Source organism: Lampetra planeri, chromosome 2 (genome assembly GCF_965212315.1).
Source record: "Lampetra planeri chromosome 2, kcLamPlan1.2.h2, whole genome shotgun sequence".
Taxonomy (NCBI): Eukaryota; Metazoa; Chordata; class Hyperoartia; order Petromyzontiformes; family Petromyzontidae; genus Lampetra; species Lampetra planeri.
In genome coordinates this window covers 30,759,542-31,031,241 of record NC_136108.1, presented here as the reverse complement: position 1 = coordinate 31,031,241, position 271,700 = coordinate 30,759,542, and the positions used below count along the sequence as shown (strand labels likewise).

Genomic DNA, 271,700 nt, shown 5'->3' with positions numbered 1-271,700 from the left:
GTGGGGGTTTATAGTGCGGTGTGCTTCAACACCGACTTGACCACCAAACTTGTTTTATAACATGGATACACTCATCAGATCAACTGTTTTTATTTTGGAAGTGCGGACTCACGGTAACCTATGTGAGCATACACAGGCATCTGTAAAATAATGTGCATTTGCAAAGTGGATCAATGTTATCGCATCTCAAGTCACCGTACAAATGGTTGCTTGGGAGTTGGCAGATAATACGTATTTTCATCAAGATTAGCACGGTTGGCTATGTACGGTGCAAAAGAAGTTCTACATTATATCGAAGGTGGTTTTAAAAGTTTTTTTAACAGTGAATGCAAGAATGTATGTTTCGGCTTCAAAATGCTGTCGTTTAATTTTCTTTTACCAGTAAAGCCTGGCCAAGTTTCCACTTTTAGGAGGGTCCAGCTATTTTAATTTCAAGGAGTGTTTGGCTTCAGGGTCCAGTCGTGTCATGGTCAGCGCACTGGACTTGCAATCCAGGGCCACCGGTTCAATTCCATTTCCTGGCACAGCAGTTTAAAACCATGGGGAAAGTTGATTAAATCCGCCCCACTGCATTCGGTCCACCCAGGAAAATAAATAAGTTCACCACAGTCGATCGGCAAGCTGGGTGTGGTGGTGTTAAGTGTGTTTAGTCCCAACTCTTCCGAGACATCTGTCCAGTGTGTAAGAGTATGCCAAGATACCCCTACTAGAGTAGAGGTTGTTTTCTGAAGCTGATTATAGTGAACGCCCCTTCTGCCAACGATGGCGTGAGCAGGCAGTTGCAGGGCCTGCACCTTTACATTTTCGCTACAAGTTCGAGGGAGCAGGAGAGACCCCATCTGGCACGAGGTTGAGGTTTATGCAAGATTCCACTCGGAGTTTACAAACCCACTTGGGGGTGTCGTCTCGTGTCGTGGTGGCGTCAGCCCCGCGGGTTTGGAACTTGCACAGATCAAGGGTGGCACAGTCGGGTTTTTTTACAATCGGGTTTAATTGTATTTTTATATTAAACCCGATCATCTGAGATTGGGAGAAATCCGGTTTAATTGGTTCTAATTGCAGAACCGCACTTCGCCAACTTCTCAACGATGGGCTTCATCCATTCCAAACTAAGGAACTCAACGGTGCCCACGATTGTGGAGAAGCTCGTGTTCATCAAGACCAACCTGCCCGCATTCTACGGCTACCCCGTGCCTGATGGCCCCGAGTACGATAGCAGCACCGATAAGGAAGCAGCCTACGCCTATCAGAGTTTCGTATTCATTAAACCAGGTTTTAATTCCCTGAAATCGGGTTTAATTGTATTAATCGGGTTTTTCCTCCCATGACACGGATAACCTCCGTGATCCATCGACCCTTGCTTTCAAAGCGCTGCATCACAGGGGTGCAGTCACATCGCTGTCGACCCCTTATCGGTAACTACCTTATTACAGACCAATTCAGACCTTATTGGGCGCCCCGTGCCCTTATCGATCTCAACGTTCATCCTACAAAGTCCCATCACAAGAGACCCAAATAAATAGACAAAACATTTGTGCCCGTATTGAAACGGCTGTACGCCGTATGGACCTTAAAACTCAATTTCCCTGTAAAATAGGGGTAAAAACCTTATGGGTTGACAGGTATGCAATCACCACCGCGCGTGTATTTTGCTAGCGGATTAAAGTTGCAGGTTAATGTACATTTCAGTTTCAACTTTGCAATGTTTTAAACAAAAATATGTTAGCTCTGCCGCTTTACTGTAGGCGCATTTGAAGAATAACTTAAAACTTGTAACGAGCGAGGAGGAACCACGGCCCTGCGGGACAGGCCGCAACCACGTGGTGAGCGGGTGGGAAAATGTTTCCCTCCAAAGCTTTGCGGTAAGTTCACATATCAATGTGTTTGTGTTTAATTCGTGAGTTTATATTCAGGGAGAAAAATTCAGGCGTGCGTAGGGGGCACATTGTTTCCCCATGCAGATTGGAAGGGAGTTGGGGTGCAATCTCGCACATCTCTCCCGTGATCCACCAATCCTTGCTTTCATACGGTGGTCAAAATCCCAGGCGCGTGCCAATTAAAACCAATTAGGATCGTTGACTTCCGTATTAAAGTTATATCGCTGTTACGCACCGGAAGCATTACGATGGCACGTGTCGCCGTTTTACACGACTGATTTATTAGCAACAAGAACCACTCGCGGAATTGCGCGTCGTATAATTTTAAGAGCGATTCGCAAGCGATGTGGATGTCTTGCTATTCGTTTTGCCACATTTCACGGTGTATTATATTTTACTAGGTTAGCGATATCATTGTGCACGGCGTGGTCTTTGCAAGGTGGTAATGAACGATGCCCCCCCGAAAACAGGTTTCAAATGAACGTTGCTTATTCCAGATCGACATTTTTTTTATATATAGGGCGTTTTAACATGAGCCTATTTTTAATGTAAAAAGTACGGATAATACGATGCTAACATAACAAACGTATGTTAATAGCTTCAAAAAGGCAAGTCTCGACTTGTTCGCCATCATTGTCAACACACGCCTGGAATCTCCGAAGCCTGGAGGCACATCGTGTTATTGTTGCAAATTCTCAGAAGTCTTAACATTAATTTTAAAGCACCCTGTATATCTTCTTGGTTCTTTCGGTAAAGTCACGTAGAAGGGAAGTAATAAAATAATAAAAATAAAACATAATAAAATAATTCTCACGACGTTTCGGCCACAACGCAAGCTGTCGCCTCGACAGACCTGGTTTTCACTTGAGGACGGCTGCTTGCGTTGTGGCCGAAACGTCGTGAGAATTATTTTATTATGTTTATTATTTTATTACTTCCCTTCTACGTGACTTTACCGAAAGAACCAAGAAGATGAATCCCTGCAGTCACGAAAGCTTTAAATCCCCCTGTATATATTAAAAAAAAACAACTTGTAAATCCACCGCAGCACGCACGGTCTTCCAACATTTAGCGGTGCTATTTATCGATTCGTTTTACGGACTTGCCACTTTCGTCTTGTGTGATAGCGAACGTCGACCAAGAGGGGGGTCCAAAACGCGGCCTCGTACAGACACCGAACCTGTAACCCCACGGAAAACGCGACGGTCCAAATCAAACTATGTATACCAAAACAATTCCGACGAGATGCTAAGCTCTTTTTTTTTTAAAAATTACCGTTGAAAAAAAAACACATGTAAGAGGCGGCCAGAGGTGCAATCCCCACCAATCTGGGGGAAGCCCATCGGAGACCTGAACCCTCTCGTTACTCTCGCATCGTGGAGCCCCCCCCCCAGGGCTCGGCTCGCGTGGCGGCGGAGACGAACTCCTCCCGGCGGCGAGGGCACGAAGGCCGGGCACGCCGGGGCCAGGCGAGGCCGTGAGAAGCGAGCCCGATGAGGTTTGGGGTGGGGGGGTAAACTCGCACCCGATTGCGGAGGCCTTACTCCCCGAATGGTGGGAGCCGAGGTTTGTCAAGTTTTAAAACCAACGTCCGTGGAACGCCTCTCTCGTTTTGCTGGACCTCGGCCAAAACTCAGCAAAAATTGCGAAGAGGCCAAATGAAATAATTAGGGTTAGAACGAGCAAAAAGCTCGGAGGCCAACGGGGAGCGGCGCTGTTTCGGCCTGACACGGCGCCTTATATAGGCGGGAGGGGAGGGGGCGTACCCTGGAACGTGAATACACCACGCACGCTACGCCCCGGAACGTGAATATACTACGATACATCATAAAGAGGATATGCGCCCCGGAACGTGAATATACTACGCCACATCATAAAGACGATATGCGCCCCGGAATGTGAATGTACTACGCCACGTAATAAAGGGAGATGCGCGCCCCGGAACGTGAATGTACTACGCCACGTTGCGGCTGGAAGCGCCCCAAAACGTGGATGCACCGCGCCCTATAATAAAGGGGAATCTAGATTTGAAGTTTTGTGACTGCAGGGATCCATACTCTTTGGTTCTTTCGGTAAAGTCACGTAGGTATAATTAAATTATACTGTTTTATTTTATACCGACGTGACTTTACCGAAAGAACCAGAGTAATAAATGAGAAATGCGCCCCGGAACGTGAATGTACTACGCCTTAGAAAAAAATACGATGTACGCCCCGGAACGTGAATGTACTACGCCACGTATGAGCTGTAAGCGCCCCGGAACGTGGATGTACTACGCCACGTATGATCTGTGAGCGCCCCAGAACGTGAATGTACTACGCCCCGTATTGGCTGGAAGTGCCCCGAAACGTGAATGTACTACGCCACGTATGAGCTGTAAGCGCCACGGAACGTGAATGTACTACGCCACGTATGAGCTGTAAGCGCCCGGAACGTAAATTTACTACGCCCCGTATTGGCTGGAAGTGCCCCGAAACGTGAATGTACTACGCCACGTATGAGCTGTAAGCGCCCCAGAACGTGAATGTACTACGCCACGTATGAGCTGTTAGCGCCCCGGAACGTGAATGTACTACGCCACGTATGAGCTGGATGCGCCCCGAAACGTGAATGTACTACGCCACGTATGAGCTGGATGCGCCCCGAAACGTGAATGTACTACGCCACGTATGAGCTGTTAGCGCCCCGGAACGTGAATGTACTACGCCACGTATGAGCTGGATGCGCCCCGAAACGTGAATGTACTACGCCACGTATGAGCTGGATGCGCCCCGAAACGTGAATGTACTACGCCCTGTCGGCGAGACGCGCGCCTTGGAACGTGGAAAAAAGTACCCATGCCTCATTAATCACTTTTTGGCACGTGGCTTCTTGTTAATTTTATTTTACAGTGCAGCACATTTTCCGAAGCTTTTGATACAGTCGACCACAACACCCTGCTTAGTAAACTAAGTTGCCTTCGTTTCTCCAAACACGCAGTGGAATGGTTTAAAAAATTACCTCTCTTCTCGCACCCAAACTGTATTCATAGATGGTTGGAGGTCAAACAGTGTTAAGATAACAAAAGGGGTTCCACAGGGTTCCATCCTCGGCCCCTTCTTGTTCTCTCTTTATGTCAATGACTTGGGAACTGACCTGGATCATTCCATGGTAAATCTATTTGCAGATGACACAATACTGATTACTGCTGGCCGCTCTCCGGATGACGTGATCGCTAAGTTCCAGGGTGATTTCAACAAACTACAACATCAGCTAGTTGCTCTTAAACTAGTCCTGAATACCTCCAAAACCAAGGTGCAATGCTTCTCACCAGGACTAAAGCAGGAGGTATTTTTTCCCCAATTACATTCCTTAAATAATGATCAAATAGAGCAAGTCAATATATATAAGTATATGGGGTCATCTTCGATTAAAAACTTAATTTTCAAGATCGCATTGATTATATTGGTAAAAAGACAAAATAAAAAAAATTGTTTTCTGTATCGACACAAGCATTGTTCCGTTTGGAATTGATACAAGCTAACATACTTCCTCTACTTGATTACTGTGACATCATATATAAATCAGCCCCGAGTACTGTACTGAAGAAGCTTAACTTAATGTATCACTCGGCCTTAAGATTTGCATTGAACTGCCCATATAGGACCTACCTCTGCGATCTCTACATTGGGTCATCGACAACAGGCCGATGCGCGCGTCTCCTTCATACATCGAAAATATGGTGCCATTGTGGCCAGGAAACGCGAACTATATACCATATAGTAAACCCAGAAGGACAGAAACAGATGCACGGAGACACATAGAGACCCATCGAGAGACCCGTAGAGATCGATAAAAGACGAGCCACACGAATGCGATTGTGGCCATGCCACCCAAACTATGAACCGTGTAGATAGCGAAACTACGACGCAGGCTCACTGCTGAAATCCTCTCGTCGTGACCAGCAGCAGACATTGGCATGGAGCTCCTATACTTATTGCTTCCATCACAAGCATGGATAACAACAGTGAACACCCTGGCATTGCATTGAACTTTCTTCCAGGTCCGCACGTGGTTCCTTATAACAAGGTGTAATACAGGGCACCTACACTTATTTAGGGTATTGGGATGACAGAGAGGTTGGGTCCCACTGCGCTAGAGTTTAGAGCGAATGCAAAGTATCTTGTGTTTGCACCTCCGATTAGCACGGTTGGCTACGTACGGTGCGAAAGAAGTTCAAAAATACAACTTAAGAGACAAGGATGAGTCTCATTTGCAAGAGTGACCCGGGCCACCAACATTACAAAAGAAAAAAAACCTGAAAAACAAGTACAAAAAAACAATGCAAACAAAAATCTGTAAATAACTGGTCGAAAACAAACGCGTTCCAGCAGAAATTGTAAAGACTGTATTGTACAAACACATCAAACTTATGGCGGGACCCCGGGGTCCCGAATAAACGTAAGTCAAAATCGTAATCAATTACATTTTTATTTAAAGCTTTCGTGACTGCAGGGATTCATATTCTTGGTTCTTTCGGTAAAGTCACGTAGAAGGGAAATAATAAAATAATATAAGTAAAAGTATAAGCATTATTTTATTATTTATATTACTAGAAAATATACACATATATTTATATATTAATATTATTATTTTATTTCCCTTCTACGTGACTTTACCGAAAGAACCAATAATACGTAATCAATTAATTTATGGCGAATCCGTCCCACCGCGCACATCAACGCGCGGATCATTCTTCTACTGTCATGTCGTGTCCAAGAGCAGCAGCTGCGAGGACGAATACGCGGAAGAGCTGAGCAAGCGAATGCACTCCATGCTCGGGTATGGGCAGGATCACAAGTCTTTTCCAAAGCTGCTCAAACTGCCCACACGACTTAAATCCTTTATTTGTCATCACGGGATGCATAATACAGTGAAACTGCTCTCGTATCTTCATTATTATTTGTGACCAACAAATGTCAGCAGCCAGAATCAATCGATGGCAATCCTATTACCTGCAGATATTTAACAGCGTTGCACCGTTAATTCATCCTGTTTGATAATACTTCTCTTGTCCTATGCATCTGTGCAGATTGGTTTTTTTTTGCGGTTAAGCCATAGTCCCCACATTAAAAGAGCAAAGTTTTTGGTTATATATTAAAACAAATGTTTACGCGAGAGCTGGGGGCTTATGGGTCCCCGGGGTACCCTCATAAGGTTCATATATGTTTTAATTCAATTGAAAACAATTCCAGTTACATATATTACGTTAAGAGTATGTGCTTAAAAAACGACATCTTCCAGATTTTTTTCGATTTAAAGCTTTCGTGACTGCAGGGATTCATCTTCTTGGTTCTTTCGGTAAAGTCAAGTAGACCAGACCTGGTTTTCACCTGAGGACGGCTGCTTGCGTTGTGGCCGAAACGTGAGAATTATTTTATTATGTTTTATTTTTATTACTTTATTACTTCCCTTCTTCGTGACTTTACCGAAAGAACCAAGAAGATCTTCCAGATTATTAGACGCACTTTTCACCCCCTGTGTTTTGAATAAAAAGTTTCGGGGTGTATCTTACCTTACGGGATAAACACACGCGTCGGTGACGCTGCTGCTGCTGCTGCGTTGGCTGTGATGCACATGCACAATTGACGATACAACTCAGAAAATTCGCGTCAATACGACTGTGTGTGGCCTGAAAGAAAACTCACACGCACTCACATATGCCAACTTTACACACACACACAACTCAACATATTGGTCATTAACACTGTGGCCTTAAAAGATAAAAAACATATTTAATAGACGACGTTTCGGTCAATGGCCCTTCTTCATAGCACATGCCTAATGTGTTAAAGTTTCTGTGGAATTTGTTAAAGTTGTTCTGTTTGTCACTTTCAAAACGCGTTGGTAAAGTGCAATATGTGTAAAGACACGAAATGAAGATTATCTTTGGCTTGTGTAAATATGTAGGGATCTCCATGACCGCTTTAATTAAACACAAACGATTGCCTAATCTCTTGAGCAAATGCAAAGGGAGGAGTGGATCATTAAAATTAATAAATAACAGCGTGTGGCACGCAACAAGACGCGATATAAATTAACATAATTTCGCACGTTCCGCGCACATCGATTGGCTTAGGCGGGGCCCACGTGCTCATGAATTATTAATCGCGTCTCATGCATAATTCATGAGCCCCAGCGTGGAGCTCCACCGTGGAGCTCATGAATAATAAATTAAAAGCGGGGGCTTTGCCATCCGGGCCAGCCATGCCTCGCTGTGGCGCTTGACCATTATTAACACAAGCGGCGAAGAGCGAGAAGGAACGAGACGGAGAGGGCCCGACCCGCGGAAACAGCGAAGCTAGAACCAGTACGGAATAAGCTGAAGACGACGTTGATTTTGGGTTTTTTTTATTTTATATATTTTTTATTTCCTCCTTGTTGTTGGGCAGAGTGCGCTGGCTGCCTGCGCGACCATGTTCCGGCCTATGGAAATCGGTGAGGACGTTTAAAGGGACGGCTCGGGCAAGTGGTAGATTCGCTCGTAGAAGTAGACCCCCCCCACCCCATGCCCCCACGTTTTGACGTCTCCCAATTCACCTTTGTCGTTGGGCTTTGGTTGATCTACTGCTGGATAGAAATCAACCAAAGTCATAATTTAATTAAAGCCAAACTCCAGTAGTGCGTGCCATCTACACGTATTTGTATGTCAACCAAAACCAACCCGCTCTTGTTAGATATACCGTTAAGGCCATTGGCTTTAAATGAAGGTGTTTATTGATTGGCACGACCCATTCATTCATCATCATTATTATCAGCAGCGGCCATTGCCACACCACTACTGGATGAAAGCATCCCCCCCCCCCCCTTTACGCCATCTCTCACGTAACCTGCGACGTTTTAAACAACTTGCCGAGGCAATAGCACGGGATACAACACGAGCATATTTGGGGCTCAACATCTCCCACAGTAGACGCGCTCTCGGAGTCCCGACTGTGGGAGTGTTGTTGGCTCTTGATATGTTTCACCTTCCAATGCTCTGGTTTGTTGCGCTTAATTTTCGGATCGTTGTGTTCCTGGGTGTTTTGTATTCGCTGTGGTCGTCGCATACGAAATTGCTGCTTTTTGTTGAGCTACTGTTAGATGAAGGCCTCCCCATGCAGTGTGGGTTTTTTGGGGGCCGAGGGTTATTTGACCATACTTAACCATGCTGGTCCATGGGGGTTTGTGATAGCGAGGACTAACACTACCCGATAAGAAAAATAACCACGCAACTGGCTAACATTAAGCATGCCCCTTCCTAAAAGGGAGTGTTTTAGTCTCAAATTTGAGGCTGTTCTGGGATAAACAAGGGACTATCGAAAACCCGTGAGGTTTGCCAAATATCTTGAGCAGGAACCGCTTGGAAACGAGTCTTGAGACTCACAAATTATTCGTTTCGTAGGATAAATACTCACCTTGAACATTTAGAATAACCGCGCTGTTTATGCCACCGTGGCAGTGTTTATTAAGCACCCAGTGGTTAGAGTACAGGTGCTTTCATTGTTAAATATTCCCACGATGTTCAGAAGCCATAGGTTTACTGGCGGATAACAGACATTAAACCGGTGCCCTATGTTACAAGTGTGTATGTCACAGCCCTTTGTAAGTTTATCCTCACGGCATGGAGGCTTGTCGGCACTGTACATAAAAAAGCACACTTGTGTACGTTACAGTACGCAATGCGATATCGTCCAGTGTAATGGAATTACCGTACTCGATTTAAATTGTTAAATTGCCCCCTAGATGTGTTGCGTAGAAGTCATCGGGGATGCATGATGTGTCCACCACAGGTGGTCTGGATGGAATGAATGAAAATACCACAAACATTGTTCCATCCAGTTGCACCAATACTAACGCCATTTTAAAAGTTCCTAAGTGTAGGTGGGCTTCAGTGGTTTTTGTTTTTTCGTGGTTGCCTTTTTGGTTAATTTCTTTTTCAGGTTTCTCAGTTTAAGGCAATGCAGTCATTCTCAAAACCCACCAGTGGATGAGAGCTCCCCCCTCCTCCTCCACGAAACGTGGGTTATGGCGTTTTGTTTACGATACGTCACGCTGGCCAATCCAGGTTGATGGTGCAAGGAATGAGGATTCGGAAGGGCAAGGGGCCGGTGTTGATTATGTAATCGGCCACTGGTGTTAGCCGTGAGTCTGTGACAGGCGAATACGTGCCGCGTAGGACAACGTATTGTTGAGGCGAGGAATTGTGAATAAGAAATTGGCATTCAATTTTCAAACATGGTTGATGGTGTGTTGTTTTGTTTTATTGGCGAAAATTGCAGATCTCGGGAAATCTGAATGGAGGCTGTTTATTTTGCTCTGTCCGGTATTGGAACCAAGTTACTCTTTAAACAATCAGCTGCCAATGTAGCAGCAACGGGGGGAGTTCGAGGGCGAGGGGGATGCAAGTTAACTGGCGCTGTAAAAGTTACAGAGTGTTGCGGTCTCCATTCACTGAACTGGAAACTCAAGTTTGTCACTGGGTCATTTGTAATTACGGAATGTAAACATAAACCACTACACTCCCCACAATATTCTCTTGTAATTTACAGTTCGGCGTATGATACGTTTCATTGCCAGCCACTGGTATTGAAACACCGTAAATTATCACAATTTTTAGACGTATGGACAATCTTGCCTGTGTGTGTCAGTGTGTACTAATACACGAGGCGTCTACAGCACCAGGCCGCACTGACCAGGGTGATTACCACTGCCCAGATCTCATCAGCGGGGCCAATTGTCTCAAACGAACCCGTGTACGAAATAGGCGACGTTTCGGGCAATGCCCCTTGGTCTCTTGTTAGGCAGGCGGGCAGGTTAGAGGCGCCTACCAGCCTCAAGAGGCTACTACTCGCCCGAGCCCCCCCCCCACGCTGTGGCTATGGCGGCTCATTGTGACTTTAAAGGGGACGCGGTTGGGGCGTGCTGTGTCGCACTTGGCCACACGGATAGCTTCACCGTCTCGTCGAGTACAACTGGCGAGGGGATAGCGGGTGAATGATGTCCCCCGGGGCGGCTCTTTCGGAGTTTTGGTCGGCCGAGTTTGAGTTGGCGTGGCAATTTAAGAAGATTGCCTCCCGAGAGCGCGCGCCGCGAGGCCCTAGCTGTTTTGCGAGAGCCTACGGTCTTGCCTAGCGCGGCTGCCGGGGAAGGGGGAAGGTGCCCCCGCCTGGGGAAGCAGGATGAGATGGGTGGGTGGGGTGTGTGGGTTCGGGGTCATTTAGTAATGTTTGAATCGCACATTTAATGTACGTTTCGTAGTGGTTTTTCCGCTAAAATACAATCAGCGAGTGATGGAAATTCCACATGGTCTAGAGGCAGGCGTGATATCGTGCATCTAATGTTCACTGTAGACTTCTCGTATAATAGTGCACAGAATTTCATCCTGCAGGGGGCGATAAACGCGCAAAGGATGCAGTCCTCATGTTTGTTACCGATAAGCAACAACGAGGCCATTGGGATTTCTACTCTACAGGGGGCTTTAGTGCAGCAGATACTCAAACAAGTACACTTACATTCCCCGTAATGTATTCCCTGGCCACAAACCGTGGCAGCCCCAGTTACAGTCCAGGCCACGGCTCAACGTGGTGAAGTATGGTCAGAATCGGATAACGTATTTGTTATTACTGGAGGAATCCGATGGGATACAAAGCAATGTTTTCACAGATGTCCAGTTGACAGTTTTGACACGGCGTGGGGAGATGGTGGCCTTCCTCCAGCACTGGATTGACAAAGATATGTGCCTTGTATGCCAATGTTTTGTTTTCCATATACATTTTAAAAGTCATACTGCAGTTTGATACATTTATCTTCTTGGCTGGGGGGGGGGCAAATACACCAGAGTTAGACCTTACAGCATACAGTCCAGACGTTAAAATACCATTAGCCTTTACACGCGCAGTACGTGTGCAACATTTATGAAGTGACTTTAATCCCGTCAACCATTAGCGTGAACACAAAGTGTTCTAAGTGATTTACAACACACTACATTAGTTACTTGAGAGTAATTGTTGTACGGAATGCGGTACTCAGGTGTGCATATACGTTACTGTATAGATATTACAGATATATTTTGACGATTGCAGATTCTATTTTAATTGATGTAAAGACAAATTGGTCATTATTTCAAAAACACAATGCCCCGTATACGCCCGGGTAAGTACCACGCACATCGTACAATTCCTCTTTAAATCCAGGTACTGTCAAATTGATCCCATAAGTGTCCTCTCAGCTGAAGCCTCGATAATAGCATAGCACTAAACCTTACAACTAAACCAAACGGGACACTTCACGTGGAATTATTGCGCATACAGCACATATGATCTCTCTTAATTACACAGCAGACACACAAAAAACACCCACCAGCAAGCCCTAAGGATATAAAAGGAGTCTCTTTTCCCCCACCTCCTTATTGGGCTGCTTAACATCAAATACAAAAGACCCCCGTTAAAGCCTTAACAGACTGTAGGGGCAAGTGCTGTCAGCGGGCACCTATGAAGGCCGGCACGGGATGGGGTGGGTGGCCAGCAACCACGCCCGGCCGCCTTTGTCTCCCCAGTGGTGATGTTTTACACACCGCCACCAGGCACTCATTTGAGGCTGAGTTGACCTAGGGGAGGCCCAGCACCGCTTCAGATAATCGTCACCCGGTGGTGTTGGCCGGGTGACGCTAACCGCTACACCACCGCTCCCCCATCACAACCACAACAACAACCACCACCACCAACCACAACACACTCTCTTGAGAAATCCTCCTGAACTGGTTTAGCCAGCTCGTGTTGCAAGTCGTCCCCCGCACGTGGCAGCATTGAGGGGATTCCACAGTTGTCCTTGAATCCTTGGTGCAGGCGCATGAGCACGGACGCACGTGTCAAAGGCATTCCTGAATTTAAACAAAAATATATATTTACATATTTTAACACGTAGGAGGCTTTCGCGACCAATATCCATAATAGAGGGTTTTTTGGGCTAGGTTGCGTACATTTTTTAATGTGTCGTTAAAATCGCCACCACCCGACAGCCAACGAGTAAGGGTTGTCACGTAAACAGAAAATGCCAATTCGTCACTAGCACAGCACACCGAGTTGTCTGTCGGGTGGTGGCGGGTTTCACGATACATTAAATTTATGCGATCTAACCCAAAACGCCTCTTATATTTACACATATATATGGGGCGGCATGGTGACGAGATGCTATTTACCTCGCCTGGTATATGGGCGGTTGTGGGTTCGGTCCAGACCCTGACGCCTGTATATTTGGAGTCTGCGTGTGTGTCTCTCCCCGTGGTCACGTGGATTTTTCTCAGGTTTTTTTTCCTCCACATTAATGAACATGCGTTTATAAGAGTATTTGGCTGCAATACATTTGCACTTCATAGCCCACTTAATTGGGCTGTCATTTGTGGCCAAGTCGCTTTGGAAACAGAGCTACAGTATGTGGCTCAGTGGGTCTTACCTGGTAGAAAATAAAAATAGTCGTTAATTGTGAAAACATGAATAGGTGCCACAGTTGCATTCCCTCCAGTTGATTATTTTTTTTTATAAAAACTTACATGCACATATGCACACTTTACACGCAATAAATCAATATTCATCATTAACACTGTGGCTTCAATATGAAATATATATAATAGGCGAGGTTTCAGACAATGGCCTTTCTTCAAAGCACATGCACACCGAGTAGTTGAAGAAAATGCAGCAGTTAATAGATGGGTAATTCCAAGGTCACTTGCAAATGCGACTATCCTGGTCTCTCCGAGTTCTCACCTGGTTACACAAAACACTTGAAACGAAACACACTCGAACTAATAGCAACCATTTAAATTGTTGACTTTAGGAAAGTGTCACTGCTATAGAGTATAATATGGTTTCGTATTTTACCAGGTTTAGGTCCACTGAGCTATGTAGGTATTTTTCAGAAGGCACCTGGTGATCACAAATGATAGCTCAACGAAGTGGGGTATGATCATGTGTTACATTGTTCGCAGCCAAACACTCCCAACACGCGTCGATTCTAAATGTGGAGGGAAAAACTGGAGGACCCGGAGAAAAATCCACACGACCACGGGGGGAGAGAGAGAGAGACACACATGCAAACTCCAAATATACATGAGGCGTCAGGGTTGAGATCAAACCCACGACCTCCTGCATACCAGGTGAGTGATTTAACAACTCGCCACTGCAGTGCCCCAATGCAATTTGGATTGAGAGAGGCTGGCAGGATCGGAGTCTCAAGACATCTTTTCAGGATCCTCTTGCACTGGGATGTTTGGCCAATATTACCTAGCGAGTTGTTTAGCCAATGCTTAATGTGGGAGAAAATTCACCCATAAAAGGGCACGCCAATCAGCAGTGCCATCTCCTTGCAACCTCACAGGCCCATGCCGACAATCACTGGCAAATCCCAGTGGGCAGTTTATTTGGGTCATTTTTTAGATGGATTGAAAGGACAATAGCTTTTAGAGTAATTATTGCGTGATATAAAAGCAAATTATATTTTAACAGGACAATCACTAACCAGGTTAAAGTCTGCTTCGCTTCCAAGACGTGTTGATATAGTGCGCGTTTAGAGTGATTTGGTCGGAGGCATTTCAATTGAGTAAAATGTGTACGTGTTATGTTCCCTAATTACATCAGGCACGCGATGCATTTTTGCGAAACCTGAATTGACCCGCGCGCTTGCTGCGGCGCTATTATTTTATTGATTCTTGCGTTGATGTAGGCTTAAAATAAAAGGTCAATAATTGACATCGGCCTTCCTCTAGATCGCCCACTCCCCACGCCCATGTGAATGCCCCCTGCTCGTGCATGTGCCACACTCACTCTCACATCAGTAAAACAAGGTGAGGGTTTGCACATTATCTACATATAGTAAGGGAAACCTTGGTGAATATTGTAGGGGGGGGGGGGAAACACGTTTAGATTCATTTTGGAGCAAACATAGTCACAGCAAAAAAACTGAACATTTCATAAATAATACAACTCATCAGGATATAATGAGGTTTTTGGGCAATGGTAATTCTTAATGAATTAATTTTTTGAGTTTTTGGAAACCCACCTCTGGTCGAGTTTCGCACCAGACATGGGGATCTCATTTCGCTGGCCGTGGCTGCAAATTGTATCGGCTCCGGTCCTCGGGAGTGAAATCCAGTCCGTATTCTTATTTTTTTTCGGTAAAGTCACGTAGGTTAGCGAAAAAACCAAAGAGTATGAATCCTTGCAGTCACGAAAGCTTCAAATCTAGAATCCAGTCCGTATGTTCCCCAGAGTCGGTCTGCTCCATTGACATGTAAATTGCTGAACATTTGTTAAATGTCCCTAATCCAACTGCAGCCTGCAGATAAAACGCAGGGGACGTCAAACAAGCACTGCCAGCTGCTAATTTGCACCTATGTGAAAAAAAAAACCTTGACAACTGTTCGAAAGAGACATGGCCATTGTGATCCAGTTCCGTGGCCAAACTGGGAGATGTGCGTGACACGATAACGCTTATTAAATTGCACCTCTCTCGGCCCAATGCCTGTGAGAGACAAGGCTGTCGCTACGTGAATTTCACCGGAATGCGATACTGTACTGTATGGTTGATGCTTGTATGATGATGATGATGGGTTACATCCACTGACCAATTCTGTTGATGTGAAACTCTGGAGTGGAGTAATCTCTGGTCTCCATTGAAAAATACACATCTCAGTAGGTTTTCACGGAGTTTAAATAATGGTGACTTACCTAGATATCTACTCGCCCAGTCACATGTCGACTTATTTGCCTAATAACGTGTCTACACATAGAGCTACTTATTATGTCCTCGCCCACTTCTTTGCCTACATATCCACCTTTTAACCTACTTACCCATGCACCTACTTGCTTAAAACTTACCGACTCATCCACTTGCCAATCTTCCTACCGAATGATCAACTTGCATACCTATCTAACGAATCTTTACCCACCTAGATCCCCACCATTCTGCCTACCCATCCATATACCTACCTGCCCATATACCTTGATACCTAACATAGCTATTAACAATCTCACCCAAATATCTGCCTACCCACGTGCCCTACCCACTTACGTATCTACCCATACATATCGCTTCAGAAAAAGATCTCGCTACCCAAAGCTCTGACCCACCGACCGACCCATTTGCCTACGACTTAACTGCCTACCCGTCCGCCAACCTATCCAATATAGCTGCCTACACATATAATACATAGATACCTATCGACCTGTTAACCCACCCACAATGAATATATCTGGGTGTTCATTGAATTTTTGTTACATTTCACGATTGTGTTGTTTTTTTCTTTTATCAATTGTAATCGTCATCATTTTGATTTCAGCCAGTGTTCTATTTTTGGTTGCTGCATACACACACACATCCGATTGTCCGTGTCTTTGTTTTATGTTTGTATTGTGTCTCCTGCGTTATACGCGTGTTTTTGTTTTATGTTTGTTTTGTGTCTGCTGCATCCATACGCGTGTTTTTGTTTTATGTTTGTTTTGTGTCTGCTGCATCCATACGCGTGTTTTTGTTTTATGTTTGTTTTGTGTCTGCTGCATCCATACGCGTGTTTTTATTTTATGTTTGTTTTGTGTCTGCTGCGTCATGCGCGTGTTTTTGTTTTATGTTCGCATTGTGTCTCCTGCGTCATATGCGTGTTTTTGTTTTACGCGCCTGTTTGTGTATTCTCTGTGGCCGTGCTTGTGTTAGTTTTACACAAGTGTGTGTGTTGTTTTACGCGCGTCTTTTCGTTTTGTATGTGTTTTGTTGGATTTCCGCGCGTGTTGATCGCACTCGCGTGTGTTCCCTGGCGTGACTGTGCGCGCGTTTTCGTTTTTACATGCGCTTGCTCCCGGCGTGATACGCGTGCGTTAGTTTTACGCGCGTGCGTGTGTTCTCTGCGTGGTTGTGCTCGTGCCAGCGGTGTGCCCTGCCAGCGATGTGGACGACGCTGAGCAGTCTTCCCACCGCCGTAGCAGCTGTATGTGTGCGCAGACCAAAGACGCACCGCTTTTTGTGACATCACATCCTTTTTCTTTTACGTTTCCTTTCACAGCGCATTGCACATCACCACGTTTAGTTCATAAACATCCTTGATTTTTATTCCATTACAGCATACACATATATACACACTCTCTCTTTAATTGCTAGAAAAAAATTCTAAGATGTAACCCAAAGCAAATAACAACTGTCGCGTACCAAGCAGGGATTAATGTTTGCCGGGACTGTCTGAGTCGGTGACGCGTAAAAAAAAAAATCCCACGCCCGGCACACCACGTCGAGTTCACCTCTCGCTTTTGCTGTGCCTGCGTCTCGTCACGTGCGAGCCGAAATATATCTGAAAGCTTAAGCCCTGCTTGGTATCGTCAGACATCGTAAGACTTTCGCCGCGGTTTGATTCTTAAAGCCGCGCGTCGCTGCGTTGTTGTGTTTGCTCGTGTTTGCGTGTGTTTGCGCGTGTTTGCGTGTTCGATCCATGTGTGCGACGCGTGGACGTGCCAGCGGTGTGCTCACCGGTCGAGGAGTTCCAGCCGCCGCTGCGGCCTAGCCTGGGCTCCCTGGGACGAACGATTCGCCTGCAGGCCAACTTCTTCCAGGTGGGTGGAGCCTTGCCCCCCGTGCCATCGAAAGGTTACCTGTACCGTCATAGCCCTTTTTCGCTGGCAGATACGAGCCGAGCCAGTGCCGGGCCCTCGCTGTGCATGTGTGTTTTCACCGGCTCTTATTCCGTGCCAAGCCGAAAACCAAACCACGACACGCTGGCCTCACAAGACCTGTGAATCCAGCTCCAGGGCCAGGGGTAAGGCTAATGACGACAGTGTGCTATGAGGACCACGGGGTCGCCTTGTAATCTCCGCGAGTCTTGACTCGTTCAATGTGTGTGACGTCAGTGGTAAGTCCCAGTTGTTCAGTGGAAAAGAGGTATCACAGCGGGTCTTCCCAAAGACCCGAGGAACGTCTCCCTGGTTTACCAGCCTACCCTTTTGTTCAAGAAAATTAAAGTTGTTACACGCCGCGGGAACCTGATGATTGTTAAGCATGTGGCACATGTCTCTCGTGGCACAGAGCGTTGATAAGAATTAATCTTAAAAAATCTCATGTGATTTGCGTCCCGAGAGTTTTTTTATTAGTTAAAAAAAAAATGGCGTGCATCTGTGCTTGCGGTGTCTCGCACGACGGAATGGTGTGCGTGTGTGCATTACGTGTGTGTACGACGCGACATACAGTGCACGCTGATAACCTGTTTGTGCATGGCGGTCAAGCATCTTAGCCACTACGCAGGACAGATGGTTCCTGCGCTGTAGAATGGATTTTTTATCGAACGACGGGATGGATGGATAGATGGACGGGTGCTCCGATCGTCACACGCTGATTGGCCGGTCTGCGGCTGTTTCTGCTCTAAGGTGGATATCCCCAAGGGCTTCCTGCAGCACTACGAGGTGGAGGTGAAACCGGATAAGTGTCCACGCCGTGTGAACAGGTACGCCCATGCTCGCGCACGCACGCACGGGCACACATTGCCACTGCTGCCTCGAGCATTGACGTAACGGAGCAGGCAACTACATACCTTACCTGTCAACCCCTTATCAGTGCTGCCTACCTTATTGCAGACCAATTCAGACCTTATTGGTCACCCCGTGCCCCTTATAAATCTCAACGTTCATCCTACAAAGTCCCCATCACAAGGGAGAAACACAAACAAAGACGAACAAAAATGTGTCCGTATTGAAACGGCCGTACGCCGTATGGACCCGAAAACTCAATTTCCCTGTGCAAGAATCCTGGGTAAACCGTACGGGTTGACAGGTATGCAACTCAATATGCTAAATAGAATTACAATTCGCAGGATTTCACAGCCAATGTTGCGCGATGCATGATCGAGTTGTATTGTATCACGTGGCTGTCGAGCGGCCCGACAGAGCCAACGATTGAAATTGTCGCGCGTGGAAAGCGGTTTTTTTTTTACGGGCCAATTATAAACGTTGTTTCTGCTCCGTGATAAGTTGGAAGAAAACATTTCACAACCGAACTTTGCAATTAGTTACTCATTGGATGTATCAGATACAATTAGATAGTAACTAAATCCTATTTAATTGGTAACAAGATATTTCATTGTTATCTTATTATGCTGCATAGGGTTATTTTCGGCTGGCGGGCAGTTGGGGTGGGGGGGGAGGTTAGGGGTAGGGTCCCCTAGGCTCAACTATCACAGCTCACTGAAATAGTTGAGACCCTTAGATATTCTGGAGCATTTAACTCGCGTGCTCCACAGGTTTTCCGCGTTCTATGCGGGTTTCGCTTCGTGCGATTATCGCATATATGCGGCGAAACCTATTTGGGCACAAAATTTGCTCTATGCGGTTTAAATTCTCTCCTTATGCAGCTGTGTGGTGGGACGTGGGGCATGGTGGCGAGATGTTAACTCCCTCGGCTGGTATGTAAGAGGGCGTGGGTTCGATCTTGACCTTGACGCCTGCTGTATATTTGGAGTTTGCATGCTATCTCCATGGTCGCGTGGATTTTTCTCTGGGTCCCCCGGTTTTTCCCTCCATTTAGAAACGTGCATTTGGCTGCTATAAATTTCCACATGATGACGAGCCACTTTGTTGAGTTGCCATTTGTGAGCCAGGTCGCTTCTTAAAAAGTGCTCTATAGCTCAGTGGGCCTGACCTGGTAAAATACAAATCGTTTAGTAGTTTAATTTCGTACTGTGTGCACTACTCCTTAGGTAGCCACCTCGTGCGGTGGTGCATCTTGGGCTGGGTGACTGCGCGCGGTCCACGCTTCGCGATTCCGCCTCGTGCGCCCCTCCCCCCCCCCCATTATTTTGTTAATGCACACTGCTACGACCGCACCAAAGCGAGGGAAAACCTGTAACGTGCAAATCCCTGAGCTGTGTGTCCCCCACTCGCACGTCGCCCCTGCAGGGAGGTGGTGCTTCACATGGTGCAGCACTACAAGCAGATTTTCGGCGAACGCAAGCCAGTGTACGACGGGCGCCAGAACCTGTACACGGCGACTCCTCTGCCCATCGGCTGGGACCGGGTAAGTGGTCCGGCGTGGAATGTGCCGCGCAGATTACCAGCACCGCCATAATTACGGCTGCGGCTGCCACCATCCGAAATCACCGCCACCGCCACCGGCGACACCACCGTCGCCAGCATCACCATGATGAGCATAAAGATCGTTAAATTAGCCGTCGCCGCTACTATCATCACTAAGGCCACCATAGAAATCGCCATCGGCAATACAACCGTCACCGGAATGACAATTTTCATCATAAACACCACTGAAATGACCACCACCAGCACGACAACCATCACTCTGCCTATGACCACATCACCATGAATGTATACACCTGATAATGAGATTATTACTCCTTCCATGAACGTATAGTCGTGCGTTTCAGAATTCTGTAAGAATTCTGGATCATGGGCAATACTTATATGCTCCCACTTATCTGCTCCCTGCTTTCACCAACGCTCACTGACCAGTGTAGTGACATATGGTCAGAAATTCGGCATGATCCACATTAAACGCCTGTGTGTGTGTCCCAGTTTGAGGAGCAGTCGTGATCCGAATTCGATTCCCGCTCACGGCCACCAACACCAAGTGACGATTATCTGAACCGGTCATGGGCCTCCCCTAGGTCGACTCAGCCTCAATTGAGAACCTAGTGGGATGTGAAATAAATCGCCACTGGGGAGACAAAGGTGGCTGGGCATGGTGCTGGCCACCTACTCCCTTGTGTGCCATTGCAGCCTTCATATGTGCTCACTCGCAGAACTTGTCCCTACAGTGGGTTGAAGGCTATGTGGGGGATCTTTGTCTTTGTACGTCCCAGTTTAGGGAGCGGTAGTGTAACAGTTGGCGCACTGCGCCACTAACCCGGCAATCCAAGTTCAATTCCACTCACGGCCATCATTCGTGGTGAATATTTGAACCTGCCTTGGGCCCTCCTCCCCCTAGGTTAACTCAGCCTTAAATGAGCACCTGGTGTGCGGTATAAACAGCAGCACCGGGGAGACGAAAGCAGCCGGTCGTGGTGCTGGCTCCAAACCGCCACATCGCTCGCCACAGCGGCCTTAACATGCGCTCGCAAACCAAACTTGCCCCAACGGACTGTTAATAGGCGGCACGTGGCACCCGTGTTCTCTGCGCTGTTTTCCACCCACCGCCCCCCCCCCCACCGCTGTAGGTGGAGCTGGAGGTGACCCTGCCGGGCGAGGGGCGCGACCGCAAGTTCTCGGTGTCGCTGCGCTGGGTGGCCTCGGTGAGCCTGCAGATGCTGAGCGAGGCGCTGGCCGGGGAGTCGTCGAGCGTCCCCTACGACGCCGTGCTCGCCCTCGACGTCGTCATGCGCCACCTGCCCTCGATGAGGTGCGGGGGTGCGGGGGGGAGGCAGGGGGGCGGCTTTTACCGGCTCCCCTCGTCGTCGCGTTTGCCAGCTCCCGCGGCCACCCACAACTCCCTCGCTGGCACGTCCGCCCATCCGATTCCCCCACTGGTTCATCTGCTGGCTCGTCCGCTGGCTCGCCCATGGGCTTGTCTGCCGGCTCTCCCAACTGGTTTACCGGCTGACTCGCCTGCCCAGCTGCTCCTCCGGGGGTTTGCCAACTGTCTCACCCGCTGGCTCGCCCGCTCCCCCATTGGCTAGCCCACTGGCTCGCCCACCAAATAAATAACCTAAACAACGTTGGCGTGGTGAGTCTGCGAGTTGCACCTGTCCTGGGGGCCCTCCACCCCCACGTCCCCCCCCCCTAGGTTTGACTCGGCCTTGGCGACTCGTTGCAGGTACACGCCGGTGGGACGCTCCTTCTTCTCGGCCCCCGAGGGATACTGCCACCCGCTGGGCTTCGGCCGCGAGGTCTGGTTCGGGTTCCACCAGTCGGTGCGGCCCGCCATGTGGAACATGATGCTCAATATCGACGGTGAGCGATGGGATGGCTCGGGTGGAAGGGTGGGTGGCTTTAGGGGAGGGCCTGTAGTGGGTTGAGACGTGCCGGGCCAGTGGCGATGTTGGGATATGTTCACCGTGGTGGGGACGGTTTGACCCATATTTGGGTTAGGCCCGCAAGGCACCCAATAGGTCAGGCCCACAATATTCACAGGATCTAATCCGTCTTTATTCTCCAACGAGGTCCTTGAGATCTTCGGATCGCCTTCTTATTCGAAGTACTCTTGAGGCCAACCACACCGTTCCATTGTGTCATCGTTTTGCAAGCTACGTCGAGTGCCTCTAGGTGAAGGCGCTCTGCATGAATGAGATCCGATCGCATCTTCCGTTAACAGGCGGACGGTGTGAATGAATGAATGTCGGTGACTGCAGTGTCGGCGACGGCGTTTTACAAGGCCCAGCCCGTGGTGGAGTTCCTCTGCGAGATCCTGGGCGTGCACTCCCTCGACGATCAGCGCAAGCCGCTCACTGACTCGCAGCGCGTCGCCTTCACCAAGGAGATCACAGGCACGGCCGCGCGCACAGATCAACCCCCCCACCCCCCGCCAGCAAGGCCCATAGTTGGAATGCCGCTGTCGTGCATGTCTGTGACGGAGCGCTCAAGTTCCTACCCCCACCGCCGACAGCCTTTTTGCAGCGTGATAGCGTTCGGTGTGAAGCAGTCGTCGCGTTGATTGATGATTGGTTGATTGATCCAGCACATCACCGTTTAACTCCAGTCGCTTGCTCACCAGCGGTCAGTCGGCCTCCTCGCCCCCCCCCCCCCCCACCGACAAGGCACAACTTTGCCCAGCTTGGAAAACTGTTGTCGTATCTGTGGTGAAGCACCCAGTTTGTACCGAACAACTATGCCGCCACCTCTTCGCAACAAATTACAAGACCAAGATACCCATATAGGCTTAACATACCGTTGAGGCAAGTGCTGTTAGCGAGCACCTACGAAGAGAGGGGGGATGCAGCTGGCATCGCACCCTGCCACCAGTGCTGTCTTCCCAGTAGGCCCCGGCAAGGTAAGGTAATTTACCCTTTTTACCGGGTAAAAGGGTAAAGATAAAGGGTAAAGGTGTCGACATGCCAAGGGGTAAGGGTAAAGGGTAGGGTAAAGGTAGGCTCGTTGCATGTTACCTTTTACCTTACCTGCTAAAGGGTAAAAGGTAGGGTAGAGTGATTGTATTGTGGTAAGGTAAAAGATAGGGTAAATGTAGGCTCGTTGTTTTTACACTTTTACCTTACCTTGCCGAGGCCTACTTCTCAGTGCTGATTTTGACACACCGCATTGTTTAAGGTTGAGTCGACCTAGTGGAGGCTCAAGGCCGGTGCAGATATTCGTCGGTGATGTGAGCGGTTGCCGGGTCCGTAGCACAATCCGCTAACCATTGCTCCGCCGCTCTCCACTGCCGCTTTGTCTCTGCTCCCGCATCTCTCGCACACACACACCTCGATCCTCGCTGTCCGCACGCGCAGGGCTAAAGGTGGAGATCACGCACTGCGGTCAGATGAAGCGCAAGTACCGCGTCTGCAGCGTCTCGCGCAAGTCCGCCAGCCACCAGACGTACGTCAGCACGCACGCACAGGCACAAGGAACAGGATCGGGGTTCCGAGCACAGTGTGCTCACCACAGCGCCACCGCTCCCCACAAGGCAAAGATCCCCCGTATAGCCTTAACAGCCTGATGGGGCAAGCACTATTAGCGAACGCCTATGAAGGCTGGAACGGCACACGTATGCGGTGGGTGGTCAGCACCACAGCCCGGCCGCCTTTGTCTCCCCCTTGGCGAGGTTTATACACCGCACTCGGTACACACACAGGTAGACACATTGGTATGCACATTTGTCGTACACTCTTGCATGGTACGGTTGCCGTGCCCGTGATGATTCTACAATACTTCGCGCAATTACAAGGTCTGTGATAACAGCAACGATCTTTGCACTTGTACGGCGCCCTTAAATTCCTCGGCAACTCAAAAAGAGGCTTGCACCTCATCTCAATTCGAATGGTAGTCATTACTCCCCTTTGGCGGCTGTCCCTGTGTGGCTGAAGGTGACCCGGCACCGACCAGTAGGGGGCAATGATCGCTGCCGTGTGTAATTCAAATCGAGTTCGGCACGTTCTGTTTACGTGACAACCCTTACTAGTTGGCTGTGTCGGGTGGTGGCGGGTTTTAACGACACATTCATATATATTTACGCGATCTAACCCAAAGAAACCTCTTATGGATGATATTGGTCGCGAAAGTCTACGTGTTAAACTGACAAATTGAGTAGTTTGCGAAGTGATTTTTTTTTTGGTCTAATTTGGCAAATTTGAACCTTGACGCCGGCTCGCAAATGATGGCCTGCTCATTTTGAATGATGTCACGGGATTTTTAACTTACATTCTCAAACTGCCATTCCATCATCAGTATTGTTATCATTACTATTATTCTACTCTTGCGCACGATGGCAGCACTGTGGTTCAGGAGCTCGATGCCAATGTCGAGGTCTGCTGCTGTTGCTGCTGGCCAAGACGAGAGGGCTTCAGCAGAGAGAGTTTGATAATTGTTTTTTTACCCTTTTATCTGGCAAAAAAACTGACACCTTTTTTACAAGGAGTCATGTTTGCATTGACCACAATACCTGCGGTCGGAATGCAAGCAAAAAACACAACTCTGATAATGTATGCACTGCCTTTGAAATTGATTGGTCCACACCCGAGACAGCTTTTCTTAGAGCCTAGTCTCACATGGTGTTGGACCAGATGACGCCTTAAGGCGCACAACTCAAAGACAATGCACCATCAGAGTATGAGAGCTCGGGCGAAGCATTTTTAAAAAAAGGTGTCAGTTTTGTTACCAGATAAAAGGGCAAAAAACTATTATCATATTTTGCTACTGGCAAAGGAGGTTCCAATGGTGAGAGAGAGTTTGTGTCATTTTGCTGTTCCTATTACGTTGAAGGAGCGCAGACGACAGTGGTTTACTCTTTGGTCCGTACTCCGGGTTGCGTGGTTCTCTTGTGGTGCATTGCATGTGTAAAGGACCTCCAGCCGGGCGAGTCCTTGAACTTCATCTTCATTACGTCTTCCACACATCAGGGAATCGCTCTGTTCAGGCGTCACCCCAAATCCCCCCACCCTTTCTACCCCTCCTTTATTTCTACCCCATCCTTCCCGGAACTTTCCACGACTCTCCACCAATCCCATTCATTTCCAATAACGGTCTCCTAACCGACCCCTCATTTACAATTAGTTTTCCGTGACGGCCAATCCCATCTTTTTTTTTAAATGTTCTCCTTCGAATCCGATTGGGTGTGCCCCCCCCCCCCCCGCGATTGCTCCTCACCAATGAGAGTGGAGGGCGCTATTCGAACTCGCGAGCCGTCAGACTCGGCGAGTGCACGTTCGTTTGTACGTTTCCCAGTCTGCCTGCCCTGGCGGTCCCCAGACCTACCTTTCCCTGGCTACGGTCTCTAGCTATTTCCAGGCGTTCCCAGGCCAGCCGAGCGACACTGCGTATTGATTGATTTCCCAATAGGGCTTTGCCTCTCGTCAACCCTTCCGCACGCAACTTGCCGAACGCTCTTTCCGTCGCTCTCCACCGCACAGGTTCCCGCTACAGCTGGAGAGCGGGCAGACGGTGGAGTGCTCGGTCGCTCACTACTTCCGGGAGAAGCACAAGCTGCAGCTGCGCTACCCGCACCTGCCGTGCCTGCAGGTCGGCCAGAAGGAGAAGCACACCTACCTGCCCTTGGAGGTGAGGTCACACGCTCCCCCCCCCCCCCCCCGCCCTTCTAGAACCAACCTTTCACTTGCTTTCTGAACCCTTTCCCGTTCCGATGACGTACGTGTCCATCGTCAGTTTTTCTTCCGGTTCGGAGGTGCGTGGAAAGGACAAAACAAGCTAAGCACGAAAAGCAGTCCTAAAGAAATGAGCTTTCAATCTAGATTTAAAAGTGCATAGCTCCAGTGGCTTCCTAACATCGGAAGAGCATTCCAGACGGACCGCAGGAGCGCTTCTGAAAGCGCGCGATGCAGCGCCAGTTTTTGTTCGATACGAGGATAACCAGCGTTACGCATGACGGTTTACGCTCCTTGACGAGATCGGCGAGGTATTGTGGCGAGCGCTTTGTGTGCGTAATGAGTACGACCTGATGTATTCCTTCCGCAATCGGAAGCCTGATCTAACCCTGTCCCCATCCCGCCCAGGTGTGCAACATCGTGCCGGGCCAGCGGTGCATCCGACGCTTGACGGACAGCCAGACGTCGACCATGATCAAGGCGACGGCGCGTTCGGCCCCCGACCGTCAGGAGGAAATCAGCAAACTGGTGGGGACGCAAGCCTAACAAAGACAAAGATCCCCCGTATAGCCTTTTGACAGGCTGTCGGGCCAAGTGCTGTGCATAAGCAGTGCCTATGAAGGCCTGGAATGGCACACGATGGGGTTGTGTGGCCGGCACCACGCCCGACCGCCTTTGTCTCCCCAATGCCGATGTTTACACACGGCACCAGGTACTCATTCAAGGCTGAGTCGTCCTTGGGGCGGCCCAAGACGGGTTCAAATATTCGCCGAGCGGTAATCGAACTCGAGTTGCCGGGATCGTCGTGCAGTGCGCTAATCGGTACAGTCTGTTCTGCTATAATGCCATGTGGTTTTCGTAACTCGAATTGGATATAACGCAATTAATGTATTAGGGGAACACATTTTTTATCACGTGGATGCGAATTGGATGTAACGCGATCGAGTGAACGAACTACGTCGCGCGAGTACGAATAAGCGGCCGTACGGCTGCCTCGGCGTAGCATCACACAAGGCCGGATGCTGCTGGATGCTTCCGGTTGCTACCCACGTGCCTCAATCTTTGTTTAGCCTGCGCACGCATCTCACGAATTATCGCGGACTGTGCTTTACCCTACATTATATATTATTTATGATAACGCAGTGTTCTTCAGGAACGCAACTACCGCTTTATGGAAGAAGAGACTGTACACCACTGCGCCGTCGCACACTCGCACTACACATGTGCACACACATACTGCACCAAGGCAAAGATTATCTGTGTAGAAATGGATGAATTTCAGTCCGTTTGGTCTGGGTCCGTGACCCAAGAACATTTTTCTGCACCCAGAACACCACATCCAGTATACCTCCAGCTATGGCCGTGGCTTACGAGGCACGTGCCACCTCTGGTAGAGACACAGCGACTCGGGAAATATTCGGTGATGAAGCCCTGCAAATAGGTTCCATAGAATAACACGCTGCACGTAGACTTGCACAAGGCTCGCGCTCAGTTCGGAAAAGTTCCCCATCCGTGGCTTAAGGAATGACCAGGTCCCACCACAGCAATGTGGAATTTCCACCACTGGTTCGTGATCAGCAGCGGAAGAGGAGCACGTAGACAGATCAATCGTGATGTTTTACTCCCTATGTGGACTGAAACTGCGGTCGCTGCACCGTGCGCTTTCGGGTGCGCTTCTTTGCTGCCGTCTGGAAAGCTCTTCCGATATTAGGAAGTCGCTGGACCTATGCACTTTAAAATCTAGATTGAAAACTAATTTCTTCAGAACTGCTTTTTGTGTTTCGTTGTTTGTCCTTCCCCCGAACCTCCGATTAGCACATTTGGCTACATACGGATGCGACAGAAGTTCTGCATGCATACGGAACGATGACTGTAAATCGAACCATGTCCGTGTGTTATTTTCAGATGAAAAATGCAAACTTCAAGGGCGATCCGTTCATGCGCGAGTTTGAGATCCGGGTTCGCGACGACATGACGGAGGTCACAGGCCGGGTGCTGCCCGCTCCAATGCTGCAGTACGGTGGCCAGGTGCGTCCCTTCCCTATTCCTGAGCAGATTAAATGGCTCGCTCTACATCCCGACACATCGCTCACTGTATACACCAGTCGACAGATTAACATGTGGGGTGAGCGTTTTACCAGAATTGCCACTCTACATGCTCACGCATTACACCTTGTTTTTACGCGTCTTCAGATTTGCATTGTGGGTTAGCGGTTATCCAGACTTGACAGTCGTGTGTATACAGCTCGCTCTACAAGCTAACACTTACGAAAAAGCGATTTAGGAAAACCGCTCTCTATAGATGAAAATGTTGATGAGAGTTTAACCAGGTTCAACAGTCATGTACAGGCAGTCCTTGACTTACGAACACGCAATTGAGGAAAACCGCTCTTACCAATCAGCTTCCATGATTTTTTTTTTTACATTAAGTTAAAACACGAACTCGCACTTGCAAACCGAACCACTGAACTATTTTGTTCAGCGGAGCTATGAGATGTAATGAGTCGGCCTGATGCTGGGAGTGGGTGTCCGTGTGTGTGCGTGCGCATGTGAGTGCCCGTGTTTGTGTGTGAAAGTGAGTGCGTGCATGCACACGTGTGTGTGCCTGTGCACACACATGCCCCCCCTGTGTGTGTGTGTGTGTGAGGAGTGGGTAGTGCAATGGTTAGCGCACTGTGCTACCAACCCGGCGACCCGAGTTCGATTCCCGCTCACGACCAACAACAGTGACGATTAACTGAACGGGTCCTGGGCCTCCCCTAGGTCGACTCGGCCTCAAATGAGTACCTGGTGCGGTGTGTAAACATCGCGACTGGAGAGACGAAGGCGGCCGAGCGTGGTGTTGGCCATCCACCCCCTCGTGTGCCGCGCCGGGTTTCATAGGTGCTCGCTAACAGCACTTGCCCCAACCGTCCGGTGAAAGCTTTACGGGGGAGTTTTGTTTATGCACGGCAGTGGGTGGTTATCGCACAGTGCTACGAACCCGGCGACCCGAGTCCGATTCAATGTGAATGTAGCTTGACTATCAGGTTGTGTTGCTATCGGGGACTTGGCCGATGGAAGATCGTCCGAATTGATGTGCGGGGCTTACCCTGTGTCCGTCAACACTTGCGCCAACAGTCTGTTAATGCTATACGGGGAATCGTTGTCGTTGGTGTGTGTGTCTGTGTGCGTGTGTGCGTGTGTGCGCGTGCGTGCCCCGTGTCTGTATGCAATTGTGGTGACTCATTGCGCCCCTTCCGACAAGCAAGTCAGCATCAGGACTCGAGGTAACGAAAAATATTTGTTTCTTTATTTTATGCTTTATTTACTATACCGTATTCATGACAGTATTACATGGCAATGTACATTTTTTTTTCTTATTCATGAGTTTAACAATGCTTTCCTTTTTTGTTGAACCATAACACATTTCATAACACTGACCGTGTGGGCATTTAAATACGTTACAATATTGTGTTCCGACTTACGAGAACCGTTCGACTTTACGAACGTGTCTCAGGAACGAATTGTGTTCGTAAGTCGAGGACTGCCTGTATTGCAGCTAACACATTGCACTTTGCATCTACCTGTGGGTTAGCGTTTTACCAGGCTCAACAGTGATGTCTACAGCGCACTCTTCAAGCTAACACATCACATTTTGTTGACACCTTTCTAGAGTTGAACATCTGGATTAGAGAGTTTAACCAGACTCAACGGCCATGTAATACAGCTCACTCTGCAAGCTAACACATTGTGCTCTGTATACACCTGTCACAGATGAATATGACCCACATTGCTCTGTCACATCGTGTCCATGAGATGGAGTATCCATTCAGATCTCCCAGAGTGCAGTCCCCCAACCCCCCTTTGCTGGGAGAACGGCCAACGCAAGCGGATATCCCAGAGCTCCCTCTGAGAAACCTTCACGTGGCTTCTGGTCCATGCAGTAGAGGGTAGCACATTCCCACCAGACCTGCATGTGAACTTAATGTTCGTCGCAAGGCACTCAAAACCGAAATGTCATTCTCAGAGCTGGAATTTAGCCAAATTAAGTGCCGAAACCAAAGTTTAAAAAATGTGATGGGTTTTTGCATGTGTGGCCCTGGGGCTGACACTATCAACTCCCTCCGCTTGAGAAACCCCGGTTGTTTATAACCACAGACAGTTGCCTGGATTCGAACCTCGAATTTGCAGCCGTGGTGGCTCCAGCGCTCTGACCTCCTTGAGCCCACACCCGGCTTCCTCCGCGCTAACGCGTCCCCCCAACCGCCCTTGCCGCCGGCGCCACGGTCTCGTGTCGCCTGTGCAGACAAAGACCATGGTGACACCCAACCAGGGCGTGTGGGACATGCGCGGAAAGCAGTTCTTCACGGGGATCGAGATCAAGGTGTGGGCCGTCGCTTGCTTCGCCTCGCAGAGGGACTGCCGCGAGGAGGCGCTCAAGTGAGTCTCGCGGTCGAACGGTGAACCGGTCTGAGAGAGGCCCCTGTCAGTAATGATAACGATGGTGAATAAATACAAATTTAACTTGTAACGCTGCGTCGTCGTCGTCGTCGTCGTCGTCGTCGCCGCCGCCGCCGCACGGGATTCGTGTCGAAAGAGAGGACGACTTGGAGGGCGCGTGGAGGAACCGCGGGCGAGCTGGAAGGCAGCCGTGCGGTGAGCCGGCGCTGGAGATTGCCAAAGCTCTGCGTTCCTCTGTATACATTTCAAGGTGTTATCGGCCAGCTATTCAGCAGTGTTTTTTTTGGTGGGAGGAAACTGGGGCACCCGGTGAAAATCCTCCACGCGTGCGTGGGGGAAGCACACTCTATCCCACACAGATTGGGACAGGCGGAGTCCACATTTGTCTGTACCGCCTGCTGGCAAGCCCAGGGTTATGACTCCTTGACTCCCACAGGAAAGGAGTTTTTTTTTTTGTTGCAACATGTTGTGTGATCCACCAACCCCCGCTCTGCTTTGTCTCCTCTCGATAATATTTACAAAACCTTCTCGATGACAATCTGTTAAATATTACAGCGCGACATGGAGCGGTGGAATCCGCCCGAGTGCGGGTGCCGGGGGTGTGAGGGTTGTGTGGTGGGGATGGGTGTGATCCAGCAGTGGCTGGCCAGCACAAAGGCGGTACAGCAAAAGTGTTCACTCCACCCGTTCCGTCTGTTTGGGATGGAGTGGTTACCCCCTGACACATGTGGCATATCGCCGGGTACTCTGGTTTCCTCCCACATGTGAACGCGTATCATTAATTGGCCGATAACACCTTTTATATATAGAGGACCGCAGAGCTTTGGCAGTTGTTGGCGTCAGTTCATTGCGTGGCTGCCTTCGTGCTCGTCTGTGGGTTCACTCCTCGCGCCCTCGGAGTCGTTCTCTCTCTACCAGAGGTCGCAAATGGGTTTTGATTCCTTACCCGTACCCATACCCGGCCGCACCATGGACGCAAATGGGTACCCGTACCCGGCCGGGTACGGGTACCCGTTCCCTACCCGTACCCTACCCGAAATGAGTGACAAACAGTTACTCACCAGTGACTCACGGCCTACCCGTACCTGTACCCGGCCGCACCAGGGTCGCAAACGGCTACCCGTACCTGGCCGGGTAGCCGGGTATCGGGTAGGGTACGGGTATCGGGTACCCGGTTGCGACCTCTGCTCTCTACGAGAGCGAGGGGTGATCCTGTGTGGCGGCAGCGGCGGTGCAGCATTACAAGTTGACATTATTCTTGTTGCGATGGCGGTGGTGTAACGCTGGGAAAAACCGACCATCGCAGGAACTTCACGGAGCAGCTGCGCAAGATCTCGAAGGACGCGGGAATGCCCATCCAGGGGCAGCCGTGCTTCTGCAAGTACGCGCGTGACGCCGAGAGCGTGGAGCCCATGTTCCGGCACCTAAAGAACACGTACGCCGGCCTCCAGCTCATCCTCGTCATCCTGCCGGGCAAGACGCCCGTCTACGGTGAGTGCCGGCCACGGCTGGTCCTCGCCCGAACCCGGTGCCAGGAGTGGAAGATGTTTTTGTTTGCCGAGCGTCGGCTTTGCGGTGCAGGGTAAAGTGGTGAGCTATGTGTCTGGAAGGCCAACAAACTAAACACATTAAAAGCAGTTCTAAAAGAAATGAGCATGCAATCTGCATTTAAAAGTGCATAGCCCTGGTGGCTTCCTAATATCGGAAAGAGGAGTGTTCCAGACAGCCGCAGATGCGCGTCTGAAAGCACGCGATGCGGTGACCATCTTTGTTCCGCGCGACTGATTTATGCTTCTCGACGAGATCGGCAAGGTGTTGTGGTTCATTTGTCGCAAGCACTTCGTGTGCAATGAGCGCGGCTTGATATGCTGCGTTGGGTCGGCAACTCGAAGCCCCAAGGCCTGCCGGTTTCGAATCACGAACCTCCGCAACGAGCGGTGAACGCGCTGCCGCCTGTGCCGCGTCGCTGCCGCGTTGACACGGCAGGGGGCGCAGGCACTGCATCGGCCGGTCATCTCAGTCGGTCGACCCATGGCACCTGGGTCTGTCCCGTGACCCCCTGCCAGCGAACCTTCGACACTTCACACGGCCTGAAAGTGCACATAGCCTGGCACAAGCCGCCGCGGTGACATCGCCGCCGCTTTAGTGGCGAACGGCGGTTGTTGTTGTGCGGACTTGGGTGTGCGCGCGCGTGTGTTTAATACGTGTGTGTGTGTGCGCGCGTGTGGCGGCAGCGGAAGTGAAGCGTGTGGGCGACACGCTGCTGGGCATGGCGACGCAGTGCGTGCAGATGAAGAACGTGATCCGCACGTCGCCGCAGACGCTCTCCAACCTCTGCCTCAAGATCAACGTGAAGCTCGGCGGGGTCAACAACATCCTCGTGCCGCACCAGAGGCCTGTCCCACCCACCCACTCGCCCAACTACCCACTCGCATCGCCACCTATCCCACCCACCCATGTGCTCACTCGCCCACTCGCCAACCTGCTCGCCGACTCATCTACCCACCTGTATGCCAAACCACTAGTATACCAACCCATATACTCGTCCGACTACCCGTATGCCCACCTACCCACTGTCCCGTATATTCACCTAAACGCCAATATGCCCACCAACCCTTATACTCGCCCTGCCGCCAAAATTTGGTCACCCACCCATATTCTCACCTATACATATAATCGCTTGTATACTCTTCTGCCTATATACGCAACCATCCACTCAACTACCCATTTAATCAACCACTCAACCATATATCCACCCGCCAATACACTCGCCCACCCATAATCACCCACACATAAGTACCCATCCAACCGTATATCATTCGACCCACCCATATGGTCACCCACTCGCCCATATGCTCACCCACTAATTTACTCACGCACCTACGCCCCCACCCAAATACTCGCCCACCCATCCATATACCCACCCACATATCACCCACTAATTTACTCACCCAACCACCAATACACTCGACCACCCATCCAAATGCTCGCCTACTCATTTACTCACCCACCCATACACACAATCACCCACCAGTATACAGGCATACATCTTATAGCGCTACCTATTATTATTATAATAACGCCGTTTTGTATAGTGCTCCGTTTTTGAGAGGACCGCATCTGGAGTGCTATGATGGGGGGTATGCCTGTACCCACTGCGCCCGTGTGTCGGTCGACCTCCGCCCGCCGTCGCTGTTCCGTCACGTGCCTCGTATTGACGTCGTCCCTCGTTGTCTTCTTCCGTGCTCCCCCCCCCCCCCGCTCCTTCACGCCCCCCGCTCGTGTTCCCCGCAGGCCGGCCGTCTTCCAGCAGCCAGTGATCTTTCTGGGCGCCGACGTCACCCACCCGCCGGCCGGCGACGGGAAGAAGCCGTCCATCGCTGCCGTGAGCACTGGCCCACGCACTCTCCCGAGGCGAACACCGACAATGATTCATAAATGTCGCCCGGTGGGCTCTCGCGACATGTATACACACGTGATGATCCGTAATTGATGGTTGGCTCGGGTTGCGCGAGTAAAACTCTTGCGTGTGTCGGAAACCCCTCCTCCACCCATCCCACCAAAACCCCCAGACGTACGTGAACCAGCGATAATAGTAACAATAATAATAACACAAACATGTTGTGCAGCGCCTTTAATCGTAAGATTGCTAAGTGCTGTCCATGTGAGCATTTCAACATTCCGTACAAAGTAAGAACTATCAAGATATGAGATGATGAGCTCTAAAAGAGGCCTCTGGTGCCAAACGGGGTGAACACATTCCACCGAGTCGTTGGATCTGTAGACGCCCGGTCTCAGCCTTGACTACAAAACACCGACCGTGCCCGAGTCACGGATACGGCTGACGGGGTGAGGGCACTTGCCCCCAAGAGTCTGTTGAGGCTACACGGTGGAACGCGGGGATCTTCGTCTGTGCAGGTGGTGGGCAGCATGGACGCGCACCCGAGCCGCTACTGCGCCACGGTGCGGGTGCAGCAGCACCGGCAGGAGGTGATCCAGGACCTGTCGCTGGTGGCGCGCGAGCTGCTCATCCAGTTCTACAAGTCGACGCACTTCAAGCCCACCAAGATCATCTACTACCGCGACGGCGTGTCCGAGGGACAGTTCCAGCAGGCATGCTCCCGCAAGCTCGCTCGCTCGCACAGTCGTTACACACGCGCCGTTGGGCAGGATTCTACGCACACACGCTCGCTGGCTCGTGTGCTCATTCCAGCAGGCATACGATTGCTTACTCGCTTGCTCGTACACTCAATCGAACTAGCAGGCACCCGTGCACTCATTCGATCGAGGCCTGCGCCCGCTCTCTAAATCGCCTCTCGTCCTCTTCCTCCCCCTGCTGCCCCCTCCCCAACCCCCCAGGTCCTGCACCACGAGCTGCTGGCGATCCGCGAGGCGTGCATCCGCCTAGAGGAGGACTACCAGCCCGGCATCACCTTCATCGCCGTGCAGAAGCGCCACCACACGCGCCTCTTCTGCTCCGACAAGACCGAGCGGGTGCGACCACACTGACCCGCCCGCCCGCCGCTACCCCCCCTTCGCTACTGCCCCCTTGCCTCCCCCGAACTCTGCCCTTTCCGTCTGCGGTGCCGCGTGAGTGATTTCGCGAGCGTATGATTCAGTTTGGATCGCTGCGTCGTCACTCACTCACTCCTTCCCTTTCCCAGAGCTGGGGGGGGGGGGGGGTCTCAAGTGTGAGGGGGGGACAAGTAATCAGCCATCCCCCCCCCCCCTCGCCCCCCAAACGCATCTCTTGCTTCCCGCTCTCGCAGAGCAACAAACATTAAAACCGCGCGACGCTTTCTTTTTGCAGATCGGGAAGAGCGGGAACATCCCTGCGGGTACCACCGTGGACACGAAGATCACCCACCCCACGCAGTTCGACTTCTACCTGTGCAGCCACGCGGGCATCCAGGTGAGATCGCCGGCGCCAGCGCGACGGGTCCACCGTGATCTTGCACCGTGACGGGTCGAACGCCAACTGTGCCGCTGGGGTTGGCGCCCTGCGCTGCAGACCCGTCGATCAGAGTTCAATTCCCGCTCGCGGCCACCAACACCGGGGACGATACGTACCGGTCCTAGGCCTCCCCTCGGTCGACTCCGCCTCGAATGAGTAACTGGTGCGGTGTGTGAACATCGCCACTGGGGAGGTGAAGGTAGCCGGCCGTGTTGTTGGTCATCCAACCCCCTCATGGTGCCGTACCGGCCTTCGTAGGTGCTGGCTTTTAAAGCACTTGCCCCGACAGTCAGTTAGAGGCTATATGGGTGATCTGTGTCTTTGTGTGTATCACCCCCCCCTCACCCCACCCTCCGCTTAGGGCACGAGCCGCCCCTCCCACTACCACGTGCTGTGGGACGACAACCGCTTCTCTGCGGACGAGCTGCAGGTGCTCACCTACCAGCTGTGCCACACGTACGTGCGCTGCACGCGCTCCGTCTCCATCCCCGCGCCAGCCTACTACGCCCACCTGGTCGCGTACCGGGCACGCTACCACCTGGTGGAGAAGGAGCACGACAGGTACCTGCACACCTGCACACCTGCACGCGCGTTTAGCTCGCTCACGCGCTGTCTCGCTCGTTCACTCGCTCGCTCGCTCACTCATTGGCACGATCGCTCAATAGCGTGCTTGCTGACTCGGTGGCAGCTCGCTCGTATGTACATTCACACGCTCGCTGACACGCTATTTGTGCATACTTACGCCTCTTCGCTCCCTGTGGAGCATAAGGCTGCGACAAGCCCATGCCATGCTGGACGTGTCCATCATCTTTAGCTGTTTGTGCATGTGTACGCGCCAATTTGTTTACACACTCGCGTGTCCGTTTACACGTGTGTGCGCGTGTGTGTGTGGGCGCAGTGGAATGGTAGAGCAGCGGTTTGTTGGCTGTACAACGAACCTGGAGAGTAAAATTTGATACCCACTCGCAGGCAACACCGGTGACGATTATATGAACTGGTCATGGGCCTCCCTTAGGTTGTCTCAGCCTCAAATGAGTACCTGGTGCGATGTGTAAACATCACCACTCGGGAGACAAAGGCGGCTGGGAAGTGGTGCTGGCCTCCCACCCCCTCGTGTGCCGTGCTGTCCTTCACAGGTGCTTGCAAGCGGTACTTTCCACAAATGTGTGTTAAGGCTGTATGGGGGGTCTTTGTCTTTGCAGTGGAGAGGGCAGCCACATCTCAGGACAGAGCAATGGACGCGACTCGCTGGCGCTCGCGAAGGCCGTGCAGGTTCACCAGGATGCGCTGCGCACCATGTACTTCGCCTGATGTGGAGCTCCTCCAATCGGGACGCAGGAGGGATGGATGTGGGGGGGGGGCGGGGAGGGAGGAGCCAGGCGCTGGCGCCGGAGGGGAAGGGTGGGGGGCGGATCGCAGTCTCAAGACGTCACGACCTCTTCAACGAGGAGGATGAGATGCGAAGACGTCGCTCCTTTGCCTGCCATAGTAGGAGGGGGGGTGGTGGTTGAGGTGTGTGGGTACGTGCGTGCGTCGTGTGCGTCCGTACGTGCGTGACCGCGTGCGTGTGTACCTAGAGCAGCGTGGTGGCTACGCCATGCTGATGAATCCCGACAGCTCAGAGACGTAGCTTCTTTTTTGACTGAGCCAAACACTTTTAGTGCGTGCGTGCGTGCGTGCGAGTGCGTGCGAGCGTGCGAGTGAGTGTGTACACACCAGACTACATCTGTAGCCCCATGTATTAGCACGGACATTGCGCCGCAGCCCAGCGGCATTGTACATGTTGTCCGCCGCCAGTAGGGGGCGGGGAGGTGTGGTGGTGGTGGTGGTAGGGGGAGAAGGAGATTAGTGAAAGAATTTTGCCGCTGGCGGCTGGGCCATGCTGGGGTCCGGTTTGGCGCTGTTTCCGATTTTACAACACTGCCGTGAAAATCCGGCCGCATCTGCACCGCTTGATAATGCACGGTTTTGTGACGAAGAGGCACTGCTGGCCAGGTGGGGGGGGTTGGGTGTTCGAGTTGGGGGGGGGGGTGGTCGAGTGGACGGATCGTTCGTGGGTGGCACAGCAAGGAACGGAGAAAGACGGAACGGTGGCCGAGGCGGCGATGGGCGGTGGCTGCGACTTAAAGAACGGCGACGCTCGTGGACGCTGCCCCGTCGTGCGGACGAGAGGTGTTCGTCGTGGCGGCTAGGCCACGATTTTTCCGCTGAGCACCGCAGCTTTGGGAGTGGAGCGTACGCATGCGGACGTACGTACGGAACGGACGGGATGGACGGACGGGTGAAGACTCTTTTGAGAACCGACCGTTGCTATCTGTGCGACGACGCTCCCACTCCGGACTGCGGACGACAGGGCCCCGCTCTTGGATTCTGATCGCTCATGCGGTGGGAGAGTTGCCCACAGTTCGACCGATGGATTACTATTTTAACCGCCCATTTCCGCCGTCGTTTTTAAAAAAATGTATTAGTTATTTGTTGTAATTCTGGTTCGTATGAAGGCGATGGATGCCGTGCACGGAAGCTGCAGTGGTCATTTTGTCGGGTTACATTTTGCAGTCTCGGGGAATTCAGCATGGAGCTACTGCGACACTCGCGAATGAAACTGTTCTGCAATCGGACTGAGGTTTTGTGTTCTTGACGCAGTCCTCGGCAGCCGTCGACGGGAACGTGTGCAGCAACACCCGTGCACAACCCCTGCCTGGTGGCCGAGTCGCGAACGTCGCAACTGCCGTGTGTGTTCTTTTTGAAGAGTTTGATGGCAAGAGCCGGCGATGTTGTCACCGAGTCCGTGGGCCAGAGCATTCGATTGGTGCCACGGAAAGTGGCGAAACTGTTGATCGATTTCTTACAATTCGCTTTTATTGACCAAATAATTTTAATTTCAACTGCGAGAGTTATTTTTGGTTTTGGCGAGGCGCGTGCAGTGTTCCTGCTCGCCGCGCTGCTGCACTACGAACCCGGCAACCTGCGTTCGATTCCCAGCCACATGGCCACCATCACGGGCGAGTGATATTCGAACCGGTCCGTGGCCCCTTTCCGCATTTGCCAATCCCTGACCAGTGGTGGTGAACTTTGGTCGAACACCCCCCCCCCCATCCTCTTCCAGGTGACCGAACACGGCGTGGGGGAGGCAGCCGTTCATCCAGCAGCAGATTGAGCTTTCCAATTTTAACGATGACAGTTTCGCAACTGTGTTTTGGGTGGTTACCGAACAAGGGAGACATCTGACGTGAGCCCGTACACGCCGGGGAGGGGACTTTATTTCGAGACTAAAGCCGGGATGTGAAATGGGGGGGCGGGTGGGGGAAGTGGGCGGGGCGGGGGGGTATAATGGGAGCGGGGGAGTGGTGGGAGCCCATCTTTCAGTATAAAACCCCAAGTGTAAATAATTTTGTAAAAATAACAACGCCAGCAGCTCGCTCGCTCATTTTACGAGATCGGAAGGAATGCTTCCGAGTCGAATTTTTCCAACTCTTCAAACGGGGGCGGGGGGGGGGCGCCCGCCAGATTGTTTCTGGTTTCCCATGGCTTCACCTTTGTAAACGTTTGTGGAGAGGTGCATGGCGGTGGGGGCTGGCGGGGGCTGGCGGGGGGTGCGTTTCTGGTCGGTTGGGCAAATGTGTTCTCTAGCGCCACGAGTGAGCGGGCGGGCAGGCTTGTGTGTGTGCGTGCGTGTGTACGCGCGACACACTTGTGCACCATCAGCAAGGTCTGGGGGGTGGGCAGGTCAGGCCCGGAACAACAAAATGTATCTTACTGGAACGGTCAAACTTCAAACTTCCTCAATGAGACATTTGTACGAAATGTAAAAAAAAATCTGTCGTGTTACGGAAGTGAGAAAAGAAAATGCCATTTTTAATGTTTAAGCTGCACACATACACACAACGCATCTTAGCGCGAGTTAAGCCGGGAAGCTCTTAACTGGGCAAAGGAATGCATCGGTGTCGGGAGGAAGTTCTTGGTAGTCCCGTAGATCGTCGTCGCGTACGTCTCTAGCTATTTGCAACGCGCCGTGCGAGTCGTCTTTGCGTCGTGTCGATCGGGAAGGGAAGGGCCCCCCAACCCTCCGTGGATCAACGTCTTTGCGACGCGGACGTGCGCGTCGCTCCTCTGTGAATATTCTTTGTTGAGTCTTTACGATCTTTACTTAAACAATAAGCGAGGTAAACAAAAAACTTTTTGATAGATGATGTTTTTTTTGCGTGCGTGCGCGTTCGCGTGAAATGTTGAGGTGCGGCGGGGGGGAGATTCTGCACCCCCCCCCCCCACCACTCTTATTGTTATCAACGCTGTTCTCCTGCTTTTTTTTATGCGTTTATTTTTTTAATCGTAAGGTTTTAAAAACAACAAAAAATGTGGCGACGCGGATCGCCGAATTTTTATCGTCAATTTGTGATTTAAGAATTTTAAGTATTTCTCTTTCGCGCTCGCTCTGTGCAGCTGCCCACACAGATACACACACACACAGATACACACACACACAGACACACACACACACAGACACACACACACACAGATATACACACACACACACACAGATACACACACACACACACAGATACACATGCACACACACACAGATACACATGCACACACAACAAAGACAAAGACCCCACCCGTATAGCCCAAACAGACTATCGGGGCAAGTGCTATTCGCGAGCACCTAATGAAGGTCGGCATGGTGCACAAAGCGGTGGGTGACCAGCACCGCGCCCGGCCACCTTTGTCTCCCCAGTGGCGATGTTGACGCATCGTACCAGCCGCTCGTTTTAAGGCCGAGTCGACACGGACACTCTCGTGCGCGAGAAATTGAATTGCAAAAGCCCCAAGCAAAAAATTTACAATTTAGAACGACGCTTTATCTGGAGATTACAACCTGCTTGAACAAAATCTCGGCTCTGGATCTTAACCATCGTACGCTGTGGCCAGTGCACCGCGTATCTCAATTTAAACACAGACTTAGAGCAACAGCCCCTGCACTGACGACGACGACAACAACGTTGCATGTACAAGACGCGCCGTAACTGGTGCAAAAAGGGGCTTGCGTGCGCCGCGCGTGACCCCGACCAGCCGTGTGCAGTATCTTTGTTGGCTCCTAACCTTTGGAACTCCTTGCAACGCGCGCCCCCCTCTCCAGCTAGGGTCCGTCGATTCTGGTTGTCCGTGTTTTGTTTTGTTCAATGGCCATATCTTTTGGATAAGGCCTCTTCTTTGTTGTTGTTTTCAACTGACGGTTTGCCGGCTCCGTGGATGCGCGAGTTCGTTGCGTTTGCCGTTATCTCCCCTGTATCTTATCGTTTTTTTATTTTTTTAGGGCCCCTGCTTTTACGCTGCAGCGGTTTGATCGATAAGCGCTTGGAGAGAGAAGGGCGAGATCTTTTTGTCCCGCAGAGCGCCATATAAATGCAATGTTGTTGTTTTCGTGGTTATTGCCACTTGTTGCCAGGCAATCGATGGTTTGCCCAGCACGCCGCCGCCCCACCTCCACTACCCCTCGTGTTTCACAAATTCGGGGGGCGCTGAGAGGGGGCGGCGGGGGTACTCGATTGGAGGCATTCCCACGGTAACTTTTGCGGTGAAACGTAGCGGCAGCTCCAGTGGATGCGTCGTATTAATAACAGTTGTACACTGCCGTTTGCGTTGCGCCCAGTTTTACTCTTAGCCCTGGGGGGACCCCCACCCGCCCACACTACCACCACCAATGGCAACTTGCATGACACAGTTTGAACACGTGCCTACTTGCAGGCCCGTGAGCTTAATCCGGCAGTTAGGGGGTCGAACGTTGCTATTTTGTTATTCCACTGAAGTCCATGTGTCGACGAATGAGTCCATCTACGGAACAACGGGCGGCGACGGACGGGAGTCCGTTAGCTCTTAGGCTTGTTGGGTTTTTGTTGTTGTTGATGCACAGGATATCGATGTTGTTTAGCTGACCGTTTATCACGAGCGTGAAAAAAATCTCCTTAAGCATCTGGTCGCTACGTGCCCAGGCTGCGTCTCCCGGGGCTTACGCGACACGGGTCTGAAACTCTGAATTAGAAGTGAGAGAGAGGAGGGGGGGGGGGTGAAAACATACTTTAAAAGTCACCTTTCGGGAGCGTTCTCAGTGACGCCACTGCGCAAGTGATGCTATATTTAAAGATACACGACGGGTGTCGTCGTCACCGGAGAACGCTCCCGAATTATTTAAAACACTTATTTCGTTGTTTGTTGTTGCTGTTCGGCGATGTCGCTGGAGCGGCCTGCTGCAAGGGGCACGGCCAACCCACGAAATTCGTTTTGTCACTAACGAAGCTCGGAGCTCTCGGCGTGTCTCGACCCCTGGGATGCGTAGTGCGGTAGCCCCGCTCGGGGCGAGGGATACGCAGAAGAGCGGAGCCGTTTTCCCCTCCTGAGTCGCGTCTTCTGGAGAATCCCAATTCCAGTACAGCCCCCCCCCCCCCTACTCGTCTTTCCGCTTGCAAGGAGATGGACCGACCCAGCCACTTAAATTCGCACAGAGAGAGAGAGAGGCTCCTGGTTCCGTACAAACTTTCTGAGATGTGGTTTGGTAAAAAAAAAACTTTCACACCCATGCGTGTAAATTATTTGTCAAGATATAACCCACGATAGCCTCGTTCATAGAACACTTCACAAGGGAAATTTGTCGTTATTACATCTACTCACAGTCACCTTTTTATAGTTCAATGTTTCATTCATTGAATCCGTCTACTCTCAACAACGGCAGTCTTCGTCTGTGGACGACAAGGCAGATGTTGTGGATTATGAAGTTGTTGGGTTTTTTCCCCAGGCCCTAACCACCTCAAATAGTCTGCGACGTGCCGAAGCCGGCGGTGCAATTTCGTGCCGGCGTTAAAATAATAAATACTCGCAAGTGAGATGTGTCAGCTCACTTGGGACTGTTTTAAACTGTTAATTTCTGTAGGATACAAATTTATACGGACGATTCGCCACGGGCAAAGCATTGGTCGGTGTATCGTCATCCTCATCGTCATCTTAATTATCGGCATCATTGTCCCCATCGTCATCATTGTCCCCATCGTCATCATTGTCCCCATCGTCATCATTGTCCCCATCGTCATCATCGTCCCCATCGTCATCATCGTCCTCATCATCATCGTCCCCATCACGTGGCGCTCGTTTCTACCCTGCGCCGGACGGAATGGTGTGGTGACGAGGGTGACGAGGTCAAGGTGCAGGGAACCAGAGAGACGTCTCTGTTGGCGTCTCTCGCGATGCCGTTCCGCGCCGTGTCGTCAGCACTCTCGGGTTGCCGCATCAACGACGATGAATCATCGCACGATGCAAGGCCCACGAGAATCGTATCGTCCGTTTTGCTAGATATCCGTATATTGTGATTATCATTGCTCATTACATTTTATTTTTATTTTATGTTGCTATTTCAGTTGTTTTGTATATATTTATAAATAGCAAACACGACGATTAAAGTTCTAAAGTAAAGAGCTATTTACCCATTAAATTAGCGCTTTGTAAAAAATATTATTTTATTCGGCGTCATTTGCGCTACGAGTTATTTAAACGTTTGACTTGTGTGTTGGGGTAGCGTGTGCGATATACGTGGGTATACATTGTAAAGTTGCAATGACTCGAAGATGTGTGGGGGTGGTCTTAAGTTGAGAAAATTGCAGTTGAATAACTTTTTTTTTAAGTACCATATTCTCTACAATAACCCTCCCCCCCCACCCCATATCCCGATTTTTAAAGAAAAAAAAACTGTGGAGCTGTGTTGCAATTTTCCGGAGCGTCTTATAACGTGGCGGTATTTTGTGTGAGCGTGTTCTGGCAGTAAGGCAAAGCACAAACAAACAATAAAAACAACAATGCAAGCTACATTAAAACAGGAAGCCGATATCGCGATAATCGCCACGTGGTGAGAAATGATATCCTATCTTGATATATGATATATCTTGATATATCATATCATATACATAGATGAATTGATATCATGTCTTATCAGAGTTATGTTTTTTGTTTGCATTATGACTGCAGGTATTGTGGTCTATGCAAACATGACTCCTTGTAAAAAAGGTGTCAGTTTTGTTGCCAGATAAAAGGGTAAAAAAACAATTATATTTTTTACTGGCAAATGAGGTTCCAATGGTGACTTAGTATTTGTTGAAATTAACCCTCTCAATTTAAATTGGCCTCCCTCCCTCTCTCGGCGTGCGGATCCCGTGATGCTACACCGTGCGTTGTGTACGGAACCCAGTGGCTCCAGAAAGTTCCTCTGCAGAAGCTCCCAAGCACGGGGCAGCGAAAGGTCTGAGAGCGTTTTTCAGTCTCTCTAAGCCGACAGTCTAAACAAGAATCTGGCCAACAACAATAAGCTCAGCTCTGCTGCTGGTGTGGTCTGGACAAGGCTGAGATTAGCATTGCCCGTGCAATGTTGGTGGTGGTGGTGGCCACACCTGACCATGACGATGCACGCAAGGCGGGGATGGTAGTCGCCGTGCCTTCCTGCCGTGTGTGAGCAGCAGCAGCACCAACTTTGTACAAATCTGTTGTGCTGAACCACCACCCCCCCACCCCCCAGGTACAAAAGAGAATAGGCTTTACCCCTTTCCGGCAATTATACAGGGATGTGTTAACATGCCGGCAAGGGTATAATACCTATTTATTTCCCATAATCTTAATACCGGCAAAAAAAAGTGTCCCATAGATACACGCGGCTTCAACCGAATAACGCAACCCCGGCGAGCGCTTGTACCGCGCACAACTGGAAAACAACAACAACAACAACAACGCAAACCCTATATAGTGGTCATCTCAGGATGGTGGCAAATAAATCTCGTTCAAAACACATTCCTGGTGCGTGGCCGAGCTGCTGCGGTGGTGGGAATTGGGGGGGCGGCGCGTGTCACTCCCGTTTCAAAATCCAGCTGTTCAAACTCAAAACCTTATTCGCTTTTGGTTGTTTTTGGTTATTGGGGGCGCGTGCGAGGACCGCGTGTACACTAGCAAACGCGAGTTGTTGGGACGGGGGAGGAGGGGGGTTTTTCCCCCCCTTCAAACGCAAAGCAAATATTGTACAACTTGGCACTTATAGCCATACAATTGTGCCCGGACGCAGGGCTCTTGACACTGAACCTTAAATTATCTATTTAAAATAAGCATTCTTCACACGTCCCCTCCCCTCGCTGCATTCAATCCCCACTTTTATATTTTATTTTTTGTACGTTTTATGGGAATTTGACTGTAAAAGTGCACTATATGTTTGACTCCATTGTTTTTGCCTTTTTTATATATCATAGAAATGTGGACGTATTTATATATACAAAGCACCCGTTAGTTTTTTTTAGGAGGTTAAGGAAACGATGTTACTGATTGTTAAACAAGCGGAATACACAAGGTCGCACAAGATGAAGCCACCATTGCGAAAACGTTTATCACGTCACACTCCTCAAAGAAAAACAATCTTGGCGTTGCAATTTCTCTCAAATGTTACGCCTTGTATGATAAAAATGATGTTGATGGTGGTTGGTGGTGGTGACGACGATTTCGATGTCCCTTGTGACCACGGTGGGTATCACAATTGGCACGAGAATTCGCCGGTCGCAAGTGACCCACAGCGGCTGTTCTGTTCAACGAGTAACGAGCTAATTACAAAACGACACACGTGTGTGTGTGTACACATCATGCCGCACACACGCACGTTCGCCTTTTTGACTAACTCTTTTTTTCTCATTTGGTAAATGAAACGTGGTCGTTTCATTGGGGGGGGGGGGGGCAGGGGGAAACCAAACAAAATTAGTTTTTTAGCGTAACGTTTTGGAAACTCACATTTTGGTGCGTGTGCTCGCGTGCCCATGCGTGCACACGCGCTTTGGATCCATGCATAGGCTGTGTGTTTTACCATGGCGTACCACGTCGCTGTCGGACTGGGCCTCCTCATTCCCAGTCTGAAGGCGCTCGCTCGGCCGTTTTAATAGCAGCGCCACATCGGCAGCCGCGCGCGACTGATTGAACCAGCAGCTGAAGCGTGATAAGAAAAAAACACAAGAAGCTCGATCCAGACTGTTGGGTTGTTTCGTTGCCGTGTTTAATGACATAATTTGCGGACATTCATATCCCTCCAATCACGCATCTGACGGTAGCCAGGAATGACTATAAATAACTGTTACACTTTCTGTATTTTTTTGTGGTTAAAAGTTTTGCGCGAGCGCACAAAGAGAGCGAAGGTATTTTACGGCAGGTGATCGATCACATTAACCAGCATGACTCGGGGCATTGTGATGAAGGGATTTCTTATTTTTTGGTTCGTTTTTAAAATGTAGATCCTGTGTGGTGGCGGTGGTGGTGCAAAGTGTGGGTAAATCCCACGTCTTCCAAGACGTCTAACCAGCGTGGAAGAGTAGGCCAAGTACCTTCTGAGTGGAGCCTCTCCTATAGATCTCCGTCGAGTCGGGGGAAGAGGTCCTCCTGCCGGTAGTGACGTGAGCAAGACATTCAAGGGCTGCATCTTCTACATATGCTGTTCATGCAATCTGCAGTATATATAAAAGACCCCTCCCCCCACCATATAGTTTTGTATACGAATTTGGTACGCGTACTGTGCGTCTAGGAAGGTTTTGTCGGAAGCTCTCTTCACCCCCCCCCCCCTGTCTCTTAAATTGACCCCAGGTTATTGGGGTCAATTCCAGTGTGGAGCGGTGCCCCACAAACCTGCCCACCCGAGTTTCCAATTCCCAGTTGCGGCCACCGTCAGTGACGAGTGGAATCTGAGCCGGCCCACTCCTTGCGACCTGACCGGCGTGGTGAAGTATGGTCAAACAACCCCCCACGACTGACCGGCGTGGTAAAGTATGGTCAAACAACCCCCCACGACTGACCGGCGTGTTTTCGGCAGGCCCTCCCCATCCAGCCGTGGATTGACAAAAGAGCTGTGAACAAAATCTTGACCTTAAAGCTTTCGTGACTGCAGGAATTCTTATTCTTTGGGTCATTCGATTAAGCCACGTAGATAGAAAAATAATGTGGAAAAATAATGAAAAAATTATATCGACGTGGCTTTACCGAAAGACCCAAAGAATATGGCTGTAAACTATGGTTTTTAATCGTTAACGTTTCATTTGAGCAATTTGCCATAAAACTACAACGCGTTGCACGGGCTCCCTTGTGGACTGTTTAGAGTGAATAAATTAAGTAACCACAACATTAACGAACGATGTTTGTACGTTGAACGTCTTTCGCGGAGCCGACCGTGCTAATCGGATGCGAGGACGCTCTTTTGACGATAAAATCCCCATTTAACTCTGTCGACCTAGATCACGACAAAGCCCTCCGACCTTCTCTAATAGATTCGCAGCGCTGCTAAGATCTTCAACGATCCCTCCGTCACAGACTTTATACTTGGCTGTTGAGGCAAGTTCTGTTAGCGAGCACCTATTAAAGCGCTGGTCGGTGCGGCAGGCATCACGCGCCACCACCTGTTCATCTCACCATCCTTGTTTGTTCCACACGTCGCACTAGGAAGGTGTAAGTTCTTCCTTGAAGGCCGAGTTGATCTCGGCAGGACGTCGGGGACTTGATTCAGACACCGGCTCGCCCACTCGTGTTCAGCCGTGGCCACGAATTGAACTTAAAAGTCTCCAGCGGATGCGTGAGCTTAATCACTGCCACTTTAAACCCATTTTTATAGGCTCAAATTTTCAGAGAAAAAAATTCCGTTCAGGGTTTTAATTTTTTTTATTGATGTTTTAGAGCGTCATTTTATTTTTGTGTGCCAGGTAAATTTTCTGAGCGTACACACAACGACGTGTCTGGTTTCCCTCGCTTCGTGCGGATTCGATGTTTTTTTGTTGTTGCGATTTCGCTTCGATGTGACCGATGTTTTCTAACCAAAATTCTCTCGCTCGACTACGCGGTTTGAATTCGCTCAGTCGATGCGGCTGTGCGGTTCTGTACTGTGCGTGTGTATGTGCTGTGGACTGTGTGTGTGCTGTATGTACTGTGTGTGTGCTGGATGTACTGTGTGTGTGCTGGATGTACTGTGTATTGTGTTTACTGTGTGGTCAGTGTGTGCTGTGTACTGTATTTTCTGTGTGTAATACGTACTGTGTACTGTATTTTCTTTGTGTAATACGTACTGTGTGTGTACTGTATTTTCTGTGTGTAGTATGCACTGTGTACTGTATTTTCTGTGTAATACGTGCTGTGTGTATTGTATCTTCTGTGTGTAGTGTGTACTGTGTGTGTGTGTACTCTGCGCCACTCGGCAGGCAGCTGTCCTCGTGCGGGTTCGCTTTTGTGCGCCCTCTTTTTTTTTGGGAACGCATCTACTACCGCATAAAGCGAGGGAAACCCCCGTATTGATGATGAACGGCGCGGGTTACTATTCATACGTTTGGACGTTTGGTATGTGCATAACTCCCTCCATGCATTCTCATGAATATCCCTGGTCGTGCTGCTAAAGAAGTCGGTTAAGCTCGGAGGTGCTGGTGGGGCCGTGCCAGCTGACATTTAGTCCCGAGTCTGGTTACTGTGTTCAGCGACAACATTTTAGAAGCATTAACGAATACTTCACCGTGTGAATTCGGCAACAAATTTCGTCAAAATGGGTTTTTGTTGTTAACGTGAGAATTGTGGGTTTTTTTGGTCGACGCTATCTTGTAAGGCTTCTTCCTGTGCCACGTGGCTTGCTGCGTTTCCTGAATGTCACACACAAAACACGTCTTTTGAATCGACTGTTCGCATTTAATACGCGAATTCACTAAGGAATTACAACACAACGACAAAATATGGATAATAATGTTGATAACTATGATGAAGAAAAAAATGAATACGTAGCATTTTTTATTTTATTTTTTAATGTTTGGTTTCGTATCGTTTGTAAAAGTTAATTTGTATAACTTCTCTGTTGTTGCTATGACTACCGACGGTACACTGTAATGTATGTTCGGTATGTTGGTGAAGTCTTTTTAAGTATAGAACTGTTGTTATTAAGGAATAAAAATGGAATTTGAGAGCGTCATCTGTCCCACGTGTGTGTGTGTGTGGGGGGGGGGGGGTCGATGGAAGATCTGGACTCCATCAAGCGTGGGGTGATGTTGACGGGGTCATCTCACCCAGCATGGCCAGACCACCGCATGCCCAACGCAGCTTCTGTTTAGCCGGAAAGCGAGAGGCCAGACGGGCGCTGCACGGGCTAGAGAAGAGCCGGTCTGATGTGGTACAGGAGCGTGTGGGAATGATTGGACTTGCCAAAGACTCAGGTACCAGCGGCGTCAAGATCGGCCTCTGGAGGAGGCTCGTGAAGGACGCTGCTGGGCAGTTGAAGGCAGTCGCCCTCCAACAACACAGGAGGGCAGTGGAGCAACGCTCACAACAACGAGCGGAGCGCCGGGCGGCTAAAATTCAGCCAGTTGGCGCAGTAGGGAGCACAGGTGGTGCCATCTGCCAGTCGTTTCAGTCGGTCAACCCCATGGCACCTGGGTCTGTCCCGTGGCCTGCCAGCAAGCCTTCCAACACGTCACGTGCCTCAAAGTGCACCGAGCTGTGGTGGGGACGTCACCACCACTTTGTGGCGGAACACGGCTGTTGCTGAGCGGTGGCGCACTGGGGATACAAAGGCGGCCGGGCGTGGTTCTGGCGACCCACCCCTCCTCGTGCGCCGTTCCGGCCTTCATAAGTGCTCGCTAACGCTCGCTCTCACAGCCGGTTAAAGCGATACGGGGGTGGGGTAGGAAAGGACGCCAAGGGATTTTCTCGATTGCCCTCCTGACCTTTTTCGCACGGTGGCCGCAATTTCAAGCGCTAACCAGGCTCACGCCTGCTGAGCTTGAGATCTGCCGATAATGGTTGGGTTCACTGTGAACTTCTTTCGTACCGTACGTAGCCAACCGTGATATTCGAAGGTTGAGCGGGGTGGGGGGGGGCACAACAAAACTGAACGCAAAATCAGTTTCTAAGGAAATGAGGTTTCAATCGAGATGATATTTTATTACACGCTTTTATTTAACTCACTTTGTTGTATCCTCAAAAAATAAATCTTGTAACGATAAAAGCAGGGGAGGGAGGGGGGGCAGTGCGTAGTTTGATCGAGAGAATGCGGCAATGGATAACATTTCTACAATCTTAGTCCCCCTATCTCTCTCAATGCACATCGACTCTGTCCACGTGGCGTCTTCTATCCGTGTGCTTATGAATAAGGGGCATTGTCCGAAACGTCGCCGACGAGTACACGTACTAGGCCACGGTGCTCTTGGCGAATGCGTCTCAACGTTTTGCCGTCTCGTTCTCAGCAGATGGCAGCACACTTCAAGCATTCGTAATCTCCTGCAATGACGACCGCACAGCCATCGGCAGCCGTGGTCTCTCTACTGCTGGATGAAGGCCCTAACGACCCCCCCCCCGCGGTGCAACAAATCCTTCCACAATCCCCACCGGAGATGATTCCGTCGCTCCCATCTCCGCGGTGGGGCGCGAATCATCAACTCGGGGGCCGTCCATAAATGACGTCACGCACCTGGCGGCGGGGGGTGGGGGTCAGATTTTTCTGACGATGTGTGACTTGGGGGGGGGGGTTGGGAAATGTGACGTCACATCAAAATGCGCAACTTTAAATAAATATATAATTGTTATAACAACACTAATTGTTATAACAGCACTCCGACAACATCAAAGTGCAGCGCCACATTAAATACGCACTTACAATGACTTTAATAGTTTAAAGCGATTTGAAGCATGTTTTATTTTCAAAATGGAAATATGGTTTGGGGGGGCAGAGCTTTGTGACGTCATATTTGAGGGCGGGGGTTTGACTTTTTGTGACGCTGTGTGACGAGGGGGTGGGGGGTAAAAAATCGTCCAAAATCGCGTGACGTCATTTATGGACTGCCCCTCGTGCAAACGGCGCTTTGCAGATTGATCGCGTTGCAGTACAGCGGCAGCAGCAAGTTGCTTGTTGAGCAATGGCTGCGCCGCGTGTGGATGTGTTTGTTTGAGGGGCTCTCCCTTCTCCACGCGAGTTGTGGCTCTCTCGCAGCCAGGGACACCCCCCCCGCGCCCCCCTTTTAACAAACGAGTCTCGGGGTCTGGATGAGGATTACCCGGACACGTAACATTACGCAGTGGTGGATCGCACTTGCGCCGTGACATCCAATCAACCTGAGTTCGATTCTTAATCCGCATTGACCAGCAAAGGTGAAGTATGGTCAAACACCCCCCCCCCCACGACCGACGCGGCGTGGGGAAGCCTTCATCCAGCAGTGGACTGACACACACACACACACAGCTGTGCACGTGCTGCCCCGTGTCTCTATTGGTCCTGAGAATCAATGACAAGAGACTTGGTGCTGTCTGTCAGCTGGCCGGTTAGCTCAGCTGGTTAGAGCGTGGTGCTAATAACGCCAAGGTCGCGGGTTCGATCCCCGTACGGGCCACTAACTTTTATTTATTTTAATTTACATTACCCGTACTTCACTTGCAATCTTCTTAGGTTTTTTCGGTAAAGTCACGTAGAAAGTAAAATAAAATAAAAACAAAAAATCACGACGTTTCGGAGGCAACACAAGTCTCCGTCATCAGGTGGGACCGTCACAGCCAGATTAGCTGTATCAAGTGAGGCAATGATTCAAGATGTAATCCCTTAAAAGCGAGTTGAGGGGGGAGGGAGAGGGAGGGGGGGAGCTCATCAGACTATGGTAGCCAATGAAAGGAACGTATCGGGAGGGAGGGGGGGCGAGGCCAAAAGGGTGGGCGATGGACGTGGAAGCGCTTGTGCGCAAGCGGCCAATTACTGCACACGCCAACACAATGGAGCGATTGTGCGCAAGCGGCCAGCCACTGCACCCGCCAACACAATGGGCAGAGAGGAGGAGACAAAATAACGAAAATGATGATGGCGTGTGCAGTAATTGGCCGCTTGCGCACAAGCGCTTCCACGTCCATCGCCCACCCTTTTGGCCTCGCCCCCCCCTCCCTCCCGATACGTTCCTTTCATTGGCTACCATAGTCTGATGAGCTCCCCCCCTCCCTCTCCCTCCCCCCTCAACTCGCTTTTAAGGGATTACATCTTGAATCATTGCCTCACTTGATACAGCTAATCTGGCTGTGACGGTCCCACCTGATGACGGAGACTTGTGTTGCCTCCGAAACGTCGTGATTTTTGTTTTTATTTTATTTTACTTTCTACGTGACTTTACCGAAAAAACCTAAGAAGATGATTCCTTGCAGTCACGAAAGCTTCAAATCTAGAATTCACTTGCAATTGCGTTCCTACGCCACTGCTGGGGGAGAAGGCTCCACTAGAGGGAGCTCGAGAGGGCTTCTCTCTCTCTCTCTCTCGAGGGGAATTCGAGAGCCTGGACATGCACGCTTGGACAGACCTCTTAAGTTTAGCACTGTCGTATTCTCTGGATTATAAGACGCAGACTGGCCCACTCAATGTATTTTAAATCAAAATATGATTTCCCTGTACCAAATATACAACTTTCTTGACACTGGGCACGTGTTTTTGGGGTTGCTTCTTACTTTCCGGAGCATCTTATAATCCGGTGGAAATAAAAAAAAAACCTATATACACGTCTGCTTTGGCAGTAAATGGTAAATAATATTTTTTTTACGAAGAACCCCGGAGACTTACTTAAATAAGCATGTAAATCATGTGCGGGCAACGTGGTCACTGAGACGGATGTGGCTGGGGCACATAACACCGTGTGTGTGTGTATATATTTATATATCATGTTTTTTTTTTGAACAAACCTTTGAAGCGTTGCTAACAGCAGACCACGTGTGCAATTGGAACATCTGCGTGACTTCACAGCAGCCCGTAAGCGTCGTTGTGGGGGGTTAGAGGGGGAGGCTTAGCCCGCTCCCCTCCCTCCTCCCCCCTCCCCAAATAACACTTTTATAATCTTGGGTCTTTCGATAAAGTCACGTAGATAAGTTCAAAAAAAATTACAAAAAATAACAAAAAACTACGACGCTTCGATCACAGCTTTAAGTCAAGATTAAAATGATGAATCTTTTATTTTCACAATTGTTGAGATCAACAATTGCAGGCATCTGCTAGAGCACTCATAACAAAAAATAACAAAAAAACTACGACGCTTCGATCGCAACACAAACGTTCTTCATCAGGAAGAAAAAGAGGGGTACAGCTGCTGAGGCAGGCTGTTTTAAAAGGTTTAAAATGGGTGTAGCCCAAGGGTCATAAACGAAGTGGGCGGGGCTAGTGATGTTAATGTGATAAATTAGCATGTTAATGTGAAAAATTAGCATGTAAATGTGAAAAAATTAGCATGTAAATGTGATAAATTAGCATGTTAGTGTGAAAAATTAGCATGTTAATGTGATAAATTAGCATGTTAATGTGATAAATTAGCATGTTGATGGGATAAATTAGCATGTTGATGTGATAAATTAGCATGTTGATGTGATAATTTGGCATGTTAATGTGATAGATTAGCATGTTAATTTATCACATTAACATGCTAATGTGATAAATTAGCATGTTAATGTGATAAATTAGCATGTTAATGTGATAAATTAGCATGTTAATGGGATAAATTAGCGTGTTGATGTGATAGATTAGCATGTTAATGTGAGATATTAGCATGTTAATGTGATAGATTAGCATGTTAATGTGAGAAATTAGCAGGTTAATGTGAGAGATGAGCATGTTAATGTAAGATCGGAGAGCCGCCTCCACGTGGGCGTGGAGGCGGCTATGTGTGTGAAATTTAAACCTGTTAATGTAAAATCAGCAAGCCGAAAATAACAACTAAAGTGGTAGGATGGGAACATCACAGCCAGTTATGACTTCAACTGGCTGTGATGTTCCCATCCTATCACTTTAGTGATTATATTCGTCACAAATCCACATTATTTACAATCTGAGTACGACGTTTCGCCAACAATTACAACCGGCATCGAGTTTTGTGTCGTGCCGTTAACGATGCCATTGGATGACCCCTCCCGCCGCCTCCCATCTCAACAACATCAACCGCTCCACGCGAGGTCGCTTCACAGACGCTCTCGAGCGAGCTCTCGTTTCGCGAGCCTGAGATGTCACGAAACGATCCCTTCGTCCACCCGGGCCAGCAGCGAGGTCATTTTCATCGCTCCATCTCCTCGGAGTTAAACCGCGCGCGGGACGCACGCTGCTTTGTTTTGCCACAAACAACAACAACAGCAGCAGCAGCAGCAGACAAAACTCGAGGTGCGTGATTAACACTGCGGCCCTGCAATGAAATAAAACATATGTACAATAGGCGACGTTTCGGGCATCGGCCCTTCTTCCTAGAGACGGCTCGTCTTCATCTCTCTACTCTGAACAAGGCTCATTTCCCAAAGACGTCGATCGCCTATGACCGGGTTTATCAGACCGCTCCGGAAAGAAAGTCGCACCTCCAAACCTGACACCAGAGGTGTGCACAGTTCTGGTTCGGGACACACAAACGCCTTCCGGATTATAAGACGCACTCTGATATTTTCCTTTAAGATACAGCGGACGGGATGGCGGGGGGGCAATGCAGCAAGTAGGATAATGACGTAGATTCATTATCTGGAGGGCAAAACAAATTGGTGGTGTTCATCTTCTTGGTTCTTTCGGTAAAGTCACGTAGAAGGGAAGTAATAAAATAATAAAAATAAAACATAATAAAATAATTCTCACGACGTTTTGGCCACAACGCAAGCAGCCGTCCTCAGGTGAAAACCAGGTCTGTCGAGGCGACAGCGTCGAAATTGGTAGTGGTTGGGTTGAGACGATGGGAACGTCAGCCTTGTGGTGGGTGTTATGGGGGGAGGGGGTGGAGAGAGAGGCGCGCATTTCATAATCCGGAGCACATACGGCAGACATCATCATCATCGCCGTCATCTCAGACAACGTTTCCCACTCCTTGGCTGCTGCTGCCACTGGGGTAGTCATCAATTGCAGTCAACCATCGTGACGCATCCCTCTCTTAACTGTGACGCCCGCTCTGCCCACCCAAGCCTCCTCCTCTTCCCTCGTCGCATGGGCGGGGTTCTTCTACCTGTTCATAGGGAAAGCGGGCGATTGAAAGCATTCGGAAAACACCTGCAGCAAACGATGTGTCAATCACTTAGATAGAGACCCACCTCCCCCCCACCAGACATAGCGGAGGATGAATGGAGGAAGACCCCCCCACCCCCCCACCAGCGATCTCCGATCTCGAGCCTCATCCAGCGGGGGACAGGAGAGCGAGCCTCCAGCTTGGGGACACCCGATGGGTGTCGAGCAAGGGACGGGCAGGAGGGACGGGCAGGAGGGGCGGGCAGGAGGACCCAGTAGTGGCCGGCTCCCTTCCTCCTGGGACGAGGGTGGCAGGGTGGCAGGCCTGGAGAGTGGGCCAATGGCGAGAGACGGCGAGCCTCGTCACCTCGAAGTCGACTTTCTTGCGAATTGTCGTCTCAAAAGTGGGCGGTGAACGCCATCCAAGGCTAAACGTGCCGTTTGAGGGTGGATGGCACCTGCCGGGTCTGCCCCGTGACCTCCTGCCAGCGGGCCGTTCGACACTTCACGTGGCATCAACGTGCACGTAGCCTGGCACCAGCGTCGTGGTGGACGTCACCGCCACTTAGATGTTGTTACTCTGTGGTTCTTTGGGTAAAGTCACGTAGGTGTAAAATAAATTACATTAAATCACGACGTTTCGGGCGCAACACACGCAGCCCTTTTGCCCACTTCAGCAATTGTTTTTTGCTGTGGTTGTCCCGCATGATGACGGACGCTTGTGTTGTGCCCGAAACGTCGTAATTTAATTTATTTTATTCTATACCCACGTGACTTTACCGAAAGAACCAAAGAGTATGGATCCCCGCAGTCACGAAAACTTCAAATCTAGATTTAGTTAAATTTCTATTTAAAGCTTTCGTAACTGCAGGGATTCATCTTCTTGGTTCTTTCGGTAAAGTCACGTAGAATGGGAACAATCAAATAATAAAAATAAAACATAATAAAATAATATTTTATTATGTTTTAATATAATATTATTTTATTATGTTTTATTTTTATTACTTCCCTTATACGTGACTTTACCGAAAGAACCAAGAAGATGGCTAGATTTAGTTGTTGTCCGGGAACGCTGAGCCTCGGGTGTGAGTGTCGGAACCAAGGGGTCGTCCTGTATGGTAGAACGCAAGCGCGTCGGGGTTATCCAGACACACGCGATGGTGTGAAAGCAGGCAGGGGGAGCTTCTCTACGAATTAAAGACGACTCAAACCCCTCTTAAATCGCCTCCGCGTTGGTAACAATTACCCTCCAACTCGACTTCGACCCACGTGATACACGTCGCGTGACTTTGCTCACCACCAAAAGAAACACACAACAGCGGCGGCAATGAAGGCGAGAGCCTTGAGGGGTAACTCGAGAACCAAAACGCGCCACGCTCATCTTGTTCGCTTTTCTCGGCGAAACTTTGCGAAATAAATCGACGGAATTTCGACTTAAAGCTTTCGTGACTGCAGGGATTCATCTTCTTGGTTCTTTCAGTAAAGTCACGTAGAAGGGAAGTAATAAAATAATAAAAATAAAACATAATAAAATAATATAATGATTAATAATAATGTATAATATAAAATAATAAAAAGAAAACATGAAACAATAATATAATAATTAATAACATTTTTTCCTGTTTTATTTTTATTATTTTATTACTTCCCTTCTACGTGACTTTACCGAAAGAACCAAGAGAAATCGACGGAAGTGAACAGCGGTGGCACGCGCCACACACCGCCGCCGTGCGTGGAAGAATCTCCGCCCCGCGTTACGAGGAGAGAGACGGCGGTGGGAGTGGGGGGTGGGGTACACGACCCAGTGAGTTTGCGTGCCGCCGTGGTAGCCGGAACCTCTCGATGCTGTGTGTGAGTCATCGCCATCTGTTAACACGACAAATTCTCGACAATCAATTCACTTGTATCAATTTTTTTGTACGTTGTTGTTGTATTTCTTCTTTTCTAAGCACGTGGGTGGTGGAGCGGTGGTGCATCGGTCCGCGCACTACAACATTGAGAAATATGCCCAGGGCCGGATTAAGGCGCTGGGGGCTTTAGGGGCTGCAACCCAAGAGGCCTTCGCCAGCTGGAGGGCCTCCAGAGATGAAGCGAAAAGTCATTTCATTCGTGAATGCTGAATTTTATTTGTTGTTAGCCTTGTAAAAATATACATTTATTTTTCTCTAACTTTGTTTTCTTTTTGAAAATATTACTGGGGGCTCTCACACGACCTGTAGCCCAGGGGCCTACAAAATCTTAATCCGGCCCTGAATATGCCTTCAGATTATTTTGCCGCTGTACATTTTCACACGATAAGCCACTTCGTTGAGCTATCATTTGTGGCCAGGTCGCTTTTGAAAAATAAGCTAATATGTCAGTGCGCCTTTCCCGGTTAAATAAAAGTTTAGTTTCATTTCTATTTTTAAGCATTATTTATCCAGGAGATAAATAAGTACAATGCATGGCCGCCAAACCAACATTTTCATTCTCAGAACCGGAATTTAGGCGAATTAAGTGGCATTGACGCAGAGCCTCACGGTTCCAATCCAGCGGCCGCCCTGATTAGTACGGCGAGTGGCACTGCCCCTTCAAAACACGCGCCGCCCTCTTCACCGTGGTCGTCAAAGATCCCGTGACGGCATCAGGGTCCACGTTTACCAAATTTGAAAAGGAGAAAACAAATGACCCACAAATAACTTAACGCTCTGCACTATGAAAACTTGGCAGGGCCCTCTTGAAAACGAGTCACAAGACTCGCTGACGATTTCCTGGGTTTCGAATCGGAGTAATAACAATACAAAATAATAATAAAAACATATTCTTGGTTCTTTCGGTAAAGTCACGTAGAAGGGAAATAATAAAATAATATTAATATAAACCAATACAAATTCTCACGACGTTTCGATTGCAACACAAGCAATCGTCATCAGGTGTGAAATCTACAGCAAGAAAATTTGAAGAAAAAAATATTCTTACTGTGGATTTCACACCTGATGATGATTGCTTGTGTTGCAGTCGAAACGTCGTGAGAATTTTTATTATTTATATTTATATTATTATTTTATTATTTCCCTTCTACGTGACTTTACCGAAAGAACCAAGAATATGAATCCCTGCAGTCACGAAAGCTTTAAATAAAAAAAATTATAAAAGCGTCGAACCATCTTTAATGTGATGTGGTTTTTCAATGCGCAGTCTTTTAGGAAATCGCACTAGGAGGCACCATCAACTCGCTGCACTTCAGAACCCCGGTTTACCCACGCGCGGATGCAACCCGGACTCGAGCCCAGGTTTCTCAGCAACGTCAGCCTCGGTGCACTGACCTCTAAAGCCCCCCACCCCACCCACCCCCCACCCCACCCACCCCCCACCCCACCCACCCCCACCCCACCCACCCCCCACCCCACCCACCCCACACCCCACCCACCCCCCACCCCACCCACCCCACACACACACCGTTTGCCACGTCCGGTAAAGAAGTGGAATTTTAAAGACTCGGTGACGTCATTGCTGCCCCGTGGAGGTTTGTGGGGGGGGCATTGTGAGCCCGAGCCAGCCTCGTGGAATGTTCGCCAGACCCGGGCGCTCACGGGGCGCGTTGGGGGCGTTGCGTCAATGGGGTGGAACGTCGGGAACTTCCGCGGATCTCTCAATACCAAACTCATTGAACGGTGGGGCGGGGGCGGGGGGCACGTGGTCTACTTTGTTTGAGCTGTCGTTTGTGGCCAGGTCGCTTCTGCAAAATAAGTTAATACTGTACCTCGGCGGTGGGCACTATCGGGGAAGATGAAAAAACTAATGGTGGAGTTGTATTCGTGTGTCTTTTAAGTTATTTGTTTAACACGGAGGCTTTCGCGACCAATGTCATCCATAAGAGAGTATTTTTTTTTTATATCAGGAACGAAACAGGTGGACTTCTCCACAAACCTGGCTGTCGCCTGATGAAGCTAGTTGTAATTACTGGCGAAACGTCGTACAAAGATTGTGAATGTTGTGGCTTGGCTCTCCAACACACCGGTGTGCTGTACTAGTACACTACACTATACACTACTACACTCCACTATACACTACACTATACACTACTACACTACACTATACACTACGCTATACACTACTATACACTACACTATACACTACACTATACACTACACTATACACTACTATACACTACACTATACACTACACTATACACTACACACTAGTGCTGTACTAGTGACGAATTGGCCACGATCTGTTTACGTGACAACCCTTACTAGTTGGCCGTGTCGGGTGGTGGCAGGTGTAACGACACATTTACGCGATCTAACCCCAAAAAAACCCCTATTATGGATGATTTGTTTACCTTTCCGAAACTTTGCAATCGTATCGTCATTTTGTGTTGTTTGTTGGTGTAATGTTCTGACCCGCCCCGACTGGAACATCTGCGGAAAAAAGAGCTTCATAGCTCATCGGATTCCTCCGGTATCTATACTAAAGATGCCGCGCAAGTTTCAGCCGCGGTGCTCTCCCTCCGGCGCGTGGTGGCGAGTTGATGGTCTCAACCCGCTCACAAGTGAATGCGTCAACGTTGGATCTGCACTCCCATTCGGCGAAATGACCACGCGTCCACACCGACCTTCTCTAACCACGTTCGCATGGCAAGGTGGGGTGGGGTGGTGGGGGGATAAGTGCTGCCCCCCACTGTGCCGAACCGTGGAGTGCGTGCAAACCGCGCCGTGTGCAAGTGGTATCAGAAGCTGGTTTGGGCCACCATCAGGTCGACTCGGCCTTAACATGATTAACCCCGGCTGCCTTTGTGAGTATCATGGAGACAAAGGCGGCCGGGCGTGGGGCTCGCCACCCACCACCTCGCGTGCCGTGCCGGCCTGCATAGGTGCTCGCACATGGCACTTTACCCAAAAGTCTGTGAAGACTATACGAGTGATCTTTGTCTTCATACTGAACAGGCATGTTTGTGTGTGCGCGCTTGTATGTGTATATGTGGGGAGCGGTGGCGTAGCGGTTAGCGCTAAGCTGTGCTTCGAACCTGGCGACCCGGGTTTGATTCCCGCTCACGGCCAACACCCAGTGACGATTATCTGAACCGGTCCTGGGCCTCTCCTATGTCGACTCACCCTCAAATGAGTACCTGGTGCGGTGTGTAAATATCGTCACTGGGGTGACAAAGGCGGCCGGGCGTGGTGATGGCCACCCACCCCCTCGTGTGCCGTGCCGGCCTTCACAGGTGCTCGCTAACAGCACTTGCCCCAACAGTCTGTAAAGGTTACACGGGGGGTGTGGGGGGGGTTCTTCGTCTTTTGTTGTTGTTGTTGTGGTCATCGCTTACCCTACGTTGGGTGCTCTGAGCGAACGCCATCGTGGGGAGAGACGCTACCAATATCTCTCTCTCTCCCCCGGGGTGGTCACATCCACACCACGGCGACTAACGGTGGACGTGCAGCTACGTGCAGGGTGCGAGATGCTGGGATCACCCCCCCCCCTCCTCCCCCTTGCCAACCCCTGCCACCACACCTTAAACATAATGACCAATTTTACCTAATTACCAGCTTCGATTCCAGCCGGCTCAGTGTCTTTGACGCAAACCCATTATGGACACCTCCCTGCCCCCTCCCCACTTCAAGCGCCAATCCCTTTAGAAATGTGGCCACGGTCCCACGCGTGACCTGCTCCCGGCAGGTGGACCACCTCGTGCTGGATGTTCACCATCACTGTGGAGCGAGGGTTGGTGGATCACCGCACACACCCACACACGCAGATGTTGTGAAACTCCCTTCTCGTGGGCGAAGAAGAGGTGCCATACCCCTGGCTCGGCCAGGAGAAGGCGGTACATCACGTGGACTAATCGCCATCTGTTTCCATCTGTACGATGATAGGGCCTTGCCCTGCCCCCCCCCCACCCCCCTTGCGCGAGGCGTGGGTTTTCTCCGCGTGCTCCGGGTTCCTGTCATGTGAATAATAAATTTCAACTTAAAATTAAAACCAACATTTAGCAGCAGCAGCAACGCTCCTGAAAAAGAGATTCGTACCATTCGGATACACGCGCTTTCGTTTCATTTCATTTTTTTAAATCGCTCCATCTCCACGGCTGTCATTCTTCTACTAAACGGGAGGCGGGGGGGGTAGCAGGGGGGTTCCTCTAATTTTTTTTTTATCCTCCGGTTTCCATCGTCTCGAAGTGTCGACCATTCCGAACGCCATCGCCGTCTCGGCCGGCGCGACTGCCCCACCCCACCCGTCCACGTGACGCTGCGCGCGGGGCCTGCTGCTGTCACCCAGCGGCAGAGGTCGCAACCGGGTACCCGATACCCGTACCCTACCCGATACCCGGCTACCCGTACCCGGCCGGGTACGGGTACCCGTTTGCGACCCTGGTGCGGCCGGGTACGGGTAGACCGTGAGTCACTGGTGAATAACTGTTTGTCACTCATTTCCCAACGTCTTGTCTCTTCTCACAATTCAAGTTCCTAGAACCAACCCACCCGCGCCTGCAACATGGCTTTATCCCAGAGGTCGCAATCAGGTACCCGATACCCGTACCCTACCCGAACGGGTAGGGTACGGGTACGGCCGGGTACGGGTACCCGTTTGCGACCCTGGTGCGGCCGGGTACGGGTACGGGTAAGGAATCAAAACCCGTTTGCGACCTCTGCCCAGCGGTCCCAAACCTTCTTGGCACCAGGGACCGGTTTTGTTTAAGATAAATTTTTCACGGAACGGGGTGGGAGGGGGGATCATCATTGGGTCTTTCCCCCTTTTCAAAGCAGCTCTCCAGCCACGTTTGTTCTTTACTCATTGTGGCTACTAGGGGTTAGCAGCTTGTGGGCTCACCAAAAACTGCGGCTGAGACGAGTGCGCAGTGCGGGAAAGAGGCGCGGACGGAAGTGGTGAATTATAAAACAATGGGGGCGGGTTCCACGCGCGAACTCACCGCTCTCACCTCTTGCTGCTGTGCGGCCCGGTTCCTAACAGGACACGTGACCGGTACCGGACCGCGGCCCGGGGGTTGGGGACCCCCCTGCTCTAACCCACAGGGGTCCTCTCGCCGGGCTCTCCGCGTATTTGGCTCACCGGGTGCAAGACGTCCGTCCACTCGGTTTAACACGCGGTGGGATAGGGGATCTCGCATAAATATAAATGTGCCGTTAAACCCGCCACCACCCGAGACAGTCCAATTAGTAAGGTTTGTCACGTAGACAAAACGTGTACAAATATAAGAATAGGGCTTTATCCTTTCTGGCAATAAAACAGTTGTGTTAAGATGTTAAAACACCAAACAGAAACTTGTCTGCATTAACCACATATACTTGTGGTGAACATGCAAATAAACAAAAACGTGCTCTGCTAGGATGTGCATTGTCTTTGAAACGCGCCAATTCGTTACTAGTACAGCACCACCGCTTGTGTGTTGGAAAGCAAATCAACAACACATTTTTCAAACCGAGCACGACGTTTCGCCAGCAATTACAACCGGCATCATCAGGCGGCAGCCAGATTCGTGGAAAAATCCTCCCCCTCACTCGCGGAGCCAGTGGGGGGGGTGGCTCGTGCCCCTCCCTCATTGGGGGTTATTAGTAATAAATCGGCATTTTGCGACCCCCACTGCCACTGTGTAGCATATTATTACGTGCCAGGGACTCTATGAGATGATAGGACAATAGTCTGAGTCCATAATTGTCAATAAGTAACGGCAAAGCAGTTATAAGTGACTCACAGAATCGTGCGCAGTTGTGTATACAGAACACGACTTCCCTGAAGGCATCAACACCTTCAGCGAGCGCGATGCCGATCACACAACGCGGTTCGAATTCGACCCTCGATCGATGGCTGCGCCATCGCCGCACACGCGTCGAATAAGAAGCAAGGGACAAGTCCTTACTTACTAACAACTCCTTACTCGCTAACAACTCCTTACTATCAACTCCTTACTCACTAACAACTCCTCACTCACTAACAACTCCTCACTCGCTAACAACTCCTCACTCACTAACAACTCCTCACTCACTAACAACTCCTCACTCACTAACAACTCCTCACTCACTAACAACTCCTTACTCACTAACAACTCCTTACTCACTAACAACTCCTTACTCACTAACAACTCCTCACTCACTAACAACTCCTCACTCACTAACAACTCCTTACTCACTAACAACTCCTTACTCACTAACAACTCCTCACTCACTAACAACTCCTTACTCACTAACAACTCCTCACTCACTAACAACTCCTCACTCACTAACAACTCCTTACTCACTAACAACTCCTTACTTGCTAACAACTCCTTACTCGCTAACAACTCCTTACTCACTAACAACTCCTCACTCACTAACAACTCCTCACTCACTAACAAATCCTTACTCGCTAACAACTCCTCACTCACTAACAACTCCTTACTAACAAATCCTTACTCGCTAACAACTCCTTACTTACTAACAACTCCTCACTCACTAACAACTCCTTACTAACAACTCCTCACTCACTAACAACTCCTTACTTACTAACAACTCCTTACTCACTAACAACTCCTTACTAACAACTCCTTACTCACTAACAACTCCTCACTCACTAACAACTCCTTACTCACTAACAACTCCTCACTCACTAACAACTCCTTACTCACTAACAACTCCTCACTCACTAACAACTCCTTACTCACTAACAACTCCTTACTCGCTAACAACTCCTCACTCACTAACAACTCCTTACTAACAAATCCTTACTCGCTAACAACTCCTTACTCACTAACAACTCCTCACTCACTAACAACTCCTCACTCACTAACAAATCCTTACTCGCTAACAACTCCTCACTCACTAACAACTCCTTACTCACTAACAACTCCTCACTCACTAACAACTCCTCACTCACTAACAACTCCTTACTCACTAACAACTCCTCACTCACTAACAACTCCTTACTAACAACTCCTTACTCGCTAACAACTCCTCACTTACTAACAACTCCTTACTAACAACTCCTTACTCACTAACAACTCCTCACTCACTAACAACTCCTTACTAACAACTCCTTACTCACTAACAACTCCTCACTCACTAACAACTCCTCACTCACTAACAACTCCTTACTAACAACTCCTCACTCACTAACAACTCCTCACTCACTAACAACTCCTCACTCACTAACAACTCCTCACTCACTAACAACTCCTTACTCACTAACAACTCCTTACTCACTAACAACTCCTTACTCACTAACAACTCCTCACTCACTAACAACTCCTCACTCACTAACAACTCCTTACTCGCTAACAACTCCTCACTCGCTAACAACTCCTTACTCACTAACAACTCCTCACTCACTAACAACTCCTCACTCACTAACAACTCCTTACTCACTAACAACTCCTTTCTCACTAACAACTCCTTACTCACTAACACCTCCTTACTTGCTAACAACTCCTCTATCATTGTTCATTGCTGGAGGGGTTGCCGCCTCCCCCCCCACCTGAAAATCCTGGCTCCGCCATTCCTCCTCCTGTTTCGTTCCTGACATCGAGGCATCGATGTGACGGCGTCACTTGTGAGCCCTTCACGTGGGAAGGGGGTGGTGGGGAGGGGAGTCCATGGGTTTTCGTTTCTTCCCCCGATCCGCGTGCCCTGTTCTTCCCCTTCACTCGTCGTGATGGCGCGTGCGATCTGTCTTCAAACATCCCGCTGAGCAAACAATTGCTCTTATTCCCGACCATCATACCAACCCGCAACGACCACAACAATAACACCACGAACCACAACCACAGAGTCGCAGCCGCCTCCGCCCGGTGTCCGGGCTGGAGTCGTGAGTCGCATTTTGTTTTTCTTACCCCAAACCCACGCTCACATTCCCGACAACGAAATAACATCACGAGGGATTATACGCAAATCGACTCGTGTGTGTGTGTGGAAGTGTGTGTGGGAGTGTGTGTGTGTGTGAGTGTGTGTGGGAGTGTGTGTGGGAGTGTGTGTGGGAGTGTGTGTGGGAGTGTGTGTGGGAGTGTGTGTGGGAGTGTGTGGAAGTGTGTGTGGGAGTGTGTGTGTGTGTGGAAGTGTGTGTGGGAGTGTGTGTGTGTGTGTGAGTGTGTGTGGGAGTGTGTGTGGGAGTGTGTGTGGGAGTGTGTGGAAGTGTGTGTGGGAGTGTGTGTGTGTGTGGAAGTGTGTGTGTGAGTGTGTGTGGGAGTGTGTGTGGGAGTGTGTGTGGGAGTGTGTGGAAGTGTGTGTGGGAGTGTGTGTGTGTGTGGAAGTGTGTGTGGGAGTGTGTGTGGGAGTGTGTGTGGGAGTGTGTGTGGGAGTGTGTGGAAGTGTGTGTGGGAGTGTGTGTGTGTGTGGAAGTGTGTGTGGAAGTGTGTGTGGGAGTGTGTGTGGGAGTGTGTGTGGGAGTGTGTGTGGGAGTGTGTGTGGAAGTGTGTGTGGGAGTGTGTGTGGAAGTGTGTGTGGAAGTGTGTGTGGGAGTGTGTGTGGGAGTGTGTGTGGGAGTGTGTGTGGGAGTGTGTGTGTGTGTGTGTGGGAGTGTGTGTGTGTGTGGAAGTGTGTGTGGAAGTGTGTGTGGGAGTGTGTGTGGGAGTGTGTGTGGGAGTGTGTGTGGAAGTGTGTGTGGGAGTGTGTGTGGAAGTGTGTGTGGAAGTGTGTGTGGGAGTGTGTGTGGAAGTGTGTGTGGAAGTGTGTGTGGGAGTGTGTGTGGGAGTGTGTGTGGGAGTGTGTGTGTGGGAGTGTGTGTGTGTGTGTGTGGGAGTGTGTGTGGGAGTGTGTGTGGGAGTGTGTGTGGGAGTGTGTGTGTGTGTGTGTGTGGGAGTGTGTGTGGGAGTGTGTGTGGGAGTGTGTGTGGGAGTGTGTGTGTGTGTGTGTGTGGGAGTGTGTGTGTGGAAGTGTGTGTGGGAGTGTGTGTGTGTGTGTGTGGAAGTGTGTGTGGGAGTGTGTGTGTGTGTGTGGGAGTGTGTGTGTGTGTGTGTGGGAGTGTGTGTGGAAGTGTGTGTGGAAGTGTGTGTGTGTGTGTGTGTGGGAGTGTGTGTGGGAGTGTGTGTGGGAGTGTGTGTGGGAGTGTGTGTGGGAGTGTGTGGGAGTGTGTGTGGGAGTGTGTGTGGGAGTGTGTGTGGGAGTGTGTGTGTGTGTGGGAGTGTGTGTGGGAGTGTGTGTGGGAGTGTGTGTGGGAGTGTGTGTGGGAGTGTGTGTGGGAGTGTGTGTGTGTGTGTGGAAGTGTGTGTGGGAGTGTGTGTGTGTGTGTGGGAGTGTGTGTGTGTGTGTGGGAGTGTGTGTGTGTGTGTGGGAGTGTGTGTGTGTGTGTGTGGAAGTGTGTGTGGGAGTGTGTGTGTGTGTGTGTGTGGGAGTGTGTGTGTGTGTGTGGGAGTGTGTGTGGGAGTGTGTGTGGGAGTGTGTGTGTGTGTGTGTGGGAGTGTGTGTGGGAGTGTGTGTGGGAGTGTGTGTGGGAGTGTGTGTGGGAGTGTGTGTGGGAGTGTGTGTGTGTGTGTGTGTGGAAGTGTGTGTGGGATTGTGTGTGTGTGTGTGTGTGGGAGTGTGTGTGTGTGTGTGTGTGTGGGAGTGTGTGTGTGTGTGTGTGTGGGAGTGTGTGTGTGTGTGTGTGTGGAAGTGTGTGTGGGAGTGTGTGTGTGTGTGTGGGAGTGTGTGTGTGTGTGTGGGAGTGTGTGTGTGTGTGTGGGAGTGTGTGTGTGTGTGTGGAAGTGTGTGTGTGTGTGTGAGGAGCGGTAACCGCTGCGCTGCGCTATGAACACGGCGACCCAAGTTCGATTCCCGCTCACGGCCAACACCGGTGACGATGATCTGAACCGGTCCTGGGACTCCCCTAGGTCGACTCAGCCTCAAATGGGAATTTGGTGCGGTGCGTAAATATCGTCACTGGCGAGACAAAGGCGGCCGGGCGTGGTGCTGGCCACCCACCCCCTCGTGTGCCGTTCCGGCCTTGATAGGTGCTCGCTAACAGCACTTGCCCCAACAGTCTGTGAAGCCTTGCCGGGGAATCTTTGTCTCATGTACGAAGATTTCCTCGGTAATTTGTATTTTTTTCGCATTTGCGAATGTGGGTCAGAGTTATCATCGCGAGATGAAACAAATAAGATGATCCAGCCCCTAAACCAAAGCGTCTCTCAATTAAATCCACAGTTTCCACATTTACACGCTCAAATTCGTGATGTCACTGATGCAATCAGGGCTGCTAATGAGGATGACTCGGAATTAACTGAACATTTCATCGAATGTAACGTGAGGTCAAATTAACGTCAGCGCGACGTTCGTCAGTGCGATTCACACGAGACAAAGACCCCCCGTATAGCCTCAACAGACGTTTTGTGGCAAGCGCTGTAAGTGACCACCTATGAATGTACAACTAGGCCAAGAGGTGAAAGATCAGCACCACGCCCGGCCGCTTTTGTCTCCCTAGTGACGATGTTTACACATCGCACCGGGTACTTATTTGAGACTGAGTCGACCTAGGGGAGGCCCAGGACCGGTTCAGATAATCGTCAACGGTGTTGACCGTGAGCGGGAATCGAAATGGGGTCGCCGGGTTCGTAGCGCTACCGCTCCCACGGAGATTTAAACCCACACACACAACGACACACACACACAAACCTGCATGACACACACACACTGCACGACACACACCACACTGCATGACACACACACGTGCATGACACTCACACACACAACGACACAACCACCCACTTAAAAAAATAGACAAAGACAAAGATCCCCCGCATAGCCTTAACATACTTTGGGGGCAAGTGCTGTTATTAGCTAGCAGCTATCACGTCCGCAAAGGCACATGACGGGGGGGGGGGGTGGCCAGCCAGAACCCCGCCCGACCGCCTTTGTCTCCCCACATACAAAAATCTGCACGGATCGCCGAAGAGAAGGTTACGCGCCCGAGTTTGTGCATCCGCCGCGGAGATGGAACCACGGAAATCAGCTCGTTCACGGCAGCCGCACGATCCGTGAGAGCTGGTGACGGCTGGTCCTCATCATCCAGCAGTGGATTGATCATGGCTAGTTGATGGTGATGATGATGATGGTGATGATGATGGTAGCAGCGTGTCACGTGCTGGCGGTGTGAGTGTGGTGTTTTATGTTGTTTCACTGCTATTCAGAGAACTGACATTCTGTTAATATGAAATAAGGGGTAGCTATGCCTTGTACAAACACATGACAATTTCCCAGACGTTTTCTCAGCTACTTATAGACCTAGAGGAGGCCGGGGATCACTTCCGACATCGCATCGGCAGGGACGTCGTCGGCCGTGGCCGGGAATCGAACTCAGCTGGCTCGGATGCCGAGGGTCAGCAAAATTTAAATACCAAAATAATTGCGTAGTCGGCAGGATTCGAACCTGCGCGGGGAGACCCCAATGGATTTCTAGTCCATCGCCTTAACCGCTCGGCCACAACTACCTCGTTCATTTACCCCCGTGGTGGTGCATCTCACGCAACAACCACTGAAGTCACCCCACAGCACATGTGCCAGGCTAGGTGCACTTGGAGGCCACATGCAAGTACAGAAGGCTCGCAGCTAGCAGGAGGTCACGGGACAGACCCAGGTGTTGTGTTGATTGACTGAGATGACTGGCAGATGCACCACCTGTGCTCCCAACTGCACCAACTTGCTGCGTTTTATCCGCCAGTTGTTGTGAGTGTTGCCTCTCCGCTCTCTCCGCTGTTGCTGGAGGGCGACTGCCTCCGACTGCCCGGTAGCGTCCTTCACGAGTCTCCTCCACGTATTAGCACGGTTGGCTACGTACGGTGCGAAAGATGTTCAAAATACATCTACATTCATAATACCAATTAAAACAAACTCTACACATTTATCGCTAACACTCTCTTAAAATGGATGGGACGTTTTTGGCACCAAATTGAACTATTAAATGTTTTCATTATTTCACGTATTCGCTTACTTAATCCATTCATCTTCTCAAACTTCCCAAATGCAGGATCCCTCCTCTAAACATCGCCTCGTCCGGCTAGACAATCAAGGCCCGTAACAATAATGAAGAAGACGACGACGATGGTGACAACAACAATAATATTATTATTATTATTGAAGATATTTTCTCGGCAAACTGGCCTCAATGGACAGACATCTATTTCAGTCTCCCTACCTCATCCCCCAAGACTCCACACACCTGTGCTTCGACAAGGATGGCAGCCCACGGTGTTTTGAGTCACGAACAGCAGCAGATGACATCATGGAACGCGCGTGCGTTTTGGGGAGCGGTGGCGCGGCGGTTAGCGCACCCGCACTGAGGAACGTGGTCGACACGAGTTCGATTCCCGCTCACGGCCACCACCAGTAACGAATATCTCAACCGGTCCTGACCCCCCCCCCCTATCTCGGTCGACTCAGACACAAATGGGTACCTGGTGTGGTGGGTTAAATATCGTCACTGGGGAGACAAAGGCGGCCGGGAGTGGTGTTGGCCACCCACCCCCTCGTGTGCCGTTCCGGCCTTGATAGATACTCGCTAACAGCACTTGCCCCAACAGCCTGTTAAGGCTACACGGGGGATCTTTGTCTTTTGTACATGGGGAGCGGTAGCGTAGTGGTTATCACGCTGCGTTGCAGACCCGGCGAACCGAGTTCGATTCCTGCTCATGACCGCCACCAGTGACGATTTTTTGAACCGGTCTTGCCCCCTCCCCTAGGTCGACTCAGCCTCAAATGAGTACCCGGAGCGGTGTGTAAGCATCGTGTACGACACCGGTGGTGCTCGCTATCAGCACTTGCCACCAAAAGTCTGTTAATGTGACCCGCGTGCGAGTCACGAGCACAAATGAAGGGCCCTGCACGGCACACGAGGGGGTGAGTGACCACCACCACAGCCGCCTTTGTCTCTCTAGCGGCAATATTTACAAGATTTCAAGGCTCAGCCGACGGACAATACATACATAGAAACACACGCACACACATCGACACCCATGGCATAGAGCACGTGCATTGTCCATGCTGTCACGTGAGTTGACATAAGGGATTATAAATACGTTCACGACGTTGTAAACTTCCGTCTCTTTACCCAAACCCCAGCTCCTTGTAGAGCCGCTCTGTTTAGTTGTGCGGGCGGGGAAGAGCCGCTCCCTCTCGCCGTCACCGCACATTAATACAGAGACGAGGTTCCCTCGCTTTATGCGGCAGTAGTAGATGTAGTAGTAGTAGATGTGGTAGCAGGAGATGTGGAAGTAGATGTAGTAGTAGATGTAGTTGCAGTAGATGTGGTAGTGGTAGATGTGGTAGTGGTAGATGTGGTAGTGGTAGATGTAGATGTAGTAGTAGATGTAGTATTAGATGTAGTTGCAGTAGATGTGGTAGTGGTAGATGTGGTAGTGGTAGATGTAGTAGTAGATGTGGTAGCAAGAGATGTGGTAGTGGTAGTGGTAGATGTAGTAGTAGTAGATGTAGTAGTAGTAGATGCGTTCCAAAATAAGGGGCGCACACAGCGAAATTTGCAAGAGCAGACAGCTGCCTGCCGAGTACACACACACAGTACACACCTTACACACACAGTACACACACACAGTACACACACAGTACACCCACCTTACACATACACACAGTACACACACACAGTACACACACAGTGTACACACACAGTACACACCTTACACACACACAGTACACACACACAGTACACACACACACAGTATACACACACGCAGTATACAGTATACACACACAGTACATGTACACACACAGTACACACACACAGTACACACACAGTACACACCTTACACACACACAGTACACATACAGTACACACACACAGTACACACACACAGTACACATACACAATGTTCCTCGTCAGACCGCATTACCGCATGAGTGAACTCAACCGGCAGACTTCGTCGCGAATTTTGGGTACAAATCGGTTTCAGTCGCACAGAGCGAGGGGCACGCTTTATCAGGGTCCTGGCATCCTGGTTGAATTTGCGAGTCAATGTATTGTGAATCTTCTTCTCAATAGAGCATTTGCCCTTCTTTCAACTCGTGCGACCACACCTCGATGTAATTGTTGTTTTCGGTGACACGTTCAAGAAATATCGGACGTCTCGTGCTCTCCCGTTGCCCGGGTGCGAAAGTGTGCCGCGTCTCGGCGCAACCCTGACTCGCGGACTCGACACTCGAAGCGAAAGTTGAGCCACTCCCGGAGCAGCGACGACTTCGTTCCGCGAGTGCATCATTTCCCAGCCAGTCACTCGTCTCAAGGCTGAGCAAACTCGATTTCAACATTGCACATCCCGTGGTGGCCTCCCATCGGCAGCAGAATCGAGGCTCCCTCCCTATACACTCAAAACATCGCCAGCGAACGTCGCTGTGTGGAGACTATCGTGGGGCTTTTGGTGAAAGTTTTGCTGGCTGGCTGGCTGGCTGGCCCGGGTGGCGGGACGGACGGTCGCGTTAAGAGGATTATCTGGCACCAGGATGTGAAGCTTATTGGACGTGCAGATGACTGGTTCCAGTTGTCTCATGAATCGGCCTCTGTGGAGGAGGAGGAGGCTCGTGAAGGACGCTCCTGGGCAGTGCCGGATTATCCCAGTAGCACAAGTAGCTGCACGTGTAGTAGCTGCACGTGTAGTAGCTGCACGTGTAGTAGCTGCACGTGTAGTAGCTACACGTGTAGTAGCTGCATCTGTAATAGCTACACGTGTAGTAGCTACATATGTAGTAGCTACATATGTAGTAGCTACGGGCCCCGCACTTTCAAGGGCCCCGCGCTAAATGCTTTCAAGCGATCAATTCGGCTTCAGTGATTCTGCACTCGCTTTCTTACTATAGTACTATACCGCCTTCGACTTTTAAGAACGACTGGGTGTTTAAGGTTAGCGATTTGTCGTTTTATCTGGCTGTATAGCAAATGAAAAAATACAATTACTTTACTGTGCAAGTAAAAAATGTATGTGTTTTAATATTTACGTGTTTTTTTTATTTAGGGCCCCTTTATAACATTTGCTACAGGCCCCGCACTAGTTCCATCCGGTATTGCTCCTGCGTGGTGGGAGGCAGTCGCCCTCCAACAACGACGGAAGGCAGAGCAGCGACGCTCACAACAACGAGCGGAGCGCCGGGCGCCTAAAACGTAGCGAGTTTGCACAGTGCGGGGAGCACAGGTGGTGCAATCGGCCGGCCAATCCGGTCAGTCAATCCATGACACCTGGATCTGTCTTCGATACTTCACGTGGCCTCAAAGTGCACCTAGCCTGGCACAAACGCATAGTTGGCATAGTAGGGGGTACAGGTGGTGCATCTACCGGCCAACCCATGGCCCCTGAGTTCTTTCCTGTGACCCACTGTCAGCAGCGAGCCTTCGACACTTCACGTGGCCTCAAAGTGCACCTGGCCTGGCACAGGCGCCGTGGTGACGTCACCGTCGCTTAGTGGCGAACGGCGGGGGGAATTTGATTGGTTTGTGTCAGTGTGCGTGTCCGTAAGTGGTAGGGTTAGAGTGTGTGAGTGTGTATGTATGCGAGCGTGAGTTTGTGTGTATGTTCGTGAGTTTGTTGAGTGTGTGTGTTTGTGTACGTAGGCGTACGATGGTGTGTGTGTGTGTGTTTGCGAGCGAGTGTATGCGTGTGTGATGTATGTCACTTGAGAGTCCATCGCTAACATCACTTGTCCCAAAAGCACGTTTCGGCTATAGGGGGCATCTTTGCCTTTGTATATATAAAGGCATGCGCGCATCGTGTGCGGATGTCGAAGGTGCTCGCTTTCACCACTTGCCCCAACAGTCTGTTTAGGCTATTGGGGGGGGGGTCTTTGTCTTTGTTGTGTGGGTGTGTGGGTATGGGTGTGTGGTTGTGTGAGTGTATGGGTGTGTGAGTATGTGGGTGTGTGAGTGTGTGGGTGGGTGAGTGTGTGGGTGTGTGAGTGTGTGTGTGAGTGTGTGAGTGAGTGTGTGAGTGTGTGTGAGTGTGTGGGTGTGTGAGTGTGTGGGTGTGTTAGTGTTTGTGTGAGTGGGTGTGTGAGTGTGTGTGTGAGTGAGCGAGTGTGTGGGTGTGTGAGTGTGTGGGTGTGTTAGTGTTTGTGTGAGTGGGTGTGTGAGTATTGACGACTACTACAAGCCACGTATCCAGGTAGGCCGGGTCTCTTAGAAGTCCCTTAGTGACAAGCAGCGCTCAAACCAGTCAGGTGAGTTTACAGACAGAGAGGGGGCACGTGGGGCATGGGTGGTAGCTGAAGGGGAGGGGTGGGGGGGTTAGAGGGGGAGGAAAGGTGGGGTCATGGAGGATATATTGGGGGACAGCATGGGTGATGGGTGGTGATGGGGGGGGGAGAGAGGGGTGATGGGGGAAAGAGGGACGAGTGATGAGGGCAGAGAGGCAAGGTGATGGGGGCAGAGGGGTGATGGGGGGCAGAGGGGTGATAGGGGAGAGAGAGGCGGGGTGATGGGGGGCAGAGAGGAGTGATGGGGAAGTGAGGGGCGGGGTGATGGGGGAGAGGGGCGGGGTGATGGGGCAGAGAGGGGTGATGGCGAGAGAGAAGGGCGGGGTATGGGTGGAGTGGGGGGCGGGGTATGGGGGGAGAGAGGGGCGGGGTATGGGGGGAGAGAAGGGCGGGGTATGGGGGGAGAGAGGGGCGGGGTATGGGGGGAGAGAGGGGCGGGGTGTGGGGGGAGAGAAGGGCGGGGTGTGGGAGGAGAGAAGGGCGGGGTATGGGGGGAGAGGGGGGCGGGGTGATGGAGAAGTGGGGCGAGTGGAACGATTTCCAAATCGGAAATTGCATAAAGTGGAATCTTCATCAGATTACAAATATATATTAGCTTTAAAATATAAATAGAGCAATGAATGTTCACGAATGACTTTCTCAGTATAACTACACAGTCTTTGTGTGGGCGATGATGATTATTCAAACGAGTTAAAGCTCTATAGAACGAATACAAAATATGCATTATTTTAAAACCTCAATCACGTCACAATTATTTCCAAGAATGCACTTTCATTATCCAGAAAAACCTCGCTGAGCCCCAAGACCTTCCATCATGAAGTTGATTCTAGATTTGAAGCTTTCGTGACTGCAAGTATTCATATTCTTAGGTTTTTTTCGGTAAAGTCACGTAGGTAAAAAAATCTAAATTAATAAAAGTTAAATAAAAAATAAAATAAAAATCACGACGTTTCGGAGGCAACACAAGCTTCCGTCTTTAGGTGGAACCGTCACAGCACGCTTGCTGTAATCAAGTAAAAAAAACAGCAAGCGTGCTGTGACGGTTCCACCTGAAGACGGAAGCTTGTGTTGCCTCCGAAACGTCGTGATTTTTATTTTATTTTTATTTTACTTTTATTAATTTAGATGTTTTTGCCTACTTTACTTTACCAAAAAAGCTAAGAATATCATGAAGCTGTTTTGGGTTCGATCGCGTAAATATAAATGTGTCGTTAAACCCGCCACCACCCTACACGTGCAATTAGTGAGGTTCGTCACGTCAACAGAACGTGGCCAATTCGTTACTGGTACAGCACACCGGTTGTGTGTTGGAGAGCAAATCCACAACTTTTACACTCTGAGTACGACGTTTCGCCAGCAATGACAACCGGCATCATCAGGCGGCAGACAGATTTGTGGAGAAGTCCTCTTGCTTCGTTCCTTAAATAGAGGCGTAGGTGTGATGACGTCACTTGTGCGAAGGGGGTGGGGGGTTAATGAATTTATATAAACTACAATGGGTATCCATTGCCAGTTGGGTTATTGATATTGTTATCAATGTGCATTATGCATGCACATTGTTCTTTCTTGATTAGAAGCTTTCGTGACTGCAGGAATCCATACTCGTTGGTTCTTTCGGTAAAGTCACGTCGGTATAAAATAAAATAAATCACGACGTTTCGATCGCAACACAAGCTGTCGTCCTCGAGCCGAAAAAATAGAATCCAGCAGTGGAACACACAGACGCTGTCTCCCCGACAGACCTGGTCTTCACCTGAGGACGGCTGCTTGTGTTGTGGCCGAAATGTCGTGAGAATTATTTGATTATGTTTTATTTTATTATTTTATTATTTCCATTCTACGTGACTTTACCGAAAGAACCAAGAAGATGAATTTTTATTGTGTTTTATTTTCATTATTTTATTATTTCCCTTCTACGTGTATTTACCGAAAGAACCAAGAATACCAGATATTAATTCTAGATTTGAAGCTTTCGTGACTGCAATGATTCATATTCTCAGGTTTTTTCGGTAAAGTCACGTAGGTAAAAACATTAAAATTAATGAAAGTAAAATAAAACAAAACAAAATAAAATTCACGACGTTTCGGAGGCAACACAAGTCTCCGTCATCAGGTGGGACCGTCACAGCCGAATTAGCTGCATCAAGTGAAGCAATGATTCAAGATGTAATCCCTTATAAGCAAGTTGAAGGGAGGTGGAGAGGGGGGGGGGAGAGCTTATCAGGCTGTGGTAGCCAATGAATGGAAACGTATCGGGAGGGAGGAGGAGCGGTGATCAAAGACTGCACGCAGTGCTCAACACAATGAATGGAGACGTGTCGGGACGGAGGGCGAGCGGCGATCAAAGACTGCACGCAGTGCTCAACACAATGAATGGAGACGCGCCGGGACGGAGGGCGAGCGGTGATCAAAGACATCACGTAGTGCTCAACACAATGAATGGAAACGTGGCGAGCGGTGATCAAAGAACAATGAAGAGATTACTGTTAAACACTGTGGATGTTAACACTCGGTGAAGTAAATTAAAATAGTGCCTGTCAGATAAGATGGTCCAAAAAGTGTAATTAAGTCTTTTTTGCGTGGTTAATAACATCTTTCCAGTGATTACTGAGTTTGTACCCATCATCACGGTTGAAATTATGTCTGTGTTTGTATATTTGTATGGCTTCGTGTACAAACCTTTGATGGTAGCCCGGAGGTTTGCAGAGAACCTTGGTCTCGGAAAAGACAATTTCATGAGAGCCCGCCGAGTTGTAGCAATGATCGGCAACGGCTGATTCTTCGGCCGTTGCCGATCATTGCTACAACTCGGCGGGCTCTCATGAAATTGTCTTTTCCGAGACCAAGGTTCTCTGCAAACCTCCGGGCTACCATCAAAGGTTTGTACACGAAGCCATACAAATATACAAACACAGACATAATTTCAACCGTGATGATGGGTACAAACTCAGTAATCACTGGAAAGATGTTATTAACCACGCAAAAAAGACTTAATTACACTTTTTGGACCATCTTATCTGACAGGCACTATTTTAATTTACTTCACCGAGTGTTAACATCCACAGTGTTTAACAGTAATCTCTTCATTGTTCTTTGATCACCGCTCGCCACGTTTCCATTCATTGTGTTGAGCACTACGTGATGTCTTTGATCACCGCTCGCCCTCCGTCCCGGCGCGTCTCCATTCATTGTGTTGAGCACTGCGTGCAGTCTTTGATCGCCGCTCGCCCTCCGTCCCGACACGTCTCCATTCATTGTGTTGAGCACTGCGTGCAGTCTTTGATCACCGCTCCTCCTCCCTCCCGATACGTTTCCATTCATTGGCTACCACAGCCTGATAAGCTCTCCCCCCCTCTCCACCTCCCTTCAACTTGCTTATAAGGGATTACATCTTGAATCATTGCTTCACTTGATGCAGCTAATTCGGCTGTGACGGTCCCACCTGATGACGGAGACTTGTGTTGCCTCCGAAACGTCGTGAATTTTATTTTGTTTTGTTTTATTTTACTTTCATTAATTTTAATGTTTTTACCTACGTGACTTTACCGAAAAAACCTGAGAATACCAGATATTAGTTTCTGTATTTTATGTACCGTGCTAAATCTGACTCGGATGTTTAGTTTTTAAACATTCTGCCTAGTTTATCAGTTACTCCCGCAATCTACGATATTTTAATAGTTTAAATTACTTGGTCAGTTTCAGCTCTCGTGTTATTTGATTTGTTTTTTTTTTTGCATTCAGTGCCCTGTTGATGTGTGCATCATTATAGCCGCTCAATTGCAGCACAGCTTTAACACTGTTCAATTTCACTTCTCAGACTGTCACCATCTGACACCTGCTTAGCCTGATGTATGAGCGTCTTGATAAGAGAGGATTTCTGTGCGGGGTGATGTAATCAGATAAGCGTCAGTGTGCGTGTTTTTTTCGGTAAACGCCGCGTGTTATTTTTCCATTTCGGTCGCGCAAGCACAGAATATCCAGAAATGGGAGAATTATGTCAGCTTCCACTTCCAATGGTGAACTGGTTGGATGGGTTTGCGAGTTGAGATGATTTAGAAATTCGTTAAGTGTATCTTTGCCGTGTGGCCAAACCACCAGTGCGTCATCCACATATCTAAACCAAGCAGAGGGTTTTAGTGTGCTTGAGGCTATTGCTTTTGTTTCAAAATCTTCTTCAATGTACACATTTGCAATCACAGGAGACAAAGGAGAGCCCATTGCTGCTCCTTCCTTTTGTTGATAGAAATCACCTTTCCACAAGAAGTAGGTGTTCTTTAGACAGTCTTCAGCTCGTCGCGGGACATCTATGGCTAAACCTGTTTTCGTTACCAGCGTATCGAGTAATTTAATTGACTCGTGAACAGAGAAGTCACGTAAAAACTTACAAGAATATCATTAGGGGTAAGCGTTATATATTGAATTATATTTACGAGATGTTCTGAGTTTTTAATGAGCGAAGAGGTCCTACTAATGTAGGGCTGTATTTGTTTTAGTTACATATATTGTTCTAATTTGCATGTGGCCGAGCCTATTGTATACTCACTATGGGTCTTAATGGGACGTGAGGTTTGTGAATCTTTGGTAGCCTATAAAGTCTTGGTGGTGTTGACGCCCTTGGTTTGGCCATGTCCTGCTCTTCCTTGGCAATTGATGACTTGGCAATGATTGCTGTTGTTTTACGTTCCAAGGTGTTGGTTGGGTCTCGTTTCATCGAGTAAATCTTTGATTTTATGATCGTAGTCCTCAAGGGGCATCACGACAGTTGATCGGCCCTTATCAGCAGCAAGAATTTGGATATGTTGATTTGCTGTCAATAATCTTAAGGCTTTTGCTTAACTAAGTTAATATTTATTTTTGGCTATTTACTCTTCTCAATAATGTTGGCAACCTCATGCCTAGTCATCTCAGCTTGATTATGTGGGAGATGTCTAACTGCTGATTCCACTTCAACAATTATCTCATCGACAGGGATTGTACGTGGGGTAATAGCAAAGTTAAGCCCTGTAGACGGGACTGAAACCATATCGCTGGATAATTCAACTTTAGTCATGTTGATAGCCGTTTTGTTTTTAAACGGTAACATGTTTAGTTTAGAATTGTTTGTTAGTTAGCTACCTCTCAAAGCACATCATGTGATTATGTAATTATTATAACGCGCAATATTTTTCACAGCCAATATTTTCATGATTCATTCGTAGATTTATTTGGGCTTGGTAACGTAATGATCCGATCCTGACTTGATTATGCTTTTGCCGCATTGACGAAAGGGTCGGATTTGCTGGAGGATTATTTTTTTCTGTTCGTTCGTTTCCCAATACATTCGAGTGCGCGTGTAGGAACGAACACGTCCGACGCGGCGTGCCGAGTCCATCACCATGATCATCACCACTACCACCACCATCATCACCATCCAGCAATGGATTTGCCACGCGTGCTCTACAGAACGGCGTTGCCACATGCACGTAGGCAAGAGAAACGCCATTTCACGACGACACGGGGTTGTACACCCCCCCCTCCCCCCACCGTTGTAATCACTGTAATTAAATTCCGATTGAAAAGGGGATGGAGTGCATTTACATTTACGTATTTATTTGTTTATATATGTTTAGGAGATGCCGTCAAGGGTGAATTGCAAATCCGCGAGACAGCCCATTAAACACGCGCTTTGGGACATGGCTCACTCGTCACCGCGCCTTATGTAACACAAACAAGACGAAGATTTACCCCCCCCACCCCGCAACCACCACCGGTATTGCCTCAACTGGCTTTTGGAGCCAAGTGCTGTTTGCGAGCACCTCTGAAATGCCGTCACGTCCCCAGCAGGTATTTAACTTGAGGCTGAGTCGACCTAGGGGGAGGCCCTGGACCGATAGTGATTTTATTAGTGCGCCAACCACTACTCTAACGCTGCCCACCTTATATAACAAAGGCAAAAACCCCCCGGCTAGCCTGAACAGACTGTTGGGGCGAGTGCTGTTAGCGGCACACGAGGGGGTGGGTGGCCGGGCAGCCTTTGTCTCCCCGGTGGCGATGTACTCATTTGAGGTTGAGTCGACCTAGGGGAGGCCCAGAACCGATTCAGATAATCGTGAACGGGAATCGAACTCGGGGCGCCGGGTTTGCAGCGCAGGTCGCTAACCACTACACAAACAAGACAAAGATCCCCCGTGTAGCCTTAACAGACTGTTGGGGCAAGTGCTGTTAGCGAGCACCTATGAAGGCCGGCACGGCACACGAGGGGGTGGGTGGCCAGCACCACGCCCGGCCGCCTTTGTCTCCCTAGTGGCGATGTTTATACACCGCACCAGGTACTCTACACCACCTTATACCAATACTAGGCCATTCGCCACGAAGTGACGGTGACGTCACCACGGCGCCTGTGCCAGGCCAGGTGCACTTTGAGGCCACGTGAAGTGTCGAACGCTCGCTGACAGGAGGAGGTCTCGGGACAGACCCAGGTGCCATGGGTTGGCTGACTGAGATGACCGGTAGATGCACCACCAGCTGTACCCTCCACTGTGCTAACTTGCAGCATTGTATCCGCCCGGCGCTCCGCTCGTTGTTGTGAGCGTCGCTCCTCTGCCCTCCGTTGTTGCTGGAGGGCCACTGCCTCCAACTGCCCAGTAGCAGCGTCCTTCACGAGCCTCCTCCATAGAGGCCGATCTTGACACCGCTGGTACCAGTCATCGGCAAGTCCACATCCTCCCGTACCACGTCACTCCATCTCTTCTCCGGCCCGTATCGTGCCCGTTTAGCCCCCTCTATGCGGCCAAACAGAATCTGCTTGGGCATGCGGTGGCTGGGCACGCGGGCTACGTGACCGAGCCAACGCAGCCTTGCCTGCCGGAGAAGCTCACTGGTGGGAACGTGTCCAGATCTGGACCACCTTATATAACACACACACGCACACACCTACACGGCCATTGCTTACCTAACTGCTGGGCAAACAGCCCGACCTGCCCTGCCGTAAATATCCTAATCATTGGACAAGAGAATGGATTATTATTATTATTATTATCAAACCAGCACTGCCCGCGTGTTTGCGCAGAATATAACTCAAGTTAAACGCATGCGATATGGATTTATAATGAACCATACTTTGAAGTAATTGATAACATTTTTTAATGTTGGAGGTGAATGATCCTTGATGACGCTGCTGCCCCATGCAGCTCTCCCGCTCTCATCATCGCCATCACCGCCCTCTCATCATCACCACCACCACCACCCTCTCATCATTACCATCATCACCACCACCTTCTCATCATCACCACCAACACCTCTCATCATCACCATCATCACCACTACCTTCTCATCATCACCACCAACACCTCTTATCATCACCACCACCCTCTAGAGTGCTCGAGGAGAAGTTGGATGAATTACCGGGCCACGATGTCAGAGATGAGAGGGTGGTGGTGATGATGGTGAGAGGGTGGTGGTGATGGTGAGAGGGTGGTGACAGTGATGATCAGAAGGTGGTGGTGACGATTATGGTGATGATGAGAGAGTCTAGACTCTAGAGGTTGGTGGTGATGGTGATGATGAGAGAGTCTAGACTCTAGAGGTTGGTGGTGATGGTGATGATGAGAGAGTCTAGACTCTAGAGGTTGGTGGTGATGGTGATGATGAGAGAGTCTAGACTCTAGAGGTTGGTGGTGATGGTGATGATGCTCGAGAGCATCGTCACCATCACCACCCTCTCATCATCACCATAATCGTCACCACAACCTTCTCATCATCACCATCACCCTCTCACCACCACCACCACCACCACCCTCTCATCTCTGACATCGTGGCCCGGTAATTCATCCAACTTCTTCTCGAGCACCGGCGCTGCTCCTCCTCCCCGCGGCTCATCTTGAGCGGTGCCCTCTTCTTCGTCCGTCTCGGGGACGTCCGTCACGGCCATCCCTTCCCTCCCCCACTCATCTTGACCCCTGCCCCCTGCCCCCCCCCCCTCCCCCCCTCCTGCTCCCTCTAGAGCAGGGGTGGGAAACGTTTTTTCTGCCAAGGGCCATTTGGATATTTATAACATCATTCGCGGGCCATACAAAATTATCAACTTAAAAATTAGCCTGTTATATTTGATTTCGATTTAAAGCTTTCGTGACTGCAGGGATTCATCTTCTTGGTTCTTTCGGTAAAGTCACGTAGAATGGAAATAATAAAATAATAAAAATAAAACATCGTGAGAATTATTGTATTATGTTTTATTTTTATTATTCTGTTATATTTGGTCAAACATTTAATTAACTCACCCCCAATGTGATGGCTGGAACTGCTTCTCTTTAGCGAGGCGTGTGATGTTAGCTGGTATTGATGATGTTGCTACTCGCAACTGCTTTTCCAGGTTTGCTCCGAGATTTATTGAATTTCGAGTGCAGAATCACTGAACCGGAATTGATAGCTTGAAAGCATTTAGCGCGGGGTCCTTGAAAGTGCGGGCCCGTAGCTACTACATATGTAGCTACTTTTGCTACTCGGATAATCCGGCACTGCTCGTGACGTTGTTCACATTGCATTGCTGCTATTGAAATATTGAGGGGCGGCGGGGGTTGGGGGGGGGTTGTTGTTTACCGAATTCGAACAACAACAACAAAATATCTTCTCATGTGTTCTTGGTTCTTTCGGTAAAGTCACGTAGAATGGAAATAATAAAATAATAAAACATAATAAAATAATTCTCACGACGTTTCGGCCACAAAGCAAGCAGCCGTCCGCTTGCTTTGTGGCCGAAACGTCGTGAGAATACTTTTATTATGTTTTATTTTTATTATTTTATTATTTCCATTCTACGTGACTTTACCGAAAGAACCAAGAAGATGAATCCCTGCAGTCACGAAAGCTTTAAATCGAAATCTTCTCATGTTGTTTGCCGATCTCTGCTCTGGAACGATCTCGCTGGAGCCACGAGTTATTCACACGAGAGAGAGAGAGGGGGTCTCTAGAGCTCCCTCTAGTGGAGGCCCTTCCGCCAGCAGTGGAATGAGCAGGGAATTTCACGGCTGCGCCAAAATACTGGACGAGAACGGGGGGGGGTGGCGTCTTATAATCCGCAGAAATAGAGAGTGTTTGTTTAAGATTTTCATGCAGTGCCTTGGCGGGTCTCAAAACTCACTCTGAAGAGGACCGTCCACTGAGTGGGGCGTGGTGGTGTGTAGTTGAGTGAGCGAAATAATTGCTGGGATTACTTTGCTAATTACTCCTGGAGAGAGAGAGGGGGGAGTGGGTGGGTAGTTGTTGGGCAGGTGTTGTTCAGGCTTGGATTGAGGTCATTCTTGATTATTATTTTCAAATGCAGATCCCATCCCTACCGCGAGCTCGGGCATCAGGACAATCACAGCAGTGGTTCTAAAACGGGGTGGGGGTGGCGGTGGGTTAGTTGGGGGGTGAGAGGTGGGTGAGCAGAAGCGCATCTGAAAGCGCACGATGCAAGTCCGTGTCTTTGTAAGTCCGTGTCTTTGTAAGTCCGTATCTTTGTAAGTCCGTGTCTTTGTAAGTCCGTATCTTTGCAAGTCCATATCTTTGTAAGTCCATATCTTTGTAAGTCCGCATCTTTGCAAGTCCGTATCTTTGCAAGTCCATATCTTTGTAAGTCCGTGTCTTTGTAAGTCCATATCTTTGTAAGTCCGTGTCTTTGTAAGTCCATATCTTTGTAAGTCCGTGTCTTTGTAAGTCCATATCTTTGTAAGTCCGTGTCTTTGTAAGTCCGTATCTTTGTAAGTCCGTATCTTTGTAAGTCCGTGTCTTTGTAAGTCCGTGTCTTTGTAAGTCCGTGTCTTTGTAAGTCCGTATCTTTGTAAGTCCGTGTCTTTGTAAGTCCGTGTCTTTGTAAGTCCGTGTCTTTGTAAGTCCGTGTCTTTGTAAGTCCGTGTCTTTGTAAGTCCGTATCTTTGTAAGTCCGTGTCTTTTTAAGTCCGTATCTTTGTAAGTCCATATCTTTGTAAGTCCGTATCTTTGCAAGTCCATATCTTTGTAAGTCCATATCTTTGTAAGTCCGTGTCTTTGTAAGTCTGTGTCTTTGTAAGTCCATATCTTTGTAAGTCCGTGTCTTTGTAAGTCTGTGTCTTTGTAAGTCCGTGTCTTTGTAAGTCTGTGTCTTTGTAAGTCCATATCTTTGTAAGTCCGTGTCTTTGTAAGTCTGTGTCTTTGTAAGTCCGTGTCGCTGCTATTTGACGCAAGGCGGGTGATGGAACAGGACTGGCGACCACAGACCCGTCGCTCGTTGAATTCGTGGTTTAATTTATTTTTATGGAATTGTAAACCAAACTGGCACAGCGTTTGGAGGCAATGAAAACGAAACAAACATTTGCTCTGTGTGCGTGTCTACAAAACGAAGAAGAGAGTTTCCTCGGCAGGTTCAGAAACCCCCAAAAATGCACAAACTCGACGTGACAGCCACATCTTGAAAACAACGACAAATGTCGTGAACTCAAGACACACTTTTTTTCTAGATTTGAAGCTTTCGTGACTGCAGCTAATCTGGCTGTGACGGTCCCACCTGATGACGGAGACTTGTGTTGCCTCCGAAACGTCGTGAATTTTATTTTTGTTTTGTTTTATTTTACTTTCATTACTTTTAATGTTTTACCTACGTGACTTTACCGAAAAAAACCTGAGAATATCAAAACACACTGCACACGAGCGCTTAGTTAAACATCGGGGGGTTATTTTTATTTCGGTTTTGTTGCATAACCGGTAACCGTATGGATAAAACCGGTTCGTAAAACAATGTTGAGAAATGTCTCCTTTTCTCGATCGACGGTCAGCGGCGCACCGCAGGATTTGCAGTCCAGAGGCCACCGGTTTGATTCCATCTCCCACCCAGTGACGGCGGTTCAAACACTGCGGGGAACTCAGTCGCGTTCGTTATAGAGAGATATATGTGGGGCTGTCCATAAATGACGTCACGCGATTTTGGACGGTTTTTGACCCCCCCCCTCCCCCATCGTCACACAGCGTCACAAAAAGTCAGACTCCCCCCCCCTCAAATATGACGTCACAAAGCTCTGCCCCCCCCCCCCCGCCGCCGTGAAGTGTGTGGTCCAACGACACTTCACGACGGACCTGGCATGGGGAAGGCAACGCACTTCAATCCCGCAAATGGATTGCCAATTTTCGTTGTCGTTGTTTCTCGTGGATTCGCATTTGCCTGCCGCAAAATGCAGACGTCAAGAACCAAATCGGGAAGCAATCATAGGCGGCGCTTCTGATGGATCGCCGAGAAATTGGTTTTGATTCAGGTTTTTCAATTTGCCTGATTCCTTCGCAAGAGTAGGCCGTCGCCTGCTCGTCTCCAAATTTGGACAAATTCGAAAATGACAGCGCAAATTACTCAACTGGGAATCATACACAGCAATCATCGTCCCCCCACCCACCCACCCACTCCGCCAGCCACTGCAAGCAGACTAATGCCCCAGCTCACTCTTGCAAATGAGATGTATCGAGGTGTCTTGCGTTCTCGGCTAGTTAAACGAAATAAACTCGAAACTAAGTTGACAATTTTTTTTAACTCCCCCGGAAAGCGTTCGAACCCCAACTGTCTTGTCGGAGACGAACAAACGTGTCCCGGTTGGTTAGCTGGACGCACGATCGCGTCTCCATCCACGCTTCCACGTGCGGCCGAATGTACGGCGAACGGCGAGAAACACCGTTTTGCATTTACACGTCTTAGTCCACCGGTAAATACCGTGGCCGAGCCAGAACACCGAAAACCCCAGCGAAACTTTGGCTTCGCAAAACAGAAATAACGTCCGAGGGTTTCTCTCTTGGTGCCAAGCAGGGCCAGGGGCGGGTCAAATAATGTATCTATCAAGGGCTCGGCTTCTTGCGGTGGCACGGCTCGGTTGTGCAGTGGAAAGAAAAGAGGGTTCAGATTCACGTATCAGCCAGGATATACAGCTTCTCAGCTTCATATAAAGTTAAAGAAAAACGAACTCTATGATTTTTTTTCCGACAGTTCAGGTTCACGTTTTATTGTTAGCGAAGGAGCTTAAGACATATTTTTAAAGGGGGGGGGGTAGGTGGGGGTCTCACACTTTGGTCTCACACTTTGTATCGCTTAAGCTCGTAGACTTAAAAAAAATCCGGACAATCATCGAATAAACACGACGGAAAAACAGCAAACAACCAATTACAAACAACAACGGAGAGACCTCTCGTCATATCCGCTCCACTTACAGCGACCCTCCCCCCTAAACCGGGCCCCCAATCACACGACCGCGCGCCTCGCAAACAAAAACAAAACAAAGCGTTGTGCAAACAAAAGCCAAACAACAACAACAAGAGACAACACTTATCCGAAGTAAAGCGGCGACAACGGCGGAAAATTCACGGGCAAACCTTGTTACTGTTTCAAATCTGTCTTAGGAAAAAAATGGTGGGAGGGGAGGGAGACAGAGTCACATAAATTACACGTGAAACCAGAAATACGATTACGAATGTCTGCCCGTCCGTCTGCGTGTCTTGAGAGCGACCTTCTGCACCAAGCGACGCTCATGGGTTCGCCAACATCGGCGGTGGTTCCGTCAGGGGGGTGGAAACGCCTCCAACCTCCCTCCAGCCCCCCCACCCCACCAGCTACCTACAATCAATGACCTCACGAATCGGCGTTGCGTTCTTTGAATGCGGATGACGACACAATGGGTCGACGCTTGCGTAAGGCACGGGCGGTTGCTTAAAAAAATTGCGGCCTCGTCTTTTTTTGTTCTTCTTCAGAACGCGGTTCTCTGTGACACCATCGGCGGGCATTTGATTGGGACGTGCCTAATCGTTTGAATATATTGCATTAGCGAGCTGGCTGGCTGGCTGGCTTCCTGGCTGGATTGCATCCAAACACATTGTTTCGTGGACACAACATGACGTTACCGTAACTCTCCGGATTGTAAGACGCATAACCCGCGAAAAACTCACGCCCTGTGAAAAATAAAATTGTCTTATTCCGGTCCCTGGACTCACACACGACAAAGACAAAGATCCCCCCGTGTAGTCTTAACATACTTTTGGGGGTGAAATGCTGTTAACGAGCACCAACCTATGAAGCCATGTATGGTACACGATGTTTAGAAACAGCACCTGGTTACTCGTTTGAGGCTGAGTCGACCTAGGGGAGGGCCAGGACCGGTTCAAATAATCGTCACTGGTGGTGGCCATGATCGGGAATCGAACTCGGGTGGTCGGGTCTGTAACACAGCGTGCTAACCACTACACTACCACTCCCCATGTACAAAGACAAAGATCCCCCGTATAGCTTTACCAAACTGTAGGGGCAAATGCTGTTAGCGAGCACCTATAAAGGCTGGCACGGTACACGAGTGGGTGGGTGGTCTAACACCACGCCCGGCCGCCTTTGTCTCCCTAGTGGCGATGTTTCTATATCGCACCAGGTACTCATTTGAGGCTGAGTCGACCTAGGGGAGGCCCAGGACCGGTTCAGATAATCGCCACTTGTGTTGGCCATGAGCGGTAATCGAACTCGGGTGGCCGGGCTTGTAACACAGCGTGCTAACCACTACACCACCACTCCCCATGTACACACACTGACACACACTCATGCACACAAACCTATTGGATCGTGAAACGTACCCTGAACGTTTGTTTCAAAATGCAGGGAAAACACAGCATGTCATAATCCGGAAAGTTCGGTACAACAATAATTACATACTATTATAAGGGGCACTTTTCATTTTTGAAATGCACAGTTGTTGTCAATAACGTACGTAGCTCGTCTTCTCCGTAGCCAACACAACGATACCGTGTTGTGTTTTTTTTGGCTTAGATGTTTCGTTTAGATGTTTTGTCGCATTCATTTCAGCAGGAAGGGCCGATGAGCTGAGTCATTCATGGGCGTTTTGCGACGGTGCAGACCTCAGCCACAATCATTAGGCCACGTACGGGGAGTCGTTTTTCTACGCGAACGTCGTCACCCTGAACCTCTCCACCACCCGACGGCGATCGTGACATGTACACAGACATCATCATCATTATGATTACGAGTCAAACGCGTGCAAAAGCATCGATCACATTCTGGCCGCGTCAAGCTCCAGCTCCTCACCAATGGTGCCTTGAGACTAAACTCACCCCCCCCCCCCGCCCACCACCCCAAAATCCTCTCGTCGTGAGAAGTCACAAGGTCAGAATCCGATCGACGCGTTGGCTCGCAACGGTGAAGTCTGCGCCGCGAACGTCACAATCTTTGGGGTTCACGACAGCCACGTCGGTAGCGAGACTCCCACCCAGCGGCCTCGGCCGAAGCGAGCGACGAGCAGGGCTTTTTAAAAAAGGTAGAAATCTTGAGTGTGTCCACGTAGCGTAGTTGGCTGGGTAAGATGCCAGCTGTCATGTCCAAACCAACGTACTGGCGGTACACCGGTAGTGCGCCGTATTTATATATTACTGGTAGGAACCTCCTGGTTACACCAGCCCACAGGGGATTATTGTGTCCGTCCGTCCGTCGTGCATCCAAAAATTGGGAGGGGTGGGGCTGGGTGGAGAGGGGAGGGTGGGAAGGGGCTGGTCACCCCGTGGTGCCCTTATCAAAACTCAACATTTAACCTACTCATGCCGGCTTGTGCCCGCCCTCACAGTCGGCCATATTTGCGGAATACACCACGCCGCCATTGACCGAGCAACCCGACGTTCCTACCAGCTCCCTCCGCAGGAATGTGTTTAAAAAAGCAAAACATTTTCGCAGTAATTATTTATTTTGCCGCGATTCGCAATCCCGGTCACAAAATCTTGCGGGGTGGTGGTGCTGGTGGTGGTGCTGGTGGTAGTGCGTTAAAAGCCGTTCTCATGATGTCGAAGTAGTCGGAGGATGAATGTCAGTTAGACAAACATTTATTTTAGACTGTTTAATCAGAACCGTTGTGCTATGCTGCACCGGTGTACCGCCAGCACGTCCGTCGGTATGGCCATATTCAGAACGACGTTTCGGGGTGTTAACCCCTGCACGCAAAGTCGCATCAAGGGATGGGAATCCCACAGCGCACCGGAGCCGCAGAGAGGCTTTTAAAAGAGTTAACGAATCACCGCTCGTTACAATTTAACTCTCCTCCTTCTCTCTCTCTCTCTAACGACTACCATCTCCACCACCACCACCCCGTCCCCAACGCGACTGTAACAGGCATGAGAAAATAACTCCGCTTACAAAGAAGAGAAAGAAAATCATTCTTTAAAAAAAAAGGCATTTAACGACTATAACGATGGGAAGAGGATAGGAAGAGAGAAGTAACTCCATGATTGAGCCCAGCCGGATGAAGCCATCCCGACGATACTTATGCAACTACTTACCCTAAACCGCGTTACTATATTTTTGCTTTAATTCAAAACATTTCTATAAACAAATGTATATAGGGGAGGGTGGCGTAAGAGGCCAACAGTGCGAGTCACAAGGCCTAAGTTGTCCTGGTGCTCGCGGAACCGATGTCGTCCGCCACCATGCTCAGCTTGAGCTGCAGACTGCTGCTGGTTTATCCACAATCGAGTTTTTTTTGGGGGGGTTAGATCACGCAAACACAAATGTGTCGTTAAACCCGCCACCGCCCGACACACAGCCAATTCGTAAGGGTTGTCACGTAAAATAGAACTTGCCAATTTCGTCACTAGTACAGCACACCGGTGTGTGTTGGAGAGCCAAGCCACGACATTTACAATCTGAGTACGACGTTTCGCAGGTAATCACGACTGGCTTCATCAGGCGGCAGCCAGACTTGTGGAGAAGTCCTCCTGTTTCGTTCCTTAAATCGAGGGATCGCTCAGTAGGCGAGCCAAGGTGTGAGCTCCAGGATAATACAGGCCCCTCGCTCCAGCCGAGTATATAATATTAAGATCTGTCGTCGTACGTTTCATGACCGTCATTGTTCCCCGCAAGTGCTCGCGATTTAAAAGCAGCGAGGTTAAAGCTTTTTTTTATGTTGGGGAGTGGGGGGGCGGTTAATATTTTTTTTACATTTTCAGTAAATATTTTTTTTGGTTAGAATGGCAGAAACATCTCACGAGAGAGACAGCGACGAGTGATTATTATTATTATAAAGAAATTATTGGAACACTTAAGATTATGAAAACACCCCTATCCCCCCCCCCCCCGCCCAGTTTTTGAACAGGAATCTGCCCACAAGCACACGAGTTTCATTAACCCTCTAACACGCGTTTCATGTACCCCCTTACTCGCGTTTCATGGACCCTCTAACACGCATTTCATGTACCCCCTAACACGTGTTTCATGGACCCCCCTAACACGCGTTAACATTCACACACACACACACACGCGTACGCACCACACATCCTGTAACATATACACACACACACGCAGAACATACACACAGAGGAGATTCGATATTTCCAATCCCGGCTTGGCCGAGGCATAGCAATGGGCAAGTGCTGTCTGTGTGTGCCTGTTTAAGTGGGCCTATGGGGGTGGTGGTGCCCTGCAAGCAACGGGTGCTGCCTTTTAAAAACTAAGCTGACCTAGGGCTGTCCAACGGCATTTTCCTATTATTGCTTGTGATGGCTGTCACGCATATATCACGTGTACGCACACAGGGGATACGACTCAGAGTGCTGTTAGCGAGCACCTACCTATGAAGGCCAGAACGGTACACGAGGGGGTGGGTGGCCAGCCACACGCCCGGCCGCCTTTGTCTCCCTCGTGGCTGAGACTCCGTAGCGGGGGTGTCGGGGGTGCCCAGATAATCGCCACCGGTGCTGGGCCCCGCGCTCGGGAATCGAACCCGGGACGCCTGGTTCGTAGGGCAGCGCAGCTCAGCGCACTAACTGCGACACTGCCTCTCCCCCCCCCCCCCCCACCACCCCCCCCCCCCCTCTCTATAACGACTTGCACACTCACACTCACACGCACATCCAGGGACACTCAATGCCACACACGCACACGGACAGACGCGGGGGAAATTCACGCACGAACACGCGGCCTGGAGAGAGTGTATTCCCATTTACTCGAGGTACACGGGTCCCGGGAAACAGAGAGGACAAACAAGAGACGCACAGAAATAAAGGCACAAGCTTGACGTTCTCATCGTCTTTCCCCCGAACCACCACCAATTTGTCCCGCCCTCCAGATAATTAATCTACGTAATTATCCTACTTGCTGCGTTATCCCCACCCACCCACCCACCCCTCCTCTCTCTCTCTCCCTCCTCCCCCGCAAGAAAAGCTGCCGTCTGCTCTACGCCTCCCTGCAAGGCGATGGTGGCTCTGAAGCGCACAATCTTTGAGTGATCCACCAACCCCCTGCCTCCGAGCCGCTGGTTGACAGGCGCGCACCCACACTACACCTGGGCATGAGTTAACCCATGCCCCTACACTCAGGCAAGAGCAGCGGGCAGCATTGATGATCCAGTTCCATTGTGGCTGGAGCCGGTGGTGGTGTTTGTATCTCTTCGTGGTGGTAGTGGTGGTAGTGTTGGTAATGATGACGGTGGTAAAAGTAGCGATTGTGGTGGTGATGATGATGTGAGTGATGGTGGTGGTGGCATGTTTGTGGTGGTTAATGGTGGTAGTCATGATGAGGATGGTTGTGATGGTGACGGTGTTGGTGGTTATGATGAGGAGGGTTGTGATGGTGAAGGTGTTTGCATGTTCCCGGTAGTGATTGTGGTGATGGGAGTCATGGTGGTGGTGTCTTGGTGCTGGTGCTTTCGCTGCTGGTTTTGGTGGCGATCGTGGTGATGTTGGTCTAGCTGGCAGTGTTGGTGATGGTGTTTGTGGTGGTGTGATTTGTGGTGGTGGTGGTGTTGTTGATGATGTTGTTCCTGGTGGTGGAGTTGGTGGTGTTTGTGGTGGAGTTTGTGGTGGTGGTGTTGTTGATACTGATCTTGGTGGCGGTGCTGGTGGTGTTTGTGGTGATGGTGGTCTAGGTGGAGGTGTTGGTGGTGGTGGTGTTTGTGGCGGTGGCGGTGGTGTCGTTGATGCTGATCTTGGTGGTGGTAGTGTTTGTGGTGGTGGTGTCGTTGATGCTGATCTTGGTGGTGGTGATGGTGGTGCAGGCGTCCCATCTAGGCGTAGATCTCCTGCGTGGGAGCGATCTGGTAGTCCCCGTTGGTCTGCGGGGGTTTGTTGGGGTCCAGCGCGTAGCTCCCCGTGTCCTTTTTGCGGATGCGGTGGACGAGGAAGGCGACGAGCAGCGCCGCCATCACCACGCCGACCGCTCCCCCCGCGATCACCGCTGCCACACAGAGAACAGGCGCTCGTTACAGCAGGGGCACGTGGTACAACACAGGGTACAGCACGTGACACAGCAGGGGCACGTGGTACAACACAGGGTACAGCACGTGACACATCAGGGGCACGGGGTACAACACAGGGTACAGCACGTGACGCAGCAGGGACACAGGGTACAACACGGGGTACAGCACGTGACACAGCAGGGGCACGTGGTACAACACAGGGTACAGCACGTGACGCAGCAGGGGCACGGGGTACAACAAAGGGTACAGCACGTGACGCAGCAGGGACACGGGGTACAACACAGGGTACAGCACGTGACGCAGCAGGGGCACGTGGTACAACACAGGGTACAGCACGTGACGCAGCAGGGACACGGGGTACAACAAGGGGTACAGCACGTGACGCAGCAGGGGCACGTGGTACAACACAGGGTACAGCACGTGACACAGCAGGGGCACGGGGTACAACACAGGGTACAGCACGTGACACAGCAGGGGCACGTGGTACAACACAGGGTACAGCACGTGACGCAGCAGGGGCACGGGGTACAACACAGGGTACAGCACGTGACACAGCAGGGGCACGTGGTACAACACAGGGTACAGCACGTGACACAGCAGGGGCACGGGGTACAACACAGGGTACAGCACGTGACACAGCAGGGGCACGTGGTACAACACAGGGTACAGCACGTGACGCAGCAGGGGCACGTGGTACAACACAGGGTACAGCACGTGACACAGCAGGGGCACGTGGTACAACACAGGGTACAGCACGTGACACAGCAGGGGCACGTGGTACAACACAGGGTACAGCACGTGACACAACAGGGGCACGTGGTACAACACGGGGTACAGCACGTGACACAGCAGGGGCACGTGGTACAACACAGGGTACAGCACGTGACACAGCAGGGGCACGTGGTACAACACAGGGTACAGCACGTGACACAACAGGGGCACGTGGTACAACACGGGGTACAGCACGTGACACAGCAGGGGCACGTGGTACAACACAGGGTACAGCACGTGACACAGCAGGGGCACGTGGTACAACACAGGGTACAGCACGTGACACAACAGGGGCACGTGGTACAACACGGGGTACAGCACGTGACGCAGCAGGGGCACGGGGTACAACACAGGGTACAGCACGTGACACAGCAGGGGCACGTGGTACAACACAGGGTACAGCACGTGACACAGCAGGGGCACGTGGTACAACACAGGGTACAGCACGTGACACAGCAGGGGCACGTGGTACAACACAGGGTACAGCACGTGACACAGCAGGGGCACGTGGTACAACACAGGGTACAGCACGTGACACAACAGGGGCACGTGGTACAACACGGGGTACAGCACGTGACACAGCAGGGGCACGTGGTACAACACAGGGTACAGCACGTGACACAGCAGGGGCACGTGGTACAACACAGGGTACAGCACGTGACGCAGCAGGGGCACGTGGTACAACACAGGGTACAGCACGTGACACAGCAGGGGCACGTGGTACAACACAGGGTACAGCACGTGACGCAGCAGGGGCACGTGGTACAACACAGGGTACAGCACGTGACACAGCAGGGGCACGTGGTACAACACAGGGTACAGCACGTGACACAGCAGGGGCACGTGGTACAACACGGGGTACAGCACGTGACACAGCAGGGGCACGTGGTACAACACAGGGTACAGCACGTGACACAGCAGGGGCACGTGGTACAACACAGGGTACAGCACGTGACACAGCAGGGGCACGTGGTACAACACAGGGTACAGCACGTGACACAGCAGGGGCACGTGGTACAACACAGGGTACAGCACGTGACACAACAGGGGCACGTGGTACAACACGGGGTACAGCACGTGACACAGCAGGGGCACGTGGTACAACACAGGGTACAGCACGTGACACAGCAGGGGCACGTGGTACAACACAGGGTACAGCACGTGACGCAGCAGGGGCACGTGGTACAACACAGGGTACAGCACGTGACGCAGCAGGGGCACGTGGTACAACACAGGGTACAGCACGTGACACAGCAGGGGCACGTGGTACAACACAGGGTACAGCACGTGACACAGCAGGGGCACGTGGTACAACACGGGGTACAGCACGTGACACAGCAGGGGCACGTGGTACAACACAGGGTACAGCACGTGACGCAGCAGGGGCACGTGGTACAACACAGGGTACAGCACGTGACACAGCAGGGGCACGTGGTACAACACAGGGTACAGCACGTGACACAGCAGGGGCACGTGGTACAACACGGGGTACAGCACGTGACACAGCAGGGGCACGTGGTACAACGGAGGGTACAGCACGTGACGCAGCAGGGGCACGTGGTACAACACAGGGTACAGCACGTGACGCAGCAGGGGCACGTGGTACAACGGAGGGTACAGCACGTGACACAGCAGGGGCACGTGGTACAACACGGGGTACAGCACGTGACACAGCAGGGGCACGTGGTACAACACGGGGTACAGCACGTGACGCAGCAGGGGCACGTGGTACAACACGGGGTACAGCACGTGACACAGCAGGGGCACGTGGTACAACACAGGGTACAGCACGTGACGCAGCAGGGGCACGTGGTACAACGGAGGGTACAGCACGTGACGCAGCAGGGGCACGTGGTACAACGGAGGGTACAGCACGTGACGCAGCAGGGGCACGTGGTACAACACAGGGTACAGCACGTGACGCAGCAGGGGCACGTGGTACAACGGAGGGTACAGCACGTGACGCAGCAGGGGCACGTGGTACAACACGGGGTACAGCACGTGACACAGCAGGGGCACGTGGTACAACACGGGGTACAGCACGTGACGCAGCAGGGGCACGTGGTACAACACGGGGTACAGCACGTGACACAGCAGGGGCACGTGGTACAACACGGGGTACAGCACGTGACGCAGCAGGGGCACGTGGTACAACACGGGGTACAGCACGTGACACAGCAGGGGCACGTGGTACAACACAGGGTACAGCACGTGACGCAGCAGGGGCACGTGGTACAACGGAGGGTACAGCACGTGACGCAGCAGGGGCACGTGGTACAACGGAGGGTACAGCACGTGACGCAGCAGGGGCACGTGGTACAACACAGGGTACAGCACGTGACGCAGCAGGGGCACGTGGTACAACGGAGGGTACAGCACGTGACGCAGCAGGGGCACGTGGTACAACACGGGGTACAGCACGTGACACAGCAGGGGCACGTGGTACAACACGGGGTACAGCACGTGACGCAGCAGGGGCACGTGGTACAACACGGGGTACAGCACGTGACACAGCAGGGGCACGTGGTACAACACGGGGTACAGCACGTGACGCAGCAGGGGCACGTGGTACAACACGGGGTACAGCACGTGACACAGCAGGGGCACGTGGTACAACACAGGGTACAGCACGTGACGCAGCAGGGGCACGTGGTACAACGGAGGGTACAGCACGTGACGCAGCAGGGGCACGTGGTACAACGGAGGGTACAGCACGTGACGCAGCAGGGGCACGTGGTACAACACAGGGTACAGCACGTGACGCAGCAGGGGCACGTGGTACAACGGAGGGTACAGCACGTGACGCAGCAGGGGCACGTGGTACAACACGGGGTACAGCACGTGACACAACAGGGGCACGTGGTACAACACAGGGTACAGCACGTGACGCAGCAGGGGCACGTGGTACAACACGGGGTACAGCACGTGACACAGCAGCGTCACGGGGCCCACGGCTCCGATGTTGGTGGCATGGCGGTCGCACTGCACGGTGCTGGGCTGACTCACCGGCCAGAACCTCCGTCTTCTCGAAGGGGCTGTCGTTCACCGCCGCGCTTGCGGTGGCCGGCATGTCGGGAGGTCCCCTCGGACCTTCCTTGACCTCTTCTTTGTGGACGGGGATGATGGGCGATTCCTCCACCATGGGAGGCTGACCCATGCGGCCGTGACCTTTGCCCACGTGGCCGTTCACGTTGCTGCTGGAGCTGCCGGTGGTGGTGGCGGCGGCGGCGACGTCACTCTCTGTGCTTCCATCTGCTGGGACCGGCGATGGGCTCGGGGCGTCCGCCGCCTGGTGAGAGGGTGGGTGGGCGAGTGAATGGGTGGGTGAGTGAGTGGGTGAGTGAGTGGGTGGGCGAGTGAGTGGGTGGGTGAGTGAGTGGGTGGGCGAGTGGATGGGTGGGTGAGTGAGTGGGTGGGTGTGTGTGTGAATGGGTGGGTGAGTGAGTGAGTGGGTGGGTGTGTGTGTGAATGGGTGGGTGGGTGGGTGAGTGAGTGGGTGGGTGAGTGTGTGTGGGTTGGTGATTGTGTGCGTGTGTGTGTGAATGAGATGGTGGGTGAATGAGTGGGTGGGTGAGTGGATGCGTGAGTGTGTAAACTCAGATTAATGAATGAATGCAAACCACTGCTCGTTAACTACAAACATCCAAAGGTTGCAAACACCCAAATAACAAACACTACATTTTTTAGTTCTGCTGCTGCTGCTGGCAGTGGTGCACAAGAACAATAAACAACAACAACAACAACTTTAAACATTCATCAACAAAACTGTGCGTCGCCTTAAAATAAAAAAACCCTACATAACAGGTGACGTTTCGCGCATTGACCCGTCTTTATAGCACATAGATTGACGACTGAGCTAGTATGCTACGTGAAAGGGCCATTGCCCGGAACGTCGCCTATTATATATGTTTACGTTTAATGCCACGGCGTTTACTAACCACCCCTGTGCAGGTGTGCACGTGGCTGTGTGCAGGTGCACACCTGTAGAGGTGTGTATGCAATCGCGTGCAATTACGCAGGTGTGTGTATGTGCGTTTGTACGATTGTATGTAAAGGCAAAAATCCCCCGTGTAGCCTTTGCCAGACTGTTGGGGCAAGTGCTGTTAGCGAGTACCTACGAAGGTAGGTAAGGCACACGAGGGGGTGCTGTGGCCAATGCCTACGCCGGGGCTGCCTTTGTCTCCCCAGTGCTGATGTTTACACACTGCACCAGGTACTCATTTGAGGCTGAGTCGACCTAGGGGAGGGCCCAGGACCGGTTCAGATAATCGTCACCAGTGTTGGCCGTGAGCGGGAATCGAACTCGGGTCGCCACCACTTCCCCCACATGCACACACAAACACACACAGACACACACACATACACAGACACACACAGACACACACAGACACACACAAACACAGAGACACACAAACACACACACAGACACATAAACACACACAGACACACACACACACAGGCACACACAGACATACACAAACACACACAGACACACACAGACACACACACACACACAGCCACACACAGACATACACAAACACACACAGACACACAGACATACACAGACACACAGACACACACACAGACATACACACACAAACACAGACACACACAGACACACACAAACACAGACACACACACACACACAGACACACACACACAGACACACAAACACACACACACAAACACACACACACAAACACAGACACACAGACACGTGCCCCCACCACCGCACCTGCGTCGTCGCTGCCTCCGCGCTCGTGGCCCCCCCCTGCACGTCTCCTGCCGCACCCTGGGGGGGTGAGGAGCCGGGCTGCTCGTGGGGGGACGTGGGCTGCTCGTTCTCGTCCGTGGGGGCCTCGGACGGCACCATGGGGCCCGAGGTCGCGGGGCCCGAGGTCACGGAGCCCGGGGTCACGGAGTCCGAGGTCACGGAGCCTGGGGTCACGGAGCCCGAGGTCACGGGGCCTGGGGTCACGGACGCCGACTCGGTGAACGTCGTCGTGGCGCCTGGCGGTGGAGACGGAGGCGACAAACAAGTTGGCGACGACAACAACAACGACAACAACAACAACAACGATGACAACAACAACAACAACAACGATGACAACAACAACGACAACAACAACAACGATGACGACAACAACAACAACAACGACGACGACGATTGTCGTGGTGTTTTTTCTCTCCTCGCCCCCGCAGGCTCACCGAGTCTCGTGACTCAATGCCCAGGAGGGTCCTGCCCGAAGCTTTCGCCCCTTGCTCTATCCCGTGGCCCCCGATCGACGATTGCTACGGACATGTTCCAGATGAGAGGGACTTGCGGCGTGCAATTATTTTTTAAACTCGTCACATCTAAACGATATAAACTATTCAAAACTAAACTATTTAACACGTAGGCTTTCGCGAACAACAGCATCCGTGTTATAGTTTTTTGGGGTTAGATCGCGTAAATATATAAATGTGTCGCTGTACTAGTAACGAGTTGGCATGTTCTGTTTACGCGACTGACCTTACTCATTGGCTGTGTCGGGTGGTGGCGGGTTTAAGCTCACGTGTATTTATATTTGCGCGATCCAACCCAAACAACCTATAATACGAACTCAACTATGTTTCATTTGACCAGGTGAGGGCCACTGAGCTATACGGCTCTTCATCAGAAGCGACCCGGCCACCGCAAACGATAGCCCAACGAAGTGGCTCGTCGTCACGTGGACATCTGTAGCGGCCAAGCAATCTGAAACGCACGTTCGTGCCAAATGTGGACCGTGACACTGGCACGCAACGAGCCTCCTCCGGCGAATGCCGCCCACGGGATCTTCAACATCCCAACTTTGAAGCGGACGGCGCGTGGAGGCGTTCATTTGGTTCCTCCCCTCCCCTCACTCCCTCCCCCCCTCCCTGCAGAAGGTGGTGGCCCCCGATAATAGACCAATGGTGAAAACACCACCATCACCACCATCATCATCATCACCACCACCACTACCACCATCATCATCACCATCATCATCACCACCATCATCATCACCATCATCACCACCACCACCACCATCACCACCACCACCATCACCACCACCATCACCACCACCATCACCACCATCACCACCACCACCATCACCACCATCACCATCACCACCACCATCACCACCACCATCACCACCATCGCTGTGCTGTCAAATCCCTCGCGATGGTTTCTAATGTGCGGCGTGGTGAGGATCACTGGGCCAGTGCGTGGCGGCTCTCAGCCTGCGGTTTGTCTGCTGCTGATGATTAACAAATGGGACGCAACGCGATTAACGCAACAAAATTGTTGCTGACGTATTGGTGGTGGTCGTGGTGGTCGTGGGTAGATGATGAGTGAGCGGATGACGCATTGTCTCGCGAGCACAGATTTTGTTTTAATGGCTGTGTTTATATTTTTGCATTCTCTATCATCCACCAATTCTATTCCGGCCGCGCTATCGGTTTCATGTCAAGCAGAAGGCATGCACGCGTACAGACAAAGACAAAGGAGCCCCCCCCTGTATAGACTTTAACAGACTGTAGGGGCAAGTGCTGTTAGCGAGCAGCACCTATGAAGGCCGGAACGTCACACCACGGGTGGGGGGGAGGGTCAGCACAACGCCCGACCGCCTTTGTCTCCCCAGTAGCGATGCTGACATCCCACCAGGTACTCGTTTGAGGCCGAGTCGACCTAGGGGAGGCCCCGGAGCGGTTCAGATAATCGTCACCGGTGTTGACCGTGAGCGGGAATCGAACCCGTAGCGCAGCGCGCTAACCGCTACACTACCGCTACACACACACAGATAGCCACAGACACACACACAGACAGCCACAGACACACACACAGTCACAGAGTCACACACACAGACAGCCACAGACACACACACAGACAGCCACAGACACACACACACAGACAGCCACAGACACACACATAGACAGCCACAGACACACACACAGACAGTCACATAGTCACACACACAGACAGCCACACACACACACACACAGACAGCCACAGACACACACACACACAGACAGTCACATAGTCACACACACAGACAGCCACACACACACACAGACAGCCACAGAGTCACACACACAGACAGCCACAGAGTCACACAGACAGCCACACAGACACACACACAGACAGTCACAGACACACACACAGACAGCCACAGACACACACACAGACAGTCACAGACACACACACAGACAGTCACACACACACACACAGACATCCACAGACACACACACACACAGTCACAGAGTCACACACACAGACAGCCACAGACACACACACAGACATTCACATAGTCACACAGACAGCCACAGACACACACACAGACAGTCACATAGTCACACACACAGACAGCCACATAGTCACACAGACAGTCACAGAGTCACACACACAGACAGCCACAGACACACACACAGACAGTCACAGACACACACACAGACAGTCACATAGTCATACACACAGACAGCCACAGACACACACATAGACAGTCACAGACACACACACAGACAGCCACAGACAGTCACAGACACACACACAGACAGTCGCAGACACACACATACAGGCAGTCGCAGATACAGAGTCACACACGCACCACACACAGACACACGCAGACAGACAGTCGCAGACAGAGTCACATACGCACAACACACAGACACACACAGGCAGACACACAGTCGCAGACACAGAGTCACACACACGCACAACACACAGCGTGAGCGTGAGAGAGTGACAGAGAGAGAGAGAGGTGGTGTTGGTGGGGGGGTATCAGCCTGGCGTGAACTCGCTGGGAACAGCGCGTCACATTCCTTCGCCATGAGCCTTCTCGCTTCTCACACGAAGAGCGCCAGACGCCCGCCCCTGCACCGCAGGAACCACCACCACCACCACCGTCTCCCCCACACCCTCAGTGCCGCGACGGGAGATCGGGAAGGGCCGAATTGGTGCTGGGAACGCAACGAACTTGGGCTGCGTTCACCCAGGAAGAGCTTCACGGTTGATCGGATTCCTCCAGTCTAAATAAATATTGTGATGCTGAGTCTCACCACCAAATGCACAACGCCTAGTTTCTCCATATATGTTTATCCGCATTAAATAACAGAAAATATATGATTTGAAGCTTTCGTGAGTGCAGGAATTACTCTTTGGTTCTTTCGGTAAAGTCACGTAGAAAGAGAATATAGTACAGTGAACATGACAACGTTCGCCCGACGTTGGGCCGACCTTGCGCTCGTGGGTTAGAACTGTTGAACCAAGCGAGGAGCAATGTTGATCCAACGTTTCGTTCTAGATTTGAAGCTTTCGTGACTGTAAGGATTCATACTCTTAGTTATTTCGGTAAAGTCACGTAGGTCAAAAAAATGAAATTAAAATTAATGAAAATAAAATAAAAATCACGACGTTTCGGATGCAGCAAATCTGGCTGTGACGGTCCCACCTGATGACGGAGACTTGTGTTGCCTACGTGACTTTACCGAAAGAACTAAGAGTACCAACGTTTCGTGTTGACCCAAGTCATCGTCGTTCGGGAGGCCGACATCGCTCGCCTAGAACAAGAATCCGGCTGAATGATGTTGGTCAGTGACGATTAACTGACACAACTCCTGGGGCCCTCCCCTAGCTCGACTCAGCCTCAAATGAGTTCCTGGGGCGATGTGTGTAAACATCCTCACCAGGGAGACAAAGGCGGCCGGGCGTGGTGCTGGTTATCCATCCCCCCGTGTGACTTTACGGCCTTCATAGGTACTACTCGCTAGCTGCACTTGCCCCAATAGACTGGTCAAGGCTAAATGGGGGATCTTTGTCTGTGTGTGTGTGTGTGTTTTTGAAAATCTATCTCCGTGTGTTTTTTTATTTAATCGAGCCACGATTTATTATTTTATAATAATCCTTGTTGACTCTGGGCAAGCAGAGAAAGAACGAGCAGAGAAACTTTGTAAGAAGGGAAAATATACACGGCTCATGGACATCACCCACCCACGCCCCCCACGGCGCTTCCAACCCCCCCTCCCTCCTCCTGCACAGACACTGGGCATGCGAATTCGGGTTCAGACGGCGATGGAAATAATAAAAATAACAACAACAATTATGAAGGGCCGTTGCCTGAAACGTCGCCTATTATATTTATACTTATTTTCAGACCACAGTTTTGTTTTTGACGAATGTGAGGACCAGTCTGACAGTAGAATTTGACGATGACGATGTGAGCGTTGGTGGATGGTGAGAATATCATTGATGGATGATGATGCTAAGGATGTTTAAAGTTTATCCCCCAAAAAATGAAACACATTCGTCAAGTTGTTTGTTGTTGTTTGTGCACCACTGCAGCAGCATCACCAAAGAATGTCTAATAAAACATGTTTAACTGCGCCACCACCACACGGTATCTTCCTCCTCGCTCTCGCAGAGAGAGAGAGAGAGAGGACGACTCAGAGAGAGAGAGAGAAAGGACGACTCAGAGAGAGAGAGGACTCAGAGAGAGAGAACGACTCAGAGAGAGAGTGGGAGGACGACTCACGGATAGAGAGAAAACGACTCAGAGAGAGAGAAAACGACTGAGAGAGAGGACGACTCAGAGAGAGAGAAGACGACTCAGATAGAGAGAGAGAACGACTCAGAGAGAGAGGACGACTCAGAGAGAGAGAACGACTCAGAGAGAGAAGACGACTCAGAGAGAGAGGACGACTCAGAGAGAAGATGACTCAGAGAGAGAGAGGACGACTCAGAGAGAGAGAGGACGACTCAGAGAGAGAGAACGACTCAGAGAGAGAGGACGACTCAGAGAGAGAGAACGACTCAGAGAGAGGACGACTCAGAGAGAGGACGACTCAGAGAGAGAGGACGACTCAGAGAGAGAGAGAACGACTCAGAGAGAGAGGACGACTCAGAGAGAGAGGACGACTCAGAGAGAGAGAGAACAACTCAGAGAGAGAGAGAACGACTCAGAGAGAGGACGACTCAGAGAGAGAGGACGACTCAGAGAGAGAGAGAACGACTCAGAGAGAGAAGACGACTCAGAGAGAGAACGACTCAGAGAGAGAGGACGACTCAGAGAGACAGGACGACTCAGAGCGAGAGAACGACTCAGATAGAGGATGACAGAGAGAGAGGACGACTCAGAGAGAGAGGACGACTCAGAGAGAGAAGACGACTCAGAGAGAGAGAGAGAGGACGACTCAGAGAGAAGACGACTCAGAGAGAGAGAGGACGACTCAGAGAGAGAACGACTCAGAGAGAGGATGACTCAGAGAGAGGACGACTCAGAGAGAGAGGACGACTCAGAGAGACAGGACGACTCAGAGCGAGAGAACGACTCAGATAGAGGATGACAGAGAGAGAGGATGACAGAGAGAGAGGACGACTCAGAGAGAGAGGACGACTCAGAGAGGACGACTCAGAGAGAGAGAGAGGACGACTCAGAGAGAGAGAGGACGACTCAGAAGCGCTCGGAGGAGGTTCCTTACGCCGACAATGTATGTACTGTATGTTGGACTTCTTTCGCACCATACGTAACCAGCCGTGCTAATCGGATGTGCAGGGAAAGGGCAGCAAACTGAACACAAGAAGCACTTCCTACACCAAGGTAGCCGAGCAGGGTTCAGGGACAATTCAGGAGGGAGAAAATGTTTGAAGAGCCGTGGGCATGAAGAAGTGCAAACGCTTAACAATTTTTTGTTACATTTTTATTTAAAGCTCTCGTGACTGCAGGGATTCATATTCTCGGTTCTTTCGGTAAAGTCACGTAGAAGGGAAATAATAAAATAATAAAAATATAAAACAATAAAATTCTCACGACGTTTCGACTGTAACACAAGCAATCATCATCAGGTGTGAAATTTTTATTATTATTTTATTTGCATTCTACGTGACTTTACCGAAAGAGCCAAGAATATTTTTTGTTACTAAAACAATTTTTTTTATTTTACCATGTAAGGTCCACTGAGCTCTTTCACTCTTTTTCAGAAGCTACCTGGTCACAGATGATAGCCCAACGAAGCGGCTTATCCCGTGGAAATTGATAGCAGCCAAATGCACGATCATTCTGGATGTTTAGGGAAAAACCCGAGTAGACCCGGACACAAAACCCACGCGACCACGGGGGGTGGAGGGGGGGAGGAGAGACACGCAAATTCCAAAATATACAGCAGCAGGCGTTAGGGTCGGGATGGAACCTCCGACCTCCTGCATACCGGGCGTGAGAGTCAACATCTCTCCACCGCGGCTCCCGCGAAGACGTTTAGTTTTTCACGCAGATGAGTCACCTGATCCGAACTCATCGGAGTCATCTTCGTCGTCCTTGCCCGCTTGGCCGCCAACGCCGGAGCCCTCCTCGTCGTCGATGAAGATGTCCGAGGCCTGGGCCGACGCCGTCTCCTGTGAAGTCACAGACAGAAACCACGCGGGCGCAGGCAACGGGTTCAGTGACGGAGAGAGCGAGTTTTCGATTCGGTGCCACGCTTCGCGGAGCGGCGGTGTGTCCACGGGTGAAGAGGGGGGGGGCAGAACGGCGCAATGCTCGCGGCGAAACAAAGAGGGGTGGGGTGGCTGGCTGGGAGAGTGCGCAAAGAAGAGTGGAGAGAGAGATTGATAGATAGATAGAGAGACTTTTGACTTTTAAACAACTTTTATTGCCGCCAGCAGCAAAAGCACTGGAGGCGATTTCGACATGAAATGCACAAAGTCACCAGCAAACAAATGAAAATATCAACGCTACAAATCCACGCGCTGTGGCGCTAAAAGCACCGCGCACAACACGAAAGAAAAGTCACGTGGTGGTGGTGGTTGTGGTGGTGGTCATCGCGCACGCCACGGTGACGAGCGAGCGCTTCAGAAGGTGAACACGACGAGATAGATGGAGATATAGATGGAGATAGAGATGGAGAGAGGCAAGCACGTGCGCGCTTGTGATTCGACTGGGAGCCTGAAGAGGAGCCGCTGTTTTCAGAGAACGCGCGCCTCCTGAAAGAACCATGAGACCCGTCGAGGCTTTTTCCTGGCTAAACCCAGCGTGATAATACACACACGTGTCATAGAATTCAATCACGATGGGATAGCAGTCTCTGATGTGTATTAGTCGAAGGGAGCGGTGAAATTGCGAGTGGCGTGCGCTGGCTTCGCCGTTGGCTACGTGCCGAGCGAAATCAGTCCATGGCACAGGAGGTGCACACGAGAGTACCAACACAGCCGAGTCTCTTGAAGCCTTCACCGACTGTTGGGAGGGCAAGTGCTGCTGGCGAGCGCCTCGTGAAGGCCGGCAAGGCACACATGGGCAGCACCCCCGACCGCCTTTGTCTCCCCACACACCGCCACCAAGGGACGAAAGAGAGACCTGGGGTGTCGCGCAGCGAGGAGTGCTGCACTCTGCCGATATTGATCATCATCGTGAACATCACCAACGTCAGCCATCGTCTATACACTGCCAGATGACGCCCCCCCCCCTGCCCTGCCCCCCAATACATCGTGTCGCCGCACGCGGGCAGATCAAATGCACGACCGCTCCATCACGGGTCCGCCTCCGTTTGGCTGTCAGGTCCGTCACCAGTCTCGGCCATTTGGCGATCGTTCCACCGCGAGAGGCCGTTCTCGCTCGAGGCGTCGCCGGTCAACGTGACGGACAGATGTTTGGCCCTGCACGTGATCACTCGGCATACGTAAAGTGGGTTTTCAATGGAATCTGGAGCATACGACAACGCAACCTCCGTCTCGTTGAAATAAAATACAATCGGGTTCGTGGCGCATGTCGGCTTACCACTGCGCCACTGCTTCTCACGTTCCCACACAGACACAGATCCCCCGTATAGCCTGCAGAGATTGTTTAGACAAGTGCTGTACACACACACACATACATTCACACACATTCATTCACACACAACCCATACGAAGATAAATAGCCCCCGTATAGCCTTAACAGACTGTTGGGGCAAGTGCTGTTAGCGAGCATCTATGAAGGCCGGCACGGCACACGAGGGGGTGGGTGGCCAGCACCACGCCCGGTCGCCTTTGTCTCCCAGTGACGATGTTTACACACCGCGCCAGCTACTCATTTGAGGCTGATTCGACATGGGGGAGACCCAGGACCGGTTCAGGTAATCGTCACTGGCGTTGGCCGTGAGTGGGAATCAGTGGCTGGGTTCGAAGCGCAGCGCGCTAACCGCTACACTACATACACACACATTCATACATACACACATTCATACGCACATACATACATACACACATACATTTATACACACACACATTCATACGCACATAACCATACACACATACATTCATACGTACACACACACAATCATACACACTAATACACAGATTCACAAAGACACACATTCTCACACGCGCGCAGTCTTTTGCCTGTAACAGGGCTCGCTACACCCACTTCAACAAACACACCACCCACACGACGCATATTGCTCAAGCAAAAAAAATATGTATTGCCAACTCCCCCCCCCCCCCAACATTTATTTTAATAGTTTTCATTACCAGTTCACAAACACAAACCGGCTACGCTCATAGCCGCGGTCCATGAAGAACCACGTCTGTTCGTTCCTGCGCTGTGTATTATAATAAAATAAAAACAACCTCTCTCCACCCGTGTCCCCGAGGCTACTTGCGTACACGACCAGCAGAGGAATTCCCTTTCACGCCCCAGGGCCGTTTGCGTCTGTAGCCGCCTGTTCAATCACGCGCCCGCATCTCGCCCGCAAGTCCACCTGCACGGAGTCGATATTCCACACTATATTATTATTATTTTCTTTGGTGTATGTTATATTCATCTGGTTTCTGTATATATATACACCGGTTATAGTTTTTTTCCAAATAAAGTACAGTCCATTGTCAAGCCACTGCGTGATGGATGATGGCTCGCACGCTCGCCCAGCCATGGGCGGGCATCGTTTGACCATACTTCACCACACCGGTCCCGGAATGGGGTGGGTGTCTGTGCGTAACGTGCGGTTAGCAGCGCCCTGCGCTACGAACCCGGCGTCCCCGAGTTCGATTCCCGCTCGGGGCCACGAGCACCAGTGACGAGTATCTGAACCGGTCGTGGGACTCCCCGAGGTCGACTCAGCCTCAAACGAGTACAGTGTAATCATCGCCACTAGGGAGACAAAGGCGGCCGGGCGTCGTTCCGACCACGCCATTCCCTCGTGTGCCGCGCCGGCCTTCATAGCTGCTCGTTAGCAGCACTTGCCCCAACAGTCTGTCAAGGCTATGCGCGGTGGGGGGGGGGGTCTTTGTATTTGTCTTGCTGAAGGGTGGGCAGGCAAGCGAGGGCAGGACCAGTTCAGATGACGATCACTCACCAACCCCCCCCCCCCCCCGACTGATGCGAGCTCCCCATCGCACCACGAGTCAACTCGGGTGACCCGGCTGCATTTGGCAGTGCCCCCCCTCACCCATTTGCAACCTCCGCCCATAAAATAAATAAATAAGTATATTGGGTGGTGGGGGGGGCGCGCTGCTGACGTGTCGGGAAATGACCCTTTGGTTAAGAGCAGAGAGAAGGGAGGGTGGGGTGGGCAGAGATGGGGGTGCGTGGGGTGGACAGAGGTGAGGGTGGGTGGGGTGGACAGAGGTGAGGGTGGGTGGGTGGGATGGGCAGAGGTGAGGGTGGGTGGGGTGGGCAGAGGAGAGGGTGGGTGGGGTGGGGTGGGCAGAGGGGAGGGTGGGTGGGGTGTGCAGAGGTCAGGGTGGCTGCCTGGCTGGTAGCGGAGGTTGCATCGTGCACTGCGTCGGGTTTCTGAGCAAACCGGGGGGGACACTTCAATGAAGTTGGTCAGCGGTAGGCGAGCGGAATCCAGGACCGGTTGCGACATCGATCGCCACTGACGCTTATCGTGGCCGGGAATCGAACTCGGGCGGCATTGCCTCCACAGCACAGTGCGCTAACCACCGCGCCACCGCTCCCGATGTCACCGAACGATCGTCGGGTTCATCCGTCATGAAAAAACTAAGACTCCAACTTCGCTCCCTTCTGGAATTATTTTCACTCCGCTCCGCCTTTCAGGGCTCGCCCTCGTTTCCACGTTATCCCGCTTCCCTGCTGCACGCGTGCACGTTCAGCCAAGCCGCGCTAATCGTCGGTGCGAGAGGGTAAGCATAAATAAACGCAACGGGTAAAGCAGTTCGAAAGGAAATGAGTGTTCGAGCAGATGCCTGCAATTGTTGATCTCACCAAATGTGAAAATAAAAAATGCATCATTTTAATCTTGACTGAAAGCTTTCGTGACTGCAGGAATTCGTATTCTTTTGGGTCTTTCGGTAAAGTCACGTAGATAGGTAAAAAATGTTTTAATAAAAGTATACAGCTATCGTGCTGTGACGGTTCCACCTGAAGACGGAAGCTTGTGTTGCCTCCGAAACGTCGTGATTTTTATTTTACTTTTATTAATTTAAATTTTTTTACCTACGTGACTTTACCGAAAAAACCTAAGAATATGAATCCTTGCAGTCACGAAAGCTTCAAATCTAGAATCACGTAGATAGGTTCAAAGAAAATAACAAAAAAATACGTTTTGATCACAACACAAGCGATCGTCATGATGATGATCGCTTGTGTCGTGATCGAAACGTCGTAGTTTTTTGTTACGTTTTGTTATTTTCTTCGAACCTATCTACGTGACTTTACCGAAATCTTAAAGTCACCTCGCGAGCCTTCGGATGCCTCTGGCAAATATCCACCGGCCGGTGGTCCGTCCATTGATCCACGCTGCGTGGATCGATGGCATCGCGATCAACACATCCAGGGGTGGTGCCGAGACAAACGACTTCGCTCAAAATAACGCGCGGACGACTGCGTCCGTCTCCCCAAAGCGACCACGCCGCTGCCCCCACCCTCCCCCAGAAGAGCGTCCGATTCTAAACGTGCGGTGATACGACGCGGGGGAAGGAGGGAGCCTGGGGGAGGGGGGGAGCTGAGTAGGTCGGGGAGAGAGCTCGGTGGGAGGGAGGCGAGGAGGGAGGGAGGTGAGGGAGCTAGGGAGCGAGGGAGCTTGGAGGCAGGCAGTCAACAGCCACCTGAGCTGACACCTGTTGGGCGAGGTATACAAACAAATCCACGCCGCCTCGCGGGCAGGAAGGGAGTGCCACCACCGCCTCTCCCCCCTCCTCCTCCTCCTCTGTGTTTGTGTAATCGGCGTGACGGCACAGGACACGGCGCAGACGTGACAATGGTTCCAGCAGGTGACGGGGATGTGCACGGCACAGTGATGGATAACCCAGTGCGCACGGCCAGCCAACGTTGGCCCCACGTTGGTTAATGTCGGCCAGGCGGCACACCGCGGCGTCTCCACCCCAGTCGAACACCACAACAAACTGCAGCTGCAGCAGGGGCACGAGGCGCGGCCACGTGGCTTCCAAGTTGTCTTCGATAATCATCATTGCATTGGGGTCGCTATTGTGTTGCTAACCGTCCCGAATTCACCGGGAGGGTCTACCGGAATTGGCATTGATTTCCCCGTGACTTTTAAAGACAATCCGAGAGAATGTGCGAATTGGATATGTTTACAATATTATTTCATAATAATGTGGTTTTTTTCTATATCTCGGAATAGTTTCAGTCCGAGTTGGCAACCCCAGCTCCCCGTCAGATCGGGGAACCGCACCTCCTACACCGCAGCTGGGACTCTGCTCAGGATGTTGGGGGTGAGTGCTGTCTAGCCAGCGCCTATTCAGGCCGGCACGGCACGGCGCACGATAGAATAGGGGGGGGGTGTCGATACGGATTGAGAATATGTATTTTTTACTGGAGGAATCCGATGAGCTATAAAGCTCTTTTTCACAAATGTCCAATACCACGCCCGGCCGCCGTTGTCTTACAAAGTTTTTTTTTTACAGACCGCACCGGGTACTCGGTTAAGGCTGAGCCAACTTAAGAGAGTCATATGACAAGTGCCGGATTATCATTGATCGTAGCAAAAGTAGCTACAACACATGCAGTAGCTACATCTGTAGTAGCTACTACATGTGTAGTAGTAGCTACTACATATGTAGTAGCTACTACATATGTAGCTACTACAAATGTAGTAGGTACGGGCCCCGCACTTTCAAGGGCCCCGCGCTAAATGCTTTCAAGCTATCAATTCCGGTTCAGTGATTCCGCACTTGCTCTATTACTATAGTACTATACCGCCTTCAACTTTTATGAACGACTGGGTGTTTAAGGTTAGCGATTTCTCGTATGGTCTGGCCGTTTTGCAAATGAAAAAATACAATTACTTTACTATGCAAGTTAAAAAGTTATTTTAATATTTCTAATTTTTTTCTTTCACGTAGGGCCCCTTTATAACATTTGCTGCAGGCCCCGCGCCAGCTGATTCCGGCACTGCCCAGGACCAGGTGTAGAAGTGCGTCACCGATGTTGGCTGCGAGCGGGATTCGAACCCGGGCGGGCCGGGTGTGCATCGCGGCGCGCGCGAGCCGCTATGAAGGCAAAGATCACCCATAGAGCCTCGACAAACGTTTGGGGCAAGTGCTGTTGAGCGAGCACCTCCACTCGCACACACATCAGCTTGCAACCTACTTGCTGCACAGCTACGCACTGGAATCTAACTGCACATTCCACTGAGCCTGGCCTTTTAATCGAACCGTAACGACGCAAGCTATGCGGTCATTAACGCGAGAACCCACGCTTCCAATCCACTCAGAGTGAGGTCTCGTGCCGCGCCTGGTGCGATCTCTGATCCACTGATTGTTCCCCCCCACCCGACCCCTCATCAATAGATGATCTCAGCTGTGAAGAAGAGCCATTGCCCGAAACGTCGCCTACGGTATATTCTCCTTCCACATCGACGAACGCGTCTTTTTGCTGTGTGTTGCGTGTGCCCCCGTGCGTGCGCGCGCGCGTGTCACGCACGGGATGGATTGCCAGTGTAGGAAGTGGAGGAAATGACGGGTTCGAGACTCGACGCAGGCTTTACCCAGCACCTCCCCACCTCCCTCCACCCCCACCAGGAGCCCGACCCCAAGTCTGAGCTCGCAAGGCGATGTTTAAATAAGACATCGATGCCAATGCAAACAGCGCTGATATTAAAATGAAAAAAAAAATTGGGAACTGGTTGAAGTATGTGGTGAAACGCCGGTTTGGATTAAACGAAATAATTAAATAAAGGCAGTACATTAAACGCCACGTGCAGCTCACGGGGCAAGAATTTCAGAAATCTTGACTCGGGAGAGGTGAGGAGGGGGAGGAGGTAGACGGTGGGGGGGGGGAGAGACGGGAGAGAGACGTGGGAGAGACGGGGGAGAGATACGGTAGGGAGGAGAGGGGAGATACGGTAGGGAGGAGAGAGAGGGAAAAGATACGTGAAGGGAGGGAAGGGGAGAGAGAGGAGGAGGAGGATAAGAATAAAGAGAAATAAAAAAAATTGAAGTAGAAGAGGGGATTGGGTGTGGAGAGGGGGAGTGTGGTTGCAGCAACAAAATTGTAGCGGCGATATTAAAAAGAAAACGCGAAGTGAAACTCCGAAAGTTGGAGGGGGACGCAAGCACAGACAGACACGGAGGGAGGCGGAGAGACCCCGGGTCTACAGTCTTGCGCCGATAAAAGTTCCACTCGTTGCCTCCGTTGCATCATTCGGGACTGAATTAACTGGAAACTAGCTGAAGGAAGCGTAAACATTTGTCGTGGAGTGAAGAATTCGAGGAATTGTCGCGTGTGTGTATTCAATTCTCCAAGCCACTCGTGATTTCTGACCGTAACCTACAGCACTCGACAGAGACAGAACACGGCACAATGAAGAGAAAAAAAACACAAACACGGACGGAGAGGCGAATACCCACAAACTGACCCACCTACCCATAAACCTACTCAAGCACACAGCCGCCTACACACCCACCAGTATATATCCACTCACCTATAAACGTCCGCAACCTCCTGCCCACTTTTCCACCCAGGTACCCGCCCTCCTACCCACGTACCCACCAATATATCCACTCACCTACCAAAAGAATGTACCCACCCACCCTCCGAGGCAACTTACCCGCAAACTTACTCACACACCAAACCGCCCTACCCACCTACCACATACCTCGACACACGGGCTTTCACATAGACCCATAAAGACTCACATACTTCCTCAGACACCCAGATATTTACTAGACATACAGAGAGAGCCGGAGCTAAGCAGACTAACACAGACACACACAGACTTACGCACAGACATATAGCTAGTTCGATTTACACAGACACCCACAGCCTTACACAGACACCCACAGACTTAAACAAAGACCCATAGCTAGTTAGCTTTACACAGAGACCCACAGACTTACACAGAGACCAATAGCTAGGTAGATTTACACAGAGACCCACAGACTTACACAGACACCCACAGACTTACACAGATACCAATAGCTAGTTAAATTTACACAGACACCCACAGACTTACACGGACACCCACAGACTTACACAAAGACTCATAGCTAGTTAGATTTACACAGAGACCCACAGACTTGCACAGAGACCCATAGCTAGTTAGATTTACACAGAGACCCACAGACTTGCACACAGACACATAGCTAGTTAGATTTACACAGACACCGACAGACTTACACAGAGACCCATAGCTAGATAGCTTTAAACAGATACCCACAGACTTACACAGCGACCCACAGACTGACACAGAGACCCACGGACGTACACAGAGACCCACAGACTGACACAGAGACCCACAGACTGACACAGAGACCCACAGACTGACACAGAGACCCACGGACGTACACAGAGACCCACAGACTTAGACAGAGACCCACAAACTTACACAGAGACCCACAGACTGACACAGAGACCCACAGACGTACACAGAGACCCACAGACTGACACAGAGACCCACAGACGTACACAGAGACCCACAGACTGACACAGAGACCCACAGACGTACACAGAGACCCACAGACTGACACAGAGACCCACAGACTTACACAGAGACCCACAGACTGACACAGAGACCCACAGACGTACACAGAGACCCACAGACTGACACAGAGACCCACAGACGTACACAGAGACCCACAGACTTACACAGAGACCCACAGACTTACACAGAGACCCACAGACTTACACACAGACCCATATCTAGTTAGATTTACACAGAGACTCACTGATTTACACAGAGACCCACAGCCGTACACAGAGACCCACAGACGTACACAGGGACCCACAGACTTACACACAGACCCACAGACTTACACAGAGACCCATAGACTCACACAGAGACCCACAGACTTACACAGAGACCCATAGACTCACACAGAGACCCACAGACGTACACAGAGACCCACACACGTACACAGAGAACCACAGAGACCCACAGACGTACACAGAGACCCACAGACTGACACAGAGACCCACAGACGTACACAGAGACCCACAGAGACCCACAGACGTACACAGACACCTATATATTCTCTCACTGAGTGACGGGGGGAGGGGTGTTCAGTAAAGCTGGGCGCGGCAGCTATAAAGGCTCCCAGCCAACTGCTGATAGTGGCAGGGTGCACTGTGACCGCCTTAAACCCCAGGGTTCAACTCGGAACACGAGCAGATGGTGAGCATCTCTCCCCACCCCCTTCACCCTCACCACCCCTAAACCATCTGGACCCCACACCACCTCTGCTCGGACCCAGTAGACCTGGGGGCAAGTGTAGTTAGAGAGCGCCGTACTTGTTAGTTTAGCTTTGGAGCACTCGGTATAAAGGTCATCGGGAGAGATAGCTCTGCGTGTATGGGGTCTTGATGCATGTCCTTCTGTAAGCCTGCCTGGCTACGGGTCTCTGTGTACGTCGAGCTCGCAATGTACATCTATGAAATATTACACATGTACATATGTACACGTGTGTGTGTGTGTATATGTATACACATTTATATATATATAAGTCTATGAGTCTGTGAGTCTCGATGCAAGTCTGAAGGGGTTCGAGACATCCCCCACCCCAACCATCCCCGCTGCTCCCACTACTATACAGCGTGGTGGTGAGGTATGGTGATGGTGGTGAGGTATGGTGATGGTGGTGAGGTATGATGAGGCAACCTCCTGCGACTTGGCACACGCATTCATCCAGTTCACCCAGCAGCGGATTGAGCAACTGCTACACTGCCCCCCCCCCCAAAAACGTCTTCAAACTAAACCCGAAGTCTTACATCTGACACCGTGACTTCGAAATGCGTTACCCCCCCCCCACCCCCCGGGGCCCGGGTCGGTCGCCCCAATGCGCCGTACCCTAGGGACGGCACTGCCCGTACATCTCTCTCTCTCTTTCTCTCTGCTCGATGTGCCATCGCCATTACCAGCGTCATCGCCAACATCTGCACGCGTTCTGTTCGTGGATAACCGTTGCCTCTGACCCAGCCACGTGGGTGCAGCTGCCCAGGGGGCAGGTCGCTGTTCATCGTTTACCGTCCAACCCCGAATGTCATCACTGACACCGTCTGAATTTATGGACGCGAAATGAAGATTTCCGTCCCGTTTTCGTTCGTTTGTTTATGTTGATTGTTGTAGCCGCGATGATGTTTACACGCTGTGGTTTTTCGCACCCCCCCCCCCTCTCCCGCGCCCTCTTCGTTGTGTTACATATATGCAGCGTGTATAAATTTCGATTGAAAGCTTTCGTGACTGCATGGATTCATATTCTTGGTTCTTTCGATAAAGTCACGTAGAAGGGAAATAATAAAATAATAAAAGGAAAACTTAATAATTTATTTTTCTTATTGTTTTATTTTTATTATTTTATTATTTCCCTTCTACGTGACTTTACCGAAAGAACCAAGAATATGCAGCGTGTATTTTCGTGATGATTTTCGATTTTATTTCACTGCGCGGTGGCGTGTGGTTGAGTGGTGGGGAACGCTGGTTTAGATTGCTACCAAACTTGGCACAACTGAGTTTCCTTCCAGGCCACGGCTCACATCAGTGGCTGGGCTGTGTCTCAAACACGCAGCTGACCAGCGTGGCGAAGTATGTCAAACAACCCACGTGACCAACGTGGCCTTCACCCAGCGAGTTTAATAATTGACATCTTCAACTGCGCAGATTTCACATTGCAGACGACGATCATCATTAGGTAATCACGGAATGCTTCCAGAATCATCAACTACCAATGGGACTTTCATCATGATGATCATCATCAACAATCGCCGTCGGTCACGTGGGGCCGCTAAAACGAGTACCGACAGGTGACGCCCGTCGCGCCGCTCTGTGCAGGCACGTCACCCGTGCGTTATACCCCACGGATGTACCTGGCCCCGGCACTGGGAATGTCGAATGTCCGGAACCGTACACTCATGTTTTACTTTTTGTCCCCCTTTTTAATGGACACGACAAAGACAAAGGCACGCGCGATGTTTTTGTTCCCCCCCCCCCTCTCTCTCTCTGTTAACACAAGAATGGCGGCGGTGCAAATAACAACGCTCCAGGCCTCGAGGTCTCGAGGTCTCGAGGTCGAGTCCCTTGCTAAATGATTGCGCCCAACGTGGGGGCCACTTCGACGGGGTCACTCGCGGACTCGAAGTGACCCCAAATAAAAATATCCTTCCCCCCACCACCTCCTCTCTCTCTCCTCTCTCTCCTTCTCTCTCCTTCGCACGTCATCACAGGCATTGTATAGTGCGGGGCAATTTAAGATTTTTTTACGGCCGCATCCGTTTAATGATCTCTTTCTCTTCTTCCGTTAAGTCCGCACGTCCCCTCTGTTTTCCCTTTTTTTGGCATTTATTTTTTGTCAAACGCTCTTTCCAACAACACCACGCGTCGAACGCGCGTTTACGCATCGACTCCGTCCATCCCGTCCCATCCATCCATTCGTGCGTCTGTTTCGTCCGTTTGTCCGTCCACAACGCGGCTGGGGCGGAAATGGGGAGTGCATCACAAGAAGTCTCGTACAGACGATCCTGATAATTACGACACTCCGGTGAGAAGCTGTTCCGCCAGTCGGGGACTCACCCTTGAGCAATCCCGACACTTTGCAGCAGACAGAGCCGTCCCTAGGGTACGGCCGATATCGGGGCGACTGCCCTGGGCCCCGGGCTCTGTGGAGGGGGGGTGGTGCACTTTGACGGTTTAGTTTGAAGTTGTCGGGGCGGGTGGGGGGTGCACCCCCCTATGGACGGGCCTAGCGTTAGACTCTGGCGCAGAGGTCGCAACCAGGTACCCGATACCCGTACCCTACCCGATACCCGGCTACCCGTACCCGGCCGGGTACAGGTACGGGTAGCCGTTTGCGACCCTAGTGCGGCCGGGTACGGGTACGGGTAAAGAATCAAAACCCCTTTGCGACCTCTGCTCTGGCGTGAGGTTGTGTTGCCAGCAGCAACTGACGCGAGAACATCACGAACGAGTCGTCTCCCACTCGGGTGTGAAGTTGTGTTCCGAGGCCCCGGGGGTGCGAACTCGGGACAACCCACGTGTCCCGCCGCCCACGTGGTCACCTCGCACGCTTCACTCTCTCTGCGTTGCGTGCGTCGAGTCACCTGATGCCACTCGCGCGCGCCGTGGACGTCATCTCAACGACGAAAGTCAAAAGTCCAAGGGCCCTCCCAACAACTCGAAACGTCTGCGTCCTGCGGGGGCGTTAGCGGCGGCGGTGGGGGCGGGGTGGGGGGGCTGGCGCTCACGCAAAGTGTGTCGGTTTCGCGGTGGCACTTGTGCAATTCCACATTTCCCAGGGCAGGGGGGCAGTCGAATCATCGTGAGACGCGCATATGGATATATACAACAACAAAAATTCGGCTGGAAAATGTGCCAGATCTCTGCAGATTTAGGAAGTTAAGCGGGGTTGAGCCTGGACAGTGCGTGGAATGGGTGATCGGCACCACCACCACCACCGCCACCACCGTGCCGCAACTGACCGGTTGCCACAGATTGCGTCGTTGTGAGCAGTCGAAGGCAGTGCAGGACATTTTCATTGCTCCTCTGTACCCGGCCACTCACTCACTCACCCACCTTCACCAACCCACGTGACTAGCGCGGTGAAGTTTGGTTCAAGCAAACGCCTTGACCGACGCGGCGTGGGGAGGCCTTCATCCAGCAGTGGACTGACACACACACACAGAGCTGTACATGTGCTGCCCCGTGTCTCTATTGGCCCTGAGAATCAATGGCAAGAGACTTGGTGCTCCTGTTAGCTGGCCGGTTAGCTCAGCTGGTTAGAGGGTGGTGCTAATAACGCCAAGGTCGCGGGTTCGATCCCTGTACAGGCCACGATTATTTATGTGTTTTTTTACATAATGCTACTTTACTTACACAGCGCGGTGAAGTATGACAAAACAACCCTTCCCAAGCCTGACACAGCGTGGGGAGGTGGGGGCGTTCATCCAACAGTGGATTGATAATCGGCTTTGCATTATAGATTAGTATGGAAGTATTATTTGGGTTTTTTTAAAGTAATAATCGTCATCGTAATGATGTCCTATAAAAAGCCTCGCTGAGTCGAGTATCAGAATCCGAATATGTATTTATACTGGAGGAATCCGACGAACGAGAAAACTCTTTTTCACAGATGTCCAATAGCAAAGTGCTGCTTCAATAAGGTCCTGCTGCGTTGCAATAGTTGCCCCATCCTTCCTTGACCAGGATTCTGGCTCCGTGTGGGAGCAAATCAGAGACATCGGGATAGACGCACGAGGGGGGAGACACTCAGAGGACTGCCATCTAAAGGGGTTACTTCCCAGCCCCGCAACCTACAACACCTGGCAAGCCCCGGTGGTGATGGTTGGTGGTAGTTACCTATCCGAGTACGAACCAGGCACCAGCCTGCTTGGCTTGTGACAACAAACGAGAGAGGACCTGCCCAGTGACCGCTGACCTCCGCTGAGGGTTCGAAGCTTGGAAGTAATTAATTGATGAATGTGGGAAATTAAAACCAATGCTCTCAAATGTGTGTTATAATTGGCTTTAATTTGATTCGTTATTTATTGTAACCAATGCTGGCCGCGAGGTTTCCACTGACATTTATTTAGGCTGAGGTCAGCGATAACGCCCGCTGTGGTTTTGGTTTAAAATGGTATTTGTACGTGAACCAGAGAGAGAGAGGTGGTTGATTTAAGAGGAAGGGATCTAAGAGGTAGCTCTGTTATATCCACTTCCGCGGGTCGTTCTGTGTCGACCAGAAACAGGGCACTTGAAGAGGAAATGAATCTAAGAGGTAGCTCTGTTATATCCACTTCCGCGGGCCGTTCTCAAACACAAAGGGGTTAGAACTCCTGGATGAACACTTGGCTTTGTCTCGCGAGACACGAACCGGTTACACAATCCAGAGAAAAAAAAACATCGAGGGGGGGGGGGTGGAAATAGAAAGAAAAAAAATCTGAAACGCGTGGTATGTAACAGATTTATTTCCCCTGCATTGAACCCAGACGCGTAATTGTAGTCTTTGCAGTCTGCAACCCTTTGTAAGAATAACTTGACATTCCGTACATGCTGCCTGCAATTACATTTGAAGATGCATTCATTAATTAAAAAAAAAACTATGTATGGTGCAATCGGCAACTACCCATCCCCTACAGAACCCTCTTCTCATCCCATACAGAACCCTCTTCTCATCCCATACAGAACCTCCGTCTCATCCCATACAGAACCCTCTTCTCATCCCATACAGAACCCTCTTCTTATCCCATACAGAACCCTCTTCTCATCCCATACAGAACCCTCATCTCATCCCATACAGAACTCTCGTCTCATCCCATACAGAACCCTCATCCCATCCCATACAGAACCCTCATCCCATACAGAACCCTCGTCTCATCCCATACAGAACCCTCATCTCGTCCCATACAGAATCCACGTCTCATCCCATACAGAACCCTCATCCCATCCCACACAGAACCCTCATCCCATCCCATACAGAACCCTCTTCTCATCCCATACAGAACCCTCTTCTCATCCCATACAGAACCCTCATCCCATCCCATACATAACCCTTACCGGATGCAGGAGGCCTGAGACTCAGGATCCGTGAATTACATTTGTGTTTAACCCCGGCCTCCCCCACCCGCTGGAAGCCATCGGGATTGAGTTGAAGTGAATTCGAGGAGTCGCGTTCCCCGCATGAAACGAGCGATGTATTTCGCCACTCAGCACCCAGAGCTGGGTACCGCAGATTAAATCTCGCGTTAATCATTGACTCCAAATGCCACAATCAAACTCATTCATATCACCATCAACCCCCCCCTCCTACCCCGCCCCTCACTCACTGCCTGAGCAAGATTGACGTGGTGAGCCACAAGCAGCAGCAGCAACAGCAGCGAATTTTGAGACGGACATAAAACTCAGCACGTTTCATCCTCCCGCTAGCGGCGGCGGCTTTTGGCTGGCGAGCAAAGACGGCGGTGGCGGTGGTGGCGATGGTGGTGGTGGTGGTCACTGCGGCTGTCTGTGAACGATCTTCAAGCGAGTGTCGTGGTGCGGTGCGAAGTTAAAACATCGTCACTGGGGAGACGAAGGGGGTCTGCCGACGTTGCTGCCCCCCCCCCTCGTGTGCCGTGCCGGCTTTCATAGCTGCTACTCGCTAGCAGTACTTGCCCCAAAAGTCTGTTGAGGCTGTAACGGGGGGAATTTTTGTCTTTTAAATAAAAAAATATAAAGTTGGAAGCAGGCAACGTTTCGGGCAGTGGCCCTTCCTCACGGTACATACAGAGGCCAGATACGGTTAGAGTGGCCTCAGTTTGCTATTACAGGCCGTTCATTTTTCGTCTTTTTTCCGATATTTGAAATAAATAATGGGGACAGCCCTGGCAGAAAATCGATGACGATGTTGATGATGATGATGCCGTTTCTGTTCGTGGCCCGTGTTTCTGGTAGACGGGTCACGAACAGAAACGCGCGATGAAAAACTGAACAGTGCGGAAAGAAGGGTGGACATTTGCGCTGCGCTCGAGATGACATTGCAATCGGCAAAGAGGAGCACGTGGATTAGAAGACAAACGGAGGGTGAATGACGTCAGGACTCATCATGGACAGACGGAAGAGGTGGCCTGGACTCATCATGGACAGACGGAAGAGGTGGCCTGGACTCATCATGGACAGACGGAAGAGGTGGCCTGGACTCATCATGGACAGACGGAAGAGGTGGCCTGGACTCATCATGGACAGAAGGAAGAGGTGGCCTGGACTCATCATGGACAGAAGGAAGAGGTGGCCTGGACTCATCATGGACAGACGGAAGAGGTGGCCTGGACTCATCATGGACAGAAGGAAGAGGTGGCCTGGACTCATCATGGACAGACGGAAGAGGTGGCCTGGACTCATCATGGACAGAAGGAAGAGGTGGCCTGGACTCATCATGGACAGAAGGAAGAGGTGGCCTGGACTCATCATGGACAGAAGGAAGAGGTGGCCTGGACTCATCATGGACAGACGGAAGAGGTGGCCTGGACTCATCATGGACAGACGGAAGAGGTGGCCTGGACTCATCATGGACAGACGGAAGAGGTGGCCTGGACTCATCATGGACAGACGGAAGAGGTGGACTGGACTCATCATGGACAGACAGAAGAGGTGGCCTGGACTCATCCAGGCCACCTGTTTCGTCCCTCAAGTCGGGGGCGAGACTGTGACGATGACACTCGTGAGCGCTTCCACCATCACCGTAGTTGCCACTCGACGTCGCCTGTGCCCCCCTGCCTCGCTGCCCTTCTCTCTCTCATCTCCTCTCGGCCTTCAGGGTGACGTGGATCCAGGAGGACGAGGATCGACCACAACTCACGTCGCGTAACTCAAAACAGAGCGACCGCAGACACAGCAGCGGCTGGCTCTCCACTAAATATTTATATCGCAACAGTCGAGGAATTCACCAAGCAAGGTTTTGGACGGAGAGTTGGGGGGGAGGGGAGGAGTGGATGGCGAGGAAGGCGATGGAGGTGGGGGCAGGTGGCGGGGGGGGGTTTGGGGGACCTTGGGGGTGGGTGGGAGGGGGGCGAAGGGGAGGGGGTGATGGGGTGATGACATTAACTCGGTCGCAGCAAGGACAGCACATGGTGACATGGGTCAGAGACAACTGATAGGAGAAGTGGGTCTGGACAGGACACATCACGACACGGCAAATGTACGTAGCGCTGGGACAACGTTGGTTAGAACGACGTGGCAACCCACAATGCACCGCGCGTCAACTACTCAGACTTCTCGTCTTCCCACCCCTCTCATCTACCCGCCCCTCTCAACTTCCCACCCCTCTCATCTACCCACCCCTCTCAACTACCCATCCCTCTCATCTACCCACCCCTCTCATCTACCCACCCCTCTCAACTACCCATCCCTCTCAACTACCCACCCCTCTCATCTACCCACCCCTCTCATCTTCCCACCCCTCTCATCTACCCACCCCTCTCATCTACCCACCCCTCGCATGTTATTGCTAATTGTTCTTGTGCACGACTGCCAACGCAGCAGTAGCAGCAGCATCACCGAGTAATATGTTTAAAGAGTGGGTTGGGACGGAGTTTTTTTTTGTTGTTGAGAAATGTTCTCGTGGTTTGTATTTTGTTTGCATAACTCGGGCACACACACACAGAGAGAGAGAGAGAGAAGTTGTCCCGGCGTTCATTTTAAACCCGCGAGCTCCGATCTACGCAAATTCACTCGAAGTCGTTGACACAAACAACGTGGAGCCTTGTGACGTCCCCCCCCGCCTCGGCCAGGAGTGCGGGTGGTGGTGCTGTGTGGGTAGCTGAGTGCGGTGGGTGAACGGGAGGGGTGGGTAGATGAGTTAGTGCTGTGGTTGGACTCCTTTACTTCCGAACGAGTTAAGTTCCAGAGGTCTTCTTCTTGGTTCTTTCGGTAAAGTCACGTAGAATGGAAATAATAAAATAATAAAAATGAAACATAATATAAGTCTTCTCGACAGACCTGTTCTTCGCCTGAGGACGGCTGCTTGTGTTGTGGCCGAAACGTCGTGAGAATTATTTTATTATGTTTTATTTTTATTATTTTATTATTTCCATTCCACATGATTTTACCGAAAGTACCAAGAAGATGAATCCCTGCAGTCACGAAAGCTTTAAATCGAAATTCCAGAGGTCTGTTCGTAAGTCGATCAAAAGTCCAACTTTACTCCTGTACGATTCCAAACATGTTGTACGACATGTTCACTAAATATGGGAATGGCTTTAAAAGTTGTATAATCTCTTGTAGACGTAGATGCAACTGATTCTTCACGTTCTGCAGATGTAGATACCACCAACAACTTACGACTCTCGAGGGTCCGAACATGCAACTGGACATACGGACAGGCTTGTTCGTATCTCTGAAAGTTCGCAAGTCGAATTTGTGTAAGCAAAGGAGCCCCCTGTACACGCATCGTGGAAGTTATGCAACACATCTGGAAATCGCGTCTCCCAGTAAATCCAAAATTCTTAAAAATCCGACTTTTGTTGCTTTGCTACAGATCTTAAACTCATCCAATATAAGTTGACACTTATATTTCAAACTTTAAAATATATGTACGTGTGTAATAATAACTGGCGAAATCTTGTCGAGCTGGCAAAATCGTATCTTTACTGCTCTGACACACACACACCCACTCTCGCCTCGTTTTTATCTATCAAAGCATCTGATCTTGGCTTGTGTTTAACTTTGACTCGCGGTTGACGGGACGGGACGGGCGAGAGAGTTGAATGCAACCAAGACGAGTTTCCCCCCAAGCGACGTGGCTTAATGTTTTAATTCCAGGCGAAATGCGTTTTGTTCGAGCAATCATCTGCGCCCCCGTGCCAAGTTTTAATCATTATGATGATGATGATAATGCTACGGGGAGCGGGGGGGGTATTGGGTGTGCGATTTGTCACGCTGTGATTGATTGTTGAGCAATCAGAGACGAGTCTGACCTCTCAGCCAATGCGAACAAACAGCCAGGGGCAGAGATGGTGTCCCACGAGAACAACAGAAACAAGTATAACCCGTAAAAACAAAGTTTTTCACTCTAAATCCTTTATATGCGTGGCGGCTAGAGTCCTCTCGTCCTCTGGCTTGAGATGGCTGCCACCTATGGGTCAGATGATTGTCTGCCAGCATTAAGCAATTGGTAATTAAATATAATTTTTTTTCTTAAAAAGTGTAAAATTTTTGAAAAAAAATTTCACGAAAATACATTGTCACGCACAACGAGTCTGTGTGCAAAATGTCAGCTCGATTGGATCACGGGAAGTGGGTTAAAAAACGACCGAAAGATTTGCACGGTTGTAAGCAAGCACGCAAGCACGCAAGCACGCAAGCTAGCAAGCAAGCGAACTTAATATAAAGGATTTAAAAAGGTGACGATTGATGTAACTATTCTGAAAGCACCACTGGTAGATGATGATGGTGGTGATGGTGGTGATGGTGGTGGTGATGGTGGTGATGATGATGGTGGTGGTGGTGATGGTGGTGATGATGGTGGTGGTGGTGATGGTGGTGGTGATGGTGGTGATGGTGGTGATGGTGGTGATGATGGTGGTGGTGGTGAATTTTTCCGCCTCGAATTTTACTCACATGGCTGCAAAGTTTGGTCGTCCGTGTTATATATATCGTTTATTGTTAAATTGAAATCACAGTTCCTATGATGACTGTTGTTACATTGTTTTTAGAGCATTATTTTGGTGATTTCGAAAACATATGGGTAATCTAAATTGTCTTATGGTTGTTATTGTTTGACTTGCATCACACTGGGATTTTTGCACACAGCGTTGTAATACGGTGGGATTTTTTCTCTGGAAGATTTGCTGGTTTATCCAGGATGTTTCTGTTTGCGCGTCGTCGCTTTAAGATGTTCTCCGTTCGTATTTTGTTTGTTGCGGTTGCCCCGACTCAAGAGCCGCATGGCTCACAGGGCTACACCTAATAACTAAACGAAACTTGAAAACTTGAACTTGAAAACTCATCCTCGACACCAGCATCGTACAAACTCGACGCGTTCCTTCGGTGACGTTTGTCGGGCGACGGCCACTCTTCACGGCACGCAGAGACCCGGTAGACGTTGGCTCAACGTTGAGCTCAACGTTGGACCGACGTTGTCTCAACTTTGGCCCAACCCTCCAAAGCAGTCTAGTGCAGCGGTCTCTGACGAATGAGACGAGGCTTCGTGTTGTTAATTGTGCTTGTGCACCACTGCCAACGCAGCAGCGGCGGCAGCAACAGCATCATCGTGAGTGCTACTTTTGGAATGATCGTCATCGTCATCCACCGATACTACTGTCGTCATCAGCATAATCCTGAGCCCCGAGTGCAACTTTAACAATCATGACCGTTTATGATGACTTCCTTCACCGCCATCACCGCCATCACCACCACCACCATCACCACCACCAGCACCATCACCACCACCACCATCACCACCATCACCACCACCATCATCACCACCATCACCACCACCATTACCACCACCACCATCACCACCACCACCATCACCACCACCATCATCACCATCATCATCTACCAGTGGTGCTTTCAGAATATTAACATCAATCGTCACCTTTTTTTCTCGCGTTCATTTTGAAAAAACGACAATGATCGTCATCATCCACCACCATCATCATTATCATCCATTTCCCTTTCCTATAAATATCAACAATGATCATCATTATCCACCATCATCATTATCCACCATCACCACCATCATCATTATCCACAACCACTACCACCATCATCGTTCCGATTGCTGCCCGCAGACTCCCTGGGCAGGCGCTGCGCGAGCCCCGCCCTTCACGACGTCTCCCCCCCCGCCCCGCCACCGCTTGCAAACCTCTCGCTCAAACAATTTTGCAATGAAAGCAAAAAAAAATTAACAACCCATTCGCTTTTTTGGGGGTTTCTACGCGAGATTAAATTTCACTCAACGCGAGTGTCTGGTCACTGCACGCCAGAGTGAGCGTGTCAGTGTGTGTGTGTCAGTGTGTGTGTGTCAGTGTGTGTCAGTGTGTGTGTGTCAGTGTGTCAGTATGTGTGTGTCAGTGTGTGTCAGGGTACCAGTGTGTGTGTGTCAGTGTGTGTGTGTCAGTGTGTGTGTGTCAGTGTGTGTGTGTCAGTGTGTGTGTGTCAGTGTGTGTGTGTCAGTGTGTATAGTGGGGAGCGGTAGTGTAGCGGTTAGCGCGCTGCGCTATGAACCTGGCGACCCGGGTTCGATTCCCGCTCACGGCCAACACCAGTGACGATTATCTGAACAGGTCCTGGGCCTCCCCTAGGTCGACTCAGCCTTAAATGAGTACCTGGTGCGGTGTGTAAACATCGCCACTGGGTAGACAAATGCGGTAGGGCGTGGTGCTGGCCACCCACCCCCTCGTGTGCTGTTCCGGCCTTCATAGGTGCTCGCTAAAAGCACTTGCCCCTCCAGTCTCTTAAGGCTGTCCGGGGGATCTTTGTCTTTGGTGCGAACAACTTAAAGCACACACACACACACGATCATGCTTTTAATTTTTTCATCGCATCGGGGCCGAGCTCACGGTTTGTTTTCTGCACGCCTGAGCTCCGTCTGTGATGTTCAAGTTGCCTCTCGCGATACTTATCGCTCGTTATCTCGCGGCTCATATTGAGCGTTACTGACACCCTCGCACCTGACACACACACACACAGATAAAGATCCCCGTATAGCCTGTAACAGACTGCTGGGGCAAGTGCTGATAGTAGGGCACCGACGAAGGCCGGCACGGCACACGAGGGGGCGGGGGTGGCCAACACCACGCCCGGTCGCCTTTGTCTCCCGAGTGGCGATGTTTACACACCGCAACAGATACACGTTTTGAGGCTGAGTTGACCTAGGTAAGAGCCCATAACCACCCACTACACGCACGCGCGTGCACTCACCTGCCGACTCACTGGCTGCCAGTGAGGAGTTTACAATAGTAGTTTTGTGTTTTTGGGCTGTGGCGATTTCAAGGATATAAATCATTGTAATATATCCGTCTTTTGCTGCAAATATTATTCTGATTGTCCTATCGGCGTCATGTCACGAGACAACGGAGAGACACTGGGGGAACTTTCACAGCGTGCATTGCACACCGCCACCACCGTGTTACAGAACGACCCGCGGAAACCGACACTACAGAACTACTTCTGAGATCCCTTCCCATTTTAGTGACCTCTTTCCATTCACGCATTGAGGGGCTGATCGCTGCGCATTCCCACACACATGCCCTGCTGGAGAGAAGAAGTGAACGACGCCTGTCAGCCAAACCGATTCTTTTTACAGTCCTCAGAGCTGGAATTTCCCCCCCCCCCCCCCAAAAAAAACGAGTGAAAAACAAACTCGTGTTTGATGGCGGATGACAGTCATTGGGTGGCCGCGCTGAGGCCGTCAAACTCGCTGGGCTTGAGAATTCTGGCCTCATTATCACAGCGTAGGCTGTGTCAGCCGACGGATCTCCGAATGTAAGTCTGCCGTCTCGAGTCTTCTCTGGAATCTCCATGAGAGTTCTCCGTTCCATCTGAGAGTCTGTGGGTCACCATTGGAACCTCATTTGCCAGTACAAAAATATGATAATTGTTTTTTTACCCTTCTATCTGGCAACAAAACTGACACCTTTTTTTACACAAGGAGTCATGTTTGCATAGACCACAATACCTGCAGCCATAATGCAAAGAAAAAACAGAACTCTGATAATGTGCACTGTCTTTGAAGTTGTGAGACTAGGCTCTAAGGAAAGCTGTCTTGGGTGTGGACCAATCAACTTCAAGGACAGTGCATACATTATCAGAGTTATGTTTTTTGTTTGCATTATGGCTGCAGGTATTGTGGTCTATGCAAACATGACTCCTTGTAAAAAAAGGTGTCAGTTTTGTTGCCAGATAGAAAGGTAAAAAAAAACAATTACCAATTATCAGTCTGTGGGTCGTTATGACAATCAGCGGTGACTCGGCTGTGACCCATCAACTCACTGCACTCGGGGTGACCCAAGTTGAAGCACGAACTTGAATTCGAACCCCCGTGACCTGAGAGGTGGTGGCTAAGCTCCCTGACCCTCTGAGCCACGGGGCCGCCTCACGTGACAGTCGTTTCATCGGTGACTGGGCTGAGACAACGACCTCTCTTACTATTGAGAAACTAAAACTTTAAAAAAAAACGAAACCTAATCTACTTGTTTTATTTTACTAGGTAAGGCTCACTGAGCTGTGTCGCTCTTTTTTCAGAAGCGACCTGGATATCACAAATGATAGCTCAACGAAGTGGCCCAGCATCGTGTGGAAACTGATAGCGGCCAAGTATTTTGATTTAAAGCTTTCGTGACTGCAGGGATTCATATTCTTGGTTCTTTCGGTAAAGTCACGTAGAAGGGAAACATTAAATTTATAAAATATAAAAAATAAAATTCTCACGACGTTTCGACTGCAACACAAGCAATCATCATCAGGTGTGATATCCACAGCAATAAAATTTGAAAAAAGTAGCGGTTTCTTCTTAACGTCAAATACAAAATGCGGAGGGAAAAACCCAGAGGTCTCGGAGAAAAATCAACGCGACCACGGGGAGAGTGAACATGCAAATTCCAAATATACAGCAGCAGGCGTCAGGGTCGAGATCGGGATTGAACCCACGACCATCCTGCATACCAGGCGAGGTAGTTAACATCTCGCCACCCAGTTCAATTACGGGTGGTGCTGAGGTCATCGCCGTGCGAGCCACCCACCCGGTCACCTCATGTGAGAGTTGTTTCGTTGGCACGGGGCAGGTGGCAATTTTTGGATGACGGAACACTGCAAGGCAGCAGGAGAACAAGGGATGTCAGATCAGTTCCTCCTGTCTCTCTGTGTGTGTGTTTATCTAGCTTCAGGACCTTTGTACCACACATGAGCATGTGCGACATGGTGTGTGGTGCAATTGTTTGATTGTGTGTGAGTGTGTATGTGTTTTAGAAAGTTTTCTGTGCGTGTGGTATATTTGTGTTTGAGAAGGTTTCTCGGTGTGCGCGTGTCTGTGTGCGCGCGCGCGCGTGTGTGTGTGTAAAAAAAATACATTTGTTTTAGACAGACTGCCTGCGTGTGTGTATGTGTATGCAAGCATATCTGCAGGCATGTGTGTGTGTGAGTGTCTGTGTGTGTGTGAGTGTCTGTGTGTGTGGGGAGCGGTAGTGTAGCGGTTAGCGCTTCGCTGCCCTACGAACCTGGCGAACCGAGTTCGATTCCTGCTCACGGCCAACACCAGTGGTGACGATTATCTGAACCGGTCCTGGGCCTCCCCTAGGTCGACTCAGCCTCAAATGAGTACCTGGTGCGGTGTGTAAACATCGCCACTGCTGGCCACCGACCTCCTCGTGCGACTTCACGGGTGCTCGCTAACAGCACTTGCACCAAAAGTCTATTGAGGCTACACGGGGGATCTTTGTCTTTTGTGTGTACGTCTGGGTGCTAATGCCCGCGTGCTACGTGCGTGCGTGTGTGTGTCAGCGCGTGCGCACGTTAGCGGTGAGGTCAGCGGGCACAGTGGCTGGCACGGTGCGCCGCCAACTCGGCGACCAAAGTTCGACCCCCTGCTCACGGATAACATCAGTGGCGAGTGGCATCAGCAACCATCCGTCGTGGGCCTTCAATAGGTCGGCTCAGCCCGAAATGAGTGCCTGGTGCAGGAGTGTAAACGCTCGCACTGGGGGAGACAAAGGCGACAAGGCACAGCGCACACCCCATACCGGCCTTAATAGATACTCGTTAACTGCACTTGCCCCCCGACAGCCTGTAAGGCTACACGGGGGGGCTTTATCTCTTGTATATAAGCGCTAGGACACCACGCTTTGAAAAAAAACGACCACCCACATTCAGTTCCTCTCCAAGGACGACGACACCGGTGGCAATCGGTAACCTCACCATGGCCTTGGGGTGGGGGGGGGGAGAAGGGGCCACCTCTAGATCCGCTCAGCCTAAAACGAGTTGCGGGACCGCACGGGGAGGCAAATCGAATGCTTGATGAGTTGTCGTAATGATCACGAAGGGGGGGGTCCGTATAAAATATAGTAAAAAATAATTGTAAAAAAAAATCTTTTTTTTTGTGAGATTGTATCGAGAGACAATAAAAATACTACTGCTGCTGCTGCTATGAAGGGGGGGGGGGGGGTTAACGTGGCAGTTGCACAGAGATCGCTGCCTTCACTGCCCCATCCACTGAGCCGTGCCCAACCGCCGCCGCCGTGGGCGATGTTTACGGTGCTCACGGCTGAACTCGGACACAAAGACAAAGATCCCACACACCCCACCACCGTATAGCCTTAACGTACTTTGGGGGCAAGTGTTGCCAGCGAGCAGCACCTATGAAGGCTGCAACGGCACACGAGGGGGTGGGTGGCCAGCAACCTCCACCACACGCGCCCGTCCGCCTTTGTCTCCCCTAGTGACGATGCTTACACATCGAAAACAGGTACTTGTTTTTTTCAAGGCCGAGTCGACCTAGGCGAGGCCCAGGACCGGTGACTTCTCGAGTTGGGAAGTGGGGGGGGGGTCGCTTTGTTCCCCGCGTTAGGAATCGCGGGTGCGTATAAATCACTCATAAATGTTTATTCTTCATTGTAAACTATTGAAAATAAATTCATGAAGGTATCCAGTTTGTGGTGGGATAGGGGGGGGGGCATTAATCGCCGTGCCCCCTCCCCCAAACCTCGCCCATGGTGGCCTTGAGCTGGAATCGAACTCGGGTGGCCGCCTTTTAGTTCGTTGTCCCCCCACCCCCGACACCTCCGATTAACACGGTTGGCTACGTACGGTGCGAAAGAAGTTCAACATAACCGCCTCCCCACCTCATCCCCCTCTCTCTGTTGAAGCCACCACTCACCCCATCTCACTCTCTTCTCTTTGTTCAAGCCACCACTCACCCCATCTCGCTCTCTTCTCTCTGTTCAAGCCACCACTCACCCCATCTCGCTCTCTTCTCTCTGTTCAAGCCACCACTCACCCCATCTCGCTCTCTTCTCTCTGTTCAAGCCACCACTCACCCCATCTCACTCTCTTCTCTCTGTTCAAGCCACCACTCACCCCATCTCGCTCTCTTCTCTCTGTTCAAGCCACCACTCACCCCATCTCACTCTCTTCTCTCTGTTCAAGCCACCACTAACCCCATCTCACTCTCTTCTCTCTGTTGAAGCCACCACTCACCCCATCTCGATCTCTTCTTTCTGTTCAAGCCACCACTAACCCAATCTCACTCTCTTCTCTCTGTTGAAACCACCACTCACCCCATCTCACTCTCTTCTCTCTGTTCAAGCCACCACTAACCCCATCTCACTCTCTTCTCTCTGTTGAAGCCACCACTCACCCCATCTCGATCTCTTCTTTCTGTTCAAGCCACCACTAACCCCATCTCACTCTCTTCTCTCTGTTGAAACCCCCACTCACCCCATATCACTCTCTTCTCTCTGTTCAAGCCACCACTAACCCCATCTCACTCTCTTCTCTCTGTTGAAGCCACCACTCACCCCATCTCGATCTCTTCTTTCTGTTCAAGCCACCACTAACCCCATCTCACTCTCTTCTCTCTGTTCAAGCCAGCACTAACACCATCTCACTCTCTTCTCTCTGTTGAAGCCACCACTCACCCCATTTCACTCTCTTCTCTCTGTTGAAGCCACCACTCACCCCATCTCGATCTCTTCTTTCTGTTCAAGCCACCACTAACCCCATCTCACTCTCTTCTCTCTGTTGAAACCACCACTCACCCCATCTCGATCTCTTCTTTCTGTTCAAGCCACCACTAACCCCATCTCACTCTCTTCTCTCTGTTGAAACCACCACTCACCCCATCTCACTCTCTTCTCTCTGTTCAAGCCAGCACTAACACCATCTCACTCTCTTCTCTCTGTTGAAGCCACCACTCACCCCAAACTCGCTCTCCTCTCCGTCCACCAGTCTTCTTCCCACCCTCCCCATGCCCCCACAGCAACCTTGACCACGAGGCGCTTTATTAATATTTTTTAAACTGCGTCTTAATTAGGCTGCTCGCGGCACACCGAGTTAATCGTTGACTTGCGCGTTCAGCGGCGGGGGGCGAGGGGCGTTGAGCCGAATAAGTTATTAAATAAATATTCAAAGCGCCGAAATAAAGCCCTCATTATTCATGCACGACTAGCTCGCACTTTAATATCAACGACAAAGATCCCCCGTTATGGCCTTGACATACTGCTGGGGGGGGGGTACTGCTGAGCGAGCGGCTATGAATAACCTACATAGACGCTTAATTAATTCGGGAGATGTTTTTTTTTACATTTTTAAATGAGCAATTAATGAGTTACTTTGAATACATTCCACGCTCAGTCCCTCGTGCTCTAGCCTGAACAAGTGCAGGGACTTTCTAAAGTTTGTTTTATTGTTGTCTCTCTAGAGATGTTAGCTACCTCGCCTGGTATACAGGAGGTCGTGGGTTCGATCCAGACCCTGACGATGCCTGCTGCTGTTGCTGTATATTTGGAGTCTGCGTCTCTCTCTGTCTCTCTAGAGATGTTAGCTACCTCGCCTGGTATACAGGAGGTCGTGGGTTCGATCCAGACCCTGACGATGCCTGCTGCTGTTGCTGTATATTTGGAGTCTGCGTCTCTCTCTGTCTCTCTAGAGATGTTAACTACCTCGCCTGGTATACAGGAGGTCGTGGGTTCGATCCCGACCCTGACGATGCCTGCTGCTGCTGTATATTTGGAGTCTGTGTCTCTCTCTGTCTCTCTAGAGATGTTAACTACCTCGCCTGGTATACAGGAGGTCGTGGGTTCGATCCCGACCCTGACGATGCCTGCTGCTGCTGCTGTATATTTGGAGTCTGCGTCTCTCTCTGTCTCTCTAGAGATGTTAACTACCTCGCCTGGTATACAGGAGGTCGTGGGTTCGATCCCGACCCTGACGATGCCTGCTGCTGCTGTATATTTGGAGTCTGTGTCTATCTCTGTCTCTCTAGAGATGTTAACTACCTCGCCTGGTATACAGGAGGTCGTGGGTTCGATCCCGACCCTGACGATGCCTGCTGCTGCTGCTGTATATTTGGAGTCTGCGTCTCTCTCTGTCTCTCTAGAGATGTTAACTACCTCGCCTGGTGTACAGGAAGTCGTGGGTTCGATCCCGACCCTGACGATGCTTGCTGCTGCTGCTGTATATTTGGAGTCTGTGTCTCTCTCTGTCTCTCTAGAGATGTTAACTACCTCGCATGGTATACAGGAGGTCGTGGGTTCGATCCCGACCCTGACGATGCTTGCTGCTGCTGCTGCTGCTGTATATTTGGAGTCTGTGTCTCTCTCTGTCTCTCTAGAGATGTTAACTACCTCGCCTGGTATACAGGAGGTCGTGGGTTCGATCCCGACCCTGACGATGCCTGCTGCTGCTGCTGTATATTTGGAGTCTGCGTCTCTCTCTGTCTCTCTAGAGATGTTAACTACCTCGCCTGGTATACAGGAGGTCCTGGGTTCGATCCCGACCCTGACGATGCCGGCTGCTGCTGTATATTTGGAGTCCGCGTCTCTCTCTGTCTCTGTAGAGATGTTAACTACCTCGCCTGGTATACAGGAGGTCGTGGGTTCGATCCCGACCCTGACGATGCCTGCTGCTGCTGTATATTTGGAGTCTGCGTCTCTCTCTGTCTCTCTAGAGATGTTAGCTACCTCGCCTGGTATACAGGAGGTCGTGGGTTCGATCCCGACCCTGACGCCTGCTGGAGTTTGTGGTGTCTCTCTCTCTCCCCGTGGATTTTTCTCCGGGTCCTCCTGTTTCTTTTTTCCCTCCACGTTTAGAATCAACGTCACGCGTTTGGAGTAATCGTCTGCTGTACATTTCCACGTGATGATAAGCCACTTCGTTGAGCTCTCATTTGTGGCCAGGTCGCTTCTGAAAAAAATAGCTATACAGCTCAGTGGGCCTTACCTGGGAAAATAAAAATAAACTAAATTGTTTAATAGTTCAACTTAGAGGAACCCCACGGATCCCGGTCCTGGTTCTGGGGGCGATCAGCTGATCTCGGGACGCGCTCCGAAAAAAGCAAAGACGTGTGAATGGCAGACGGCGGTGAGAGCGAAAGTCCCGCGAGCTCAAAGGGCAACAACCAACCTCCCATTAGCACCGTTGGCCACGTACGGCGCGAAAGAAGTTCACCATACATGCGTACAGCACAAAATCGCTGCCCTCCTGCCACGCCAAAATCTCTCTCTCAGTGTCTCCCGCACGATGCCCTCTGGGAGCGCCCTCTACAACACCACGAGACACGGCGAACATCGCCAACGGCGTCCAACGCAACGCGTCCAGAAACAACCCAACCCTGCCGCTGCTGCTTTATAATTTTATTATTTCCCTTCTACGTATAAAAATATTATTTATTTTTTATTTTATATAATATTTTATTATTTTATTATTTCCCTTCTACGTGACTTTACCGAAAGAACCAAGAATACGAATTGTCTACAGGCTATAATTGGAGCGTCAACGCGAGTCGATCTGCATCGGTGCAAACGAGTCGCGCGTAAGTGGCACGGCTGCTGGGTCAGGGTCACAGACACTGAGCCAGACCAGCTGAGAGTCTGCAGGGCGTTCCTAAAAAAACCAAGAAGAAGCAACGCGGATTTCAGCCAACCACGTTGACATCACGTTCCAGCCACGGCGATGGAGCGATCAAATGGACTTCGTTTGCACGGCCTATGCAGATCGTTACATTGTGTTGGCGTCACTTTGGAAGTAGTTCTGCAGCATCGTTTTTTTTATTCCGACGGCCCCTTCCTTCTGTGACAAAGTTTCCCGAGCGATGTTTAGATTTGTTGTTGTTGTTGTCTGAAGACAAGATGAACTGCAATGACGCAACTGGGACTCCAATAATTGAAAGCAAACCTGGCAAACAAAGAGGGGTTGGGGTGTGTGGGTGGGTGGCGTAATTTGTGTGACCGTGAAAAAAATACGAAATGTTCGAAAAATAAAACTAAAATGTTTTCTTATTACTGAGAACAATGTGAGAAATAACCCCCCTAGGGGAGGACTGCCGAAGTAATGAGTTTCGGAAAATTATAGAAACACACGCGCGCTCACACGCGCACTCACACATCACTCCGTGTGCCCCCCCCCCTGCCAGCCTCAATATGGGGGGAGGGGGGGGCTCGGACAAGTTGCTTGCTGTTAGCGAGCACCTATTCGGTCACCCTAACCCATACGCAAATATACGAGACGCAAATATATATAACATGTGAATATACCCCCCTCCCTCACCACCATAACCCTCATCTGCAGGCTGCCGTGGCAAGTGCTGTTAGCAAGCACCGATGTGCGTGTGGTGAACTTCTTCCGCACCGTACGTAGCCAAGCGTGCCAATCGGAGTCGCGAGAGGGGTGAGGAGCGAGCACGCTCGGCCGCCTCGTGTCCCACTCGTGGTGATGTAGACGGGGAGGGCCGCCACGACCGGTCCAAATATTCGCCGCCGCAAATGTTTCGCGAGCGGGGGAAATCGCGCTCGGGTCGCCGAGTTCGGAGTGCGAGAACGCGAACCACCGCGCCACCGCTTCCCACGACACACACACACGCGCGCACGCATGCATGCACACAGTGACAAACACACACGCGCACAATCACAGAAGAAGTCCTAAGGCAAGAGAGAGAGAGAGAGGAGAGAGGGAGCGAGCGAGCGAGGCAAGTCTGGACGCGGCTGGCGCCGTGATCTCGGGCTGCGCCCCTAAGCCTCGAGCGAGCGGTGACAACGAGACGACAATGACGGTGTGGGGGGGTGTGGGGGGTGTGGGGGGGAGACAGGAGGAGACTGAAACGAGAATCTCCTCCACCTGTTTCGTGCCACACGTAGCTTACACCGGGCTCAGCTCCAGCTTGATGCCATCTCCCCCCCACCCCCCACCCAGCCACCTCTCTCTCTGTGCACGTCCCTATGAAGCCAAAAAGACCCTTCCCCTGTCCCACACACACACACAGCTCCTCACTTGCACCTACACGCTCATTTCTCCTGGCGCCGATTGCTCCCCACGTGCTCGCTGTCTCCGCGTCGTGCGCTCGGGATTTGTGTCGCGCGCCCTGCCAATCGGAGGTGCGGGGATGCTCAACGAAGTAAACGCAGGGAAGTTAACGCGAGGAAGTAAACACAAGGGAGTTAAGCATAACGAACTCAACTTGTGTTGCCTCCGAAACGTCGTAATTTTTATTGTTTTATTTTTTATTAATTTTAATTTCATTTTTTACCTACGTGACTTTTACCGAAAGAACTAAGAGTATGAATCCTTGCAGTCACGAAAGCTTCCAATCTAGAATCAACACAACAAACTAAAACACAACCCAACAGCGAGGGTTCTGTAGAAATGCTCGCTGCCTGCAACTTTCGCCACGAGATTCGAGAGCAGAAGGCGCGGAACCGATGCTCGCGTTCATCGCCGTGACGCTCGCGAGCATCGGGTCCGACTCGCTCGTGGCGCTGCGCCCATCGAGGGAAACCGCTCCACTCGCCCTCTGCAGTGCCGATGTTTCGTGTGCGCGTGTCCCCCCCCCCACCACCCCCTTTGCCTGTTTGTTGCCGCCGTTTTCCGTCGCTCACTGCACCACTCCGGATTATCCCGTGATAAAAAAAAAATAGCCGGGCAAACTGGCTAGATGGAACTTAAACTAAATGTTTCAAAAAGCTCAACTATTGTTTTTATTTCGATTCAAAGCTTTCGTGACTGCAGGGATTCATCTTCTTGGTTCTTTCGGTAAAGTCACGTACAATGGAAATAATAAAATAATAAAAATAAAACATAATAAAATAATTCTCAGAACAGGTCTGACAGACCTGTTCTTCACCTGAGGACGGCTGCTTGCGTTGTGACCGAAACGTCGTGAGAATTATTTTATTATGTTTTATTTTTATTATTTTATTATTTCCATTCTACGTGACTTTACCGAAAGAACCAAGAAGATATTGTTTTTATTTTATTTTACCAGGTCAGGCTCACTGACCTCTTTTTCATAAGCGACCTGGTCCACAAATAATGGGTCAGTGAAGTGACGGATCACGTGGGGAATGTACAGCAGGCACAACACTCTCAACGCGTGATGATCACGTGGGTTCTAAAGGCGGAGGGGGGTCGCGATCGAACCCACGACCTCCTGCAAACCAGGCGAGGTAGGTAACATCTCCTAGCCACCGCGGCACTTGAGTTGTGGCAAAGGGGGACATTCGGCCCTGACTCAGTGACGGAAAATGTGCCCGTATAGTGTGTCACGCAATACGGGCACTTGTCAGAAGGCCACGCGTGTATAGCGGCACTCAGTGCTGGCGAGTGAGTGGGTGTGCGAGTGGGTGAGTGGGTGTGCGAGTGGGCGAGTGGGTCAGTGGGTTTGCGAGTGGGTGAGTGGGTGTGCGAGTGGGTGAGTGGGTGTGCGAGTGGGCGAGTGGGTGAGTGGGTATGCGAGTGGGTGTGCGAGTGGGTGAGTGGATGTGCGAGTGGGTGTGAGAGTAGGTGAGTGGATGAGCGAGTGGGTGAGTGGGTGTGCGAGTGGGTGAGTGGGTGTGCGAGTGGGCGAGTGGGTCAGTGGGTTTGCGAGTGGGTGAGTGGGTGTGCGAGTGGGTGAGTGGGTGTGCGAGTGGGTGTGCGAGTGGGTGAGTGGGTGTGCGAGTGGGTGTGCGAGTGGGTGAGTGGATGTGCGAGTGGGTGTGAGAGTAGGTGAGTGGATGTGCGAGTGGGTGAGTGGGTGTGCGAGTGGGTGAGTGGGTGTGCGAGTGGGCGAGTGGGTCAGTGGGTTTGCGAGTGGGTGAGTGGGTGTGCGAGTGGGCGAGTGGGTCAGTGGGTTTGTGAGTGGGTGAGTGGGTGTGCGAGTGGGTGAGTGGGTGTGCGAGTGGGCGAGTGGGTGAGTGGGTATGCGAGTGGGTGTGCGAGTGGGTGAGTGGATGTGCGAGTGGGTGTGAGAGTAGGTGAGTGGATGAGCGAGTGGGTGAGTGGGTGTGCGAGTGGGTGAGTGGGTGTGCGAGTGGGCGAGTGGGTCAGTGGGTTTGCGAGTGGGTGAGTGGGTGTGCGAGTGGGTGAGTGGGTGTGCGAGTGGGCGAGTGGGTGAGTGGGTATGCGAGTGGGTGTGCGAGTGGGTGAGTGGATGTGCGAGTGGGTGTGAGAGTAGGTGAGTGGATGAGCGAGTGGGTGAGTGGGTGTGCGAGTGGGTGAGTGGGTGTGCGAGTGGGCGAGTGGGTCAGTGGGTTTGCGAGTGGGTGAGTGGGTGTGCGAGTGGGTGAGTGGGTGTGCGAGTGGGCGAGTGGGTGAGTGGGTGTGCGAGTGGGTGTGCGAGTGGGTGAGTGGATGTGCGAGTGGGTGAGTGGATGGGTGAGTGGGTGTGAGAGTAGGTGAGTGGATGAGCGAGTGGGTGAGTGGGTGTGCGAGTGGGTGAGTGGGTGTGCGAGTGGGTGTGCGAGTGGGTGAGTGGGTGTGCGAGTGGGTGAGTGGATGAGCAAGTGGGTGAGTGGATGTGCGAGTGGGTGAGTGGATGTGCGAGTGGGTGAGTGGATGGGTGAGTGGGTGTGCGAGTGGGTGAGTGCATGAGCGAGTGGGTGTGCGAGTGGGTGAGTGGGTGTGCGAATGGGTGAGTGGGTGTGCGAGTGGGTGAGTGGGTGTGCGAGTGGGTGTGCGAGTGAGTGAGTGGGTTTGCGAGTGGGTGAGTGGGTGTGCTAGTGGGTGTTTGGGTGTGCGAGTGAGTGAGTGGATGTGGAGGAGGCTGGTGAAGGACGCTGCTGCTGCTGGTTAAGTTGGAGGCAGTCGCCCTCCAACAACGAGCGGAGCGCCGGGCGGCTAAAATACAGGCAGTCGGTACAGCAAGGATCGAACCCACGACCTCCTTCGTACCAGGCGAGGTAGTTAACATCTCCTAGCCACTGTGATGATGATGATGATGAGACGCAAACTCCAAATATACAGCAACAGGCGTCAAGGGTCGGGATAGAACCCACGACCTCCTGTACACCAGGCGAGGTAGTTAACATCTCGCTACCGGGGCACCAATGAGTGAAGTCCACGGAAGCAGTAGCCATGGCAGTAGCGATAGGAGGAGAGTGACGAGGAGGCGACTGCCCCACGGGCAAGCGAGTGACCGGGAGTGAATCGGTGAGTGTCGGCTCGGCAATCAGCCTGTGACTGATGGTTGAAGAATTCTATCCAGGGCAGCGATGAAAACGCGAGCCCGTGTGAGAATCGTGGGAGTAATTGCCTGCCGTTATGCCTCTGCTTCACTCCCGCCCGTCTGCCGATGAGTTATCAAAACATGCGATGTCACATTTACATTCACGCACAGGGAGGCAAGGGGAGAGAGGTACGGGGAAACACGGGGAGTGACACGGGGAGTGACACGGGGAGTAACACGGGGAGTGACACGGAGAAAGGGGCCGGGTGAAAGTGACACGGGGAGTGACACGGGGAGTGACACGGGGAGTGACACGGGGAGTGACACGGGGAAAGGGGCCGGGTGAAAGTGACACGGGGAGTGACACGGGGAGTGACACGGGGAGTGACACGGGGAAAGGGGTCGGGTGAAAGTGACACGGGGAGTGACACGGGGAGTGACACGGGGAGTGACACGGGGAGTGACACGTGGAAAGGGGCCGGGTGAAAGTGACACGGGGAGTGACACGGACAGTGACACGGGGGGGAGTAACATGGGGAGTAACATGGGGGGAGTGACACGGGGGGAGAGGCCCCAGGAGGGGATGAGCGAGCGAGCTGTCGGGCCTGTCTTGATCTCTGCGGCTGTGGTTAGGCGAGACGAGACGCACGTGTATGTGTGTGCAGGGTGTGTGTGTGTGTGCAGGGTGTGTGTGTGTGGTGTATGTGGTGTATGTGTGCTGGGTTTGTGTGTGTGCAGGGTGTGTGGTGTGTGTGTGGTGTGTGTGTGCAGGGTGATTGTGTGTGTGGTGTGTGTGTGTGCAGGGTTGAGTGTGTGTGTGTGGTGTATGTGCAGGGTGTGTGTGTGCAGGTTGAGTGTGTGTGTGCAGGGTGTGTGTGTGTATGTGTGCAGGGTGAGTGTGTGTGTTGTGTGTGTGCAGGGTGTGTATGTGTGCAGGGTGTGTGTGTGTATGTGTGCAGGGTGTGCGTGTGGTGCGTGTGTGTGCAGGGTGTGTGTGCTGTGTGTGGTGTGTGTGTGTGGTGTGTGTGTGGTGTGTGTATGTGTGTGTGCAGGATGAGTGTGTGCGGCGTGTGAGTGTGTGTGGTGTGTGTGTGGTGAGTGTGTGTGGTGTGTGTGTGTGGTGTTTGTGTGGTGAGTGTGTGTGGTGTGTGTGCAGGGTGTGTGTGTGTGGTGTGTGTGTGGTGAGTGTGTGTGGTGTGTGTGTGTGGTGTGTGTATGTGTGTGTGCAGGGTGAGTGTGTGCGGCGTGTGAGTGTGTGTGGTGTGTGTGCAGGGTGAGTGTGTGTGGTGTGTGTGTGGTGAGTGTGTGTGGTGTGTGTGTGTGGCGAGTGAGTGAACGCTTCGTGGCGTCTCGTGTCTACCACCATCCTGGCTCTCGTCTTTGAACAGAAGTCGACAGGAACACGCTTCGTGCCCCATATACGATAAACAGATGGGGCTTGCACGCCACCACCACCACCACCCCACCCTTTGTGCGGTAAATGCCGAGTGGTGTTTTGAAACCATTAATAGGGAGTGAAAGCCTACGTGTTTAACTGACTAAACCTCTACGGGGAGGATACTTTTCTTCAAACCAGAAAACTGGAGAAACTCCGAATGGAGCGGATGAAGCTGTTGTCTTCACTGGCGTTCCTCACAAGATGCAGAGATTCACCACATCTACGCCTCTATGTAAGGAACGACACAGGAAGACTTCTCCACAAGTCTGGCTGTCGCCTGATGAAGCTAGTTGTAATTACTGGCGAAACGTCGTACTCAGATTGTAAATGTTGTGGCTTGGCTCTCCAACACACCGGTGTGCTGTACTAGTACACTACACTATACACTACACTACACTATACACTACTACACTACACTACTACACTACACTATACACTACTACACTATACACTACACTATACACTACTACACTATACACTACACTAAACACTACACTATACACTACACTATACTCTACACTATACACTACACTATACACTACACTGTACACTACACTACTCTACACTATACACTACACTATACACTACACTATACACTACACTACTCTACACACTACACTACACTATACACTACTCTACACACTACACTACTCTACACTATACACTACACTATACACTACACTATACACTACACTATACACTACTAAACACTACACTATACACTACACTATACACTACACTACACACTAGTGCTGTACTAGTGACGAATTGGCCACGTTCTATTGACGTGACAACCCTTACTAGTTGGCTGTCGGTTGGTGGCGGGTTTTAACGACACATTTATATATTTACGCGGTCTAACCCATAACAAACTCTATTAGGGAGCAGGATTTCCACGCTTTCTGTTGACGTTAGTATCACACTCTTTCAAAACGAAATCGTTGAGTTTCGTTAAAAGACGATGTCCTAATTGCCACACGTTTCAGACACGAGGCCTCGTCTATGGCTGTCAGGCCGAGAGTCAAGGAACGCTAAAACTTCACACTTCTTTTGTGTTACCAGGTAAGACGCACGCGGTCACATCCGGTCGCGAAAGCCCTCCACGTGTTAAAAGTAAACATGTTTTCGTTTGGTTAAGAGAGCCTCCTGTGTGGATGTGTGGCGCGTGTGCTGTTGGTGACTGCAAACGAGTAATCTCAGTCACGTGATTGGTGAATGATCTCACAGACAAAGCGAAAAACTCAACTTTTTATATTTTTTATTTCACCAGGTGAAGCCTCACACTGAGCGAAGTAGATCTTATTCAGAAGCGACCTGGCCACAAATGATAGCTCAACGAAGTGGATTATTATCGTCACGGGGAAAAAATGTACGGAAGCCAAAGACTCTTAAACGCATATTGTTGATTCTAAATTAGTGGAGGGAAAAACCGGAGGACCCGGAGAAAAATACACGCGACCACGGAGAGAGGAAGACATGCAAACTCCAAATACGCAACAGGATCGAACCCACGACCTCATGTATAGCAGGCGAGGTAGTTAACATCTCTCCACCGTGGCGCACACGTTCCATAAATGTGACATGTTCCATGGGTTCCCCTACACCCCCCCCCCCCCCGTTGTCAAATCCACTGCTGCATGGATAAAGGCCTCTCTCTCTAATAATAGAGGGTGTTTTTGGGTTAGATCACGTAAATATAAATGTGCCACCACCCGACACAGCCAATTAGTAAGGTTCGTCACGTAAACAGAAGATGCCACTTCGTTACTAGTACAGCACAGTATAGTGTAGTGTATAGTAGTGTATAGTAGTGTATAGTGTTGTGTATAGTAGTGTATAGTGTAGTGTATAGTGTAGTGTATAGTGTAGTGTATAGTGTAGTGTACTAGTACAGCACACCGGTGCGTTGGAGAGCAAATCCACAACATTTACAATCTGAGTCCGACGTTTCGCCAGTAATTACAACCAGCTTCATCAGGCAACAGCCAGATTTCTCGGATTGTAAATGTTGTGGCTTTACTCTCTGTGCTGTACTCGTAACGAATTGGCACGTTCTGTTTACGTAACAAACCTCACTCATTGGCCGTGTCGGGTGGTGGCGGGTTTAACGGCACATTTATATATTTACGTGATCTAACCCCAAGAAACCCTCTATTATGGATGATATTGGTCGCGAAAGTCCGCGTGTTAAACTGCCTCTCTCTCTCTCTGCGCGCCCGTGGCGGTCGTGGTGGGGTTGTTCGAACATACTTCACCACTGTTTAGATGAAAAAATGCGACCAAATAAAAGCAATGCATGACAAACAAAATGTGTGTATTGCTGTATTTGTAATCAAGTAAAATGTGTGTATTGCTGTATTTGTAATCAGCACCTTGTCAGAACGTTCAGACATGCACTCCCATATGCTCAGATTTAGGGCTAGATTTATATAATAATTTTTAATAATTATATAATTGTTTTTTTGAAGTGGAAACTTTTACCGACACTTTTTTTTAGGGGCGGCAGGAAAGAGGTGGGGGCAGAGTGGGGTGGGGGGGTGGCGGGGGTAATTTATTTGCTGATGAAAATTCAAATATGTAGGTTTCACATTTTTCACATTTTTTTTTAAGGCAAAGGCTCTACTGACGATGTTTGTGCCAAGATTCAGCTTTCTAGCCCTTCTGGAAGCCTATTAGAATTCACATCACTTACCCGCACGCATTACACGTCCGTGTGTGTGCGTGTGTCGTGATGGGAGTGGTGGTGCAGCGGTTAGCGCGCTGCGCTGCAAACCCGGACAGCCGAGTTCGATTCCCGCTCACGGCCACAACACCAGTGATGAGTATCTGAACCGGTCCTCGGCTTCCCCTAGGTCGATTCTGTGGGTGTTTACAGCCTCCGTGTAGAGTGTATGTCAGTGTGCGGGGTGTATATGCACCTTGTGCAACTATGAGGGCTTGTGTCTGCTTGCCTACCAAGCCTCTGGGTGTGTAGGGACAAAATGAACAATTACCTGCATTGAGTCAATCTTCATAACTGCGTGTGTGTGTGTGTGTCAACACCAGTGACACTTATCCTGGACCTCCCCTAGATCTACTCACCCTCAAAATGAGTGTCTGGTGCGGTGTGTGGTAAACATCGCCACTGCGGGAGACAAAGGCGGCCGGGCGTGGTGCTGGCCACCCACCCCCTCGTGTGCCTTTGCGGCCTTCATAGGCGCTACTCCCTAACAGCACTTGCCCCAACAGTCTTACAGGTTACACGGGGGGACTTTGTCTTTGTTGTGATGGAACTCTTCTTTGCTGCTGCGCGAGAGACAGAGAGTGGAAACACGTGGATCGGGGGGGGGGGACCAAGCGTGGAGATCGATGAGATGCGTCACTTTGGCCGTTCAGGTCAATCAAGAGAGGCTTGAGCAGGGCACATCGTGGCCAGGCAATCAGTCGTGGTGATGGGCCCCGTGCGGGCGAGACTGAGGACGGAATGGCAGCCAAAGTCGGGGGATCGCCACGCGCCAGGAGGGCGACTGCCGCGATTTGTGGCATCGCGAGAAGTGGCGACGGCTCGGAGAAGCTTTCGCCCAGCAGTGGATCGATCGTGGCGGGCGATGATGATGACGATGATGATGATTATGTGCGGCACGCACTAAATATGATTTATGGGGCTTCGTTTGTGCGAATGATGATCCGTACGTTGGTACATTGAGAAGGTATGTTTGCTAATTGGTCCACACGTGATGAGCGCTGTTCAGCGAGCACTTGCTAAGGCTGTCACGACACACGCCTGTGCGATGGAGTGATGTGGATGGCACCAAATACAAAGATCCCCCCTATAGCCTTTGCAAAATGTTGGGACAAGTGCTGTTAGCGAGCACCTATCAAGGCCGGCACGGCACACGAGGGGGTAGCGATGGCCAGCACCCCCCCCCCCCCAGCCGCCTTTGTTTCCCCATTGGCGATGTTTACACATCGCACCAGGTACTCATTTGAGACCGAGTCGACCTAGGGGAGGCCCAGGACCGGTTCAGATAATCGTCACCGTGGTGTTGGTCGTGAGCGGGAATCGAACTCGGGACGTCGGGTTCGTAGCGCAGCGCTAACCGCTTCACTACCGCTCCCCACAACACAAAGATAAAGATCCCCCGTATAGCCTTAACAGATTGCAGGAGCAAGTGCTGTTACCGAGCACAGTGTCACACACACACACACCGGCCCGAGCGTCTTTGTCTTCAACCGAATATCGAAGTTGACAGCGCCAACACACAGGTACTGTACTCATGTTAGGCTGAGTGGACCTAGAAGACGGCCAGCACACTCAGCGCAAGCCAGTCGTACACTAAGCGCAACACAGTTAGAGAGGGCACACACAAGCCCCGTTGTTACCTGCGATGTGGGGTGGGAACCCAACGCGAATTTGTCCTGTTTACAAAAAATATTACGTTACGCACGCCGTGGAACACGATAATTACACGTGTTTTTGGCGACGCCTGGGATTGGACAGATGTCGAGTTATAGACAGACGTTCATTATTTTCGACGTTAATTATATTCATTAATTATTATTTGTATTCCTCTACAAGTGCTAAAACGCCCCGCACACAACTCTGGAGGAGGCTGCCTGCTATGTGGTGAGATGTTAACTACCTCGCGTGGTATACGGGAGGTCGTGGGTTCGATCCCGACCCTGACGATGCCTGCTGCTGCTGCTGTATATTTGGAGTCTGCGTCTCTCTCTGTCTCTCTAGAGATGTTAACTACCTCGCCTGGTATACAGGAGGTCGTGGGTTCGATCTCGACCCTGATGCCTGCTGCTGTATATTTGAAGTCTGCGTGTGTTTCTCTCCGAGTGGTCGCGTGGATTTTTATCAGGTTTTTTCCTCCACATGTAGAAACACGCGTTTATTTTTCGCTGCTATGAATGTGCACGTGATGATGAGCCGCTTCGTTGAGATATCATTTGTGGCCAGGTCGCTTCTGAAAAATAACTACATCGTTCACTGAGCATTACCTGGTGATTTTTTTTTACATTTAGTTTAGTTTTAGTCTGTGCGATCATTCACGGCTCACGTGACCAAGATTACTCGATTGTATTCATTAACAACACACACCACTCAACTGCAAAATATTATCTTTTAAACAAAAAAAAAATACTTTCAACACCTGATGGGCCATCGCGACCGATATTATGATTCATCATTTAAAATCTGGAGTCGGGTCGCTGAAGCAAAAATGTTGTGTCGTAAATCCTCCTCCACCCAACACAGGCAATTACTTCTGGCAACTACCTGACCATGCTAGATTGCAATTTTCCCAGCGAAAGTTCGCGTGCCACAGCGTGGCTGGCGAATGTCATGGGTCTTGTTGTTGTTGTTGAAGGACGCTGCTGCTGCTGGGCAGTTGGAGGCAGTCGCCCTCCAGCCACAACAAAGGGCAGAGGAGCGACGCTCACAACAACGAGCGGAGCGCCGGGCGGATAAAATGCGGCAAGTCGGCACCGTAGGGGGTACAGCTGGTGGTGCATCTACCGGTCATCTCAGTCAGCCAACCCATGGCACCTGCTGGGTCTGTCCCGAGACCTCCGACTGTCAGCGAGCCTTCGACACTTCACGTGGCCTATAAGTGCACCTAGCCTGGCACAAGCGCCGTGGTAACGTCACAGTCACTTAGTGGCGAATGGCGGGGGTATTGGTATTGGATTGGTATTCGTGCACCTCTGCCAACGCAGTATCACCAATGTCGACTATGCAAGCCTATGGATGGGTCTCTCTCTCTGTGAATCTATGGCTGGAATCAAACTTTGGTGGCTGAGTTTGTAGGGCCGCGCGCGCAAAGTTGGCATGCCACAGACCCCCACTCCCACACACAAAAGACAAAGACCCCCCGTATAGCATTGAACAGACAATCGGGGCAAGTGCTTTAAGCTCACACCTATGCAGGCCGGGTACGGTACAAGAGCGATTAGTGTGGCCATCAACGCGCACGACCGCCTTTGTCTCCCCTAGTGGCGATAATTACACATCGCACCAGGTACTCATTTGATGCTGAGTCGATCTAGGGGCGGCCCAGGACCAGTTCAGATAATTGTCACTGCTGTTGACGCACACGCTCACACACACTGACGCATAGGTGCACACGTAGTCGTAAACATCGACACATTGGAGGTTATTGTTCAACTCGTCGCCACACACCCAGAGGGTTGATCGGCAAGTAGACACAAGCCCTCCTCCGAGCCGCGCGCAGGGCGCCTACACACCAAAGACAAAGATCCCCCGTATAGCCTTAAGGGACTGTTGTGGCAAGTGCTGTTGGCCAACACTTACGAAAGGCCGACAGGGCACACGAGGGGTTGGGTGGTTAGCACTACGCCGGGCCGCCTTTGTCTCCCGAGTAGCAGAGTAGCGACACACTAATTTTAGGCTGAGTCGACCTAGGTGATAATCAATACTCTGTCTTTGCGCGTGAGAGCAGATTGATAAACTATTGACACCAGGCAAGAGCTTCTTCATAATCGATATAATACGGTACAGGTACACAATCGGAAGAATACTGTACACTATTACTATGAAGTATACGGTAGTAGAGTAATTAGAGAGAATACGGCGCTGTGAGTATAATCGATGTTGCTGTTGTGTAACGCATCTCGCATCAAAACGCCCGGGCCGCTGTCTCCCACCTGAAGCTGTGGAATCTCCCACACCCCCCACCCCCCCACCGTGTATGCGCCTCCCGTTGCGTTGTTGTTGTTGCTGCCGGCTTTAATGTCACTACCTTATCATGATAATGATGGCATCGGTGGTGGAGGAAGTGTTCTTTTTGTGGTGGTGGTGGTTGTGGTGGAATTGTTAATTCTGGTGCCAGTGGTTGTGGTGGTTGTTGTTGTTGTTGTGGAATTGCTAATTCTGGTGCCAGTGGTGGTGGTGGTTGTTTTGATGATGCTTGTGGGTGAAGCGATGTATATAACATTAACTATTTACCTGGTGGTGGTGATGGTGGTGGTGATGGTGCTGATGATGGTGGTGATGATGGTGGTGATGGTGGTGGTGATGCTGGTGGTGATGATGATGGTGATGATGGTAGTGGTGATAGTAATGCTGATGATGATGATGATGGTAATGCTGGCGGTGATGGTGGCGGTAGTAATGATGCCAGCGGTGATGATGGCTATAACAATGATATGTCACCTATCCAAAATAAGCTAAATAATTGCACGCTAAATGCTACTACACAATGCATTTGTCAGTTTAAAATAACACGTGCATACATACACACCAACTCAGACATCACCGCCGCAATTCTCCACGGGATGTATCAACAAGAGGCGAAAATAGTCGCTTATACACATTGGGATAGACGCGGACTGGCTGTGTGGATGTGTTCATACGTGTTCATGTGCGTGTGTTTGTTGACACGTGTGTGCATCTGTCTGGCGTTGGTGGCGAGTGGTGGCACAGTGGTTAGCGCACTGCGCTACGAACCCGGCAACCCGAGTTCGATTTCTTCCTCGCGATCAATAACAGGGGGGGGGGGATATTCGAATCTGTCCCTGGACATACTCTAGGTCCACTCAGCCTTCACTAGTTCCCGGTGTGGTGCGTGAATTTTAGCTCAGGGAGATACAGATTCGACCGGGCGTGGTCTTTGGCCCACCCAACCCTTCGTGTGCCGTGTCGGCCTTCAAGGGTCCTTTGTAGCAGCACTTGCCCCAACAGCCTGTGTCGGCTATATGTGGGGTCTTTTATCTTTTTGGTGCTAAACGTTCACTAAAGCAACGTCTAAAAAATGATGATGATGATGATAAAAGTAGTTTTTGGTCGATAGTGAGGATTATTTTGAAGGTAGAATTTGATGATGATGATGATGATGCTGAGCATCGATGGACGGTGAACATATCATTGATGGGTGATTCATTATGTTTAAAAATAAATGTTGTTTGTTGTTAACTGTGCACCGCTTCCAGAGCGCAGCAGCATCACAAGGGAATAATAATGATGCTACTTTATTTTGTACACTGCATAGTCGCGCCATCCGTGCAAGTTGCATCTCACAGCGAGGATTTGTGACGCGCGCCGTGCACTCTTCGCATGCAGGCGCAGGGGAAACCGCAGGCAGCCAGAATCGGTGCGACCAAAAATTTCCCAAGCTCTGCAGTCCTATATTTTGATCTTTGGTAAACTCCATTCATGAGTGTTTATATACAATGATGATGATGAAAACAACTCATTGACGGACGATTCCGAAGATGATGATTCTGCAATTAGAATTTAATGATGATGATGATGTTGAAAGCTACATTGGTGGATGATGATGATGATGATAATGATGGTGATGAAAGTAGAATTGCATGACGAGTTGATAACCCTGCCCAGGATATAAACTCATAACCTCACACTTGGCAGGCGTGCCGCTCTTAATCCCGTACAGGAAGTTTAATTGACTGCGACGATCAAGTTGGTAATTATCGTGCCGTCATCCAAAAAAGTTGCATCGCTGCCAAAAGTAAAGCCACTGCAAATCGCGGCTCCCTCCTACATTGGCGGCGGTGCAGTGGGGCTAGGGCGCTGCGCTCTGCACCCGGACAACGCAAGTTCGACTCCTGGCCCCGGTTCGCATCAGTGGCGAGTGATCTGAAGCGCTACCTGGGGGTCGGCACTGCAGATGTTTCATTTCGTCTGGAGCAGTCCGGAAAACATTGATCCAGGAATGATCCTGGGGCGCCACAACCGTCTCGCCTTATTTTGTCCTAAAGCTGCTCATAGAGTTACGGGCATAGAGGGTGCGTTCATATTCTAGATTTGAAGCTTTCGTGACTGCAAGGATTCATACTCTTAGTTTTTTCGGTAAAGTCACGTAGGTAAAAAATGAAATTAAAATGAATAAAAATAAAATTATAAAAATCACGACGTTTCGGAGGCAACACAAGTCTCCGTCATCAGGTGGGACCGTCACAGCCGGATTTGCTGTATCAAGTGATACAACACAAGTCTCCGTCATCAGGTGGGACCGTCACAGCAAATCTGGTTGTGACGGTCCCACCTGATGACGGAGACTTGTGTTGCCTCCGAAACGTCGTGATTTTTATTATTTTATTTTTATTCATTTTTATTTCATTTTTTACCTACGTGACTTTACCGAAAAAACTAAGAGTATGCGTTCCTATTGTTTTATTGTGGATATGTGGGTACCTTGCACAGTGCTCTAGTGGTAGTGCCTTACGCCAACAATCCCTACTCCAAGCCGAACTCGAATGGGATACCAAATTCCGCCCCCATCAACCCGCAGCTGACCAGCGTGGTGAAGTATGTTCGAACAATGACCGACGAGGTCATTGGGGGGAGGCCTTCACCGAGCAGTGGACTGACACACACAGCCGCTGTACACGCGCTTCCCGGCGCTCCTATTGACCCCGAGAATTAATAACAGAGACTGGGGGCCACTTGTCAGCCGGCCGGTTAGCTCAGCTGGTTAGAGCGTGGCGCTAATAACGCCAAGGTCACAGGTTCGATCCCCGTACGGGTCACGGGAGAGTTCTATTTATTTACATTATGCTACTTTACTTACACGGCGTGGTGGAGTTTGGTTAAGCACAAAGATAGAGATTTCCCCTATAGCCTTGAAAAGGCTGTTGGGGCAAGTGCTGTTAGCGAGCACCTTTGAAAGGTACACGAAGGAGTGGTGTGATATTTACACAGTATCAGGTATTCATTTAAGGCCGCGTAGTTATATACAGTATAGTGTATAAAGACACTATAAATGTTTAACAATACTTCACCACTTTGGTTTAAGTTGTGGGTAGGGATATGCACTCTTTAATTCTTTCGGTAAAGTCACGTAGTTAGAAATAAAATTAAACATATCACGACGTTTAGATCGCAACGCAAGACGACCGCTTGTGTGGCGATCGAAACGTCGTGATTTGTTTTATTTCATTTCCAACAACGTGACTTTACCGAAAGAACCAAAGAGCATGGATTCCTGTAGTCACAAAGGGACCTGGTCAGACATCACTTGCCACTGGTGTTAGAGCCACGCCCGGGAATCTGGATTACGGAGAAGCTGGTGGGTGCAATGCATAACCAGTGTGCCACCCGCCCCCCTTGCACCCTTGCAAATGAAATAAATTCACGGGCAGAGAGAGAGAAAAATGCTCGCTCGCTCGCGCGCGCAAAAATGCCGGCGTTGTTTGAACAGCTGAGCGTAGGGACGACTGACTGACTTGCATGGGATGCAAAAAAAATGTATCCGTGTGAATCAGGTTCAATTCTATAGAACTTGCGGGATGAGGGAGGGTGGCAGAGTTGGTGGGGGGGGGGGAAGTGAAAGGGGGTGTGGGTCGCACACGTGGGTGATGGAGTAGCAGAGCGAGAGGCAGAGAGAGAGAGAGAGCGAAGTAGCTGCTAATGGGTTAGGGGAAATAAAAGGGGGCGTTGGGAGGAGGTTATTGTGGAAAAACATTCCTGGAGCCGTGGAAAGTCCGGGGGACCTCTCCCACCGAAAATATTCACGGTTGGAATTCGCAGGGGGAAGGGGAGGGGGCTCCCATGGTGGTGGGGGGGGGACGTCGACGATGAGCGTTGAAATTGGGATTCGCTCTCATCGCACACAAAGTGCCTTGCTGCCACAAGTGGACCACAATGCCTCCTCGCTGACCTCGTCGGGGAGCTTGAACCACCGCCGTCACGCCAACTCCTGCCGTTTGGCCGGCCATCGAACGAAGACGGTCAAACTTTCAGATGCGGCCGTCTGGAACGCTCTTGCTTCCGATGATAGGAAGCCACTTGGGAGCTGTGCACTTTAACATCGGCTATTTTTAAAACTAATTTCTTTACGAGACTGATTGTTAGTGTGCGTTCAGTTCGTTGTCCTTCCCTACGCACCTCCGATTAGCACGGTTGGCTACGTACGGCGCGAAAGAAGTTCAACGTATGTACAGGTGATCGGAGTGCCGTGATTTGTGCTCGACTGTTGGCGGGTTGACAGGGCGTAGGGAAGAGTGCTGTTAGCGAGCACCTATTAAGGCCCGTGGTGGCAGTGTGGCCAACATCCACGCCCGCCCAACATTGCTATGATGAGTGTTGGTGTGTGTGTGGGGAGCGGTGGTGTAGCGGTTAGCGCTACGCTGCGCTACGAACCTGGCGACCCGGGTTCGATTCCCGCTCACGGCCAATACCTGTGACGATTATCTGTACCGGTCCTCGGCCTCCACCTAGGTCGACTCAGCCTCAAATGAGTACCTGGTGCGATGTGTAAAACATTGCCACTAGGGAGACAAAGGCGGCCGGGCGTGCTGTTGGCCACCCACCCCCTCGTGTGCCATGCGGGCCTTCATAGGTGCTTGCTTACAGCACTTGCCCCAGCAGTCTGTTGAGGCTATATGGAGAATCTTTGTCTGTGTGTTTTTTTTTATACCGCACAAGGTATTCGTTTAAGGCCTCCTAGTCGACCTCAGGTGACAGACCAACTGGGCTATGTAGTTATTCTTCAGAAGCGACCTGGCCACAAATGATCGCTCAACGAAGTGGCTGATCACGTGGCAATTTCTAGCAGCCAAATACTCTAAACACACCCTTCTAAATGTGGAGGAGGGAAAAAAAACCGGAGAACCTCGACAAAGAAATCCACACGACCACGGGGAGAACATGCAAACTCCAAACACACAGCACGCGTCAGGGTTGGGACTTCACCTATTGCCCTCCTGTATATGAGGTGAGGTAGTTAACGTCTCGCCACCGTGGCTAATCCACTCAATCTCTTGCGGACGCAGCACTGGCAAAGCATCGATCCGCTTCGACAATTCACCACTTTTCATCAGCATCGTATCACGCGTGGGGGTTGCAGCAACCGGCCCGAGTGTGAAACCGCAGAAATGCGGCCCGAATATCGCACGGCGCGCATTTCTAGCCCACGAGGTTCAGTCTCTTGCGCAAGAGACGAAGAGATGGATCAATATGCAGAAGTAAGCGCCACGCGTTGCAACGGAGCCACTTTTGAGAAATGTTTGGAATGGCATCGGCCCCAGACGACGAATGCAACCGAGCGAGCCGTGGCATCGCCTTGTCCAAGATGACTCGGTGAGAGATGGAACACTTTCTGCTGTCGGGGTGATTGCCGCGTGTTGGCTTGCTTGCTGCTGCGGCTTGCTGCTGCACGAGTGCAATGATTAGCAACGGACCGGACGCAGGTCCATATTCTTGGTTCTTTCGGTAAAGTCACGTAGAAGGGAAATAATAAAATAATAAAAATAAAACATAAGACAATTCTCACGACGTTCCGAAAGAACCCAGAATCCCTGCAGTCACGAAAGCTTTAAATCGAAATTGGACGCAGGTCTTTCAATAATGACACCACGTGGCCTTCAAAGGGGAAAGTATTTTATAGGTGACGTTTTGGGGGGGGGGGGCGGAGAGGTGAGGCTCTTTCGGAATGAGACGGAGCTATGTACGCGTGCGTCCGTGCGTACAGTGTGTGGTGTAGCAATGAGCGCGCTGCGCTCCTGTAATTGCCGAGGATGGAGGGGGGTAAGGGGAAGAGACGAAGCAAGGTGGTAGCCATGGAGAAAGTTCCGGTGGGTGGGTGAGTGTGTGTGGGTTTGGGTGGAGAAGACACGTGAGTGAGGGGGGTGCCAAGGCTCTGGACGTATGATGTGGTAGCAAGGTCAGGTACTTCATGGTGCGTGGTAGGATAAATAAAAAGGGTGGGGGGGGGGGCTGACACTCTTCGGTATGGATAAAAACAAGAGCGTCAGAGGGGGACGCATTCGAGCAGGAGAATGTGTTTGGTTGTGGTGCCCGGCGGCTTTAGGGGCCGTCCATAAATTACGTCACGCACCTAGAGGGGGGAGGTCAGACATTTGTGACGATGTGTGACGAGGGGGGGGTGGTTGAGAAATGTGACGTCACATCAAAATGCGCAACTTTAAATAAATATAGTATTGTTATAACAACACTATTGTTATAACAACACTCCTACAACATCAGAGTGCAGCGCCACATTAAATACGCACTACAATGACTTTAATAGTATAAAGCGATTTGAAGCATGTTTTATTTTCAAAATGGAAATATGGTTTGGGGGGGGCAGAGCTTTGTTACGTCATATTTTAGGGGGGGTCTGACTTTTTGTGACGCCGTGTGACGAAGGGGGGGGGGGTCAAAAATCGTCCAAAATCGCGTGACGTCATTTATGGACGGCCCCTTAGAGCCAAAGTGGCTCGTCACGTGGCAGGGGCCAGTGGGGAGGCCAACCCAGGTGTTGTCACCTTAGTCCTAACAAGTTCAGTGGGGTAGGAGAGTGTGGGTTTGTGCATAGGGGATAGAGTGAAACCATGGGAGGGGGTGGTGAGGGGGGTGGGGAGGCCCACCAGAGGCCTGTTGGCCACAGAAACACGTGGCACGAGTTCTGCGGCGGTCTGACCACGGCTGCAGGGCAAGTGGCAGCACCCAGAGTCACAACGACAAGGTATGGTCGGGCTGTACGGCCCCACACCCCACCCCAATGGTTCTGTAGTGTGCAAAAGGGTGGTGATGAATGGTGGGACGGGGAGGAGAGGCTATTTTCTCGGGCAAGTTCAGAGGTATTTTTTTTATATAAAATATAAGACTGCGGGTCTCTGTGTAAGACTGCGGGTTCCTGTCGAAGTCTGGAGTGCAACGCAAAGGAACGGTAGACAAATACCTTTAAAAAACATTGCAAATAAAACTCAACTCTGTGTATCTTACCAGGTAAAGCCCATTGAGCGTCTCACTTGTGGCCAAAACCACGCCCGACCGCCTTTCTCTCCCCATTTTTCTCACTCGACCACATACACGCCCATATATATATTATCTTTTGGAAGCCTGCGTACGCAACTTGGCAATTTTAACGTGAATAAAATTATATAAACTTTGGGTCGGAACGCAACGTTGCCTGGGCATGCTCAGACGCAAATTATCCAAAGCGACTTTCGGTAGTGGTAATTCCGCATTCCTATGGCCGAGACAACGTCGAGCCATGCGACACCTACCGTTGAGTTCCACCAAAGCGATATGCTGTACAATTATTGTCTCCCAAGGGATGGGGATGATGAAGACGATGGGCTAAGCCAAACTGCTGATCCGGTATTGAACTCGCAAATATTGGCGATGTACGGGCAGACTGGGTAGCGCAGTGCTTAGGTCGCTCAACTCACAACAAATAAGGTTACGAGTTCAAGCCCGGGTGGAATCAATGCAGCTTATCAACAGCATCATGATCATCACCACGTTAAGGTGGATAAAGCGAGTACCACATTGTGAGAAGCGAAGAATGGGTGGTTTATGGAGGGACTTGCCCCCCCCCCTCCCCCCGAGTAAACGTGGAATTTCCACCACCGCCATCCCCACACACGCTCGAATGAGGTTCCACTGTTTTTAAACTCGGCGTCGGCGTCACACTGCGCGGGAGGCGAATTACTCGGTCCACCGATTATTGACCTCGTGTACGTGTGTGCAGACATTTAGCACGAGACTCGGAGCAGCGGTGTGGAACTTTCGACTGACCCCTGACCTATGAGCGAACCCATCCAGCCTCCGCACCGTCAATATTCTGGTGAAAATTGTAACATTTTACGGGGATTTAAGCAAAAAAAATACTTTATTTCTGACATTTGTGCCGCGTTCAAGTTGTCTCAGCCCTTCTGGAACATTGTCGCATTCTTACATCAGTCGCTCGGCCACGAACCGTCCACGGTGCGGTTCGACGAACGAAAACATTGACGACGCACTAACTCGGCTGTCCGTTTCACAAAAAAAAGTAACCACTGATCGATTAAAATACTCGAATTCCCACGCCGTCGATAATCGCATCGGGCGGTGTTTTGTGCGACTGTCGTCTTCGCGATTGATGACGCAAGCTTCGTGCAAATGTTTCATTGATTTCCTCGAGGCGCGTGGTGGAAAAGGCTCGTGACAACAGACGCGAGATTCTGCACCCCCAAGGGCGCAAGCAGCCGTCCTCAGGTGAAGACCAGGTCTGTCGGGGAGACAGCGTCTGAATGAAACACCACCACGCTTGGAGCGTATATTTAAGCTGGGTTGGAAGGGGAAGAGCGCCTTGACAAAATAATTTGCATATCAAGAGGAATTTAGCATATTTATGGGAAATGCAGATGTGTGATTAGTACTACTTGTGAAATGCGTCTATGACGGGTTTGCGACGCAATAACTAATCTGGCTCCTGTGCGCACGAGCTGATGTCGCATTCCCTTCTGCTGCCACCCAAAGAATCCCCGGTCCTCTGGCAACACCTTCAAGCGTTACACTAAAAATTAATTGGGAAATTTCACACGTAAAAGTCCATCACCCACTAACACCTCCACAAACAAATAAATAAATAACCCCCCCCCCCCACCTACCCCACATGTCACCCGGATTAACATTTCTCACAAAAATATTCGCAAACTGTCAACTCGCAATAGATCTAGAGACATTTCGGAAGGGATCCTATGGCATTTATGAGACCCTATTGGAGTAGGTGTGTGGTGAAATGTCTCAATGAACGGTCCATTCTTTCTGGACCGAGGCGAAAGATCGCACCTCGTAAGCGGCTCATCGTGAGCACCACGTGGGACGTGAATCCTTCCGGTTAGAACGCAACGCGACTCGAGTGCTTACCACGGGCAATGACTCAAGTGAGCGCCGTGACTGACGAACTGACTCACAGTTGCACAAACAAAGGTTCCCAGACTGACATATCAGGATCGTGGTGGGTGGGTGGGTGGGAGAGAACGGGGGAGGGAGTGAATCACTGACCGCCCAGGGCTCTGTTACGCGATCCACGGGCGCGGTTGTGGCAGGTGAGCAGGTGAGAGATGAGGCGTGTGTATCTGTATGTGTGTGTTGAGTCACGTTCACAATGAACCCGGCAACACCAGTGATGATTATCTGAACCGGACATGGGCCTTTCCTAGGTCGACTCAGTCTCAAATTGGTCCCTTGTTCAGTGTGTAAACATCGCCACTAGGGATACAAAGGCGGCCGGGCGTGGTGTTGGCCACCCACCCCTCTAGTGTGTCGTGCCGGGTTTCATAAGTGCTCGATAACAGCACTTGCCCCAACAGTCTGTTAAGGCTATACGGGGGATATTTGTCTTTGAGTCAAACTCACTCACCCAGCACTCACTTAACTCAATGCAGGATCGCTCACTTCACCCATCAAACAGATTCACGAAGCCAGACAGACTCACTCGCTCACCCAGAATCACTCGGTCACTCACCTCTAAGCCTCATCAATAATTATAATCACTCACTCGCCTGAAACTCGCTCACCCCACCCAGTATCACTCACCTGATGAATCACACACTCACGCACCAAGACCCCACTCACCTCAGATTAACGTTTCTCGAATCTGCTGTGTCTCATCAGCTAGGCGCGGCCTCATGGAGCCGATGCCACTGAATGCCCTGTTTATTATTATTATTCTATTTTTTCACAAGGCACAGACGCCCACTCACGAACCACTCAAGTTCTATATCAAGACACAACATTTACAATATTATGAAGCTAGTTATAATTACTGGCGAAACGTCGTACTCAGAGTGTAAATGCTGTGGCTTGGCTCTCCTACACACCGGTGGTGCTGTACTAGTGACGAATTGGCATGTTCTGTTAACGTGACAACCCTTACTAGTTGGCTTTGTCGGTGGTGGCGGGTTTAACGACACATTGATATTTTTACGCGATCTAACCCAAAAAAAAACCTCTATTATGAATCAACTGTGACTTCGTCAAACACCCGGCTCGCTTCACTCGTGCCTTGAGACATTGTGCGAGGGGCCTAATAAAGGCAACGTGATATAATTATTACGAGGACAAAATCGATGGAATCCCTGGCCCGATCTATTCAAAATTCGGAAGCTGAGCAAGGCTCGAGTGAGCCTGGATATCGATTGGAATGGTGCGGCCAGGGTTCACAAAAACGGACCGCTTTTGTGGCTACTGCGTTGCTGTAACAAGACACAAAAAAAAATCGCAAACCGTGGCACGACTGTGACTCCGCCGACCGGCGGCGAAGACCGTCGTGGTAAGTGAACGGCGGTCAACGAACAACTCCGCACCGAGCCCGCACGGTTATGGCGAAGCTCTTGCATTCATGACATAAAAAAGAGGGCCCTTAATTCCACGTGCCGACGTGGACCTCTGCCCGCTCGCTGGAGATCTTTGAGGTCGGCGAATCTGAACGAATTTGTCGGAAGAAAAATAAATAGCCTCGCCCTCCACCCTTGCCGAGTTTGAACGAACCCGTCACCGCTAAACGGACCCCGAATGACAATGCCGTGCACACAGGTGGCAGAGCTGGCGGCGATCTGCGCCACTGTTCACACAACCGGCCCGGCTGAACACACAACCACCGCGTGGAGATTTTAGTGGAGGGGGGGGGGCTGATCCCCCCCCCCACCTCGCCGCCCCCCCCCATTACGTTTGTTGTTTTATTTCTGGGGGGGGGGGGCGACTTCACTGAAAACAAAAAAACAAAACGCTCGGTGGAATTATACAGAGCAGGGAGTGGCCCGAAGCCGAGATGAAGGGAAGGGTTAGAAACACTGGAATTCTTGTTTTTACGTCACCAAGTGAGAGCCTGGTCCGGTCGGCCAGTACACTATTGTTATTGTGTGCGGTCCTCAATAGAGACCCGGGCAGGCAGTCTACCGTCTAGAGGCCTCATCGGAGACATCTATTCTCTGGGGGTCTCAACAGAAACCGGCCAGACAGTCTATTGTCTAAATTCTCCAAAAACGTGCTAAGTAAGAGTGGTCAAAGTCAAAATACCACGACATGAAATCCAGCCAGTTATTACCACAGTCCTTTATTGTCCGAGCATTCGCGAGCAGCACCTACCTGAACAGGTCTTGAACTTGGGTTGCAATATTCTTCGCTAAACGTTTGGCTTTCCTATGACAGTATTTATAATTGTAGGCGGGGGTTTATTTCAGCAGAGCCCTCTCCGTGTCGCCACCCGGAAAAACATTTCAGCATCCCGGAACACCACGTCAAGTATACACGTCGCTATGGCTGTGGCTACGAGTCACGTGTCACCTACTGGAGGCTACGAAGTTGGCCCGGAAAATATTTAGTGGGGTATTGAGCCCCTCACTAAGCGCGAAGGTAGCACGAGGAAAGAGAGGCCACAGGTGAGAATGCTGAGGTTGATGTTGAGGAAATCTCGAAGGGAAAGGAGGAGGAACGGCAAAGTAAAGAAAGACCTTAGCGGATTTTACAAATTTTCCCGAGAGGGCGAGGGAGGCGAGTCACGCAGATAGCCATAGACTCAACACAGAGAGCCATAGACTCACGTAGAGAGCCATAGACTCAACACAGATAGCCATAGACTCAACACAGAGAGCCATAGACTCAACAGAGAGAGCCATAGACTCACGCAGAGAGCCATAGACTCAACACAGGGAGCCATAGACTCAACAAAGAGAGCCAGGCACACACAGACACCCATAGACTCACTCACACGGAGAGTCATAGATTAGAAGGGAAATTGGGATGACATCGGTGCAGGGCAGAAGGAGTAGAGGGAAACCGGGGCTGAGATGGGCGGATGCTGTGGAGCGAGATGATTGGAGAGTGACTGACAGAGAAAGGAGGAACGGGATAGAAGCTCATGGATGAAAAGCCGACAACCGACCCCACGCGATAATGCGACACTTAGCATATCAGGAGACGCAGGCGGATTCGTCTCTGTATAAGTCTATGAGTCTCTATGAAAGTCTGTGGTTCTTCATACAAGTCTGTTTGTCTCTATGGAAGTATGGTTCTTTATACAAGTCTGTGGGTGTCTATGTAAGTCTATGGGTCTCTATGGAAGTCTGTGGTTCTCTAGACAAGTATGCCTGTGTCTATGGAAGTCTACAGATCGTGTAAGTACACGTGAGTCTATGGGTCTCTGCGCAACGTATGTTACCTGTTTAAGTCTACGCATCACGTAAGTGCACACGTGTCTACGTGGGTCTGTGTGTTAGCGTAGAAGGGAATCTCTGTTTAAGGGTATACCAGATGTGGCATAAAGAAGAGCCGGTTAATGATATACATTTCAAAAGTCCACGGAGAGAGCAAAATATAATCCGATCAGCCGAGCCATTGAAATAATGGACCCGAATATTGTAACGTGAGAGGCGGGAGGTGGGTGGAGGGTGGCGTGGGTTGGGGGGTTACTCACGATTGCCAGGCCGAGCAAGAAGAGACTCAGGATGACCGAAATCCAGCGCATGATGTCCACTCAGGTGCACGATACTACACGGCAGGGATGACCAGCGAAGGCCGAGCAGCTGCGGTTTCGCTTGCGTGTAGATTATTATTATACGAATAATAATAATACACGTGTACCACCACACACGTACTGACACACGCCACTTGCAGGATAAGCTCTCTCGCGCTTGAAGCGTGTGTTTCTGCAGGCGAGCACCACACGCACGCACACTTCACTTCGGCAGCAGATGCCGACTGGACAGCCTTGTTCGACGCTGAAAATTGTCGCGAACAACGGGAGGAGGAGGAGGGAGCCGGAACTGAATGCGCAGCAAAGTAAGACCGGGCTAAGTCACGCACCCCCTCTTTATAATACGTTCGCGTAAGAGGTGCGATGGGTGGGAGGCGGAGAGGAGGGGGGTGTGTGCGCGCGCGCGTGTGTGTGTGTGGGAGGGTCGGGGGTAGCGGAAGCAGCGCCAGATGGGATGAATGAATGGGTTTGGATGTCGCCGTTTGCAGAGTCTCCGCAGCAGCAGCAGCGGCGGTAGCAGCAGAAGGCGGGCGACTCACAAAACCCTCCCTCGTTCTCATCTGCACACCGAGGAGTAGAGTCCAGGGGTCCCTGCGGGGCTCCGTTTCTCTGCGGCAGCTCCCCCTCCCGTCTGGGACGCGGCCATCATCATCATCATCGTCTGCTGCTGCTACAAGCTGCACATTCAGCAGCAGCAGCAAGTCCGTGTTGAATCTTCACCGACTTTCAAGGAAATAGCCAACGCATCCATCAACGACACCGTGACCTTAAAATGACAAATAAATACAGAATAGGCAACGTTTCGGGCAATGGCCCTTCAGCATAGCACATTGGCGAATGTGTTGAGTTGTTGTTGCTGTGCTTGTGCACGACTGCGAACGTAGCCGTAGCACCAGCACCATCACCAAATAATGTGTCTTATTACTTTTACACCCAGGGACCGGCCCAGGACACGCTGCTGGCGGTGGGACGATGTCGCTTGGCTGGCCTGGTAACGCCTGCACATTCCCCAGGAAGAGCTAGAGTCTGTGTATATAGTAGTGTAGTGTATAGTGTAGTGTATAGTAGTGTAGTGTGTAGTGTATAGTAGTGTAGTGTATAGTAGTGTAGTGTGTAGTGTAGTATATAGTGTAGTGTATAGTAGTGTCGTGTATAGTAGTGTAGCATATAGTGTAGTGTATAGTAGTGTCGTGTATAGTGTAGTGTATAGTAGTGTATTGTATCGCAGTGTAGTATATAGTGTAGTGTATAGCAGTGTAGTGTATAGTGTAGTATATAGTGTAGTGTATAGTATAGTGTATGGTGTAGTGTATAGTAGTGTAGTATATAGTGTAGTGTAGTATATAGTGTAGTGTATAGTGATGTAGATGCTGGAGTCTGTCGCCAGGGAAAGCGAGGTGTGGACCTTCACTACTCAACACGCTGCCTCCCTCGCCAGGACAAGCGGACTGAGAAACCAACGAACTTTCAAGAGATGCTTAGAGAGCACCACCACCTCCATCGTCTGATTTTTTCAGCGAAACCCACCTTGGCTATCGGCCGTGATAGGGGTGGACATTGTTGTAGGCGTTACAAATCTCATCGTTAGCATTACTATCGTGGTGGTTGGCAGCGCCCGGATTAAGCTAGTGCGGGGCCTGTAGCATATGTTATGAAGGGGCCCTAAATTAATACATTTAAAACACTTAAATATTAAAACACAATTTGTTTTACGTGCATAGTAAAGTAATTGTATTTTTTGCATCTGCTATACAGCCAGATACTACGACAAATCGCTAACCTTAAACACCCGGGCGTTCATAAAAGTTGAAGGCGGTATAGTACTATAGTAATAGAGCAAGTGCAGAATCGCGGAACCAGAATTGATAGCTTGAAAGCATTTAGCACGGGGCCCTTGAAAGTGCGGGGCCGTAGCTACTACATATGTAGCAGCTACTACACATGTAGCTAATTGTGCTACTAAGGATAATCCAGCACTGGGTGGTGGGTGTGTACCGGTGGACATCTGGACAACTGTGAAACTACCGGACATCTGTGAAAGTGTGCTTTATAGCTCATCGGATTTCCTCCAGGACATCATTATTCCAATGTGACTGCAAGTCTAGGGGCGGCCCGTGATCGTGATGGCAGACGTTCGGCAGAAACTCCGGCCAAAACAACTTCATACAGCCCGAAAACCGCTCCACCACAATCCGCACCACGCCCTGGGTCGACGGCGGCGTGAGGCTGCCGTACCTACAGCGAGTTGAGACGTGTCTGCCCTACCCTAGCCAGCCACCATCGTCACAACCCACCACCACCAAAGACAAAGGACCCCCGTATAGCCTCAGCAGACTTTTGGAGCAAGTGCCGTTTTCCGGGTAGCATCTGTCAAAAGCCAGCACGGCACACGAGCGGCATGGGTGTTTAGCACCACGCCTGACCGCCTTTGTCTCCCTAGCTGCGATGTTTTACACACCCCACTCTCATTCGAGGCTGAGTCGACCTAGGAGGGGGGGGGGCCCAGGACCGGTTTAGATAATCGTCGCTGGTGTTGGCCGTCACTGCTCACGACACCCACCCCACCACCAAACTCCACCGCCGTTGCAGTGCCACACCTTGCCAAGCCGTACGTGCTTATGCAAGTTGTGGGGAAGTGCCAGGTGAATTCCCAAGCGGCGATTAATCACGCTCGGGGGTTGGGCGAACAATTCAGCGTCGCAATCGTGACAAATAAATAAAAATGTGTGTGTGTGTGCGTGTTCATGCGTGGCTAAAGCACAGCAAGTTGGCACAGTAGGGGGTACAGGTGGTGGCATCAGCCAGTCATCTCGGTCATCTCAGTCAGTCGACCCGTGGCACCTGCTGGGTCTGCCCCGTGACCTCCTGCCAGCGGGCGTTCGACACTTCACGTGGCCTCAAGGTGCACATGGCCTGGCACAAGCGTCGTGGTGACGTCACCGCCACTTAAGTGGCGAATGGCGGTTGTTGTTGTTCATGCGTGAAAGCGGCCCATGTCACGAGATTGGTGACGGAGTGGCATGGGGGGCGTGAACAGCGAGGGAGTTTCTATCGACCGCCGGTGGAGATGGAGGGATGGGATCGGTCCGCGCGCGTTGGGAGGAGTGAGACGGACGATTAGCGCGGCACTGGCGCCGCGAGAGATGGCGACGGACCTGGGAGGATTTGGATTTAAAGCTTTCGTGACTGCAGGGATTCATCTTCTTGGTTCTTTCGGTAAAGTCACGAAGAAGGGAAATAATAAAATAATACAACATAATAAAATACATATTCTTGGTTCTTTCGGTAAAGTCACGTATAGAAGGGAAATAATAAAATAATATAAATATAAAAAATACAAATTTTCACGACGTTTCGACTGCAACACAAGCAATCATCGTCAGATGTGAAATCCACAGCAAGAATTTTTTTTGAAATTTTCTTGCTGTGGATTTCACACCTGATGGCGATTGATTGTGTTGCAGTCGAAACGTCGTGAGAATTTTTATTGTTTTATAATGTTTTATTATTTCCCTTCTACGTGACTGTACCGAAAGAACCAAGAAGATGAATCCCTGCAGTCACGAAAGCTTTAAATCAAAATATTATAAAATACAATTCTCACGACGTTTCGGCCACAACGTAAGCAGCCGTCCTCAGGTGAAGAACATGGCTGTCGGAATGACAGCTGTCTTTTATTATTTCCCTTCTACGTGACTTTACCGAAAGAACCAAGAAGATGGACCTGGGAGGATCTTCATTCAGCAGTGGATAGGCAATGGCTGATGATGATGATATTGATGAGTAATGGCGGTGTTGGGTGGTGGGGTCATTCGTCGTTGATGCATGAATGGGCTTCGTAATTCTTGGAATGGCGTTATTGACGGAATAATTTCTGTATTCATGGAAACGACTACGATGAGCAAAAATGTCTGTGTCCCGCGCGTGACGTCACTCCACTTGGGCCAGCCCCCCCTCATTAATAATCATGAACAGGTGACGTCCTCCAAATGGACCCCCCCCCCCACCATAATACTAATTAGTGGGTGACGTCACTCCTCAGCGTCAACTTACAACCCTCACTAAAGGCAGAACCCTCACGTCACGTGATCTCCGTAACGCTGTTGAGACATCGAAGTAAAAAGGACGTCATGATAAACAAGGGTTTATAACCTTAAAATGAAATAGGTCTGCCGTCTGCGTCACCGCGGCCTTTCAAATTGCGCACGAATTGATGCAATGAATATATCACGTCGCGGTCTGCTTTTCGCTTGCAAGTTTCAGATTTACTGAAATACACCCGTCCTTGGACGGGCAAAAGACGAGTAATTTTACAATGACTTACAGCGCTGTCAAGACACTGCTGGATGAAGACCCCTCTCCACGCCGTGCAAGTAGCGATATGTAAATAAATAAAATAATATTGTGGCCCGTACGGGGATCGAACCCGCGACCTTGGCGTTATTAGCACCACGCTCTAACCAGCTGAGCTAACCGGCCAGCTGACAGGCAGCACCAAGTCTCTTGTCATTGATTCTCACCACCAATCACCTGAGGACGGCTGCTTGCGTTGTGGCCGAAACGTCGTGATAATGGTATTGTTTTATTTTCATTATTTCCCTTCTACGTGACTTTACCGAAAGAACCAAGAATATGAATCCCTGCAGTCACGAAAGCTTTAAATCGAAATGTACAGCTGTGTCCACTGTTGGATGAAGGCCTCGCCGGTGATGGGGTTTGTTTGACCAGACTTCACCATGCTAGTCAGTGCAAATTAGTGACGTGGGGGGTGGTGGGGATATTGGTTAGCTCGTAACCTATTCCTATACAATTCGCCACTGTCGATTTCCGTGACGGGGAGTCGAACTCAGATCTCAAATTCGCAAGCGCTTGAATTTCACCAGGAATTAATTTAAACTTAACGTCTCTTTTTGCAAGGCTAACCAGGAGCGATCTCAGCATACGGAGCTCAAAACAGCAATAGAAATCCAGTTGCTTATCAGTACTACGTACATTGCCTGGGATGTTATATTATAGAGAGTTGGAAACACCCAACTGTGAGGTTGAGTTTAAGTCGTGTTAGGGTCACGGACTGTACCTCATCAGCAGGATCATCATCAGCAGCAACAAAATCCGTATCAACGTCATGAGCAACAGCATTTCCAGCAGCATTGGTATCATCACTACCGTCCGTTCCTCTGGGGTTGCTAAAATGAGCAGAACATTGTCAGGCATAACTACTTGGTGCATACACATTACCAGCGGCCCCCCGCCGCAGGAATGTGGAATGTCCACCTTTGGCACTGGACGATGTGGAGCGCTGCTTGTGGCTGTCAAAGTGCGCCATCTGCTGGACGATGTTACGACTGCCAGAGAAAGGCATTTGCGGTCAAGTTTACCGAATATAAAATTGGTACATTGTTTAAAACAATTACATGTGATTATGTTCCAGTAAAAATGGGTTATGATAGTATTTCAGTACAAGCTGGATAAAAGCACGTTTTGCAAGCAAGTGCATCTATTTTAATCCAAAGTGTACTTGTATCAGGTGACCTGTGAATATCTCCACCAGTGAAATGTTGTTTATATCAGAACTGTGCTTACATCCAGCTTATTCCATATAAGTATGCCAGAGCAAGCAATGATTTCGAACGTAGCGAGGGACGAAATTATCAATCAGAAGATTTGAGAATTAAAACCAAGACGACAGATGCAAATTACAGTGAAACATAAAATGAATGGAATTGAGCAGATCACTAGAATGTTTAACGTCGGCTTTCTCGACCAATATTCGTCACCTGAGGACGGCTGCTTGCGTTGTGGCCGAAACGTCGTGAGAATTGCATTTTATTATGTTTTATTTTTATTATTTCCCTTCTACGTGACTTTACCGAAAGAACCAAGAAGATGAAACCCTGCAGTCACGAAAGCTTTCAATCGAAATCATAAACGTTGTTGGGTTAGATCGCAGAAGTATAAATGTGGTAACCCTCCACCACCCGACACAGCCAATTAACCCAAAAACCTTGATTATGAAGAGACAGGTGAGATGAACAACATAACTGAGGCCGATGGAGGGAAGGAGCAGGAGACAGAACATGAGATGGCGCATTGTGATCCTTGGATGAAATTCGCATTACGAATGTAAATTATTATGTCGGAACGAGATCAGAGGCTTTGAAGGCTCCCACTGGATGGCATTGGCAAGAAATCAGGAAGAGTGGAAGATAATTATCTTAATTATAATTAGAGACCACCACAGACGCATTAATGCACGTGTGCTCTGGGAATTGTTTAACGTCAATATTGCACAATTCACGGCAATTACCACCAAAGGAAATGAATGACACTTTATTTTATTATTTCCCTGCTACGCGACTTGACAGAAAGAACCAAGAATATGAATCCCTGCAGTCACGAAAGCTTTAAATCGAAATTTAATGACACTTTATTAAAACTGCACGCTGTAAATTAAGGTACAATATCACACGTCATAAATTCATTAAAAAAAAACTTTCACTCGGATTTCTTTGAGCATTCACGGCAACACAAAGAACACATTAAAAAAGTGATTGTAAAAAATATACAAAATACATTCACCACGTGTCACGAGTGGCCTCTCATACTCGCAGTTTTTCAGCTTAAAATCCAACCTTTAAAATAAAGTCCAAATCCATGCCTCCAGATCCATTTTAGATTAAGAGAACTAAGCAAGTTTATTGCAACCGATAGGACTAATCATTGCATAGAAAAAGGTTACAAACTTACTTATTTCTCAAATGCTGCAAAGCTCTGACCGACCCCAGGGTTGGTGGGCAATATAATTTTACAACTATTATAAACGGTTTCACTTGAAAGGGTTGTTACGGTCTTTCACGTAAAAGGCCGAGTGGGGCGAGCCAAACCAGAACAAGGGTCGGTCACAACCTGGCAAGCCAGAGATGCAGGCTGTAGATGGAAAACTGCCCGTCTCACAGACACACACAGGCGTATAAGGCACATGGCACAGGAATGTCAGAAGTCGACTCTAAAACATTAAACACAGCATTCCCTCGCTATTCACGAATGTGTTGTCCGTGACATTGGGCTATCCGTTGAATCGCATCTGGAACGCTGCACGACTGCATCGAGACAGACAGAAAGTGATGAGATCAAGTGACCGAGGAAGAATGTGATAAAGTGACGAGATTGATTATTTAAGGTCATTAATTAAAATGATAGGTTTTCATTCTCCGCGACATTTGCTATTCACCAGCATCTCCGGAACGGTTTCAGAGAGGGAATACTATTCAATAAGAAAAATGACTAATCCGTTATTCAGAGCCATGTGTGGACATTAACAATAAAACGATTGGCGATATTTAATGGTTAAATTGGGCTTTATAGTTGTTACTTTTCCAGTAACTACGTGGGAGGCACTGGGCCATTCACAGCATCTTGATCACATACATATTCGTCTAAATGTGGACGATGGGATTAAAATTTGCGTTCAAATTGTAAACAAGACCTTGGGAAAATTAAGCTGCGCGTGTGACCCCTCTCGGTCGACAGAAACCAGATGCTCCAGATTAACCAAAAACTCAGATGAAAAACCTTTACAAACACTAACTAGGCATATACAAAAGCTCAAGTTTACACTGTACATGCGATTACAGCATTATATACATAAAGCATTATGCACGTGTCATCCTTATCCTGAGCACATCGGGTGACGCTCGCTGCGATTTACATAGGGATTGCCAAAACAGTTCTGTATACACGCACATCAGTTCCAATGCTGGTCAGTCTTCATTGCTCCAGATAGGGCACAGAATGTCAACTCCCTTCAGAACGTCACCCTTTGAACATTTGTAACATCGTGTGCAGTGTCACTCGCTTTGTCCACAGTGTCCGCAGCCTATATACTGTGACAGCAGCTGGCTCTTAAGGAGATTATCGCCAGCTACCGCTGGGTAATCACGACAACTGCTTTGCACGACTGTGAGTAACACCGTGCCAAGCGGGTGGCCACCGTCAAGTTTCTTAACCTTATAACATCTCATCAACTGCCGCCAACCCACCAACTGGCCTTGAGGCAATGACAGAGAACACTTCAACGACTGCAATCAACAAATTCTTCCTAATAAAGTGACGGTATTCAGTGGCAAGATGGCAAACGGTCCCAATGTTCCTCCGTGCTCGAAGAAGCCACGCCGGAAACGACAGCCGTGTTAGCACCGTTCCATTCCACGTAACGCTTCGCGCAAAGGCGGTGTTTGTCGATCGCGATCGTGGTCGTGCAGTATGTCATCCCGCGAGCATCACCAATACGGCGCCGACAGATGTGCAGTCTATTTTCCAGTGCAAACGAGGCGCCAGCTGCCCAACGCATTCGCGACGACACGGCCAACTTCCCCTCTGCACGTCGGCGCCAGGAATTCTTCAGCGATGCGCTTTAAAATCCGACTCCATCCCGAGCCACGCGATGGGAGCAGGAGAGACGCGGGCGCGTGCGTACACACGCAGCCTGCGATTCACATTATATTCACGTTCGTTAGACCACAAGGCCTCGTTTCTTCTTCTTCCCGAAAATGCCACCTTCTGAACCTATTTGGCGAAAGGAGGTGACCATCTCATAGGTCGAATCGAAATTCATGAGCCCTTGGAATTCACTTCATTTAACCGCGTTTGCCATCATAATCTGATATGTACAGCATATAATGCATAGCACAGGTAAGTTAACACATTGTATGAAAAAGCAGAGGCCTAGCAGTCGCATTGCCTTGAGCCAGAGTGATGGAGGGGTGCAGGTATAATTATTTGTTTAAATTACATGTCAGTGGTTATTACGAAGGACAGCCGTGGGCTGGCAAGGAAGGGCAAATTCCTAAGCTAACAACTCACATAGCCGCCTTTAAAATTGCCGCACCGACACTCGCATAATAATGGTGAAGGCACAGTGTACAAGAAACGATCCATGTTACCTTGAGCGAATCGAAAACATAACTGCGTAACCGATTGCATGCTTAAACTTACATCGGGAGCCAGAAAGGGGAGCACGGGGATGAGAGAACATATGCCAAACATTATTGAGAATGTGGACTTGAGCAGGCTTGACACTTTGCTCGAAAGGATAATGAACAATGGTCAAGAATAGGAATGTATTGACAACCAAGGAATAGGAAAAGGGTCCGAGGGAGATAACCTTGGGAGGAGATGGAGCAATGAAACCAGTCCATGTTCACGTACTGGTTGGATTTTTGCATCGCAATAATAACGAGATGACGCATTCACACCTCTTAGGTTATTTGTGGAAGTTTGTAATATTATCAACATTCCATTTGTGTTTCCTCAAGTCCAATTCATTGATAAAGACTGCGTTATTGAGGATGCACTAATTTCATGGTTGTAGCATTTTTCCCATTCCAACCGTTGTGGCATATCCAAGATCCATTGTTTCCTGAACTAAGACTTTGGGCATATTAGCCTTCTCAAACGTTGAATATAGATGCCCAAATACCCACTTAGGCATGGGAGTTCTCTCATCATCCGGTGGACCCAAAAAAATAATTTCCAATTTTTCTCCCATAACTTCGCTAAAAAAAGTTAAATTAAGGTTTCGCCCTCCTAAAATAAGCACCAGGACAAAGAAGAACCCCTGTTTTCATCAGATCTCCACCAGGTACTATTTGGTGCAGTTGTCAACCAAATGTTTCACTACAGTACCCCAATAAACTAGTTTTTTGTGCCACTCAATTTTGACTCCATTGGAGGTAGCTGGGATGGTTGTAGTATTGCAGCCTGTATTACTGATTGTGGATTTGAAACGGAAGTTCCAACCACCCAATGATTAAACTGGACTCTCATGTGCAGCCAGCTGATGGGTCTCAGCCAGCCACAAATGACTGCACGAAAACCATCATTATATTTGGCTTTTCACATAATTTTCCTAATTTCCAGCTCTGAGAATTAAACATTTCGGTTTGATCGAGATACGATGAACATCTCTACAGCAGAACGTGCGATAAAGAAGTGTTGTGCGTGGTGGTTGTGTGGCTAGATCATCAATTGAAGGGATCTCACAAGCAGCTGGATCCTATGTTCTTTCATTTCTAAATGTAAAACTCATTCCTTTAGGACTGCTTTTTGTATTTAGTTTGTCGTCCTTCCCCCCACACCACGATTATCATGGTTGGCTACGTACGGTGCGAAAGAAGTTCAACATACATACATACATAGGCACTGCTCCGAATTACGAATAGATACTCCGTCACATGACATTGCACCACAATTTGCAATAAAACTGGGCACAGTAAAATATATATACAACAAAAACTAATGTAGCTTACCCAGGTCACACTAGCAATAGAGGCATTCACCTCAATCTCACACCTAGTCCTCGATAAAAGTATTCAATGACCTAGTTGAGAGGCCAACAATACCAAGGCGACGCAGGCACCGAGAGTCCATAGACCTAACCTGGTCGACTTCAGGTGTCCACAGGCGTTTCCAGGTTGGGGGGCGGTGGGGGGGGGGCGTGGTGGCGGGGGTTGTGACCATAGCCGGTGTGGCGCATTCAAACATCTCTCGGTGGAAGAAATAAAACGGCCGAGTTGGCAGCTCTACTCCTCTCCACCGCCACCAACCCCGGGGCCTGTGTCACAGCCGCTTTAGGTTGCGCTTGCTCTGCTTGGTGCCAGGCAGCGCCTCCATCGGCCCCCGGCGCGCCGTCTGTGCGGGACTGCATGGGCGTGCCCCGTGCCACAGGCACTGGCAGATCACGCAGAAGTCGTACGTGCACGACTCCCGCGTGCACAGCGCTCGCTCCTCCGCGCAGCGCACGCGCGCCGGAGACTGGCAGCGCGGGCACTTGCGCAGAAACTCGTCGCTGTGGAGCGTGCGGCCCACCTGCGGCGGTGGACAATGAGAAAAGGGCGTGATGACAAAGCATTGAAGGGATATATTACCGTATCTGAAGTGGAGGCACCTAGTTTCTACTTCCCCGTACCTGATAGAATTTAACATCAAGCATTCGAGTTAAAATAAATTAAGGTGAATTGACAGTAATATTTCATGTTTTTCCACAAGTATGTGTGGTTAATGCAGGCTTGATGCCTTGCAGTAGGTATCTATTTGATATTTGAACATCCTAACACCTGTTTTATTGCCAGAATAGGGGAAAAGCTTATTCGTATTTTTTCATCACATAACAGAATCACTATCGCCTTCCCCCACCCCCCCATCATAAGTGTCTCCATACCGCCATGAAGCGCTCGTGCTGGCTGCTTGCTCGGCTGCTCGCTGCCTGCCTATTCGTGGGCGACGGTGTCGCGAGGCTTTGCCCGGACGGTGCCAAGGGACTGCCCCTGGGCACTGTCGCCGCGTTCACGCCTATGCACTGCACCGCCGACAGCACGGGCCGCACCGCCTGGTGCCAACGTGTGCCGGCCACGTCCTCGCCCGCCGACGGGTTGAGCTCGTTCTCCTGGGGAGGGAAGAGTGACAACGAGGTTACGCTCAAGCAACCCACAACGAAAGTCTCCACTGCTGCCCCACTGCAATAGATTTCAGTGGATGGATCATGGGCTGAATATGGTCATTGGCTAATTGTCATGTGACATTTTCCGACTTTGACATCTCCAAAGATTCCTAATGTGTGCTTTAAGTAGAATGGGTTTAGTGCCACCTATGGAGCACTGTGCATGGTTACAGCTGACATCACATTGCATTCAGATTTTGCCGTGTTGTACTGTCTTGTTATAACACGGTTCTGAGAATTGACTACTTTCAATTCACATCAATAAGTGTAAAATCAGCTCAAGCCTCATGTAAATGACGCGACTTCTGCGTGGCCACACACTAAGCAGCTGGAGTCATTGATGCTCACTGCCCCCATACGTACCTTGTGCCAGATCACGGGCACCGATTTGGGAGTCTCCTCCTCTGGCAAGAGCCTCAGCGCCCGCTCCCGGTCCACGACAGCGCGCCACACTGCGCTCACTTTGCGCAACCTGCCGCAAAACACATACCACTTAGCCACGTGTGCCTTTCACCTGTCCCTACAACAGAGTTAGTAGTCCCGAGTTGTGAGAATTTATTGGGCAAATAAATAGCAATATTGCTATTAGAAGTGGTGAAGCAGTAGCACAGGAGTAGGCACACTACACAATGAACCTGGCAGCAGATAACATACGTGAGAATCGATATCTCAAGCAGTCCTGGGGACCCTTCACCAACCGGCACTGACCAGTGTGGTAAATTCTAGATTTGAAGCTTTCGTGACTGCAAGGATTCATACTCTTATTTTTTTCGGTAAAGTCACGTAGGTAAAAAAATGAAATTTAAATTAATAAAATAATAAAAATCACGACGTTTCGGAGGCAACACAAGTCTCCGTCATCAGGTGGGACCGTCACAGCCAGATTTGCTGTATTGATACAGCAAATCTTGCAGCCCATGTATTGATACAGCAAATCTGGCTGTGACGGTCCTACCTGATGACACAGTGTGGTAAAGTATGGTAAATGAACTGCTATGACCGTAGGGAAGGGGAGGGGGGAGCGAGTCTAAATGGCTCATTCCCTCTTGTGGCCAGAGCAGCCTCCCGTGGTCCCCACCACTTGCGTACCTGTCATGGTCCGCCGCCGACAGGTAGCCAAGCAGCTGGCACACCACGCGCTTGAGGCCCTTCTCCTCCAGGGCGGCGATTATGTCGAGGAACTTGCAGCCCATCTTACGTCCAATGAGTTGCTTGAGCGAGGAGCTCTCCCTCAAGGCGACGGGCACGGATGCGAGAGCCTGCTTCATCACGTCATTGAGCTGCGCGGGGCTGCCGTTGGAAAGAAACGGGAGAACCAATCAGCACACGCGAACGTTCAAACCACGTGGCACGTTCCAATGCGATTGTTCGGCGAGCAATCAACATAAGGACACCAGTGCCAGTCACCGCTTGGTTGGTTGTATGTGTTTTTGCGAGACTAAACCTGCAAGTGGATTTTATAGTTTAATAGTACACACCAAAAATGTGAGGAATCATCACTAAAGCAGAGCCAACGATGCTTACTGCTGCTGCATTGTGCCTCAGGGGCCTGATGTAGACGACTATTTTTTAGCGTTTATGTCTTTCACGTGTAAGTTCTCTTAATCTGGTTTCCAAATCCCACATTTAAATGAAATAGTCCAGCAGAATTTAAACGCTTTGAGAATGAAATATGGTTATTGTAAAGCCCTCTGGATGTTATCCAAATTAAACAGTCGAGCACACCTGCTTGTTAAAGCACACTAAACACAAGACAGGTTTTTTTGCATGACCACCCTCGACCCACAGCATAGTGATGCTTTGCAGGGTTAATAAAGGACGCTCCATATGAAACATAGATTGCTTTATTTAGTTGGCATTTCCACAGCCAAGCCATGGTGATCTGCTGAATATCACAATTCATGTTTCACGATCTGATAATCTTTTCTTTTTACACGCTTTTATTTAACTCACACTGTCTGTTGTATCCTCAACTCTGTCTATTGTCGTATCCTCAAATCTTGTAACTCAATTTTACCCCACTTCCCAATGTCGTATCGACTGCAAACTTGGTATACGTATGTCATACTGATGACAATACTATATTCTATCATTAAAAAAAAATTTTTTAACAATCTTTTTTATATCTTATGTTTCGGCTTAGGTCTAATTGTCTACAATCAACTCACGTTGGCTGTAAATCACCAGTCCCTTACGTTATGGCAAGCTTCGGGGCCACTTCCTGGAGTCGTGGAGTTCTGCCATTACTCGTACGGTACATTTCATTAAAGAGTGTTTAAAAAAAAAAGCATTTTTAAATATTACTTATTGTCTTGCTTTAACTACCTCGTTTCGATTGCTTCAGACTTTTTTAGTACAATTATGTTCGCTCCACTAGCCTCAATGTAACAGCAGAAAATATTTTGCGTTGAATGTAAAGGGTCAATCCTGAAAGGTAGGATTGAATTCACGTATTTTTTGCATAAAAACTATATCTATTTTAGGCGGTGACTGGGTGGCTCAGGTCAGAACTTGAAACTGCCGAGATCCTGGGGTTGTAATCCAGGCCAGCAGCCTGTTATAAAACTGGGATCTCAAGGGCAGAGAGTTCCTGATCTTGGTGGAAGAACCGAAGACTGTACAAAAAGACACGGCATAAAATTTGGTTGTTCACTAAATTTGACAATTCCAAGCACTGAGAATTCAAAATATTTTCAGTGATAGCACAGGTGGGAAAGTGCTGCCCCCAACTATGTGGACCAGAGGTAACTTTGTGGTATCTGATTCCATGAGCTATTCTTTCACACAAATAGGTGCATTGCTCAGCAAGTTACCAATGGATTATGTCTTATAACATGCCAAAAATAGCTCAATTGGGATAAAATGAGAAAATTTAAAATACTATAAAAAAAATTAGATCTTAATAGATTAAATTTGCTTAGAGTGGCCTCTCAAGAACACCCTTAAACAACATTAACAGCACCGGAGAGTCACGATGCCCTATGGGTACCTGTGCCTCCACGCTGACGTCGATGCTCGATCCGAAGCCCCCACAGGCGTGGTCTCCTGCAGGCCCTGACAGAACCGCCACGCCACTTCCTGCTGCAGCCTCAGGGCGGGCGTGAGCACCGCATCGGCGCTCACCATCCCAGCGGGCGGTGGCGTGGCATCGCGCGACACGCACGGGGGCGGCGTGTGCACGGCGGCGTTTCTCAAGGCACCGGCGACGCCGTCTCTCGCTGTGACCATCCTCTGCTGGCTGCGCGTGTTCACCACTCGATGGCAGCTCGGTGAGCCGGACGCCGCCGCCGCCTCCTTCACGTGCCGCGCCACCTGTACGTTCGCCCGGCCGTCATCGACGTCCGACTGGGAGCCGGCCTCGCGGATGGTAGAGAGGCGCTGCAAGCGGCCGAGTCTGCGGCTACGTTGCCACAGGTCCGGCGTCAGGTCGTCGCCCGAGCTGTCCAGGCTGCGCTCATCCGCGTCGCTGCCGCCCTCCGTAACGATGCAACGCCTTTCCGAGAAAACGCAGCGAAAGCTGCTGTCGTCGTCCACCACAGGAGAACCTGGCACCGCGTCCTTGCCGCCCAGTAAGGGAGAGCACCACAAGCCGCTGGGGGATGACAGGTCCAGGTTGAACGTGCGCGTGAGCGCCGTCACTGGCGTGCGGAACACGGAACTGGCGCCGCGCTCGCGGCCCCTGCGGTTTGGCTGCGGCGTCTTCAGGAATCGCGGCGAGAGCGACGTCGAGGCGCGGGCACCATCCAGACAGTCGTGGCCGCTCGTGTCGCCGTCGTCGTAGTCGAGGATGGAGGAGTTCGGCGTGAGTCCGATTCCAGAGTCTCGTTTCTCTGTAGTCGGCGAGAACAAGCTGGCGTTGGGGAGGGCAACATGGCCGGACACGTCCAGTCGCCGCGTGCCCACGGTACCACCACCATCTGTCCCCTTGCCCACGCCGCTTTCGACGGCCTCTGCCTTTTTGCCCAAAAGTTCATCCAGGGTGTTATGCTCCCCTGCAGAAAAGTTATGTCGGCGGGATTTCGCCGAATCCGCAAAGTCCTCGTCTCGCTTCCAGCTGCTCGTCACAGCCGGCAGGAAGGGAGAGTCATCCAAGTCCATGGATGTTCGGGCCCACGCCGCCACTCTCGCGTCTGATCCCGGGCAACTTCTGACAGAGCTGCCCGGAGCATCCAACCCCTCGTCGCCTGCCTCACGGGACACCTTGCTGTCGTTAGTGACGCTGGAGCCCAGGCCCGAGTCCTCGTGCACCGCCGCACGGTCCAGCGCACGCCTCTCATCGTCACAGAAACCCTCCTCGTCCTCCTCAAGGCCACTCGGGTCCGTGTGGCTGCATGAATCGCTGTAGGTCCTGTCGGACTTGATGCCATCATCCCTGTTGTGGCGCGGGACCGCTTTTGAGTGCTGAGGCCGCCGCGTCTTGGCCACGGGGAGCTGCGTCACGGCCCTGGGGCTCACGCTTGACTCGCGCTTCCCTCCACGGGTCAGTGCCGGCGAAGAGTTGCACGGCTGGGGACGTGGTGGGGGGGCCCGCTGGGCCAACCCAGTCAGCCACTCTGGCCTCGATGACATTCTGGAGCACCTTCTCGTCCACGTTGCCTGAACAAAAATACAAGAGGCAACAAATGGGCTCGGGTTAACAAATGCGTAGCCATGTGAAAAAGTCAAATGCTTTTTAATCTGCTGTTCAGATTTACCCAACACTCACAGGGGAGGAATTTTTTTTATTTTAACTTAACCCTGCAAATATATATTACTGCACAATAAACCGGTCTTAATATAATGCAGGCAGGTCGAACGGTGCATGAGCAAAGCCCCAAAGCCCCACCGCTGTACATTCAGATCGTGCAGAGTGAATCGCGATGGCATTGCTAACCCATAGCAACACCACCGCTACAGACTTACGCCACGGGGTTTTTTTGGCGCCTCAAATTTCAAATTCGGCGCCTCTGGGACGCGGGGGCTTGCCCGCGCAACGAGCACGATTACATTTTCTACAACAGACAAGGGTCCAACCAAACCCCTACCAGGCTACAATTCACACTTGCTAGTGCACACAAGCCGATTGGGCCAAGCGTCTGGGAGCGAGCGAGCCGACTACGGTAGCCAATCGTAACGCTGAGACGAGCCCCGGCTGAGTCAGAGTGAACTATCTTCTTGGTTCTTTCGGTAAAGTCACGTAGAAGGGAAATAATAAAATAATAAAAATGTAACATAATAAAATGCAATTATCACGACGTTTCGGCCACAACGCAAGCAGCCGTCCTCAGGTGAAGAACAGTGCTGTCGGAAAGACAGCGTTCAATACATTTAATTATTATTTTATTATTTATTACTTTTTTTATTTCCCTTCTACGTGACTTTACCGAAAGAACCAAGGAGATGAATCCCTGCAGTCACGAAAGCTTTATATCAGAGTGAACTACTTCAACTGCAATAGATTTACTCTGCTTAGTCTTGATGATTAGTGCTGCGGAATACATTTCGCAGATCAGCTGCCAATGCGCTAATTTATTATTCTCGGATTTAAATGTCCTACGTGCTAATTAACTTACACGTCCATAATAGAGGATTTTTTTGGGTTAAATCGCGTAAATGTATACTTGTACAACTGCGGGGCCCAAGCCATATTTACATGTTTACGCGATCTAACCTCCATCATAGATGATGTTGGTCGCGAAAGCCTACGTGTTAAACTAACTTACACGTGGTGCCGATATCGGAGACCCCATTAATTTAATGCAACCATCAGCACAGAATTAAGCAGGTCAATAATGATGATGATTGGCGTGGTGGTGTTAGTGTTTGTATATGAATTGCTCCAGGACGTGTTAAACAAAGCCACATCACCCGAATACTCAAGGATCGTAACCACGCTCTTATAAACCGTTCAGGATTACAATATTACACGCGTTATGTACCAAACAGGGTCGACGCATTTATAAACACCACAATAATTTCCAATAATCTTCCTTCTCAAGGGGCGATTTAATGGTGATTTTGGTCAAGAGATGACTATTAAGCTTGTTGTGATTGGTGGGAAAAATTCAGTGATGTTTTCTAAATGTTTCTCTTATTTCAGTGGGGAGTTCATAAACGCATCATCCTATATTTTAGCCTATTCGTCTTTCAATCTATTGGGGATTCTTTAATTTGCAAAGAGGCTTCTTATGACGATTTCAATCGAAATGAATAAATGCTGGCGCTTACACTGCGACGATTACATCACGATAATTACATCATAAATGACAATGTAATCCACAAATCAATCAGGTACAAGTGATGTAAATATTGTACAATCATTTTTATTTAAAGCTTTCGTGACTGCAGGGATTCATATTCTTGGATCTTTCGGTAAAGTCACGTTGAAGTGAAATAATATAAATATAAAACAATAAAAAAATGTATTGCTGTGGATTTCACATCCGATGATGATTACTTATGTTGCAGTCGAATCGTCGTGAGAATTTGTATTGTTTTATATTTGTATTATTTTGTTCTACGTGACTTTACCGAAAGAACCGAGAATATGATGTAAACATTGTACAATCAACTGATTTCATTGTAAGGTGAATAATGTTGTGTACTAAGAAGCCGACAACCTGTGTTGGACACCCTGGTCTCTCAACCCCCGCCAGCCGCCCTCATTGACCAGCGCGGTGAAGTATGGCTCAACCCCAGTGATTAACAAACAATACTTCATTATCTACGTATGATTATTATATTATTTGTGGTTTATACACACGTAATGTGGAGCAAATGAGATATACTTTGCTGGTTAATGTTTACTTTAAAACACATGTATCGACTGTAGTTAATCACGCTATAGCATCCATGTGATAACGTTTAGCAGTATAACATATACCAGGAGACCAACCCATTCTGCGATACCTAACAATGAATAAGTTTTGCTAAACTTTGATTATAATTATAGATTGTGTACAGTACAAATGGCGCGCAACACGTACAGTACAACGTGTACTGTAATTGTGTACGTACTCACTTTGTCCTGTAAGAGTTTAACACACAACGTATTGACCGTAACAACGATAGTAAGTAAAACTAATTAACAAAAACATGATTACATCTATGTATATTGTTTATGTACAATACATTTCAGCCAGTACTACACGTGGATCGCATTGCACGAACCCAGGAGGCTCATCATCCATAAACAGTATAAATCACTTAAAGTATATATTTATAAGCATTACCCCTTTACCAAGTTAACGTGAATAAACCGATGCAAGGTTTGTTCTAAGGTAACGATACCGACTAACATATTGTTAACAAACGCGGACCGGCTCGCGTTCGGAGGTAAATCTTCAGCAATTTTATATTTAGTTTGAAAAAAAAACAACGTTGTCTTACCTCGTCAGAATCACACGGTGTAAGAAAAATCAACTTGTATTAAAAGTCCACTTTTGCTCCGGTGAATTAGTAGAACAAGATTTTAAAACATTTTCTTGACGGCGCCGCTAAAGAAAAAAACCTCGGCGCCCTTTGCCGCGCTCCGTTCCAAACAGCGCCTCGCAGCTTCCGTTAAATTTCAAATTCCGTATCCAGAGCGCGCGATTGGTCGAGGCTTCGCGCGAGTGGACCAATGGAATCGCACACACGCGCACCTCGACCACGCCCTCTTTTAAAATTTCTTTGCCACGTTGGGAGGAGAGAGAGGGGGGGAGGTGGGTAGGGGAGGGAGGTGGGTAGGGGAGGGGGAGGGGGTGCGAGGGGAGGGGAGGTGGGTAGGGGAGGGGGTGGGATGGAGGGAGGGGGAGGGGAGGTGGAAGGGGAGGTGGGTAGGGGAGGAGGTGGGAGGGGGAGGGGAGGTGGGTAGGGGAGGTGGGGAGGTGGGTAAGGGAGGGGGCGGGAGGGAGGGAGGGGGAGGGGCGGTGGGAGGGGAGGTGGGTAGGGGAGGAGGTGGGAGGGAGGGGGAGGGGAAGGGGTGAGATGGAGGGAGGGGGAGGGGAGGTTGGAGGGGAGGTGGGTAGGGGAGGAGGTGGGAGGGGGAGGGGAGGTGGGGAGGTGGGGAGGTGGGTAGGGGAGGGGGCGGGAAGGAGGGGGAGGGGAGGGGGTGGGAGGGGAGGTGGTGGGAGGAGGTGGATCGGGGAGGGGGTGGGAGGATGTGGGAGGGATGGGGGAGGTCAACCACACATTTTGGTTTTTTCGGTAAAGTTACGTAGGTAAAAAATTAAGGACGCTTGTGTTGCGCCCGAAACGTCGTGATTTAATTTATTAAAAATGTTTTACCTACGTGACTTTACCGAAAAAACCAAAGAGTATGAATTCTTGCAGTCACGAAAATTTCTAATCTAGAGGTCAACTACGTTATGTATTTTTCGATTTAAAGCTTTCGTGACTGCAGGGATTCATATTCTTGGTTCTTTCGGTAAAGTCACGTAGAAGGGAAATAATAAAATAATAATAAAAAACTATACAATTCTCACGACGTTTCGATTGCAACACAAGCAATCATCATCAGGTGTGAAAACCACAGCAATAATTTTTTTGAGAAAAGTGGCGTTTTTTTTCTTACTGTGGTTTTCACATCTGATGATGATTGCTTGTGTTGCAATCGAAACGTCGTGAGAATTGTATCGTTTCATTTTTTATTATTTTATTATTTCTCTTCCACGTTATGTATGCCGACGATCTGGTAATTGCCGCTCACTCAGAGGAGGAGTTGGAGGCGCTGCTGCTGAACCTGGAGGGTGCCACTAAGAGGTGCGGCCTTACCATCAGCCCCACCAAAACGAAGCACCTGCTTGGGTATTTTGTACCATCGGACAACCCACCCACACAACTCCCAATCGGCGATGGGGCAGTTGTGGAGTGGAGAGTTTCTCATTCCTGGGCAGTGTGCTCACGACCGGCTCCGGTTTGACAGCAGAGGTCTCATTCAGAATCAGTCGAGCGGTAATATATTTTCATCGGTGGCGTAATGCTGTGTGGAAGCTACCTGATCTGTCGCTCCGCACGAAGCTTCAGGTCTTCTCGGCCACGGTCATTCCATCCCTTCTCTACGCTTGCGAAACGTGGACCCCCCTAATGGAGCATCTTCGCCGGTTAGAAACATTTTGGCTGGCCTGCTTACGATCCATCCTGGGTTTAACCAGGCTGGATTGTGTGAGGAGCTCACAAATCCTAGAAAGATCTGGGCAAAGTCCCATCGGTGAGCTCCTCCGGCAGGCAAGGCTGCGTTGGCTGAGTCATGTAGCCCGCATGCCCAGCCACCACATGCCTAAACAGCTTTTGTTCGGCCGGATCGAGGGGACTAAATTGGCGCGGCACGGGCTAGAGACGAGATGGAGTGATGTGGTACAGGAGGACGTGGAGCTGAGTGGACTTGCCGATGACTGGTACCAGCGGTGTCAAGATCGGCCTCAGTGGAGGAGGCTCGTGAAGGACGCTACTGGGCAGTTGGAGGCAGTCGCCCTCCAACAACAGCGGAGGGCGGAGCAGCGACGCTCACAACAACGAGCGGAGCGCCGGGTGGCTAAAGCACAGCAAGTTAGCACAGTGGGGGGCACAGGTGGTGCATCAGCCAGTCATCTCGGTCATCTCAGTCAGTCGACCCGTAGCATCTGGGTCTGCCCCGTGACCTCCTGCCAGCGGGCGTTCGACACTTCACGTAGCCTCAAGGTGCACATGGCCTGGCACAAGCGTCGTAGTGACGTCACTGCCACTTCGTGGCGAATGGCGGTTGTTGTTGGAGGGATGGAGGAGAGGGATGGGGGAGTAGAGGGTGGTAAGGGGGAGGGAGGAGAGGGAGGGCGGGAGGAGAGAGGGTGGGAGGGAGGGAGGAGAGAGGGTGGGAGGGAGAGAGGAGATGGAGGGAGAAGGGAGGAGAGAGAGGGAGGATGGGAGCAAGATCACGTGATTGGTTTCCAGCGGAACGTAACGATTTCGCTTTTTGCGATTGATTCGATTTCGACGAATCTGATTGTGGAAATGTTTTTTTTCAAAATCTGTTCAGCGATAGCTTCGAGTGCGATTAGATTGCACAGTTGGAGGGATTACGTGTGCAATCTGTTTTGATGTGAATCTATCGTGGTGTGATAAAATATTCGTAGAGAGGCAAAGAAAATCGAAAATTATAAACTTTTTCTGGCATAGAATCGATGCATATTTCATGATGTTAAACATCGCTTCTGACGCTTAAAACAAAGGGGATTTACTAAATTAACAACCACTGCTCACTTAATTGGTCTATTGATATACTTAAATCGATTATTAGGCGCATCCAACATGCATCGAAAAATTCGTGCATTATAAAAAGGGTCCGTCTATAAATGACGTCACGCACCTAGGGGGGGGGGGTCAGACATTTGTGACGATGTGTGACGAGGGGGGGGGGGTGAGAAATGTGACGTCACATCAAATGCGCAACTTTAAATAAATATAGACAACACGTTCGACTTAATGAAATAGACTTTTTAATACATGTTTTCTCCTACAACATCAGAGTGCAGCGCCACATTAAATACGCACGACAAAGACAAAAGTTTAAAGCGATTTGAAGCATGTTTTATTTGGGGGGGGGGCAGAGCTTTGTGACGACATATTTGAGGGGGTCTGACTTTTTGTGACGCCGTGTGACGATGGGGGGGGGGTCCAAAATCGTCCAAAGCGCGTGACGTCATTTATGGACGGCCACTTACCGAAAGACCCAAATAATACACACAGACATTTTTGGCTCATTATAGTAGTAAATATTGTTCAAGCCATTTGTTTACCTTTTCTATACTACTTTGAACTCCTATCGTGGTTTTGTTTGTTGTTCTAACGTTCTGACCCACCCCTACTGGACATCTGCGAACAAGAGCTTTATAGCTCATCGGATTCCTCCAGTACAAATAAATAAATATTCCGATTTTGCATCGATCTGCAGTGTTCCACGCATGAAGGAATAAAATCGATTCCGGAGTTAAATCGACTACGGGAATCACCGAATCGTGACGTCCCTGCTACCCCCCAACCACCTAACCCCCCCCCACTACGCCCCTCACCTCCTCCCCCACCACCCCCCACCTCCCCCACCTAACGTCCTAACCCCTCCACTACCCCCCCACCTCCCCCACCCCCCACCTCCCCCATCACCCCCACCTCCCAAATCCCCCCACCTCCCCAACTCCCCCAACTCCCCCACCACCAACAACCGCCTCAACCACCCCCCTCTCCACCCCCACCTTGTCTCAGTAAACAGCGTCACGTGAGCGTTTTACGACACGGGCTTCAAAACACTTTACGACAGCCGTCAAGGGGTTGCTGTGTTAATCTACGGCAGCAGATCACTCGCCGCGCTGCTCTATCCGCGCGCGCGCGCACGCGGAGCGCGCTGTTGACAACAACAACAACAACAAAGATAACAACAACAAAGATAAACAACATACACATTGCGGCTTGCTCGTCGCAATAACCGCAGTGACAAGAGAAGTAATTTATCAACGAAGCGTCTTGTATGTGTGGCAATAACATGTCAGCGCCGCTCCCTGCCGTCGTACCGGCGACCAGGAGAGCCACCGCCTCGGTGAGTGGAGCTGAGAGGGGTGAGAGAGAGGGGCGAGTGAGAGGGGTGAGTGAGAGGGTGAGAGAGTGGAGCTGAGAGGGCGAGAGAGTGGAGCTGAGAGGGCGAGAGAGTGGAGCTGAGAGGGCGAGAGAGTGGAGCTGAGAGGGCGAGAGAGTGGAGCTGAGAGGGCGAGAGAGTGGGGTGAGAGTGGAGCTGAGAGAGAGTGGGGTGAGAGGGTGAGAGGGAGGGGTGAGAGAGCGGGGTGAGTGAGAGGGTGAGAGAGTGGAGCTGAGAGGGCGAGAGAGTGGAGCTGAGAGGGCGAGAGAGTGGAGCTGAGAGGGCGATAGAGTGGAGCTGAGAGGGCGAGAGAGTGGGGTGAGAGAGTGGAGCTGAGAGAGAGTGGGGTGAGAGAGTGGAGCTGAGAGGGTGAGAGAGGGGTGAGAGAGCGGGGCTGAGAGAGTGGGTGAGCTGAGAGAGAGGGGTGAGAGAGTGGGGTGAGCTGAGAGGGTTGAGAGAGAGGGGCTGAGCGAGTGGAGCTGAGCGAGCGAGAGGGCTGAGCGAGAGGGTGAGCTGAGAGGGGTAAGAGATAGGGTTGAGCTGAGAGGGTTGAGCTGAGAGGGCTGAGCTGAGAGGGTCTGATCTGAGAGGGGATGAGCTGAGAGGGGGCTGAGAGAGTGGAGCTGAGAGAGAGGGTTGAGCGTGTGAGCGTGGCTGAGCGAGCGTGCCAGGGTAACATGGAGTGGCGGCTCGTGTTCACCTCCCGCGGTGTGATCCGCGGGGTTCTATAGAAGAGGGCGAGGGGGTGTCTGTGTGTCTGTCTGTGTGTCTCTGTGTGTCTCTGTGTGTGTCTGTCTGTGTGTCTGTCTGTGTGTGTGTCTGTCTGTGTCTGTCTGTGTGTGTCTGTGTGTGTCTGTGTGTCTGTCTGTGTGTCTCTGTGTGTCTGTCTGTGTGTGTCTGTCTGTGTGTCTGTATGTGTGTCTGTGTGTGTCTGTGTGTCTGTCTGTGTGTCTCTGTGTGTGTCTGTCTGTGTGTCTCTGTGTCAGCCTCGTGATGTGATCCACCAACCCTCGCCCGTTGTGAGTAGGCGGGAGGGTTTCGTTTCTTGTGGGTCTCTGAGATCGTGGGTGCGTGTGTGTGTGACGAACATTCGTGTCGAATGTTGTCACGGATTACAACCGCGATGTCCTTGCAATTACGGCCTTAAGGCAACGTTGCTGCCGTGATCGTGTAGATATTATTGATTCAAAGTCTGGTTGGAGTCTTTTAAAAAAGATTGTTAATTAGCCAAACATCGGAAATGTAGCAGGACCCTCCTGGGGTAAGAGTGTAGAGACTCGGGATTTGCCGTTTGCCGAGTCAACAGATGCAATGCAGTAGATTAATATTTAATATATGCGTGGTCATAGATAGTGAGGAAGTTGACTCAGCATATCATCTTCTCCCCTTTCCCGGGTCGATATATTGAGCACTTGGTTTGAAGCAGTCCCTCTTTTGAATTGGTTGACCCATGCCATAGGCACCTGGAATTTCCATCACTGGTTCCTAAGGTTACCCATGTGTGTCCTGTGTATGAGCGCCTCACGAATTGCTTTCATGCAGACGCATGTTGTGGTGACGTTACAGTAATATGTGTGCCGTTCGTGATGTTTAATGTTTCGCAAAGCATGCTCGTAAATAATCCTCAGCAGCAGCCAGGATCACCCCACTGCTGGATGAGAGAGCTGACCCAAGTAATCCCTCCAGCACCAGCTGCACACGAGGTCATTTCATCGCTTCATCTCCTCGGAGGATGATCTCACCGTCCCCTTAATGCCCTTGACCGTCACTGACCGCATGCTTTTATGCACAAAACTGAAACCTTTTTACTAGGAATCATGTTTACATTAATTACAATACCTGCGTTCAGAATGCAAACAAAAACACACTGATAATGTCATGCATTGTCCTTGAAATTGATTGAGGTTTCAGTTTTGTTGCCAGAAAAAAGGGGGAAAAACCTATTATTATATTTTGGCACTGGCAAAGGAGGCCTCATGAAGTAGATGCTTATCCTGAGCCCTCATTACTCTGATGGTGCGTTGTCTTTGAGTTGTGCGCCTTTTGGCGTCATCTGGTCGAACACCGTGTGAGACTGGGCTCTAAGGAAAGCTGTCTCTGGTGTGGACCAATCAATTTCAAGGACAATGCATGACATTATCAGAGTGTGTTTGTTGTTTGCATTCTGACCACAGGTATTGTGGTTAATGTAAACATGATTCCTTGTAAAAAATTTTAGTTTTGTTGCCAGAAAAAAGGGGGAAAAAACTATTATTATCACTACATACCTATTCTCAGGTTTTTTCGGTAAAGTCACGTAGGTAAAACATTAAAAGTAATGAAAGTAAAATAAAACAAAACAAAAATAAAAATAAAATTCACGACGTTTCGGAGGCAACACAAGTCTCCGTCATCAGGTGGGACCGTCACAGCCAGATTAGCTGCATCAAGTGAAGCAATGATTCAAAATGTAATCCCTTATAAGCAAGTTGAAGGGGGGGAGGAGAGGGGGGGGGGAGTTCATCAGAATGTGGTAGCCAATGAATGGAACGTATCGGGAGGGAGGGGGGTGGGGAGGGGGAGGGAGCCAACAAAACATTTGGCGACGGCTTGGACGCGGCTGCTGCGCACGCCAACACAATGGGCAGAAAGGGGGGAGGGGAGGTCTGATACACATGATAGAACAAAGGAACGAAAATGCCCATGTTTATACCAATGCAGGCTGAAAAATGAAGAGAGTACTGTTAAAATAACTGGGGATGTTAACACTCGGTGAAGTAAATTAAAATAGTGCCTGTCAGATAAGATGGTCCAAAAAGTGTAATTAAGTCTTTTTTGCGTGGTTAATAACATCTTTCCAGTGATTACTGAGTTTGTACCCATCATCACGGTTGAAATTATGTCTGTGTTTGTATATTTGTATGGCTTCGTGTACAAACCTTTGATGGTAGCCAGGAGGCTTGCAGAGAACCTTGGTCTCGGAAAAGACAATATCATGAGAGCCCGCCGAGTTGTAGCAATGATCGGCAACGGCCGAAGAATCAGTTCTGCCGTGTTTCAGATCTGACTTGTGCTCGCGGACACGATCAGCAACATGACGTTTTGTTTCTCCAATGTAGCAATCACCACAAATGCAACTCAATTTGTAGACTCCAGGATACTGTAAGTCAGGAACGACATCCTTCACAGATGGAATCAGATCACGGATTTTATGCACTGTGCTGAATCGGACTTGGATCTTATGTTTGTTTAGAATTTTGGAGATCTTTTTGGTCACGCCTGCTATGTATGGTAACGTGATAGTTTTGGTCGGAGTTTCATGTGGTTGTTTCTGTGTGGTGGGAGAGACAGCTTGGCGGATAGTACGGTCAGAGTATCCGTTCATCCTGAGGGCCCGATGTACATGTCTTAATTCATCAGTCAGGTGGTGTTGGTCAGAAATGCCATGGGCTCTGTGGTATAGCGTTTTGATGAGAGAATTCTTTTGAGATGGGTGGTGGTGGGAATCCGGTTTCAGGTAGGAATCTGTGTGGGTGGCTTTCCTGTAGACAGAATGTCCCAAGGATCCGTCAAGCCTCCTCTTAAACAGAATATCCAAGAATGGTAGTTTACCGTCTTTCTCCACTTCCATGGTGAATCTGATAGATGGGTGTCTAGAATTGATGTGGTCCAAGAAGTGGTTCAATGCTGGGAGGCCATGTGGCCAGATGACGAAAGTGTCATCCACATATCTCTTCCACAGGGAAGGACGCAGGGTGGATGTCTGGATGGCGTCTGATTCAAACTTTTCCATGAAAATGTTGGCTATAACTGGTGACAAGGGGGAGCCCATAGGGGTACCCTCATTCTGTTTGTAGAAGGTGCCATTCCAGGTAAAATAGGTGTTGGTGAGGCAATGCCTAACCAGCGCAGGTACATCAGAATTCAATCCCTGTTGGACTAAGTCCTCAATTATTGTTAGGGTGTCCGGTACTGGGACTTTGGTAAACAAAGATACTACATCAAAGCTGACGAGAATGTCATCAGGAGATAGTACCATGTCCTTAACCATAGAGACCTCCCCTCCCCCCTTTCTGCCCATTGTGTTGGCGTGCGCAGCAGCCGCGTCCAAGCCGTCGCCAAATGTTTTGTTGGCTCCCTCCCCCTCCCACCCCCCTCCCTCCCGATACGTTCCATTCATTGGCTACCACATTCTGATGAACTCCCCCCCCCTCTCCTCCCCCCCTTCAACTTGCTTATAAGGGATTACATTTTGAATCATTGCTTCACTTGATGCAGCTAATCTGGCTGTGACGGTCCCACCTGATGACGGAGACTTGTGTTGCCTCCGAAACGTCGTGAATTTTATTTTTATTTTTGTTTTGTTTTATTTTACTTTCATTACTTTTAATGTTTTACCTACGTGACTTTACCGAAAAAACCTGAGAATATGAATCATTGCAGTCACGAAAGCTTCAAATCTAGAATCACTACATACCTGTCAACCCCCTTATCAGTACCTACCTTATTACAGACCAATTCAGACTTTATTGGTCACCGCATGCCCTTATAACTGTAAATGTTCATCCTACAAAGTTCCATCACAAGGGAGAAACACAAACAAATAGACAGAAAAATGTTTCCCGTATTCAAAACGGCTGTACGCCGTATGGACCTGTAAACTAAATTTCCCTGTACAAGAATACGGGGTAAACCGTATGGTTTGAAAGCTATGGAGTTCATATTCTTGGGGTCTTTCGGTAAAGTCACGTAGATAGGTTCAAAGAAAAATAACAAAAAACTACGACGTTTTTTGTACCCTGAAGACGACCGCTTGTGCTGCGATCAAAGCATCGTAGTTTTTTTGTTATTTTTCGTCATTTTCTTTGAACCTATCTGACCCAATAATATTAATTCTTGCAGTCACGAAAGCTCTAAGTCAAGCTATGGAGTTGTATAATGAGTCTCAATGCGCACGCGTTTGCTTCATATCTTTTTTCACTTTAACTTTATTTTATTACTCGTATGCGCATGACACACGCGTGCGTTTTTCGTGTATCTATCCTGGATGAATAACTAACTCTGTGCAGCCGTGCGAGCACAAACTCTAATTAAATATTAACGATTGACGTCAGTGGCTTACATAAGTTAATCAGCGAGCCCGAATGTCAAACTCCGTGGTGCGGTTCATTTTCTTAACGAGCGGGTGGGTGCCACGTGCGACCGAGGCTGGGAAAAACACACTCTCTATCACGACACAAGGGTGAACAACACATTTAAGACAAAGACCCCCCCCCCCCCCCGTATCGTATATAGCCTCTAACAGACTTGTTAGTGCAAGTGCTGTTAGCGAGCAGCACCTATTATATGGGCACATGTGGCTAGCTCACACCGCGCACAGCAGATTTTGTCTCCCCTAGGGCTGATGTTTTATGCACACCACACCAGGTTCAGTACTCATTTGAGGCTGAGTCGACCTAGCCGAGGCCCAGGGTCGGTTCAGATATTCACCCCCCACACACAGGCACACACGGTTACCACGTCTTAAATTATTTCTTCTTACTCTGACCTGCCAGGCACACTGTAAAACTATATGAGCTTCACTTCACGTCTCATCGGTTGTCTCTTAAACAATTAACAATACATATTCTTGGTTCTTTCGGTAAAGTCACGTAGAAGGGAAACAATAAAATAATAAAAATATAAAACAATAAAATTCTCACAGCAAAATGTTCTTGCTGTGTTTTTCACACCTGATGATGATTGCTTGTGTTGCAGTCGAAACGTCGTGAGAATTGTATTGTTTTATATTTTTATTATTTTATTGTTTCCCGTCTACGTGACTTTATCGAAAGAACCAAGAATATGAATCCCTGCAGTCACGAAAGCTTTAAATCTAAATGAACAATACAGTCTTTCAAAATTTGGAGAGGTGTTTAACATTCAATCTGCAGTGAATGGTGCTCGCATATGCAAGCGCTGTCGTATTTTTAGGCACATTGCAAGTCACTTGGTCAAAAGCGCTTTGTTGTTGTTGTCGGATACATCCCACGAATACCATGTAGGCTTTTTCTGGTTGATGGCCCATATGAGATTAGACACCGACACATCGACCCTACACAATGCCGGGGCGACCACCTTGCATGAAGCCGGTGTTATAGACTGCTTCGGGGCTCCGTGGCGAGCAGCAGAGAGCGGCAGTGCAGTACAATCCGTTGTTGTACTGCACTTGGCCTCTCCACCTTAACCAACCCGTGCCGGCCAGCATGGTGAAATATGGTCAAATAACCCCCACGACACCCACAGTGTGGGAAGCCCTTCATCCAGCAGTGGGTTTATCGTAACTGATGGTGGTGAAGTTTTAAAAACCCCCCAAAACGCACGTAACATGCACTAACCCATCCGTGGCTTCATTTCACCGGTAATTTTCAACCTGTCCATTGCGGACTTTACAAAACATCGCCGTCGTAGTTGGGAATGGTGGGGAAGCAACGCGGATGAGGTGGTCTACTTTTAGCAGGCTACTGTGGGCTCACATTTGCATGAGCTGATTTAGCCTTAGAGGATAATAAGGGCATGAAGCTGATTAGAGGGGACAGTGTAAATAATTGTGCTACAATCCTGGCTACCGTTCTTGGCCATAGCTGAGTTGAAATTTAGGTTTGGGTTTTTTTAGCTAAAGAAGAAAAATTGCCGTTTATTTGAGTGAAATGTGTTTATAAAACTGGTAGGTTGGATGAAAAAAAATAGGCCTTATCAACAAAAAAACTATTTCACTTAAGACCAAAGCACATTCAGTAATAATACACAATTAATTGTGTATTAGCGGTCGTGTAGTGCTTAGCTCACTGCGCTATGAACCTTGTGACCTCCGTTCCATTCAAGGCCACGACTTACATCAGTAGCAAATGTGAACTTGTCCCGGGCCTCCCCTGGGTAGACTCATAAATGAGTACCTGGCGCGGTGTGTAAACATGAGTATTCTGGGAGACAAAGGCGGCCCCGCATAGTACCGACCGCACAACACCCCGTGCCGGCCTTCATCGGCGCTCGCTAACGGCACTTGCCCGAACAGCGCGTAACAGGCTTTCTGGGGGATCTTGCCTCTGCGGGTCGAACCATTGCTGAAAGAAGGATTCCCCGTGCCATACGAGCCATAGGGGATAGTCGACCATGCTGCAATGCTTGTCAGCGCGGGTTGGTAAAGATGAGGGAGCATCGTGTTGCACAGCAGTGGCTCTTGCTGCACTGCCTTCTTGCGCGCAGCTCCTACAGCACCGGTATATTCACGGTGGTCACCGATCCAAGCACGATCCAGCCTCAAGCCTGCCTAGTCTTAGAGATCTGACGAGATTTGGCCAGTTCAATGCGATCTGATCATTGGCATGGCGGTGGCTACGCACACACCTGTAATCCAACCTTGGGGAGGCGAGGGTTTGTGGATCGCAAAAATGTTGTGAAACTTCCTTCCCTGGCTCGTCCGGAGAAGGCGGTAGAGCAAAGTGTGGACTCCTATCATCTGACGCTTCTGTATGGGATGGTGTTGCTCTCTCGCAAGCGTGGGTTTTTTCCGGGTATTGCAGTTTACTCCCGCATGAAAAGAAACGCTCATTAATTCGGCTGAAAACATCTTAAAATATATGCACCTCCCTCCTTGTGGGTTGCAGCTTGTGCAAGGTTGCGAAATGCGATTTTTTTTTGTGAATGACGCTCCTGTATAAATAACGCTCGTCTTTTAATCGCTCGCTATGTATGTTTGTGTGTGGCTAACCTCGTATAGGCCCTCGCCGTAAGCATCCGGAGAGAGTGCCTAAGTTATATTTTACGTAGGTCGTATTTTGTTGTTGTTGTTGCGCTACACCCTGAAATGAGGAAGACAACGGTGACACGTAAACACTGACCGTGTTTGACAACAGCGCGCCTGTAACTGAATCGCACCACCTCGTAATTTCTCGGAATCTAACAGAGGGTTGAGCCCCGACAACGCTTGGATGGGTGAGCACCATGCGTGCCAGGTTGTCACAGGCCACGCGGTGGGCAGCGGTTGGGCGGCGCAGTAACATCCATTGCTGTCAAATCCATTGCTCGCCTCCTTCTCAGTCCGCATTGACCAGCGTGGTCAAAGTATGGTCAATTAACCTCCCCCCCCCCCCCCTCAACAACTCGCATTATGGCGTAGGGAGGCACCTCATCCAGCAGTGGATGTGAAAATACATGCACATGTATTCAACTTAATATAGTGGCGCATGGCTGTGTTTCAGCATTTGGGAGGCAAGGGTTGGTGGATCAGATGGAGATTTGCAAAGCTCCCAAAAACCACAGGGCTGCAAGGTGGCCATGAGCTGGCAGTACAGCAAATTATATTTTTAAATCCATCTTTGCGAGGCTTTCAGTGTTATCCCTTGGGGTATTCTGGTCTCCTCACACATGCATAAACACTGGTTCGTATAGTTGGCCAAATGTCCCAACGTATGGCCACAGTGCTTAGGCAATTGTTGGCACCGGTTCAGTTTGTCCTCCCACTTGTTTGTGGTTCCTGCGATTCGGAATAATTCTCATGAACTATTTGCATTGGCGAGATGTTAACTACCTCTCCTGGTATACAGGAGGTCATGGGTTTGATCCTGACCCAGATACCTGCTGTATATTTGGAGTTTGCATGTTCTCTCTCTCTCCGTGGTCGCGTGGCTTTTTCTCTGCGTCCTCCGGGTTTTCCCTCCATATTTATAAACAACGTGCGTTTAGAGTATTTGGCTGCTATAAATTTACACGTGATAAGCCACTTCGTTGGGTTATGACTTGTGATGGCCAGGTTGCTTCTGAAAAAGAGCTATGTAGCTCAGTGGGCCTTACATGGTAAAATAAAAAAAATAGCGGAACATTTATTTAGTTGAAATATGAAATAAAAATGTAAAAAAATCAATAAATACATTTTGTGGGGTCGTGTTCGGTCCGCGTGCCTTGTGTTTCTTACCCCTTGTGTTCAGGCACACTTTGACCGTGTTGGCAGTGACGCTGCGCACTCATGCATCTCCACGCCAGGCGAAGATGTCATGCATCAACGTTTGCGGTCAGCCCTTGGTTACCCCCACAGCAATGACCTTGCACTCCCTGGGAACATGACTTGTGAGACACTAAGGCAGTGTTTTCAGAGTGTTTGCTTGAGCCAGGCTAGGTGTCCGCCCTAAATGTTTTTAGGTGGAGCTACAATGTAACAATAAAAATTCATGAAAATGTGGTGCGTAGTTTTCGTTCACTCTGGGAGCAAGAGAATGATTCAGAGGCACGGGAAACCACAGACTAGCGGAAAAGCAGCCACAGCCGGTGCCAATAATTTCCCAAGCTCTGTGGTCCTATATTGGGACGTTTGTCCAACTCCATTCAAGTGTGTTTATATACCCGATCGTTATGCAATCGTCAGACGTGTTACGCTTTTCTTTTGGCCACTGCTCCGATATTGCGCGCTCACTGCAAATGAAGCACTGGAGCACGGAGAACGCCACGTTTTACGCACGCGCAGCTGGAAAATACTCGGGGGGGGGGGGGCAATGAATGAAAGCCCTTGTGGCTGTTACTGTCCCGTGGAGGGACAGAGCTGAGCCTATTTATGTTTCCTCATCACGGTCGTCCCCGCCGACCCTGGACGACGCTCATGATGGTCGTAAATTCTCACCGTCGTCGGCCCAGAACCGCCCGCACGCCCGCCCGCCCGCCCGCCCGCCCTCCCACAGGCCCCGTTTCTGAAATACACGTCTCGTTTTCTACTGCGTCGTGATGGAGAGCCACTGCAATTTCCTCTCTTTATCCGCACGGATGGTTTTATAATCGCGATAATTCAACGGAGAGCCTGCCGTGCCGCGGTCAGAGACGGTTCGAGCGCCGTGTCGAGCCGTGGGGCTCTGCCGGGGAGGGGCACCCACACCGCTCGTCTACTCGGAGGCGAGGCTACAATGTGGCCGATGTTAACTACCTCGCCTGGTATACAGGAGGTCATGGGTTCGATCCCGACCCTGATGCCTGCTATATAATTGGAGTTTGCATGTGTCTCTCCCTGCAGTCACGTGGATTTTTCTCCGGGTCCTCCGGTTTTCCCCTCCACATTTAGAATCAACGTGCGTATAGTTGAGTTTAGTGTGCTCCCTGAAGAGGTGGCTGGCCTGGCTCTGGGTGTTCATAATGGCCGTGTTGGAGACTCTGAGCCGCCAACACTGAGTTCCAAGGTTTCAGATCCGGGTTTCGGTCGCCTTTGATCGAATTAGCTTTTCGATTTCAGTTAGCTGATGGTCTCAATATGGTTACTAATTACCTATTTAGCTTTTTTATTTTACCAGGTAAGGCCCACTGTGCGATATAGCTCTTTTTCAGAAGTGACCTGGCCACAAATGATAGCTCAATGAAGTGGTTTGTTGCAGCCAAATACTCTAAAACTCATGTTCTTGAACGTGGAGGGAAAAGCCGGAGAACCCGGAGAAAAATCCACGTGACCACGGGGAGAGAGAACGTGCAAATTCCAAATATACAGGTGCCAGGGTTGGGATCAAACCTACGACCTCCTGCATACCAGGCGAGGCAGTTAACATCTCGCCACCGCGGCGCCCCCATCAACAATAATAATGACACTGCTGACTGGACTGGTTTTTCACTTAATTTGGTTGGACGACGAGGTATGTGCTGGATCATGGGATGTGATGGGCCGTGTGCCGTGTGATGGGTCGTGGTTTGTGTGAAGGGCCTTGGGCTGTGTGATGGGCTGTGGGCTGTTTGGTGGGCTGTGCGATGGGCCGTGTGGGCTGTGCGGTGGGCCGTTGGCTGTGTGTTGGCCGTTGGCTGTGTGGTGGGCCATGGGCTGTGTGGTGGGCCGTGGGCTGTGTGTTGGCCGTTGGCTGTGTGGTGGGCCGTGGGCTGTGTGGTGGGTCGTGGGCTGTGTGATGGGTCGTGGGCTGTGTTATGGAGGTCACCCTTTTCCGGGGAAAGGAAACGCAAAAGAATCGGCCGAGCGGCAGTGGAATTGGGAGCATTGGCAGTCGGCGTTCGTCACCGTTAGCGTTTCGTCAAGTAAGCAAAATGGATTAACACGGAAAAGAAAAAAAAACCCATTTGGCACATTTCCTTGATGTACATTCACAGAAGGGTATAAATGAGATGGTTTGTGGGTTTATGAGTGAGTGGGTACGTGTGTGGGTGATTCAGTGAGTGGGTAGGTAAGCGAGTGCGTGCTTTGGGTGTGTGAGCTACTTCCTTTCTCTGCTTCACTTTCTCTGTCTCTCGCCCTTTCCCTCCTGCTCTCCGCGTGTATTTCTGTCCTCCTCTGAGACGGCGATTGTTACGTTCTCGCCGCATCACTATTGCAAGTTGTTGATTTTATTGTTGAAGCTTTTGAGCGAGCGACGGGGAAGGAATGATCATCGGTGCCTTCGTTCGTCGCGAGTTCTTTGCCACCGAAACTTCTGACGCCACGTTTTTTTTCCTTCCATCCCCCCCCCCCCTCGTTCTCTTCCAGGTGATCTTTCTCCATGGCCTTGGAGACACGGGGTACGTGGCAAACGCCGTCTTACCATCGTCACCGTCATCATCAATGATACCGCTGGGCGGTGTCGCGTCCTCCGCTTGTTGCAGAGGTTCACGCGGTTCTAGCCCAGCGACCACCCCTGGTTAATGCCGCGCCGTCTGCTTTCACGGTGGACGTTAAAAGACCCCGTGGCATTTGCTCGAAAAAAAGAGTAAACCTCGTTGCCTGCCGGCTTCACCCTCCATTTCCCACCAGTTTTGAACATTCCTCGCAAAAAATTACCGAATCGGGTCAAGCCACGTGGCACCGTCACCCGTGAGACTACGACCGCAGACCGGTACCCGTCTGTGAAAAGCAGCGCCTTCGTGACGATAGCCTTGCGCGGTAATGGCCGAAATTTGCTACGAATGTGCTCAATTTTCGTATGTATGCATGTAGCCAACTGTGCTGATCGGAGGTGCGGGGGAAGGACAATAAACTGAACACAGAAATCGGTTCTAAAGAAATTCGATTGGATACCACGAGAGTCCCCTTCGTCGGTTGAGCCAGGGGTGGCGGTGGCGGCGGCGCCAGCGATGCACGCCCGTTAGCCACCGCGGGACAGGGATGGTAGATCACGCGGCGATTTATGGCACTCGCAGGCAGTACAGCAAATGGGTCCATGCGCCTGTCCGTGCGATGTAATAATTTACATTTATAAGGCGCAATTCATCCAGGAATCTCAGTGCGCCATGCACAAAGTTAGGAAATATAAATACCACAAAGCCCAGAGTTCACTGGTCGTACATGGGAAGTGTAGGCCAGGCGAAACAGCTTAGTCTTGAGAGAAGACATAAACGGGGCGAATGAGCTCGCCTGTGTCACCACTGGTGGAGAGGGCATTCTGTCGTCTTGGCGCAGCGCATGCAAGAGCTCGGTCACCCCAGGTGCAGAGTCTAGTTCTCGGTACGTGGAGCAGATATAAACCAGCATATCGGAGAGGTAGTGACGGTATGCCCAGGTATTTCAGCCGTTGAATGTAAAATGGTGCGAGGCCATTTAAGGCCTTGTATGATCGCAGCACTACTTTAAATTGTACCCGAAATTTTATTAAAAGCCAATGCAGAGATTTTATTATAGGAATGGTAATGAAGCTCGCTTGAGCATCGTGGTGGCCGCATTCTGGACCAGTTGTTCAGCCCGAGACCTTTGTCGGAACCCCGAGACATGGTGGGTTTTCTCCAGGTTCTCCAGTTTCCTTTCGCACTATTCGGACGAACATCCCGATGCAGCAGCACCCTCTTGAGTACTCGTATTAGACTCTTTTAGAATTTGTGGATAAATAAGTGGAATTGTTACGGGCTTATAACCAATTCCATGGATATAAAGCTCCAAACGCTGTGTGTGGCTCAATTGAGATACCAACTCCAGGGTTTAATCGAACCACGTGGTACAGCGAGTGTGCACCGCACACAATACATCTGGAATATACACACAGTACACACGGAATATACACACATAGTACACATACCGACCTCACAGTGAACTACGCAGTCAAACACGTCACGTAGCACATAGACGCGCACATCACACACCGCACACATGGTACACAGTACGCAGCACACTCGGCGCACAAATCACACACAGCACACGCACTCATCTCACAGTACACAAAGTACACACGCGCACAGTCATGGCGCTGTGTGTACGATGGCGAGATTACTACCTCTGCTACTGTGGATGGGTGGAGCCTCTGCACCACTAATCTGCTTTAAGGTAATATGATTAGGGGCTGGTGCCCAAAGCTACACACTGAGCCTCTATCCATTCATCTGAGCACAGGCGGTGGCATGTGGGGATTTACATTCCACAAATATGAACACAGGGAAGATTGTTTCGATCAAAATGTATTACATTTGAATGTGTGGGTTCATTTGAACTCTCGATCTACGCAGCCTGAATTTGTTGAGAATGGAATCGGGTTTAACGCGTGTGCGCGCTTGTCTTCTCAGGTGGGGAGCGGTAGTGTAGTCGTTAGCGCTACGCTGCGCTACAAACCCGGCGAACCGAGTTGAATTCCCGTTCACGGCGAACACCAGTGTTGATTATCTGAACGTTTCCTGGGCCTCCCCTAGGTCGACTCAGCCTCAAATGAGTACCTGGTGCTATGTGTAAACATCGCTACGAGGGAGGCAAAGGCGGCCAGGCGTGGTGCAGGCCGCCCACGCTCCTTGCGTGCCGTGCCGGCCTTCGCAGGTGCTCGCTAACAGCACTTGTCCCAACAGTCTGTTCAGTCTACACAGGAGATCTTTGTCTTCTGAGTATCATTGTCTGCAACATAATTACAAAGTTAATTACAAAGCTGTGGTGGAGCAGCAGAGCCCCTGGGCAAGAGGTTCCGGGTTCCAGACCTGGTCAACAGTTAAGCAACTCCTGTTCTGTTTGCCATTAAGATCATCATTGCTGAATCAACATCATCTTCGTCATCATCTTCATCAGAATCATCGTGGCTAAATAGTCATCATTGAATCATCACCATCATCGGAATAATTATTGTTGAATCATTATGCATCATCATGAATAACCATTTTCAGCATTATCAATAGTGAATGAATATCCATCCATCCATCAGACTATTCATCATCTTTGTCATATTGTAATCATCATCATCATCATCCACTAATGCTACGATCATCATCCTCATCATCTGTCTTAGAGTGGCTAAAATGGGTACAAACTGACACTGAACCACTCTGAGCGGGGTTGTCAGGAATGATCATCCTGCAAAGGGAATGGATCCCACCATGGGAAAGTGGAATTTCCACTGCTGGCTCAGGACAGCCATCAGAGATGTGCACCACTAAGTAGAGATTCACTTTGACATTCATGAAAAAATATATTGCCCTTTACCCATGAAAGCCTCAATGGGTCTCAAATAAAACATTTTCAGGAAGGTCCTGCATTGGAATATTTGGCCAATCCCTTCGTGGAAGATTAAACAAAACCAGAGTACCCGAAGAAAAACCGCTATGAATACGAGCGGCGAGCACTCAAAGTTCACCCAGATGGGTTCACGATATTCACTCGGTGCCATCGAGAATCCTGGTGCAGAACACCGAGTCGTGTCCCCTTCCACCATCTACATGGCTACTTTGAGGCCCTCTTTTTGTGAGGCCCGGCACTCAGATTGACCGTAGACCTACTTGCTTTACTGCTGCCACATGGCCTCCTGACAGCAGTCACCCAGTGGGGTTGGTCGTGTGTTTGCCTTAAATGGACATTCTCTGTTTTCTTTTTCTTCTTTCGGTAGCCACGGCTGGGCGGAGGTGCTGTCCGAATTCAAGTCGCCGCACATCAAATACGTCTGCCCGCACGCGTGAGTGATGTCCTGGCCAAACCCTCGCCCCCCCCTCTGCCCGCCCTCTCCCACGGGTGTCCCTCTGTATGGGCGCCATGGTGGCAAGATGTTAACTGACTCGCCTGGTATGCAAGAGGTCATGGATTCGATCCCGACCCTGACGCCTGTTGTGTATTTGGAGTTTGCATGTCTCGCCCCGTGGTCGCGAGAATTTTTCTCCGGGTCCTCCCATTTTTCCCTCCACATTTAGAATAAAAATGCGTTTGGCTGCTATATATTTCCACGCGATGAGCCACTTTGTTGAGCGATTATTTGTGGCCAGGTCACTTCTGAAAAATAGCTACATAGCTCAGTGGGCCTCACCTGGTAATATAGAACATTGTTTAGTTTAATCGTTTAGTCTGCACGTTTACGTTGTTCCACTCTGTACGCCGGCGTTCTTCTAGATCAAGGTGAGTGCTGAGATTCTTGGTTAAAATAGTTTAATAGTTTATTCTATACACACAGATCTTGACCCAGGTCCTCGGTTTTGGTATAACCGCGACGCCACCCGACCTGGTCGGTTTGGAGTCAGGAAAACCAGAACCCAACTTAGGACGTCGCAACAATGTCCTAAGTTTGTCTCAAGATGGAGTTTTATCGTAACTCCAGAGTGAGTAAGAGAGTGTACGATATTGGTCTGTTCGTCAAGTTACGGTCTCACTCCGATATTTACTTTCGTTTTCTCTTACAACGTTTTAGGATCGCAACTTTCAACCGTATGCGTTGTTATAAGTAGGACCAGGTCCGCGAGATTCTTGGTTAAAATAGTTTAATACACACAGATCTTGACCCAGGTCCTCGGTTTTGGTATAACCGCGACGCCACCCGACCTGGTCGGTTTGGAGTCAGGAAAACCAGAACCCAACTTAGGACGTCACAACAATGTCCTAAGTTTGTCTCAAGATGGAGTTTTATCGTAACTCCCGAGTGAGTAAGAGAGTGTACGATATTGGTCTGTTCGTCAAGTTACGGTCTCACTCCGATATTTACTTTCGTTTTCTCTTACAACGTTTTAGGATCGCAACTTTCAACCGTATGCGTTGTTATAAGTAGGTCCAGGTCCGCGAGCGGGGAGCTCCCTGTTCAATGGTCACTACTGAGATTAACGGCTACTGGACATCTGTGGAAAAATAGCTTCATAGCTCATCGGATTCCTCCTCCAGTATAAATAAATATTCTGATTCTGACTCGCTGTGTCCGGGAGCCCAGGGGTGGCTTGGAAGCGTGAGACTCAGTGGTGAATGGGATCCGGCCACCCCCCCCCCCCTCCCAAGGATATCCTTGGCAGAGATGGGCAAAACACATTCAAATTACAAACTATTAGAGCAGTGTCATGTGGATAGGTTACCAATTACATTGAGGTGTGTAATGAAGATACCAATTACAATGTACAAATGGAATGAAATAATATATTTAGATATCATGTAATTTGGATACTGCCAACCCCTGCCACCGCCTGGACTCTTTAGTGCTGCCCCAGCTGTCCCGGTTGCCCCTGGGGATGATCATTGCACTTGTTGTTGTCGTTGATGTTGGTGCTGGGTCTCGGTTTGCTTGGTGTCTCTTTTCTCTCCTGTGTTTCCCTGCTGTGATGACCCCCCCCCCCGCCTGCCCCCCCCCCCCCACCAACTCAACCACTCCCTACCCTCGTTTAGTTGTCTGGCAATTATTTTTAAGTGTCTTGAGATGCGGTTGCATGTAGATGCTGTGCACATTCAAATTTAATTTGTTGTCGTCGTTGTTACGAGTGGCTTTATGATAACGTTGTTCGTGTTGTTATAATCTTTTTTTCTTCTTATTCTGTTTCTTCATCGTCTTCTTCTTTCATTCGCAGACCTCTCATGCCGGTCACGCTCAACCTGCGACAGATGATGCCGTCTTGGTAAGGCACGGATACGCGCACACAGCAACAAGACAAAGACAAAAATCCCCCGTATAACCTTAATAGACTCTTGTTAGCGAGCGCCTATTAAGGCTGGCACGAGCACACGAGGAGGTGGGTGGCCAGCACCGCGTCCGGCCGTCTTTGTCTCTCCAGTACTGATGTTTACACACCGCACTAGGTACTCATTTAAGGCTGAGTCTACCTAGGAGATGCCCAAGACTAGTTCAAATATTCACCACTGTTATCGGTCGCGAGTGGTAATCGTACTCGGGTCGCTGGGTTAATAGCGCAGTGCGACAACCACTACACAACGGCCCACACATAGTCAAGTCAATTTTATATGTGGTGCCTTGCTGGCACAAATTTTCCATTCAAAGCGCCATGACATTAATACTCAGAGACAAACAAAGACAAGATCCCCCGTGTAGCCTTAACAGACTGTTGGGGCAAGTTGCTGTTAGTGAGCACCTATGAAGGCCGGCATGGCACACGAGGGGGTGGGTGGCCAGCACCATGCCCGGCCGCCTTTGTCTCCCCAGTAGCGATGTTGACGCACCGCACCAGATACCCATTTGAGGCTGAGTCGACCTAAGGGAGACCTGAACCGGTTCAGATAATCGTCACTGGTATTGGCCATGAGCGGGAATCGACCTCGGGTCGCCGGGTTCGTAGGGCAGCATGCTGACTGTTACACTATCGCTCCCTACAAATACAAAAGCACACACACACACACACCTGATAACGTGGGCCAGCAGTAGCGCATTCACCGCTCGTTGCAAGAGGTTCACTGTCCGGATCCAGCGGCCACCCTGGCTCGCCATGAGATGGCAGCAGAACAGGCGGATTAATCTCCAAATTGTATGGGGGTGGGACGGGGGATAGAGTGTTTCTCCCTTGCACTTGTGGGTTTTCTGCGAGCGCTCCTGCCACACTCATAAATACTCATTATTGGAGCTGGCCAAACATCCCAATGTCGGGGCCACAAAGCTTGGGCAATATTGGTGGTGCCGGTTCTTACGGCTGACGTCCCGCTTAGTCTGTGGTTTCCCCCAACTGTGTCTATGAATCGAAAGCAATCTGTGTGACAAATGTGTGAATTGAAATGGAGTCCATCACCTTTGACCTTTTCGCCGGTGAGTGACCTTTGGCTCTCAAATTATGATCCCTGGCACAGGTTCGACATCATCGGCCTGAGCCCTGATGCAACGGAGGACGAGGATGGGATCAAGAGAGCGGCCGAGACCGGTTCGTCTTAATCATGAATGTTCAGCGCGTAGGCTTTTTTGCCACCAACATTATTCATAGTAAAGTGTTTTTTGGTTAGATTGCGTAAATATAATTGTGTCGTTAACCCACCACCACCACCCGACACAACCAAATTTTGTCATGTAAACAAAACTACTTCAGCACATCCAGCGTGTTGGGTGAAGAGACCCACAATATTTACAATTTGAGTACGACGTTTCGCTGGTGATTAATGCCAATTCACAGCTCCTTTGCCAATCCACAGTAATAATATTTACGATGGATTTCTCGTGTAGAATGTGTGCGGCGAGTGGTTGACAGGTCAAAGAGGAGCAAGGGGCAAAGCCCGAGTATCACTCGAGCGGTCGGTTCCTGTCTGGACGTTGCCTTAAGCTGTCTGTCTGATGGCACAGTGGATCGGCAATGTGGCTGTGATTGTGCATGTGTGTGTGTGTGCGTATGTACGACTATTTGTGGGGAGCGGCAGCGTGGTTATTAACACATTGCGGTATAAACCCTTCGGCCCCGTTCACGGCCAACACCAGTGATGAATATTTGAACTCGACCTGGGCCTGCCCTAGGTCAAGTCAGCCTCAAATGAGTGCCTGGTGCGATGTGAAAACATCACTACTAGGGTAACAGGCGGTCGGGCGTGGTGCTGACCCACCCATCCCTTTGTGTACTGTACCGGCCTTCATAGGTGCCCGCTCATAGCACTTGCCCCAACAGTATGTTATGGCTATACAGGGAATCTTCATCGTTGTGCATGCCCCTTATATGTGTGTGTGTGTTTGTTCTAGTTCGGGGTCTGATAGAGCAGGAGATTAAAGCTGGTATCCCATCTCACCGCATCGTACTGGCCGGATTCTCACAGGTACAGCAGCCGTCGCACGCACCCACCCCGCGCACCTTATCTACGCTCTCATTCCCTTTCACGAGCTTTCTTCAGCACCACGAGGACGTCTCGCTTCCACGTGCCTCGTGCGTTAGACGTTGCGCGTCGCGCCCATTGCGACGCTTATTTCGAGACACGCGTGTTTCAAGATGCACGCTTGGCGTGATATACGTGTGTTGCGGTGTGCAATGACGTGCGTTGTGCTGCACGCGTTGTGGCGCGCACAGGGTGGCGCTCTGTCTCTCTACACGGCGCTCACAAGTCGGCACAAGCTGGGCGGGGTGGTGGCTCTGAGCTGCTGGCTGCCCCTCCGAGACTCGTTCACACAGGTGACACCCTCGTTACCAACACCACCATCACCAACACCGCCAACACCACCATCGCCAACACCACCATCGCCAACACCACCATCACCAACACCACCAACACCACCATGACCAACACCGCCAACACCACCATCGCCAACACCACCATCGCCAACACCACCATCGCCAACATCACAAGTATCGCCAACACTATCAATCACCAATATCGCCATCACCAATTCCATCCCCAATATCACCACCACCAATTCCATCACCACCATCACCAATATCCCCACCAACAACACCGCCGCCAACATCACCGCCATCACCACCGTCAAACACAATTACCGTACGCGGTAACTTTTGTGAGTGCCTGGTGCAGTGTGTCAACATCAGCGGTGGGGAGACAGAGCAACACAGGTGTTGTACTGTCCACACCGCCTCCTCGTGCACCATGCGCACCTCGCTAACAGCACTTGCCCCAACAGTCTGTTAGCGGCTACACGGGGGACCTTTGTTCTTACTTGTGTCCGTACGTGTGCGGTCGTCGGGCGAGCGGTGGCGCAGCGGTTAGCGCACTGCGCTACGAGCGATTAGACTACTTGGAAATTCCTGCTCGTGATCAATAACAGTAGCGAAATATTTCACCCAGTCCCCTGGGCCTCTGCTAGGTTGAGTAGCTGTGCCCAGACAAAGGAAGCTGGGCATGGTGTTGGCCACACCGACCCCTCAGGGGCTTCGCGAGCGGCACTTGCCTCGACAGTTTGCTCAAGGCTACACGGGGGATCTTTGTCTTTGTGTATACAGTTAGGTCGACTCAGCCTTACACATTGACACCTCGTGCGGTGTGTCGGGAACATCATCAGCACTAGGGAGACAAAATGTGGCCGGGCAGAAGTTGGTGCGGTCTACACGGCCTCGCTCATTAGGTGCGCCTGCGGCTCCCCATTGTGAAAGACCCAACAGAGAAAGTCCCTGGTTTTTATCATGGCCTACCCTAATCTGCATCCGTGTAAACCATGCTGCACAAATGGAAAATTTCAAAACTTTCCAGTGTGCGACTGTGGTCATCCACAACAGACGCAATGCCCGACCCACCAATACGAAGGAGACGTCGCAGCGATACACTCCGTTACTCCTGACGCGGTTATCTGGCTTGACCACCTGGATGTGAAATCGTAGTTGTTGCTCTGCGTCTACATCAGCCATACGAAAAAACGAAGAGATTAGGTGCGCAGTTCCGACCGTCATTAGTTGCTCGCCGACAGCAACCTGCGCCAACGGCATCTTTGTCCTTTTGGTTTGGCGGCCACAGTCGGACGGGACGCACGCCGGCGTGCCGGTCCTGCAGTGCCACGGCGAGGCGGACCTCCTGGTGCCACCGCTCTTCGGGCAGCTCACGGCCGACAAGCTGCGCTCCCTCCTGGGCCCCGACGCCGTCACCTTCAAGACGTACCGTGGCCTGGGACACTCGTCCACGCAGGAGGTGTGGGGGGCGGGGGGGAACCGGGGGGGGGGTAGCGAGCCCCCCTAACGCACGCACGAGACCAAACGATTGTTCGACGGCGGCGGCTTAATCGCTCGCTCACTCGTGATCGATAGAGCGCTCGTTCACTCGCCCACCCTCGCGGTCAAGCTCGCTCGCTGTCTCTCATGATCGGTCGGTCACTTGCTTGCACTATTGCTCATTTGCTCACCCACCCTCATTATCGATCATTTATTCGCTCACCCACACTCTTGTTTGAGCAATCCCGCCCATCCATGCAAGAGGTGGCGAGAGTGGCGATTGGCTAAACCATCTTCCGATGGCTTAGTCACTCTCTCACGTGAATGCTCAGTTACTCCCTCGCTCACTCTCACGTTTGCTCAATCACTCGCTCGCACGCAACGTTCTACTCGATTGCATTGCAGCCAAAAGTCTGATGAAAGAACCCCCACGTTCACTGAGGTGTGGATCGTGCCCTAAATGTTTGATTTTCGTCTGAGCGATTGTGATTATTTCTCTTCCCTTTCCCCTTTTGTCCCATTAGGAGATGATTGACGTCAAAAAATTCCTCGAAACGCAAGTCCCCGACAGCAACTAGGAGCGGCCAACTTTTGTTTGGGAGTGGACACTGTTATGATTATTATTACTGTTTTCATTATAATCGTCATTATTGATATTTGTTTTCACGAGCCTGAAAGGCAAAACGAAACAAGAGGGCTTCACATATTCCAGCCTAAAGAAAATACATTAAATAAAAAAAATCTACGATAGAATATTTATAAGCGACGTCACATTCCTGCGGTCAAGACATGACCGCGCAGTTTGCTTCCCAGGGCTTCGTTTTATCCGGAGCTATCCCGGGGACTGGATCTCCTGAAGATATATCCCACGCGGTGCCAGCTTAGCGCTCCGTGATTTATCCCAAACTCCCCTAACCCACGCGCGGGGACAGGAGAAAGACGACTCCTGTTTTTTTTACTTTCCCGAAATAAACGCAATTTTTTTTTATAGCTTTGAGATATCTTACACGGACTTTGCTGTAACGACATCCGGAGGTTTGTGCGTTTTATTAGCACGCGTTTCTATTTAAGATGCGGCTTTTTGTAAGCGAGGGACGCCCGCATCGACCTCGGTGTAGCTGGGAAGATGTCGTAGACCCAATGTAGTTTCGTAGAATTTCGTCAATGCAAAACATAGGTGGCATCATCACGGTGCCCAAACAAGCGTTGATTTGATCTTAGCTCTGCTAAGTAATAGCATAAATAGGACTTTTATTTAAATAACTTTTTATACGCTGCCTCAAGGCTTCATATTATTAACGGCTGGTCTGCGGATTCTACTTTTATATCCCACACCTGCGCTGCAGTAATTTATGATCAATTAATAAAACATGTAATTGCCGATGTATAGTTTTCAATTGCAGCTTTAAAGCCATGTTTCGGGATCCGGCACAGGACCTATGATCCCGTTGTTTGGAGGTCTTGTGGAAACTGCTTCCTACTTGTTTCACCAGCCTCAATTTATACACAGCTGTGGCCAATCAAAGAGAGGGGGGGGTGGGGTGGGGTGGGTAGTTCAACAGGAAGTGAGGCGTCCACAGGAAACTGCGGCATTTCCAAGTAGAATGTAGAATTCAAAAACGTATCAGCACGCGCGATGTCACGCAATCGTTAATGTTTGCCCCCTCCCCCCTGAGTAGCTAATCGTCACACAACTACTGTGGGATTGGCTATGATGCCGGGATCACGTGACGTCCTCACGGACCAATTGTGTTTTTCATCGGGCAAGCCCGGATGAAGTTTTTGGGGAACTGTTATAGTTTTGGAGGTGTGCCCCCTCGTAAATGCAATCCATTCCCTGTTTCAACACCACAACATGCCTGGTGCCCAAATGCTCCATTGTTATTCACATTGTTTTTTTTCAGTTCTAGTTTTGAAATGTGACATATATAGACGAAATACATATGCACAAAGATAAATGTTAAAACTAACAAAACTATTTTAATCCAGCACATAAACCTTAACACTCACAGTAACACTATAGCTTCAAATACCAAATTACACCGTCGGACTTACTGTAGTGCTACCGTTTTACATTTCACAACGTATGTTTGTCGGGCATTCTCTCAAAATCTGAGGCTCCAGGCTGCAATTCCCCCCCCCCCCCCGCGTTAATCGGGCCTTGCCACGGGGGCTCGGTTTGCGTTATTTCTTTCCCTGCTGCCCACTCTCCCCACCGCGCGCCGTTAAACAAGCGGAAAAGTTTCATCGGCGTCATTTGGACGAGGATTATTTTTGCGAAAACTCGGCACGCAGATTTGTCACGCTCGGGCGAACGCCGACTTGTAGAATAACAACGGAGTGTTATTTATTTGTGGCTCCTAGGTAATTGCGATCACTTGTCCTTGTGTGTATGATATTCCCAACCCACTTCCTGGGGTTTGAATGGGGAGGATAATAACCCAACACGGAGACTATGATGCCAGCTTCTATCAAATATTCGGTAATCGGTGTCTGGTAATTTTGTATCATCTCCCCGCAGGTGGCGGCACAATCACTTAACGATTCACCCGCTTAAATCCACCTAACCGTTGACAAAACTACCTTGCGAACCATTAACTCTCGTGGTTGTGGTTCATCGAGTTTTTCCAAAACGCCCATCGATGACTGGTCGACGTTTGTGTCGCGTCTTCCTTCGCCCGCCCGCCGGTGGGCGTGCAAATCGAGGGAGCGCCGAGGACTGTTGGTGGGGGGGCGGTAAGGAGAGTTCGGAGCGGATCGTTACCGTGGGGTCACGCTGGACTCCGGCTGCCGTCACCACGCCAGGGGTGTGCGCGTGTGTCTGGACCCACCTGGGAATGGGCTTCTCGGGAATAAATCCCGAGATATCTAAACCACGACCGTCTCAGACTCCTCTGTAAGGCAGCAGCTTCCGCGGCGTGTCCACCACCCGGCCGTCTCAAACACCCCACCTCCGTTGTGTGTAACCCAGCCGTTTGAATGTGGTTGCCCGATGAGTGATTTCCAAGCGAGCAAGAGGTAGAAGTGTGATAAACCGTTTATTTTTCCTTTAAAAATATATCACTTCATTGGTGCCTTGGGGGAAGCCGGAAGCTTGAAAACACGGAGTTAACTTCTTAGAGCTCAATCGGACAGCCAGGTGTACACTTGAGTTCGCAACAGCAGCTGATATGAAACGCGTAGGCTTTCGCGACCAATGTCATCCATAATGCAGGTTTGTTTTTGGGTTAGATCGCGTAAATGTGTCGTTAAACCCGCCACCACCGAACACAGCCACTTAATAAGGTTTATCATGTAAACAGAACTTGCAAATTCGTTACTACTCTACTCTTTGGTTCTTTCGGTAAAGTCACGTATGTATAAAATAAAATAAATCACGACGTTTCGGGCGCAACACAAGCGTGCGAATCTAGGGGGTCGCCGATGGACGCTTGTGTTGCGCCCGAAATGTGGCGATTAATTTTATACCTCCGTGACTTTGCCGAAAGAACCAAAGAGTATGGATTACTCATTACTACTAGTACAGCACACCGGTGTTGGAGAGCCAAGCCACAACATTTACAATCTGAGCACGACGTTTTGCCAGTAATTACAACGAGCATCATCAGGTGACAGCCCGATTGTAAATGTTGTGGCTTGGCTCTCGAACAAAACAGTGCTGTACTACAAACGAATTGGCATGTTCCGTTTACATGACAAACCTTACTAATTAAGCTGTGTCGGGTGGTGGTGGGTTTAACGACACATAAAACGTGATCTAACCCCAACCCCCCCAAAAGAAACCCTGTATTTTGGAGCAGCTGATATTCTTGGTACAAACTTTTTGGCGATGCTTCGGTGTTTAGAATCTTACAAAAACACGCGTGGAATGGGAATTAGGGGGTGAAAGTATTCGCCCCCGCCCGTCGGCAACTTTCCCTGGTGATTTGTCATGAACCACGACTGTCGTTCAATTCGAGAATCGTTTTACACTTTTTTTTTTAATAAAATGCCGCGGTCAGCCGGTGACCTCTGGTGGCTGCAGGGGTCAAACCAGAGCACAACGCCGGAGGAGCACCACGTTCGACCGCGCGTTGCCGGACCTTGACAATCTCAGAGATCTCGTTTCACCCCGTCGCAACTGCGCGTCACGATATGGAATCAACATCGCTCCTGGATTGCTTCGCTTTTTTTCAGACGTTATGATTTTCACCACCCGGCGAAACGTAAAGAGGCTTTCGTTTTGCGTTTAATTCACGGTTCTTCGTACGAGCACGGTGTCGTCAGCATAAAACTCGGCCTCTCTAAAACCGCGAGCCAAGGCCACCCAGGGAGGTTACTGGAGGCCTGTGCCCCGTGTTTGGGCCCTCTTTTGTGTGAAGCCCCCGGGCACGCTGCCCCTTTTGCCTTCTCCCCCCTACCAGCACGCCAGCTGGCTACCTCCGGGCCAACCCTGCCATGAGCCCACACACACACACCCAGATTGACGAGAATTCGGGCTTTCAGTTTAATCACAAACGATGCCCAGAATAAAAGAAAAATCAAACTTAACCAAACCGCTCCAATTAACCGAGAACCAACGATGAGGGGGGAGGGGGAGTAACAGATTAACTTAAATATATTTTTAAATTAAATATTTTATTACATTTTTACTTTGATATATGTCTAAACTCTGAAGTTGCTATGATGAAGCCATACGTGTTTTTAAAGAAGGAACTAAGTCCGACCAGGTGATCGGCAATTCACTAAGCACTGCCACACGTCTCGTTCTGTAAAACTATAAACGAAACTATTTCACGAAGTACGGCCCACTGCGCTATATAGCTCTTTTCAGAAGTGACCTGGCCACAAATGATAGCTCAACAAAGTGGCTTCTCATCACGTGCAAATTTAAAACAGCCAAATACTCTTAACCGTATATTTTTAAAAGTGGAGAGAAAAACCGGAGAAGTATCCAGGCTACCACGGGGAGAGAGACACGCCAACTATACAGGCCTCATGGTTCGGGATCGAACCCACGTCCTGTACACCAGGCGAGGTAGTTAACATCTCAATACTATGGTGGCCACCTGTGGCATTCGCGTAGGCACAGTGCTTGAGTAAAACGAGTTGTGGAGGGGGGGGGAAGTTGATGGTGTTTGCGTGTTTTACCACAAGCATGGTGAATGCAAACTTGATGCCGTGCAGGGCTGAACGATTAATTGATTTCAAATCGCAATTTGAAACAATGCGATAACAAAAATCGCAAAGGCTGCGATTTTAAAAGTCCTATTACTTTCTTATTGGAATTGTTTCATTTATTATTATTCTAACTTTTTTATTTAACTTAATTGTTCTCTGTTTGATTGTTCTATTTCAATTAAACATTTTAATAAATACATGTTGAAAGCAATTCATATCGTTCTCATCCTTGCATTAGAATGTATAGAGCAGTTCATATTTTGATGGTATCATGTGGTAATGCTTCATCACATGTTTTAAAAACCCTATTACACAGTGACTATTGACCTGAAGCTTGACTTAAACACTTTTAAATCGCAATGTCAGAAAAAATCTCAATTAGATTTTTTCCCCAAATCGTTCAGTCCGACCTTGTAGTAAACACAATCGGTGTCTATTTGGTGTTTGAACATCTAAACACCACCTGTATTATTGTCGGAAAGGGTAAAGTGTTTATTTTTTAAATCACTCATTAACGTCACGTTCACCAAGTTGAAGTGCAGAACCAAATTGAAGGACATGTAGGTTTGTTGTGTCTGCGTGTGTGCGCGCAGATCTTGACACGCCACTCGTTCACCAACCCGCACTGACCGGCGTCAAGTATGGCCTGACCCAGACTGTGTGTGGGGTCGAGGGAGGGGCAGCCTTCATAGGAGCGGTTGACAAAGGGCTGTGACTTATGAATGTCGTTCTTCACTCACCAGAATTTCCTTCCTCTTGTACGAGCACAATTAGCACCACTAAATAAACCAAGTTCAACAAAGATGGGGATAAAAAAGATAAACAAATCCGCTCTTATCTGGTCACCCCCCATCGAGCATCCATAACCCCCAAAAAAAACTTAAGTGACTTTCAGGTGCGCTCCAGTGACATCACTGCATCGGCACTGATTTCTCTTCATCGTTCGGTAACGTGAAAGCGTGCGACGTACGTGTGAAAGCGTGCGACGTACGTGTGAAAGCGTGCGACGTACGTGTGAAAGCGTGCGACGTACGTGTGAAAGCGTGCGACGTACGTTTGAAAGCGTGCGACGTACGTGTGAAAGCGTGCGACCTTGTACGTGTGAAAGCGTGCGACATACGTGTGAAAGCGTGCGACGTACGTGTGAAAGCGTGCGACGTACGTTTGAAAGCGTGTGACGTTGTACGTGTGAAGCATTCTCTCCATCCGAGCAAAGCAGTCGGACAACACGACGAATGCCATCGACTGACGACTCGGTTCTCCCTGAACCATGCTGTGCGCCAATTAATTAAAGACAGTGTCGTTCAACCCGCCGCCAACCGACACGGCCAATGAGTAAGGTTTCAATCTTGACTTAAAGCTTTCGTGACTGCAGGAATTCATATTCCTTGGGTCTTTCGGCAAAGCCACGTAGATAGAAAAATAATAAAAATATCACGACGTTTCGATCGCAACACAAGCAGTCGCCATCAGGTGAAAAAATAGCGAGAGCGCTGCTGAGGCAGGATGATATAAAGGTTTGAGATGTGTGTAGCCCAAGGGTCATAAGCGAAGTGGGAAGGGCTAGTAAAGAAATGTGCATGTCAATGTAAGATCGGAGAGCCACCGCCACATCAAGGAAAACGAGCAATGGTGGCTGTGTTAGTGAGACATTTAACCTGTTAATGTAACACCAGAGAGTCGAAAATAACTACTACACATCACAGCCAGTTATGACTTATCATGTAAACACCACCAGCGAAATGTCACGGTACTGGAATTGTAAATGTCGTGGGTTTACTCTCCAACACACCGGTAGTGTTGAAGTAGCAACTAATCAGCACGTTCTGTTTACGTGACAAACCTCACTAATTGGCTGTGTCGGTGGTGGTGGGTTTCACGACACATTTACGCAATCTAACCCAAAAAAAACCTCTTATTTTGGATATTGGTCACGAAAAGCTGACGTGTTACACTGAAAAAGGAAGACTTAATAGTTGCCAATACGGGAGTCGCTTTTTTGCTATGACTCATGCCTGCAAGTTTTGAGCAATCGCCTAATGATCAATGTGGCCGTTTTGTTCAAGAGGGCGATTTCCTAATAGCACCACAACATAACGCTGAAGTTTAATTTACTTTGGATCAACGTTACTCAAGTTATCGTGCCGCACCCCCCATCACAGATGGACGGGGCGGATAGGGGAGCGCTTTCAGCCTTTGCTTTTACGAAGCAGTGGCAGCGACTGACCACAACGATGTAATTAAAGCCACACCTGAAAGTCACACAACAGTTTGTAGTTTCCCACTAATTATTGGATTGCCTGGCCCTTTTAAGGCCGGAGTGTGCCACATGTCAAGATATATACGATGGGCCGTGTAGGATAATGCCTCAATGTAAGGTTTCACCCCCCTTTCAGCAGTGGTACATTCCACGTGTGGTGGAGGATTATCGAATGCTGCGATTGTGGAAGGTACCACTTCTGACTTGGGGGGCGGGGTGGGGGTGTGGAAGGTGACATTTGCTGTTGCACCCATTACGGAGTGCTGGTGGCGAATCCTTGCGGGTTCTGCAACTGCCATCTCCAGAGATCTTTACCTGCAATACACAGGGACATCACCACATCATCAACATCCTATCACAATTACCATTGCTACCATCAAATCACCATCACCGCCACAACTGTACATAGGTGTGTGCACATGCACGTGACTGCATGCACACGTATACACGTGTACACCGCGTGTACGTGCGCTTTTGTGCGTGTGTGCACGTATACGCGCGTGTGCGTACACATGGTGTCGAGGTCTCTCTCCGCTTTCCACCCGAGCTCCGTGTGTGCGAGCGCGGGGTCCGCGTAGCACGACCCCACGTCGCCCTCGCGCCGAGGGGCCACCACGAACTTGACCTGGCACGAGCACCGCCGTCGTTACGCACGATGACGACGACACCGACGACAATACTGACGTTGACAACACTGACGACGACACCAACGATGACAATACGAACGACAACACCACCACCAACACTACCGATGACGACGACACCGACGACGGCACCGACTCGCTGAGACTGCTCGTGTCTCCGTAGCGCCGCCACCGTGAATGTACAATGCCAACGTGGCGTAGCGCCTCGCCCCACGCGGCCCCCCTCCCACCTGTTACAATCGCTACCAGTGAGCGTCACGGCTCGCGACAGAGCGACCGACACGGAGGGTAAATAAACCGAGATGACGGCGATGACAATGACGTGTGCGTTTATACGACGGTGATGACGGCGACGAATCCCCCACCTCCTTGCCGCTCGCTTTCTCCATGGCCTTCACCATCTGGAGCACCGAGTACCCGACACCTGTGCCCAGGTTGTACACCTGGGGAGGGCGAGGGAGCACGCACACACACACACACACGGGTTTTACCAGCAGCATGCGTGGGTGGTTAAAGTGGAGTGTGTGTAGTTAAAGTGTTATCTTGTTTGACCAGGTGAGAACTTAAGGGACCCAGGTTAGAGTAGTCTGATTTGCAAGAGTGACATGGGTCACCACAATGACAAAAGCAGAGTAAAAAAAATGAAACTACAGCAATGAAGCGAATAGAAATCGGAGTAAAAACAACCACGTACACGTGACAAATGAAAAATATGGCACCAATATACATAGATGTGAAACAATAAATTTCGTGTCGGATGTAAGTTGACCCGGATATTATTTTAGACTGATCGTAGCACAATTGAGGTTCAGGTACAGAAACAGTGATATCAAATGTGTGGATTGAGCTGTGTGCGATTAGAGCAGTGGTGCAGTAGTTAGCGCACTGCGACAAACCTGACGACCTGAGTTCAATTCCCGCTCGCAACCAAACACAGTGGCGAACGTTTGAAACGGTCCTTGGGTCTCCCCCAGGTCGACTCAGCCTCAAATGAGTACCCGGTGCGGTGTGCAAACATCAGCACTGGGGAGACAAAGGCAGCCGAGGGTGGCGCTGACCACCCACCCCCTCACGTGTGCCGTGCCGGCCTTCATAGGTGCTACTCGCTAGCAACACTTGCCCCAGCAGTCTGTTGAGGCTACACGGGGGATCTTTGTCTTTGCACGGTTGTTGGTGCGGTGAGCGCGGTGTGACCTCTCACCTTGCACCCGCACCGCTCCTCCAGCTTGCGCAGAGCGGCAATGTGACCCTTGGCAAGGTCAACCACGTGGATATAGTCTCGCACTCCTGCGTCAGCCACAGCCGCAACAGGACAACGTCACTATGAGACCTCCTTTACCAGTGGCAAAATATAGTAGTAGGTTTTTACCCTTTAAACTGGTACAAAACTGACACCTTTATACAAGGCATAGTGAGCTGTTTTTGAGTTGTACACCTTTTGGCGTCATCTGGTCCAACACCAATGGAGACTAGGCTCTAAGGAAAGCTGTCTCGGGTGTGGACCAATCAACTTCAAGGACAGTGCATATTATTATCATTATCAGAGTTGTTTCTTTTTGTTTGCATTTGACTGCTTGTGTTGTGGTTATTGCAAACATGATGCCTTGTATAAAGGTGTCAGTTTTGTACCAGTTGAAAGGGTAAAAAACTACTACTACAGGACAACGTCGTCAACCAGGCCGCAAGCCGACGCCATCAACAACCACCACAAGTTACTAAAACCGCGCGCCCGCCCGCACGGCAACAACTGCATCGCCTGTTGATGCTGGTTGTAATTACCGGCGAAACGTCGTACTCGAATTGTAAAAGTCGTGGTTTTATTCTCCAACGCACCGGGTGTGCTCAAGTAACTAACTGGCACGTTTGGTTTATGTTTTGAACCTTACTAATTGGCTGTGTCGGGTGGTGGCGGCTTTAACGACACATTTATATTTACGCGATCTAACCCCAAAAAAACCTCTTATGAACTGCGTGATTTATCAACGACCTCGTATCACACGGCGATCACAGCAACAACCACGCGAGTCAACAAGCGCAACTGTGAGTGAGCATCCAGACGAGTGAGGGAGCGAGTCGGTGAGCGAGCGGGTGAGAATGCGAGTGAGCGCACGTGAAGCAGAGCGTGCCAGCGCGTGAACGAACGAGCACGTGAGTGAGCGGCCGTGAAGCGGTGAGCATGTGACAAAGAGTCGGCCAGCGAGCGAGTGAATGGGCGAGCAAATGTGCACCAGTGAGCATACAAGTGAATGAGCGAGCGCGCACGCGGGCGAAGAAGTGTCAACTAGCGGGCAAGCGTGCGCCTTACACACCCGTGCCGTCCGGCGTGTCGTAGTCGTCTCCGAAGACGCTCAGGAACTCGCGACGACCCACGGCGACCTGTGGCCAGTGGCATGGGGAGAGGCACGGGGAGACACGCAGAGGCATGGGAAAGCATTAACAATACCATAACAATAAAAACTCGACACTGCAACTCAGATTTATCCAAACTTGGCAACTTTTCTGTCCAAGGCAAAAAAAAATCACCAACGCTTCCCCTGGCATTGCCACAGCAACCGGTGCTGCTCTGAATAACAGCCCAACAGCACGAACCCACTAACGCAACCCCCACCCCTAACCCCCCATCCCTGACCCAACATTCCTGGCTGACGATGATGACAATGACGATGATAATGACGATGATGATAATGACAATGATGACCCCTGACCTGCGCCACGTAGGGCATGAGGTTGTTGGGGATGCCTTGCGGGTCCTCTCCGATGCGGCCGGACTCGTGGGCCCCAATGGGGTTGAAGTAGCGGAGGATGACGACGTTCCACTCCTGCGGCAAACGGAACGGCGCCACCGTGAAGATCCGCCCGCTCGGGCAAAACGAAGCGTCCGCGAACCGCACTCTTGGGAAGCGTGAGGGGGGGTAGGGGGGGGGGGCCGTCCGTGCGGCAACGTACTCCCCCGGTGAGCGGGACACATTCGTGCCTCGCTTCAGAAGCTCAACGCGTCACGCGTGCGGCTCTGGACGTTTCCGTACGTTCGCGGCAAACCCGGTAACCAGGGTGCATTTATCTTTTTCTTTCATTCGGTTTACGCTTAATGGGGGAAATAAATTAGGGTTTTAACAGCAACGCAACTCGCAGCCTCCGCCAGCCTCACCGCCCTCACCACCCTCACCTCCCTCACCTCCCTCACCGCCCTCACTGCCCTCACCGCCCTCACCGCCCTCACCTCCCTCACCGCCCTCACCACCCTCACCGCCTTCACCACCCTCACCTCCCTCGCCACCCTCACCTCCCTCACCGCCCTCACCGCCCTCACCACCCTCACCGCCCTCACCACCCTCACCACCCTCACCTCCCTCCCCACCCTCACCTCCCTCACCAACCTCACCAACCTCACCGCCCTCACCGCCATCACCGCCCTCACCGCCCTCACCGCCCTCACCGCCCTCACCGCCCTCACCGCCCTCACCGCCCTCACCGCCATCACCACCCTCGCCTCCCTCGCCTCCCTCGCCACCCTCACCTCCCTCACCGCCCTCACCGCCATCACCACCCTCACCGCCCTCACCGCCCTCACCGCCCTCACCGCCCTCACCACCCTCACCTCCCTCGCCAACCTCACCAACCTCACCACCCTCGCCGCCCTCGCCACCCTCGCCACCCCCGCCGCCCCTCACCGGCTGAGCGCAGCACAGGTCGCGCAGGATCTCCTCGATGAAGAACTTGCTCTTGCCGTAGGGGTTGGTGCAGCCGCCCGTCGGGTGCGTCTCGCCCAGCGGCAGCTTCTCGGGGACGCCGTACACGGTGGCCGAGCTGCTGAACACCACGTCACGCACGCCGTGCGCCTTCGCCACCTGCCGAGGGGGGGGGGGGTAGAGGGGGGGCGGGGTAGAGGGGGGGCGGGGTGGAGGGGAGGGCGGGGTGGAGGGGGGCGTGGTTGGGGGGGGCGGGCCACCACGATCATCGTCATCGTCATTACCATCGCATTGACAAGCATTACCACCACTGGCACAACTTATCATAAAAACCATAATACAGGTTTTTTGGGTTAGATCGCGTAAATATGGAAATGTGTCGTTAAAATCGCCACCACGCGGGTGGTGGCGGGTTTACGTCACCACCAGTGGCGGGTTGAGCGACACATTTTTTTAAAATATATTTTCGTGATCTAACCCAAAAAATCTGTATTAAGGATATTGGTCGCGAAAGCCTACATGTTAAACTATCATATACACGACCATCATCATCTCCACAATCAACATCGTCATTACCCACGACCAACGCCATCGTCACCCTCTACCGACATCACAACTCGGAATGACCACACCCCTACACGGTGTCGCTTGTCCACCGCTAAACCATTTACAATAACCCGCCACGTATATATCACACAGCAGATCGGTGTAATTAATTGTGCATCTGTTTCACAATCGTAACAATTGGTTCGGGAACGCGATTCTGACAGCTGTTGTTATTATAGCGCTACGATTTATATTATATTCCTGCGTAATCATCAACCATTTTTTTTATTGTGGAAAATAAAACTCAGAAATACCGGCACGGGGTAAATAAAACTCCGTCCGAATCCTCGGCAGGCTTTCTGCTCTTCCCTAACGATCGATCCTCGTGCGTTGCGTGCGTACGTGCATGCGCATCTCGAACATACGGAGTCGGTTTACGAATCAATGACGAGGCGCCCCAAGACGATGGCGCGGAGCAGCGGAGCCGTGCGGCGCAGAGGTCGCAACCGGGTACCCGATACCCGTACCCTACCCGATACCCGGCTACCTGTACCCGGCCGGGTACGGGTACCCGTTTGCGACCCTGGTGCGGCCGGGTACGGGTAAGGAATCAAAACCCGTTTGCGACCTCTGGTGCGGCGGCAAGAAAGGACGGAGCGGCGAGACGGTTTGGAAACGTTCGAGACGCGGATGCGGAGAAGGAGGAGGGTGCATGGGGAGCGAAGCCGATGAAGAGCTTTTGAATGACATCGACGATAGAAAGGAACGGTAAGGGAAGGACAACGCCTGAAGGAGAGAGAAGAACGGGACTGGACGCGTTGACAGGCGAGGACCGTTGCAGATGGAATTGCGGTGGGGCATGAGAACGAGCGGGTCGCTGGCGGTGCTGAAGGAAACGAGGGTGGGGGGGGGTAGGGGGGGTGGGTAACGCAGAGGAGGGCGGAGAGCAGAGAGCAGACGGATGGGGAAGATGGCAGCCGAGGACCGGGTGTTTGTTAAGGCAGAGCGCCGGACAGGAAGAGGAGTCGCACAACAACAACAACCGCCATTCGCCACTAAGTGGCGGTGACGTCACCACGGCGATTGTGCCAGGCCACGTGAAGTGTCGAACGCCTGCGGGCAGGAGGTCACGGCGCAGACCCAGCAGGTGCCACGGGTCGACTGACCGAGATGACTGGCCCGATGCACCACCTGTGCCCCCCTACTGTGCCAATTTGCTGTGCTTTAGCCACCGTTCATTGTTGGGAGCGTCACACACACACAAACGAGCAGACACGGGTTGCATACGCACGCTCGCACGCGCGAGTGTGTGTGTGCCAGCGGTGTCAAGATCGGCCTCTGTGGAGGAGGCTCGCGAAGGACGCTACTGGGCAGTTGGAGGCAGTCGCCCTCCAACAACAACGGAGGGCGGAGGAGCGACGCTCACAACAACGAGCGGAGCGCCGGGTGGCTAAAGCACAGCAAGTTGGCACAGTAGGGGGCACAGGTGGTGCATCAGTCACTCATCTCAGTCATCTCAGTCAGTCGACCCGTGGCACCTGCTGGGTCTGCCCCGTGGCCTTCCTCCCAGCGGGCGTTCGACACTTCACGTGGCCTGGCACAAGCGCCGTGGTGACGTCACCGCCACTTAGTGGCGAATGGCGGTTGTTGTTGTTGTGTGGCGCCCGCTCCAGGCTCGGTGTACCTGCAGCAGGTTGAGTGCCCCCGCCACGTTGACCTGGTAGTAGCGCAGCGGCTGCTCCACAGACTCGCCCACCGCCTTGAGGCCGGCGAAGTGGATGATGGCGCTGAAGGAGTACTGCGTGTGCCGACAACCACAACAACAACAACAACATCGTGAATCACCGCAGTGAGGGAATGCCGAGTGGACCAGCACATCGACAATAAACAACATCAGACAACGGTGAATGCTATCGGTGAGTGCGAGTGTGAGGTGAGTGTGAGGTGAGTGTGAGGTGAGGAGTGCGAGGTTAGGAGTGTGAGTGGTGAGGAGGAGTGAGAGGCGAGCGCTTGCCTGGCTGAAGAGCTTCTGCAGTGCCGGCTCGTCCATCATGTCGACCTCGTGGAAGGCGATGTTGGCCCCCGTGAGCTCCCTCACGCGACGCAAGCTCTCGGGCTCCCCGCCGGGACCTGACGCGCGATAACACGCAACGCACACGCAACGCACACGCGTGACGAGCTGGCGAGGCTCCATTGAGCCCAGCGGCTCGGTGACACGGACGGTCACAGCCCCGGACTGGCGGCAGTGTTTGCAGAGGGGGTACCTCTGTGGCTAGAAGATGTTAACTACCTCGCCCGTTGTGCAGGAGGTCGTGGGTTCCATCCCGACCCTAACGCATGCTGCTGTATATTTGGAGTTTGCGTCTCATCATCATCACAGTGGCTAGGAGATGTTAACTACCTCGCCCGGTGTGCAGGAGGTCGTGGGTTCCATCCCGACCCTGACACCTACTGTCTACTGTAATATTTGGAGTTTGCGTGTCTCTCTCTCATCATCATCATCATCGTGGTGGCTAGGAGATGTTAACTCTTAATTTGGGAGCTTTCGTGACTGCAGGAATTATTCTTTGGTTCTTTTCGGTTAAGTCACGTCTAAAAATAAAATAATAAATCAAAATAAAACAACACATTACGACGTTTCGATTGCAACACAAGCAATCATCATCAGGCATAAAAGAAATAGCAACAAAAATCTAACTAGAAAACTATAGACCGACATACAAGCAGACAGACATCACAACGGCACACAGAGAGAGGACACAAATCGGCTGTGTGAGCAACAAAAATCTAACTAGAAAACTATAGACAGACATACAAGCAGACAGACATCACAACGGCACACAGAGAGAGGACACAAATCGGCACAAAGAGATGGTCGTTTCTGTGACGGTCCCTTAAATATAGAGAGGAGGGGGAGGGGACGGGGGGAGGGAGAGGACGGGGAGATCAATGGGTGCACGCCAACGTACTCCTATTGTAAGTGAGATGATAGACGCGGCACGGGAGGCAAACCTGAAAATTAGGACAAACGCGGCACGGGAGGCAAGCCTGAAAATTAGGAGACAAGCACACGAAAATTAAATAACCTAGTAAATTATCGAAATGTGATGTAATACAACACAGAAAGTCGGTTAACACACAATTAACGCATAGCCTGGTTTATTACGTGTTTCAAAATTGGCTAAGTTCGAATTTTAAGTGTGAAATTTCAAGGAGAGGACACAGGCAGAGAGAACAAATAGCCAGAAAGAAAAAAGGATAAGTTTAAAACTTCCCCGTAGAAGTGGTTCAATCTTAATTTGGGAGCTTTCGTGACTGCAGGAATTCCTGTGCCGATTTGTGTCCTCTCTCTGTGTGCCGTTGTGATGTCTGTCTGCTTGTATGTCTGTCTATAGTTTTCTAGTTAGATTTTTGTTGCTCACACAGCCGATTTGTGTCCTCTCTCTGTGTGCCGTTGTGATGTCTGTCTGCTTGTATGTCTGTCTATAGTTTTCTAGTTAGATATTTGTTGCTCACACTTAAAATTCTAACTTAGCAAATTTTGAAACACGTAGTCAACCAGGCCATGCGTTAATTGTGTGTTAACCGACTCTCTGTGTTGTATTACATCACATTTCAATATTTTACTAGGTTATTAAATTTTCGTGTGCCTGTATACTCCTCTCTATGTGTGCCGTTGTGATGTCTGTCTGCTTGTATGTCGGTCTATAGTTTTCTAGTTAGATTTTTGTTGCTATTTCTTTTATGCCTGATGATGATTGCTTGTGTTGCAATCGAAACGTCGTAATGTGTTGTTTTATTTTGATTTATTATTTTATTTTTAGACGTGACTTAACCGAAAAGAACCAAAGAGATGTTAACTACCTCGCCCGGTGTGCAGGAGGTCGTGGGTTCCATCCCGACCCTGACACCTACTGTCTACTGTAATATTTGGAGTTTGCGTGTGTCTCTCTCTCTCGCCCCGGGGTCATGTGGATTTTTCGCCGGGTTCCTCCGGTTTTCCCCTCCACATTTAGCATCAACGTGCGTTTAGAGTGTTTGGCTGCTATAAATTTCCACGTGATAAGCCACTTCGTTGAGCTATCAATTGTGGCCAGGTTGCTTCTCACGGGGAGGTAGGGGGTTGTTTTTGCCTGGTATTTACACACACACATACACTAACATACAAACAAGGCACACCACACTTAATCATTTAGCAGACTGATCCTCTCCGACCTAGGTACCTTCGCTGGTGACACTGCGCTATGGTGTCAAGCAAATCCTGGGATGATCCTTGTCCTAAGCTACAGCGAAATTTTGACTTTAATCCCACAGCACCCCATTGATCTCAGCCTCCCCTGCCCCTCCGCCAAAAATGGTGGCATTCAGACGATCAACAAATCGAACTTGTGGATAAAGTTTAAATATCTGAGTCATCCCCGACCACAAGCTGCGCAAACAATCACACTAGCAGAGATTTTAAAAAAATTGGCTTCCTGTACAGAATTAAACTTCTGCATTCCATCGCGACTACGAGTGGCTATCTGTAGCGCCACTGTACCTTCCCACCTTAGGGACCATTGTGGTGTTATTTATTTATATACTTGGTGTAGGCTCGGCACTAAACAAACCAGTTCCATTGACCCACTCCCGATTTACCCTGATAACCCCTACCCAGAACCCATCAGTCTGCACTTTGAACTCTCGTGTGTGAATGTTGAACTTCTTTCACACCGTACGAATCGGAGGTGCGGAGGAAGAATACACTAAACATAAAAAGCAGCGATAAAGAAATACAGAAATTCGTCTTCAATCTTGCTTTAAAAGTGGAAGAGCGTTCAATGAAGAGGCTCAAGACGATGGCGCGGAGCGGAGCCTTAACGGACTGTTGTTAGCGAGCACCTATGAAGGCCGGCACGGTACATGAGGTGGTGGGTGGCCAACACGATGCCAGACCGCCTTTGATGTTTTTACACACCGCAACAGGTACTCATTCCGTCACAGTTCCTATGATCACTGTTTCATTGCTTTATTTTTGTGATTTTTGAAAAGTTAACTGGTTTGGCCACGTTTGTTTGTTGTAGTACGGAGTAAGACTGATGGCCTTAATCTAAGTGTTCTTGTGGTTGTTGTTGTTGTTGTTGTTTGACTTGCATCCCACTGGGATTTTTGCACACAGCGTTGGTGTACGGTGTCTTTTCTGCAATATTTTGCTGTTTTTTCTTGGATTTTCTGTTTGCACTTAGTCACATATTCACTTTAAGATGTTTTCTTGTTCATGTTTTTGTTTTTTGTTCGTTGCGGTTGCACCCGATTCAAGAGCCGAATGGCTCACAGGGCTTGTACCTAATAAATGAACTTGAACTTGATTTGAGGCTGAGTCTACCTAGGGAAGACCCAGGGCCGGTTCAGATAATCGTCACTGGTGTTGGCCGTGAGCGGGAATCGAACTCGGGTCGCCGGGTTCGTAGCGCAGTGCACTAAGTGCTACACCACCGCTCCCCACATATAAAATGCGTTTCGAGTATTTCGCTGCTATACATTTCCACGCAACAAGCCACTTCGTTGAGCTATGATTTGTGATAGCCAGGTCGCTTCTGAAAAAGCGCTACGTAGCTCAGTGGGCCTTCCGTGCCAAAATAAAAATGAGAATCTAGTTTAGTTTAGAGCACACACTTCCTGCAACACGCACGCACGCACACACCGGCGTGCGCACCACGGATGGCGTTGTGGAAGTTGTCGATGACCACGGCGGAGTAGCCGGCCTGCGCGAGCTCCACCAGCGTGTGGCTCCCGATGTAGCCGGCTCCGCCCGTCACCAGGATCGTCCTCTTGCTCCCTGCCGCCGCCATCGCCGCCGCTGCTGTTGCTGCTAGCCGGCACAGAGCAGCACGCCACAACGACACGCGCGCACGCACCTCCGATTAGCACGGCTGGCTCCGTACGGTGCGAAAGAAATTCAACATACGCACGGACACACACGCATGCGTGGACACACGCCAGAGGTCGCAACCGGGTACCCGATACCCGTACCCTACCCGATACCCGGCTACCCGTACCCGGCTGGGTACGGGTACGGGTACCCGTTTGCGACCCTGGTGCGCGTACGGGTAAGGAATCAAAACCCGTTTGCGACCTCTGACACACGCGCACACACACATGCGCCACGCAGTTAGATTTGTTTCCTTTCATCACATCTGCGATGTATGGTACATCCCAACAATGACCTCGTTGTATGACGTTACAGCTCTTGCGCGGCTTTATTTACAGAGCTGTGTTGGCGCGGTTCGTATTTTCCAAAAAAATCCAATTCCGTGTCCTCCCTCCCCACCACCACCCCAATTGTATATCCCAAGTGTGATATCGGCGTCACAGTCACGAGAAGTACGAATCCCGTCTGTAATTGTCAGGGTGAAGAGCGCCCAGCTTCCTGCCTCTTTGTGCTCGACAGCATTAACCGTAAAGCAGTCGAAATGACCGATGACCCAGCTCTCACCGATTCACTCCAGCCACTCGCTCACCTACGGCTCTTCTATCGCGACCGCCACGGTTGCGGTACCGGTGGACTTTCACTCGTTGATTCCTCGAACCATGTTGAGGACTCGGTCTGCCAGACTGACCGTTTCGTCTCAACCGCACTGTGTTCAACCAGCACCGCGCAGAGCAGGTCACAACTCGTTCACTCACCCACTTATTCACCCGCCCACTCACTCGCTCATCGACTCACTCGCTCACCCACTCACTCGCTCACCCACTCACCGCACGACAGGTCACACGTCACAACACTTCTCTTTATGCCTCATTCCCCCCATTGCTCAACTTTCCAAATCCCTCCCACCGTCTCTTTTCCCAAAATTTTCACCAACCTTTTCCCAATTTAAGAAACGTATTGAAAGCTCGTATCGATCACACCTTCAATTGTGCTGCTTGGCTTTTTGTTGCAACGCATCATCACCATCTCGCTAGGGATGATAACAAATAAAATGGTACCAATTTGTGCAATTTAATATGTAGACTTTCACGACCGATATTATGATTCATACTCTTTGGTTCTTTCGGTAAAGTATATAAATCTACCTACGTGACTTTGCCGAAAGAACCAAAGAGTATGGATTCCTGCAGTCACGAAAGCTTCAAATCAAGATTATGATTCATAATTGATATTTGGGTAATATCGTGTAAAAAGAATGTCGCTACGCCTCCTCCATCCGACACGGCCAATTCGTAGAGTTGTCATGTGCTCAACATGCCACTTTATTGCGGAGAGCCATCTCACGGCATTTAGCAATTGGGTGGGGGACGTTTCACCGCCCTTCGTGACGAGCATCATCAGGCAGTTGGCAGAATTAGTGGAAGTCAAGAGCCGCAGGTCCCAAGCCGCTGAACGACGGAATCGACCCAAATGCAAACACTATGGCGTAGGCTGTCAGCAAAGATGACAGTTATACATACATCTGTGTGTGTGTGGGTGATGACCAAAGCACCTTCATAGGTGCTCGCTAACAGCACTTGCCCCAAACAGTCTGTTAAGGCTATACGGGGTGATCTTTGTCTTTTGTCTTTGCGGGCGATGACCTAGGCCCTGCCTTGAACAAAAGACGTTAAAGATCAGATGACATCACGATAATAATCCGTGTAAGTACCCCCCTCTACGTGGCACTGTGCTCATATTTGCTTTTTTTTTTGTTTAAATGCCAACTGCCCATTCGAATACAAGGAGAGGTTTGTAGCGTGCGTTGGGGCGGCCCCTGACGACACGTGCCACCTTCTCAAGGCCACGTCACGTGTCACCTTCTCAAGGCCTCGTCACGTGTCACCTTCTCAAGGCCACGTCACGTGGTCGCCTCTCAAGGCCACGTCACGTGGTCACCTCTCAAGGCCACGTCACGTGTCACCTCTCAAGGTCTAGGTCACGTGTCACCTCTCAAGGCCTAGGTCACGTGTCACCTCTCAAGGCCTAGGTCACGTGTCACCTCTCAAGGTCTAGGTCACGTGTCACCTCTCAAGGCCTAGGTCACGTGTCACCTCTCAAGGTCTAGGTCACGTGTCACCTCTCAAGGCCACGTCACGTGTCACCTCTCAAGGCCACGTCACGTGTCACCTCTCAAGGTCTAGGTCACGTGTCACCTCTCAAGGTCTAGGTCACGTGTCACCTTTCAAGGTCGAGGTCACGTGTCACCTCTCAAGGTCTAGGTCACGTGTCACCTCTCAAGGTCTAGGTCACGTGTCACCTTTCAAGGTCTAGGTCACGTGTCACCTTTCAAGGTCTAGGTCACGTGTCACTTCTCAAGGCCACGTCACGTGTCACTTCTCAAGGCCTAGGTCACGTGGTCACCTCTCAAGGCCTAGGTCACGTGTCACCTCTCAAGTTCTAGGTCACGTGTCACCTTTCAAGGTCTAGGTCACGTGTCACCTCTCAAGGCCACGTCACGTGTCACTTCTCAAGGCCTAGGTCACGTGGTCACCTCTCAAGGCCACGTCACGTGTCACTTCTCAAGGCCCACGTCACGTGGTCACTTCTCAAGGCCACGTCACGTGTCACTAACCCCACGGCCGTGCGGGGTTGTGGGGGGCTCTATTTGACCATACTTCACCACGCCAGTCAATGCTGTTTGCTGAAGGCAGTGATCACTGACATCCGTATCACAGTACAACAGCCGACGTACGCATCGTTAAACGATTCCGAGTGTGCACTCATGTACATGTTTCAATAGTTTGGCATCAATTGCGGTCAATTGCTCGTCACGTGCCCAAAAAGTGACGTGATCCCCCCCAGAACCCGTGACTTTTGTTTCATAGCCGCGCTCACGTGTGGCGAGTTTAAATATCGTGGTGAACATTTCATCCGGCGACCTCGCTGAATCCATCGCCGCGCGGTTATATTAACCCACGTGCCAACCGTGGATAATGTGTAACTTGATTACAGTCCAGCGTTAAACATTCGACTATCGGCAAAAACATCAATGAATGGGCATTGTTTGTTGACGGCTACAACACTGGCTGAGTCGTGTGCGGGAGGGACGCACAGAGACTCTTTATGAGTGGGCAATATCAAATGTTAGGGGTTAGATCGCGTCAATATATTAATGTGTCGTAAAACCCGCCACCACCCGACACGGCCAACTAGTAAGGGTTGTCACGTTAACAGAACGTGGCCAATTCGTAACCGGAACAGCACTAACCGGTGTGTTGGAGAGCAAAGCCACAACGTTTACAATCCGAGTACGACGTTTCGCCAGCGATTACAACCGGCTTCATCATGCGGACAGCCACATGTATTCTTACTCACTTAACCACAGAAATACATTCTATGGATTCATAAAGTTTGTTCGCAAAAAAGCCGACGTAGTGTTGGTAAGAGAGCCACCCCACCCCGCTTAAAGCGTTGTTCAGTCTCGGCAAAAACCAAAATGGCAAATGACTCGATGTCACCCGAGGATCGATGTGTCATCGATGTGTCATCGATGTGTCATCGTAAAATAACGACCCCATCCGAGACGGATCGTGAGCCGGGTTCTGTGCCCTGCCACTCGGCAGAGACGACGTTGTCGATGCAATTGCCACCTCCCCACGTGCGTATTGACCCGCAACAACTGAAAATGTTTTTTCATTGTAAATTAAATTTGGCGTCTAAGAGTTTTGGCCTCTCTGTTGAGACGTTAAAACACCAAACAGAAACCTTTTGCAAGGATTCCCGTCTGCATTAACCACACACACAGTACTTGGGGTGAACGTGCAAACACAAAAACACATGCTCTGGTAGTAAATGCATTGTCTTTGAAACTGGTTGCTCTACACTAGAGACATTATATTTCGATGCTGACAAGAAAAGGTCCCATGTTATAAAAACCTTCTGCCGGATGTTACAAACCCCCCATTGCGTTCACTCTTCACAGGGCAGAGGGGGGCAAATCCCTTACAAGTCCCCCCACAATTTCTCTAACATTATATATATTACATTATATATATTACAATATATATATTACATTATATATCACACACACACAACATCTCCGTGAAACGAAACAAGTGAACCGAGAAATTCGCTTTCCCCCTTACGGGAGGGCATCGACCCCGGCACAGGCAGTCACCACCAACAAAGACAAAGGTCCCCCGTGTAGCCTCTAACAGACTGCCGGGGCAAGTGCCGTTTGGCGAGTAGCGCCACGCCCGGCCGCCTTTGTCTCCTCCGAGCGGCGATGGGGTTACAGCACCGCAGCGGGTAAACTCGTTTGAGGCCGAGTGGACCTAGGGGAGGTGGCTCCAGGACCGGTTCAGATCATCGTCCACTGGCGTTATACGATACAAGAACTGTAACGGCAGACCCGCATCTGTGTGATTACACTAATTTGGCGACCTTGTCACTGCGGCCTTAAAAGAACACGGATAAAACAGGCGACGTTTCGGGAAATGGCCCTTCTTCAGAGCATGTGATGATGACGACGGGCCGTATGTCGGGTGGGTACGTTCACGTACCTGCGAGACGTGCAAGATGAATTCAATGTCAATACAGCAGCGCACGAAGTGACCCCGAAAACAAACAAAAAACTTTGTAATGTTTGTCCGCGGTAGGTGAACAGTCGGGGTTGGTAGGTGGTGAAAAGTCGGTGGTAGGTGAAGTCGGTGGTAGGTGGTGAACAGTGGGGTTGGTAGGTGAACAGTCGGTGGTAGGTGGTGAACAGTGGGGTTGGTAGGTGAACAGTCGGTGGTAGGTGAACAGTGGGGTTGGTAGGTGATGAACAGTCGGTGGTAGGTGGTGAACAGTGGGGTTGGTAGGTGAAGTCGGGTGGTAGGTGGTGAACAGTGGGGTTGGTAGGTGATGAACAGTGGGTGGTAGGTGAACAGCGGGGTTGGTAGGTGAACCGTCGGTGGTAGGTGAACGATCGGGTTGGAAGTTGACCAGTCGTGTGGTAAGTGAACAGTGGTGTGGAAGGTGGTCACCAGTGGTGTGGCAGGTGACCAGTCTGGTTGGAAGGTGAGGAGCGATGTGCTGGGAACGCCGGGGCAATGAGCCCTGTAGCCACGTGTCCCTTCCCCCCACGTCGACAGCAGCCGCGGCGCTTCCGGGGTCCGGCCTCGGTGACGTCGCCGGACGCCGTAATCGCCGTTTTAGCAATCGTCAGCGTCTCTTCGTCACCACGTGGGGTGTGTGTGTGGGGTGTCTGTGTGGGGTGTCTGTGAGGGGTGTGTGTGGGGTGTGTGTGGAGTGTGTGTAGGGTGTGTAGTGTGTGTAGGGGGTGTGTGGGGTGTGTGTGTGGCGTGTGTGGGGGTGTGTAGGGTGTGTGGGGTGTGTGTGGGGTGTGTCTGGGTGGTGTGTGTGTAGGGTGTGTGTGGTGTGTGGGTGGTGTGTGGGTGTAGTGTGGGTGTGTGTCGTGTGTAGGTGTGTGTGTGGTGTGTGTGTGGGTGGTGTGTGTGGTGTGTAGGTATGGTGTGTGTGGTGTGTGTGTGGCGTGTTTGGGTGTGGTGTGTTTGGTGTGTGTATGGTGTGTATGTGATGTGTAGGTGTTTGTGGGTAGTATGTGGGTGTGTGTGGTGTGTTTGGTTTGTGTGTCGTGTGTGTGGTGTATGTGTAGTGTGTGTGGTGTGTTGTGTGTGTGGTGTGTATGTTTTGTATTCGGTGTGTGTGGTGAGTGTGTGTGCTGTGTAGGTGTAGTGTGTGTGGTGTGTGTGTGTGGTGTTTGTGGTGTGTGTGTGGATATTTGGCCTTAAGAAAAAAAATAGAAAAAATAGGCGACGACGTTTCAGGCAATGGACCTTCTTCACAGCACGAATGGCTGCATCGCACCGTTTTTCCTCACTTGAGAGATATAAGCTCGGGTTTTTTTTATTTGGAATCTGAATTTTTTTAAAAATCTGAATATTTATTGATACTGGTGGAATCCGATGAGCTACAAACTATACATATTCTGATTCTGAAAGTATATATTTGGTGCGATGTAATTTTCTCGATCAAGTGATGCATGCTCGTTACACCCCGCTAATGCTTAAACACAAATACAAGGCACGTCGAGTCATTATAATCGTTTTGTAAGTATTTATTGGGTGAATGGGAATGTACAATTCCATCAATGGATCTCGGGTCATGCGAGTGTAGTGCAAGTCTAGTGTTGTAAAGGACAGACTTCTAAACTTCTTTATAGCACACACTGTTTATTATCTTAATACAGTCCCTATCACACTAAGGGGTTAATGGTCCCTTCACCCGTTACCCTCAAAAGGTACAGCATCCGGACCTTGCAGGCTGTCTAATCTCCCTGCTCTCCCAGCGTCCTCTGGCTGGACCTAGGGGATCTCTCCCCGACCACTGGTTACTCTGAGCCCTCGCCCTGATAAGGGCTGGAGGGCTTGGTCCAGGGTCCTAGATGTCTTCGGCCGACTTGGGTCTTCGTGTAGCAGAACTGGCCAAGAGCTCTCAGCGCTCTGGCTTTTATTCCTGTTCGTGGCCGGGTTGTCCAATCCCCGGCCACCTTGTGGGACCCTCTGATTGGTCCTTCCCAATCTGGCGTTTGGATCCTACCTCACCCCATTTGACCCTGACCGTTTGATTGAGCGGGAAACCCTTGTTTACGATCCGCTCTCTCACAGTTTGCGAACAGCGAGTAGTTAACACCACTACACAAGGACTGTCGTTGACCAGCCGATTCCAATCAAGACCCGATTCTCTACCCCACCGTATTGCCTGCCATTGTGGGCACAGCAGCGCCTCTCGTGCCTGCAGAGACCCACGAGAACCGAGCTCGCACGACAGATACGATTCGCGAGTAATCGATTCTTGCGTACGCTGGGTCATTACATCATCATCAGTCAAGATTTGTCAGACTGTTCAGTGCTGTTAGCGAGCACCTATTAAGGCCGGCACTGTGCACAACGGGAAGCATTTTGTCTCCACAGTGCTGGAAGTTTATACGCAGCGCCAGGTACTCATTTAAGGCTGAGTCGACCTAGGGGAGGCCCACGACCAGTTCGGACGATCATCGCCGGCCGTGAGCGGGAGTCGGAACTCGGTTCACCAGGTTCATAGCGCAGCGCGCTAACCACTGCACGAACGCTCCCACACATACACACACATGTCACACACGTCACACACATGTCACACACATGTCACACACGCGCAAATGTCACACATTAAACAGTCCGTACCTTGGAGAACAGGTCGTAGCATTGAGCAAACATTTCAATAAGCAACATTTCCAACACGTTTAGCCCAATAGGATTTCATTCAACAACAACAAAAAATCCATCAACTTCCACGCATTCTAAAAGCTAGCACCTATTAATTTGCCCGCGGCACACGCCGAGGGAAGAGAGAAGAGAAGGAATGGGAATTTAGACGAAAATGATGGAAACAGAATGGAGAAACGGGTGCCTAGGGGGTCAGGAGAGATGGGGGGACAGAGAGAGAGAGGTGGAAGAGGCTGCATCAGGACCTTGATGCTGCTGCTGCTTCTGCTGCACGGAGGAGAGTCTGTTTTCAAAGTTGGGCGGGGAGAGAGGGAAGCGATTCAGAGTGGGAGGAAGTTCATCAGAAGTCACGTGAGATGTTATAGATGGGGGGAGTGGTGGTGCAGTGGTTAGTGCATCGAGCCATTTATAAATCAAGGCCTGGTTTTATTGAAACAATGGCACAAGTTTCTTCAATCTCAACCCCCTCTGTCCCCGCAGCAGTATGAATGTGTAGATGTGTGTGTAACGACGATGATGATGATGGGAGATACAGTGGCGAGATGTTAATTTCCTCGGCTGGTATACAGGAGGTTGTGGGTTCGATCCCGAACCTGACGCCTGTTTATTTGGAGTTTGAATGTTCTCCCCGTGGTCCAATGGATTTGTCTCCGGGTCCTCTGGTTTCTATCTCCACATTTAGCAACATGCCTTTAGAGTATTTGGCTGCTATACATTTTTCACTTGATAAGCCGCTTCGTTGAACTATCATTTGTGGCCAGGTCGCTCATGAAAAATATCTTTATAGCTCAGTGGGCCTCACCAGGTAAAATAAAAAGTTCAGTTTATGTAAAAAGTAGTTTGCTTCAAATATGGGTACACCTACTTCTTCGAAGATGTCTGGCTGGCGTGGAAAAGTAGGCCAAATACCTTCCAGAGGGGCTCTCTAGAGCTCCCTCTCGGAGTCCCTTCCGCCAGCATTGACGTGAGCAATAAATTGCAGGGCTGCACCTTTACACTTTACATTCTATGCATATTTTGAATCACTTGGGGTAAGTGGCATTGTTTGGTCGGTGCGTGCCAGATTCGTACAGCCGAGTCGACAGCGGGCACAAGTTTGGGGCACGTCGTCCTCTCTCCGAAGCGTCTCATAATCCAGTGAATGCGTCACGTCGAACCGCGACCTACAAGCCGCATCTCCTACACCAGCAAGCCCCCCCCAACCCCCACCGATCACCACCTCCTGCTCCCCCCTCCACAGCAGCGGGGATGGTGTTGGGGGGGGGGTCTCAGAGAACCAAAGCGAGCCAGCCGGCGATGAGGCACATGCCCCCGAACGGCGTGATGGAGCGCACGCGCCCATCGGCCAGCCCCAGCGCGTGCGCGTAGCAGCTGCCGCAGAAGAGCACCGTGCCAGCCGTGAGCAGTGAGCCGGCCTGCGGACAAAGGCCACCAATTAAGAACCGGCCACCAGTCTCGCGTCATGCACCACACCGCAGCCGACGTCATTGTCACACTTTGATAATTCGTTTCGGTGGCGTTTCAAATATCCACCGTGTGGCTGCTGCTCCTGGAGCGGTGTCTTTGCAAACGTGCACCGTGGCCAGAGGTCGCAAACGGGTTTTGATTCCTTACCCGTACCCGTACCCGGCCGCACCAGGGTCGCAAATGGGTACCCGTACCCGACCGGGTACGGGTAGCCGTTCCCTACCCATACCCGTACCCTACCCGAAATGAGTGACAAACGGTTACTCACCAGTGACTCACGGCCTACCCGTACCCGGCCGCACCAGGGTCGCAAACGGGTACCCGTACCCGTACCTGGCCGGGTACGGGTAGCCGGGTATCGGGTAGGGTACGGGTATCGGGTACCCGGTTGCGACCTCTGACCGTGGCTCTCTAGTGGGGCGCCACGGTGGTGAGATGTTAAACACCTCACCTGGTATACAAGAGGTCGTGGGTTTGATCCAGACCCTGACGGCAACTGCTGTATGTTTGCATGTCTCTCACTTTTAGCCCCCCCCCCCTCCCAATAAGTTCCATTCATTGGCTACCACATTCTGATAAGCTCCCCCCCCCCCCTCTCCTCCCCCGTAACTTGTATTTAAGAACTTGCATCTTGGAATCCCAGCCTCACTTGATACAGCAAATCTGGCTGTGACGGTCCCACCTGATGACGGAGACTTGTGTTGCCTCCGAAACTTCGTGATTTTTATTATTTTATTTTTTATTAATTTTAATTTCATTTTTTTACCTACGTGACTTTACCGAAAAAACTAAGAGTATGTCTCTCACTCACCGTGGTGGCGTGGATTTTTCTCCAGGTTCCTCGGGTTTTTCCCACCACGTTTAGAAACGTGTGCTTATAGTATTTGGCTGCTATACATGAACACGTGATGAGTCACTTTGTTGAGCTATCATTTGTGTGGCCAGGTCACTTCTGGAAAAGAGCGATATAGCTCAGCAGGCCTTACCTAGTATATTAAAATAGTTTGTTTGTTTTAGTTTATAAAGATTACTGGGTCAAGTGCTCTGTGCAGGCATCTGCAAAGGCCGGCACAGCACAGGAAGAGCGAGGGCGGCCAGCAGTACGCCCCACCGCCTTTGTCTCCCAACTGGTGATGTATACGCACCGCACCAAAAACTTATTGAAGGTTGGGTCGACCTAGGGCAGGCAGGGAATGTTGTGAAGCTCCCGTCCCGTTGGCGTCGAGGAGGTACCATACCCCTGGCTCGCCAGGAGAAGGCGGTACAGCAAGCGGACTGATCGCCATCTCTTTCCGTCTGTACGGGGGATCGAGCGTTGCCCCATCGCGCAAGGCGTGGGCTTTTCTCTGGGGCCTCCTGTTTCCTCCCCACGTTGTATGATAAACGCAACTCGTCGCCATTAATCGGCTGAAAACATTACGAACATAATGAGCCAAAAATGTCTGTGGGTAACGCGCGTGACGTCACTCCACGTCGACCAGCCCCCCTCATTAATAATCATGAACAGGTGGGGTCCTCCCACCTCATTAATAATCATGAGCGGATGACGTCACTCCACATGCCACACCCCTCCGCAATAACCATTAGCAGGTGACGTCACTCTACATGGGGCAACCCCCCCCCCCCTCATTAATAATCATGAGCTGAATAATTTTTCTATTGAATATTTCAGATTACTGCAATATACACCCGTCATTGGACAGGCAAACAAGCTAGTTTGAAAATAAAAAAACCCAATGCAGCAGTAGGAACCCTCCTGAAAAAGAGGGCGATCGGGCCGGGCAGGGGGGGGGGCAGCGTGGGGCACCCTCACCAGGATGGGCCGCCGACAGTGTGGGACTCCCAGCAGAGCCAGCGTGTGGATGAAGTGGTAGCGATTCGCGGTGTCGTACGTCTGCGGAGCACGAAAACAACAAAAAACACATAAAATATATCTGAGCATTTGCATTGATAATAATGCAGTAATATAACAATAATATTAGAACAATAACACTCTGGAAGCCAGACTGATAGAGAGAGAGAGGGGGGGAGTGTTTTCAGCTATAAGGCATATTTGGTCAACTGCAATTAAATATAATTCGGTTCAGTTTAATTGGTGACGCGGGTGAGTAACATGCAGTCGTAGGCTGCTGTGCAAGACAGATCAGTGGAGTACCTTGTAAGATAAAAAAAATGTGGGTCTTTCGGTAAAGTCACGTAGATAGGTTCAAAGAAAATAACAAAAAAATTACAAAAAACTACGACGTTTCGATCACAACACAAGCGATCATCATCAGGAGGCCTTTTGTTAGTTTTTTGTTATTTTCTTTGAACCTATCTACGTGACTTTACCGAAAGACCCAAAAATATTAATTCCTGCAGTCACGAAACCTTTAAGTCAAGATATTACATTGTTAGCATTCGCGATAAAAAAAAACAATTAAACAAAGCACATTTAATCGCATCTCAAACATTCCAAAAGGGTCCCCCTCCCTGTGTCTTAAAAGCACCTGGCCTGCAAGGCGACATTAGTTTGTCAGTAGGGGGCGATGATTGCTACGTGTAAATTCAATCGAGTGATTTTGCGCCGTAATATTTCTAACTTGGTCAACGACGTCGGCAGGCGATGGCCTACTCTTGCGGACGACGCCACTGGAATCTTTGGCGTCCACTGTGGAACAGACGCTGCATGTCTACGGCTGACACACCCTGCAATGTTAACCAGGGCCACCTACCGGATTCGAACCGCGAACCTCTGCAACAAGCGATACTCTGTGAGGTGAGCATGCTAAGACTGGGCCATGTGACCGCCTCAACCACCACGGAGGTACAAAGTACACTGATCAGTGATAACCCTATATTATACTGGTAGGAACCTCCTGGTTACACCAGCCCACATGGGATTATTGTGTCCGTCGTGCAGGGAGGGGCTGGGTGGGAGGGAGGGGCTGGGTGGGGAGGGGAGGGGAGGGTGGGGAGGGGCTAGGTGGGGAGAGGAGGGTGGGGAGGGGCTTGGTGGGGAGGGTGGGGCTGGGTGGGGGGTGGGAGGGGTGGGGCTGGGTGGAGAGGGGGCTGGTCACCCCGTGGTGCCCTTATAAAACTCAACGTTTAACCTACTCACGCCGGCTTGTGCCCACCCTCACAATCGGGCATATTTTCGGAATACACCACGCCGCCGTTGACCCTGGCCATTGACCGAGCAACCCAACGTTCCTACCAGCTCCCACCGCAGGAATGTGTTTGTACCCTGTACTGTATTCAAATAATCCCTTATCGTCAAGACTATTCATGGCTATAATGCAGACACTGGTGGTGGCGCTGTAGCACAAACCTGTTGCTGATTTTCGTCGGCTTGACCCAACTTGAACGCTGCGTTTGGAGACAAAGGAGACAGCAGAAACACAGCACTCCCGAGTTGGCATCCGAGCCGTGGTTAAGGGGCGTTCGACTCGTGGACGAGACCTTTTTGTGCGAATTGGGTAAACAAAAAAATAGATAACATCCACGTGGTTTTCCCCAGGTGGGAACTCGAGCCCACAATCCCTGGCTTAGGAGGCCAGTGCCTTATCCATTAGGCCACTGGGGCTACGCGCAGACAGACACACACACCTACTGCACTCTGACACAGAGACAAAGATCCTCCCCGCGGAGTCTTAACAGACTGTTGACATTTTTCGATTTAAGGGATTCATATTCTTGGTTCTTTCGGTACAGTCCCGTAGAAGGGAAATATTAAAATAACAGACTGTTGACACACAAGGCCATGTACTCATTTGAGGCTGAGTCGACCTGGGGGAGGCCCAGCACCGGTTCAGATAATCGTCACCGCGGTGCCGTGAGCGAGAATCGAACTCGGGTCGCCCACCGGGTCTCGTAGCGCAGAGGCGCTCCAGCAAAGGGTCCAGGAGCAGTCAGCATCGAGTGGCGGTGGCAGTCACAGCCGCGCCTGTGCCAGCCTAGGTGCCGCTTTAGCCAACACGCAACAACAACATCAACAACTACTACTCACTGTGGGCATTGTAGGCGCCTGCCGAAACCGCGAGAGCTCCCGAGACCCCAGCGAGCCGCACGAAAACTCTGCTCGCGGTCATCTCAAATGCCCCCCACCCGGTGGTAATGCCCTCAAATTGAACGTTGCGATTGACCCAGATCTTGACCACCCCAACTCTCTTTTTGTGTGGCTCTTTCCTCACGGGGCCTTAAGGGGTCGGCGAGAGGGGGGGGGGGTGAAACGACCTGGGCAGAGAGGGAGAAGACAAAGGCGGTCGCTCGCTCGCTCGCTCGCTGCGCTTTGCGACCTTCCCCAGCGCGGAAGGCAGGAAGCGCGTGCAGGGAAGGAGGTCACGCGGAAAAAACCACGTGGCCACACCACAGATTGAATCGTCACTGCGCTCATCGCTGGCTTTGGTGAGGCAGCCATCTAGCATTGGATTGGTTTAAGCTGTTCACGACGATGGCGATTATGGCACATTTTTATACTCATCACTGGCTTGGGGTGGCCTCCATTCGGTAGCGGATTGATCAAGGTTGATCGTGATAATTACGGCACATTATTACACTCATTACTGGCTTGGGGAGGTCTCCATCCAGCAATGATTTGATCAAGGTTGATGATGATAATCATGGTACATTACACTCATCATTGGCTTGGGGAGGTCTCCATCCAGCAATGATTTGATCAAGGTTGATGATGATAATCATGGCACATTACACTCATTACTGGCTTGGGGAGGTCTCCATCCAGCAATGATTTGATCAAGGTTGATGATGATAATCATGGTACATTACACTCATCATTGGCTTGGGGAGGTCTCCATCCAGCAATGATTTGATCAAGGTTGATGATGATAATCATGGTACATTACACTCATCATTGGCTTGGGGAGGTCTCCATCCAGCAATGATTTGATCAAGGTTGATGATGATAATCATGGCACATTACACTCATTACTGGCTTGGGGAGGTCTCCATCCAGCAATGATTTGATCAAGGTTGATGATAATCATGGAACATGACACTCATTACTGGCTTGGGAGACATCCATCCAGCAGTGGCTTGACCAAGGCTGATGACCATCATAGCATTGCAGGTGGGTGGGTGTGTGAGCAGATTTGTAATATTTATTCTGTTAATTATCTTTCGCGCTAATTTATCGTTTGGTATCATGATGCCGATTCATCAACGGTTAACAACTGGCCAATATCTGAACTGGTGCTGAGCCTCACGTAGGTTTACTCAGCCTTAAATGAGTATCTGGTGCGGTGTGTAGGAACAACTGGCACTGGGGAGACAAAGGCGGCCGGGCGTGGTGCTGACCACTCACTCCCACGTGTGCCGTGCCGGCCTTAATAGGTGCCACTCGCTAACAGCTTTTGCCCCAAAAGTCTGAGGTCTCTGTCTATGGGTTCAGGAGGTTGTGTGTCTGTGCGAAGCCCCAGTGGCCTAATGGATAAGGCACTGGCCTCCTAAGCCAGGGATTGTGGGTTCGAGTCCCACCTGGGGTAGTCATGGGTTTTTTGTGAAGTTTTATATTTCGATTTAAAGCTTTCGTGACTGCAGGGATTCATATTTTTGGTTCTTTCGGTAAAGTCACGTAGAAGGGAAATAATAAAATAATCAAATACAATTCTCACGACGTTTCGGCCACAACGCAAGCAGCCGTCCTCAGGTGAAGAACAGGGCTGTCGGAAAGACAGCGTTGTGGCCGAAACGTCGTGATCATTTTTTTATTTTATTTTTTATTGTATTATTTCCCTTCTACGTGACTTTACCGAAAGAACCAAGAAGAAGTTTTATATTCTTCATTTCACTTCCAGCCATTGCCCTTGGTATACAAACCGTGTTGTGTTATTAGTTGAAGTTGTGTGCCTTCAGCAAAAGTATTTTTTTGTGAGCGGTGGGAAAGTGGTTAGCACACTGCCCTTCGAAAACTCGGCGACCTTAACTCAATTACCGGACAAAGGCTAAAATGAGTGGCGAGTGATAGCAGACCCTAGGTTGACTCAGCCTTGAAATGAGTACAGTATACAAATGTACCTGTACAGGCCTTTGTAAATCTACTGCTGGATGAAGGCCAGCTCCCCACGCCGTATAGGTCATGAGCGTTGCTTGACCAGTGCGTGTTGAAGGGTTTGAATTAATATCACTCAATCTTGATTTGAAGCGTATAATGCCTCCTCCACTACAGTCTGATTCTCTCACCTGAAGACGGTCGCTTGTTGTTGCGATCGAAACGTCGTGATCTATTATTTTTAAATCCTTTATATTAAGTTCACTTGCTTGCGTGCTTGCTTGCTTACGACCGTGCAAATCTTTCGGTCATTTTTTAACCCACTTCCCGTGATCCAATCGAGCTGACATTTTGCACACAGACTCGTTGTGCGTGACAATTAATTTTCGTGAAATTTTTTTCCCAAAATTTTACACTGTTTAGGAAAAAAAAATTAAATATGTATTTACCAATTGCTTAATGGTGGCAGACAATCATCTGACCCATAGGTGGCAGCCATCTCAAGCCAGAGGACGAGAGGACTCTAGCCGCCACGCATATAAAGGATTTATAGTGAAAAATTTTGTTTTTACGTGTTAATTTTTTTCTACCTACGTGACTTTACCGAAAGAACCAGAGAATTAATATCACTCGCCAATTATTTTAGCCGTGAACGAGAATCGAACTCGGGCTGGCCGGGTTCATAATATGTATAGATCCGATGAGCAATAAAGCTCTTTATCACAGATTTCCACAGCGGAGTGCGCTAACCACTGCACCACCACTCCCACCCCGGCTTGATCTGTAAGCCGTATTCATCGTCGGATTTTCAGGTCACCGTTATGTTGTGCCTCGCTTGTTTGCATTGTATGCGTCCCATCCGTTACATTGACCTAACGGAATAATTGGCCTGAATTTATCAGATAAGCGACGATCCTTTTGCCCGTCTAAGGGCGGGTGTATTGCAGTAAATCTGAAACTTGCAAGCAAAAAGCAGACCGCGATGTGATATTCATCGCATCAATTCGTGTGCAATTTGTAAGGGGGCGGTGACACAGACTTATTTCATGTAAAGGTGATAATCCCTTGTTCATCATGACGTCCTTTTTACTTTGATGTCTCAACAGCGTTACGGAGACCGCGTGACGTGAGGGTTCTGCCTTTGTAGTGAGGGTTGTAAGTTGACACCGAGGAGGGGGGAGGCGCCTCGGCCCCCCATGTGGAGTGACGTCACCCAATAATTATTATGAATGGAGGGGGAGGTGTCTATTTGGAAGACGTCACCTGTTCATGATTTAATGAGGGGGGCTGGTAGACGTGGAGTGACGTCACACACTGACAACCATTTACGGCCTTCGACCAGGAAGGTCACAAAAAAAATTGCACACGAACGACGCTTTCACGCAAGCATCCGATGCTCCTTTTTTGTTGAACTATTATATGTTGGTATTGGCAAAGGTCCCATGATGTAGATGCTCACCCCGAGCTCTCATTTACCCTGATAGTAGCATTGTCTTTGGACTGTGTACGCCTTTTGGTGTCCTCTGGTCTAACACCGTTTGAGACGAGGCTCAAAAGAAAGCTGTCTCTTCTTCTTGGTTCTTTCGGTAAAGTCACGTAGAAGGGAAGTAATAAAATAATAAAAATAAAACATAATAAAACAATTCTCACGACGTTTCGGCCACAACGCAAGCAGCCGTCCTCAGGCGAAGAATGAGAACATTATCAAGCTAGGAGCTTATATAGGTGTTGCGAGGAGGAGCGCCTTAACAAAAGAATGTGCATATGAAGAGGAATTTAGCATACCAATGGACAATGCGTAGGAGGTGGGCGGAGGGGTTTCAAAGTGCCATTATGCCCATGCATTATGCAGGATCAACAGCACCACGGGGGGGCGCAAGGAACAGCGTTAATAAAGGAAAGGAATGTTAGTGATATGTAGCTGCATTTACCAAACAACCACGTAGAAAACCAAAGTAAAAACTACATAAAAAACTAAAATATAAACTGAAACTTACTATACTCTACAATAAGCTGAGTTACTAACAACAAATAATAAATTACAATTCTACGTCGTAAGAAGTATATAATATACTTCCATCTAAACTTTATTCTCTTAGCATATACAGTACTATATACTGCCATAGATAAACCCAACATTAAATTATATACTGTATTGCTGTAAACCACCCTATACTTTATACATTTTAATATAACACTATGTATTATTCAACTCACCCCAATGTGTATCGAAATGGTTTATTACGTCCTTCCAATGATTGCTAAGCCTGAATCCATCTTCTCGGTTAAAATTGTCTCTGTGTTTGTATATGTGAATCGCCTCATGAACGAATCTCTCATGATAGCCAGATGGCTTGCAGAGAAAGCTGTCTCTGGTGTGGACCAATCAGTTTCAAGGACAATGCATAAATTATCAGTGTTTTTGTTTGAATTTGACGGCAAGTATTGTGTTTAATGCAGATATGAATCCTTGTAAAAAAAAGGTTTGTTTTGTTGCCAGAAAAAAGTGTAAAAACCCTATTATTTTTAATCACATCTGTCAACCCCTTATCAGTACCTACTTTAGACCAATTCAGTTCTCATTGGTCACCCCGTGCCCTTACAAATCTCAATGTTTATCCAAGAAATCCTGTATTGAAACGGCTGTACGCCGTATGGACCTGAAACTCAATTTCCATGTACAAGAATACCGGTAAACCGTGTGGGTTGACAGGTGTCCAATCTTTTCAAGTTCATTTATCTTAACAGCACAATCAAATGCATCTATGGGAATAACCATATCAACTCGTAGATGGTCCTTGCTGACATTTGCCAGTTTCCTCGCGTTCACACAAACCAGTCCCCGTCTCTGCTTAAGACATCTCACAACCGGTCCAGTTTTGCTAAGACAGTATTGTTGAACTTCTTTTCCACCATATGTAGCCAACCGTGCCTAGATGTGCGGATTCAATGCTCTTGAAATGATGCACTTCCACTGCCGGGCCTCAAGGTTGTGCAAAATGACACATATGGCGACATTGATCATCTCGTAATTTTGTAGGCGATGCAAACCAATATTTAAAATTCCGTGTGCTTGTCAAGACTGCTGTTTGACATGGAGGTCTATAGCTCTCTACATTTTAAATACTATGGGACTCTGGCAAAACCAGGCAAATGTAGATCTTTGACAGCGGGCCCACATACTGTATTGCTTTGTTCAAAGCATTAAATACACTTCGTCTCCATGGACTCATATTTAAGGACTTGAACACAAGCCAAAGAATGCAGTCCAATTTGTGGGTTATGCCAGTAGCCGGATGTTGGAGGTCGTCCCATCATTTTAGGCAGGGATTGAAATGTTTAAATTAAGTTTCCAACTTAACCTTTGGCTCAACCATCAACATAACAGGGCTCATCAATACCATAGACCCGTTGCACATGCCAGACCCTTCTGTACCTGAAATGCTCAGAACTTGCAGAATTCCATTTTTCTGTGCAGTGAAGTGTAACCAGGTGAGATCAAGACCACGAGTCTCTCAGTGACATGGATATGAGTGTGAGAACGGGGGAGTCGTCACCGTGTGTTTTTCACACCATTCTCCCAACCCACCTTCCCTGTTTTGATTCACACTCATGGCCGTTATCGCCTAAGAATATCTAAAATTGCTGAAAGGCAAACCGGGTGCACGTAAAAAATGACCCACGAGGAGCAGGTGCGTGAATTTTTAAAACGTTTATTGGCATCCGTTTGAGCTGGGCAGACTGGGGCAGGACAGGTGGAAGTTGGTCTCGACTTGTAATGCTGCAAGAGACAAGAGGGGATAGCATCAGCAACACGCACAATGGGGCGGGGCGCAAACCAGAATTTCACTTGGGGCCTGTGACATTCATCAATTGATAAATTGCACCAATGATGAATGCATTGCATAGGGCAACGTTGAGGAGAAATGCACTTAAACCATTTATGCATTTTGCTAATTATACACAAATGTTATATTCCAAGTGATGGGAGCGGAATTCAACAGGCATCACAAAGGAATTGATTCAATCGCGACCCTGAATAGTGACATTTCATCACGCGCATATACAGGTAACAATTCACCCCACGCCACTGCACGAGCCAATGAATGGGGCATGTTTTAGGTGATCATAAAGAATACAATTTTGCCTGTTTGCACAATGTAGTTTGCAGTCTTCTGTTTCACTTCTACTGGTTCTCTGTTCAGTTGAACTTGATGTCACGTGAGTTTCATTCATTGCATCTCTTTCGCAATGACTATTGGCCAAAACAAATGCAAAAATAGGTATTGACCAATGCCGACACCATTAATTCAATGTATTTCTAGTGAACTTATTACAAAAACTTTATCATTGACTGCCTGGAGTAAAACCCATCGGAGCTGTTCACCCCGTCAAGAACCCAACTTATAACAAACATGGCACTTGAATAGCATCATATGTATGACAGAGAACAACGCTCGCTTGCTCGGAAAGGTGGCTGGCGTCAGTCTTTATTGGCTTAAAGTTTAAAGACATCTGCACTGTCGGTCAGATGGGGAAAAAAGTGACGTCATCATCCGCCAGCCACGCAGCAAAGAGGGGACCACTGCCGAGGACGTGCACCACTGCTCTCCGTAAGAGACGTGTGTGTGTGTGTGCGGCGATCACTCGAGCGGTGCATTAGCCAACTGTTAATGTGCAGTCTAAGGCTTTCAGGGCTCATCGATATCGATTACAGCTCAAGAGACAGTGGTGGAAATTTCACATTCGTACGGTCGGGCATGAATGTGTCGCGAACCTTAAGCTTTACCCAGTAGACAATAGCTCAGGCAAACGTACATTTCTAAACATCTATGCCTCAGAAGTTTTTCAAATCCTATCGAACATCACCATCCCCTATCACACCACAACCCACACAACTACTGCCATAACCACCATTGCTACCAGCGTCAAAACTACAAGCAGCATCACTTTCACTACTCCCACCAACACCATTACTACATACTCTTCCACCAGTTACCTCAACCACCATTGTCATCACACAATAGCAACAGCCAACACCACATCATAGTATCATTGCACTACTACTATCATTGCAATCAGCATCACTACCGCTACCACCACCAGTTGCCACAACAATTGTCACCACCACCAACACAACATCTATCACCACACTGCCACTACCACCACCACAATCTGCCACAATCACCACTAAAGCTACCACCACCGCCGCCGCCAGCCAGCACTGCTCACACTCAGTTCATCTGTCGCACGAGGCGGTTGATCTGGTCCTCGCGGTTGCCGGCATCGCCGCCCTCGACGTAGTGAGTCGTCTTCTTGCGCATGCCGCCGCGTGGGGACGACAGCTTGAAGGGCCACAGGAAGTTGTTGGCCAACTTGAAGTTCTTGCCGACCGTGAAGATCTCATGGATGAGGTCCTCGATGCATATGATGCCAGTCTTCCCTGTAAAGGCACACGCACGTAATGTGTTTAATATACAATAATAAAAAGTGGGCCGTTCCTGGCCCATCCCCCCCCCTCAACCAGTATATATACGAGGTAGTATATCTCTTGGAATCTCTCATTTACTTGATGCAGCAAGCGTGCTGTGACGGTTCCACCTGAAGACGGAAGCTTGTGTTGCCTCCGAAACGTCGTGATTTTTTATTTTAATTAATTTTACTTTTATTAATTTTAATTTTTTACCTACGTGACTTTACCGAAAAACCTAAGAATATGAATACAGCTGTCAGTCCAACTGCTGGATGAAGGCCTCCCCTGCCATCACCACCTCCCACGCCCCCCTCCGCCACTCACCGCCCGCGGCTTGCCGTGGACAGGTTCAGATATTACCTAGCCACTAATGTTAGCCATTGGCCGAGAATCAAACCCAACAGCCAGAATATGAGTGCAGTGTGCAAACTACTGCAGAATGGCTTAAAAAAAGTACATTAAAAAATGTGTAAATTATTTATAAGCAGACTGAAACGTATGCCAAATATTTTTTCATCTCGAATAGAACATCAATATAAACAAATCCTCTATGTTAATGTGCACAATCTCCAAATCACAAGCAGATTATTAGACGCTTTGAAGGAAAGATTATTTTAAAATGTACCCAGTTCAATATCAAGCACAGCTAAATGTGTTCTTCTACACAAATTAACAGCGACTGATAATCAGGGAGTGCTAAAAAAAAATCAATAACCCACTAACCATCAAAGTCCAAAAAGCAGGCTTATGTCAAGTCCGTGGATTAAGTGCACATTAAAAAGGCAAATCAAATTCATTGTGATCATCTGTGGCGAGATGAAATACAAACCAAAAGTAGATTGTAAAGTGCTCCAATAAATCTGGTAAGGAATACCTTTAAAACATATTTGTGGGCTGTCACAATGTTTCAAAGACACGCCTCCATTATAAGATTACTGGGACGCATGGCCTAAGTAAGGCCAGTAAGTATCTCAAAATTATCTAGCGCGTTTGTGGGCTGCATCTTTTTGAAAAGGTGCCTGGCAGCCTGGGTCAGAGTCAGTCGCACTGGCTTATAACAAGTGGAGTCATCCGCATCGTCGATCAGATGGGGAAAGAAAATTGCTCATCACTCTCCGACCCAGGCTCGGCACCGCACAGATTCCCGATGGCAGCGGCCACTGGTGATGTGCACCTGGTGCTGTAGCATTACTCCTATTGCGAGGGCTCACAAGGCGATGTTATTCCCCCCCACCCCCCCCGTGAACATTCAGCGGTTGGCGTGTGGAACACAGGCGCATCCGTCGTTGGTTGCGGCGCACGAACCGAGGTTCTTCTCGATGAGCGAGTTGTCGGTGAGGGGGATGCGCTGCTTCTTGATCTTGCCGAAGCCACGCTTGTACACGAGTTCCCGCACCGTCTTCAGGTTGGGGTAGCTGCTCGCGCAACGCACGCACCACACGCGCAAATACATACAACACGCTCAAGAGGTCTCATTTTAATGGTTTCCGATTTAGGTGTGAAGCATTTATGCAAGAGGTGGGGGGGGGGTATGAGGGGTGGCACAATCATTCTGAAAGATGATTCAATATGAACCAAGCTACTGTGTTGATATGAGGGACTTATATTTATTGGAAACTGGCCAAATTTTGTCAAGGTCTGCCCAATAGTTGGGAGAAATACCACAACCAAAATAGATATTACCCAATATGCAAACACATTTTGCTCTAAAAGCTACAAAGATGTTTCATAACTCAAGTCTTAAAGAATATTAATTATACAGGGACAGATAGATGCAGGCAGATGGGCCACTAATAATTAAAAATTAAATCATAAAAACAAATCTGCTACATTTAGATTGCGATTTAAATAAAAATCAATTGGTAAACAAATCTAACAAATTCACCAGATTCTTTGGGTCTTTCATGTAAAGTCACGGAGAGATAGGTTCAAAGAAATGAACAAAAAACTACGATGTTTCGTTCGCAATGCAAGCGGTGGTCATTAGGCTGAAAAAAAAGACTGTACAGTAAAACCTTGGATTGCGAGCATAATTCGTTCCGGAAACGTGCATGTACTCGTATATCAAAGCACGCTTATATCAGTTGTGATTACGTGAGGCTCAGCAGACAATGCGTATACACGTACTACTCGTATTGCAAGACCTCGCTCGTTATCAAATTAATATTTATTTAAAAATTTTGCTTGTCTTGCAAAACACTCGCAGACCAAGTTACTCGCAATCCAAGGTTTAACTGTACTCAAGTATATAATACAAGGTGGTGGCCAGTAGAGGGCAGTACAGCAAAATATATCATTGCAGAATACATTGTCCCACCCACACATTTTCCACACGTCACCATTCTGTACCGACTAGTGTGGTGAAGCATGATCAAATGAGCCACACGGAAATGGGGAAGCCCTTAACCAGCAGTGGCTTTGACAAAAAAAAAGATCTGTACATGAACTATAAGGGCACTTGGCCTGGGTCAGAGTCAGTCGCACTGGCTTAACAAGTGGAGTCATCCGCATCGTCGATCAGATGGGGAAAGAAAGTTGCTCATCACTCTCCAGCCCAGGCTCGACCCTGCAGATGATTACATCCCATTGGCCACTCGGGTTTCCCACCACACGCATAACACGCCTTGAGGATGAATCGGCCACACGTCTCTAAGTAGCAAGGCCCTTATTTAAGAGTCTTGAGAATGAGGCTTTCCTGGATAAATACTTGTCACTGTCATTATTAATCGGAGCAGAACCACAATTGGTTGGAGTTTTGAGCTTCAAACCCAGCGATCCAGAGTTCGATTCCTGGCCACGGCTAACATCGCTAATCAGTGTACTTAATTAAGTATGGTCAAATAATCCCTGATAGCATGGGGATGCCTTCAGTAGCTTCAGAAAAATCTAAATTATGAATTGCAATACTACGTGCAGGTATTTCTTTTCGTACCGTTAATTTTCTCAAACCTTCAGATCTGCCAAGTACCCACAATGCTAAGGGGGCCCCCCCACCCCCCCGGGTGAAAACGGTCAGTCAAAGTTGCCACTCACCCCCAGGCGATGTAGGGCTCTGCGATGCGCAGCATGTTGATGGACGCCTTGTTGATGCGCACAAACACACCGTTGAAGATCTGCCGCAGCCTCAGGAGCTGCAGGACCTTGCGCACCTTGGGGCTCACCCCGTTGATACTTCACAGGGAAGAAGGCAAAAGAAAAACACGCGCACAAAAATCAACTAACGTTTCATCCGCCGTTCGTCTGTAAACAAGCGACAGCCACGTGAATAGGCAAAGCCACCAAATCACCCAGAATGGGACAGATCAATATCAACTCTCATAAGCAACGCAGGTTTAAGCCTGCTTAGTGATTTGATAGGAGACTGCCGTGGCCAGATGTTGAACTTCTTTCGCACCGTACGTAGCCAACGGTGCTCATTGGAGGTGCCAGTACAGCAATGGATTCTTGATTCTCAGAATCAAAATCTTTATTTAGACTGCAAGAATCCAGTGAACTATGGAAGCTCTATTTCACAGATGTCCAGTATCTGTGATAGTTTTCAGTTCTAACTACCCCTTTAGATACGTAGGTTTTCTCCCACTTTGGCCAAACATCCCCGATGCAGAACACTTCTGAGATTAAGTCATGAGACCTTGAGGCTTCTTCTATGGGTAAATAAACGTCATTACCTCCCCACACTGGTCAAAGCACATTGGCCAAGACATGCAACATAAATGTGATAGTACGGAAGTAACATCCTTTGCAGCACTGCCCTCTGCTGGCCCACTACATACACTCCCCGTTGCATTTTACCCGCCTTGTTGTAAATAGATTTTACTCTTAAGTGCCCAAACACTTATCTAGACAAGTGCCATTTACTGTATCACCTTCACCTTACAATTTAACTGTGTGGATGTTTACACGACCTTTCAAACACAGACCCACACGTGTAAAGCTATCACTGGATATTTGCAGTCCTCCAGAAACGTGGGTGCGTGCAATCACTAATAATTCCACAAGGCGATGCTGCCAAAAATTACCCACGCCCTGCGTAGGCGTGGCTTACAGGCAGTGACAGGCTACATTCTACAGCGGCAAGTTCAGACAAGAACTGGCAAAAGTTGCTTCTTACTCCGCATTTACGATCAGATGGGGAAAGAAATTGTGGTCATCATTACAAGCCGCTGCAGGTTTTATTTACACTTGCTAGGCTAATCTAAATAGAAATCACACTTTCCATAACCGTATTCCACACCTATTTTTCCATGTGGAATGTGAGATTGTGCATACATTTTAATGGAGTAGTGGTGCAATGGTCAGCACAATCTGCTACAAATCCAGCAACCTGTTTTTGGATTTCATTTTTCTTTCGAAACTAATTTGCCTTCTCAAACTCAAAGCCGCATTGAAACGAGAGATTACATTTTTATTGGACGACCGAACCTGGACAGACCTGGTTGAAATTAACCCCTGGACCTATGTCCATCAGTCTAAGGGACTATACTTTAGTCTCTAGGTCCTATGCGAGTCTATGGGTCTTACAAATAAAAGCACGCACAAGGCAGAACTCCCATTTCATCTCACCACAAAAATACCACTGGACAACCCTACAAATCTGTGACGCACGCGTGTATGAATGTTTAGTAATAGTTTCCAGATTCAGCAAACTTGGATCAAACACTTTTAATTTAGCTGCCCAAAAGTTTTGGAACTACCCCATTCAGTCTCTTGGCATCTCCATTCTGCCAACTGACCTCATTTCAACTATTAAAATCACTAAAGTTTGTGAATGTAATTTGACAACATAATTGCAGCTTAGGTTTTTTTGCAAATCAGTAATTGTGGGGGGGGGATACATGAATTAAAACATGTTGTTTTTACTCCATGTCATTAAATAACAGGTTTTTTCCCCATTTTTTCTGGCAAAAAATAGGTGTGCCCGACCCGTGTCAGAGCCCCCCCCCCCCGCCGCCAGCAAGTATTATCAGGGTTCCTAACAGGCCCGGAGTCGAGATCCTCACCATACTTACCCCTTTTAGGCTGCTACGGCAGCTTACGCAAGAGGACACAAGACGTTTTGGCACAACGGTCCTTCGTCCGACCATGCGTGACAAAAGTTATACCCCCGTCAGCATTCGCGGCTTTCAAAACCACGGTTACGAGGGGGGACAAGCAGCGAGAGAGTTACCCGCGAATGCGGATGACGAACGCGAGCTTGGGCTCGGCGGGGACGTAGAAGTTGCCAGCCTTGCGCGCCATCCTCGCCAGACGGATCTCACTGCGCTCCTTCGAGTGGTACTCCTTGACGTACGCCTCGGCGCGCTTGTAGATCAGATGGCGCGTCACCCGCCGGTTCTGTGCGAGGACGCGCGGGAGAGAGAAACATGCGGCGGGTGGGCGGGGAGGAGGAGATCATTAGCAAGGTACTTGTAACAACATCAACAACCAATTTCACCAATCCCCAATGGTCAGCGTGATGAAATATGGGCAATCAGCTATTGCTTAGATGGCAACAGTGGATTGATGAAGGATGATGTTTAACATAACTCCCAGTTCAGGGGGAGCAATCGTCTCTGGCCAAATTTTCCGCAAACATTTTCGACTGCAAGTTTATTTTAGACCGATAATTTTCCAATTTACTGTAAACAGCATCTAAACGTGACTATCTTGGTCAAGGTTAATTTGTCAATCCACTCCTGGATGGTGGCCTCCACACGCTGTGTGGGTCGTGGGGGTTATTTTGAGCATACTTCATCACGCTAGTCATAGCAAGTTGATAAAGGTAGGAAAGCGGACGCTGGAGCGTGCAGTGCAACAATGGATTCTGCTGCAGTCCTCTGCTACTAGAAAGCCCCATGCCATGTTTCTGTATGGTGTCACTCATCCACGCAACATCCAGGCTCAACCCCACTTAGCTTCAGCCCATTTGATGGGGATGTTTAGAAAGTCTTAATTAGACGTATAGCATATATACCACTAAAAACCTTGCTAAAGGCCATCTCACATTTATATAAACTCACACGGGAATTTAGTTTCATTACAAAATATGGGTTTCTCTTAAGCTCTGTGCAGCGCGTCAGACAAAACTGGCTTAGTGCAGTTTGCATCGCCACGGTCGATCCGATGGGGAAAAAAGTTCAGTCATCATTGCACCGCACGGCCGCCATTCAATGGCGAAAGAGAATCAACATATCCACAACTCAATAATATGGCCTGGTTACAAAATAAAACTACATCATAGATGCGTCAGCAGTACACGTGCAACAATTCTCCACATTAGCAATGTCCACACACCATATATCAGGTACGCATTTAAGGATCAGTTGACTGATAATTTAATTGGTACTCATCTCCTGTTTATAGCCCTGAGCCATTGGTGGAAATTCAACATTGCTATGGCAGAGATGAGTTTAATCATAGGGCTACCACTTAACTTCCCAACAAAGTAGTTCTCATTATCAACCCTCGAGGAATGCTGGGCTAAGTCAACCCCCAACCTGGATTTTAACTCACAACCTTCCGGCCGCGAGCCACTTGCTCCACTACTGATCTACCTGGTCAGACAACACACCGTACCAGAAATGTATTAAAGGCCAAATCAGCTTAGGGAAGGCCAACTAATGTTAGCCGGGGTCAGAAACCGAATCCAGGTGTGATGGGTTTATAGCGCGAACCACAATGTTATGAAGAACTTCTTTCGCACCGGAAGTAGCCAACTGTGCCAATCGGAGGTGCCACTTACACTGGCGCGGTCACGCGGTTGTCGAAACGTACCAAGCGATCACGAACACGCTGCTTGGCCCGCATGGTGCGCATGGCCTGGAATGCCTTCCTCCTCTTGAGCAGAGACTCGGGCACCTGGGGCACTTTCTTCCCATCCTTTTTCTTCTTCTTCTCCACCGGCACCTCCTCTTTCTTCTGTCTTAAAAGACAAAAAGGGGAAAGCAGACGCACAGTTGGATGTGTCAAGGTTTAACGGATGCGTTCGAGATGGATGCGAGGACTTGGCTAAGTGTGTTGGTACATGTTTGATCTTGAGCTTTGGATGTAAAGGCTGGGGAATCACGAGTATATGATTAACAATCAGCTACGAGATGGCCAGATGGCAGTACAGAAAGTGGATTCTTGAAGCTTTATATGCAGATCATTTGATGTTATACCACTGTATGCATATTACGTTTTAATGGGCACTCCAGATTCCTCCTATATGAAAAACTGTTATACAGCGGCATTTGTTTAATTCCTCAACTGACTTGAAGACTAATATGGACTTATCTGGATATATTATATTACCCGATGAATGCACGCAATTAATTAGCCACATCCAGATTCTTTACCAAGCAAAAGGACAGTCTACAGACTCGCTTCTAAAACGGTTCGTTTGCCACGTGCTAGCCACGAGCTTCTCAAACGCCAATCATCTCAGCAGATATATTTCAGCAATGAGGTCTAACAAAACTGGATGGAGCTGTGAGCGCCATGGATTCCAGGCCACACTACCAGTCCCTCCCTCCTTTCGCCACAACCCACACTGACCATCGCGGTTAAGTATGATCAAATAGCCCCCCCCCCCCTTGTCACAGCGTAGGAAGGCCGCCTTCGTCCCGCAGTGGACAACAAGAGCTGTATATTTAATATTTATAACGGATTTATATAAACTGTGCGGCACATCAGACGTAACTGGCTTAGTGCAGTTTGCTTCGCCACGTTCGATCCGATGGGGAAAAAAGTTCAGTCATCATTGCACCGCACAGCAGCTTATCATCATCATTATTATTATCACCGAGATTCCTTCCCATCGTCACGTGTTGGTCACCTAACCCGTTTCGGGACCGCGGTTCCTCGTCGCAACGTGGTGCCACACGGTTTAATTTAAGAAAGTTTTTTTCCGAGTCCATATAACGTAAGCATTTTTTTTAGTCATCAACAAATGTTAGATTCGTGTGTCTCTTTATCGAAGAGTTATTTGCATACTAAATTGTAGTTGGAACCGCTCACTCATTACATTAATACAATCACTCACCATGAACGCAAGCCAAACCGTCCTAGATTACAGATTAAAATCCCGCACATTACACTCGACACCTTAAGCAGACTGCACGCACTACACTCATGACTTTACACAATACAGCAACCCTCTGCACAAAGCCAAATTCCACGAAGTACTGTATATACGTTTACAACGAGCAACTCAAAATTACCAAACGCACTTTACTCTCGGGTTAACGCATTACATAACATAAAGTTAACCGATTACACACCAATGAAAAACAGGAAATGTTAATCAAGAGCATTACATAAAACATCACGTTCACGCTGCCCCTTGGCTACAATTCACCGCCGAAAGCCTCCTCCGCAGTTGCTGGTCCATGGGTGATCAATGACCATACTTCACCACGCCGGTCAGTGCGGGTTGACACAAGCGGAGCCAGACCCAAGACCGGTTGAGGAATCACCGCCGATGTTAAAACCGTGGTCTGGAAACTCGAGTGGCCGGCTTCACATTTAAGATCGCTATAGCCAACGCGCGACCGCTACAACCCACGTTTAGCAATGTAACATAGTCCACACCTCGACGTTAATGCCAAATGAAAGAGAGGTTAACACAAAGTATCCACAGTTTACCGCACGCTAAGTGACACGCGGTCCTGTTTAGAAAAAGGCTTTGCGCTACAGAGGCCCAAGCTAGCGGTGGGCTTTCGCTATGACCTATTAACGCTCAAAACTCAAGTCCACAACACAATACCAACAACGCGAGATTATTAACCACCGAATAATCAATTACAAATAAAAGCAATTACATTACATTGACCCTACGCTTGAACAGGCCTCGCCTCTAGGCTCCTGTCGAGTAGGCCTCACTCAATGCAGCAACTCCATTCACTCGCGTCTCAATTCACAACAAAAAAAAACAAACGGTCAAAATTAATCGGCAAATAATTATCCACGGCGATGAATGAACACATCCTGTAGAATTGCGACAAGTTGTTTTGATGAATAGACGCGTAGTTTGTAAGGATTGACACGGATCGCGCGACGCTGGAGAGACACTTACTCTGCGTCCGCCATTTCGCCCGGGGGGGAAAGAGGGGGACTCGCGCATGCGCAGTGCACTTAGCGGCCCCGTGGTCACGTGGTGCGGGTCCCCCATCGATTGTGTTTCGTAGCTCGGATAAGCAGCCGCGAGTGAATGCGCGTTTGTATTTTATAGCTCGCATAGAGCGACAGCAAGAATTATCAAAATTTCCGAAATGTAAGACCGATTCTAAAGGAAAGACGCGCATAACTTTGGGGTAACTTTGGCGGGGGGGGGGGGGGAATGCGTTAATAATCGTCAGAAGAACCCCTCTATGGGCAGCCGCCTTCTAGAAGATGTTTATGAACTAGATCTCCAGTGTCTGAATATTTGTAGTTTGTGTGTCTCTCTCCGTGGTCGCGCGGATTTTTATCCGGGTCCTCCGGGTTTTCCCTCCACATTTATAATCAACGTGCTTTTAGAGCATTTGTGGCTGCTATAAACTTCCACACGATAAGCCACTCCGTTGAGCTATCATTTGTGGCCAAGTCGCTTCTGAAAAAAAGCTACGTAGCTCAGTGGGCCTTAGCTGGTAAAATAAAATATAGTTCGCGTATAGGTAGCATTGTTCAAATTATAAGACGCACCGCTCACTTTTCTTTTCAAAATGGTTAATTAAAGGTCAAAGTAAAATGAACATTTAATTCCACATTCCTATCGCGGGGGCGAGTCTATTATACACAGAGAGGTACTCGTTTTATCGACCCCGGGGGAATGATTGGCTGAGTCAACTCCCAACCAGGATTGGAACCTCGCAACCTTTTCATGTCGTGTCGCTCACTCGACCGCTGAGTCATCTGGCGAGATTGAATTAAAACCAATATGGGCGGAATTTGCGTCTTATAATCCGGACAACAAGACAATTACCCAGTTTTCAGATCCAATAGTCTGGCTGTTGATGAAAGCGCTGTAATTGAGCTTGTACCAATGGCTAGATGCTCGATAGTGAAGAATAATGTTGTCCTTGCACGGCACCTCCGATTAGCACGGTTGGCTAGGTACGGTGCGAAGGAAGTTCAACAAATAAGGAACGGAACGCGTCGGAGAGGTTGAGGTTGCGTACACCCGGGGAGATGGAGCGATGAAATCAACTCGCGTGCGGAGATGACGCTGGGCTGGGGGAGGCTTTCATACAGCAGTGGATTGACCATGACTGGCGGTGATTATGATTCCCAACGAGAGAAGTTCTCATGCCACTTCGCCACTGATGTTGGCTGTATCGAACGTAGCGCACTGAGCCACCGCTGTCGATATACAAATACTCTAAACACACACATACACGGCACAAAGACGAACATCTCCCGTATAGTCTCAAACAGACTGTTGGGGCAAGTGCTGTTAGCGAGCACCTATAAAGGTCTGAACGGTACACGAGGGGGTGGGTGGGCCAGCACCACGCCCGGCCGCCTTTGTCTCCCAAGTAGCGATGTTTTCACGCACCACAGCAGGAACTCATTTGAGGCTGAGTCGACCTAGGGGAGGGTCCAGGAACCGGTTCAAATAATCGTCACTGGCGTTGGTGGCCGTGAGCGGGAAATGAACTCGGGTCGCCGGGTTCGTAGCAGAGCGCGCTAACCGCGCTAATAACTGCCCACCATGCACCCCCCCCCACACAAACACACACAACCAGCAAGCACCACACAAACATTCGTGCACCCACACAGAGCCACACGCCACCACCCACCCACCACACGCCCACCCACCCACCACTCTCACGCACGCGCGCGGCGCGCACCCCCTCCGCCGTCACGAACTTGTTTGTTAAAGAGCCCCCGACACTCGCGAGCGGGACACGAGACGACCAAGCCTGGACGGCCGCGAGCAAGACGTGGAGGAGGAGACGAGCCGAAGAGTAGAACCTGGAACCCCAGGTCCCTTGTGAGTGATCGGGGAGACTCTTCATCTTATCGGGTCCTGAATGGCATTGAAAGGGCTGATCGCGTGGACCTGTCGGAGGAAGACCGTGCAATCTCTGTGGGGATATCTCCCAACCCAGATCCCGTCCATCACTTAGGTCCTGCAGCCGTAGATCTCCGTTCCGACAGGATCTGCAATTGTAAAAAAATCGGATCTCGGATCTCATGGTTCCGTGCTCTGCAGAATCGCTCCTGGAAGTCGCAGAACTGTACAGACTTTCCTGTGGAGGTTCCAGCTCTCTGCCGAACCAATCTCAAGGTTCCAAGGACAAGAGAATCAGCTATCGCGCTTCCATCTCTCGCGGGATCGCGTGTCAAGGTTCCAGCTCCGCGCAGGTGAGAACACAGCCCCGCACATTCACATCATTCCCATGGGCCGGCAGCGGGCTTCGTTTGCTTTTTATTGACTTTAGCGTCACACTCATCATAGAACCACCCCAAGAGTTAGCAGAAGTTAAGAGTGATATTTGCATTCGTCTCCCTTCAAAATCACATAACGCAAACTTTTAATGCGTAGGGATTAAGACCCCAAAAAAGTCTCGCACGCAAAATTGATTCGGTGAATTTTGAAGTGGGTGTAAAATCTCAAATGCTGATTTTCCGATGTTAACATGTGATATCATATGTTTTGTTCAGATCCAATCCGGATACACATACACACACTCTTTGTAGATCTAAACGATAAAAAGAGGCATCTCAAAAATGTGTTTTTATAAATGTTGGGGTTGGGGGGGTTAATTCAATTAAAACAAACTCACATTTGCGAATTTAAGAACTTAAAACCTGATGTCGTACAGCATTTAGACGAGCATTTAGATTCGTAAGCATTCAATGAATCCGAATTTCAAGCTTTCGTAAGTATATATCTAACAAAATATATAACTAAACAAAAACAATCATATATTTTAATCTAGAACCAATGCAATTTTTTTTAAATATATTTGTAATCGCTAAATTTGTGCCAAATTAATCTTTCTAGCCCTTCTAGGACATCATAAGAATATTTACATTAATCGCGATCGTTAGCGAGTATTGTAAAATGTGACCCATTTATAGATACTCCACTTAATACAATTCAACGTATTCTCTTCAAAGCCTCTACACGTGTCGCCCACCAATCTCAATTCAACGTATGCAGTCTGGTAACGTCTCTCCTCTGTAAGATACGGTCCCATCGCCTTCGCTACAATATTCAAGAGTAACCTTTTCGGAAGAAAGTAAGAAGCCCATGAGAATTCAGTGGGGTATCCATAAATGGATCGCCGTGTCCCACGACTGCTATGAGTACCCAAGCTACCATCGTCGGTGAAAGCTCGCCGCTCTTATTAAATACCCGACTCAGCATTAATAAGTTACAATACAGAGGAGGCCTTGTGGGAACAATGCAATTCCGTTATCCTCATTAAGCATTAGTTTATTAACGACGGAGTGTGAGAGCGGTGGCGCAGCGGTTAGCACACTCCCCGCTATGAACATCCCTTGCTTGCAGGGTTCTATTCCCGGCCACGGCTAACGCGACCGACAAGCGATATCGGTCCTGGGAATTGAACTCGGATGTCCAGGTTGGTGGCGCAGTATGCTCACCACTACACCTCCACAGTAAATACATTCACATGGTATACGTACAGTCATACGCGCAATATGCCACGGACATGACAACTTTGCGTTCAATTCCCGACCACGGCTAACATCAGCGGTGAGTGATGTCTGGACCGGTGCTGGGTCATCCCCTCCGCTAACTTGCACTGACCAGCGTGGTGAAGTATGGTCAAATAACCCCCACGACCGACAGCTCGGCGTGGGGAGGCCTTCATCTAGCAGTGGAGTCACTATAGGCTGTAAATTGTGATGGTTGTTTACAATCGAGCAGCTTTGTCTATTTTTTATTCCATGAACAAAGAGACACGAGGCTGCTGGCTGCTACCGCTGCTGCAATATTTACAAGCGCAGAGTCAGTGGTGGAAACTCTTCGTTTCCATGGCGGGGCCCAGGATATCCATATTAATTATCACAGCGACTTCACTGCCACTGAACGATGCAACCTCACAAACCGGTGCTCATTTTATCGACCACGGAGTAGAGATGAAGATTATCAGAACGATGGTGATGATTGCTATTGATTTTGATGATGCTGCTGCTTCTGATGATCATCATTATAACATTCACCGGTATCAGTGACCTTATTAACTATGATCATATCGTCGTTAGCACACAGACAAATAACAATAACAATGCAATGTGTAACAATACCCTTTCACGGATGAATCAGAATGATCATCTTTATTTATCCTGGAGGAATCCGATAGGCTAGAAGGCTCTTTTTCACAGATGTTCAGTATACCACAGATGACCGCGACTCTGAGGTTCGCGGTCAGTAGCACTCGAAAGCCAGCCGATGGAGATGGAGGCCTCTATAGGTGTCTCTTAAAAGTAGAACAAATAATTTCACACACACACACGGAACGACTCAACACATTCGTCAAGGTGCTATGAAGAAGGGCCATTGCCCGAAACGTTGCCTGTGTGTTGTCTTGGTTTGGTCGGGACCGTTGTTGTTGTTGTTTTGCTACCTTACCCAAGCTTGCATTTAGTGTTGAAAAATCGCCAGGAAGTAATGTACTTAAACATTTTATTAACTTTTTACTTATTTATTTTTAACTACTTGCAATCATGTTTTACTTATTTCTTTTTAACTACTTGCAAACATTTAGTTTTTATACTTTTACACCCCTGCCGTTGTTTTTGCACTGTTTGTTGTTAGAGCTTACTGAACCGCCCCCCCTGGACATCCGTGCAAAAGAGCTTCATAGCTTATCGGATTATTCCAGGACAAATACAAATTCTGATATATTTCCTTTCAAGGTCACAGTGTTATTAACAGACGTGGTTGAACATTTGGTTAAAATTCGATGTAGATTCAACGCTGCTGTGAATGTACAGCAGCAGCATCGGGACGATGATGATGATGGCCGCGTTCCAGACGGAGGGAGCCGCCACGGAGTAACGAGATCCGGCAGTGACCCTGGCACCAATCCTCGGTGTAGAGAAGAGGAGAAGGAGGTTGTGAGTCGCTCTGATACATGGAGAGTTCCACCGTGAGCTGGAGAGCAAGGTGACAGGAGCGATTAAAAAATCAAATTGTAAAAGTAGCGTACGTGTTTACAGTACATATTATTGCACATTGTATCAATTCATGCCATCACTCTATTAGCCGACAGAAATGTGTTAGGCAGTGCACCACATGACTGGAACCCTTAACAGCATATCGGATCATCAAATTCATCATCAGCATCATTATCATACATCATCATCAGCAACATCATCACCATACATCATCAGGATCGGTATCATCATCATCATCGTCCATCATCAGCATCATGATCTTACATCATCATCATCAGCAGCATCGTCGTTATTGCAACTCACTCATCAACCGAGCGTTATCGCATTCAGCTCGTCATCACAACTCAGGTCGCCCTCGCTAAAGAAGCAATCGTTGGTCGTGTGTCGCCAGCTCCGCGCTGTTGCGTGGCTGCTTCTTCTTCTCTCCACCCTCTCTCCATCCTTTCTTCATCCTCTCTCCACCCTCTCTCCACCCTCTCTCCATCCTCTCTACACGAGAGCGGACTTGGGTGGCGGCGTAGTGTCACAAGTTTAAATTATTATTATTAATATTGTGTCTCAACGGAACTTTTTCATCTGTTTGTCAAATAAATGATACAGCAACAGTAATCATCATCACCACCAATAAAGCTCACATCAAACTTGTCATCGTTAATCCATCAAACATCGATATTAAGTTAGGAAACTCAACGGCCATTCATAACACTATCATCATCACCACGATAAATCATACTTATCAGATCGTTAACACACCGATCAGTAATCATAACAATGAATATCCATCACTATCACATCATCATCCTCATTGTCACAGCAGGTAGTCGTGGCCGAGCGGTTAAGGCGATGGACTAGAAATCCATTGGGGTCTCCCCGCGCAGGTTCGAATCCTGCCGACTACGCAATATTTTTGGGGCTGTTAGCGAGGACCTATCAAGGCTGGCACGATACACGAGGGTGGGGCTAGTCTCACACCCGACCGCCTTTGTCTCCCAAGTGGCAATGTTTATACACCGCACCAGGTACTTATTTGAGGCTGATTTATACACAATATATTGTGCATATTGTATATATATATTTATGTATGAGCTGTGTAATTGCCGAGACGCCGTGTGCTTGATTTGGTTGTGTGCTTTTATCGATATGGGGTGCGGCAGTGTCGTGTTTAGCCCACTGCACTACAAACCCGGCGACCTGAGTTCAATTCTCACTCACGACCAATAACAGTGGCGAATTTTTAAACCGGTCCTGGGCCTCCCCACGATCGATTCGGCCTTAAATATCGTGTGTGGTTCTGGCCACCCACCCCATCGTGTGCTGTGCCGGCCTTCATAGGTGCTACTCGCTAACAGCACTTGCCCCAACAGTTTGTTCAGGCTATAAGGGGGAACTTTGTCTGAAGTCAGTGTACACATCACATACTATACATATCTCCTTCAAGGGGGGAGGGCGGGCGGTGTAATGTTACTTGAGTAATACTGAACATCAATATAAGAATAATTTACATGCTCCTTATACCGTGTCGGTCGCGGGGGTTGTTTGACCATACTTCACCAGGCTGGTCAGTACGGGTTGTTGAGGGGGTAAGAAAGATTGAGTGTCCCAGAACTATAATTTAGATATCATTTGCCACTGATGTTAGACGGGTCCACTCACCTTGTCCGTAATATATATGTACAGTATACATTTATATATACTGGCTATAAAACAAGACTGCAAATGCGTTTCACGCTATTTTGATTCTGGGCTGCGTCCTGCTAGTCCAGGGGGGCCACGGTGGTGTGATGTTAACTCTCTCGCCTGGTATACAGGATGTCGTGGGTTCAATCCCGAGCCTGACGCCTGCTGTACATTTGGAGTTTGCGTGTCTCTGTCCCGGTGGTCGCGTGGATTTTTCTCCGGGTCATCCGGGAGAAGCCATATCATTGGGCTGTTGTTTGTGGCGAGGTCGCTTCAGCTCAGTGGGCTTGACCTGGTAAAAAAAAAATTTGTCTTAAAAATAGTCAATATTTGCCACGTGCAAATACTGTATATGTTACGTTGTGTTTTTCAGTCATGCTCCTCCCATCAATATCTTCCTTTGTTCAGTGAAGCTGTTCAACTCGAGTTCTGTTCATCCCATCAAATATTTCTTTGTTCCGTAAAGTTGTTAAACTCGAGTGTTTTTCCGTCATTTATCTTGAGCACAACAATGCAGGGCATCCTTTATTCCGTTATTTTCTCTCCAGTAATTTGCCCGCAGTTCGTTTCTAGTTGGGCGTGCAATTAACGACGAGGTCATCAGACCAGCTCAGATGGCCGTGTAAAATTGTATCTTGATTAATCTTCATCGCTTTATCCCCCCCTACCCAAATAAAATTTTCGGAAATTATCTTCCAACGTCGCTTTGGCAATTGCCTTTGGTGAGCGTGACGCCTTCTCCTCCTTGCCCGGCTCCTCTTCTGAATTGTTATTGCCTTGACTTCACGTCTTGTCGATGTATCCATCCGTCCCTTTCTGTGGACGCGACGTCCTTCCAGCCCAGCCAGCCAGTCAGCAAAACTTTTTTGTTCCAATATAGTATTACATAAAATCTCACCGTCTTCTTACAAGTTTTTATTTATTTATTTATTCTATCATTAATCTCTCTGTATATCCAAATAAAGGTATTGTTATATATTTTTTAGGAGTCTGGCTCATCGCTTCGAGAGCAATATGAAGTGACTTTGGCAAAAAGTTCCAACGTCGAGTGAAACGCAGCAGAGGCCCAGCTTGCAGCGAGAGAGATGGAGATCACGTGGCATCGTGGGCCCTGAAATGACCGCGGCACCGTGTGGCGGAGAGGCCATCAGCCAGCAGTGGATAGATCACGGCTGACGATAATGAACGCACGCGCTCAAAACAGGATCGTGCACGATTATACACGGCGCGAAACGTGCCCGTCTTTAGTTTGAATGCGGTGTGCGCTGCCCATAGCAATGTGTGTAATATATCTACATAATGTGTACGCGTGCATAGCGGGCGATCTATTTATAGATACACCACTGATTTTTTATGAGCCCCACCCCCCCACTTACTCTCTTCTCAACACCCGTTTGAAAAATATTTTTTGGAAGCGATGGATTCATTATTTACATGGGAGAGAGTGAACGATTTTATATATATAGTAATCGTGGTGGGTTAGGTGTAGAAGCTTTGAAGGGGAAATAATGTCCCCCTATAATATCTGCCTGTTATGTTCGTGGGGTATCTATAAATAGATCGTATTTAAACGTGTACGCGTAATCTTACACGTACGTAAACAATTATCGATTCATCGTGATATCAATTCTAACTATGTTCTTACAAGAGCTAGACACTTCGAATTCGGCACATATATACACAGCGGTCGAGTCTGCGTGTTTAGTCAGACAACAGTCGTGAAAACGACCTTTCCATCTTCACCATGAGACCCCCTTTGCCAGTACCAAAATATAAGAATAGGTTTTTCCCCTTTTTTCTAGCAACAAAACTGAAACACACTCTGACAACGCATATATTATTAGTGTGTTTTTTTTGTTTGCATTCTGACCACAAGTATTGTGGTTAATGCAGACATGATTCCTCGTAAAAAAAGTTTCAGTTTTGTTGCCCAAAAAAGGGTTAAAAAAACGCACGTAACTGTGCGCATATCGCGATGCCGAAAGACGAACGCGTGGATTTGGAGAGCGCACGCCGCTAATCGAAGGCAACATTCAAACCGTTGCAGTAAAAAAGCGAGCGGGTGGAGGATCTAAGGGACCAGACAGAGCAAGAGAGAGTGGAGTAGGGGCGGGCAGTCGAACGGACGGTCCGAGACTTAAATCGCGCACGGAACGGCAACCAAGGAACGGAACGCGCCCGCTAGGTGCGCGTTGCGCAACCGTCGAGGGAGATGGAGCGATGCCATCAAGCTCGCAGGATCGAGAGAGGTGGCAGAAGGTTTGGGGAGGTCTTCATTCATCAGTGGGTAGCCCATGGCTGATGCTGATGATGATGAGTTATGAGCGGCGACATAGTTAGGCCTTCATCCAGCAGTAGACAGGCCATGGCTGCTGCTGCTGTTGCCGCCGCCGCTGCTGACGATGATAACTTTACACACACGCAAGTGTTTAAATTTGACGTCTATGTTAAGTACAAGGTTTATTTAATGATCCGCGTGCACGTGGGGATTGTGAGCGCTGTACGGAGGGTCTTCCCAGTAGAATATACGAATGCGTGTGTTTACATTCTATCGAAATCATCGCTGTGTGTGGTTTTAATGTCGTAGCCCCATTCAATTGGCAGCTGCGCGTCTTCTTGCATTGAACGTTCATATTCGTTTTCAACAACACTTAACTTTTTTTCCCCCAAATCCACCGCTGTACGAAAGCCGTCCTTCCCGCGCCGCGTCAGACATCGGTGCGTTGTTTGACCACGTTTCAACCTTCATCTTCTTGGTTCTTTCGGTAAAGTCACGTAGAAGGGAAGTAATAAAATAATAAAAATAAAACATAATAAAATAATTCTCACGACGTTTCGGCCACAACGCAAGCAGCCACCCAAACAAACTTCGTATGGCGTAATGCGTCGGTGTGGTGGTGGTGGTGGTGGTTAAACGACACGTTAATATTGACGCGGTCTAACCCACCAGAAAACCTTCACAGTGTTACTCTTCGGTTCTTTTGGTGAAGTCACGTAGAAAGAAAAATAAATTAAAGAATAGAATACGACGACGTTTCGATTGCAACACAAGCAATCGTCATCAGGTAGAACTAAATTTGAGAGAGAGACGAAACACAGACACGCGTCTCTCTGCTTGTGTGTCTGTCTGTGTGTCTCCGTGTCTGTGTTTTGTCTCTCGCGGACACAGACACACACGCACGCGCTCACAAATACGCAGTCACATATATGTAGGGAGACAAAGGCGGCTGTGTCAGTCACATATACAGTACATTCACTCATCGTCGACACGACATATACGCACGAACACTTTCAGGGTGAGTGCTGTGTTGTCTGGCTCGTGTTAGCGGGCACCTATTAAGCACGGCAGAACACGCGAGATGGTGAGTGGCCAACACCACGCCCGGCCGCCTTTATCTCCCCCAGTGGCGATGTTTACACACCGCACCGGGTACTCATTTAAGGCTGAGTCGGCCGACCTAGGGCAGGTCCAGGACCCGTTCAGATATTCGCCACTGGTGTTGTCCGTGAATGGGAATTGAACTCGGGGTGGCCGGGTTCATAGCGCAGCGTGCTGACCAAAGCGCCACTTCTCCCCGCACAGTAAATATACATTCACACGTACACAACATAAACTCGTAACAGCCGAATATTTCAGACTTTTGTCCTTGGTATCCAGAACTCGGTGCGTCGCCTCTCCTCTATGAGTCAACTGCGCGGAAGAGTCCCGATCGGGAATGCAAACGCAAGCGCGTGTTCTTCGACAATTAATCAAGGGCACGGTGTAGGTTTTGCAATAGAGCATTTGTACCAAATGTTGCGATGTTTAGCCCTCCTGAAACACAATTAGAATCACACATCCGTCAGTCGCGACGGTACTATTTGGTCAGCCCATTTGTCAATCCACTGCTGGATGATGGCCTCCCCCCCCCAGGCCTAGCCAGTCGTAGTGATGATTTGGCCACAATACTTCACCACGTCGATCAGTGCGGGTTTAGTGAAGCGTTTGAGCCTTGATGAGAGGAGCACCGAGATCACTTTAGGTATCACGTGCCGCCAATCGAACTCGAATTTTTTCCAGGTTGATAGCGCAGCGTGTTGTGTGGCCGTCTTTGTTCGACGGTTCGCCAACAGCCGCTGCTTCGAGGATGATCGGAGTTCACGTGGCGGTGGTTTGTGCTCCTTGACGAAATACGCGAGGTGCTCGTGGTTCATTTGTGAACGAAAGCGCCACCGCTCCACCACTAATTTGGCTTTTTTACCGGACATTTGTGATAGATTCCAAGAACACAGGATGAGATGCTACTATCCTTTGTGCAAGCACTTCCAAGAGTTCATGAACAGTGAGCCTGGTGAAATTTGGGGAGCGCATCGTCAGCAGTGAACCTTTGGTTCCTAGGGTGTTTCGGCCTTTCACACTATACACCCTCCCCAAAGGCGGCCAGCGACAGGGTGATCAATCCTACGCGTTTTTTACGGGATATTTGTGATAAAACAAAAAGAGTTTCGTCGCTCATGGGATTCCTCCACTATTAATTCTCATTCTGATTTACGTTCAATGGGCACGCATTCGCGTGGGGCGCCGTGTCACCGCACGCCCAGCGGCTTGGGGGGCTCAAGGGTTGTTTTGGACCACACGGAGATTGTTATAACTCCCACGGACGCGATCTTTGGAACTCCCAATGTCCGCGAGGCTGCGAGGCCAGGAGATGGCAGTACAGAAAGCGGGCTCGCGAGAACGTCGAGATAGGGCCCCGTTATGCCCTCGCACGTGTCGTGCGGCTTTCTCCTGGTCCTCCTTACGCCTTTACAGCATTTCCCGTGTTTTACTGTAATCGATATATCCGTATCATCCGTCCACCACCGTTCGATCGGAGAGTCGGAAATTGGCGGTACGTGGTGCAACAGTGCAGGCTCCAACTCTCACGTTGTCCCTCTGCCCTTTCGATGTTCTATGAATACGGGTCATTGCCCGAAACGTCGCCTATCGTATATATATATTTTTACCTTTAAAGGTCATACACGGTGTTGTTGACGAATGTGTTGAGATGTCTGGTCGTGACAATCGGACGCGGCTGCTGTCTGCTAGACCAGTGGATACCAGCCTGGCGTTCGCAGGACGTCGAGTTGCCCGCAAGGCCATGGGGGGAGTGGTCCGCGGAATTGCTCATTGCACAACTACTCCCCATTGCAACAACGATCTATACCCGCCGTGTGTGCGACTCGTCAGCACCGCTTCGGGCTAACTGGCTGAACTGCTGATTGTTGGCATTGGTGAGAGTCGCTTGAATTTTGTAAAAAAAAATTTTTAGTGCGTGGCGGTCCGCGAATATCGATCTGTTTTCGGGTTCACCGATCCCCGGGTCCAGAAATGTCGAGAGCCACTGCCCTGCACTGATTGACAATTAATAATCGTCCACCAATTAAGAATTGGTCACCAGTCTCGTTTGGCGGCGTTTAAGATGTCCACCACGTGGCTACTGCTCCTGGAGCCGCGTCTTCGTAAACACGCACGTGGCCCACTCTTCATGGGGCGCCGCGATAACTCGGAGATGTTAACTACCTCGCCTGGTGTACAGGAGGTCGTGGGTCCGATCCAGACCCTGACGCCTGCTGTATTTCAAGTTTGTGTGTTATTTCTCTCCCCATGGCCTGCGTGCGTTTTTCTCCGGGTCCTCCGGTTTTCCTCCTCGACATTTAGAATGAACACGATGCGTTTAGAGTTATTCGGCTGCTATGAATTTCCACGCAATAAGCCACTTCGTTGAGCTATCACACGTGGCCAGGTCGCTTATATAGCTCAACGGGCCTTTACCCGGTAAGATAACAAAGGCACTTTGAGTTTAATTTCATGTTAAGGCGATGGGTCTCTATGTAAGTCTTTGTGAATCTCCACGCGAGTCTTTATCTGAAACCATGGGTCACGCCGTAACGTCACTTCGATAATTCGCCGGCAGTGCGTCCGATTGTTCACCACTTGGCTACTCCTGAAACCGTTCTCCGGGATTCAGCCACCAATTTAAAAAATATATATTTTTGCGTTGAATGTATTTCCGTTAACTAATATGTGGGTGCTCTTGCCAATAACGTCTTATCATCCAGCAACATTTGTTTAAAAAACAAACAAAACGACTGATGAGACCTAAGAAGGTCGATAATTTTCAGAAAAATAATACGCGCTTGCACATTGGTATTGAAAGCCACTCGGGCGAATATACTTTAGTATGTGCTCTTTGGTTCTTTCGGTAAAGTCACGTAGGTAGAAATGAATAAAATGAATGGTTCAGCAGTTCCACTGCTGGTTTTTTTTCCGCCTGAGGACGACTGCTTGTGTTGCGACCGAAACGTGGTGATATATTATTTTTTATTTAAATTTTTTTACCTACGTGACTTTACCGAAAGAACAAAAGAGTATGGATTCCTGCAGTCACGAAAGCTTCAAATTAAGATTGATGCTTTAGTTTATGTGTTATATGTGGAGATAGACAAGAGAGTTTTTGGTATAAATTTAATATTATTACTATCATACAATAATAATTATGTTGTGTTGGAAATAATTTTGATCAATTTTGATTAACAAAGAAACGGAATCCGTGGGTGGTCCACCGACTTTCAGGAACAGATCGTGAATGAGTAGAGGGAGCCCTCACTCGGTAGTCGTGGCCGAGCGGTTAAGGCGATGGACTAGAAATCCATTGGGGTCTCCCCGCGCAGGTTCGAATCCTGCCGACTACGCATTATTTTTAAAATCATTTTTAATATTGCAAAATACGTGTAACATGAATGTGTTTCATAAGCACGTTATATAATGTATGTGTGATTCATTTATTTATTTGAACGTTGTTAAAGTTAGATATTAATGTACAGCAGGAATTGATTTTAGCCGGGTGGCGGTGTTGGCCATGCACGTGGCTGGGCGTAATCCGACAGTGGAGGTAGCAGCGAGGGTAGGTGGATCACCACACAGATGTTGTGAAGCTCCCTTCCCGTGGGCGTCATACCCCTGGCTCGCCAGGAGAAGGCGGTACAGCAAGTGCACTGATCACCATCTGTTTCCATCTGTACGGGGATGGAGCGTTGCACCGTCGCGCAAGGCGTGGGGATTTCTCCCGTCGCTCCGGTTTCCTCCCCACGTGTTTAACAATAATAATAAACGCAACATCATCATTAATTGGCTGAAAACATCTTTAAACATAAAAAGCCAATGTATCAGCAGCAAAACGATTCCTATGACTCTCAGTGTGGCTCTCCTGGGTAACTAAGTAAAGATGATATCGATGTGTGTATTGGAAGAGAATCACGACTCATTGTACCAATGATTGTAGATAACTAGACCTCACGATTCGATAAAAATAACATCGACTTTGTAGTGATAGTAGCGACCCCTAGTGGCCGCACGGGTCACGTGAAGCCCATTATATAACACATCGAAAAACATCCAATCCGACACAGACGGGTTCGATGCATGTATCGAGGGCTGTAATCGATTATTGTTCACGACGCACTCCCACTCCTATCGATTCCCATTAGTCATCCGTATTCAAGTAGCAATTGCATTCAAGAATAGATTTTGGGATTTGAAGCTTTCGTGACTGCAGGAATCCATACTGTTTGGTTCTTTCGGTAGAGTCACGTTGGTAAAAATTGAAATAAATTAAATCACGACGTTTCGGAGGCAACACAAGCTTCCGTCTTCAGGTGGAACCTTCCCAGCAAAATTAAATTAAATCACGAAACGTCGTGATTTAATTTATTTAATTTTATACCTACGTGACTTTACCGAAAGAACCAAAGAGTAATAATTGATTTGTTTTACATGGCGATGAACATCGCGGCCGCAGTAACCGTAGACGCAAACCTACGACAAGACAACCTTCAGTAAAACACAAATCGATTTTTGTACAGCCGATTTTATACATGAGTTGATTAACCGATTCGTATTACACCCGTTGACGCGCGTGTTCCGCGTAAGAAAGCAATTGAAACGAGTGTCCCTGCGGCGGCACGTGTCATGGTCATCAGCAGAGGAGATACAAAGGCGGCCGGGCGTTTGTGCTACCGGCCACCACACGACAATAGGTGATCGCTAACTGCACTTCGGCCCCACCAGCATGTGCACCGTGGTGGCTCGCGCACACAAAGCATGCAATAATGGTCTTCATTACATCGGGAGAGAGGGCTCAGATGGAGGGGAGAGAGGGGAGTTAGAAGGGGGGGGAGGAGATGGAGAGCAAAGTACAAAGAGTGCTGTGATGTTTCCTGACTCATCAGCTCCCACGAGTCATAGGAATAAAGCGCATTGCGTGAGCCACGTGTCTCAATCTTCTGGGGTCTCTCTCCCAGGACCTGGTGTCTCTGTGGCCTTGTTCAATCTTCTGGTGTCTCTGTGGGCCCTGCTCAATATTCTGGTGTCTCTATTGGGTGTCCCTCTCCCAGGACCTGGTGTCTCTGTGAGTCCTGCTCAATCTTCTGGTGTCTCTCTCCCAGGACCTGGTGTCTCTGTGGGCCCTGCTCAATCTTCTGGTGTCTCTATTGGGTGTCCATCTCACAAGAACTGGTGTCTCTGTGAGCCCTGTTCAATCTTCTGGTGTCTCTCTTGGGTGTCCTTCTCACAGGAACTGGTGTCTCTAAAACCAGGCATCACCATCAATGGTCTCTCTGAGCTCGCGTTGTTGTTGTTTTCATTAATCAGCAGCGACATAGTTTCAAACTCCTTTCTGTATGTATGTTGAACTTCTTTCGCACCGTACGTAGCCAACCGTGCTGATCAGCGGTGCGGGGGAAGGACTACAAATTAATACCACAACATTGTTTGAACCATGCGGTCAGTAAATAATTTCTTAATTTATTGAGGAACACAGCGGGACAAATAACGGAGGAGTTAAACTCCCGTATCAGTCCACAGACTCTCGAAATATTTTTGTTTTTTTCTTTCAATAGCAGAGAAAAAAAACCCCTCTAATTCTCATTGCTATCTCTTGACCACCATCATCAGCCAATGTCCAACATCAACCCGCAATCATCATCAGACCCTTTTACATCATCATCTTGGAGAGCCATGATCTATCGACTGCCGGATGAAGCACTCCCGTCTCGCCATGTCGGTCATGGGGGGTTGTTTGACCATACTTCACCACGCTGGTCACTTGCATGCATTATGTGAGTGACGGCGATTCACGTTATGCACGTTAATAACAATAACAGCAAAAATACAACCAATTAATGTGTATTTATTTTTTAACGTCTAGCGAATTGCTGAGTCGGGCTTCTTGACTTGATTAAATCGCTGCCCCGGTGATTAGCTCCAATGAGCCGAGACCTCGCTAGGCTTCGGGCTCTCTGTCCTCTCTAACCCCGTCACTTTGTCGTTGCTTCCCCCCCCCCCCACTGACTTGCACAATCTCTAACTTGTGACCCGCTTGGTACCGGTGCCTGTGGCCAAAATCAGCCGCGATGCGCCCGTTTTTGCGAGTTCTTTCTTGCCGATCGTCGCACGCCGAACCGGGAAAACTCTGTTTAAGGCTTGGGGTGAGCGAAGAGTTCGGGTCTAGGGCCAAGCGCTAGGCATTGGCAAACCACCCGGGGTTTAATGGCAAGCTGGAGCCGTCCGGGGCTGAGACTCCGTCAGTCCTGCTTCAATAATACAAAAAAATAAAGCGAACACAACTATGAGCCGGTTTCGACATTGCAGTGTCTCATCAGCCAGGCTGGCTTGAAGCAATGCTGGCGAACTGCCAGATATCGATAGGCAATCGATCTCTCGGCTAACTAATGCGTTCCTAGTTCGATGCAAACGTTTGGAAAAGTTACCCCAGCATACTGCCTTCGTCAATAATTACGCTACCTAAGAAGAAGAAAAAACACATCGATATATCAGGCGACGTTTCGAGCAATGGCCCTTGAGCAGACTGCCACACATACGTACGCACACGTGCTTGAGGAATATGTATACGTCAATAAAAAACAAAGTGGACGTTGTAAAATGTTAATAACGCACGTAGTCGGCAGGATTCGAACCTGCGCGGGGAGACCCCAATGGATTTCTAGTCCATCGCCTTAACCGCTCGGCCACGACTACCCGCGTCTCCTCCCGTCAGGTTGGGTCACACAAACCACGAAGTCGACAGATGCGGCACGGGGAGACTCTCCGCCAGCAGTGGATTGGCAAGGGTGCTCTCAAGTGATGATGATCACTTAAAACTGTCGTGACTGCAGGGATTCATGTTCTTGGTTCTTTCGGTAAAGTCACGTAGATAGAAAATTAAAATAATAAAATAAAATATTTTTTCTTTTTTAAAATTATTTTACACTTATTTTATTTTTAAATTTAAATGTATTTTTATTTAAATTTTATTTGATAATTTTTCTTTTCTATCTACGTGACTTTACCGAAAGAACCAAGAATATGATGATTATCACTGCCACCGTATCTATTTTTCCCTAAACAGCCAGTTTGGCAGATCACATCAACAATAATTGTCATGGTGATGCTCCCTACTTTTGGGAAATCCCTGATAAGATGGGGTTAGACTGGACTCGTGTGTCGCCAACCAACTCGCACTGACCAGCGCGGTGAAGTATGGTCAAGCAACTCCCTCCGACCGACAAAGCGGTGTGTGGGAGGGCTTCATCCAGCGGTGCATTTACCACGGCCGATTGTCATTATAATGACAATAGCGGCGTTTTTGGTATTATTTATCATGAGATTGTATCAGCACAGTAATAAATGGTTTTATAGCTCCGGGGAGGTGAGTAAACTGCCCTTTGTGGAGCAAATACATGGAACTTGTAATGATTGACATCAGCTGATGAGACAGCGGCAAGGGGTGGACTGAGAGACCCCGGGATGACCTAATAAAGACACACACCAGCAAACACACCCTATCATACATACACACATGCACGAAGACAAAGATCCCCCGTATAGCCGTAACAGACTGTTGGGGCAAGTGCTGTTAGCGAGCACCTATAAAGGCCATCACGGCACACGAGGGGGTGGGTGGCCAGCACCACGCCCGGCCACCTTTGTCTCCCGAGTGGCGATGTTTACACACCACACCGGATACTCATTTGAGGCTGAGTCGACATAAGGGAGGCTCAGGACATGCACGCACACCACCACCACCGAGGCCAATACAAAGATACCCCGTCTAGCCTTTAACAGACTGTTGGGGCAAGTGCTGCTAGAGATCACCTATGGAAGCGGATACGGCGCAAGGGGACAGTTACGGCCCACAGAGACACCAGGTCCTGGGAGAGGAACACCCAAGAGAGACGCCAGAAGATTGAGCAGGGCCCACAGAGACACGTGGCTCACGCAATGCGCTTTATTCCTATGACTCGTGGGAGCTGATGAATCAGGAAACATCACAGCACTATTTGTCTCCCCATCGCCGGCTGAGTTGACCTAAGGGAGGGTCAGGACCGGTTCAGATGTTCGTCGCCGCTGTTGCCCCGTGGGCGCGAATCGAATTCAGGCGGTCGAGGGGTTAGTGGCTTCGCAGTGCGCTCGCTCGACCACTGCGCCACCACTCCCCGGCGGCTACCACGCGATCACACACCGCAGCGCACACGCTGATCTGGAGCGCGTAACCAACCACGTGCCCGCCACTCGGAGAGCCACAGCGCGCTGTCGACGAGCCAAACACGGAAAGGCATCGCGAGGATCGTGAGAGGTGACTCTGCCTTCATCCAGCAGCGGTTTGAGCATGGCCGATGAATTATGGTTTGGTCGTGCGTGCGTGTGCTACGCGTGCTTAACGTTAATCCGAAATAATTGGAAACGATAGGCGACGTTTCAGGCAATGACCCTTCTTTTTATAGTACATGTAAATAGAGAGGGCAGATGGACGGAGTGGATGATAAGGGGATGGAGACTGCGCTAAAGACAGTGGGGCCTGATGATGAAAATTACATTTTAAAAAACAGATTTATGATGCCACGTATTTTTTTTTAAATTGGCACGTGAATAGTTATTGAGTATCAAACAAACCCTTTAATTATCAAAATGTTGTACCGTACCACTAAATAAGGACGTCACTGTGGCGAGGTGTTAACTAACTTGCCAGGTATATAGGAGGTCGTGGTTTTGATCCCCATCCCTGACGCCTGCTGTATTTAAAGTTTGCGTATCTCTCTCCCCATGGCCTGCGTGGATTTTTCTCCGGGTCCTCCGGTTTCCCCCCCTCCACAATTAGAATAAACACGACGCGTTTACAGTTATTCGGCTGCTATGAATTTCCTCGTGATAAGCCACTTCGTTGAGCTATCATTTCAGTGGGCCGTACCTGTTAAAATAAAGACAAGTTTTAGTTTAGTTTAAATGAACTAGCTTTCGTTAGTTCGTTTCTCAATCCGCCTGTACTGGTGAGGGTCGCGGCAGCAGCATGTTGAGTAGTGGCGGTCCAGACCTCCCTGGCGACAGACTACACTATACACGGCATTACTCTCCACTACACTACTATATACTACACTACTATACACTACACTGCTATACACTACACTATACACGACACTACTATACACTACTATACACGACACTACTATACAATATTATACACGACTACACTACTATACACTACACTAGTATACACTATACTGCTATACACTACACTATACACGACACGACTATACACTACACTACTATACACTACGCACTACACTACTATACACTACACTATACACTACACTACTATACACTATTATACACGACTATACACTACACTACTATACAATACGCACTACACTACTATACACTACACTCTACACTACACTATACACTGCACTACTATACACTACACTCTACACTACACTACGCACTACACTACTATACACTACGCACTACACTACTATACACTACACTCTACACTACACTATACACTACTATACACAGACTTTAGCTCTTCCTGGGGAACGTGCAGGCGTTACCAACCCAGCCGATTGACATCGTCCCACTGCCAGCAGCGTGTCCTGGGGCCGGCCTCGGGGTCCTTGCCCAGTGGGACTTTCTGCCGGGTAGAGTTCCATGGGGAGTCTTAGCTTCCAGTTTTGTTGGTTTTTTTGCGTGTGCAACACTGCCAACGTAATGAAAGCATCGCCAATTTTTTTTTTGTAATTTAATCCTAAATAAGCCGTTCCGAAAATGATTCTGACCTCGTCCATCTCATTTTATTTAGTCTTCATAAGTTTTAAGCAAACTGTTCCGCGAAATAATAGGAACGTATAGGGTTACAATAATATTGTTAGGGATGGTCGCACCTTGCACTCTTAGTGGTAGTGCCTTACGCCGATAGTCCATACTGCAAGCCAGCCCTCGCTGCGTTCCCGACAATATCGAGTGAAATTTCATGTATGGCATGGACTACCTCTAACATTTATGTTTACTGCAAATGTAATTGATTACCGTGCTTTTGTGTTGATTTAGTGTTAGCATCGTAAGCATTCACCGTATGTGTAATAATCACGTATTTTATGCGACATGTGCTGTGTTCGACTGCAGTATCGATGCTGAATGTGAATATATATATATATGTGTATGTGGGTATATACTGCATATATGTGTGTATGTGCAGACATTGGTGACGGTCATTGCTCGGCTCAGCCTTAAATGAGCAACCTTCTGCGGTGTGTGAACATCAGGACTGGGGAGACAAAGGCGGCCGGGCGCGATGTTGGTCACCTTTCCGCTCACGTACCTTGCCGGGCCTCATAGGTGCTCGCAAACAGCACGTGTCCTACGTCTGCTAGTATAGGGGAACTTCGATTGCGTCTGGCCGGTTAGCTCAGCTGGTTAGAGCGTGGTGCTAATAACGCCAAGGTCGCGGGTTCGATCCCCGTACTGGCCACGTGTGAACGTTTTTTAAATAATCAGCACTGGAGAAACAAAAGCGGCTCTGAAAGCCCAGGACTGCCTAAATAGGGTGCTCCCTAACAGAACTTGTTTCAACAGTCTGTTAAAGGCGATACAGGTGATCGTTGTCTCTAAACTTGATTTGGAGCTTTCGTGACTGCAGGAATTACTCTTTGGTCACGTAGAAATAATTATTGTAAATTAATTACTAGCATCCGACGTTTCGATTGTAACACATAGTCTCCATGTTGTGTGTGTCTCTGTGTTATCTCTCTCTGTTTATGTGTCTGTCTATGTGTCTCCGTGTCTGTGTTCTGTCTCTCTCTCATCTTTGGCCTTTGTTGTATTCGCCCGAACAGGTCGAGCGATCAGTTCGCAATCTCCGAGTCGACAGCTTTGAGCTCGTGGTGTAAATTCCACATTCCTCTGACGGGGGCGATCCTATCCATAGGACAACCCCAGTTGACTTCCCGACAAAGTGGTTCCTATCCCCGCACTTTGTTATTGTATCGACCCCGGAGGGATGATCGGTTGAATCAACGCCCAACCAGGATGATTTCAACTCACTGCCTTCCACGCTTCAGCGGAGCCACCTGGCTCCCTGCTTGTTCCATGAATCGTGAACAACGAATGTAAAAAACACACACACACACTCAACGCAATCGTCAATAGCGCTGTGTGTGTGTGGCCTTAAAATACATAATATAACATTTCAGTTTCAGTCTTTCAGTTTCATTTATTTGGTATAGCCCTGTGAGCCATTCGGCTTTTGAATCGGGTGCAACCGCAACAAACAAAAAACTAAAACATGAACAAGAAAACATCTTAAAGTGAATATGCGCAAACAGAAAAATCCAGGAAAAAACTGCAAAGTCTTCCAGAAAAAAAGCACCGTACACCAACGCTGTGCAAAAATCCCAGTGGGATGCAAGTCAAACAACAACAACCACAAGACAACTTAGATTAAAGCCATCATTGAAACTCCGTACTACAACAAACAAACATGGCCAAACCAAAAAACTTTTTCGAAATCACCAAAATAAAGCCATAAGCAACGTAACAGGCGACGTTTCCATGCATCGTGAACAACGAATATTAAAAAAACACATTCAACGCAATCAGTGTGTGTGTGGCCTTCAAATAGCTAATATAACAGGCGACGTTTCAGTCAAAGCCCCTTCTATATGTGTGTAGAACCATAAGTAGCCAACCGTGCTATTCGCGCACAAAAGCAGTTCTAAAGAAGTGAGTTTTCAATCTCGATGATTTAGTAGTGCATAGCTCCAGTGGCTTCCCAATTCTCCCACAGCACATACAACTGATTTACAAGATAAATATATAATACGTGACGTTTCGGGGCATTGGCCCTTCTCTATCGCACATACAATAGATGTTTTTGTTGTTACGGCCACAGTGTTATTGACGAACAGTGTTGAGTGGTTTGTGTTTGTTTCCCCTTTGTGTTTGTGCGTTACTGTCAACGTAGCATCAGCAGCACCACCAACATCAAATGAAGTACATGCAAAGTGTGTTTCAGTTTTGTGATATTACTGGTAGGAACCTCCTGGTTACACCCGCCCACAGGGGATTATTGTGTCCGTCGTGCAGGGAGGGGCTGGGTGGGGAGGGGCTTGGTGGGGAGGGTTGGGAGGGGCTGGGTGGGGCTGGGTGGGGGGTGGGAGGGGTGGGGCTGGGTGAGGAGGGGCTGGTCACCCCGTAGTGCCCTTATAAAACTCAATGTTTAACCTACTCACGCCGGCTTGTGCCCGCCCTCACAGTCGGCCATATTTGCGGAATACACCACGCCGCCGTTGACCCTGGCCATTGACCGAGCAACCCAACGTTCCTACCAGCTCCCTCCGCAGGAATGTGTTACGTGCAGTAAATGACCGCTGTCTACTGGTTTCTTCCACAGTTTTGGAGTACGAAACATCATCATCATCGTCGTCAATGAATAACAATCATCAAAATTTCAAAAAGAGTCGCACTAAATTCTGAGCAACCATTAATAGTAACTAATCCCAATATTCACGAGTTGGAACATTTAACAAAATTTGTCACGAAAAATTATGAAAATGTAATTCCAAATTTATAATCGTATTATTGTTACAGATTCACTATCAAGATATTGAACCTATAGTCTCCACTTATTAACATAATCATCACCATCGTCAACATTGCTTAAATTCGCATAACTGTTTCATTGACATTAACATAGCTGGGTAATTGTGGTTAAAATGTAGTCCTTACGGTATTTTTTTACCACCACAATTACTGTCTTATTCACGTTATAAGTTTACAATCATAATCACTTTAATTTACAGTAGACGCAAAAAAGCATAACTGACGTCTTCGAAATGTAGGCATCGTCATCACGTGAGGCTGGTTACCATTCTTTCATAGCTAGGCAAATCAGCTGATGACTATTTACATCTAATGATTATCACTATTATTGTATTAGTAGTGAACACAATAGTCTTTATCATCGTTACCACCATCATCATCCTCATCACCACTGCTACAATTATCAGTAGGCCAAAGTCAAATAATAGTTTTTGTAACCATCACTACATGATCACCAATACAATTATCAGTAAACGAGAATAATCAACATTTTTACCATCATTACCACCATCATTAGGATCATCATCACTATCACTATAATAATCATTAGACTAAAACAACACTCAATATAACCATCACCACCATCATCAACAGCACCATCGCTGTTAGCCCACAACCATGGCAAGTACCGGTAGCTCATTACCATCACCAGTTCCTCTCCATGTCACACGTCTCCCTCTGCACCCAGACCCAAACCACAACCACCACCACCAGCACCACCAGCACCACCAGCAGCAGCATCAGCAGCTTAAGCTGTCACTGGAGGCTTCTGCCTTCTCAGACGTCCACGGATCAAGATTCCCCTTCCATCTCACCGCGTCCCTGCAAGCCCTGCAAGCCGCGAGCCTCCTTCCTCCGTGGACCTGTGCTCTTCCGTACAACCATCTCACCACCACCACCACCCGCCTGCACGGGCAGCAGCAGCATCATCATCAGCAGCAGCATCAGCAGCCTGAGCAACAGCACAAGCAGCAGCACAACTTGCAGATGTTCTTGTTGAGCGGGATTACTGCCACGACCACAGCGGCCGCCACCTCAACCGCTCTGCCAATGTTGATGTTCCCACATGAGCACGTGGCCTCATCTCCA

General features: G+C 49.7%; 7 protein-coding genes and 16 non-coding genes across 29 annotated transcripts; 9 read left to right on the top strand and 14 right to left on the bottom strand.

The window, feature by feature from the left end:
- The first annotated feature begins 8,085 nt into the window (after nt 1–8,085).
- LOC144731701 (protein argonaute-2-like) lies at nt 8,086–36,391 on the top strand. 2 transcript variants are annotated; one of them, XM_078612880.1, is made up of 22 exons: nt 8,086–8,354; nt 16,813–16,872; nt 17,394–17,488; nt 18,296–18,372; nt 19,820–19,937; nt 21,091–21,272; nt 21,687–21,823; nt 22,222–22,356; nt 23,314–23,401; nt 25,432–25,579; nt 26,032–26,151; nt 27,529–27,651; nt 28,875–28,892; nt 29,912–30,045; nt 31,373–31,557; nt 32,301–32,462; nt 33,363–33,451; nt 33,985–34,179; nt 34,426–34,560; nt 34,877–34,978; nt 35,382–35,581; nt 36,223–36,391. In XM_078612880.1, exons 1-22 carry the CDS (start codon nt 8,333–8,335, stop codon nt 36,329–36,331), a joined length of 2,634 nt encoding a protein of 877 aa, XP_078469006.1. In that variant the 5' UTR covers nt 8,086–8,332; the 3' UTR covers nt 36,332–36,391. The 2 variants fall into 2 exon arrangements, with proteins under 2 accessions (XP_078469006.1, XP_078469016.1); XM_078612890.1 differs by lacking the exon at nt 28,875–28,892.
- Nucleotides 36,392–50,347: 13,956 nt separating this feature from the next.
- On the top strand, nt 50,348–50,421 carry TRNAI-AAU (transfer RNA isoleucine (anticodon AAU)). The gene has a single exon. It is a non-coding gene; the product is annotated as a tRNA-Ile (tRNA).
- A 16,886-nt stretch (nt 50,422–67,307) lies between these two features.
- On the bottom strand, nt 67,308–67,389 carry TRNAS-AGA (transfer RNA serine (anticodon AGA)). Its single transcript has one exon. It is a non-coding gene; the product is annotated as a tRNA-Ser (tRNA).
- Nucleotides 67,390–89,853: 22,464 nt separating this feature from the next.
- LOC144731690 (uncharacterized) lies at nt 89,854–157,064 on the bottom strand. Its single transcript, XM_078612870.1, has 5 exons — nt 156,698–157,064; nt 102,400–102,511; nt 95,858–96,132; nt 94,129–94,411; nt 89,854–90,329 (listed from the first exon to the last, which is right to left on the bottom strand). The coding sequence occupies exons 1-5, from the start codon at nt 156,746–156,748 to the stop codon at nt 90,160–90,162; spliced, it is 891 nt and encodes a 296-aa protein (XP_078468996.1). The 5' UTR covers nt 156,749–157,064; the 3' UTR covers nt 89,854–90,159.
- TRNAI-AAU (transfer RNA isoleucine (anticodon AAU)) lies at nt 115,256–115,329 on the top strand. The gene has a single exon. It is a non-coding gene; the product is annotated as a tRNA-Ile (tRNA).
- Nucleotides 146,965–147,038, top strand: TRNAI-AAU (transfer RNA isoleucine (anticodon AAU)). Its single transcript has one exon. It is a non-coding gene; the product is annotated as a tRNA-Ile (tRNA).
- A 4,098-nt stretch (nt 157,065–161,162) lies between the features above and the next one.
- On the bottom strand, nt 161,163–161,236 carry TRNAI-AAU (transfer RNA isoleucine (anticodon AAU)). The gene has a single exon. It is a non-coding gene; the product is annotated as a tRNA-Ile (tRNA).
- Nucleotides 161,237–163,072: 1,836 nt separating this feature from the next.
- On the bottom strand, nt 163,073–175,793 carry LOC144731600 (F-box only protein 43-like). The gene is made up of 6 exons (XM_078612779.1): nt 175,623–175,793; nt 171,244–172,850; nt 169,344–169,544; nt 168,618–168,726; nt 167,976–168,200; nt 163,073–167,623 (listed from the first exon to the last, which is right to left on the bottom strand). Exons 2-6 carry the CDS (start codon nt 172,821–172,823, stop codon nt 167,375–167,377), a joined length of 2,364 nt encoding a protein of 787 aa, XP_078468905.1. The 5' UTR covers nt 172,824–172,850; nt 175,623–175,793; the 3' UTR covers nt 163,073–167,374.
- A 3,715-nt stretch (nt 175,794–179,508) lies between these two features.
- On the top strand, nt 179,509–203,375 carry LOC144731671 (acyl-protein thioesterase 1-like). 2 transcript variants are annotated; one of them, XM_078612859.1, is made up of 9 exons: nt 179,509–179,781; nt 191,276–191,307; nt 194,574–194,639; nt 196,498–196,545; nt 197,723–197,793; nt 198,594–198,667; nt 198,916–199,017; nt 200,309–200,479; nt 201,024–203,375. In XM_078612859.1, exons 1-9 carry the CDS (start codon nt 179,713–179,715, stop codon nt 201,075–201,077), a joined length of 687 nt encoding a protein of 228 aa, XP_078468985.1. In that variant the 5' UTR covers nt 179,509–179,712; the 3' UTR covers nt 201,078–203,375. The 2 variants fall into 2 exon arrangements, with proteins under 2 accessions (XP_078468985.1, XP_078468977.1); XM_078612851.1 differs by lacking the exons at nt 179,509–179,781; nt 191,276–191,307 and adding an exon at nt 191,318–193,519.
- A 1,596-nt stretch (nt 203,376–204,971) lies between these two features.
- GALE (UDP-galactose-4-epimerase) lies at nt 204,972–223,866 on the bottom strand. Of its 5 annotated transcripts, none has more exons than XM_078612847.1 (11): nt 223,719–223,866; nt 218,482–218,649; nt 214,813–214,928; nt 214,483–214,596; nt 212,235–212,411; nt 211,269–211,382; nt 210,873–210,939; nt 209,765–209,850; nt 208,929–209,006; nt 208,430–208,544; nt 204,972–208,234 (listed from the first exon to the last, which is right to left on the bottom strand). In XM_078612847.1, exons 2-11 carry the CDS (start codon nt 218,627–218,629, stop codon nt 208,173–208,175), a joined length of 1,077 nt encoding a protein of 358 aa, XP_078468973.1. In that variant the 5' UTR covers nt 218,630–218,649; nt 223,719–223,866; the 3' UTR covers nt 204,972–208,172. The 5 variants fall into 5 exon arrangements, with proteins under 5 accessions (XP_078468973.1, XP_078468972.1, XP_078468967.1 ...); XM_078612846.1 differs by having other exon boundaries at nt 218,482–218,646; XM_078612841.1 differs by lacking the exon at nt 223,719–223,866 and adding an exon at nt 223,254–223,553.
- Nucleotides 223,867–226,364: 2,498 nt separating this feature from the next.
- On the bottom strand, nt 226,365–231,731 carry LOC144731622 (transmembrane protein 256 homolog). Its single transcript, XM_078612818.1, has 4 exons — nt 231,415–231,731; nt 230,737–230,774; nt 229,240–229,320; nt 226,365–227,374 (listed from the first exon to the last, which is right to left on the bottom strand). The coding sequence occupies exons 1-4, from the start codon at nt 231,494–231,496 to the stop codon at nt 227,228–227,230; spliced, it is 348 nt and encodes a 115-aa protein (XP_078468944.1). The 5' UTR covers nt 231,497–231,731; the 3' UTR covers nt 226,365–227,227.
- Nucleotides 231,732–232,836: 1,105 nt separating this feature from the next.
- Nucleotides 232,837–232,909, top strand: TRNAR-CCU (transfer RNA arginine (anticodon CCU)). Its single transcript has one exon. It is a non-coding gene; the product is annotated as a tRNA-Arg (tRNA).
- A 4,203-nt stretch (nt 232,910–237,112) lies between these two features.
- On the bottom strand, nt 237,113–248,049 carry RPL7 (ribosomal protein L7). The gene is made up of 7 exons (XM_078612805.1): nt 247,923–248,049; nt 245,642–245,789; nt 244,056–244,222; nt 241,922–242,059; nt 240,194–240,303; nt 238,648–238,858; nt 237,113–237,196 (listed from the first exon to the last, which is right to left on the bottom strand). The coding sequence occupies exons 1-6, from the start codon at nt 247,934–247,936 to the stop codon at nt 238,650–238,652; spliced, it is 786 nt and encodes a 261-aa protein (XP_078468931.1). The 5' UTR covers nt 247,937–248,049; the 3' UTR covers nt 237,113–237,196; nt 238,648–238,649.
- On the bottom strand, nt 237,890–237,981 carry LOC144733803 (small nucleolar SNORD12/SNORD106). The gene has a single exon (XR_013588398.1). It is a non-coding gene; the product is annotated as a small nucleolar SNORD12/SNORD106 (small nucleolar RNA).
- On the bottom strand, nt 239,918–240,010 carry LOC144733822 (small nucleolar SNORD12/SNORD106). Its single transcript, XR_013588409.1, has one exon. It is a non-coding gene; the product is annotated as a small nucleolar SNORD12/SNORD106 (small nucleolar RNA).
- LOC144733830 (small nucleolar SNORD12/SNORD106) lies at nt 241,354–241,444 on the bottom strand. Its single transcript, XR_013588413.1, has one exon. It is a non-coding gene; the product is annotated as a small nucleolar SNORD12/SNORD106 (small nucleolar RNA).
- On the bottom strand, nt 242,959–243,052 carry LOC144733835 (small nucleolar SNORD12/SNORD106). The gene has a single exon (XR_013588424.1). It is a non-coding gene; the product is annotated as a small nucleolar SNORD12/SNORD106 (small nucleolar RNA).
- LOC144733810 (small nucleolar SNORD12/SNORD106) lies at nt 244,934–245,025 on the bottom strand. Its single transcript, XR_013588399.1, has one exon. It is a non-coding gene; the product is annotated as a small nucleolar SNORD12/SNORD106 (small nucleolar RNA).
- LOC144733816 (small nucleolar SNORD12/SNORD106) lies at nt 246,529–246,618 on the bottom strand. Its single transcript, XR_013588406.1, has one exon. It is a non-coding gene; the product is annotated as a small nucleolar SNORD12/SNORD106 (small nucleolar RNA).
- A 5,750-nt stretch (nt 248,050–253,799) lies between the features above and the next one.
- TRNAS-AGA (transfer RNA serine (anticodon AGA)) lies at nt 253,800–253,881 on the top strand. The gene has a single exon. It is a non-coding gene; the product is annotated as a tRNA-Ser (tRNA).
- A 7,410-nt stretch (nt 253,882–261,291) lies between these two features.
- On the top strand, nt 261,292–261,373 carry TRNAS-AGA (transfer RNA serine (anticodon AGA)). Its single transcript has one exon. It is a non-coding gene; the product is annotated as a tRNA-Ser (tRNA).
- A 3,261-nt stretch (nt 261,374–264,634) lies between these two features.
- TRNAS-AGA (transfer RNA serine (anticodon AGA)) lies at nt 264,635–264,716 on the bottom strand. Its single transcript has one exon. It is a non-coding gene; the product is annotated as a tRNA-Ser (tRNA).
- Nucleotides 264,717–268,408: 3,692 nt separating this feature from the next.
- Nucleotides 268,409–268,482, top strand: TRNAI-AAU (transfer RNA isoleucine (anticodon AAU)). Its single transcript has one exon. It is a non-coding gene; the product is annotated as a tRNA-Ile (tRNA).
- Nucleotides 268,483–271,700: the final 3,218 nt, after the last annotated feature.

Bases quoted from the DNA above. Each gene is read 5' to 3' on its own strand.
- LOC144731622 (XM_078612818.1), bottom strand. From the start codon at position 231,496: ATGACCGCGAGCAGAGTTTTCGTGCGGCTCGCTGGGGTCTCGGGAGCT. The intron at 230,775-231,414 runs GTGAGTAGTAGT...CTCCAAACGCAG, and splicing joins AGGCGCCTACAATGCCCACA to CGTTCAAGTTGGGTCAAGCC. The intron at 229,321-230,736 runs GTTTGTGCTACA...CGTGCTCCGCAG, and splicing joins CCGACGAAAATCAGCAACAG to ACGTACGACACCGCGAATCG.
- RPL7 (XM_078612805.1), bottom strand. The intron at 240,304-241,921 runs GTGAGTGGCAAC...TTGCGCGAGCAG, and splicing joins GAGCCCTACATCGCCTGGGG to CTACCCCAACCTGAAGACGG. The intron at 238,859-240,193 runs GTTCGTGCGCCG...GTGCCTTTACAG, and splicing joins GCTCATCGAGAAGAACCTCG to GGAAGACTGGCATCATATGC.
- LOC144731600 (XM_078612779.1), bottom strand. From the start codon at position 172,823: ATGTCATCGAGGCCAGAGTGGCTGACTGGGTTGGCCCAGCGGGCCCCC. The intron at 169,545-171,243 runs GTACCCATAGGG...TTCCAACGGCAG, and splicing joins ACGTCAGCGTGGAGGCACAG to CCCCGCGCAGCTCAATGACG. The intron at 168,727-169,343 runs GTACGCAAGTGG...GTTTTGCGGCAG, and splicing joins TCGGCGGCGGACCATGACAG to GTTGCGCAAAGTGAGCGCAG.
- LOC144731701 (XM_078612880.1), top strand. From the start codon at position 8,333: ATGTTCCGGCCTATGGAAATCG. The intron at 23,402-25,431 runs GTACGTCAGCAC...TCCACCGCACAG, and splicing joins AAGTCCGCCAGCCACCAGAC to GTTCCCGCTACAGCTGGAGA. The intron at 35,582-36,222 runs GTACCTGCACAC...TTGTCTTTGCAG, and splicing joins GTGGAGAAGGAGCACGACAG to TGGAGAGGGCAGCCACATCT.
- LOC144731690 (XM_078612870.1), bottom strand. From the start codon at position 156,748: ATGCGCTGGATTTCGGTCATCCTGAGTCTCTTCTTGCTCGGCCTGGCA. The intron at 102,512-156,697 runs GTGAGTAACCCC...GTGACTTCACAG, and splicing joins TCTTGCTCGGCCTGGCAATC to GAGACGGCGTCGGCCCAGGC. The intron at 90,330-94,128 runs GTGAGTCAGCCC...TCTGTGTGGCAG, and splicing joins GAAGACGGAGGTTCTGGCCG to CGGTGATCGCGGGGGGAGCG.
- GALE (XM_078612847.1), bottom strand. From the start codon at position 218,629: ATGGCGGCGGCAGGGAGCAAGAGGACGATCCTGGTGACGGGCGGAGCC. The intron at 214,597-214,812 runs GCAAGCGCTCGC...CGGCACACGCAG, and splicing joins TGCAGAAGCTCTTCAGCCAG to TACTCCTTCAGCGCCATCAT. The intron at 208,545-208,928 runs GTGGGGGATTCG...TGCTCGTGCCAG, and splicing joins AGAAAGCGAGCGGCAAGGAG to GTCAAGTTCGTGGTGGCCCC.
- LOC144731671 (XM_078612859.1), top strand. From the start codon at position 179,713: ATGTGTGGCAATAACATGTCAGCGCCGCTCCCTGCCGTCGTACCGGCG. The intron at 196,546-197,722 runs GTAAGGCACGGA...TCCCTGGCACAG, and splicing joins CGACAGATGATGCCGTCTTG to GTTCGACATCATCGGCCTGA. The intron at 198,668-198,915 runs GTACAGCAGCCG...TGGCGCGCACAG, and splicing joins TACTGGCCGGATTCTCACAG to GGTGGCGCTCTGTCTCTCTA.